Source organism: Lepidochelys olivacea (assembly GCF_965140295.1).
Source record: "Lepidochelys olivacea isolate rLepOli2 genome assembly, chromosome: 18".
Taxonomy (NCBI): domain Eukaryota; kingdom Metazoa; phylum Chordata; order Testudines; family Cheloniidae; genus Lepidochelys; species Lepidochelys olivacea.
In genome coordinates this window covers 17,697,050-17,923,933 of record NC_140428.1, presented here as the reverse complement: position 1 = coordinate 17,923,933, position 226,884 = coordinate 17,697,050, and the positions used below count along the sequence as shown (strand labels likewise).

The following is a 226,884-nucleotide window of genomic DNA, read 5'->3' as shown; positions in this document are numbered from 1 at the left end:
TGAAAATGTTTTGAAGCAAAAAGCATAGTTTCACACACTTTTTAAATTGTATCACATTGTGTGGTGGCCTCCCTTACAAATAAAATGTACCCTGCATTTTCCATAGGTATCCTTTGTCCTTGAAATGTAGGTGGTTCCGCTGGTACACTCATTGATGAACATTTCTATTACACACACAATGATATACTCACGTGATATGGGTATATGCCTCTGGTACATACTTAGTGGTTGTACTGGGTGTGTTCCTATTGTGTGGGTGTGCAGCTCCTACCAGAGTTGCTGCCTCTTGTGATTTAATCACAAGTCTTGCAATATTTATTAATTTTCTCTAATGTGCCAGCTGCTGGAGTCATAGAACTGGAAGGGACCTCGAGAAGTCATCTAGTCCAGTCCTTGCACTCAAGGCAGGACTAAGTACTATCTAGACCATCTCTGACAGGTGTTCGTTTAACCTGCTCTTAAAAATCCCCGATGATGGAGATTCCACAACCTCCTTATGCAATTTATTCCAGTGTTTAGCCACCCTGACAGGAAGTTTTCACTAATGTCCACCCTAAACCACCCTTGCTTCAATTTAAGCCCATTGCTGCTTGTCCTATCCTCAGAGGTTAAGAACAATTTTTTTCCCTTCTTGTAACAACCTTTTATGTACTTGAAAACTGTTATCATGTTTCCTCTCAGTCTTCTCTTCTCCAGACTAAGCAAACTCAATTTTGTCAATCTTCCCTCAGACGTCATGTTTTCTAGACCTTTTATCATTTTTGTTGCTGTTCTCTGGACTTTCTCCAATTTGTCCACACCTTTCCTGAAATGTGGTGCCCAGAACTGGACACAATACTCCAGTTGAGGCTTAATCAGCAGGGAGTAGAGCGGAAGAATTACTTCTTGTGTCATGTTTACAATACTCCTGCTAACACATCCCAGAGTGATGTTTGCTTTTTTTGCAACAGTGTCACACTGTTGACTCTCATTTAGCCTATGATCCACTATGACCCCGAGATCCCTTTCCACCGTACTCCTTCCTAGGCAGTCATTTCCCATTTTCATGTGATAACATCAGACTCTTGAGCTTTCACTTAAAAATAAGAGCATTGTTACCCTTCTGGTTGGGAGACAAGCTTGAAAATGGGAAACGGTAGGGCTCAAAACCCAAAGAGAAAATAAATCAACAACCCACGCTATTATGGTCTAAAGTCTCATTATTTTGAAGCCAGTCTGATGATGAGGGGGGTGGTGGTGGTGGGGGGGTTGTTGACTCTATGATGTCTGAATGCTTGGTGGTGGCACTGTAGTGGGTGCCCACCTGTGGGCTGCACCCCCCCCCCCCCACCCTTGCTGCAGTGCAGGGTGGTGTGTGGCCAGGGCGAGGCAGGAGGCTCATTGGAAAGCTGCTCGGCTCCAAGGTGTTTCTTTACTGGGCCCTACCTGGGCTCAAAAGGGGGGAGGGATAGCTCAGTGGTTTGAGCATTGCCCTGCTAAACGCAGCGTTTCCAGTTCAATCCTTGAGGGGGCCATTTAGGGATCTGGGGCAAAAATTGGGGACTGGTCCTGCTTTGAGCGGGGGTGGGCCTAGATGACCTCCGGAGGTGCCTCCCAACCCTGATCTTCTATGCAAAGTTCTGCCCGGCCCGGGGGTGGGGACGACGATCGATTGCTCGGCACTCTACAGGCAGGCGGCCCCATCCGTTAGCTCCGGCTCGATTGGCGCAGGCTCCGGCTCGCTCACTCGCAGGCCCTGCCCCGAGAGCGCCATTGAGGGGACAGGGAGCGAGGCAGGTACTTGGGGGGAGGCGCCGCTAACGGCTTCGGGGAGCGGGTCGTGGGGGGCGCTGCCTGCCTGGGCTCCTGTCCCTGTGAGTGACCCTCCCCCCCCGGCTCCTGGTCCTCAGAGCGTGACCCCGCCTAACCCGGGTCCCCGCCCTCAGAGCGTGACCCCCCCACACCCCGGGGGCCTGGCCCTCACAGAGTGACCTCCCCGGGGGCTTGGCCCTCACAGAGTGACCCCCTTCCCCCACCCCTCCCCCCCGCGGGGTCTGGCCCTGGCTGTGATTTTCTGGCTCCCTTGCTAGGGCCCTGGCACCCCTGCCCCCTCTTACACCCTCCCTCCAGCTGCCCCCCCCCCTCACCCCCAAGCGCCCTTACGGGGACCCCCGCCTCCTGGGGCAGCCCCAGCTGTGCTCTTAGCAAGGTGACCTTTCCCTGCCTCCTGCCAGTAGCGCCCCTCTTTTCCTAGGGGTTTACTTCTGCCTGCTCCCCAGGCAATGACCCCACCCACCACCCCCCTCGGACTGTATGGCCGGAGTCCAGCAAGGTGTCAGCCCCCCCCCCCCGGTAATCCCTGGACCCTGCACTAAGACCACCCTTCCCGTGGGCCTGCTTTACCGGGGGGCCGGCTCTGCCAGCCCACTCACGACAGTCATCCTCCCCTGCAGGGCCTGTGGCACTGGTTTAAAAGCCCCCTTCTCTCCAAAGAGTCATCGTGAGGTTTATGAGATTTCTTGACACCTCCTCCCATCCTTTCTTAGTCCAGCCCTTCCTGATAAATGTTTACTCACTCTTGTTTATACAAGTAAGATTGTATATCTCCCACAGGGTAATTTAAACTAAGGTCAGAATTTACTTGAGTTAAACTCAAGTATGATGCCTTGCAGAAATGTGTCTTTTCCTTTTCATGTGATCCTGTTTTTTTTGATAACATATCCAGTTCATCTTACTGCTGTCTCAAGGTTTTCATCTTGATTTTGCATCCACAATTCCCTCTGAAGGGTGGGGTGGAAAGGACAGGGATATTGTTTACATGTTGGTTAAAACTTTTACTTTGTTAGTCGTAGCTGCAATTTCAATCTCAACTAAAAGTGAAAGGTGGATGCCAGTATCTGCTGTGTGAAAGACAAGACTTAAGTTTGTGGAGTGTAGCTAGCATTCCCTGTGGAAACTATTAAAGGCACTTTAAGTCAAAAGATCAGATAATTTTAAATAATGAACTGCTTGACTTTTAATATTTTTCATTTTAATAGTTTGTTACTTTGCATTATTTTAAGATGTTTTGTGTTTAACTTTTAGTTCTAGTCAGTTTCACTTTTCAGCCTTAGCACAACTCTGTGTTTGGGTTTTTAATGCTCAAGAGAAATTGAATCTTTGGGGACACGGTTTAATAGAAGAAAGGTTTCATTGATATTTTAAAAATGGAAACATTCCTGTTGCAACCATCAGTCAAGTAAAACTCTTATTAGCTATGGAAAAACCCTGAATTTTAATATAAAAATTACAATATGGTTCTCAAATTAATCATTTCCTTTTATTGTCCTGCTTTTTTATGAAAAGTATCTTTTTCACTTTCTACCACCTGCAACTCCATGTTTTAAAAAATTGATTCATGTTGCCTTGAGGAAAATGATGTGCCCCCAGACACCCAATTAATAAAGCAGGGGTATGTATAGTATTTTTCCACATCACACTGTGTATTCACCCTTTGTTTGCCAATGTTTAGGTAAGTGTTTGGTCCTGCTCCCATTGAAGTTAATGAGAGTTCTACAGTTGACTTCAATGACAGCACAGTGAGGCATAAATTACAATTTGCCTTTTTATTTTCTGGCAACAGCACGGATTGAAATAGAAATGTTTGGTAAAGATTGTGAGGGTAAAAAATGTAAGTGGCAAAGAGTCCTCTGGCACCTTATAGACTAACAGATGTATTGGAGCATAAACTTTTGTGGGTGAATACGACATGCATCAGATGAAGTGGGTATTCACCCACGAAAGCTTATGCTCCAATACGTCTATTAGTCTGGATCGGTAAAAGCAGCAAAGAGTCCTGTGGCACCTTATAGACTAACATGGCTACCCCTTTGATAATTGTCAAAGTATGTGTATTTTATCTTTAGAATCTTGACAGTATCCCTTTAAAAACTGTAAAATCATGCTAGCTGTCAGTATTATCTGAGCTTATGGAACCTGAGCAGACAAGAAATTAAAACTAAGTAACTTGTTTTGCAAGTATTTATAAGAGTGCCACAAAGAAATAGAATTAAAGGCCCTGTCCTGGAAGCTGATCCACAGAGGTAGATCTCTACTGGTTCATTGTACCCATTGACTTCACGGGGTGTGAGGATCCTCCGACATGAATCAACTTGTAGAATTGGGGCCTTTGTTAGCAAAAGTTGAGTTAAGCTTTCCATGCATACACACTACTCTTTCAATTCACGTCCAATGGCACTAGATTCTTTTCAGCAATGGCTGCTGGCATCCCAGCATGGTCAAGTGGCTTCTTATTTTATGACCATGATTACATGTTAGTCAGAGAGCTTAAAAGACTGACAAAATAAATACAACATAAATTTTTCAGACTGAAACTACTAAAGGTGTATAATGTATCGTTTTTTTAGGGTATAAATATGTAGTGTATAGGAGTGTGCTGAAAGAAGGCACATGCTTATATTTGCATCCTGTGCACAGAGTAAAAAGTAAAAGTTAGGATGAAATTACCCATTTTTTCCTGTTCTGGGGCCAGATTGCCTTCTACAAAAGTAACTGCTTTTTAGGGGACAGGAAATCCATCAGTTTTCACTGGTGGAGTTTCCAGTGCACTCTTCTTTCAGGGAGCTTGGGTTTCACTCTTCCTATAATGGAAAGGGCTGGAAGTTTGGCTCACTTCTTTTCCCAGAAAACCTGATCTGTAGAGTCACAGAATGTGGGCATTGGCCCCTCCCAGTCATTTCCAGCCTCTTCACAGAGCAGTGCTGCAAAGACTTCCCTTGCTAGCTGCTGTTCCTGGGAATCTTGTTCAGGGGGTCTTACACTGAATGGAGTGGGGATAGCAAGTAATATTGACCAGATCAACATTAATGTGAACTAAAATAAGTTTTGGGGTAGGTATGTGCGTAGGTATGTGCATGCATGTACACTCAGATAGCAGTGATAGACATGGTATGAAGCCATACATAAAAACTGGAGAGAGAACACTGTCACAGAGTGTGGCCACCCTCCACTCCAGACCATAATTTCCAAAGATGGAGAGTCCAGACCTTATGGAGTACCAGTGGAGGGGTTTCCTGTGGGAACTGAGGAAGAGGTACAAGGCTACAGAGACAGCACATTAACCTGCATCCAGAACTGCTTGTTTTCAGTCTCCTTCCTCCCTGAAGACAGAAAGAGCAATGTGGTACCTTGTCTTTTATTGCTTCAGAATAGGACAGTGCTACAATATGAAAGATGCAAAGATTAATTTTTGTATGATGATTCTATGAGTAGAGGGTATACTTCCATAATATGGTCTTATATAATGCTTTGATCATTAGATCTCAAAGCGCTTTAAGAGACAGGTCAGTATCATTATTCCCATTTCACAGATGGGGAAGCTAAGGCACAGAGAAGTGAAGTGATTTGCTCAAGATCACTCGGCAGGCTAGCGGCAGAGATCGGAATAAAACCCAAGTCTCCTGAATTGTGGTCCAGTGCTCTATTCGCTAGGTCACTCTGCTTAGTGTTTTTAATCACTAAAGCACTACAAATCTCAGTGAGGAAAAGGTTTAACAAATGCAGTGCAGTCTACCGCAGTAAAGATTGCAGCAGGTGAGGTGGTATTATGGGAGTTCATACAGTCTAATATTGTATAAATAAAATCAGTTCAAATAGTAACTTCATTGCGCTATGCTCTGACCTAGGATTAACAGGATAATTAAAAGTAGCTGTACATAGCAAAATTCTTACATTTTTTTTTAAGCAGCTACTCTAGGAAAACATCTTGTACTTAATATTAATTTTCCAGTGCCTTTGGGATGGGATGATTAAAGTGAAAATTGTTTGCAATTGCGTCTCAATTTCTGTATGTTGGAGGGTGGGAAATGGTTTGAGAACACATAGTGTATCTCTTAGACATGTTTCCCTTTTGCATTTAAAACAGAATACAACTGAACTATGGAACAGAGGATGACAACAGAGTCTTAGCCACCCCTTCCAGGATACAATCATGTTGGAGGGACTGGTAGCCTGGGTCCTCAACACCTATTTGGGCAAATATGTCAATAACCTGAACACAGACCAACTCTCAGTAGCTCTTCTGAAAGGTAAGGGTTATTAGTACTGTTTGATGTATCTCTGTTTTATATTTTAAGAATTGTATTGATAGAATGATTTTGTATTCACTGAAAGCCGGAATACATATATTGAATATATTTTACATTTGTCTTACTGATTAGCACTTATGTCCTTGTTCTTGTATTGTAGTAGTAAATTGATCTAAATAAAAATATACAATTAAAACAAAAATAGTGAGTAAATCTTCCTGCTTTCCAAGGAGAGATGTTCCTTAAAGGGTTAATGCCAGCTTAATTTTTTTTTAAATAGACTAATGAAAAAAATGATTTCCTGATAATGCACCCTATTAGTGTGTACTGAGGGTTTGTTTTTGAAATCTGTAATAAAATCTATATGGGTTTTCTGTTCTTCTCTACTCTTGATGTTTTGAAGGGTCCTCTGGGAACACCCCAGAACAACAGCTCCAAATGTGCTCAAGCACACCCTTTAATATGTGCACACACACTTGTTTGCTGCCTCTTTTGTTTCATTTTCAGTTTTGCTGCTGCTGTTATTAATAAGGAACCTCTTTCAGAGCCTTATGCACCATCCATGAACAGTGAAAGTGACAATGCACTTGACCACTGTGCATGTGTTTCAATAAAGAAGTTGACAAAATAGAAGGAAATAATATTTTGTTTAATCTATTTGTTACAGTAAGCATAGGGGTTGCTTGCAACAGTAGTAGATCTGATTTTTTTTTTTAAACTGGCGTTCCTTTAAATATCAAATGGCAATAGCGAGTATTTCAGGAAATCATTGTATTCTCAAAATATTTAGTAAAATATTTAAAGTATTTTTACAGAACATATATCAAAGAGCACACATGAGCCCAGCTGATGCTATGGGTTATTGGTTTAATTTTTGAAAATCAGTAAAGCAAACAGTGGCATGTGATCTCTCTATCTGGGGTGCTTTATGGAACAGGGATTTCAGGAGAATTTTGAAGGTGAGAAATAGTACTTAGCAAATGTTAATTGGTAAGTTGTATCAAGCAGATAGAGATGCTTTTGATAGCGTATTCAGGGTTAACGAGGGGAGAGATTTGGAGAGAAGCTTGGATGGAATATAGGCAGCTTAATAGTTGCTTTAGTTTTCAATATGTAGTTGCAGGGATAGTTTGTGTGTGCAGGTTTTGTGAAATTTCTTCTCGCACTTTAGAAGATACATAACAGGTAATGGTGAGAACTTATTTGGATACTCACTGATTCCCTCATGAAAGGTGGGGTAATAAGTCATGATTTAAAAAAGAAAAGTCTTGACTGAGTTACATAATGTAGTCCCTCACCTTCACTTGTTTTGAGAAGAAATTTTTTACACTGCAAGGAGCCAGTTTTGACTGTTGGTTACTTAAAGAAATAGTTCTAGGATGGAATTTTGGCTGACTATCAGTGTATAGTGTTAAGTTCCTTTTGACTCTTGGTTGGCCCAGCCTTGAGCTTTATTCTTATTATGAGGTACAGGGATAGGACTGGTGGGTGAGAAACAAATAGAAGTATGCATTAGATTGCCCGTTCCCTGAAGAGTTTTACAGAGTCCTCTTGCGTATTTGTACAGTGCTTAGCACAGGGTAGCCTTGATCCTGATTGGAGTTCTTGGGTGCTATGACAATAAAAATAATAAATATTAATAATATACCAAAGCAATAAAAATGTAGTCACATAAAGTTCCTTCGCTATATGAAGTATATTTCTTGACCATCAGAGACTAGAAACTTTAGGATTTCATGGAATAGATTCTTAGGGTCTTCCATTGAAACCCATGGGGAATTTCCATTTTCAAATGTGTCGGTGAGACATCTCCTGTAATTCTTCTCCTAACAAAAACCAAGATTTATATTCTGCAGTACCTACTGAAGTCAATGAACGTTGTGTGCATTTAACAGATTATGGGATTTGGCCTCAGGTTTTCAGTATGTGGCCACGTTTTCTTGTAAGGGCCCAGTCTTGTATTCCTCACTCAGATGAAACGCTACTGAAGCTAGAAGGAGTTTAATCTGAATAATGAATGTAAGGACCCAGGTTCTAAACAAGTTTCTCACAATGAATTTTCCATATGCCATTTTATCCTCCCGCTTCTTCATGACTTTCAAGCCATCATTTGTTCCTTCTCCTCTCCTTTGCTTCCTCTCCTTCATCCTGTTTATTTTTAATGCATTTCATTGTTGTTATTGCTAAAATCCTCCCCTTTCCTGAGTCTGAAACAACATTTCAAGAATCTGTTTTTCTTCCCTGTGTGACAGATAAATTTACATATTTGAAAGGGGCAGCCTTTCTTGAAATAGTAATTCAATGCTAAGGAGGAGGAAAGAGGCCACAGTTCTCATATGGGCCTACTGAAGCAATAAGGAATTGTAGATATGAAAGTGTAAAAATGAAATACGAGTTAAATATATCTACTGTATAAGACTTTTCATAAAAATATGATTGTCTGCTATGGAACTGTAGAGGCCAAGGGTGCTACAGTTTAAACTGTTGTTGCGTGTTGGGCATTTATATGTTTTCCTTTGCTATTGGAACTATTTTATTTATACCATGCTACTGTGGTATACTGTGGGTATGTTTACAAAAACTAAAAAATCAATTTTCATTCATCTGCTTGTTGTCCCACTTGTAATTTTAGCAGGGGACATTTTAGGACAACAATCCTATTTTTTCTTTTCTACATACTAATGTCAAAGTTTCTGTCTTGTTTTGAAAACATGTGTCCTTATTTAAAATCATCTTGTGTGTGTATTTTTGTAATTTCCAGAAAACCTCTAATTGGTGTGTTTTTTTTTGTTTTTTTTTAAATTGCCTTCCAGATGCTTTGCTGTTGATGGAGAAGTTCAGATTAAGTACCTTGAAATATACCCAGTGACCATATCAAATAACTCCTGCAGATTGCATTTAACAATCATTACAAAAGATTAAATATTACATCTAATTTCCCCATTCTTTAAAATGATAGATTTGCTTTGCTCATGAAATAGAATTTTTATCCCACCTCATTTATTTTTATTAGTTTTAAAGAAAAAACTTATTGGTATTAAGTTCATAATCCTCAGCCAAGCAGCCTGTAATGTAGTTTTGCTCAACAGATTGCTATTTCTCTTCCTCCTGCAGGAGCTGTTGAACTGGAAAACCTACCATTAAAGAAAGATGCCTTGAAGGAACTGGAGTTGCCATTTGAAGTAAAAGCAGGTATGTATTTGTGCCTGTGTGTGTGACAGGTGTTCTCTACAGGAATTATTCATTTTGTTATTTCCTGCTACAAGTATGAAGCGTTTCATACGCTGGTTAGTCTTTTAAGATCTCTTTTAGTAATAAGTCATAGCTGGAACTGACCTTAAAATAAGAGTTTGCAGCTAAGTGTCAAATTCTTGGACAAATTATGTAATCTGAATTTATGGCGAACAAATTCTGTTTTTATGTTGCAATAATTATGTCTTTTTCACTTTACATAGAGTATAACAGTGTACCTGTGTAGGATTCTAACAATGTTTTTTCTTGGTGAGTCTAGGTTTCATTGGCAAAATAACGCTCCAGATACCCTTTTATCGCCCACATGCGGATCCCTGGGTGATATCTATCTCAAAGCTCCACTTAATTGGTGCACCAGAAAAGCAAGAAGATTTTGATGAAGAAAGGGAGAAGTTGCTGGAAAGAGAACACAAGAAAGCTCTTCTTTTAGCACTGGAAGAAAAATGGAAAGTGAGTAACATAGGACTTATCTTTTTAAAATAAAGGAGTTGATTTTGTTTTTCTGTTACGGAAGATTGATCACCTTTAAACCTTCTACCAAATGTAAGTCTCTTTTTGAGTCAATATTCAGGAAACCGAGTTATGATTTGATCTGCAAGTGATAAGGCTGCATGGTCTTTGGCTTCCTCAGGAGGCTGAGGAAACCCACATCTATTTTATCATCACTTCAGATCACAATAATTTCACGGTAGCACTGTACCGCTACCTGGCCAGTGTTTCCCAGTTGATTAAAGATACTGGTTAAAGCTCAATCCAGACTATATGAAGTATTGGTGGTGGGCCGGGGATGTCTGGAGAATCTGCCTTGATCATTTAATGTGGTTTACCCTGGGAAGTTTGGTAAGCGTAACAACTTAGGTGTACATTTAAAAAAAAATATATATTTTTTTTTACTTTGAGCTGTATGTGGTAGCGTATGTTTTTTTTTTTTCCCTCCAAGATATTCACAAGTTTCCTTTTCTTTTGGATCCAGACTGTTCGAAAATGATCCATAGTTTGGCTAAGTTACAAATATGCTTTTTGTTTGGAATTTCCAGGGACAGCCACTTTTGGTAGTTGCAGCCTGCATTATATAGCTACACAACTTCAAGAGCACTTATCTACAAGTATTGATTACTTTCATGCTTTAGGAACTGTACTGATTGCCTGTTGTTCCACAAGTGTGCTTTGAGATATGACTACTAATTTGCAAAATCTTAAATATAGGACGAGTCTACTGGAGGAACTGACTGCTGTCCAGTTTCCCGTTCCTGGCAGTTGCGATTGGCACATTCTCAGTTCTCAAAGGGATGGGAAGCAGGCTCTGCTCCACTGAGAGCCTGAAATTCTGGAATGCTCTCTTTCTAGATGTAGGAAAGAGTAAATGTGTAGCTCAAACATTTGTTTCTAGTTTTATTTGGTAGGAAGATGATATGGGTGTTATGAAATCACACTTTGATTATTGCTGGCCCATGTTGTAATTTTGAGTGTGGGAGTATTTTCTATAGCACTTTTGAAAATTTCAGCTTTAATGTGTGTTTATTTTCATACATAATGTTAGGAACTCAGGGGCCTTTGACTATAACACGTTAATTATTGTGAATTACTGATAGAGTTCTATTAACCCATGCTTATGTTGATCTGAACCATAACCACAGATGCTATCGTTTCTAAGAACACGTACTATGTCGGTGATTGATGCTGTCATTGCAAGTGCTTTGGAACGTACTATGGGCTGCTGAATATAAATATTTAAAAAAAAAAATCTAAACTACAATCCAGTTTGGAGTAAGATACACATGAACAGTAGTAGAAAACTTAAGAGACTAAAGGAAGACAATACGTTCTTAAAGAGAGTTTTTAATAAAACAAAATAAGGAAAGAACTTGCTGGGGATTATTTGCTTTACATTTCTGCTAAAATCCTATCTTCCTAATAGTTGGCAAGTGGTCTGGGTAGGGGGATATTTCAGAATATCAAAATAGGGGTTAAACACCCCCCCCCACACTTTAACCCCAAAATAATAGCAAATTATATAAACAGTAGCTAACTATAAATATTTTCTAATATATTTCTTGCTAACCGTGTTTTAGCTCAATATTACTACTGATAGTATGATATTAAGTACAGTAAGACAGTTCCTAACCTTATACTCATAACTAGTAGACAACTTGTAATTGTACTGGTAAAGAAACGCATCTGTTAACTATCTTCATCCTTGTGTGATGTGTAAATTATATTATAATTTTGTCTTAATACACACGTTCTATAACATTAACAAATTACCTCATATTGAATAGATTTTTGACTTAAAATACTTCTAATGCTCTTCCATCTTCCAAAAGATTGTTGTGTAGTTCATGCCCCAAATTGTTTTTTTTTTAAAAATATTACCAAAGCTAATAGTAATAGTTTGAAAATGTCCTGAAAATGGACTATTTCAATTAAAATAGTCTTTTGTTTAGAAGTAAACATTCCCTACCAGTGTTTGCAATGCAAACATACTGCTAATGGAACAGAACCAGAACGTGAAGCTAATTAGCTTACTTTGTGTGCTTCATTTAACATAGCCATTGCAAATAAATAGCATCAATGATACAAAAGTGAAGTGGCATTTAAAAATTCTTTCTTTGTTATAATCTAAACTTTTGATAACACAAGTAAGTCATTGTTCGTTAAATAGGAGTTTTAACATGACAATCCCTTTCTAATATAGCGTCAGACTAGCAATTTCCTACATTATTTAGATTTTTTTCCTCTGGCTTTGTAAACATTAAAATTTATTTTCTAAACCTTATATTTAAAGAAAATACATTTTCTTTTTAATAGAATAGCTGTTCTGTCTCTCTCTCTTTCAGAAAGAACGACAGCAGAAAGGAGAATCTTACTGGTATTCAGTTACTGCATCTGCAGTCACAAGAATTGTAGAGAACATTGAAGTAAGTCTAATGGGACCCACAATCTTTCATTCTATTTACTAAAGAATACTTGGTTTGTATATGATATGCTGCTTGTTTATTTTCAGGAGACTCAACATGTGTAAAATGGAGGTGAATACTTAGTAGAGAGAGGCCCCTTTCGGAGCTAGAATCTTTTTTCCTCTGAACTCTGAACCAAGCCAGAATTGGCAAAGTGAGGGGTTTATGGGGAGGAAGGAATCTTTCACTCTCCCAGTCCTTGGAGAAGTGTCATTCTTCCTTGCTTTGTAGGGGTCGATAGATAATCAATATAAAAGCTGTCTAGCTTTATGGTGGTTATCACCATAATATTGGAGTGTCTCCCAATTTATTAATACTTCCAATTTTAAAAGTTACAATGTATTACACCCAGGTTTATGTATAATGTTTTGAGTGTGACAAGTTTGGTGAGGTAATATCTTGTACTGGACCGACTTCTGTGTTTTGTTCTTCACATCTGCTTGGGAAGTAGATGTCGCTGTTAAGTTTGACTTCCTTCTTGATGTTGTGAAGTTTCCTTTTTAAATGGCAAAATTCATTATCTTCCAGTGTTGCTTGCTGTGTGGGTCCTAAGATGTGAGAGTAGCATTAAAGTATATAAAGAAGAAAATGTAAATACTGTTCTGAGATTCTGGAACTTTGACCTTTGCTTACTTCTGCTTATTTCTGGTGCATGAAGCTTGATGCTGCCTGAAAGACTGTTTAACATATACAAATAAAATGTATATGCAGTCTTCATCTAGCAATATTGGATAGACACTCAGCAGAAACCTTTTCTCCTTAGTTGCAAGCTCACTCAAAATTCTAGAGCCTGGGCTCTTTTACTTTCCTCTTTTAAAGTCGTAATAAAACTCATGATATTTTCACATTTATTTATTCTTAGCTACGTGTGCTAATTAAAATTTATAAGGATATCTGCATTATTAAAAAACTTGTGTCTAAAGAAACCAAAAAAATAAGCAACCCTCCCTGTAATATCTTATAAATCTGTTTATGCTAGCTGCCATGTAATGAATTTGTTCTTTTACTTCACCTATATGTAGAGGATATAGTCCGTGCTAACTCTGTATTGAGGGATCGCTTCCATGTACTGATGCTTATCTCATAACAGAAAACTGAGGTAACAGTCAGTTGTAAAAGGCTGTCATTAACAATAACTAGAAATAACTGGGGCCTTCCAGAGATGATACAGCATGTAGTGATGACGCAAATCAGATATTCTCAACGTGAGATCTTGGGCCGAGTATGACATTGTACAGTAAAACATGAAACAGCAAAATTCAGTTGGTTCCATGACCATTATGAGATTTTTGCCACATTTAAAATTAATTCAGGTCACCACTTCATGTTCTGCTAATGCAGCACTAGTTTTTATTCTAGTCTGCGTTGATTATTCTCTTGTGTTTTGAGCAACACGAGTTTCTGTATGACTACAGCAACTGTGGCCTGCAAGCAAGGGTAGTAGTAAAACAGCAGAGAAAAACAGACTGTTTTATGAAAATGGCAAATGACGTAGCTGGGGTTTTTAACATCTGGGGAGATGGGTAGACCAGAGTAAGAAATATGGAATGGAGCCTGTGGGAGTGCAGTCAGGAAATGGCAGGAGGGTCCCATCACAGAATAACCATTTAAATAAATTTTGTTTGTTTCTTGGAGATGTAAGTATTGAAACAGCTTGAATATAATTTATCAACATTGCAGTACGCTAAATCTGTTTCAAGCATAACACAATCTTTTTGCTCCCTGTCATGTTTTTCTCTCTCCTCAGTTAAAAATTCAAGATGTCCATTTGCGGTTTGAGGATGGCATCACAAATCCTTCACAGCCATTTGCCTTTGGAGTGTGCATCAAAAATGTATCAATGCAAAATGCTGTAAATGAGCCTGTGAGTATAGGTCAAAGTTAACACTGCATGAAGAAATGATACGCGCTAAGATGTGATGTCACTTTTGTATGAGAATGATATAATTGTTTCCTGTTTTTAAAATGCAATACAATGGTTGCTATTAAATAATTACTGCAAATATTGTTTTATAATATAACAATTTCATCCTTAAGAATTATTGTAGATACCATGATAAAGTCAAAAACAGCTGCATGTTACACACTGAATATTTAATGGTGATCACAATACAGTCAGATTTAAAATAATTTGTCACATTTTGTTTGATGCATTGTGAGTGAGTTAAAATTTTTCACTTTAGGTAGAGAAGTTGATGCGGAAAAAGCAGTTGGATGTTGCTGACTTCAGTATTTATTGGGATACTTGTTGCACTTTATTGGGAGACCTGCCTCTTGGTGAGCTACAGGTATGAGATGAACATTTGGAAGGAATAATGTTTACTTGCATGTGAAGGGGGAAATCAAGACTTTCACGTTCTTCCACTGGTTTGTAATATAATGTAAAATTTTATAGTGCATTTAGGTCTAGGAATATTTAGAGCAACTGAAGCTATGTGGATTCATGATGTCATGGAAAGATTAGTACGGGACCAAGTAAAAACTGAAGTATGAACATCGCCTATTTAAATTATCCTCTTTAAAAGCCCTCCTTAAAACATGCTGCTTCCATGAGACCTGCCAATGGTACTACTAATATAGACTGTAAAATAGTAATTCAACCTATAAATATTAAACAAAAATAACCTAAGTCATAAACAAGAAACAAGCAAAATTAATCCACTCAGATGATGTGCTCTCAACATGATTATCTTCTCCTAAAAGCAGTGTTCCACTCTCTGTATTTACTGGTCTCTTTGTTCCACCTCTTCATTTGTAATGACGTCGTCTTGGTCTAATTTAGGACTCAGTATAGCTATTGGATCTTATATCTGTGTCCAGTTGCACTGAATTCAATGGGAGTCCATTCAGGATTCAAGAGTGTACCTGAGCGGATCTTACTGCTTTAGATTGTGGGTGCCAAAGGACAGAGGCTGGGTTTTTCTTTTCAGTTACTATGCAAAATATGGTTTTGTGGCTAAAAATTGGACCAGCATTTCCCCCAACTTCTGTATGATCTTTGGTAAATAATTTCATCTTTTTATGCCCCAGTGTATTTATCTATGCAATGGGGATATTTTCTTACCTCCATAGGAATGTTATTAGACCAAATTCATTCATTTTTATAAAGTGCTTTGAGAACCTCTGAAGACACTATAGAAATGTGAAATACCTTGCACAGTTGTGGCACTGTATAAATAATTTCCCCAAATATTATTTAAACAAGATTACCTTCTTGATAACAATTATTTCATGAGGAGAAAATCTGGTTAAAGGAGATGGAATTCCAGCAGTGTAATACACCTAGTAGAATCCTTATTAGCAGATTGTCATTTAGATAAATTGTGTATGTGTGTTATATGCAGTGACAGATTGAATTTGCTTGTAACTCACAGGAAGCAATGGACAAAAGTATGGAGAGCCGTGATCATAATTACATCATGGAGCCTGTATGTACTTCAGCTCTCCTCAAGAGAAACTGTTCTAAGGAGCCTTTAAGATCACGACATACACCACGGCTTGAGTGTGATATCCAGCTTGAGACAATACCATTAAAACTTTCACAGGTAAAATGGTTTCTCAGTGAATCGCTTCTCCAGATCATGCTTTAGATGTTTATTTTCAGTTGACCTACGAACATAAAATTGAGATTTAATCATTGTGCAGTAATTTAACAGAATACGTTAACACTGCCTAATTTATTTATATGCTGCTTTATTAAAAGATGCAGTATCAACAAATCGTGGGGTTCTTAAAGGAACTGGATCGAAAAGAGCGACAGCTAAAGTTCAGGAAATGGAAACCAAAGGTTACGATAGCTGACAAGTAAGTTTTTTATACTACTGATATTTTTATGTAATGATGTAAAATACCCTTTTATGCAGTCTTATGTTTGTTTTACACTTACCTGAACAACACTGTTTAGTCTAAAGTTAGGGCAAAAATCACAAAGGTGGTAGCTAGTGATTATGTGGTGCACAGAATTTAGCAATAAATTGAAATTATAGTTCTAATATTCTGTGCTCTACCAGCTGAATTATTGCTGTATATTTATTTAATTTAATTTGGATTTATACCTAAAATAAAAGTTGCTCTGATCCAAAGCTCTTAAGTGCTTCTGTCACAAGTTATAAGAATGAAATGATGAAACAATGAAAATAGCATAGGGGTTTTGTCCCCCTCCCCTTTGGAATGAGTTGGCTTTTTTTGGTTGAAGAGGTGGGGAATCCCACATGCTCAGTTCACAGATCTGTATTAAGAATAAAGGTCATAGGAGCTGATGAAATGAAGGTAGCGCTTCTTACTGCAGTAGTAGGACATGCTGGGTTGACGTGCCATTGAGGCTGTGGTGCCCATTTATTTCCTGGCTAGCGATCCTCTATTTTTCTCACTCAGCCTTTCCTCTGGATTGAGAATCAAACTAACTGGAAATGTATTCATTTGATGTGTTTTAGCTGCCGAGAATGGTGGATCTTTGCTTTGAACGCTAATCTTTCAGAAATCAGAGAGCAGAGGCAACATTCTACCTGGGACTTCGCATTACACCGGGCCCAAGATGCAGTGTCTTACACAGATATGTATTACAATCAGTTAAAAGGCATCCCGTTGTCTGTGGTGGAACAGGTATTGAAATTTGCAAGTACTGTACAGTATAGATATGTGACCCGAGCATCTTTTTAAAGTGAAACTAAATGCGTCTTGCTTATGTTCTTGTTTTAAAATTTACCTAAAATTTAACTGTAGAGTTATTTTAAATTTGCTAAACAATATGTTGTGTGGCAGCAAATTGTTTTTAGGACTTACAGAATCTCTTTGTAGTGTAACAGATGATCTTTCCTGGAGCCGTTACTTGTTTCTCGCAATTATCAATGGTGCTTTTTCACTAATTATTCATGCTGATCTCTTCATAGATGAAGGAGGAAACTTCTACCTGAAGTCTTTCAAAATGCAAAACTAGATAGTGTCCCAAGCCTTCCATACTGGGAGGTGGGAAGCATAGGAAAAGTAAATGTTTATGTTTAAGGTAATTCTTTCAAGATTCGGTTTTCCAATGGAAGACAGAATTGCTATTCAGTTTTCCTGCAATTTGCAGTGGTGTTTAGCTATTTAGAATTTTTGAGAGAAAGTTATGGTGTTCATGACAAGGGGTTCAATCCTTTAGACCTTTGTTCTCATGTATTCCCTACTTGCATTAGTAAAGAGGGATTATTCATATGAACAAAGAATGTAGAAATGGGCTTTGGAAATTTTTACAAACCCTGTTACTGAGGGAACTGGTAGTGATCCCTATATTTAGGCTTCCTAACACTTTCCTTTGTATAAGATTCCTGTGAACATTTTTTTACTGTCTAACACATATGTGGTTTGTGACAGGCCTCTGAAATTCATCAGGGAAGAAACCCTGGGGCTAGAGACATGCCTTTTGCTTGTTCCATGAAATTTCATACAGGTTTGGCTAAGCTGTAAACTTTTGGAAAATTGCCATTTAATTTGCAGCATGTCAAAGTAACTGAACACAAACATTTTAAAGAGCCAGGCCCATGGTGCTGCCAAAACAGCAGCAGCACATATTATATTGGGAACACTCTGGAGCTTCCAGAGCTGTTGCGGTGACAGGAGCAGAGGGAGAGAGCTGACCTTGGCTCCCCTTTGACCACCACCTGGCACAGGGCCCCAGTGGCCCATCTTCCCCCATGAGGCACGCATTCCCCTAGCTTCTGGGAGATGGGGACAGACATGGGTTGTGCTCTCCCCATCCACCTGATCAGACCCACCCCGTAGCCCCAGTAGTTCATCTCCACTCCATTCCCTCCTTCTCCCTTCCCGTCATCCCCGGGATTATATCCTCCTATAGCTGGCTAATGTAGTTAGTCCTTAGCTCAAGCTTTGCTGCAGGTTCAGGGCTGAAACCTTGCTGATGATGCATGATAGGTGGGTTGTTAGCTGTACAAAGCAGAATGTTTTTTTTTATTTCTTAAGAAAACTACTCACCTAGAAAATTTCATACAAAAAATTGTTAAAGGAATGTTATTTAGATTGCAAAATAAAGCACTTAAAAGTCAGCTATATGGTTGCCACCTGATGCAGCCTTCATTTTGGTTCTTTATGCCTATGCAGTTTGATACTATCTTTTAATTCCATTATAACACTTTTTCCATAGACCACTACCTCATTCAGTGCACAGAGAGGGCTTGACTTTGTAACCTAAATAACTTTTTAATGTAGTTTTTTAAAATGTCTATGTCACTAATTTTGTAAATTTTTACTTTGTATGATATCAAATTGTTTTCTTTGAAATTGGATTTGAGCATCTCTAGACCCTCTCACAAAGTTTGGAAACAATACTTAATAGGCAAGCCTTTTTCTGGCACTGAAAACCATCTTTGGTTTTTTAAATATATATATATATATATATATATATATATTAGTAAGATCCCTCGAGCATCCAAGAAACAGCTCTTCTAGGGTTGCAAGTCCCTTTGTGCAACACCTCCCACCATCTCTCACTCACTCACTCACTCACTCACTCACTCACTCACTCACTCACTCACTCACTCACTCACTCACTCACTCACTCACTCACTCACTCACTCACTCACTCACTCACTCTCGCGCGCGCGCTTGGTGTTGTAGGCAATCCAAGTCCTCGCTTATCATGCAAGAGTTGGAACAGGACTACCAAGTACACTGTCTCTGATGCCTCGAGGAATGAATTCCCTTGACAGAAAGTAGTTTCATAGCTTTCCTTGTCCATTTTCGTTAATTGAATTCCAGTTTTGGCTCTTATGTGCCTGCAGCATAGATGCATGTTTGAACTCAGTTTAATTGTGTATCAAATGAACAAATTGCCGTTGATTCCGATTAAATGTCTGTGTTCCGGTATCTTCTGTAGAGATTTTCAAATTCATCTATGGGATTTAGGAGCAGATGTCCCAGTGAAAATCTGTGCATTTGTGCTGCTAAATCCCTTAGATGCTTGAAAGAATCTCCCTCTGAGTGTATTTTTTGAAGAGTAGAAAGCTTTAATTGCCTGTGAACCAGCACAGACATACCTTTTTGCTACTGCAGGAAGAAATGCATCGTATTGAAGAAGAGCAGACGTTTGAGGAGATGAAGATTTTACGTGAGATTGTTTATGACAAATTCCATGATGTAGCTGAGGTGAGTGACTTTCTGCACACTGGATAATATTGAGAATCTAAAGGTGCAGTATTACAAGAAATTGTATCGTCCTCATTGTAAAAGGTATTGTAGCATGTACAGTATATTCATGCTGAGCGGTGTGATGCCAGTGCTAAAACCACAATCATGCTCAGATTCTTCAGTTGTGATATGCTGAGTGCTGCTATTAGGGTGCTTGAGCTCCATACTGGCAACTCGTCTTCCTCTTTAATATTAAAAGAGAGAACTAAGACTGAAACCTTATGGAATTTTCCTGGAATAAATAGTGCAGAGTTGGTCCTTTTTATAAATGTACAAACATTTGACCCCTTAAGGCTCATTTCATAAGAAGTAATGTTGACTACTGATTGTAATCCTGAGTGAGAGTTCAATGAAAAGTAAATGCTTATTGATCGAGCTATGGTTAGGGTGCATGACAAATGATTCTGGCAACAGTTAGGTTGATAGAGTAACTAAGAAAAATTAAACTGATCTGGATAAATCCAGAACTGTTAACTCATACATACGTCTAAAAATATGCAGAAGCTAACTGTGGTAATAAGTTTACAATGTATAAAACAAGATTCTGATGATAGTCGGTTTAGACAACACAGCAATATATTTGACAAGTGAAAACAGCATTGTATGGTATTTATGCTTAGGAATGTTCAGTAAATAAATAATAGATGGAATCATAGTAAGAAATAATACATTCTGGATTAAGACAAAGGTTCTTTTCTTTTATTTATCTTAATGTGTGTTTTTGATTTTTTTTTATTTGGAACAGAGTCTTAAAGAGCCTTTGTCTGAGTCCCCTGGAGTGTCTCCTACTGTAGAGCCTGAACGTAGCAGTAGCAGAGGGATGCTGCAGTATCTTCAGTCTTGGTTTCCTGGGTGGGGGGGCTGGTATGGGTACGCTCAGCAAACATACGAAGGTGAACCTTTTGAGGGACTGCTACCAGAAACACAAGAACAGTGGAATCCAGAAGACATGCTGGGTATGGTAATATTTTTTTCTCAAAATTATCACCTTAGGGCATGTGCATACTGGAAAGAAAAAATGAGTTTCAGAGCCTGAGTCAACTAACTTGGGCTTGTGCTAAGGGGCTAAAAATATTAGTGTAAATTGCTTGGGTTGGATCCTGCACTCTAAAACCAGTGAGGGGCATGGGTTTCAGAGGCTGGGATCCAACCCGAATGGGAACATCTGTATTTCTATTTTTAGCCCTGGAGTGCAAGCCTCACAAGCCAAAGTCAGTTGACACAGGCTCGGAGGCTTGCTACCATTGGGCTTTTTTTTTTTTTTCTCCCTCCTTCACTGTAGATGTTCCCTCAGTTAAATACTTGTTAAAGATGAACTGAAAGGATTTTTAAAATTCGTATCATTAAAAGGAGAGAGATGTAGACTTAAATTTCTAAATAAATATGTATAAAGGAGAAATATTTAAAAAATATCTTTTTCTTAATCACTGACTAAAACTAAATTAAAACTTCTGTGGGTTTTTTCTATTAGTTGATTGCTAATTTCTAAAGCAGCATAAAGGTTGCAGCTGGCTGTACTGTTTAAGTTGTTTGTAGTGATAACTATTGCAGGAGAAGTACAGACTTTTGAGCTCTGGTTGAACAGGTAATAAGCTGTTGTCTACTTGTTCATTCCTCCCATCCCCACCCCCATAGTTGGGCTATCTTTGTCCTTCATAGAAAATTAAGTCTCAAGTTTTTGCTCACTAGTTGTCTTGTAGCTTGTTTGTTAAACTCACCTTGTTCTCCTTTTTAAATTAGTTGCCGATGAATTTTTTGATCCAGCTGCCGATGCCTCCAGTATGAACACATTTACAAAGAGAGATCATGTGTTTGCTAAATTAAATCTCCAGTTGCACGGTGGCACTGTTACCTTGTTGCATAAGGAGAAGAGGACTCCCTGTACAAATGAAAGTGCTTTCATGCAGCTGGAATTTTCAGGTAACATATTTCAAATTTTGATAGTTGTCATACCTAAAATAGGACAAGAGCTTTCCCTGCTTTATAAACAATACTGTATAGCCACTCATGACTGAGCTAATGTTATGGAACGGTACTGAAACCATTCAAGTTCAGGTCTCGCTTCCCTTGGTAAGCCCATGTTTCATTAGTATATACCTTGACAGTTTTAATTATTTTAGGATTGAAGTAGGTAATTGAGGATTGTGAATACGAAAGTAATTTGTTGAACTTTCATTTGTTTTATTATGTATAGAGTGGTGGTAAATCTTTTTACTTCTTTACTTTTTACTTTCAGATATTTGAATAGTTTCACAGTAATATAATTCTATAAATTGAGTTTTTTTTCTGGTATTTAGTCCTTAGTTCAGATAATACATTTGTAGAAATACATGTGCAACAATTCTGTTCATCTATCCCAAAATGCATTTTTTCAACATTTTGATGCAAATATTTGCAGACACTTCTAACCATATTACTTGCAAAAATAAATAAATAAATATAAAATAAAAATCCCCTTATGGGGCAAGAGCTTTAATTCTTCAATTTGAGGAAACCTTAGCAATGAGAAACTGATGGTTTAAAAGGCTGTCAATGAAGCATAACTAACCAGTCTTAGCTCTTGTCTTGTTTCTTAGCTTGCTTATGAATATGTAAGATGACACTTGTATCTGTCATCCATAAATACATTTATTGTCATGTATTCTCTCTAGAATTCAATACAGCCACTTATGTCTTTATTTTCCAGGTGTAAAGATCTTAGCAGAATCCCTTCCCCGCAAAAATTCTTCCCTTCTCACAGTTCAACTGGGTGGCCTTTTTCTGCGAGATTTAGCAACAGAAGGGACCATATTTCCTGTTCTTGTCTTCCCAAATCCTGTATGTAAAAGAATGCAATTACATCTTGATATAGTACTGTTGCCATTTCAGGATTGATATTTAAATTAAAAAAAACCCCTCAAAATATGAGTATAAAAATACTAATGTTAATCTTCTTATGTATCTTAGTATGAAGCATTTGCATCATAAGCACAGAAGAAAACCTATAATCTGGAAAATGTCTGAATGAACTTTGGCTTTTTTTTCTCTGCAAGGATCCTCCATAAAGCTCTTCCTGTTTTTAATCTTTGGGACTGTTGTTCTGTATATTACTATACAGAGCCAGTTGTTGGACTGAATTTAGTTTTGGAATAATAAGTGCTGCTGCTTAATTAGCTAGAGAGTTTGTTTTTTGCTTTATTTACCAACTCTCCCCTTCTCCCCTCCCCAAAAAGCCTTGGTTCCCATGGAGGACTTTCTTCAATTGCATTTAGTTCAAGACTACAAACGTACAATCCAGGAACTTTTTTCTAGTATTGTTACTGAAGAATTTAAGTGTTTCTACCAGAGAGGGATGAAAGATTTGATTTTGCTTTAGCCTTGAAGACTTGAAGTCTATTAACTATAACGTTCTGACATTTGTAGAAATGTGATTTGCTACTTACAATCAGCTTGTTGACTAAGAAAGATAGCTTTTCCTCCTTATATGTTCACATGCAAATTGTTTTTCTTTCTTTCATTATTGGTTATATGAAGAAAAAATACATGGCATAATGGCATAATTATTATAAATCACATTGCATTCTAAAATTAACAACAAATAAAATAAGGAAAAACACAACTTAAATTTGGGTATGTACACTAAATGGCTTATTTTCATATTCAGTTTGATGGTCTTCAATTTTTTTTTTTTTCCTAATTAGCAAAAAGAGGTTGGCTGCGTCTCCTCCTTTGGTCTCCAAACTTCATCTTCAGAAATGACTAATAGGAGCACTGGTAATATTTTCATTACTATGCCTGATCTGAGCATGCAACCAGATTATGCATTTGAAAAAGATATTAGTGAAATACTTAGGCTAAAAAATTTCAAATGTAGGTGCCTGATGTTAGGCTCCGAAATCCATATTTAGGCTCTGGACTTGCGTAGAGAAACTTGCAGGATATCTCCCACGCTGAAGTCAATGGGGCTTTGCATGGGCTCAGAGATCCACCTTTGCAAAGCAAATTTGCAAGATTGGGTTGTTGTGCAAGTAAACAAATGGCCTGATTTTGACAAACTGAACTCAGTAGGAACTGCATATACTCATCTTTGAAAATGAGATTGCTGCTCGAGTTAGGAACCTAACTTTAGGCACCCAGTTCTGAAAATTTTAGTCGTTTAATTGTAGACAAATACTAATTGCCATATTTGGGGTCGGGAAGGAATTTCCCCCTAGGTCAGATTGGCAGAGACTTTGGGGGGGTTTTCGCCTTTCTCTGCAGCATAGGGCGAGGGTCACTTGCTGGTTTCAACTAGAGTGGATTGTCTGTAACTTGAAGTCTTTAAATCATGATTTGAGGACTTCACTAACTCAGCCAGATGTTAGGGGTATACTACAGGAGTGGGTGGGTGAGGTTCTGGGGCCAGCAGTATGCAGGAGGTCAGAAAATATGATCATGATGGTCTCTTTTGGCCTTAGTCTATGAATGTTAATTTTTAAATTGAGCTGCTTTTGATGCATATCCATTGTATTTTAAAAAATTTAAATACGATAGTCTGAATGAACATCAGATATTAACTACCCCCATGCAAACAAAAAATTGATTTTTATACCCTCCGTACTCCTACTTTAGACAGAATTGCTTTTATATTCTTTTGTTATCTTGATTCAGATGCAGACCCCGATGCACCAGTATTTGAGATGCTGTATGAGAGAAACCCAGCCCACAGCAATTTTGAGAGACGCCTGGAAGTCAGTACCAGACCTCTAAATATTATTTACAATCCACAAGCCATTAAGAAAGTAGCCGATTTCTTCTACAAGGGAAGGGTTCATACCTCAGGTTAACCTTTTTGTTTGATATTTTTTTCATGTCTTATTTATTTTCTCAAATTTGATTGATTTCTCATATTTACTCCGGTAAAGCGGCAATAAAAGTTTCCATTGTAAATTCAAATCAAGAAAAAGTGAGGGCTTCTCTTGATTTCTGAAGCAGAAAGGGCATGCCTTCAGGATATCTCCCTACACTTCCACCTTTAATTGACTAATCTTGTAGATGCCACATTATCACAATCTGTCCCTCTCTCAAGTCTGTCGTTGCCACTCTTGGATTTGTCAGAGGGAGTGTCTTCCTTTTTACAGTTGCTGTGTCTCTTCCATAAGGATAGAGCTTCACTGAACTAATCCTTGCTTGACCTGGGGGCTTAAGACCTGAGCTTGAACTTTCATGTCAGCTGCCTTTAGAACTTCAGCTCTGTATGTTGCTTCTGAGGGCAGAAAGGGTGAGAATAAGGAACAATAAATGATTCTTTTTGAATCCTTAGTATTTGAATACTAAGAGTTTGATAGCAGCAAGATATGGCACAGACCTAGTATAGAAATAGTTTTCCTTCCTTTTTACAAGATCAGAATGTTCCTCAAGGGACATGGATACAATTAGGAAGGATTTTGGCTGCCTCATAGCCCTTCCTTAAATTCCCTTGAGTACATTTAGTCAGATTTTGTTCAGGAAATTAAAATGGAAGGTGTGACCCACCATAATGATCACACAAGGATTTAAGAAATCCTTTGTTTGCTTAAAAGCTCTGTTTTTGCCGAATAATCATTTGTAATACAGTTAGTGTTTAGGGCTGTTATTGGGAATGGTCACTTCAGCCTCTAGATGCAATTTTTGGCCATCTGTTGTTATGCAGTTTCCTGGAAAAAACAACAACATAGTTTACATTTTTATAAATCACAGTAAATAAATTCTCATTACTACTTTCTGATTCAGCGATATGTGAACAAAATTATGCAAGTCAGATTTGTATATTTCCTGCAGGCTTTGGATATCAGTCTGAGCTAGAGGTGAGAGTGGCTGAAGCAGCTAGAAGACAGTACAACAAACTAAAAATGCAGACAAAAGCTGAAATCAGGCAAACGATTGATCGTTTACTAGTGGGAGATTTCATTGTAAGTTTCTTTTTCTCAGAAATGTGTTTTGTTTCCTTGCCTTTTATATTAGTTCTGAAACATGGAAGGGATCCACAAAGTTTCCCAAATTTCAAGTTCCCATTGAAATCAATAGGAGCTGTTGAGTGTTGAGCTTTTTTGAAAAATTCTCTCCAAGTATGTAGTAATCATCTTTCAACTGATCTTGGAAACTACTTTGCCCTTCCTAAAAATTGAAGGATAATTGTATTAGTAATGTACATGTCATAAGTAGCTGTTATAACAAGAGAAAAAATTAAAGGATCTTTTCTCTGAGAAGGAAATATTTGGGCTCTGATACTTTTTCATAAAACATTGTCAAATGCATGTTATGCTTATACAGGTACCTTAGTATCAGTGGAGAATTTATAATTTGGATAGGATTGATTCTTGCATTTGTTTTGTGAATGGGAAGAAAATATTTTTATTTTGTTTTCAGGAAAACAGCAAACGTTGGACAGTGTGCCTTGATATTTCTGCCCCTCAGGTGATCTTTCCTGATGACTTCAAATTTGTGGACCCAGTGTTAGTAGTGTTGGATCTGGGGAGAATATTACTAACTAATTCTCAAGGTATGGCCTGGAAATAAACTGTATCTATTTTTACATGTATATGGTAGGACCCCCCAGCATTCTTCTATTTGCCTGGGCACACATACAGTTTTACTAGTATTAACACCATATTTATTGTGGGAGGATGGGTCGGGGTAAACTTTAGTCCAGTGCTGGCCTTACCTCTACAGGACCTAGTATGAAATCTGAAGTCTGCGTATGGCCATTCACATCTGTAACCTGTGTGTCTGGCACATTTGAGCAGACTGGGGATTCTTGTCTCAGAGAATCAGAAAGGCTTAGAGTCTGAGACAGCTGTTCCAGAGAAAGCATGTTTTGAAAATGGTCTCCAAAATGTGAAGCCCTGTGAGGCTGTACTCTTGGCATTTGCCAAGGGCTAGCTGGCAAGAGTGAAAGGAATTTTTTTTTTTAACTATCCAATAAATAAAACAATTACTTTTATAACTAAGCCAAGCCACAGTGCTGGTAGTAATGTATAAAAACTGAAAAGGAAACTCAAACACAATAAAAAAAAATTAAGCTTTTAGATAAAACCAAATCTGCTTAAAATGCAGTATATCTAAGTAACAGTTATTATTACATTGGATTTCTCTATTTAATACTTGTTTTTGAAAAGGAAGATATCTAACCTTAAAAGAAATAGTATGATGCTGATAAACTCTACAGTCCTGTGTAAAATCCTGATCCCACTGATGCCAATGGGAGTTTTGCCAGGCTTTCACCCTCAAGGTCCTTAGACATACCATTCTACCTCTTTCTAGCATATTGACAAACCATTTTCTGCAAGGTCTTCACAGCCTTTTTTAGTAACTGCTACGTTATGGTTTGAACTGAGCAAACTCTGAGTAAACTATTTTCACAACATCCATTTGGGTTCTCTAGTAAGGTTTAAAGAGGAATTAGATTCTTTTGAGTGGCATGATTTTTCTCTCCTCTCATGCTGCATTTAAACCACACAGAAACAAAGGTGGAAATTGCAAGATTAGTCTTTTACGGATTCTCTTCTATGGACAGTAAAGTTGATTAGACACAGAAGAGTTGATCCCATTGAAGTCAATTTAGTCTTGAATTAGCTGACTTCAGTGGCCCTTGAATCAGGCCCAATGTGTTGTCAAATGCATCACATCGACATAGGAAAAAATATTTTTCTCTAATCTCCTTCAGTAATTGTAGTAATGTAATTACAATATATAATAATATATTTTAATAGTTAACAAAAATTCACAAGTGTAATTTTTAAAATGGATTTTTTAAAATATGTTACATCTGTCACTTACGTGACAGAAATATAGTGGTTACTTTTCTTTTTGTTTTCTTACTGTTATCAAATCTAGCGATAAGAGATCAGGTACTACATGAGTATTGCACTTGACAATTTCTTGACCTTTTGTTTAAAATTAAAACATACAACAAGATCAATATTTTAGAAGTGTTCAAAGGAAAAGAATGTATGATTTTGATGAGTCCATCCTTTTTAAATCTACAGATGAGTCTAAAAAGAAGGGTGCAGGTGGTTTGTCATCAGAGGTCAAAGAACTGAGTGATGATGAATATAAAACACCTCTTGCAACTCCTCCCAATACCCCACCTTCTGAGGCTACCACAAGTAGTGGAATCAAAACATCTGAATTGACTTGCTTAGAAATCAGTGAAGAGCAACTACAGGCACACTTAATGAGTAAAAAGATGTATGAGAGGTACACGTTGTCATTTATGGATCTTCAGATCATGGTTGGACGAGTGAAAGATAACTGGAAACATGTTCAGGATAGTGATGTGGGTCCAACTCATGTGGTAGAAAAATTCAATGTTCATTTGCAGTTGGAGCGCAGATTGATATACACCTCTGATCCGAAATACCCAGGAGCTGTCCTATCTGGGAATTTACCAGACCTGAAAATACATATCAATGAGGATAAAATATCAGCTTTGAAGAATTGTTTTGCAAGGCTGAGTACATCTGAAACTAAGTCCCCAGATGCTTTACACATAGGGAAAGAGAAGATTTTCACAGAAGTAGACCAGCGTGGAAGTTTGCATGATTCTGTAATGAATTTAACACAGAGTGTTATGATGGTTGAACAACACACTAGGGAGGTACTTGTAGAGTCTCAACTTCTTTTAGCTGAATTTAAAGTTAACTGTATGCAGCTAGGTGTTGAAAGCAATGGGCGATACATCTCTGTACTCAAGGTTTTTGGCACCAATGCCCATTTTGTGAAGAGGCCTTATGATGCAGAAGTGTCACTAACTGTTCATGGCTTATTACTGGTTGACACTATGCAAACATACGGCTCTGATTTTGATCTTTTGATGGCTTCTCACAAGAATCTTAGTTTTGATGTTCCAACAGGAAGTCTTCGAGATAGTAGGGCACAGTCTCCTATTTATGGACCAAATGAAGCCTGTCCAGTTGATGTGGCCAGTTTGACAGAGAAATGTGCAGCAGCCTCAAATGTTTCATCTGGTAATTATGCAAAAGATCACGAATCTTTGATTAAACTGGAATATCAATTTGTGAGTGCAGAGTGCCCATCAATGAATTTGGACAGCACGCTCCAAGTGATATCAGTGCAGGTGAACAACTTGGATATCATTCTTAACCCAGAGACAATTGTTGAGCTGATCGGGTTTCTCCAGAAATCCTTCCCAAAGAAAAAAGAAGATTCTAGCCCTCAGCCTTTAATGACTGACTTGGAAAGAAATTTCAGGGAGCAGGAAACCTTTCAGTCTACCCATGCACGAAATATAGAAGTAGCAGTGGACATTCATTGGCTAAATATACTCCTCCTTAGGACACTTGGAATGACAAATGGAGAAAAATATGGCAGAAAAATTGCAACAGCGAGCATTGGTGGCACCAAAGTTAACGTCTCCATGTGTAGCAAGTTGGATGTAAATGGCTCTCTTGGCTGCTTGCACCTTATGGATCTGACGCAAGATAACGTTAAGAACCAGTATGTTGTCAGCATAGGGAATACAGTAAGGTATGAAAATCTCATCAATAATATTGGCTACTTTGAATCTGTATTTGTCAGGCTCGATGAGGAAAGTAGCCTCCCAGATGCTTTGAGCTTCAATTTTGTAGAGCAGTCGAAAGAAGAATGCTCCCTGAACCTCAAAATGGCTTCTTTACATTACAACCACTCGGCTAAATTTCTGAAAGAACTAACTTTATCCATGGATGAATTGGAAGAGAATTTCCGCAGCATGCTGAAGACAGCAGCAACAAAAGTTACCTCTGTCCTGGCAACTAAAACTGCTGAATACAGTGAAATGGTTTCTCTGTTTGATACAACACCACGATCAAGAGACCCTTTCAATTTAGAAGATAATGAAGAAGATGGATTTGGACCATCATCTCTCAAAACTGATACTATTAAGCTTATCTTAAATGTAAATGTTGAGTCACCAATTGTATCAATACCTCGCAAGCCAGGTAGCCCTGAACTGCTTGTAGGGCATCTAGGACAAATATCTATTCAGAATTTTGTGCCAGGAGAAGATGAGTCTAGAAGTGACAGACTGCAAGTTGAAATTAAAGATATTAAAATGTATTCTTTAAATAGCAACCAGTTTATTGTCAGGAAAGAGTCTGCCAGTGAGATGACTCAGGGGTTACACCCTCCTTCAGGTACTTCCAGTGTTACTATCCAGGAGGAATCCAACTTTACTCGTCATGATTTTTTTGAATCATTACATAAAGGTCATGGTAAGTATCATGAAAAACTCTGGTTTATTTCTTTTAACTAACAAGTAGTATTACAACCCGAGCGTATTTAAATAAATATCTGTTTAAATTCCTCAAGCAGCACGTTTTATGAAAAGCCTCTTTTTAATTACAATGTGGACAAATTCACATTTATTTGTATCCAGATTTTGCATTCCTAATCTGAAAACTGAATAGTTGCCTCCATGCACAGCTTTGCTAAAATGCAATCAAAACTACAATTTAAAAAAAAAAAATTTTTTTTAGAGCAACCGAAAGAGTCAGAATTAGATCAGCAAAAGCAGAATTATGTTGTCTTTTCTGGGCTGTGCTTATTCAGTCCCATATGAAAAGAGAGCCAGTTTCAGTCTCCAGGTAATTATATATTCCATGGTGATGTAATTTTTGCCTTTATTTTAATTTGACACATTTCAGTATGATGTGATTTAGTATTTCATACTGTAGATGTTGGGGATAAAAAATGTATGTATGTCTTTTAATAACAGCTTTCCACATTCTGAACAACACCACTATACAATTTAAATTGGAGAAGATCCCAATAGACAGAGATTTAGATTTGACGTTCCCTTTGAATAATGAAGACTTTGGAATATCAAGCATTATGAGAATCGAGGGGAAATTTGTCAACCCTCTTCAGGTATAATAATTTAATATTTACCAGCATTAATATAGATGTTTTACTCCACAGTTGAATAGAGCAATTTTTTTTTTTATTAAAAATCCTTTTTTGATGATATAGAAGAACAATGTCAGGGACTGGGTTGCTTAGGGAACTGGAAAATGGAATACAGAATTCTACCTCTATATTGCCAGTTCAAATCTAACCCAGGGCAATGTCCAGAAGTTAGTATCATAAGGCATTTTGGTAGTCTGCTTTAAATGAGTTGACGGTCTTTCATTCCTAATCATCCTCCGTCCACACCACCGAGAACCCCCACTACCATTGTCCTAATTGGCATGCTTGTTAGGAATCTCAACAAAGATCGATTCAATCAGGTAACAGGGTTCACGTCCTGCCCCTCTTCCTGGGGCCCACTTGCTTCCCCCAATAAGGCTCAGAGAGGCTTCAGGGTTGTGCAACACCTGTGTCTTTATTTACTTAAAGTTATCCCACCACCAGTGTCTGTCTATAGACAAGCTTTACAGGATTAGTTACCTCCTTTACAGGCAGAGTCAGCATTCAGCTAGGAGACCTCCAGTTCCCTCCCTGAGTGACTTCTCCCTGGCTGCTCCCTTGCCTGCTGGCTCCCTCCTGGCCTTTATAGCCCTTGGCTTGTGAGGCCAGCAGGTGTTTCCAATCCTCAGGCCGGCATCAGGCCTTTTCCATTATCCCCAATCTGTTTCCCCTGATGGGAGCTGACTGGGCAGGGGCTAATTAGGTGCTTTTGCACCAGCACACTGCTACAAATAACAGTAGAAAGTTGGCTTCCCTCTCATCCTAGAAGTGTTTCCTCAAGGTCAAGTTGTTTCGGATGGTGTTGGGAAGCTTATACTGTCTCTGCTCATGCTGTACTTGTTCTGTGGATAAACAGAAGAATTAACGCTTCAGAGCTGTCATTCTGGTAATTTTCACCAGCATTAATTTAAAAAAAATCCAATTCCTGCAAAAACTATGGCATGAAGTGGCATTTAGAAGATGAAATTGTTTCTGTAATTGAACACAAAGTTATCATTGATCCAAAAAATTGTATTTTTCCTCCTTGGGATTGAATCCCCTGATTTTTAGTTTGGTGTTTCCAACACAAGCTTTGTGCTACTGGAGATGTTGAAATCTTCAATTTGTGGAACAGTTCAGTTTGTGTACCAGCTTCTGTGCTGTAGGCAGGATCTCTCTAGTCAGGCCTATGCTGGCTTCAGTCTGAAACAGAATGTAGTGTATTTCAAACATTCACCATTAATTGAGCCAGGATTGTTTTTTAAAAGACTAATCCTCTGCCTGTGACATTGGTTAGTTGTTGTGGAAATTATGATGGCTTGACATGGCAGATTATGACTTCATGTGAAGAAGCAGCTGTAGAATAGATGAAATGTTAAGAATTTAAATGCCTTTTTCATGTGAATGTTCTTAAAAATCAAGTAACAATGGTGGAGGTGGTGAATGGAGGGAAGCAGATACACCTAAGCAGTATTGATTCTGAGTAGAATGTTTTTCAAGATTTGCTACATGATGTTTTCAGAACTTTCATGCAAGTTAATTGTTGGGGCTGAGTGTACTTGAAACAATGATATTTTAACAGTAAGAAAATATTGAGGTGTTTTTTACACACTTGCTGAGCTTGGAAAATATTAATAGATACTAGACTTATGACTGTTTATTTTTAAATGCAGGTGGTCTTAGCAAAACACGTATATGAGCAAGTTTTGCAAACCCTTGACAATTTAATTTACAATGAAGATTTGAATAAATTTGCATCCAGTTCTACATCTTCAACTTGTCCTAGTTCTCCTTCAGTATCGCTTCGCAGTGTAGGCTCAGAGTTCTCGAATGAACGGAAGGAGAATGGATTGTTCAGCCATTCAAGCTTTTCTGCTGTTCCAAACAAGTCAATGCCTATTAGGGAAACAAAATCTTTTACCCAGATTCAAGCAAACTTTCATATTTCAGAACTCCAGGTTCAGTTATGTGGAGATCTTACACTTGGAGCACAAGGTCTGGTCAGCGTAAAGTTTCAGGATTTTGATGTTGAATTCTCTAAGGATCATCCACATACTTTATCCATTCAGATTACTTTGCGTTCTCTGCTGATGGAAGACCTGTTGGAAAAAAGTCCAGACTCTATGCACAAGAACCTCATGGTGTCCCGTGGAGCACCCAAACCATCCGGTTTAGTGCACAAGGAATATCTTTCCCAATCTTGCCCTTCGGTATCCAATGTAGAATATCCAGACATGCCACGTTCCCTCCCTTCCCACATGGAAGAAGCACCAAATGTCTTTCAGTTTTACCAAAGACCAACTTGTGCCTCCCGTAAAACACAAAAAGAAGATGCTGACTCTGAATATCCTTTGACCCCCCCACCTTCTCCAACATTAAACAAGTCCAAGGTGCCTTCTGGAAAAAATAACTTTGATGATTCATTGGTTCATATCAATATATTCCTAGTAGACAAGAAACATTCTGAATTTTCTTCTCGCTATAACAAAATTAACCGTAGTGTGGATGTTGATTTCAACTGTCTAGACGTTTTAATAACTTTGCAAACCTGGGTGGTGATATTGGATTTTTTTGGGATTGGATCCACTGCTGATAACCATGCTATGAAGCTGCCGCCTGAGGATATTCAGCAGATGGTGAAGTCGGAAGCAAGTATCTTATCAACTTCTGAAGTTCAGGATCCTGTAAACACCAAGCTGAACCTTAAGGTACTAGAGATAGAGATACTGGACATTGACCACGTGTGTTTCCATAACACATTGCTTTATGCAAATTTTAGTTGTGTTTTAATTCAAGTTAACATTTTATATTTACAGTGGTGGTCATTCATATGTATCCTACACACAATATATATAAAACCTATATGGTAACTCCCAATTATACAAAAGTCTTTGGAAGAAAATACAAAATCTTTGCAAAATAGGGGTTAATAATAATGAATTTGCATTTTTTGAGAATTGGGATAAGGGAACAGATCTGACTTTTAGAGAAAAGAGTTTTGGATAGCCAGTGTTTTGGAATACTGGAGTTTGCCTGTTCTTAATCAGAGTAAGAGACTGTCAGCTCACGGAAGCTTATGCTCAAATAAATTTGTTAGTCTCTAAGGTGCCACAAGTACTCCTTTTCTTTTTACTCTGTAGTAGGAGAGTAGTCAGTGCCTCAAACCCGTTCTCACCTTTGCAAGCCTTATGGGACACACCAAGACGGCTTCCTACTCCCTGCCAACCTTATCTGGCTGACTGGACCCCCAATAACTCATCACCCCCAGCCATCTCAGATAGCTGCTTATGCTCGGCAGAATCTGATGGACTCCTAAATAGGGTCATCCTCCCATGTCATGGATAAACAAGCCTCATAGGGCCTCTGGGGAGAGGTTGGCTTTGTTGGGTCCCCAAAGAGCATCCTGAGAATCACTGATGGAACCATGTCCCTCTTGAGGCTTGTATATTCCATGCAAGTGGGCAGGTTTGAGGGCCCCTGCCAAGCCTCAGGAGGCTTGCCTGGGTTAGGGATTAAGAAGGCCCCAATGAATCTCCTGACACTTTGTGAAGGATGATTGTTTGGGAGACCTCTGAAGAACCCTCCTAAGGAAGATGGGTGGGGGTTAAGCAATGGTCCTCAAGGCTCAGTGGAGCCCACAATCCTAGAGCTAATGTGGGAGGTTGATTGAAAATCTTAAGATCCCTAAGGTACAGCGGGTGCTCAACCAGCTCCCTAAGACTCGCACTCAGTTGGGGTTGAGAGGCCCCCAATGAGTCTTATAAGACTAATCAGGTAGTTGTTGCACCCATCTAGGTCCCAAAGGCCCCAGTCAAAATTGGGGCTTCATTATGCTAGGCACTGTATAGACACATAGGAATACAGTTTTTTCTCCAAGGGTCTTGCAGTCTAATTGTGACAAGGCAAAAACGTTAAGAGGGAAAGGGAAGGAGGACGAAGGTAATCGTAATATGTCCTTGTGGTTACAAAGGATAACCGAGTGTACAACTTGAGGGGTTTCAAATAATTTGAATGTTTGTTTTTTTTAATGTAAATAAATGTCTATTAAAAAGGATGACACCCACCTCCTGACCTACCCATTGTTAGTGGATTGATTTAATTTAGGAGTCACAGTAGAAGTGTGTCTTGAAAAGGCATATGGAGGAGGATAGGGTAGTGGACTTAGAGATTAGTTCAGTTGGACGTTAAATGTATAATGGGTACTTGGAGGAAAGTGTAAAGGCAGCTGTGGGAGAAATGGGTGGTTAAGACTGTTGTTTGAAGAGTGAACAATGCAGTAAGAGACTAGCAGTTGTGGAAGGATGGGCAGAGTTGTGAAGGACCTTGAGAGTAAGGACAAAAACCTTGAACTTTATGCAATGGAGAAATGAGTGACAATGAGGGATTCCAAGACGGGGCTCAGATCATCAGAAAGACAGGCGAGGAAGATAGTCTTGTTGTGTGGAGGTTGTGAAGGGGATGATATGGGTGTTAAAGGCAAAAGTTCTCACTCTTAAAATTGAGGTTTTGTTTTCAATAACAGAGAGAACACTTCTTTAGATCAGTTCAGAGTTGGTTCCAGTTAAGTGATCATATTACATACTACTAATCTATTTCTTTTTGCTTGACCAGGTTCATTCCCTATCCTTAGTGTTGAATCAGACGACCAGTGAGCTAGCTAAAGCTAATGTGTCAAAACTTGTCACATATCTGGAAATGATTGGTGAGTATAGGTGGTAGTTAACATTTTAAAAATGCATACAATTTAGAATGAGAGGAATCACTGCGTTGGAATAGGTTTCAGAATAGCAGCCGTGTTAGTCTGTATTCGCAAAAAGAAAAGGAGTACTTGTGGCACCTTAGAGACTATCAAATTTATTTGAGCATAAGCTTTCGAAGTGAGCTGTAGCTAACGAAAGCTTATGCTCAAATAAATTGGTTAGTCTCAAAGGTGCCACAAGTACTCCTTTTCTTTTTGCGTTGGAATAGTGTCTTGAACTGGTTTTCCTTTACTGGGAGCTTGTTTTTGCTTGTTAGGTCAGGCAAATTTTAATGCAGACTTTCAGTGGTTAATTGGTATTGATTGAATCATTGCATCGGGTAGCTTTCAGTGTTTTTCCACACATGACTTGTCCTGTGTCACACGGGTGTTCCTTGCAAACACTGAAATAGGAATACCCTCTTAAGAGTGAAAACTATAGGGCTTACTGTTTCAAATCAAAGGGTTTAGAGATTAAGTAACTCCCAGTAGTTGGAGGTTCCACAAGTGTATAGAACCGGTTCGTTTTCTGTAAATGACCATTTATATCCTGCCAGTCTAGTTTTTTTTTATAAACCTTTATATAAATGAAAGATGGTTGTTGTGCACAACTATTCTGTTTTAAACAGTCTTGCAGCCGTTCTTTTCCAGTCTTATAAATTAACCCCATCCAGACATGTGTATTGTCATATTTTAAAGTTAACTTCCAGCACTTCGTGCAGCATTGGGTGCTAGGTTTGGAGGATTAATCTCACAACAACCTCTTTTTGGAACTTTTGCATCACTTGTAGCATGCTGAACGCTTAATTCTTGGTGCTGAGATCAGCTAAGATCTAAATCTGTTTAGTTTTTGAAACCTTTTTTGTTCTGTTTTATAAAAAGTGACTGATTTTCTCAATGAGAGAGATCTTTTTCAAATCTATAAAATGTTTAGTTTTCAGAAGGTATATACATCTCAATTTTTAGGCATGGGGTTGAAATGTAATTATTAGACTACATATGCAAACCTTATTTTTGGCAACATAAATTGTTTAGATTAGTACAATCTTTTTGTTACTTGTAGGAGTGATTTGCTTTGATTTTGGAATGTGAGATTTTGTGTTTTCCCATCTCTTTTGTTCAATAATCTGTTAAAGGTCTAGGTTATCCCAGTAAAGGTAAGCCCGTTCTACAGTAACAAGGGATTTACTACAGAGAGTTAATTAATATTAATATCCTCTAAGATAAATAATAAATGGTCTTTCTTTTGTTTTTTAGATGGAGATTTAGCCCTACAGGGAAGCATTGGAAGCCTGTCCCTAAGTGATCTTACCTCTCATGGAGAGTTTTACAGAGAACGTTTCACTACCAGTGGTGAAGAGGCGCTCATTTTCCAAATTTACAAGTATGAAATGGAACATTTTCTTGTTGCACAATGTTTAGCGGGTTATTAAAACAAAACATCAAAAAACATTAGAATGTTCAGTTTATAAAGTGCTCTATCTTGAAAGCCTGTGATGTTAAAAATGTACTCTTGTATCTGTTGCAAACTTTTTTTAGGGGGTTTGACTGGTAATTTTAATTGATGCTGGGTGTCTGTCAACACACAGCAGTGAAGGAATTTTTTTTGAAATGTTGCTTATGGTTCTGTCAAGCGTGATTTGAAAAACAAAGAATTTTGACCTTTCCCTAAATAAAATAGAACTTGTTTTTTTAAACTGAATAGTTTTCATTTGATACAACTAATGTTAAACAAAGATATTATTATTATTATTATTATTAGAGCAAAAGTTAACTTTAAAACTTTAGAAAGCAGCACGTTGTGTAGAAAAACACACTAGACTGCATCATGAGTTCTTTACAAAAACAAAGCTCCCATTGACATACTGGGCAAAATTCTCATTTTAAGGAACTCCGCATCAGACCCATGAAAAGTATATACAGGCAATCCCATGGTCCTCTTTAGGTTTAGCCTAGGGCTCTATGTGTGGTGCCCTCTAAAGGATGGAATATTTTTGTAGTGGCAGGCTACAGAGCATATGGAAGTGAGGAGGGAAGATATATGGGAGAGAGGGGACCTCCTTCAGTGTCACAATTCCAGCAGGCCTTGACCCTTCAGGGGGATCAGCTAGTGTTATGATAAAAATCTGAACTATTCTAATGACATTTGGGTTTCTTTGTGTCCTCAAAACTTCCCATTCAGTATAAATTATACCTCTGGTACCGTTTGTGAACTGCAGCAAGTTCGTTTCCACTGGTCTCACTTACATTTTAGACTTCGGCTTTTTCAATATTATGTACTTCCTAAAGCTGTTGTGCTCAGTGTAAATGCCATTTTGTGCTATGTTTTCGGATGTTTCAATTTTAAGTATCTTTTCTTCATATTCTGTCATTAGAAAATAAGTAGATTTAAAAATTGTTCAGACAGCATTAAGATCAACTTAAACCGACAGAACACATTGAAATTCAGAGTTGAATGTTCTTCTCTTTTTTTACTGTCACTTATGACCTAAGTATTGTAACACATAATACTGTATTTGAGAGATAAAATATCACGGTTCTGGATATCTGTTGAATGTAGGCATGACCTACTAAGTTAAAGATAGAGTAGCAATCAAAACTCAGACTTTCATTTTTTTTTTTACTAGCTTAATTTAATTACAGTGGTATTTATACCTGCAAAATAAGTTAGGATTTAGTTAAGAATTTATTCTTTCAAATTGTGCTCTAAGTTCATTTTTTAATTGTGCAAATGTAAGGTACTGTTAAAGTTAAAATTGTCACTTCATTGAAACAGAAATTTGCAAATGTTGCTGCTCAATTGTGGGTGAATTTAAAACTGTAGGAGTCTTTAATTTTTGTATGATCTTAATATTTTATTTTTTATCACAGGTACGGGCAACTTGATCCTTTGCTACAACGAGAGTGTGATATTCGTGTCAGCTTGCGGATGGCATCAGTTCAGTATGTGCATACTCAACGCTTTCAGGCGGAGGTGGTGTCTTTCATTCAACATTTCACTCAGCTTCAGGATGTCCTAGGGCGCCAGAGAGCAGCAATTGAAGGACAAATAGTATGTTTTTTTTAACATTCATTCTTAGTACAGTGTAGACATTCCTTGCCGTTGAAATACAGCATGCACTTTGTTTTACCGGATCACCTCATAGTAACTTGAGAAGTATTAGGCTGTAATGAGATCTGATTTCCAAGGATTGCAGGAGATGCATAACACTGTTAACATATTGGATGTTATGAGGGATCTAATTTACTGGAAACCATTTCTGATTTCCCCCCCAAAATTCCATTTTAAATGGGCATGTGGCAGTGTACATTAGTCAGGCATGTTAGTGGTTGCTAGTCCCTGTGATATGATGGCATATAACCTGTTGCAATCTTGACCCATATTGTGCGACTGGGACCAAGAAATAAAGATCAATCAGTCTGTTATCAGCTATCTTTTGTGTCGCACCTGTATTATGATAAATAAAATCATGCATATCTTGTGGAAATTCTACTTGGTGAATTTATCAGGAAAATGTATCCCAGCTTTACAGGGGAATGGATTTGATGATCTAATTGATCTTTTCAATTTGTAACATATGAAATCCTAAATTGTTCTCACGCTAACCAATGAAAGTTAATCCTTACTGTTTCTGAATCTTATTTACTAGGTGACTGAATATTATTTTAGTAATATAAATATTTTTTCAGAAATGTAATGGACTAATACTCTGAAAATATACAAACGTCTTGGAGTTCTGTTGGAAGAAACAACAGCCATTTTCATAGCACATCTTCTTTTGATTATGAAAAATATATGAGAATTTTGGACTTTTATAAAGAATTTCTCATGGCTTCTTATTTGGCACTTTTATACATTTATTTGTGGAGCTTATTTATTTGTGTCAGGAAATAAAGAGATATTACATATGGTTAATTTGTTTTTCACTGGCCTCTGTGAGGAAGGGGATTGATTATAGTGTGCTTTTGTCTGACTGTAAGGGTAAACTCTGAAGGTGAAACAGTAAATACTGGCTCAGATTCCCTGTTTTCTGAATTTAGATTAGTACTTCTGTGTGTTGCAAAGAATGCCTGATTCTTTCTGGAATCCTTCATCCTAGTTGGTTTAAATAGGCTGATTTGAAGTAGACCGGTAAAAACTCTTTCATTTGCTGATCAAATTTCAGCCTAATCTGCTTTCACTAATAAAGAGCTGATGAAAAGTGTTGTCAACTATAATGATTTACAGACGTGATTATTTACTTCCTTTCAATCTGGGATGACTGTAAACAACAATTTGTAGCTAAACTGAAATTTAGATTTTTTTTATATAGTTCAATTTTACTTCAGTGTACCGTATTAATACATACTTGAGTTTGACTGGGACAGTAAAATGTTTTATGCTTTACTCTTGTCTTCCACATGACTTCTGGCTTGTTTTCAGTGTTTGTCACAGCCCTTTCTTTCCAAACCAGTCATCTGTTTCTCTATAGTTTAAACAAGAATTCACTATTGTAGGTGGGGAGAAAATTTATAGTTTCTCAGATTTCTGTCCATCTGTATATAGTTATTTGGTCTTAAATTAATATAAATGTTAGCTGTTATCAGCATTTGTCAGTAAACTAGCCATTTTTTAATTGGACTACCTCTGAATGTATTTTAATAATATAACGGTCAAGAAACATCATAAGAGGAAGCTATTTCATATTAGATGCTAGAAGCAGTAGAAAATAAATCTTACCTTTAAAAAGGTTATATAAAGAGAGATTACAAAAATGCCTAGTCGTGTTACAGGATTACCAAAAATGATTGCATCCTGGTAAATTATTCTGTGGCACGTGAAAGTATATTTTAAATTGGATGTTTATTCCACCAGGTGAGAGATCAGGCGCAGCGAACCTCCCGAGTTTTTCTTGACATTGAAGCTGGTGCTCCTGTCCTGCTCATCCCCGAAAGCTCCAAGTCTAACTATCTTATTGTGGCTAATCTTGGGAAACTAAAAGTCAAGAACAGGTTTCTCTTTGCAGGCAGCCCAGGTACCTTCTCATTAAAAGACAAGGTAGGAACAATTTTGTATATTATCTTTTTGAATTGAAAGAATATCTACTATTGATGTGGTTTTTTTAATGCATCAATCTTAGCTCTCTATCTAAATGTGGAAAGGTCCTTTGAAGTTTCAAGAGAATTTTCTTTAGTTCTCCATACCCACAGACTATTACATCACAACACACTCTAGAGGATAAAATGGAAAACAGTACTTTAATCGACCGCATGTTTTTCTTTTGAAGGTCAGTGTAATGACTTTGAGCTCTGGTTCCCACCTCCAACAAGTTTTTCTCATCTCCATCAAGTTTTCTTTTTCTATATTTTGCATTACAATCTTAGCTATTTTGCTGCTAATAAAATTAATTGTGTCAGAATACTGAATGAGATGAGCAAAAAGTCCTTCAGCTCCTTTGCGCGGCTGCCAGTCCTCTTCCAATAGTTAGTCATTAATGTCAGGATCCGAGCCAGCCATCGTAAGTCAGAAAAAATTCCCATTGGGTCAGTAGAGACAAGTAGGGCTAGATCTCCAAGAATAACTATAATATGCTTGGTTTCAGAGTAACAGCCGTGTTAGTCTGTATTCGCAAAAAGAAAAGGAGTACTTGTGGCTCCTTAGAGACTAACCAATTTATTTGAGCATAAGCCTTAAAGTGAGCTGTAGCTCACGAAAGCTTATGCTCAAATAAATTGGTTAGTCTCTAAGGTGCCACAAGTACTCCTTTTCTTTTTATAATATGCTTGATAAGCCAGGATTTTGAGAGCAGAAGTGGTGTGATGTATTTTCTCCTTCCTCCCCATCCCCCTTAACAAAGCCAAGCTATGTTCTTTGGTGGGGAGCAAAATTAAGCGAGACTGATATTGAGAAGGGCAGCAGTGTAATTTTTGTGTGAGGGAATGTATGTGGAACCCTCCTATTCCATCTCTACCTCCGAAGTAGGTTGTTTGGGATCAGTTACTTATAGAAAGCAGCATTTGGCAGGAGAAATGGAAAAGGGCTGACAGACTGTGATTGCAGCATAAAAATGAGCTGTTGGTAGCCGGTGTCAAACACTGTTCCCCCTTCTACTGATGTTCAAAAATGTTTTTCCACTGGTTTGGACAGTGGACTTGTAGCAAACTGAGACAGATCCCTTGCTTTCGGGATGCTTGGTGCCTCTGATCCTTTATCCTCATTTCTTCCCCCAACTGTGGCTGAGATGGCCAGCAGGGAATGTGAGGAGTGTCTACTACAAGGTGATAATGGAATTCTAATGGTGAAATGACATGCTGCAATGTTGCTGCATTAACAGATTAAAATAGGATTTACATTAATATTTGGGGATTCAGGAGAAGCTGTGTGGCTATCAATCACTTTAACCCTTTACATAAGCAGTTGTATTAATAAAGGTTAAATAATAGAAGATGTGTGTATCATTTGGGGTCTTTAATTGAAATTTTTTTCCCCTGCCCCTCATTTGTTTTTGAGGATTTGAATTTGCAAAGCAGTGCATATGAGGATCCCATTTTACGTGAGGTACTAATACATCTTTGCAGAGGTGTTAGGTGTTCGTTTAAAGAAAAAAGATCATTGTGGAATTCAGCACTTATTAGTTAGTTTATATATTAAAAAAGGCGCATTTCTTTTGTTTCAGTGATTTTGTAGAATTCCATAAGGATTGGATTTGAGTTTATTTTGCAGTGTTCTTACACTTATTTCTCCTTTAAGTTTTTCACACATGCCTGAAGATGACCATGTTTGGATTCTTTTTTACATAACTTTGTGGATTCATGGGTGTTGTGATATGATTTTTCGATTGCATGTTCTTTCTTTAACTTTTTTTATTAATTAGGGATATGATGAAAGTTGCATATGAAGAATCCTGTCCAAAAATGCCTTAAACTTTACAGCTAGAAAAATTCCTAATTTAGAGCTAAAAGGAAGGTTTTGAGGGAAAATTTAAAGATATGAAAATTACCTAATGGCTTATGAGAGGGGGTAGCATTCTGTAACGTCTCAAATACAGTGCAAAAGTGAAAGAGCAAATTCTAGAGGTAGCACTGTAAGGGCAGGAAAGTGAGAAATCCAAGACTGCTGAAACAAATGGGGAAAATAGGTGGTAATTAGCTCAGGCAGGTGAAATGTAGTTAAATCTAAGAGGTGTGTTTTTTTAAAAAAAACCAACAAAACAAAACCCCAGACCTACAAAGATAACTTTGAATTGGATTTGGGGTATACAGAAGGTATGTAACCCCCAGTAGTGTTCAGTGAGAGCTATTGAAGCATTAAATGGGGGAAATAGACCCCATAACGTTAACATATTTTTAGTTCATTTCCCACTGTTCAGAAAACCCAGATAAATTAAAAAACAACCAACCAACCTTTCATGTAGGTTTGAACTAGTAAGGTCCCTTGCAGCCCTCTGATGTTAGATTTTGTCTTTTGAAGATGGAAAACTCTAGTGCATGAAACTTTTACAATCTGAGTGAAGCAGAAAAGGTACAATACTAAACACAAACATAAACAAAGCTCCTCTTCTTTCTGGGGAATTGTAATTGTAAAGATGGGAAATTATTCTGAAGCAAAGAGATTTGGGTTTTGAAGGTGTTTATTAGTGGGGAGTTATCTTAAATTGTTTTGCTGCACGTAAGATGCATTTTTGTCATGTCAAAGGTGCCTAGAGCATATAGAAAGGCACCATTTTAAATGTTACATGAATGAGTAAATTATTATTTTTGTAGTAATTTGCTGTTCACAGTATTCCTCATCTAGGAATATGATTATGAAGAGTAGTTACTATGCTGTAAAAAAAAAAAAAAAATCTTTGAATCTACAGCAGTCATCATTTTTACCCAAGTGATCAAAGGCCTGAAAATAATTAGCACAAAATTGATCATAAAATGTATGCAGTCTGACCCTTCCAGCTATATCAGAAATATCCAAAATGCACCCCCCTTAATAATAATTTTTAATGAAATATTTTTCTGAAATTTTAAAAAACATTAATATCTGTGTAGATTTTTTTACTCCTATTTTTCTAAATGTATTATACTGTAAATCTTGTTCTAGTGAAAAATTGTTGAGGTTTTTTAAAAGCGGGGCAAAGAGCTCATATGTGATCATATGACTTCATTTTGGAACTGTTTATAATATTTAAGGTGGGCCACAATTCTGAGTGACACTTTGTTTTTCAAATAGATGACTTTGTTTATGGTTAGTGGTTATATCACAGCTTCCACCCTTTATACTTTTTAGAAAATTACTTCATGTATTAATCTCTTTTAAAATTAGAAGTCCAATCTCTGTTGTAACTCACTGTATTCCTTTCATTAGCAGGGTTCTGTTCCATTTTCTTCACCACTGGGAACCCCAAAACACAGCATAAAGAAAACAACAAGTGCAGATGAATCGAAGGGGGTCATGAGCCTGAAAGAAGGGTTATTCATGAAATCATCTTCTGGAACAAATATTATGAATCTGAAAAGTGAGTCTGAACTGAGTACATTGACTAAGCAGCAAGGACACACACCAAAATCACCTGTTGCACAAATCCCTCACAGTCCAGGTATGTGAGAGATAATAGAACGGCCTACTTAACTCTTCCTCCTTTTAATATCAATTATTCATTTTAGTTTAGGAGATACCTTATATGGCATGGTTACTTCATGATTTTAGGGTTGACCTTTCTGTCTGCTACTGTTCATGTGAAGGGTGTAGGAATGTCTGTCCTTCCTTTTTGTACAGTTTGTAATTAAATTTCATTTCATTGTAGCATAATATCATTGATAACAGAAGCCTGGGAACAGAAGAGGAAAGGCATTTGAGTGCCATGGTGAAAAAAACCTAGATAGATTTCCCTATCCACTGCTTGCTCACAGAGTTGTACTTCAAAATTGAAGGTTTCGTTTAAGATTTAAAAAAATTAAAAATGTGTCCAGTACTTTCGGTCCTATGTTGTTTGTTTTGATATTCAAGTTATTGTATGCCCTCCCATATTTTCAGGCCACAGATTTTTGTATTGGCAGGACATAACTGCATTATAGAGGAAGCTGAAGGTTTGGGCGGCAGAATAGTGGACATTTGGGATTTTGATTTCTAGGAATGAGTAATAAGCAGTTGAGATTTGTGGGCATGAGAGAGTTAACGGTGTCCAATCCAACTCCCATTGAAGTCAATGGAAGCATTTCTGTTGTCTTCAGTGGGAATTAGGTTGGGCTTTAAATGATCAGCAGTGATAAAATTAACAATGTTGAGATTTGTACGTTTGTTCTAGGTTTCAGAATTAACAACTCATTGAGAAGAGTGGGGAAGTTTACAATTCCCTTCCTCCCTTCCCCCATTCTGTCTGGAAACTCAAAGATGTTACTACATGATTCATGTTTTTAAGGTTATGTTTGCACTCACAAGGATTAGAAACATAACTTTTGCCTAAACATGAAAGTTAAATTCTGGTGCACAATTTTGCTGCATGAAGTGGATTCCATGACACATTCTGCACCCACATAATTGAGGAATTCATGGTATAATATCTATGAGTTAATGCTTATGTGCATCAAATGCTACGGTGTTGGATGCAGCAGCATAAACAGAACGGAATTATTTCCATAATAAAGTCAACTTTCTTCTGCAGTAAAGTAGGTGGTTTCATTAGTTGAGAATGTTTTAATCTTGCTTGATATATGAATCTTGTGTACTCTTACAGAGGATCATATCTGCCTGTTAGACTGCATTGTGGTTGATCTGCAGAACATGGACATCTTTGCTGCAGAGAGATACTCTAGAGAGTATTCTAAGGCTATGGAGGACACCAGTGCAGATCTGACCTTCCCTTCCTACTTTGTCAGGCAGACAGGAGGAAGTCTCTTAACGGAACCTTTTGGATTGAAGCTGCAAGTAGAGAGAAACTTAGACAAGTGAGTTATAGTTATCTGGATAATTTCTTACTCTGTATACTGTGGTTTAATGTATATTGTTAACTTCACAACAGATTATATAGTTTAGATTTCCCCCCTATTTTTACTGATATTTTGAAATACTGTTACCCATGTTACACAGCCCAGCAGTTTGTAAGTAAATATGATAAGAAGCACTTCACACTATAGTTTTTGACATATATTTGAAAATAAGGACAAAAAAAATCAAATTTAGGTGACTAGGATTAAATACTTACATTCATATTGAACAACCTAAGTATGTTCCTTGATTTTCAGAGGTGCTGAGTACCTTTATCTGGCACTGACTTCAGTTGGAATCATTGAATGCTTAGTATCTCTGAAAAACAGACCACTGCTCACAAAAGGCTCCATGCTCCACTTAAGAGCTCTTAGGCTGAGTTATATTGTCTTTTACTGAAGTTTCTAACTTGCCCAGTAAACCCTTCTCCCACTCCTCTCCTGTTTTTTTTCCCCCTCTCCTTTCCCCATCAGCGGATACTCCACTTCCTTCTTAACTAACTTTCCTTCCTACTGCAGAAGTGGTTTTAATTACACACACACACACACACACACACACACACACACACACACACACACACACACACACACACACACACACACACACACACACACACACACACACACGTTCCACTTTGACCTCCTATTTGTTTCTCCAGGCCTATTCTTCCAGTGCACTCTGCTTTCCATCAGCGGGTTCTAAGCGTGAGTGGAAGGAGTTAGAGGATATTTCAGAGAAACCTCCCAGCAGTGGAGAGGCAGGGCCAATTAGGAATTATTCCAAACAAGAATCCTCACTCAGCTCTAATCATCTGATGGTCAGAAACCCATTCTTACAGGCACAAGGCTCTTAGCAAATCCCCCCACCCCCCCAAACCATGGAAGCGGGCCAATGTGCAAAGTACTAAACACTTGAAGGTGAGGAGGGGGGTAGTATTAAGCCTTAACATGTTGGGTTTTTTAATAAGTGTTTTTTTAAAAAAAAAAAAAAAAGCTTTAAGCATTTTCTTGAATGTCTATAATTCTTTTAATTATTTTATATTTATCTAGAAAGTAATCAAGAACTTTGGTAATTTTTAGGCTTACAGTAAAATTTTCAAAAGCACTTAAGTGACTTAGGTGCTTCAGTCAGACCCATTGACTTTCAATGAGACTTCAGCACTTAAGTCCTTTAGGTGCTTTTGAAAATTTTACCTTAAAACACTTAAACACAATAATGAGCCTATGATTTGTCACTTAAATTGGTGATATGTCTTAGATGGAAGAATATCTGCCATCTTCTCATATACTATTGAAACCCATAGCTGGATGAGAGATGCTGCAGTTCAGTCAGGGAGGTGGAACTCTTTCTGTGGAACTGTTTTCTTTTTGTTTATTTTTCCCCATCAGTAGGCATTTCAATTGAAGGTTTTATGACAAGACATTGATTCTTTCTCTTTTGTAGGGAGATGAGTCATATAGTTCCAGACATATCAATTCATGGCAATCTGTCATCAGTCCATTGCTCTCTGGATCTGAGTAAATATAAACTGATTCGAGGACTATTGGAGAATAACCTTGGGGAACCTGTAGAAGAGTTTATGCGACCTTATGATCTGCAGGATCCAAGAATTCATGTGAGAGAAACTTTGAGTTCTGTTAGGTTAAAAACATGCGCAAAAAAGTTCTGTCTAGAGTTTGTTAAAAGACACTATTTCACTGGTAGGTAAAAATTTTAGTTGAAGAACAATGGCGGTTGTGAAGCTCTCTGTTTGTTTGAATGTGTTTGGGAATTGTCTGTCTCAGGAGCAATTCAAGGAATAAAGGGGAGCATGTGTGTCATTTCTATCATAACCTGCTATTGTCACTGCTTGTTTCGGAATTGTTTTGAAAAGAGATTATGAACAGTAGTAATTGTCCATGGATGATAGTGGCATTTAAACAGGCATGCTGATTATTATTATTATTATTATTATTTTTTAAAGTGTTCACTATTATAACAAACATGAAAACTGTGAGTTTTAGTGAAAACTCTAGTATGGTTTTTCTTGGATGCCTTGCAGCAGAGTCCTGAATGTCCCCTACTCATTAGGCACAGGATCAAATACCATCCTTCCAGAAAGACCCGACAGCACACCATCTGGAATGAATCCGTGTTCGTCGTTAGTTAGATGGAAGGAGGAGCTGAATAACAAATTTAATCTTTGTACCTTGTGGGGATCCCGAGTACTGTCTCCACAGCACACCGAACCCCTGTCTACCATGGAAGCAAATTTACATTTTTGAAAATTTACCAAAAACACACAGGGTTCCCCAAAGATTTTAGACAGGATTACGTGAATCCTTCCTAGTACTAATATGTGCACAATATAAGTGTTTGTTTTTAAAAAGCACTTCCTTCACTAGTTAATTATTTGATTAGTACTTGAGATGAAATTTAAAGCTTCCATGGAAGGGAATTAATTGGAATTGAAAATGTAATTGGGTTGCTGTTTCCTGTAGAGCTTTGGTGAAAAGCCTGGCATGGAGAGTACATTTAAAATAAATAAATAAATGAAATTGTTTCGCAGGCAACAAAATTATGTTCATTATAGAAGGAATTTGAAATTATTCTTTTTTTATAAAACCAATATAACAGGTTAGTTGACGTTACTGTGGAACTGAATTACATTTATTCTAGTTTGTGGTTACAATTGTTCTAAAATTTAATTTTTCTGAAGTATGTTAATCAAGTTTAGCTGGGAAAACACTGTATATGACCTCATAAATGTTTGCTTATTTCGCTCATTAGAAAATTCTTAAATCAAGGATCTGAAATAACCAAGGTGTTTTATAAGGAATCTTGGTGTTTTCCATTTGCAGACTGTGTTGAGTGGAGAAGTGTATACCTGTATGTCTTTCCTTATTGACATGGTTAATGTGAGTCTGGAACTGGTTGAACCTAAAGGGAAGGATGGACTCAGCTCGTTAGCCAGGTATGGCTTTGACTTCTGCTTTTAGTCTGAATTAATGTTTATTAATGTTATGATATGAACGAAATAAAGTATGCTGATTTATTATACAAATTGATTCTTAAATATCTGTACAGAATGCATAAGCTAGATGGAGTCTGAATTAGATGGTTTGATGGGAAAGTATTGTATTACTCTAAACCTCTTCATTTCCTCGCCTCTCCCAAGTTGTATTTTGGAATAAGAACAGTCACTTAATAGTTGAGCTTTGCATGGAAAAACCCAAGGGTTCAAATTCCAGATGGGTTGACTCTGCCCTTTATCCTTCCAAGACAGATGGGATTCCATGCAGTTTGTGAGTTGAAGGGCTTTCAGGTTAATCTTTTAAAAACAGAAGTCCTGTCCGCATTTCATGGACACTTAAGAGTCCATGGCTCTTCTTTTTTGTAGGCGTATATGTTGAAAGAGTCTTAACAATTAATTATTTTTCTTTTCATTTGAACCTACCAGGTTTGACTTTAAGAAATCCAAGTTGCTTTTTGAGAGTTTCTCAAATCAAACAAAATCGGTTAACTTGGTTTCACATTCTATGATGGCATTTGACACTCGTTATGCTGGGCAGAAGACAACCCTAGGCATGCCCAATGTGTTCAACTGCATCTTTCAGTCATCAAAGAACAGCAGTAATAAAGGAGCAATACAGATTGAGTTGCATTTCAGGTAGGTGAATCCAGAAGCTCTTTTCTTTATATCATATTGACGTATGAATTAATAGTGTTGTTGTAGTGATGTCAGTCAACAAGAGAGATAAGGTGGGTGAGGTCATATCTTTTATTGGACCAACTTCTGTTGGTGAGAGAGACGAGCTTTTGAGCTTACACAGAGCTCTACTTCAAGTCTGGGAAACTTACTCAGAGTGTCACAGCTAAAGACAAGATGGGACAGATTGTTTAGCGTAAGTAGTTAACATATTTCAAGGGGCAATTCAAGGTGAAGTGGCTTTTATAATCAGATAACATCAGTATTTCTTCATCATAAACTCTTCTTTATCCTTACATTTTATAACTTTTTTAAAAAATTACCTGCCTACAAATGAAGTCTTTATTACATACATACATATCATATGTATTTAAATTATGGAATTTTTATTCAAAGGGATTATGCACCTGCAGTTAAAATAACTTTCCAGTAGATGTCATCCTTTACTTTTTTGGGGAGTTAGATAAATCCAGAAATGGCTCCTCATCTACATAACCTATTTTAACAATAAATCCCCATGCTACCTCATGTAAGTGGGCATTGATCTTTCACTTGCTGTCTTTGTTCATATAGTTCTCTTGGAATACTTGAAAGCATCAGAAGTTTGAGTTTTGTCCAGTTCTAATTATATGTTTGAAATGTAAGGTACCTCATGATAATGTAATCATGTAAGGGAAAAAGCATGTATTTTGCACATAGCAACATTTAGAGTTCTAAATGAGACCTCTTTTTATTATTTTTTTATGAGTGGGTGTGTGTTGTCTTGTTGGTTAAAGGAAGGGAGAGGGAAGTAAGACTCTTGTGATGTATTCCGAGTCCTGGCACAGATTCGCTGACTGAGCTGAGACAAGTCATTTGACCTCTAATTCTTTCACACTTCGAAAAATTAGTGTGATACCTCATAGTGTTCTTGTGCAGCTCAATTAATGTTTGCAAAATGCTTTGAGCTCTTCTTATGAATGTCACTAGAGAACGCAGACTGATACCAGTTTTTGTGGTATTTACAGTATTTTTGTAGCATTAACAGTTCATCATACATAAGCTTTTTGAAGGCCTGTATCTTATGACTGTAACAGGTACCTGTGTAAATATAAATATTTGTTACATAGGGTCAAGGAATATATTGTACTGTAACTGTGTAGAATAAAGTGGATCAGGAACATTTGATGTCTTTGTCTATTTCAGTGGCTTTCAATCTTTCCAGACTACTGTACCCCTTTCAGGAGTCTAATTTGCCTTGCATACCCCTAAGTTTCCCCTCTCTTAAAAACTACGTGCTTACAAAATCAGACATAAAAATACAAAACTATCCCAGCACACTTCTTTTACTGAAAAATTGCTTACTTTCTCATTTTTACCATGTAATTATAAAATAAATAAATTGGAATATAAATATTGTACTTACATTTCAGTGTATAGCATACAGAGCATTATAAACAAGTCATATTAAATTTTAGTTTGTACTGACTTTGCTAGTGCTTTTTATATGGTTTGTTGTAAAATTCGTCAAATGTCTAGATGACTTGATGTACCCCCTGGTACACCTCTGCTTCTTCGAGGGTACACTGGTCTATTTGGACTAACTTAGAATAGCTACAGATGTTTAGCAAGAACAATTATTATGGTTATGCTGGAGATTTTCAAATGTAGGGCTTCATATAATCATATGAAATGATTGTGACTGACCCTGGTATTTTTGTAAAAGGGGAGTTAGTTTGAACATTAAAGATTGTAGCTTTGTTGAGATCACATCATATGAAGTATAGTTACTAATCATATGCACTATTTATTTTTACTTTTTCATTGCTGAGTATCTCCTTGGCACTAGATAAAAAGTTTTGCAGGGTTTCGTGATAGTCTTACCCTGGCTCTTGCCTTAGGAAATATTCCAGAGAACCAGTGAGGGTGAAAGGATTTTACTGTTACAGGCTGGGCATGTGTGTCACTTCTCAAACAGGAATTATGATTCTTTAGGGACTGTACAGTTTAGAATGTGTCAGAAAATAGATTCCTGGGTATTTAAATACCTGAAATATTTTCCAGTTAACATGACCAGACATAATTGACATTCCAGATAATTAAGTCAAATTTTCTGTCCCTCCAGAAGGGATATTCAAAATGTGGTACTAAAAAGTTCAGTTAGGGTAGCATTTTTTCGGAATGACAAAGAAGCTGCCTGTGCTACAAAATGTGGTCAGAGTGTGAGAGGAGACAAATTGATCTCTAATCTTTTTAAGAGGCGCTGAGCCAGGTTTAAATTTCTCACACACTACATCAGAAGTGATACCGAACAGATGTCAAAAATAACATTTAAAATTTAAAAGTTGACATTGTACAAAAAACTTTCATTGTGATAAAGATGGTTGTATAAGTTAATTTATAATTACATTAAGCCCCCTATTTATACCATTGTTCCTTGTTTATTTTGTTTTCATAAGTTTTGATGATTTTTGATTTGTTAGGTTTACATGCACACAGCAAGCTCACAAACTTAGGCTGATGTAAAAAACGGACTTTTCTGGAACTCTATTAGAGATTTTTAAAAACTACATGTTTCAGAGTAGCAGCCGTGTTAGTCTGTAGCCGCAAAAAGAAAAGGAGGACTTGTGGCACCTTAGAGACTAACAGATTTATTTGAGCATAAGCTTTTGTGAGCTACGTTGAGCTGTAGCTCACGAAAACTTATGCTCAAATGAATTTGTTAGTCTCTAAGGTGCCACAAATCCTCCTTTTCTTTTTGAGAAAACTACATGTAAGCTGATTACATTCACATAAAATCCACTATATTACTTATTCACCTGATACATAGATCCTTAATATCAAAATTAATTCCAAGGTGGAAAGTCAGATGCTAGAACTAAAGAACAGATTTTATGGCATGTGAAATTGATATGATACAAGCTCTTCTTTTTTTTTTTATTAGATCTACTAAGGATTCCTCCTGTTTCACAGTTGTTCTGAATAACCTTCGTGTATTTTTAATATTTGACTGGCTGCTGCTTGTTCATGACTTTCTACATACTCCCAGTGATGTTAAAAAGCAAGATAATCTGACTTTTTCCCGACAACGCAGTTACAGCAGTGAAACAACTGTAGTTCCTAAAACAGTGAAGAGTGGAATAGTTACAAAACGTTCTTCTCTCCAGGTGACTACAGAAAAACAACTGGAAGTCAAGATTAATGTAACGGGTAAATATATATTGTTTTATGCTTACACAAATGAGCATAGACTGTTTGTTTGTCTTTAGGAGCTGTCACGTTTACATTCCTCAGAATAATGCTGAAGCAGAGTAAATCAGGTGCCTGGGGGATGGATAATTAAGAATCCTCGACTAAAAATTTTAAAAACAGTATAAATGAAGTTGTCAAGTTTCACAATTAAGTGTGTTTTATTTATTTTGGTCAGGTACTGAATTTGTGGTAGTTGAAGACATGTCTTGTTTTGATACCAATGCAATTATTCTGAAAGGAACCACTGTCCTCACGTACAAGCCCAAATTGGTGGATCGTCCTTTCTCTGGTAGTTTGTTTGGCATTGAGGTAAGATGAAACTTTTTGGATTTTATAAGCATTTATTCTAGTGTTGGGTTAAGATGCTATACTATTAAACCTTCAGTTGAAATGCTGTGACAAACAGAATATATTAAAAATTGTCTCTGGAGTGCTTTGTTACCGTAGCCTGTTAATATCCTTATCAAATGTTCTCAACCCATTGCAGTATAAAGGCCATTTCTGCACTGCTTCTGCCACAGTGTTAAAGTATTTGGCTGGAAACTCACCAAACTGTCAGTCAGATACATCTTCTCAATGGCCTAACCTTTAAACTTGAATTTGCAAAGGACTGTTGTCTGCAATGGTATTGCTCGGATATTTTTTTCAGGTATTCAGTGATTTTATATATGTGTCTTTGATTTTTATGTTAAGCTTTGTTCATATAAACCTGTGGAAATTTCACTTCTGAACACCTATGTATAGTATGAAGTAGGGAACTCTTGTATCTTTAATTTGTATATATTTAGTTTGCATACTAGCTTTGGAGTGGTTGGGGGATGTTGCTAACCTTGCAATAGCACTGATTCCAACTGTTTACCACAGAATAAAATATAACTTTTGTATTTGAAGCTAGTTGATCTGAGTTTTGATTCCTCAGATACATGAGGGTTATAAATTTCTGATTCCTCTTTAAAAATATTATATATAAAATTCTTGCATTTAAGACCTAGAAATGTTATCTGATAACATATTTGAGATTCCTTGCAGGCTTGGGATTTGGAAGGTTTTGCCAATCTAATAGTATCATTATGACAAAAGAAACTGCAATTGAAACACTTTTACTTAACTGTTGGGTGGATATAAGAGCCTTTCTCATCTAGACAGGTTTCAGAGTAACAGCCGTGTTAGTCTGTCTTCACAAAAAGAAAAGGAGTACTTGTGGCACCTTAGAGACTAACCAATTTATTTGAGCATAAGCTTTCGTGAGCTACAGCTCACTTCATCGGATGCATACCGTGGAAACTGCAGAAGACAATGTCTCTGTGTGTATATAATGTCTTCTGCAGTTTCCACGGTATGCATCCGATGAAGTGAGCTGTAGCTCACGAAAGCTTATGCTCAAATAAATTGGTTAGTCTCTAAGGTGCCACAAGTACTCCTTTTTCTTTTTTCTCATCTAGGTCACCAGTTCAAATCCAGGTCATGTGAGGCATGACGGTTAGTTATCTGATGGCTGTTGGTGGCATACTTGAAACTATCTGTTAGTCTATAAGGTGCCACAGGACTTTTTGCCGCTTTTACAGATCCAGACTAACACGGCTACCCCTCTGATGCTTGAAATTGTTTGGTTTCAATCTGCTTTGCAGTAGGTAAATGTCCATGTGAAAAAATCACCACTGCAATCAACGCTAATTGGCCAGTTTGATATTTTCAGCAAAGACCAAGGATTGAATGAGCCATGAAGACTGAGCCAGTTTCTTGCCTACCCCCCACCTACCGAAAGTGGCTCCTATAGATCTGGCATTTTGATAGGGCATTGTGGGGGAAGCTTGCCTTGCCTTTGTCTTTGTCATGTTTTGTGGATGACATAGATTACTCCCGTGTCAGGAGGCCTTAATTCAGCCCCCTTTCATAAGCCCTAAATTCAGACAAAAATCTTTAAAATAATAATCCTCTTGAGCTTTTAGCTTACATAGTTTCTGTATGAAATGGTGTCCGTGAATTTAAGAATGAAAGTAAAAGGGAAAGACTTCCTTAAAAATAGATTTGATAAAACCTATCTGCTCCCTCTACAGACAAAAAGGGGAGTTGAGAGCTTCATTCTGGCAGCTGAGAGCAGAAACAAAATTTGCATGAGCTATACGTAGCCATGCATTTTGATTTGCACTCATTTCAATCATTTAGGTTTTTTCATGCCGACTGGGAAATGAGCAGGACACAGCACTGTCCATCATTGATCCTGTACATATTCAAATGGAACTTGTAGGGAATTCATCCTACCCTCGTGGCTCAGGACTGTTGGATGCATTCAATAGTGAAGATTTCCCACCCATTCTAGAGGTAAGATCAAAGAAAGTAACTGAAGCAAATTTTATGGGCATTGTCGTAATAATCTAGAATACTTTATACTGGTACATCACATTTGGGAATTCAGAATAATGCTTTGTCATATACATAAGAAAAGAATAAGACCAAATTGTTTTTCAAGATAAAATGAAGAGGCAGACAAGCCAGAAACATACTTCTAGTGGTAAGGATAGTGATTTCTGGTGGTATTTTTAGGGGTATTCAATACATTTATTTCAGACATCAATAGGGAAAAAAAAACTTGTGACAGAAAGCACGAGATGTCACACTATAACTTTTGGCTCTTGGCCATAAGTTTTTAGTAAAAGAATAACTTTATTTTTCTGTAGATCATCTTCTTAACATTTGTTTGTAGGAAATACATTTAGAGTTCCCCCCCCAGCCCCTTGAAATCCAAACAGAAATTCCTCTCCTGATCGGGGATTTTGATTAATCCCTTTCTGGACAGGAACATACTAATATCTAGGGTTCTTCAGCATGTTCAGATGGTTTATCCTGTAGTTGGATATTTAAAATTACTATATTATTGGTTAATGACAGAAACTTGGCATTTTTAGTATGAAGGCTTTGAAACCAGTATAAACATCTGATTTTGATATGGTTATTCTTATCTTCATCCTGGCAGTGTGTTGCTACAATATATAACATGCAAAAGAGAAATTAATGGAAAAACTGTCAATTTAAAAGCTTTAATCATTTTTGATTTTTAAATTTCATTTAGATTCAGTTACAAGCACTGGACATCAGACTGTCCTATAATGATGTTCAGCTGTTTTTGGCCATTGCAAAGTCCATCCCTGGGCAGACCAGTGCTGCTGTGCCTGAATCCTGTGTCTTGGAGCCCGACACTGCTGCTAATAATCTTTCCAGTTCATCTTGGGAAAATGAGACCTCATCATCAACATCTGAAAACAGAGACACATCTAAACACATATTGGATCCTGTTCTTGGTATGCATTCCACTATTAGACTAAAGCCATTTTCCATGCCTTAAGGAGGCTTCTGCAGAGTAAAGCCAGATGTAATTTTTAGCAAAACAGATGGTTGTAGCTTGATTATATAAAATGTGATATGGCGATGGATGCCATCAAGTAGTGATGAAACTTTCATTCTTCTTGTAATGTGAAAATAGAACAGTCAATGTTAGTCTTCAGTCAATTTTAATCAGTAATTTGCCTTCCTAATTCAGCAGAATGCAGTAATGCTTAGGTTGCAATCACTGCAGGAGAATACTGTATTTTTAAATTGTTTATATTGAGAATTATAATTAAAAATAAGCATCACCAGCCTCTCCCTCCCTGCTAGCAACATTTCACTGTTAGGCTTTGTTAAAGTTTTGTTTCTAAAATTTGAGTGTAGTTAGGAGTATAACTTTATGAAAACAAGGAAATAGACTCTGTCTTCTCTACTACGGTACTTAGGCATTATGGGGGAGATGTGAAAGTAGATGAGGAATGCCCCACAGCATAGAAGGATTTGATGTATGGATCCAGGAATTGTTAGTACAGAATTAAATTAAGTGCATACACTAAAATTACCCTACTGGAATTGAAATCTAGCTTGGGCTCTAACTCACAAACATTAAACAAAATACAACGTTTGGCCTAAAACATCCCTGAATCCTAATGCTTTGTTGTTGTTTTTTAAGTAGAAATCACTTATTTTTTCAGAATTGATCCACTTGTAGAGGGAAACTAATTTTTGAACAATAATAATTTTCATTTTAACAAAAAACCAAAAACAAAAAAGAAAAGCAACTAATTCACCTGGGGACAAATGTTTGGCTAAAAGTTTCTCTAATTACAGAGGTACAGCTGGCTCGACTTCAGGAACTGGGATTTGGTATGGATGATTGTCGTAAAGCCCTTTTGATTTGCCAAGGTAATTCCAAATAATTTTTCTATTACTTGCAATTATAGTTTTGGTAAATGAGAGCCTGGCTCTTAATACATCAAAACATACAAATTAGCAGTCACTTGATATATAGACAAAATAGAAAGTAGCAATTTTCCATCTTGCAGTCATCAAAAAATAGTTGTCTTAACTAGATCCTTTAAATATTTTCATTCTCTTACTACTAGTTCTTCCCTGTCTCCTAAATATTCTTTTCTTTTGAGTTTGTCTCTGAATGACATATCTTACTTTAAAAGACACTATGGTAATATATTTATTCAAATTACCACTTAGCGTGATGTCAGTTTCTCTGTAGCTGTTACATGAATCAAGTATATTTTCTCCCACCACATCCTAAAATTCTTTTTTATCTAGAAATTCTCATCAGTTTCTACATTGCATGTGTTTCTCACTTGCACCTACTTCTTCCCTGTTACACACACTGACCTTCATGCTCTTCATTTCTTCTTGTTAAATGGTTTGCTTTCTTTCCTCATTTTTACACACAAAACCTGGAAAAGAAATTTAAAGTTTAAGGCACAAAATTCTCTTTTGGTTTGTTTCTTCAACGTTGTCATTCTCCTTCTCATGTATAGTCAGTCACGTTTTAATCCAACAAAATACTTTGTTGCTTCTCAGTATGACACGTTAAAAGATCACTTTGTATTGATAAAAAAGAGTGCCATTATATTTCCTAACCTTAATCTCCCTTGTTTTTCTTAAATGAAACAAACCTTATACCACTTCTACATTTTGCTATAACTTTTTGGTTTTGTTGGGAATTCATTTGATTCCTTTTCAGGGTTATTTTGTATGAATATGTTCTATTGAAATAATGTGCATAGCAAATGTCATGATTGTTTGCTGATCTCTTTTTAGGCCAGTTGAAAAAAGCAGCAAGTTGGTTGTTTAAGAATGCCGAACCTTTGAAATCCCTTTCGCTAGCCTCTGGTCGTCGAGATAGCCAGGGGACTGTGCCAGTTCAACTGATCTCTGGAGTGGAGATTAAAGCAGAAAGCATATGCATTTGTTTCATTGATGACTGCATGGACTGTGATGTTCCCCTAGCTGAGTTAACCTTTTCACGTGAGTATTTTTCTTAATTGTCCTCTAATGACTTCCCTAAATTGAAGAATTCCTCTACTTATGTTTATAGCTTGGGTTTCCCTTTGTTAGGGCCAGATAAGATTTTTGAAACTGTTTGTGTATGTGATTTCCACAAAGGAATATGTGAGAGCAGATGTCAGTGCACAGCACAACAATAAAGTGGCGTTGATTAAGTTATTTTAAAATTGCATAGCGGTGGTGTTGCTATTCATTTGTATTGTGGTAGTGCCTAAAAGCAATAACTTAGATTAGTGCTCTGCTTTAAGTACTGAACAAAATCATAGGAAGATGCTGCGCCCATCCTCCTTCCTCCTTACTTGGGAGTAAACAGAGAGCCTATAGGGAATGGAAAAAAGGGTTGATCAGCAAAGAAAGCTACATCATGAAGGTGAGGAAGAATGTAGGAATAAAGAGACGTTTTTAAAAAGTCAAGCTGAATTAGGTCTTGTCAAGGAAATTAAAATAAAAGAATGACGTTTTTTAGCTCTCTAAATAAAAAGAGAATAAGGAAGGATGCGGTGGAGCCACTCTGGAGTGTGGATGGAAAAGAGATTAAAGATAATCTAGGTGTGACCTCAAAACTAAATGAATAAACTTCGTTTCAGTTTTCAGTAGGGATGATAATATGGAATAGGTGCATGAAGGCAATAGAGCTGATAGAAATGAGTGTCTAGAAATGGAAATTACCACATCTGAGGTGGAAGAAAAACTTAAAGAGCTTAGTGCACTCGGATCAGGGGGACCAGATGATTTCCATCTAAGAATACTGAAATAACTGGCTCATGAGATTGCGAGCCTGGTAGCAAGGTAGTATCCTATGATTGGCGAATAGCTAATGTTTTCTATCTATGTTTTAGAAAGGGGAAAAAGTGATCTTGGCATTTGCAAACCTGTCAGTCTGACCTCAGTAGTATGCAAGGCTTTAGAACAAATGGTGAAGGAAAGGATAGTTAAATGGTAAGGGATATGTAATGCAAGATGGGTTTACCAAAGGTAGATTGTAGCCTAACCCGATTTCCTTCTTTGAGAAAATAATTGATTTTTTTAGATAAGGGAAGTGCAGTGATCTAATATATTTGGACTTGAGTAAAGAATTTGACAAGGTACCACGTGGGAAATTATTAGTTAAATTGCAAAAGGTGTGGGGATCAGTACAAAAACGGTAATATGGATAAGGACCTGGCTAAAGGGGAGAAGGCAATGGTTTGTGCTGAAGGATAAACTGTCAGACTGGAGCGTGGTTACTAGTAGAGTTTCTCAAGGATCGGTCTTGAGATCATTCTTATTCAATATTTTTATTAATGACCTTGGCACAAAAAGTAGGCATGTTTAATGAAATTTGCTGCTGATACAAAGTTTGGAGGTATCGTCAATACAGAGGAGGATTGGAATATTATACAGGAAGATCTGGATGGACTTTGAAGACCAAGTGACATAAATTGGATGAAATTCAGTTGTACAGAGTGCAAGGTCATGCACTTAGTCTAATAATAATTTCTGCTACAAGCTGTGGACTCATAGTTTGGCAGTGAAAGAGAAGAGAACTCGGTGTGTTGGTAATCGTCCTCTGATCAATGAGTCACCACTGTGATGTGGCTATGGAAAAAGCAAATGCGATCCTAGGATGTATGAGGCGAAGCATTTTCAGTTGTGATATAGAAGTGTTAATGCCTTTGTACAAAGCACCGGTAGAACCTCATTTGGAATAGTGTGTGCAGTTCTGGTCACTCATATTCACGTAAGATGAACTCAAATTGGAAAAGGTGCAGGGAGGAGCTACTAGGATGATCAGGGGAATGGAGGGCCTCTCTTATGAGAAGAGACATGAAGAGCTTGGCTCGTTTAGCAGAAAGAAGGCTGACAGGGGATGTGATTGTTCTCTAGAAATACGTGGGAGTAATTAAATACTAGGAATGGTGAGGAGCTATTTAAGTTGAAGGACAATGTTGGCACAAGAACAAATGGGGATAAACTGGCCATGAATAAATTAAGGCCAATAGGAGTTGTGTGGGGCTAATCAACTTAATTTTGTTTTAAGAAAGAGCTGTATAAATTTGAGTGGGATTGTATGACAGAGTTACTTGTGATGAATGGTAGGGGGCAGGGCGCTCAGGAGCCCTGGGGCTCGCTTCCAGTTTGTCACATGTTCCGAAAAGCTCATGCTTCAGGGTTTCAGCTGACCACGTGCAGATGTCAGGATAGGATTCCCCTCCCCCCAATATATTCTGGTTTTTTTGTAAGTTTCTGTCCCTCTGAAGCACCAGGGATGGCCATTGCTGGAGATGGGATAATGGATGGGGTAGGTCAGGACTCTGAGATGGCACTGAGTGTTTTCTCTGACAGGTTCTTGGCTCGCTGGTTCTTGCTCATATTCTCAGGGTCTAACTGATCGCCGTATGTGGGGTTGGGAAAGAATTTTTCCCCCAGGTCAGATTGGCAATGACCTGGTTATATATATGCCTGACTTTGCAGCATAGGGGTGCTGGTCACTTGCCAGGATTAACTGGATATATCTCACTTAATCATTTTCCCATGGCTGCTGTGGCCTCAGGCACTGGTGCCCATCGGTCTGTCCTATTCTGAGCCAGTGCAAATAATAGTATAGTATGCTATGGGCTGCAATGCTTTGGTCTAATTTCAGTGGCTGGGTTTAGTGTGCGGATTCTTGAGGGTAGTGGTAGCGGCCTGTGATATAGAGAGGATCAGACTAGATGACCCAGTGTCCCTTCTGGCTTTAGTCTATGACTTGTGATTTCAAAATGCTTTCTTTGTGGTAGAATAGATTCTTTTTTTCATTAAAGAGAGCCTACATTTCTTTTATCAAAAGAAATCCGAATGGTTTAAGTGTGGAGTTTTCTTTTGCATCCTTAATATTTTTCATTTTATTTTACTGTGTACCCTTGGCTATAAAATCTGACTGAAGGTTGTGGGAGGCTGTGTTCCATTAAGAAGTAGATAATTATGCTTTTTATTAAGGAAGGAAGCTAAATAAATGTCTGTCTTGACCTCTGGCAAAAGTGACTCAAAGTGTTTTTTTGCATAGATATCACACACAGGAAAAGAAAGGAACATTTCCTCCATTAAAGTAACCTATAATTATGTCTTCTGGCAGATTATCTCGCAGTGCTCATAACGTTTACTTTTTTTCTGATCGCTGTTCCAGGACAAAGCTTGGGAAGTTTATTGGTCCTGGTAGTATTTGTACTAGTCTCTTGAAATGTTTCTTACTAGCTCTTGACGTTTATGAGGTATTGGACCTCGAAATGCTATCATGCTGACTACCGTTTTGCTGTTTTCTCCCCACCTCAATTGCAACAGGATTCCAGCACCAACTATCTCACAGGTTGCTAAAGATAGAGATGAATGCTTTACACTGATTAAATCTTGTATTCCTAGATACTTGCAGATAGTATTTAGTAATGGTGTTTAGTTTTAATAGCTATCGAGATACCAGCTGCTAACTTCATGTTTAGTTGAAATGTGAAGCAAAAAGATGGTAATCAGATGTTCGCTATTTTTTAAAAACTAGGATTGTTTTTTGGGCGATTTGGGAATGCTACCAATCAGCGCACTTTCAATGTTTACCAGTTGTATGCAGCATTTATTTCTAGTCTTGTTAGTTCTCAAGGACTGAGGACCATCTGTTAAGCCCTCAAAAATAGCTGTGGTGTTTGACACTGATTCAGAACCTGTGTGACTGTACTGTAGTGGGTTTTGTTTTGGTGCCTTCTGCCATATTATATTTGGAGAAGTGACCCTTGTAGTTTTTGGCACTTTTTTTACGTCAGATTGAACAATCTGTGAAAATTTGAGGAGTCTCTTAATGAGATTCAGTGGAGCAGCCTGCTGTGTTAGAATAGATTAAATATATCTGAGAAACTATGACAATCACGAGGGTTTTGTTCTGGTATTGGGACGGGAGGCAGTAGTATCAGAGGCAGTTTACAAACTGTGTAGCTCGGACTGTGTCCACCTCGGTTTGTACAGCACATAGAACAGTAGGGCCCCTGTCCTGATGTGGGCCCTTGGGTGCAATAACGCTATAAACCTTAATTATCTGTACATCACATTGATTGAAAGAAAATTGTCATTGGAGGATGAGTGCTAGTAATAATAATAGGGCTCAGATTTTCCTAGATGCGATAGCTGATGGATTCCTTCAACAAGTAGTTGCTGAACCGACTAGAGGGGATGCCATTTTAGATTTGGTCTTGGCGAGTAATGAGGATCTCATAGAGGAAATGGTTGTAGGGGATAATCTTGGCTCAAGTGATCATGAGCTAATTCAGTTCAAACTGAATGGAAGGATTAACAAAAATAAATCTGCAACTAGGGTTTTTGATTTCAAAAGGGCTGACTTTCAAAAATTAAGGAAATTAGTTAGGGAAGTGGATTGGACTGAAGAATTTATGGGTTTAAAGGTAGAGGAGGCCTGGGATTATTTTAAATTAAAGCTGCAGAAGCTATCGGAAGCCTGCATCCCAAGAAAGGGGAAAAAATTCATAGGCAGGAGTTGTAGACCAAGCTGGATGAGCAAGCATCTTAGAGAGGTAATTAAGAAAAAGCAGAAAGCATATAGGGAGTGGAAGAAGGGAGGGATCAGTAAGGAAAGCTACCTTATTGAGGTCAGAATATGTAGGGATAAAGTGAGACAGGCTAAAAGTCAAGTAGAGTTGGACCTTGCAAAGGGAATTAAAACCAATAGTAAAAGGTTCTATAGTCATATAAATAGGAAGAAAACAAAGAAAGAAGAAGTGGGACCGCTAAAAACTGAGGATGGAGTGGAGGTCAAGGATAATCTAGGCATGGCCCAATATCTAAACAAATACTTTGCCTCAGTCTTTAATAAGACTAAAGAGGATCTTAGGGATAATGGTAGCATGATAAATGGGAATGAGGATATGGAGGTAGACATCACCATATCTGAGGTAGAAGCGAAACTCAAACAGCTTAATGGGGCTAAATCGGGGGGCCCAGATAATCTTCATCCAAGAATATTAAAAGAATTGGCACAAGAAATTGCAAGCCCATTAGCAAGAATTTTTAATGAATCTGTAAATTCAGGGGTTGTACCATATGATTGGAGAATTGCTAACATAGTTCCTATTTTTAAGAAAGGGAAAAAAAGTGATCCAAGTAATTATAGGCCTGTTAGTTTGACATCTGTAGTATGCAAGGTCTTGGAAAAAATTTTGAAGGAGAAGGTAGTTAAGGACATTGAAGTCAATGGTAAATGGGACAAAATACAACATGGTTTTACAAAAGGTAGATCGTGCCAAACCAACCTGATTTCCTTCTTTGAGAGAGTAACAGATTTTTTAGATAAAGGAAACGCAGTGGATCTAATTTATTTAGATTTTAGTAAGGCGTTTGATACTGTGCCACATGGGGAATTATTAGTTAAATTGGATAAGATGGGCATCAATAGGAAAATTGAAAGGTGGATAGGGAATTGGTTAAAGGGGAGACTACAACGGGTTCTACTGAAAGGTGAACTGTCAAGTTGGAGGGAGGTTACCAGTGGAGTTCCTCAAGGATCAGTTTTGGGACCAATCTTATTTAATCTTTTTATTACTGACCTGGGCACAAAAAGTGGGAGTGTGCTAATAAAGTTTGCAGATGATACAAAGCTGGGAGGTATTGCTAATTTAGAGAAGGACAGGGATACCCTACAGGAGGATCTGGATGACCTTGTAAACTGGAGTAATAGGAATAGGATGAAATTTAATAGTGAGAAGTGTAAGGTCATGCATTTAGGGATTAATAACAAGAATTTTAGTTATAAGCTAGGGACGCATCAACTAGAAGTAACGGAGGAGGAAAAGGACCTTGGAGTATTGGTTGATCATAGGTTGACTATGAGCTGCCAATGTGATATGGCTGTGAAAAAAGCTAATGTCGTCTTGGGATGCATCAGGAGAGGTATTTCCAGTAGGGATAAGGAGGTTTTAGTACCGTTATATAAGGCACTGGTGAGACCTCACCTGGAATACTGTGTGCAGTTCTGGTCTCCCATGTTTAAGAAGGATGAATTCAAACTGGAACAGGTACAGAGAAGGGCTACTAGGATGATCCGAGGAATGGAAAATTTGTCTTATGAAAGGAGACTCAGGGAGCTTGGCTTGTTTAGCCTAACTAAAAGAAGGTTGAGGGGAGATATGATTGCTCTCTATAAATATATCAGAGGGATAAATACCAGAGAGGGAGAGGAATTATTTAAACTCAATACCAATGTGGACACAAGAACAAATGGATATAAACTGGCCACTAGGAAATTTAGATTAGAAATTAGACGAAGGTTTCTAACCATCAGAGGAGTGAAGTTTTGGAATAGCCTTCCGAGGGAAGTAGTGGGGGCAAAAGATCTATCTTGCTTTAAGATTAAACTCGATAAGTTTATGGAGGAGATGGTATGATGGGATAACATGGTTTTGGTAATTAAATATTCATGGTAAATAGGCCCAATGGCCTGTGATGGGTTTTTAGATGGGGTAAGATCCAAGTTACCCGGGAAAGAATTTTCTGTAGTATCTGGCTGATGAATCTTGCCCATATGCTCAGGGTTTAGCTGATCGCCATATTTGGGGTCGGGAAGGAATTTTCCTCCAGGGCAGATTGGAAGGCCCTGGAGGTTTTTCGCCTTCCTCTGTAGCATGGGGCACGGGTCACTTGCTGGAGGATTCTCTGCTCCTTGAGGTCTTCAAACTACAATTTGAGGACTTCAATAGCACAGATATAGGTGTGAGGTCTTTTTTAGGAGTGGTGGGTGAAATTCTGTGGCCTGCATTGTGCAGGAGGTCAGACTAGATGATCATAATGGTCCCTTCTGACCTAAATATCTATGAATCTAAGCGTGTTGCTTTGTACTGTTCGGTATTTTTTATAAAATTCTTCATTGCTTAAGGCAACTTTAAATTAAGGACTCAGTCGTATTTTTCCTGTATTAGTACAATGTTTACTTTCATTACAGGTTTGAATGTTCTCCAACATGTGAGAGCCAGTCCTGAAGGCTATGCTCATTTTACGCTCTCTGGAGATTATTATAACCGTGAGCTTTCGGGTAAATATAAAATGCGTACGTTGTTGTAGGAGTTGGAAAGCAGTCTTGCATGCTTTAGCAGTCTGGAGTTCACTCAACATAAATTTTACATAAGGGGTCGGGAGGGCTGCTGTGTCAGCAAGTTGTCTGCAAATGGAAGAAAAGGGTTTCCTTATACACCATGATGAAAAACAAATTTATAGAGACACTGTCAACATTAAAATCAAATATATTTTAAAAATCCTTACATGTATTATTAATTACATCCTAAATAAATTTATTTCTTGTTATTTTATACTCCCTTTCCTTTTTGGTATTTTATTCTCTTGTTCCAGCCTACTTAACCTTTCTTATACAAGAACTGTAAAGAAGATATCCAATTAAATTTTAAATCCAACATATTTAGAGCTGATAAATGGCAAATAGGATTAGACATTTTATATGGACAATGAGAACATCACAATTACTTTAGATAAGATTTTTTTTTTTAAGGGTACAAACTCTCATGGCTCAGGGTATAAATCAACCACTAAGCGAGGGAGGAACAACTCAATTTTTGCTAGTTTACAATGTTCCTACAATTTATATAAAAAAAACTCCAGACTTATTAAATGTTAACAATGAAGAAATCTTCAGAAATAATCTGTCAATGATGAAGTAATTAGCTACACTAGCTAGACAGAATGAGTAATTTGTTTACTGGTTTTGGGATGTATTTCATATCCTCTTGTTTCATGATATCATGTAGTAGACATCAATTCACAGCCAAATTTTCTGCAATTCTGTGAAATTCTGCTTATTTATACACGGGAGCATTTGGTATTCAGTCATACCACTAATTAGTATTCATTCGAGGCTATAGTTTCTTCTAGGACCTGTCATGACTAGATAAGAATATCAGGGTATATTTGTCATGGTTCCTATTTGAACAACTTCATACAGTCTGGAAATTTCCTCGACTGTTGAATATAAAAGTTCATCTGGAACAGTGTTTGAAAGTAGGAGGCCTTTTCACCAAGGTTTGTCTTTACTGGACACTTACATATGTAAACAGCTTTCCAACATGAACTTAAGATGTCTGTCTAATGGAGGTAACATTTCTTGTGTTCTCTCAGGCTGGGAGCCATTTATTGAGCCATGGCCATGCTCAGTATCTTGGCAACAACAGGCAGCCAGCCGCCTCCACCCTTCTCGTCTGAAGCTGGAAGCAAAGGCTAAACATCGTCTGGATATCAATATTACCTCTGTGTTAACTGGTGTGTATGAGAACACTCGTAGAATATTATCCAATATAGCACACGATACTGACATTAGATATTGCTAACTGAGTCCCATCAGTGTCCTCTGACATAAGCCTTAGTATAAGTTTCTTTAGATTCTTCAGATTGTTGTTGTAGGCAAGTGCTGATTCAGACATTCTATGTTTTATCAGAGTTGGTAAAAATTCATACCCTAGCAGTAATTTATATTTAATGAAAAGCAGGCTTTCATTAAAAACGTCCCACATTTCAAGAATTTAAAAATATTTTAGTATGTTTATCAGTTTTCAGCAAGCTGATATAAAATGACTGCTCATTTAGTCCAGTAATGATATGTGTCGATATTCTTATGAGAAGACTGAGTCATGAAGCTCTCGCTTTTGATTCCACTTTAAAATCTCACAGTGACTCCTGGCCGAAGTAATAAAAAATGCCCTGTTTCACCGTCACCTGACCCTTGAGATATGAGTTCTCGTAGCTAAACAGAATGTTTGCCTTAGTTTTTTTCTGCATCGATAGTGGAGAGGTGGCTACTATACACATTTCCTGTTCTGATCGAGGTTCCAGATATCCATGGTACAACAGTACAAGAGTAAACTATAAAGAACAAAACATCAACAGTTTGCATTTAGCTGCCTTATTCATGAGTTTAATGAGCCAGCTAAGGAACTTTGGTTTACTCTAGGCTTGATCGCAATGAGAAAGAAGGCTTATTGTCTCCTTCAAATACCACCGCAGGAATTCAAGTATTTCTTAAATTGTCCTGCTCCAAGTGGTGCAGGCAGATCAGAGGGAGCCAACATGGGGGTCCGGGGGAGTGGAATCATCTTAGTCCACACTTTTTATTTTTGCTGGGCACTCTATTAAAATTTGTGAGTGCCAGCAAACTGGTATGATTAATGTTACTTTGATTATTCTTCCCTATGCATGTTTATATAATATGAAAGAGTCCTTTCAAAACCATTACAAACTGTGCCTGAAGCTGATCTAGTAAATAAGATGAATTTCCCCTTTTAAATTGTGATATTACCCCCCAAGAACATTTTAAGAAAATGAACATTATCAAAGTATCACAACAACAGTCATAGGAAGATAACATAGGTAAGCTCAGTACATGAGTGTAGCTGAAGTTGGTTGTTTTGAGCAGACTGCTGTGATTTTGCAAAAAGAAAAGGAGTACTTGTGGCACCTTAGAGACTAACCAATTTATTTGAGCATGAGCTTTCGTGAGCTACAGCTCACGAAAGCTCATGCTCAAATAAATTGGTTAGTCTCTAAGGTGCCACAAGTACTCCTTTTCTTTTTGCGAATACAGACTAACACGGCTGTTACTCTGAAACCTGCTGTGATTTTGTGAGCTGTGGCTTGAAATTAACCTATAAAAGTGGCCTATTGCAACTAGCAGCTAAAATAATGTTGAGATAAATTATTAGTCACTTCAGTATGGAAGAGTAATTTTAGTCCTATGACTTTAACATACATTTCATTTAGTTAGCTGGTACTTTGTTCAACTGTCATCTCAACAGACATTTAACATTTGTCCTTATTCTTATGATCTTTTTATTTATATCCCTCTAGAACAGTACAGGAGTACCAAGCAGTCATGGATGGCAGATTACTGTAAACAGGAGAAAGTGGACACAGTCAAATCAGAAGATTGGATGGGATCTTCTGTGGACCCACCATCCTTCGGACAGAGTATGACATTCCTTCATCATGTATTTCTCTATATGGATATCCTGACATATGCAACCATTTCACTCATAACACTACAAGCTCAAAATTTGGTATTTATCAATACACAGTGCATTTTAACGAATTCAGGACAAGAAGAAATTAGTTTTTGTTGTACTGCAATAATCCCTATAAGAGCATTTTCTGTTTTAGGCTGCTTGGCTTTGAATTAAGAATATGCTCTACTAATTTTACACCCATATATCTGTCAGATGCTCTCAGTGAATGGAAAACTATCTAATAACATTACTATATAAAAGAACAAATAAGCTGAGTATAACAGTAGCAGTACGTTCAACTCTGGGGAGGTTTTGTGCCTAATGTTGCTCAGTGCTCTTTTGCTTGCTATGGGGTAGTGTTAATGATCTCCAAAATAAGATCATTCCAGTCTTCTTTGTACCAAGGCTTATTTCTCTAAGGCCTTTGAGAACTGGAGAACTCTTTGCTGGACAACTGACTCGCTTCTAGTTGTCACATGACTTATTGTGATCTTTCTGAAGTTCTATGAGTCTTAGCAGTTTTTCTAGTTTCTTTGGAGAATTCCGGTATTGTCTTGACTCCACATTTCCAGCGAGAGCTTCAGAAATGTCTCCTCCATTCAGTAAACATTTCATTGCCAAATAAAAACGCTCTACACCTAAAATTTCTCTCCTCCTGATGCGCAAAGTTACTCTGTTTGTTTGGTTTTTACAGCTAAAAAAGAGAGAACAGGGAAATAAGAAGAAACAACAAAAAGCATCAATTTTTGTATTTTTTTGGCTCCTCTTCCATAGGATTCTGAGATTCTTTCAGGAGTCAATTTTAAAAAGAAAAACGCTGGTCTGTCCCACTCTCACTGGGCTGCAGTAATTCACCTATGAGCAGGGCTTTGGAGCTGTGCTCCAGCTCTGGTCCAGCTCCAGGCAAAAACCTGCAGCTCCACCGCTCCGGAGCAGCTCTGCTCCAAAGCCCTGCCTATGAGGTATTTTTTGCCAAGAATACAGAAGATAAGTTTCCCCTCCTCAGTGAACAGATGATAAAGTTTCAGGAAGTTCTGAAATCCTTGGACAATGTCAGTTCTCTGAGTTGCAAGGCAAATGGTTAGTTTGGCAATCCAAATGCCACTTGATTGCTGCACAGTCAGCTCCTGCAGAAACATGACTTTTCAAAACAATACCTCTCCTGGTATAATAAAGGAAATACATGCCTCTTTTGATTTACTGATGTTTTTTTCTTGGTATTGTAGCAAATTTAATCCTGAGACTTTTTCTGTATCAGTGTCAGCTTTCACAGTGAAACTGTAATAGCAATGGTCTTCCCAGCATGAAGAGCCAATTAATTTAATATTCCAGCAGGGTTTACAGTGTTGTTACACTAACTGTAATTTGGCCTGACTGTATTAGTTTTACTTAACAATATGCATTGAACATGAATAATAAAATATCCCCATCAAAGAGCAAATATGATCCTCATAATCTGTTTTTTGGGTTTTTAAAGCAGTTGAGAAATAAACATTGAAGCTTTCCCTGATTTAAATCCATGTCTCTCACATCAACCAGGAGATATTAAGGTTAACCAGTTTAACAACTGAATTTCTGAATGAAACTCTCTTAAACCTGGCTAAACATTTTGCTTTGAATGTTCATCTTAATTCTAAGAGAGCATTGCATGTGGGAGTTCTTGACTTGCCCTTCTCCCCTATGTGGTGGTTGGAACTTTTTTCCAGAAGAAGTAGAAATTCTCAAATTGTAGTTAAGCACTAGAAAATGGATAGTGCCCATTTACTGATTGCATGATGCCAACAGTCTGTGTAACTTTCCTTATTCTTGTATACATACTAGAGAAGCATCTGCCTGTATATCTGCATTTTTCCTTACCTGCTAACTTTGTCTTTCCTGTCTGCCAGGCCTTCCCCTTGTCTACCTTAGAACTAGGAGTACAGCCAGTCTGACTAATCTAGAACATCAGATCTATACTAGAGGTACTGTACTTCAGAGAGAGAGAGATGCTTTGCTTTTTCAAAGAAATGTCTTGTACAACAAATACTGCACTGTATAAGTGACCTGCCTATAAATCAAGCCTCTAATTCCCCTATATATAAAAGCTAACATGCCATACATATGAGTTGTTCATTCCTGTCGTGCACCCTGTCTACCCCAGCATTTCCCATTTCTTATATTTCTGGATCTGTCAGCAGGGAAGGAAGTGGAGCAGCTAGTCCTATCTAGGAAAGCTATCTCCTCGAGGGAATGAAAGCGGAATCATATCCTGCTCTGAGTCGATTTCCTAGGCAATAGGGTTGAAGTTTGGTAGAAATTCCTCAGTGTATAGATAAAGTGCTGTAAATACTTAAATGCCAAGATCTAATACACTGATTACAGCAGGAGTATTCAACAGATTATTAAAAATTGGATGATTTGAAAAGCATATTTATCTGTTTTCAATGAACATCAGAAAGTAAAACATTTTTAATAAATGAAATATTAATTTATGTGCTATATGTTTAACTTCTACTGTCTTTTTGACAAAGTTTTCCTATTTAAAATAACAGGTTATTTTCAATTTGAGTCATTATGGAAAAGTAAATAAGTTTGACGTACGTCATTTCCCATGTAAAAAGGTTAACAAATGGTTGGGGAAAAAGCCTGAAATAAAACTACATTTGAAGTCTCTTTATATCGCACTTCATAAATGTTTTACTTTTGGTGCACAGATAATTCATAGAATCAAAAACAAGCTTAAAATATAAGAGCTATATGGGGATTTAATTTTTTGAGAAGTCGGGTAGTTTGCTTATACCCTTTAATGAGTTTTTGTACTAAAATGATATGCACACAGATACAATCAGTATATTGTATACTGTATATTGTATGGCTGGTTTTGTTCAATGTCTTCATTAATGATCTAGAGGATGGTGTGGATTGCACCCTCAGCAAGTTTGCAGATGACACTAAACTGGGAGGAGAGGTGGATACGCTGGAGGGTAGGGATAGGATACAGAGGGCCCTAGACAAATGGGAGGATTGGGCCAAAAGAAATCTGATGAGGTTCAACAAGGACAAGTGCAGAGTCCTGCACTTAGACGGAAGAATCCCATGCACTGCTACAGACTAGGGACCGAATGGCTATGCAGCAGTTCTGCAGAGAAGGACCTAGGGGTTGCAGTGGACGAGAAGCTGGATATGAGTCAACAATGTGCTCTTGTTGCCAAGAAGGCCAATGGCATTTTGGGGTGTATAAGTAGGGGCATTGCCAGCAGATCAAGGGACGTGATCGTTCCCCCCATTTGACATTGGTGAGGCCTCATCTGGAGTACTGTGTCTAGTTTTGGGCCCCACACTACAAGAAGGATGTGGAAAAATTGGAAAGAGTCCAGCGGAGGGCAACAAAAATTATTAGGGGACTGGAACACATGACTTATGAGGAGAGGCTGAGGGAACTGGGATTGTTTAGTCTGCAGAAGAGGAGAATGAGGGGGGATTTGATAGCTGCTTTCACTACCTGAAAGGGGGTTCCAAAGAGGATGACTCTAGACTGTTCTCAGTGGTAGCAGATGACAGAACGAGGAGTAATGGTCTCAAGTTGCAGTGCGGGAGGTTTTGGTTGGATATAGGAAAAACTTTTTCACCAGGAGGGTGGTGAAACACTGGAATGCGTTGCCTAGGGAGGTGGTGGAATCTCCTTCCTTAGATATTTTTAAGGTCATGCTTGACAAAGCCCTGGCTGGGATGATTTAGTTGGGGATTGATCCTGCTTTGAGCAGGGGGTTGGACTAGATGACCTCCTGAGGTCCCTTCCAACCCTGATATTCTATGATTGAATGTAAAAGTAAAAACCTTGCCTAATAAGAACTTCTGTGTTCATAGAAAATTTGATTACTGTAAGGCTAAATTACTGTATTTTACACTTTTACAATCGATTTTAATGAGAGTTGAAACAAAAGAAAATAACTTGTACAAAAAAATCCTTATTTCCCATTTCTTATATTTTAAATCAGCAGTTTGAGAAGTTGCAATCCGTACAGCATGTTTTATTTTGAAAATCATCATACCATAAAATTGACACAATCCAAAAATTTGTTTTGTAATTGCTCTTGAAAATATAAATCAACAACTGATTAAGTGCCGGATTAAAAGTTTTTCTTCTGCTCTGTAATCCTATATAACTGGAGGCAGCTATACAGTATTTTACTAAATCTAGCCCATTGTCGAAAGATGATTGCGAATCTGTGATTGGCAGAAGACAAAATTTTGATCTGGAAGAACTTGATCTTCCTGTCTTTGAAAGTACTAGAAATTTTGCCATCAATTTCTGTGGAGTCACCATTAAGTCATAACAAAACTTGTTAAGAATATAGATATCCTTTTTCATTCACTGTTCGGAATAAAGTTGAATCTGATGTTCAGTAACATATTAAAGAATGGACTGTTTTGGAACTTGTGGGTATGTGTATGAAGAAAGACATATTAAGGTGCTGTATTATATTTTTTAGACCTAGACTGTTGTACAGTTTTTACTGTTGGTAGCTTCATTAGGAGCTATGACAAGTTACACCCGCTGAGGATCTGCCCCAGTAGGTACAGAAAACTAGAGACCTGCTTCAGGATACAAATAACTCCTGCTGAACTCAGTAACTACTGCCTGTATGTTGTGGTGGGAGAATAAGTCCTCAGAATATGAGAAATACTGAATTATGGAAGTACCTGTATTTATATGGATTTTCATCTTAAAGTAAAGGCAACGATTAACCATTAGAAACAATAATTTGTATTTGAAAATAGATAAATGATTGTCTATTATAATATTTAATTTCTATGCCGCCTTTTCATGAATCCATTCACCGCTGGAGGGCACAGAAAGGCAATAGTTAAAATATTGGGCTCTTTTTCTGACTTTCACATTTTAGAAAAATGTATGCTGAGCAATATGTTAGGCTTCATTCCTTTATATTTTTGAAAACCATTTTGTTCTAGTGATGTTTTCCTAATGATTAAATCTAGTGAGCCCCCACTTTATTTAAAAAAATAAAAAAATCTTTGAAGTTGACTATTTTGTTTTTGTCAGTCAGAACCAATATCCTGTTATGACAATAGCCTTAACTGACAGAATGCAATGTAATAGAAAATAGCAGGGTAGAATCTGCTCTTGTTAATAAAACATTCATAACATACACACTCTTTATTACATGAAAAAGGTCAAATATGATAGATGAAGTTCATTATTTAATGTTTTTGTAGCCTTCAGTTCTACATTTTAACAGTTCCTTTTTTTTTCTTTGGACACATTCAAGTTGAGTTTGTATTTGTTTACTTTATGATCTAAAATGACCTTAAGTTGTGCAGACAACATATTTCTGTCTTGCTGTCATTGTTAATGATTAAAAAATAACTTTTAAGAGGGTCCTGGATGGCTCAGTGGTCTGTAGTGAGTAATGCAGAGCTTTTCTTCTTTAGTTGATGGCTTAAATCCAACCCAGGTTAGTAGTAACTGTATGTGGTTACCATCTCATGAGTGTTTGGCCATATATGAAATGTGTTGGTGATCTCAGTCCAGTTCCTAGTTGGTCAGCTGTCAACATAATAATCACCGCCACTGTGGAGATACTTGTTTGACAGTCGTGGTAGAGGCACCAAAAGAATGAATGAATGTGGTGAATGAACTGACTTTTGATTCCTAAAGGGAGAGCCTCTGATATGGGGTTGGTGCAGATTGGTGAGACCGTGTGGGGAAAGCTTCCTTTGCTCACTGTATACCTGTGCTGTGAATATAGGACTTCAGTTTCCAGTGCTGACAGTTTGACACAAGGGAGTGGAGGGGTGGGTGTGGGGGTGTGTGTAAAAATGCTTTTATATCTCTCTTATGCTATATATTTCTATTTTTTTTCTCTTTCACTTTGTGCCAGGGTTGGTTCTCTAGACTTTGATTTATTATAACTGTGGCATCTCCACCAAGTTGTGTCAGTACCTAACATGTTTCTGTGAGATACATTTAATAAAGCCCTCTTTTATTCTTTTATAGCTGAAATGAAGACCCCAAAACGCAGACAGCCCTTTGTACCATTTGCGTTGCGGAATCACACCGGATGCACTCTATGGTTTGCTACCCTAACTACTACTCCTACCCGGTAAAGAACTGTTACGGTGTCATTCTAATAATATTTGTCATGCCTTTCTGTGATGCAGGTGCTGTGGGAAAGTAGATTTGTTTTCTATTGATGTATCTTGCCCTTCCTGGCAACTATTTTTTTTTTTTTTAATTCAAAATTTTTTAAAATAAAGCCAAGAGGAAACATAGTGACATTTGCAATAAATTTTTTTTTAAAAAAAAACTTTCATTCATATTGGATCTAAATTTTTTTAACAAAAGCTAAAATCTCTAATCCTGATGACCCTTTAATCACTTTGAAGCATTCTCAAGGTTGCCAGTACAATGTTTGATTTTCTTTTTAAACCTTTTAAAGACCATCTCCATGAGACAATTCTTTTTATTTATTTATTTATTTATTTGGCAGAGCCCTTAGTTTTCTCTCATAAGACAGGTTTTACCATATTGTGATGCTAAGTTGCCTTTTTGTTGAGGAATATGTACAAATTAAGAACAACAACTTAACTTATACCATAGAAGTCTTAGTCTGGTGTGATTCTGATTACAGTGCAGCGCTATCTCATAGTGGGAGTCCGGGTGTTGTTCCTGAGGAAAATGGAACATTTCTTGATGATGCACCCAATGTCAGTGAGTGGCGAGAAGTTCTCACTAGTGAGGAGATTCCATTCGAATTTGAAGCCAGAGGGAAACTAAGACACAGGTGAAGGAGAAAACCATCAGTTTTCCTTTGGAATTTATTCACACATTTATATACACATTCATGGGAACATACTTTTTGGAATGCTGTCCAGTAGACTTTTTTTTTTTTAAATATTTGGACATTTTTTAATCTTTCCTTGGTTTTTACATACTTGAAAATATATATCATCTGTGGCTAAATTCTGCCATTAGACAAGCGTGGATGTCAGTGGGAGTTGTGTATGAATGGTTTTTCTCATTTTAATTTTGTAAAAGTGGAGTTTCCTGTATTTCTAGAGAAATTTGTGGGGAAAAAAATTGTCAGTTTGTTTGACTGAGTGTCTGTGCACTCTGAAGAATATATGTTGGTTAGCAGTTGAATTTAAAATCAGAGGATACTAACAAATATTTAACAAGTTTATTTTTTGTTTTGCATGTACTGTATATGGGCTATAGTTTTATTTGTGTAGTTTGTATCAGCTGACATTGGATAATTGGCTCTTAAATTAAAAGCACATTTTTAAATCCTTGGAATAGAAAACTGTCTTTTTACATTTGAATAGTCAAGAATTAATCTTCTCTTAAAACAACAGATAAATCCAAACATATATTGGTTCTAATTATTGTCTTGGTTTTCCTTTGTGAGATGATGCCTTAATGATAATTTGACTTTAACTGAACTGACAGGCACACACATGATCTAAGAATTCATCAGCTGCAAGTGAGAGTAAGTGGATGGGAACAAGTCAGTCCAGTGTCGGTAGACAAAGTTGGAACCTTTTTCCGATATGCAGCACCTGACAAGAACACATCATCTTCTACTGTAAGTTCTGATTCTGAGTATATTTCAATTATATCTTTTTACAGAGTTTACTTGGGTAGTCTTTTCTTCAGAATTTTATTTCTAAAGCAGTGACTGTTCACTGATACAATCTTCTTTCTCTTCAGTCAGCTCAAAATGAGTCTTTAGTGATCTTGGGTCAGTTACCAGCTGACAGTATTACACATTGCAAAAATAACATACATTCTGTAGTCTTCAAAGTTAGTCTGTGCTCAACAGAGAATCGGAGCTTAGAATGACAGAAATAATTGCATTAGTAAAGGTGTCACGGATCCATTGATTAAAATTCTGCATCCCACCAACATTGTTTCTATGTCCTAGTCCTCTATTTCAGGCTTATTAGGTCTGCCTTCCGTGGTTAATTAATTGAAAATAAACTATATTGACAGTTTTGTATAATTCTGGGGTGGTGGTGCTTTGCAAAAATCTGTTTTGTGAATGAAAAAATTTAATTGGGCCAGCCCACAGGCTTGCATTCATGGTGGGGCCTAACGACAAAGCAAGCCTCTAGGCGTAAGGAGTAGATAATGAAACTGAAGGTCTCCAGGCTGCAAGTTGCAGCACCCCTAGGGAAATTAAAAGTTGTTGGTCTCTTGGCGTTAGGCAGGACTTGGCTCTAAATTTACAAAATTATTCAAAGGGCAAATCACTATTCAGCAGGGGTTTTGGGGGTGGAGGAACGTTAAATATTTTCAGTAGTCCTGACAGTTGCATATTCTAGCAAGCATAGTATCTCAATTTCCTTGCCATATATATTTTAAGATCTATTTTTGCTTATGTCAGGAAGATGATGTGGTTCCCTACTCTGTGGTAGAAATTACTCTGCATATATCTCTAATACTGACACATTTTCCGGTAACTCCCCTTTCTTCTTTGTTACAAAACGACAGAACTACAAACTACAGGAAACAATCACATTTTACTTTTTGGAACTAATCTTCCTGACCCCTCTCCAGAGCCATGGAGAGCATCAGGAAGACTATTGACTATAGTTTAGCTTTGCTTCTCACAAAGCAATGAGGTACTTTAGAAGGGACATTAGCAGTTTACAATGTGCTCTGATTGGTAAATTTTACTTTATTCTTGTCTAGGTTGGTAGCCCTATCAGCAGAACAAATATAATACATCCCCACGTCTATGTGAGTACATTTTTTCATTGTTCCTTTAGACCTGTGTTAAAGTAGAATAATTCTATGAGTGGAGTGATTGTTATTCTCTCTTTACAAACAGTTTGACAGACTTGGTACAAATTGTACCCATGCAATGATGATGATCTGATTATGGAAGTCACAGTGTTACTCCTGAGGGAATTCCAAAAAAAAAAAAAATTCTGCGCACAATATTTTAAAATTCTGCACATTTTATTTGTCAGTAAATAAATGTGGAGGCCCAGCATGGCAATGGGGAGCAAAGGCCACTGGCTGCATGGAGGTGGGAGATCACCCTGCAGCCCACCGTCCCACCCCCATTCTTCCCCGGGGACAGGGATTTGTGGTGAGGCTGCACCCAACCCTGACACAGCGCAAGGGCCGAGCTTGCCCCAGAAACACCCGGGGCCTTGCCCCTCTGAACCAGATGATGGCAGGTAGGCTCAGACCAGCAGGATCCAAGTATGGAGGGACTTAGTGTGGGGGGATCCAAGTATGGGATGAGAGGGTTCTGTGTAGGGCAGTTTGGGTGCAGGGTACTCAGTGAGGGGTCCAGGTGCAGGGGGATCTGGATGCATAGATGCTCGTTTCGGGGGGAGGTTCTGGGTGCAGTGGAAATGGGACTCGGGTGGGGGGGCAGTGAAGTTGGTTAGGACTTGTGGGGGGGTGTCATCTGTGTGTGGAAGGATGGGGCTCGGCAGGGGGGTCTGAGAGTGAAGGGCTCAGCGTGGGGTTCAGGTGCTGGGGGAGTGGGGCTTGGTAAGTTAAGGGTATGGGTGCAGCTGATTTGAATCTCAGTGGGATGAGGGTCTGGGTGCGGGGTGGGCTGATCAGGGTAGGGGTTCAATGTGTCTGCTTAACAGGGGTACCCCAGCTGCAACTATTGTTGAGGGGATGCTGCATGTAAGGATCCTGCTTCCCCCCCACCCCCACATTACCCTTCTCTTCCCCTGTCCCATCACTCCCACATCCCCTTGTCCAATCCCATCCCCTTTCCCTTCCCCACTGCCTCTTCCCACACTCCACCCTGTTAGCTCTGGCACTCACCATTGTACAGAAAACAGGATGGCTCCCAACACACACAAAAGGGGAGGAAAACCGGCACTAGGACCCAGGAGGCAGTGTCCAGCTGCAGAGTCAGCTAGCCTGAGCAGCACCCTCCCTCACCCGGGCTGCTCTGGCACATGACCACTCTTGCGGCTTCCTTTGCTTCCCCATCATTTTCTTCAGAGAAGCAAAGATGTCTGGGGGGAACATGAATTCTGTGCGCATGCAGTGACACAGAATTCCCCCAGGAGTACAATGTATTTGATATCTGATTCAATCACGCCTATTTCCTTGAACCTATTGTATGGTTACTTCCATTATTTCCTTTGCAAGGAAAGTTGTTGGTTTTTTCCATTCTGCCTCAAAAATAAGAGATCACAAAGGAATAACAACTTATTTCCTCCTTGCAGGACACCTTTCATAACACCAATGACCCTTACTCTTCTCTGTGACTTACCTCATTTCAAACTAATTTTGCAAGAGCACTAAACGTTGCTACTTCTCTGTCATCTCATCCAACGCTGGGTGGAACTAATCTGTTTGCACACTAGATTATTTATAAATAATTCTATTTCTGAAGGATTAGGGGTTCTGCACAGCAATAATAGTTATCTCGTAATAATTCAGGAGACCAAACAAAGCTGTTCATCGTTCTTCAACATTCAAATGGAGAGTCACCAACATCAGCTCTCCCACATTCCACAAGTGTGTATAGCTGTTTTTATAACTTTAACTTACATCCTTTTTCATGTTGGCAGAGTCCACTAAGTTAGTAAAATAGCATTTTTGTGGGTTAGGGAGCATCTTGAACATCACTTCAATATTTCAAACAGGTCTCAAGAAACCCAGGCAATATACGCCTTTGTGTATATGTGAAATGAGTCCAGACTTCGTTTGGCGCTCTTGTCTAGGTTTTCCCCTTCTTTGATTCCGGTTTCGTATCCTGTTGATCCTGTTCCTTTCAGCCTTCTTCCTCTTTCACTTTCCTTTTTGACCCAGAAATATTCTCCTTTCTTTCAATGCAGATATCCCTGTGTCCTCTTGTTTGCTGCTTTGTTCTGACTATGCTCAATGCTACCTCATCCTCCAGATGTTATTTCTTAAGGGTGTGCACTTTAATAGGGAGACACCATAGACCTCACTCTCTGCTGCCTTGGGTCATCAGTTACACATTTATGAGGTGAATATAAAATCCTACCAAATCAGAATGTTAACACTTAATACCACTAGTCATTCTATCCCAGATGTAAATAATTACATAAGGTGCAAGGGTTTTGGAGAATAAGACCACAGTAGTTTGCAGGATGACTGAGCACTTGTTAAATGTTACTGTCCAGAACTGTAACTAGTTCGCTCTGGCACTGACTTTGTTAAATATGGAAGAGGATCTGCAGACTTTTAGAGCAGCTAAGAGGAAAAAAGAATAATGGGCGCATCTGGTAGAGTTTTCTTGGAATAGATTCATAGGCATTGATATGGTACCTGCAAAGGTAGAAGGGATGGGTAAGTGGGTAGTTTATTTAAATTTCTGAATGTTTTAATAATCTTTTTGAGAACTGACCACTCATAGAGTTTAAGGTCAGAAGGGACCATCATGATCATCTAGTCTGGCCTTCTGCACATTGCAGGCCACAGAATCTCACTTACTCACTCGTTTAATAGACCCCTAACGTCTGGCTATGTTACTGAAGTCCTCAAATCATGATTTAAAGACTTCATGTTACAGAGAATCCACAATTTACACTAGTTTAAACTTGCAAGTGACCTGGGCCACATGCGGCAGAGGAAGGCGAAAACTTCCCAGGGTCTCTGACAATCTGACCTGGGAGAAAATTCCTTCCCAACCCCAAATATGGCAATCAGTTAGACCCTGAGCAGGTGTGCAAGACTCACCAGCTAGACACATGGGAAAGAATTCTCTGTAGTAACTCTGAGCCCGCCCCATCTAGTGTCCCATCATCAGCCATTGAAGATAGTTGCAGCTACTAGTCGTAGATCAGCTACATGCCATTGTACGCAGTCTCATATCATCCCCTCCATAAACTTATCAAGCTCAGTCTTGAAGCCAGGCTTTTTGCCCCACCGCTCCCCTTGGAAGGCTGGTCCAGAACTGCCACTAATCACGAAAAGGCTTTAGGAACCATTGCAGTTTGTTGTCTCAGCTCTGTTCTCATCTACTTTGACACTCTAATCTGCACCAAACTAAAAAAGGAAAATCTTTTACAAGCTGGCACTGCTCGACATGTTTGCCCCTATGCAAAGGAAGCATAAGAAGAAAAGGCTGCTTGCTATATAGGACACGTTACTCTTTCTCTAACTCTGACCTATTTATTTATTTATTTATTTTGTACTGTGGTAGCACCTAAACTTTGGATTGTTCTAGGTACTGCGCACACATAACAAAAAGGTCCCTAACCCACCGAGCTTACTGTCTCAGTAGGACACTGGTTCTGGGCACATCTTCACACCATAAAACTCTTTAAAAACTGATATATTTAGTGCTCACAATTAAGTATGCTGGAAGACTGAGGCATAAGCAAACTGAATGGAAATTCTAGTTGATACATTTACCTTAATAGAAAATCCAAAGCCCATTGAAATTAGTGGAAATTCTCTCTTGCTTTACAATGAGTTTTGGAGCGTGTCTTTAATTCCTTTGAGGATTGTATCCTGTGGGGCTTAAAATATGGCATTTTAGGAAAGGAAGAGTAAGGCTTCTCCTATACTGCATAAACCTTTGATTTAAATATTGCAAGAAGTATTCAGTATTGTAGTAATATGAGCTACCTGCAATAGAAGGGAACATTGGTAAAAAACCCACACTGGCCAGATTATCAAAAATCAATCTGCACAAGTAGCAGAATGACAAACTCTATTTTTGATAGAAGAGTACTGTCTCCTCAAACACTATCATTGAATGACTCTTGGACAGAGTCACTAATTCCAGGAAAAAGAAGTGTTAGTTTCTCCCTGCCAGAATTTTTGTTTATTGTGGAATCAATTTTAAAACAACAATCCTAAATGGTGAAGCTAAGATATCTTGGCACTGCTGCTCATCTCCTGCTGCTGTTGTCGTCCGCAACGCTGGGAGCACAAGGTTAAATGCAGAACTATTTATCTTCCACCTTAACTGAGTTCAGAGTTCACCAGAAATATTTAATAGCAAAACTTTAAGAAATAAATAAATACTATAACATGATAGCAAGATTATATTAGTTAATACTTCTTTTCAAAATCTTTAGAATTCTTCTTTAAGGACATAATATTTTGAAATAGAAAATCTCAAGTAAATTGCTAACTCCATAACTAAGGTTAGTATTGTGAGTTGCTTTCCTTGGATGGTGAGTTTAGTTGAGGTGTCTAGTTTTATTTAAAATCTTGTGAACTTTGTACCCGGAACTGGGGCTGTGTTTAAAAAAACAAAATACTTCTGTGTTTTTCCTTATGATCTTAGACTTGCTGAATGTGCTGCTGGCAAGTTTCAGCAAAACTATGTACATTTCATTGTGTTATATTTGTTTTTTCTACGTTGTTTTAATAAAGTTTTTGGCAGTTCAAAATCCTGGACTGACTGTCCGTTCTTTCTCAAATACAAGAACATTGTCAGCATGTTCTGGGCACAGTCTCTTAAAATAATAGTTACTGTAGCAATTTTTCTTTGGGTCCATATACAGTATGGATTTTTTCTGTTTCTGTAGTGTGAAGGGAAAAATGAATTGTTTTAAAGTTTATAATGTCACTAAGGATTTTGTGATAATGCGTTGTGTGTGTGTGTATGTATGTATGTATGTGTTTAATATTTGTTAATCTAGCTATCTGAGGATATTTTTCTGACTGTGTACACAGAAGGGCAGTGACTGTGAAAGGAGTGGGAAGCACTGAGGAAAATGAGAATGAACAGAACCTTGATTTATCGCAGGCTGTTTTGAAATTTTTTGAAACCATGAAACATACTAATAAAAATCTTTAGCATAAACAATGCTCTTAACATTCTAGCTCAGGAATGCCCAGGATGCAGCCATTTTCCTGTTTGCTACCATATATAGGGAGCTGCAGTTCATAAAGAGCAATGATTATAGCAGGCCAAATCTGCTCTTCCTTTCTAGTGGGTTCCTTGTGTTTTTATTTTCATTCCTTTTTCCCTGTAGGTTGAGAAGCCCAAATTATGAGCTCATGTTTATCAAACGTGATATAAGCACAAGACAAAACTATGGGTATTTTAAAAAATATATGAAATGTGTAAATTAGGTGTGGCCCTTGGGTTACTGGCAAGCTGCAGTTACTGCAAAGTTTGGGCATTCCTTTGCTATTTATCATCATTGCATTTTCTGATACCTAAACTTTTAAAATGGCTTTGCAGTTTTCTTCATTGCCTCCAGTTCGTGTGGTATTTGAAGTTACCATGGAAGGTAGCGCTCGGAAGGTGATTACTGTGCGGTCTGCGTTGATTGTGAAAAACAGGCTGGAAACACCAATGGAATTAAGGCTGGATAGCCCTTCCGCTCCTGACAGTAAGTCTCAGAATGCTATCGCTACGCTGCCCCGCTACATATCAGTGAGAAAAACCTTATCTGGCAGAACGATTTATGATGGCCCCAGTTTTTGGTTGTTGCAAAATTTTTCTTGTCCTATTCTCCAGTAAAAATGAATGTCTAGAAGATGCCATCAAAAGATTCAAAGTATAAAAGCAAGTAAGACCTCCCAAAAAATCTTATGTAGAGATTTTTCCTGTGGATAAAGTACGAAATCTCAAGCAACAACAAGAATTTTGTGTTAGGCTATTGTCAAGTTTAGTGTGACATTCCTGTCCCCAGCTTCTTTCAAAGCAGAAGAAAGGAATGCTTAAAGTATTGTGCTTTGTTTACTTATCTTCAGTTTAGAAGAGTCAAACTTCTTTTATTTCTTTGCCTTAAGTCAAAATTACATAAGCTTGTTTTCTACAATAGATTCTTTATCCAACGTCTAGGATTTTCATCGTCTTACAAACAGCTTGCGAGTTCTATTAACAAGTGCATTTGAAAGACTTTACAGTATATTTGTGTCATATGAGACAGGGCTTGCTTCTTTTTCTTTAACTGCAGCTATGTGACAGTCACCTTTCACCTGAGCAAGGAAAACGCTAGTACTGGCAAAGAAGTGAATTCTGTACTTGGGAGAATTCTGTACTTGGGAGTATTTCATTGCAGATTTGACGCACTGGGATATAGTGGTGTCGCACCCACACTCTTGAACAGTTTTTAACCCAAATTATCTTTTTGTGTCCACCACAATGGCAGAAGAACTGATTACCCCAATGAAGTTTGATTCCTGGAACTGCAGTTCTGAAAAACACCTGAATTTGTTTTTTCTTGGAGGGGGTGAGGGGACTGAGGAGAAGAGCGGCGGTGGGAGGATGGGGGAACCTTACAGATTTCAACACTACTTGCGTTGACAAAAGATAGCCCTAACTAGGGGGGAAATGGTCAACAAGCTAAACTGAAGGAACCAAAGGGAGTTTCAATTTGCTGCTTAGGTGAATTGGAGGAGATGCGGATGAAAGAGGGCCACATCTCCTTATGAGTCTATGTCTAGAACATGCCACAGATGAGATGAAGTCCTTGTGTCCTCCAACAGTCAGAATTTGGCAGAGGGTTTCGGTCTTTGGCGTTGTGTGCAGACGTAATTCAAGATTGTGTATCTATTTTGACAATTTACTTGAACTCTAGTAATAGATGAGTAACTTTTCTTTCCACACCCACTTAAAATGGTACTTTTAACTAAGGCAACCAGAGAAACAAAGTTAGAACTCCAGATAATTTTTTTTTAATCCATTCCCAATTTGTCTGGAATCAGCCCTCTGGTTCTATAAGCAGCACTTTCTTGACTCGCTATTAGGGGCACTTTAAACAACAGCTTGGCATTTGGACCGGATGAACTACGTCTAATGGGAAATGTACTGCTTCTTTCATTAAATGTGTTGTCCAGAGTTTATAACTGAAGAAATTATTCATAGTTTGACCAAAGGATGCAACCTGAAGCATGTGTTTTCTTTGTGATTTGGTTGCAGAACCGGTAGTGCTTCCAGCAGTAATGCCAGGGGATTCCTTTGCTATTCCATTACACCTTACATCTTGGCGATTGCAGGCCAGGCCAAAAGGAATGGGAGTCTTTTTCTGTAAGACTCCCATTCATTGGACTAATGTTCAGAAGGCAGCAGAGGTATGTAGCAGCAAACGAGAGTGCCATTCGATGGAGTCTGAAAACAGCCGATTTTTCAGGTAATTAAGACTTTATAAGGCTAAATATTTTGCTATAACTTACCAGTTATTGATAGGTGAATTAATGTGAAAGTAAGTAGTACTAGAAAAAGCTAAAGTGGAATGGGAAAGAGATTGTTCCGAGATAAAACCTTTGTAGTGTTGTTTTTGTTTGACACCTTATGTATAATACGAGATGTTTAAGTGTGACTATACTGTAATTTATACAAGGAAGATTAGATGGGATATAAGGTCAAATCCATCAGGGTATTTAAAAATAGAAAATAGACCCTGCCATCATGGCTAGATGGAAGAGCGTCCCAATCCCATAAGCTGTAGCTGGATGTAGAAGGGTAGGGAACCACAAATCACTCTCCCAATTTCCTTTGATAAACAGCCACTACAGGAGCAGGAAGCAAAAATTAACATTAGTTTGTCTGTGACACTTTCTTCTTTGCTGACATCGGAAGGGTACAGAATCTTCTTAGGAACCAGAAAACAGTAAAGCATTAGAGGCTTTTTAAAGTTTCTGTCATACGACCAAAATGGTTCTTATACCAGTTCTTGACCTATATAGCAAAAGTGTAAAATTACAAAACAACCACTCTATTAACCTTTAATGTAATAAAATCAAATAATAGAAATTAGAGATGGGAATTAGGTTACCTAGTCTGTCCTTCTGCCAGTGCAGGATTGTTACTTATGGTCCAAGTGCGTTGTCCAAAACATTAAGCTCTCTGTTTTAATTCCCATAATGTCAACACGTAATGAACACTGCATGGTATCTCATAATTCCTTAGTTTGATACAGATAGGGATGCCATCAACTTGTTTGGCCTTTCCCAGACCTAAAGAAGAGCTCTGTGTGGCTCAAAAGCTTCTCTCATCATCAGAAGTTGGTCCACTAAAAGATATTACATCACCCACCTTGTCTCTTGAGGCTTTATATATGACATTCCTAAAAAATAGTTGAGGGAAATGACCTTTGCTTAGTGAATAGTTATCATTTCATAAAGCTAGTGGTTTATAGTTCAGATTTTTTAAAAATATATACTGTTTTGAGGTCATTACTGTAGGATGCTAAACAATTTTTATAAGATGTGAGTACCTCTCCAAAGAACATGTTACCTGAAGAAGTGTTGTTGTTTTACTTCCTCATTTGATTGTCTAATTTAAATCCTAAAAGACAGTATTGTCTAGTGGTTAGAGCAGGGGGGACAAGAAAAACAAAAATACAGTTGCATTATACAGAGTAATTTTAATTTATTTTGGCAAGTATAATTTAGTTTTAAATAATCAATACTTCATAGCGTACCAGTAAATGTACTGTAATATATTTTGTAAAAGTAAAAGTTTAGTAGTTTAGAGACCACTTTGCTATTAAGTATGTGTTGAGAAGTGTAATGGGATTTTTTTGTGAGGATAATCATTTTGTAGATTAAGGAAGATTCTACTATAATTATGTGTGGTAGTTCACAGATTTGTTATGAGGTGTAATTGTTTGTAAACTGTTTTGAGAGTATCAGATGAGTCAATATAAGTGCAAAATATTTGGAATATTTTACAGTCAAGTTTAAAATGTTTATTATGGAGAGTTAATTCTAAATGCTGTATGGGTTTTGAATTGTGTAAATTGCACTGTGGCATGAGATTCAAGTGCTAACGAAGCCAAAGTACAGCTATTCCATTCAGTCCATTGCTCTTTTTTCACACGCATCTGTCTTTCTTCATAGGTTTTGTGTGGCTATAAAGAAAGAGAATTATCCAGATTACATGCCCTCAAACATATTTTCTGACCGTGCTAAACAGATTTTCAGACAGCCTGGGCATACCATTTATCTCCTGCCAACTGTGGGAATCTGTAACTTGCTACCTTGTGAACTCGAATTTTATGTTAAAGGGATGCCGATTAACGGGACACTAAAACCTGGCAAGGAGGCAGCACTGCACACAGCGGATACATCTCAGAACATTGAGCTTGGTAAGGCATTATAGAGGTATTATTATTTGTGGCTACTACAAGAGCAGCTCAGAGTGACTGCATGTTTTGTTATACAAACAGCTATGGCACCAAAAAGAAAAATAAGCTTTTTAACAATGTGATGTTTTAATCATAGAATCATAGAATATCAGGGTTGGAAGGGACCCCAGAAGGTCATCTAGTCCAACCCCCTGCTCAAAGCAGGACCAATTCCCAGTTAAATTCCCAGTTTTCATTGGGTTGCAGCCTTTATGAAATTGTTCATCTCTCTCTCTCTCTCACTCCCACACACCCACCCCCCCCTTTAGAAAAAAAATTAATAATCGGAACGTCTGATAGAAATCTGAGTTGCTCCCCTTTTCCCTCACCTCTTTCCCTTTTTGTTCCCCATACGCAGCGAAAATAATGCCAGAAAGGAGCCAAACAAGAGTCTCTAGTGGCTTGAGTTGGTGTAGTTTAATTTCGGTCAGAGATTCAAAATGGTATCTTGTCATGGACAAGTCTAGGTGTTATCAAGCACAGTGTAAAACATCTGTGGGCTTTCTTGTAGTCTCCATGCAACATCCTGGAGTGTTAGGATATGTCTACACAGCAGTTAGACAACCATGGCTGGCCTATGCCAGCCAATTTGGGCTCAGGGTGCAGGGCTGTTTCATTGCTGTGTAGACTTACAGGATCGGGCTGGAGCCTGGGCTCTAGCACCCTGTGATGTGGGAGGGTCCCAGAGCCTGGGCTCCAGCCCAAGTCTGGAAGGCTGCACAGCAATGAAACAGCCCTGCAGCACAAGCCCAAGTCATAGAATCATAGAATATCAGGGTTGGAAGGGACCTCAGGAGGTCATCTAGTCCAACCCCCTCCTCCAAAGCAGGACCAAGTCAGCTGGCATGGGCCAGCCACTGGTGTCTAGTTGCTGTGTAGACACATCCTTAAAGGCTCTGTCAAATGAGTAGGTTATGTCAGTTTGTGGGCACTTGTCACCAGGAGGATTTGATAGGGTTTGAGTAGCTGGGATGATTAGTGTACCTCTCACTGGTAGGGGTTTGAAGACTTTCAGAGCATACAAAACTCAAAGGGGAGGCATTAGTAGAGAGTCATCTGGTCCCCACATTAGTCTTGCAAGGTAGAAGTAATTGTTTTGGGCCAACAAACTATGGAGGTCTTGGAGAAATACTGGTGGTAGGAGGAAACTGATGCTGATATTTTCAGAGGTGCAGTGTAGACTTCATTTGATGTATCTATAAGTTTATCTCTGATCTTGAGATACTACAGTTGAAAGAAATTGTCTCTTTAATTACAGGTTTCAGAGTAACAGCCGTGTTAGTCTGTATTTGAGAAAAGAAAAGGAGTACTTGTGGCACCTTAGAGACTAACCAATTTATTTGAGCATAAGCTTTCGTGAGCTACAGCTCACTTCATTGGATGCATACTGTGGAAAGTGTAGAAGATCTTTTTATATACACACAAAGCATGAAAAAATACCTCCTCCCACCCCACTCTCCTGTTGTTAATAGCTTATCTAAAGTGATCACTCTCCTTACAATGTGTATGATAATCAAGGTGGGCCATTTCCAGCACAAATCCAGGGTTTAACAAGAACGTCCGAAGGGGTGGGGGGGTAGGAAAAAAACAAGGGAAAATAGGTTACCTTGCATAATGACTTAGCCACTCCCAGTCTCTATTCAAGCCTAAGTTAATTGTATCCAATTTGCAAATGAATTTCAATTCAGCAGTCTCTCGCTGGAGTCTGGATTTGAAGTTTTTTGTTGTAGTATCGCAACTTTCATGTCTGTAATCGCGTGACCAGAGAGATTGAAGTGTTCTCCGACTGGTTTATGAATGTTATAATTCTTGACATCTGATTTGTGTCCATTTATTCTTTTATGTAGAGACTGTCCAGTTTGCCCAATGTACATGGCAGAGGGGCATTGCTGGCACATGATGGCATATATCACATTGGTGGATGTGCAGGTGAACGAGCCTCTGATAGTGTGGCTGATGTGATTAGGCCCTGTGATGGTGTCCCCTGAATAGATATGTGGGCACAGTTGGCAACGGGCTTTGTTGCAAGGATAGGTTCCTGGGTTAGTGGTTCTGTTGTGTGGTATGTGGTTGCTGGTGAGTATTTGCTTCAGGTTGGGGGGCTGTCTGTAGGCAAGGACTGGCTTGTCTCCCAAGATTTGTGAGAGTGTTGGGTCATCCTTCAGGATAGGTTGTAGATCCTTAATAATGCGTTGGAGGGGTTTTAGTTGGGGGCTGAAGGTGACGGCTAGTGGCGTTCTGTTATTTTCTTTGTTAGGCCTGTCCTGAAGTAGGTGACTTCTGGGAACTCTTCTGGCTCTATCAATCTGTTTCTTCACTTCTGCAGGTGGGTATTGTAGTTGTAAGAATGCTTGATAGAGATCTTGTAGGTGTTTGTCTCTGTCTGAGGGGTTGGAGCAAATGCGGTTGTATCGCAGAGCTTGGCTGTGGACGATGGATCGTGTGGTGTGGTCAGGGTGAAAGCTGGAGGCATGTAGGTAGGAATAACGGTCAATAGGTTTCCAGTATAGGGTGGTGTTTATGTGACCATCGTTTATTAGCACTGTAGTGTCCAGGAAGTGGATCTCTTGTGTGGTCTGGACCAGGCTGAGGTTGATGGTGGGATGGAAATTGTTGAAATCATGATGGAATTCCTCAAGGGCTTCTTTTCCATGAGTCCAGATGATGAAGATGTCATCAATATAGCGCAAGTAGAGTAGGGGCATTAGGGGACAAGAGCTGAGGAAGCGTTGTTCTAAATCAGCCATAAAAATGTTGGCATACTGTGGGGCCATGCGGGTACCCATAGCAGTACCGCTGATCTGAAGGTATACATTGTCCCCAAATGTAAAATAGTTATGGGTAAGGACAAAGTCACAAAGTTCAACCACCAGGTTAGCTGTGACATTATTGGGGATAGCGTTCTTGACGGCTTGTAGTCCATCTTTGTATGGAATGTTGGTGTAGAGGGCTTCTACATCCATAGTGGCCAGGATGGTGTTATCAGGAAGATCACCGATGGATTGTAGTTTCTTCAGGAAGCCAGTGGTGTCTCGAAGGTAGCTGGGAGCGCTGGTAGCGTAGGGCCTGAGGAGGGAGTCTACATAGCCAGACAATCCTGCTGTCAGGGTGCCAATGCCTGAGATGATGGGGCGCCCAGGGTTTCCAGGTTTATGGATCTTGGGTGGTAGTAGAATATCCCAGGTCAGGGTTCCAGGGCTGTGTCTGTGTGGATTTGATCTTGTGCTTTTTCAGGGAGTTTCTTGAGCAAATGCTGTAGTTTCTTTTGGTAACTCTCAGTGGGATCAGAGGGTAGTGGCTTGTAGAAAATGGTGTTGGAGAGCTGCCGAGCAGCCTCTTGTTCATATTCCGACCTATTCATGATGACAACAGCACCTCCTTTGTCAGCAGGAGAGTGGGTTTGTGTGTGGGGGTGGGGGGGTGAGAGAACCTGGATTTGTGCTGGAAATGGCCCAACTTGATTATCATACACATTGTAAGGAGAGTGATCACTTTAGATAAGCTATTAGCAGCAGGAGAGTGGGGTGGGAGGAGGTATTTTTTCATGCTTTGTGTGTATATAAGATGATCTTCTACACTTTCCACAGTATGCATCCGATGAGGTGAGCTGTAGCTCACGAAAGCTTATGCTCAAATAAATTGGTTAGTCTCTAAGGTGCCACAAGTACTCCTTTTCTCTTTAATGAGAGTCAGTAGCTTCTCCTTGTCCAGTGTTTGCAGCAAAATATGATTGTCCTTCTCTACACTCAAGTTTTAACCTGTCTTATTGAACTCTAAACTGAAAAGAAAAATGCATCTCTCTTATTAGATATCCTATACAGAATTCAGTCAGGAAGGGGCCTGGTCATGGCTAACTGTGAAATGCTGTGAAAGACCAGAGACAGATGTAATGTGAAGTGCAATATGTACATACATATCCCAACCATTCTGTTTCTGATATTTGCAGTATTGGCAACCCTAAGCATTCAAAAATGATGAGCCAGGCCCACAAAATCAGGAAATTGGCTTTAAAATCATGTTTTTTTTTAAAAAAGTAATTATTTTGGGGTTCTTTTTCTTTACTTTCTGGTTTCTATGCCTTTATGGTACACTCGGGTCACATTTGTAAGACTTTTTTCAATAGAACCATCAGGTCTAGAAGCTTATTTCTCCCCCTTCCTCCCTTAATTAAAGCTGAGTGTCTCACAAAATCACTTCATTCCAGGAGCTGGGTCTTAAAGAAGAATACCTAATGTTGCAAAACTTGCAGTAAAATCGCAAGACGGTAACACTGTATTTGTAATATGTTAAATTTCCAAGTTAGGATAGTTTCAGATTTTAGTGTACTGAGAGGGCTTGGCTGTACAAAAACTTAGTTCACAGCAAGCTGGGGTATATATCTGCCTCATGCTAGCCTGCTCCGCCTTAACTGTCTATGTGGACCTCATGGCTGTGCATTGAAAGGTTCAGTAGTGTGCTTTGATCAAAGTGCACTAGGGAATTCTCAGTGCTCAGCTGCAGTATCCACACAGATAGTTAATGCACATCAGGCTGGTATGAGGTAGTTCTTCTCTGAGTAGTGTCCGTGTGAGTGTTAGAAATACTGATATTGAAGGAAGATAGTGAGATATGACAGAATTATTTTTTTCAACACTGGCTGAGCTGTGAGAATATTCTCAACAGGTGAAATTTGCCCTTATGCAGAGGGCCTGCCCAAGGCATATTTATCATTTTGAGATTTAGTTTGAGGACTGTGATGACAGTAGCTTCTTAGCTCATGTTCAAAAGTTAAACAGGTAGTTTTAAAAGGAAGTAAAATCATAGAAAGCTGTACGAAATATTCCAGGAAGACTTGACTCTTTCTCCGAACAGTCAGGAGAACATGTTTTTTTTTGTGTGTGTTTGTTTTTTAGGCGTGTCATTGGAAAACTTTCCACTATGCAAGGAGCTGTTGATTCCTCCTGGGACACAAAACTATATGGTCCGAATGCGATTGTACGATGTCAACAAGCGACAACTAAACCTAACCATAAGGATTGTATGTCGAGCTGAAGGGTCTCTAAAAATATACATTTCTGCGCCATATTGGCTGATTAACAAAACCGGTATGTTTAACTTAGCCTTTCATAACCGTTAATGACCGTCACTCACCTGGAAGTGAGGATGCTGTTTAGTATTGATTTGCTATGCAGCCATGCACAACTTTTGAAAATGGATTAAAGAAAATGAATTTGCAGAAAATAGGCTGTATCAAGTAGCAAATATCCGTTCTCATTGTGAAGGTATCTCATAAACCATGAAATGACTGAGTTGCTGCAATGAAGATTTTAAATCTTGGTAGTTTATGCATTTTTAAATGTAGTAAGGTGCCGAAGTTAGAGTCTTGGTTAGGCTCTGTGTACATCAAAATAAAATGTTAGAATTTGTTTTTCAAACACTTCGAGAACCTTCATCAAGTCACAGAAGTCTAAAGCAATAATTGTATTGTGATAATGCCATCTTGGCCAATATACAAAGGTATAAAGCAGAGAACTCTAGAGTTGAAAGCATCAGACTCTGCAGCTTGATCTAAAAAGCCAGGTTGTGTAGCTTGGAGTTGTAACAATCTCATATCCTGGGGGGATCAGACACAGAGTTGAATATGCTGACCAGTGGGTTACATACTACATAAAAATTTAAAATTGTTCTGAAACTTGTTCCCATTTTCACAACTAATAATATAGACCCTGGTCCTGAATGAAGTATATTTTTGTTTTACATTTGAGTGTAAATTAAAGTTTCATTTATGATTTTTTTTTTTTCAAAGGGTTACCACTGATCTTCAGACAGGACAATGCAAAGACAGATGCTGCAGGTCAGTTTGAAGAACATGAGCTTGCTAGAAGCCTGAGCCCACTTCTCTTCTGTTATGCTGATAAAGAACAGGCAAACTTGTAAGTAATGTTGATGGGAAGGAAAAATGCTTACAAAGAATGAAAATTAATTAGTGAGAGAATCTGGTGCTGATATTTAAGTATGAATATCCTGTAGGAAAAAGCCTTTGTTGGCAGGATGACCTGGTAAGGTGTTTAGTTTGAGATACTGAAATGAGCTTACTCACTATTTAGACATTTGATACTGAAAACTAACTATTTGGTTGGCTAGTTTTATTGTAAAAGCAGTCTGCTGTGTTGTTTTTTTTTTATTTTACATGTATGGAAATCATGCTTCTTTTCATAACTTGGTAAAGCAAGAAAATCTAGACTGCTCACTCTGATAATGTCCTTACTACAACTAAAATAATTTGACTAGCATAAAAAGACATCAAGTAATAGGCACATAGGATAAACATCAAACAATTACTCAAAACGTGTGTTTAAAAAAAGTCTACCTTTTTGAGTTTGAATTTAATTGACTGAACTCGTCAAAAACATGGACGGTTTTAAATGATATATATATATGTACACACATGCATATATATTTATAAAAATACTAATTTAAATATATTGAAAGTATTTAACAGCAAAAAAGGAAAATTGAGGCATCTTTGTAATTTGTGGTGGCTTATTACTGCTTCAGTGACTCATTGCTCAGTTCTTTGCTGATTTTCCCACCTATTTTGACTTATTATTCTGAACATATCCATTAGCCTCAAAAACTGTCCCAAACTACCCATTTCATATATGAGTTAACTACTACTTGCAGCAGAACTGCTATGTTTCTGATGCACAAGGGAATGACAGGATTTTGGAGTCGTTTAACCCTGGTGCATCATGAAGTTTATCTCAGCACAGGCTTCCTGCCTAGCTATACCCAGTTGTTCTTTGGGAGAATCTGCTACTACATGGATCCACTGATCATCAATCCCCATGTATGGTTGCAAGGAATGCTATAGATACAGCAGTCTGTCAGGAGATTTCTTAATGGATTGCCCTCTGGAAACATGATTCACTCTTTAATGATCATTCTTAATCATTGGTGAAAATGTATATTGAAAAAAATCAAGACTTTAAAAAAAAAAATCCAGTTTGGTAAATGAAAAAGTCTCTCCAAGCCTATTTTAATTCCTAGGCCCTTCTGTTGAGATTGTCAGAAAGATAATGGACACTGCCAATTGTGATGCTGATTTTTGTGATGTGGTCTGAGAAATAATATTAAGTTGAACCTAATCTGAGGAAGAAAAATTGGCAACATTTTACTGAGCACATCACAGTTTCTTCAAGTGCTTTGAGTTCAGCTAATGAATAGTGCTATATAAAACCTTGGTAGTTGTGGTGGTGATTATTATTATTGAAAGGAAACCTAGATTTGTTGATTATTAAGAGGTTTAACTGGTCTGCCATGGAAAAAAAAATTGAAAACAGAAGGTAAAAATACTAAGTTGGTTGCTAATTTTAGGAAAATGTGATTTGAAATTTGTTTATAGTCACACAGATATTTTACTTCTAAAAAAAACTATTCAAATCACTGAGCCTCTCCTTGCCTCAGTTTACCCACCTGAAAAATAGTGTTGTTAATGCCTGCCTCCTGTGGCCATTGAGTTTTCATTAATGTTTGCAAGATGCTTAAAGAATTTTAGATAAAACATGCTAAAATATGTAATGTATTATTACTAGGCAAGAGATTTTGCTTTTAGTTTGTAATAGTTTTGATACTATATACAGTCTGAATACATCTAGGTTCAGCAGAAAAACTGCCAAAGTATTGTTCTGATACTTATCCCATTATTTAGATGAGTTAATCAGCATGTTTTTTCGTTACCCATAGTTGTACAATGCGAATTGGAAAAGGAATCCATCCCAAAGGTATGCCTGGCTGGTGTCAGGGATTCTCACTGGATGGAGGCAGCGGTGTCCGAGCCCTTAAAGTGATCCAGCAGGGAAACCGACCTGGCCTGATTTATAACATTGGTATGTAATCATGGATCAATTTGTTAAATATTACAGAAATGGTGCAACCACCTTTGCCTCTGTATAACAGTAAGAAATAAAATTTTTTCCTCTACCTCTCCAAACAAAACCACACATACATACTCTCGGTCTCTCAAATACTGCAGTGACTATAAAGACTTTTGGGGAGCAAGCTTCCCTGCATTTAACTTCATTTATAACTTCATTATTCAGTGAAAAGGGAATTCCTAACGTGAATTGCTATGTCAAGTGTTTTCCATTGAATTATGCAGTGCTCTTATGATGGAGACAGATTTAGGCTACTAAACTCATTATACCCGTGGCATAATTGGATATAAAAACAAGTCTCTAACTGGGAAAGGTTAATATAATAAGACAGTGGTAAAATCTCAACACAGGGACCAGGGGCCTGGAATACCTGTGTTCTAATTCTAACTGTAACATGGATATCTTTTGTGGCCTTGAGCAATAGCTTAAACTTTACCTGAGTTTCCCTATCGGTAAAATGATAATAACTACTGTACTTACCCCTCAAGAGTGTTGTAAGAATAAAGAGGGTAAAGTGCTTTAAAATATTATGTGGTGTTACTTATAATTACCACGGTCAGGTTTTCAAAAAAACTCAGCACCCAAACCCAGCAGCTTCCATTTTTCTTCATAGCCTCTTTTCTGATTAATTCTCATCTAACCTATCTGAAAAACATCCACGTATGTCTGAAAACATAGAATTATGTGATTTGTTAGTTAATGTGTAAAAATGAATGGTCAGGTAATCCACTTCAAGTTTTGAAGAGAATTTAAACTGCTTACATTTGCCAGAGGAATAAATGAATTTTATAGATATATTCATTCAAATACCAATTTAAAAAAAGTCTTAAAAAAAAAAACTTGAAGGAAATGCATCCCCCATCTCTCCTTTCCTTCAGCAGTCTAAGGGTGCTTTCATAGGACTGGAGAGAAATTTAATTGAGCTCTTTCTCTAGGCCTAAGGCTCCTGCTCCATTATTTTAACATTAGTGGAAATTTTTGTTTTATTTGATTTTTCTGTAAAGATCATTTCTGACTAGCCTCTTTCTAAACATCATAATCCCAGCAACTTGATTGTAATCATTTCTGTTAATAAATGTTGCACGGGAACACTCCAAATCCTACCAAAGAAGGCTCAGCTTCTGACCTTTTGTTAAGAATGTAGAACTAAAGTAACGTCTTCTGGGTCTGGTCCTTGGCCCCTGTGACATACGAGATGGAAATCTCCATTAACACTTCGAGGTTTCTAGTATGAACAGACTGCAATACTACTGAAATGCAATCTGAGCGGCTGCATAAACCTTGCTGACACTGTGTGTGTAATAGAAAGTAATCCATCTTGATCTGACCCTAAAATTTGGGGTGTGTCAGTTTTTCCTTTTCATTAAAAGATGTTTGCCCCACCCTCTGAATAGAGAGGTTTTTCTCTCTGAGGCCATGTTTCAGGTTCAGAACTTCATTTGTTGCAGCTTGTGAAGCAAGACAGCACAGGTCATATTTTAACAAGGCGGGGCTGTTCAGGAATATTATTTCAGTTAATGGAAAACGTAACAGGCTGGTACATTTCCCAAAGCAGTTGTCTTTAAAAGATCATTGAGTGAAACTGTGGTGGTAGTTTTGCATTGCAAATAACATATCCTTGAAGTAAAAAGAAAAGGAGGACTTGTGGCACCTTAGAGACTAACCAATTTATTAGAGCATAAGCTTTCGTGAGCTACAGCTCACTTCCTCAGATGCATATCGTGGAAACTGCAGCAGGCTTTATGGACAGTGGGGTGGGAATAGGTATTGTTTCATATTCTCTGTGTGTATATATAAAGCCTGCTGCAGTTTCCACGATATGCATCTGAGGAAGTGAGCTGTAGCTCACGAAAGCTTATGCTCTAATAAATTGGTTAGTCTCTAAGGTGCCACAAGTCCTCCTTTTCTTTTTGCGAATACAGACTAACACGGCTGCTACTCTGAAACATATCCTTGAAGTATAAATCTTATGTTATTTGGGCCTTTTCTCCTGATGCATTGTAGGAATCTTGTTGCAATGTTAAGTACTAAGGCATGAGACAAATTACCCATGCCTTGGTGTCAAAACAAGCTGTCACAAATTGTAATTGATTGTGTAAATTTACCATTGTCACTTCTACACGTTTAGTCTAATACACAGGGGGGAAAAGTAAATAGCTAAAATTTTGGCTTCATTTCACTTTTGGGTCCTTAATACAAAAACAAGCTTCGCCAGTATGTCGGTTTTTTGCGTTTCTCTTAAAATAACTTGGAACTTTTATATGAATATTGCAGTTAACCTGATATACATGTGTGCTGTCAAATTGAGTGAGAGAATATAGATTAAATTAGTCCATATTTCAAATTTTTAGTACATTATTTGCTTGCATCAGGTTTGTTGATTCTAGCCTAAGGAAGTGCACCACTGGCTACAATGTTTTCTGATTCAGTGTACGTGAAGGATTTTCATAGAAGCATGTTAGCACATGCTGCTATTGATAGTGATAGAAGCGGAAATCCTAAGGAAAATAAAGGAAGCAAAAGCTCTTACAGTTTTCTGGGGTGTAGCAGAAAAGAATTGAATCATGTAGTATTGAAAAGAAGTTCAATAGGAATACTTGAATTATTTGGAATAGCAACTATAGTAATTAAAATATGTTCTCCAAGCAATGACAGTGTGAGTTATCTGAGCTATTTTTTATTTTGTATTTCCTCAGTGCTCTTCGAGTTTCTGTGACCTCTGTTTGCAAACTGTCCTTTAAGGCTTCCTATGTTTACATATTTACACTTATGTAGTAGTTTTCAAAGCACCATTTTGACAGTCGCTAAAGGCACTGTTGCATATTTCCTGAATTTCTTTTGGATGTCTCTACTATAGCTTCTATGCCATATACTGCCTTGGTGTTTTTCATGTTGGGTATTTATAGGTGCTTTTGTTTCCAGACCTCTCTCCTGTCTTCTTTTTTTTCCCCCCTTTTCATTTTATTCCATGTCTGTTTCCAGGGTGTTTCTCCTTTCTCGTGGTGTTCATATAATTTTTCACTTTTTCCTAAAGGCATTTTTACCTTCTGGAGTAAGCAGGGGTGGAATATTGGATGGAAGGGAAGAACCACTAAAGCAGCTGTTTGAAAGAAAAAGACAGATAATTTACAAAAGGGAGGGAGGCCCAAAGGTGTTAGAACTCAGTAATCAGCAATTTGGATATAATGCTTCATGTTTTTGGTGCCTAAGGGCCAAGCAACCCACTGAATTTTATGGGATGAAAATTTTATTTTAGGAATTGGTTGTTAGGCACTGCTTTGACTCACTGTCCTTCACCCATATCCTTTAATGCCTTGTTCAAACATGATTCTGGCTCACCTAGTTTGAACTGCAGTGTAGTCTCATTTTACCCATCTCTAAGAAATTGCTGCACAGCAACCTAGGTAAGCCAGTAAAAGGGATGGGAGAGCATGACTACTCACTTCTCTGTCAGTGCCCCAAGGACACAGTTATTCCTCTTTCAGAACACTACCATTCATTGAAACCTCAGGCTGAATTTTCACAATGAAGTGCTTTTTCCCGCAATGTGTTTTGAGGAACTTCTGGGGTGTTTGTTTGCCTATCAGTGTTCATGTACCTGGTTTTCATGATTTGAGGAGCTCATGGTAACTTACTTCACATCTCTAAGACTCCAACTGAAGATGGTTTGGACCATTCTTTTGAAGAGGAAAATAAACGTAACTTCTGAAAAGGACCCCAAGGCACATGCTATTGTGCCATCTATAATGCTGACAAGACTAAACTACTACATTCCACTTTATAGACAATAAAAAAATATAGCAAGTGGCATTATATAAACCAGATTTTGTTTACTATTTCTGTTTGAAATCTGTGCAAGCTGTAGAACATATGCATTGCGTCTGAGAAACATTATTTTAAAAGTTTACATTTCTTATACTAAATATTTTTTTCAGACAGTAGATATTTTTATTTTTAACAGACTTTCTTCTTCTTAGGTATTGATGTTAAGAAGGGCAGAGGTCGTTATATTGACACTTGCGTGGTAACATTTGCACCCCGTTACCTATTAGATAATAAATCATCACACAAGCTTGCCTTTGCTCAACGGGAATTTGCCAGAGGTCAGGTAAGACTACCTTTCTACTAGCAAATATTTGCTATTTTTTAATAGCATAAACATATTTCATAGAAGATTATCTTTAAAGAAGGGGAAGTGTAATTATCATAAGGTAAAATCCCAATAGTGTTGACTCTGCCTTTCTGAATTAGATATATCTGAGTTTCTTGTAAGGCTGTTGGATCAGACCTTGAAAAATGAGCTCCTATATAATTTGTATGCACATTAAAGATCCTGTGACCCTTTTTAAAGAAATAGGGGTTTGTACGTGTGCCCTTTCCCAAAATATCCCCTCCCCCTATCATTGCGCAACACGTTCTGTGAAGACAGGTTCTGGTCCCCTCCATCCAGGAAGTGATGCCATTGCGATGTTTATATATAATGGTAAATTATTTGGAGATGCTTCAGGATGAAAGTTGGTGTGAAAAATATAAACTACTATTAATACTTGGTTATGAGAATATATTTTCCTGTGTATCCAGTTGCCACCATTCATTTCATGAAAAAATTGCTTCATTCAAATTTCACGGTCTGTATAGATTATTTATAGTGTGTTGTTTTTAAGGTAGTGGTGATGTTACCGCCTGTCTTTTTGTTATTAGGGTACGTCAAATCCTGATGGCTATATCTCCACTCTTCCTGGTTCCAGCGTTGTGTTCCACTGGCCACGTAACGATTATGATCAATTATTATGTGTACGGCTAATGGAGGTTCCAAACTGCGTTTGGTCTGGGGGTTTTGAAGTCAACAAAAATAGCTCCTTCCATATCAATATGAGGTAGTTGCTGTACATGGATGATATATATTTAAAGTTGTCTTCTGTGTCTGCTAAAGAGGCAAATGTCTAAACTTGTGACTACAGTAACATGTCAGATGTCTGCTTCTCTTGTGTTTGACCTGTTTTTCTTTGGTTTAACGTGAAAAGCAGATACTTTCTGACTGGTGGACTGTTAAGTATCTTAATTAAAAGAGCTGTGAATGCTTGTGTACATTTGCTGTGAAATAGTCTACGTATGTGTGAGAGAGAGAAATGTACTACAGTGTTAAAGTCCAAGGATTTTATCAGCATGGAGATGATTTAGCTTACACATACCATGGTGATGGGCACAATTTAACAATCGAAACAGAATTGCATAAAAGAAATAATGAATTATTGCACTTACCTTGGGGAAGTCCTGCCCAAGCCAGTTGTATAGCTGGAGGATTAGATTACATTTTTTTTCTACTGTACCTTTTTAATATATGCCTAAGCTGTTCCAGAAATTGTTTGACTAATTGATGCAGCATTGGTTACACAATGCTGACCTAGGAACTAGTTTATAGCTCCAGTTTATGAATGCTTTAAATGTATTGTGCTGTTTTGTTGTTGTTCTGCAGAGACACTCTCGGAAAATGTTACTTTTTACGAGTTGAAATTACCCTTCGAGGAGCCACGTACCGCATTTCATTTGGTGACACTGATCAGTTACCTCCTCCTTTTCGCATAGACAATTTTTCTAAGGTAAAGAGCTATAGATCCATTGAAAAGTAAAAACCATTTTAATTGTGTGTACTTGATGTATTCTCAACTATTCTGTAAAAGAGCTGCACCGGTTTGCCTAGTGAAGTGATTGGAAAGTTCACATCATGAGAAGCATTTGTATATGTCAGCATTAAAATCTTTTTAGTTTTCAGAACAAGTTAGTGTTACTGAGCTTCTTACTAGAAAGCATCATCTTACTGAATTATCTATTTATTTATTTATTTATTGACCGTCATCTATACATGAAAAACATGCACGTGTTTTTTCATATATAGATCTCAAAGCTCTTTTACAAAGGAGGATCGGTATCATTACTGTCACAAATGAGGAAACGGAGGTGTTAGATGATTTATGACTTGTTCTGTATCATACAGCACATTAATAGCATAGCTGGGAATAGAGTCCAGGCCTCCTGATTCTCAGTCCTATACCCTATCCACTGGAGATGCCTAAAGTGAGGCATTATTTAAGTTCCATGCCAGCAATTGCAATTTTTATCCTACAAAGAAGTATGTCTTTTGTGTTTAGAATAGGAGCCTGAGATTCAGGGCTACCCAGTTCTATTTTAGGCTTTGATGCTGAATTGTTGTGACCCTCGCAAGTCATCTAACTTAGCTATACCTCAGCTTGCTTATATATAAAATAATATCTCCCAGAGGACTGAAGGCATTGGGAGCTTTGGATGGAAGATACTCTACAAGTGCAAAGTATTTTAACATTCATCATCAGACAAACTTTAATGGTGAGACTTGTATGGAGGAATAAAATTTCTTAAACCATAAGAAGGAAGCAAAAATTGAAATGGCATGGAATAATTTTTTGTCAAATCAGGGAAATAACATATGACCTATAAAATGCAACTAACGTGCTGAAAAACTAGAAAATCACAACCCTGAACTACACTGGCAATAGCAGCTGACTCCTGACTCACTTACACCTACCATTTTCTAAAGTCTTCTTTCATTATTATAGGTCCCAGTTGTTTTTACTCAGCATGGTGTTGCAGAGCCCAGACTCTGCACTGAAGTGAAGCCAATGACTTCTTTGGACTATGCATGGGATGAACCCACCCTGCCACCTTTTATCTTGCTGACAGTTAAAGGGGCAGGCTCCTCAGAAATTACCTGCAGCATGAATGACTTTCAAGACGGCAAACAGCTTTATTATGAAAATTTCATTTATATTGCTGCTACGTATACTTTCTCAGGGTAACTCCTTTTCATATTATATTGAAAATAGCCTTTGAAAGCAAGTGGTGAATATTCAGCCGTCAGTGGAAGCTGTTCTTTTTTAAAACTGTTGCTGTTATACAGTGCTTATCTGTGTAAGGATTTCACATACCGATAAACTTACGCTGGCTACAGGGTCAACAAGAGGAGACTCTTAGTTAGAAAAGAAGACTGGGAGTCAGGATTCCAGGGTTGCATTTCTTGCTCTGCCACTGACTTTTTCTGAGAACCTGGGCAAATAACTTTGCCTCACAATGTCTCAGTTCGCTTGTCTGTAAATTTGGTAATATGATGCTTATCTTGCATGGTCTTGTGATACTTAATTTTTTTATGTATTGCCAAACAAATTAATACTTACGGCACATAAACTGAGAGAGTAGCTCGTGTACTGCACGAGGGATGCTTCTTACATGATTAAATTTTTCTGTCAGAATGAATCTCTACTTTTAATTAGTTCTGGTCTTTCAGTTCTTTTAACCTCAGGCTGTCATTAATAGTAGAGCATTGAGTCTTTTCTGGTATTACAAAGACAGAGTTATAGTACTGTCAGCCAGAGAAGCAGTGGAAGAAAGAAAGATCTGGTTCCATACCAGATTAGATCATGGTGGAAAACATGGGTGGGAGGTAGGTTAGTAATGGGACCCACTGGAAGATAGGGGTGGGGGACTGATTTCTGAGAAAAGTGAGATGAGGACCTGGTGTCTTCAGCTAGGATATCTGCTCTTTGTGATGTCTCCAGTTGAATTGAGGATCACTGAATATCTCGAAGAGAGGGGAGTTGATCTTTGAGCGAGGGCTTCTTATAACGTCTTTGTTACTGTAGATTATGGTGGAAGATGTTGCTACACGTATATGTTGCTTATTGTCATGACTGAGCCAAGATTAGTTAAAATGTAAACTAAATATTAAATGGATTTTAAGATGTTCACATGTGCATGTACAGAGCACGTTGTCTACCAGTTCTTCTGGATATGATTTCTTTTGATCAGTATCTCCTCTGTATAACCAATTGTTGAAAGATGAGGAGCTAAGCATTATTAATTTCACGTAGTGGCCCCTTAGGGATTTAACTTACTGCATCCACAGTTACCACAATATCTGCTATCCAAGGGAACGAACGATCAGGACATGTATCGAAAACTTGATCTTACCCATGGTGGTTCAGAGCACTGCCACAGGGCAACTATTGCTTGTAACTTACTAGTTGCATTTCAGTCCAGATACACTTGTGTAACTGAGCTATAGAACACTGAAGATAGCTTTTGATGAAAATGCTGATTCTGCCTTACCAATATTAATGTAAGCAATGGAAGCATTAATCTGCTTATCAAATTGAACTCCGAGTTGGACTTTTAGCTCCTATTACTAATTCTAGACACACAACACTTTTAATAATATAAATACCATGCTGATGGTTTACCCTCGTGATTCCAAAAATGGGGGGAAATAGTGTAATGGGTAACCTGACTTAAATTTGCATAACGTCTAGCGAAGGACCAGCATAAGTTGTCCTGTTAATAGTTAGGTATGGTTCTGACTCAGTATTCAGAAGAGACAGACACTTTTTATAGGAATGTATCTGAATGCATGTTGGATTTTCTCGCAATTCTAGTTTGCAAGAGGGAACTGGAAGGCCAGTTGCTTCAAATAAAGATGTTGCTTATGCAGAGCTTGTCCTGGATGTTTCTCCAAAGACACAGAGAGTCATACTAAAGAAGAAGGTATGAGACTCCAGTGAGGGTTCAGAAACAGTATTTTGCTAAGAATGTCGTTGCTGTATGATCCTAGTCACACAGACACTTTAGAACGCTGCTCTAAATATTACCTAATTATATATAGTTTGTTTTAGTTGTGTATTTAGTATTACAAGACATTTTCTTTTCTGTTAAAAAAGCATGCCATGTCCATAATATAATAGACTGACTATAAAAGAGTGAGCTGGGGTAAGTGCTGAAGGGAGTTGGGAGAAGGAAACAGAGGAAATGTTGTGTTTTAGGTTTGGATTTGTAACGGTTAATAGCCTCTGTAAGATGGAGAACAGAGAGAATCTGTTATAGGTGAAATAAGTCATTAAAGATCCTTTCATTATGATAGTAATGATACTTAGCACTTATATAGCACTTTTTAATTATTTAATAGTGAAGGAGGAGGAGATCAGAGTAGCTCAGACCCAGCAGAATAAAAGAGAGCACAGGGAGGAGGAGTAGTGTGTGGTAGGTCCAGAGAGTGAGAGGAGCCAAAGCTGTTGAAAGATTTGAAAATAGTTGGTTGATACGAAGTTTGTATTCACTGGGAGAAGGGAATTGATAAAGGTCAATAAAGACTAAGTGAGGTGATCACGCTTATAAACTGGAGGAATGATAGTCTGGAGAGGAGATTGTTGGATGCCAACAATACAGTAGTGGCAATGATCCAATGAGGGGTTTAAGGAAAATGATTGCAGACTGCTAGATCAAAGGAAGAATGAAGTGGATAGTAACAGATGTGGATATGGGTCTTGCAGATATTTTTGCTCTGAGAAAAGCATAGAAGAGCAGAGGTTTCTGGGAAGCCAGGTATGGAAATTAAGAGGGTGGATAGAGAAAAAAAGGTGAGCGTATTTGAGGAAAAGAAACTAGAGATCTTCTGTTGAAGAAAGTTCAAGTAGCTTCATGTACTGATGCAGGAGAGAGATGAAGGTCAGAGATAGAGAAAGAGAAGGGAGTAATCAGAATAAAAGTAGTAAGAAACGTTACATTTAGAGGTGAGATGCCTCTAGGGTTATAGTGAAGAGTAAAGGACCAAGAGAGAAGTTAGAGGTGGTGATGAAGTTGCAGACAAAAAGTCCTTTTGTTGTAAAAGAAGATGGCAATGTAAATAAGCCAATCATTTCTTTACAAATTTTTTAAGAAGTGTATGTAAATAAAAGCACATGTTTTGAAAATAGAAGCATTATTGAACAGTATTGTTTGTTTGTGTAGCCTAATAGCCTCAGAGTTACCAATATGTGTGGGATTTATGCACATTTGATATCAAAGTATTCTCATTGGCTATTGATAATTGCAGTAGACTTTAATAGGTACTATTAGCACCGAATTTTATATCAGGTCCGTGAACATGAATATGTAAAAGTCATTCCAAATACCGTCACTTACTGAATTCAGTAATTTAAATATAAATATATATTGTTTGCTCTGCATTATTTATGATCAACTTAATCTTTTATGCATATGCTACAGGAGCCAGGGAAGCGATCCCAACTTTGGAGAATGACTGGCACCGGCATGCTTTGCCATGAAGGTTCCTCAGTTCCTCATAACCCCAATAAGCCTTCTTCGCCTCGATCTGTTGAGTCCTCCATGATTTTAGATATTGCCGGCCTGGCTGCAGTCACAGATAACAGGTCTCTGGATAGGAATTCTATTTACTTGTTACAGATTAAAAACAAAAAAAGAGTACAACTATAAAAAGTTACAAAAGTTAAATAGTCTAAGATGTTTAAATTAGATTATTGGATGGCTTGAGGGATCAGTAATTGTATTCATAGCCTGCCATTGCTATATCACCAGTTTGAATCCAGCCAGAGCTGGTAAAACCCAAAAGTTACCATCTTGTAAGTGTTTTGTCACAGAACAATTCCTTGAGAAGGAGTGTCTACATCACCAAAACTACCACCTCCACAAGTGGCACTGACTGGCTGCCCTGGAACAGCAGGAAGGCTAAATATTAAAAGGGCACATGGATTGAATTATCCCCCCACTCCCAAAATTGCTCTTTTCAGGTCATGGTAGAGATACATCTAACACTACTTGGGCTATCTGTCCCTTTGGATAAATAGAGTGCTTCATTCTTAAAGACTGTCAACCTTACAGAGGCACTAAATACTATTTGTCTTTATATGTGTATTGTATCTCTTTTGTTGGTTGCCTTTGCCCTTAAATAAATGGACAGTTAATGCAATGCAGCCGGGAGCAAATTGAAATAATACTTTTAAGAGCTACGGGTGAGGAAGCCAGAATAGAACAAAATAGGGAAGCGTGACTAATTTAAAAACTTCCCAACAATGGAATCTAAACGTGGAAATTTTTGGGGTCTCACTTCTCCCCCCCCCTTCCCCCCCAGGTATGAGCCCCTGATGCTGAGAAAGCCGGATCGACGGCGCAGTACTACTCAGACGTGGAGTTTTCGAGATGGCAAGTTAACCTGTGGTATGCATGGCCTCGTTGTGCAGGTCAGTATTAATTCTGCATCTGACTTGTTTTGGTTGCTGGCTGAGGTGATTGGTGTCCAAATCAGACGGGCTAGTGGTATTACAAACTTTGTTTAAAAGACCAAACCTTGAAAGAGGTGGGGGGAAAACCCAAAGATTCCACTAGGAATTCACATGATGTAAATTTAATTGTCTTCACATATTTTTATTGGTAAAATTAATTAAACATGAGGCAACCTATCTTTGTGGATTTGCAAACAAAGGGATTGGAAAACTGAAACCAGAGTTTTTAGTCTTGGGTACCACAGTTAGGCACTTAAATCCACTGAAAGTTCATATAAGCCAGAATTGTACATCACTGCTAAAAATCAGACCAACATTTTAGATGCTAAATAGAGTTATAAATAAATAGAGTGCCCTAACTTAAGGCACCCAAATCTGAAAATTTTGGCCTAAGGGCCTGATTTTCAGAGATGCAGAGCACCTACAGCTCTCTGTTGTCAGTTGGAGTTGTGTGTGCTCATACTTCTGACAATCAGGACATATGACTTTCATACCTCAACTTTGTTTCCAGTCATGCATGCTTTATTACGTTCTGTGTGACACTTGTACATGTACTTTTCAAACAGCTAACACATACATTTGCGTCTGATAAATTTTGATGCCTGCATGCAGGGTATGTGCTCAGAAATGTGAGACATTGTTTTGAAACTCTGGCCCTGAAAGTTAAAGACTGTTGATATTTATGATCTCTTGTAGCTGTTACTATGTGTTTGTGTTTTACTCATACTTATCTGTATCTTGTTTACAAAGTTTATTAGAAGATATATTCTGTGTACATATACTACCTCTTGCAGTAGAAAACAGGATTTGATTTTTGTGATAAATATGATTGTGATGAGTTGATATTTTATAATAGGATGTTCAAAGACACTGTGTTGTGCAAGCTATACTAATAAAAATCAACCCTGACTTAGTGTAAAGAGGGACTATGGTATTTGCTATGTGAGCCCTTTGATCAAAGACTGACTGTTACATTATGCATCTGGAATGGATTTGTAAGTTACAGGATAATAGCATCACTATTCAGAATTCCGTGGTTAAAGGGACACTGTCAAGATTTGTGAGCCCTATATTTGACCTGCCTTTTTTTCTTGTTTCTAAATTCCATGTAATTTTTATGTGCTGTTTTTTCCAAAACAATTGCTTCAGTTATGTTTGTTCATTCAAAACAAAACACCAGCAGTTCTGCCATGCTGATGACTAATCCTATAATAACAAAACAGCATGTACATGCAATGGAGGAGGAAATATTCCGTCAAGATCCAGTTTCAAGCCTGAGACAAATCTCTTTTTTGTTACAAGCAGAGAGGATAAAAATTAAGGAAAATATTTTTAATGTGTTTTAAGACGATCTGCAGTTCTGTTCTGGTGAAGCTTATGTGAATGCTATGCTTGTAAGGTGCAAGGTTGAGAATCTTGGAGATTGAAGTCCTCTATCTCTAGGGGAGAGAGAGAGAAAGGACAGCAGTGGTGAAACACTCCCACGTTGCCCCTGCCAATGTGATTCAATCCTGATCTTAAGAGATTTTTCTTGAGATAAAAGTGTAACTCAGTCTCGGTGTTCATTCACTTCTTAGCCTCTCGGCTGAGACCACCAACAAGAATGCCAGTCTCTCAATCTGATATATTTATGATGTGGAGGTGTGTCCTTTGGGAGCTAGACTGAGAGCATCAAATTGATTTCCTTTTGGCCATCAAGCGGTTTGTGATGAGTTTCAGCCACTATTAATCTGTCTTTCATTAGAAGGCTCTATAGACCATAGTCAGTCCCCTTTGCCATCCATTTTCCTGTTGCTTTCCTTATAAACCAAACTCGGGTAACAAAATTTTCATTGTGCTAAAACTTGTGCAAGTTTGCAATCCAAGAGCACATATTCAAAACTATTTTTTAAACTGGAGAAATCTTTTTTTAAAACCATATGAATTAACCCTGTGTTTACAGGTTTCTGGACTTTCTTGTTTTTATGACTCCACTAACTTTGTTTAATAACTAAAAAAAAAAATTAGCAAGCCGTCAATCCTCAGTATGGTCTTATTGTTTTTTTGTCTTCTTCAGGGGAAAAAAACACATACAATCTGGCAAGATACTAAATTTCAAAATGTTATTTCCACAACGTTATATTGACTTTCCATGTGCATTGTGGCATGCCTGTAATATATACATGCAAGTTGTATACATCCTTCATGTGGTGTATTTATGCAGTACATTGGAATTGCTTTGATGTAACATCTGTGTATACTGTGGAAACCGAGAAGCTAGGACATTCCTCTTATAGTGGACAATCCAGCCTTAGCTGCATATTGGTGGTGGTAGCATGTTCCTCTCTTGACAGTTTGACGTAACCAAAGAAATAGAGGTTCCACTATTAAGACTTAACTCGTAGTGATGTCAGTCTCTTTTTAACAAGTGACGGTCATAGTGTACTTGGCTTAACTCTGGATCTATTATAAAAGATGAGAAAATAGATCCGAGAACATTTCTGTTCCTCTGCAGAATACCTTTTAAGAAGAACTTTCACTCACTTTGAGCAGGGCTTTGATCCCATTCTCAGGTCTGAAGATGCAAGGTGAATGTTTAATCATGGACCCAGACAACTTTTTTTAACCATGCCAATTGTTGACATTCACTTACCAGAAACTCTAGTAACATAAAATACAACTTCTGTGGCAGCCTTCCTCTCTTACACCTGTGCTGTCTGAATCTTACAGTTGGCCTAACTGCCCATCTGCTCAAATCAATTGTGGATTCTTTTCTCCAGCTGCATAAATAGAGAGAGAAAAAAATTAAATACATTTTCAGTTGATTGAAATAGCTTGAGCTATAGAAGAGAAGTGATTTTGAAATACATTTTAAAATTAAAGTATTCACACACCATTATCTGTGCCCTTCTGTATCATTTCAGTGTTTCGACTTTGTGCTTTTAATTTATTTTTTTTTCTAGGCAAAAGGGGGAATATCAGGTTTGTGTGATGGAGCTGAAGTGGTTCTTGGTCCTGATACGTCTCTAGAGCTTTTGGGGCCCATTCCGCCTGAACAGCAGTTTATAAACCAGAAGATGAGGCCTGGGTCAGGAGTACTGGCAGTCAGAGTTGTCCCAGATGGGCCAACTCGGGTTCTTCAGGTGAAAGTTATTCATAAATTCTGGATGCAGTGTCATCATTAATTTTCGTTCTGATGTTTCTATAATGTATGGAATATTTTGGATGATTTAAAAATGCAGCTGTAAATTCTTATGCAAAAGAAAGGTAGAGGAGCATAGTATTAATTTGTAATAGCATGAAGGGGAAAAAAATCTCATGTAATATAGAATTGGTTTCAGATTTGATCAGAAGTGTTGCCATTGTATTTTTTAGTTTAAAGCTTATGTCCTGCCATATATAGGCAATGTACACTTGATTTTTTTTCTTGTACATAAATAAGAAAAAGCTTCTTAGTAGTTCATTTTGTTTTAGATAACAGATTTTAACCAACGTAGAAATGATCGTTTATCGTGTGAAGGAGGTGAACTTCCAGTTACAGAACAAGATCTGCGCAAGTTAAAAAATCCAGACACAGATCAGGAATTGGAAGTAAGATAATAAAACTGATAGGCCTTTATTTTTTACCGTGAAGGAGGGGTGCGTACAATATTGTCCTTTATAAATCTTTATCACTGTTCAGACCTCTTACTCTGTTTTTTTCCCGTGTTACAACCCCAAATTCTAAACTGAATTTCAGCAGTTAAAATAGCAAGTCATTCAGCTTGTCACACAAGCTTGTATAGTTTAGGACCTCTGTATGTATTTGAAGACTTGGCTAGCAATGAGAATATTTTTAAAACAGTTAAGTAAATGCATTGGCCAACAGAGTGAGTGTGTGTGTCTAGAATTTTTTTAAATTGTTTTTGTGTTTTCAGGTGCTAGTGAAATTAGAAGGTGGAATAGGATTATCTTTAGTTAACAAAATCCCTGAAGAGCTGGTATTTGCAAGCCTCACTGGAATTAATGTTCACTACACACAATTATCAACCAGTCAGGTGCTTGAGCTCAGTATACAGGATGTACAGGTAATTATTTTTGGAACAAATTTGTGCATTTATTTTCATAACTTATGTAAGGATGCAAAGGATGTTTGTGTCTATACGTAATAAAGTAGTAAGTGATTTGTTGTGCAGTTTACAATGCTTAGGGACAGGTGATGTGTTTCAGATGAAACAATAAAAGCCCAGGTCTGGTCTGCAGCATATCAACATTAAAGGTGTCATGGTCACCTTCTTATAAGAGAAGAATTTTGCTCTAATACCTGATCAAAATGTCTGTTCACTACCCTAAATCAATCAGGTAAAACATTAGCATTCAGTCTAATCTTTCCTCTTTTTTTGTTTGATTGCAGATCCAGAGGTAATGTTTTGCACCTGTGCTTTTTCATTGTCCTCTGTCATATACCTGTAGTTGAGACACTAATCTAGTTATTGCTTTAGTCTTTCCATTCCTTTTTAATTTTCGCTGTTGTATAAGTCAAAATCTTTGTAATGTAATCTTTGTAAAGTTTAAACGTTGCAAAAAACTTCCTCCCCATTCTGTTCACTATTCTACAAAAATCATCAGGTGCTGTAGCTGAATAATCAAGCACTGAAGATGGTAGCAGTGGTACGTATAGTACCATACATAGGTCAGTGTAGGACAGAAGCTTAGAGACATTCTTGCAGTTTCTATTCAGATGGTGTTTTGCCTGAGTGGGGGGGAATTTAGGGCTTGGCCTTTAGGGGGTGCCACTTTACTACTCGTCCATTGTGGTGTTTCATATTCATGGCTCAGAAACCAATCTGTCCAATTTGGCCTCATTTTTGAGAAAATGAAACCCTTCCAAGTATTTCTAAGCCCATTTGTAAGATGTAAGTTCTCTTAATGACAACTGTGTTTTTGTAGAATATCATATGTAAATTGAAAAAGGGTGGGTATCATAAGCAGACTTAAAATTGGGAAGCAATTTAATTCTGCATATCTTTTTGTCAATAAATGCTTTATGATTTATGCCTTTAAAAATTCAGATCAAACTTGTTGAGCTTTTTAAGGATCCATTTTCTACTACCTAATGGTGTCTAGCATTTCAAGATACTCATGCACATTTGTATATGTTGCTAGTTGTAACAACACTGGTAAAGGAGAGGTATTTTTGAACACTTGTGGAAGGATTTTAATGAGTAAGAAAAATAAAATGTGCATAGTGTGTTCTGTGTGTCTGCTATTCGCGAGACATAAACAACCCCACCCCTTTTGCAAACTTTTATCTTTCAATTTAAAAAGAGAGCCTAGATTTCATTATCTATGCTGAAGAGTTGTCACATTCTTCTGCTTTCTTGTTAATTCTGCAGGTGGATAATCAGCTCATTGGCACAACACAGCCTTTCATGCTCTTTCTGACCCCCCAAATCAGTGAAAATGAAGCAATTGAGACAGGCCCTGCAGTGCAATTAAATGCAATGAAATTTCCCAGTAAGAATGCACTAACTGATATATACAAGGTAATCAAGTTTGACTGTAGCATTCAAATGTCATAGTGTTTATTAAGAGTGTTTGTTTTTACCTATTCCTAGTTTTTAATCTGTAAGTAGTCTAAATTAAATCAAATGTGCAGATGTACTAGCTTTTTGTGGCTGAGAGGACCTTTCTCATTCAGACCTTTGATGCTCTAAGTATCCTAAAGTACATTGCGGTTGACGACAGTGTGGTGACAGTATGGGCAAATGTGGGAGCCATTTAACTTTCTTTAATAGTTCTCTGTTAAATTTTAGAAGCTGATTTATTAAGGGAGAAAATACTGACCAGGACCCTAGGATTATCTTCTGCTAGTCTCCAAAAAAAAAAGTTAATATCTTTAAATTCCACCCCGACACCATCAAGAATGACAATAAGGTCCTGAATTTAATTAGTCATCTGAAGAATATTGCATATTATAACAGTACATGGAATTGCAGAAGTTGCCAAATTAGACCAAACCTTTAGTGCTTCAAGTCTAGGAATCTAGCCTTCAGGCCCACTAGCTGTTGCCTCAGAGAACTGAGAGACCCCACCTACCATAATGAATGGGCAGGATCAACTGTTCCATGCTTTACATAATGTATATAACGTGAATTTTTTTTCCCGTGGTCCTTGTGATGAACAGCTTCCACCTTGTAGCATCAATCCTAATTTAGAAGCATAACTACAAATGTTAATAGTTATATATAACATTATTTACTAATCCTAGCCTACACAGCAGTAAGAAAACTAGGTTGGTTCTTAAGGCCCAGTATGAAACTTAAACCTTCAAAGTAAGTCTGTATTAATTTGGACATATTTGAAAAATAGCTGATTGCAATGTCAGAGTTCCTTGGACGGTAATAACTCTGCAATTTTAACATTTCGTAATTAAGCACAGATAGTTACAAGAACTAACCAAATACAATTTACTGCAGATTTCTTGTAACTGTAGGGGGAGGGGGGAAGGGCCCAAGACATTTTGACAATGGGAATTGTATTATGAAACCCTATGAATAAAAGAACTGTGTCAAGTTACAATAGATTTTTTATTGTTAATGAGAGTAGATGGAGAATTATTTCTGTTGTTCACAAAGTAAATTGAGATATATTTATCTCTGTAGCATCTGATGATCACAGCTCGGAGGTTCACAATCCAAATTGAGGAGAAACTACTCCTGAAACTATTGAGTTTCTTTGGCTATGATCACTCGGAATCAGGTACAGTATAAAGTTACAAGGTCAGTTCCACAGTATGCAGGTTTTATTGTATCCCTGTTGTCTGCATACAAAATTAGTTCAAAATGCCTGGCAATTTCCACTGTTAACTTGAAAGCCTTTGACAGCCTGAAAACTTCCACTGTAAAAAGCTGGAAAGCTAAGATGTGTCAATAGCAGCTTACATACTGTGCAGTGTTTGTTCCAAGATTTGGGGAATGACTCATAGAACATTTTATTGTCCCGTGCACAGTTGAGCTGAGTCCCTATGGGAAGAAGTTTAATATTCCTCTTCAGTTCCTGTATCTGGATTCAGCTGAACTAGGGTAAAAGAAATGTTATTTAGCCAACCACTTTGTTTGGCAATTTTGTTTATTAAACAAACTCAAGGCTAGCGACTGGATCTCCATTCATTTGTTCCTGCGACACTTCCTCTTAGTTAATTCAGAAAACTTTTTGGCTGCCCCGACCTCTTAACTTGTGACATCCATACCCATGGCTTTAAGTGGAATAAAAAGGTTTCTTGCTCTTAGTTGAAGCAAAACAGACCTTGAAATGTTTTAATCTCTTAGGAGGGTTAGAGAGGCATCTATCTATTTTGAGGCTTATCAACATTTGGAAATTTGCTGAAATAGCAGTTCTGGAATAATTATTTTGGTATAATCTGGAATAATTAATTTGGGATAAATCCCTGTGTGGATACACTTCTACAAACATATCAAAACAACTATTCCAGAATAGCTATTTCTGTAAATTTCCAAGTGCAGACAAGCCCACTCTAGTAGCTGAGTGCCTCACAATCTTGAATGTAATTCTACCTGTGAGATAGGGCAATGTTGTTATCCCCTGTTTACAGATGGGGAACCGAGGCACAAAAAGACTGAATGACTTTGCCTGGAGTCATATGGGAAGCCTCTGGTAGAGCAAAGAATTAAAACTTGGTCTCCTAGCTCTCAAGCTAGTACCCTAACAACTGGACTGTCCTTCCTCTCAGTTTACTGCATTGCTTGTGCTCTCTCTTGTTTCCTTGTTTCTCATTGGTTCTTTGCTGTAAAGAGATCACAGTCTGCATACAAACTAGATCTCACTAAGAGACATTAAAGGTGCAGACAAAATGTGGTTAAACTTGGTAAGTGCTTAAATGTATATGACAAAACAATTAGAAATGCTTTATGATTTATAAAGATGGTCTCATGAGCTCTAGAAAGAAAGAAAGAAAGAAGCAGCTTGTATCATTTGTATTTGAAATACTGGAAATTGTTCTCTTTTCTGGAGGTCCGAAGAAGATCTTTAGAGGTTCTAATAGTCACTTGAGGGGGTAACTGAGCTGTTTCTCACCTCCTGTCTTCCCCAAACTGAAGTGAGGGAGGCAAAGACTGAAACTGTATCCTTTTCCCCCTCAGCTTGAGGGTGGAAGAAATTGAAGCTAAGGATACTGCCTTATTTTATACCACAGTTGAGGTCCTCCAAAAAGTTTGTCTGTATCCTCCAGAAATAAGAGGGAGGATACATTTATTCCAGATGTGAAGTATTATTTCCATTTGGGGAAAAAAGAAAAGTCTTTGAGGTCATCTTGATTCATTGTAAGGAATCCATAAAGGGGAACAAAAAGTCTCTGCAGTTTGCTTTTCAGCCTGCTTGGTATTTACATATTGCATATGTCAACATGCTATAGAAATTTCTTCCAGAGCAAAAAGGAGATTCTCTTTCCAAAGTAACAAATTTCACCGCAATCTGTCCCAGAATTCCCCCGAGACAATCAATGTAACTGAGGTCAGGAGCGATTCTGAACTATGGAAAAGAAACCTATTTCTTGCTGGAGCTACTTAAATTATTTTTGTTGGTTGGCAAACTAATCATAGAATATCAGGGTTGGAAGGGACCTGAGGAGGTTATCTTGTCCAACCCCCTGCTCAAAGCAGGACCAATCCACAACTAAATCATCCCAGCCAGGGCTTTGTCAAGCCTGACCTTGAAAACCTCTAAGGAAGAAGATTCCACCACCTCCCTAGGTAACGCATTCCAGTGCTTCACCACCCTCCTAGTGAAAAAGTTTTTCCTAATTTCCAACCAAAACCTCCCACACTGCAACTTGAGACCATTACTCCTTGTTCTGTTATCTGCTACCACTGAGAACAGTCTAGATCCATCCTCTTTGGAACCCCCTTTCAGGTAGTTGAAAGCAGCTATCAAATCCCCCCTCATCCTTCTCTTCTGCAGACTAAACAGTCCCAGTTTCCTCAGCCTCTCCTCATAAGTCATGTGTTCCAGTCCCCTAATCATTTTTGTTGCCGTCCACTGGACGCTTTCCAATTTTTCCACATCCTTCTTGTAGTGTGGGGCCCAAAACTGGACACAGCACTCCAGATGAGGCCTCACCAATGTCGAATAGAGGGGAATGATCAAGTCCCTCGATCTGCTGGCAGTGCCCCTACTTATACAGCCCAAAATGCCATTAGTCTTCTTGGCAACAAGGGCATACTTAATCTCCTTTAGTTCTAGTAATCTTCCTTTGTTATTTTGGGAATCTTTTTCTTGTTTGATGCTTTAAACAAGCTGTGTAATATTTGTGGAAGCTCAGTGAGTCACACTGACTTTGCTAATCATTTGAATCAGTTGGCGTATATTCTCTGGAGTTTTGATTTTATTTTCATTTTCCCACATGATCCATTTAACACATCTCTGCCTGAGGGCTTGTCTACACTGGCAGGTTTCTGTACAGTAAAGCAGCTCTTTGTGCTCACACTGCCAAGCCACTTTGTGCGCAGAAACTCCTCAGTTGCAGCGCTGCAAAAAAACCACCTCGACGAGAGTCGTAAGACTATTTGCACAGACACTCCGGTGCTCTATTACCGGTGTAGACACTTGATTGCTTTCTGCACTGTAATTGGCCTCCAGAGCTGTCCCATAATGCCTCAAGTGACCACTCTGCTCATTGTTTTGAACTCTGCTGCCCTGGAGACATGTGCCCCTCCCCTTTCAAAGGACTGTTTCTGACAGCCTTTGTGTGGTGTGCTGATCTGCTCCGGGACACACAGCAAACCATTCATGTGGAATGCTCGTGCTGTTGATCAGAGGCAGGTGTGTGTGTATATGTGTGAGTGTGAGGGAGTGCTGTGGAGAGAGCCCAGGGAGGGAGGCGGGGGCTGATGTCGGGGTTTCCCCTTCCCCCTGCCTCAGCACTGAATATATTAGCCTGTAGCTATCACTGTCTGTTCCCCAGTATTTTCATATAAGGGGTTTTTTAAATAGAAAATTATTTCTTTGCCCCCTCACCATACTCTGGTAATAGCTAGTCTATTGACAGAACCGGACACGGTGCTATTTGAGACAGGTTTTAATATTTTTTGTAGAGATTTTCTCAATTTCCATTCTAGTTGGGGCAAGAAGCCTAAACTCATTATCAATGTCAAGTACTTAATACATTATTTCAAAACGTCGACATATAAGAAAGTATGAAGGAAGCAAAAAGAACAGATTTATTTGACTGCCAAACTTCATATTTACTTTTCTAAATGTTGCTCCCTTAATAGACTGTGTCTCAAAACGCACAGGGAAGGTTGTGTAGTTATAAGATATTTGTGTACTACTTTGTCTTCCTCAGTACACACAAATTAGAAGTGGCAGCAAACCTACTGACTGAAGACTAAGGTATGAGGTCACAAGTTAGGTGTCTGAGTGCCATAATTTGTATTAACTAGCTACAAGTAAGGAATCAAGGTTTGAGATGAAAGCACTAAACTGTGAGGTTTCTCCTCCATCAGAGGCAGATTTATTGAGTAGAGATGAGTCCACATGAACACTCTAGGTTGAAATGCCACCGATCATGGGAAAGTCTCGATTCAAACATTACAAGCTGAATCCCTTTGTAATCTTCAGCTAAGAAAGCTCAGAACTATTTATAAAATACACATTCATAGTTTTGTATACTTTCGTAATTACCTGATTTTTATTCCTATGTTATGCTTTGATAGCAGAGGTTGAAAAGTATGATGAAAACCTCCATGAAAAGACCGTTGATCAAGGTGGGGCCCAGAAGCGATACTACTTTGAAAATCTTAAAATCAGTGTGCCACAGATAAAGTTGAGTGTCTTCACGTCCAACAAACTGCCTCTAGACCTCAAGGTAAGCCAGTGCACACAACACCTCATTAGATCTGTCTTTCTAACTAGATAGATTTACTTTGGGAGAAAAAGGTATGTACATTTTAACTTGCTGCTCTCTGTTTCTGCTTATGCAGCATCTTCCTAGATTGCAACATCTTGTACAAGCTTTCCTATAGCAGTAGACTCAGAGGCTCATTGTTCGAACACCACATATTAACTTCTTGATGCATCAGCCTAAAGTTTGGAGGTTTAAAGCTCCCTGGTTATAGTAAGAAGCATAGGCGTGCCTTCTTCACTATATTATCAATAGAAAAATACCTGTTGCACACATTTAAATGCATTGTTGTCATCAGTAGTCAAAACAAGATATATGTACATAGGGATCAAGTGGTAGCAACTAGGGTTGAGTGAATAACGTCGTCTGAGTGAAATGCTTTATAATATTAACGGGAGTGTGTGTTCTCCATGAAATTCTCTCTCTCACAGGCAGACAGATAGACGCACAAGCTCAAAAACTAAAAAGCAATAACACAGGGTAACTAAAAATGGATAAATCCTAGCCTTAGATTGAAGGCCAACACAAGTAACACCAGCATACACTGGAATTTAAAGCTAGTGCCTTTATTTCACAGAAGTTGATTTATGAAAGGACATTCAGTTGCAATAAATAGCATAGCCACATCTCAGAGGATTTTGAAGGAGTTTCCTCTGTCTTTCCTGGATGTCTATGACATGATGGTCCATAAAACCATTGGATTCTTCTAGAGATAAGACGTACAACCAATGCAAGTAATATGCAGTCTGACGCAAAAAGATGATATTCGTACTAACTAGTTTTTAACATCTGTGTGAGTCATGATGCTTTAATAAGTTTTTGGAATGTCACTAGGAAATGCCAGTTCACCAATAGGAATAAGAATTCAGATAGTTCTCTTCTTCTTTTTCAGGCTCTTTGCCTCCACACTTTACGCAGGTTTAAAGGAGAACAAGTGATTAATATTGCTCAGATTCGCTTTTCATGCAGTTCTTCATTAGCATAGAACTTACCAAATCCAGCTAATCGAATTCAAGAGAAGGTGTATTGTCAGAGTCTTAAGAATCCACATGCATAGTAATCTCACCGTCTGGGATTTCAAGCCACTCCGAAGTTCTTGCCATATAGTCTGCCCTTAAATTCTTTAAAGTCCTGAGGAAAATCATTAAATGAGCAGTGGATCTCTGTGTCAGCCATTATTGCATCCATTTGACATCTATGTAAAATGTCTGTACCTAAAACGGAGAGTTATATGAAGCTCTGAAATAGTTTCTTGTAGCTCATCTTTTGCTTACTGCAATGATTAGATCTGTGAGCTTCTTTAATTCAGAGTAAGGTAGCAGCTCCGGTATGAGGCAGGCCCCAGGGTCAACTGGCTCATATCGCTCTGGAGGTATCTTGAGCTGGTGGGGTGGGGGGAGGGAATGCTGTTGCCAGTTGTGCCTTTTCCTGCTAAGCATTTTGCAGTGTCTGCTTCAAGAGGCTTGTAGAATTTTTGCTTGCGCAGAAGGCAGAAAATTTCCAGCAGAAGGGAAAGCAAACCCGCAGGAGCTCAACTATGTCTATGAGCTGCTTGATTCTCAGAGGAGAATTCTGCTCTGTTACACTGATGGGAAGGACCCCATTGTCTTTAATTATAGAATCAGTGTTAATGTGGTAACACAGCATCTAACTAACTGAACTAACTAACTTCTTTAATTCAAAATGGGCTCTTAATGATAGAGAATGTCAAGCTAATGTCATACGCTAAAGAGATGGCAGGAAAGGAATAGTCTGTGTCTGGAGGGAATGGGGCATATAGAATGAACAAGGCAAGCTCCTCAACTGTAGAGAGCAGCACGTGGATAAGTACAGGAGAATCACAGGAGAGTGACTGTAATATGAGAATGCAGAGAGATGTTAGAGAACTGGTTGCTAGTGCTGGTCATACACTTTTTGACTACATTTTTGGGGGGGTCAAAAACTGCCACTTTGTCATCTAAAACATGTAGGGAAAACAAAAGTTGATGGAAAAATTTCACAGGTTCAGGATGGATCAGAGAGAGATTGAAAACCCAACTTTTTACTCTAAAAACGGACATTTCATCACAATTTCATTTTGCAAAACCCAGTGCACAATGAAAACAAATGTCTAAACCTTGAAAGTTGTCATGAAACAAATGTCATTCCCTGACCAGCTTTACTGGCCTCCTGAAGTGAGGGGGAAGGCTAACCTTTCCACCGTTAACCCTTTTTGTGCACATCACCATAAAATTAAAGTAAGGGGAGGGAGTTCATACAATCTGATTAAAACTAAAAAACCTGAAACCATTTCTACCAGAAATGCCAACAATTTGCAGAAAATAAATTAATGAATGCTTTGAAAATAATATCAATAACAAATTAATTCAAAATTGGCTTTGTTTTTAAACGGATACAAAATGAAATTAAATAATAAAAATAAGAGATGAGAAAACCTGTTTAGATCATTTACTGTTTTCACCCCACTAATACAAACACTGCTAAAAAGCACCCATTTAAAAAATGTTTTCTTTTGTGAGGTGTTACCATGGAATTCCATGGAGAACTCAGCCATGGGAAATAAAATGAGATTCATCTCCACACACTCAGACTGTTTTTAACAATGGTTCTGTGAACAAGGACAAGTCAAGAACACGTTACCGGCACTCTTTGTGGTTTAACCCAGGATGCAAAATGTGTTTGGTTTTTTGTTTGTTTTTTTTTAAATTGTTTTCTATTGGCACAAGAGAATGCTCCTCATCCAGATCTGCTTGAGGGTAAGGAAGAGGAGGGAAGTAGTAGTGTGTAGGACTGCCTGACCGGCCAGACAGGTTTATAAGACAAGTTGTTTTAGAGACATGCGCTTTTCAAACAAAGGCAGCATTTAGCTAGAGCGTTAAATGTATTTTCACAGATCTTAAATACTTTTGCTGGAATTTTTTTGACCCTACTACAGTCTCGCTTGCCTTTTTTTTTTTTTTTTTTTTTTTTATTTGAAAGAAACTGGTATTGTTAACTGTGAAAAAAGATACGTCCCGGTAGCTGCCAGCATTGTCTCAAGAGAAAACTGGGCATATAAATTTTTTTCTTATAAAAACAGTCAGTGGCTATGTAACATGTATGAATTTTTCAGAGAAGGGAGTTCCAGTCCTGTGTGGTACAGAATAGTTTGGGAGAAAGAGTATTTACAGTACAGTTTTATATCAAAGTTATTTTTTATACTATTGATAGATATTTTCCCTACCTCCTCAAATGTTTTTAAGCCTTTGACACAATTTAGTGCCCATGTCAGTGCAGATGGATCATTTATTTTTATTAGTTACCTGTATCAACAGACCTGCTTTATGTAACATCTAACGATCATGGACAGGAAACTGCTTGCTACTTGTGCAAATAAGTGACAGGTTTGTACACTATTCCATTTGTTTAGTTACTCAGTTACTGCATGAATAGTTTCTAGTTTATCCTGCCCCCAACACACACACCTATACCAGCTGTGCAACATAATTTAGTGGCCTGCAGATGGCAGAATAACTCACTTTGCCTGATTTAACTTTACATTTTAACATGGGTTTAATAATGATTAATGTAGAAAGATAGAACACAAATGCCAAAGATTTCTTGATACCTTAGAGTTTCAATGGATTAGGTATTTGGTGTGAATTTTGAAGTTAGTGAATGCTTCAACAGCTAATGCCACTTAGGAAATGAAAAAAGTGAATTTTAATCTTCATTCTCTTTCTGCATTTTCTTCTTATAATTTTAGTTTTCTTGTTAAAAGGAAATAAAAGGTAAAGAGTTCCTCAGATGCTTTTCATCTCATTTTCTGTTGTATTTGACGACATACCTCAATTCTGTGATGTTAAAATATATTTTAATTTTAAAAATCCCCACCTCCAAAAGATCTAAAATACTAAATTTTCAAATATAGAACTAAGGTTTTTCAAACTAAGTGTTATCGCCGTTTCTTTTCATTTTTTTCTTTTCATTTCTTTTCCTGAATTCACTTGTCCACAATTGTTATGCCATGCTTGTCTCTTGGGTGACATTCAGTATTGGAGACCAAGTGACACTGGCTTCATGGAACCCCACTCTCTTGCAGATATAACATTTAGTGACACTGATAGCAATAACATCACGGATGCCATCACTCATTTCAGTCATAAATCATCTAGAGTTAAAGTTCATGAATAGAAAAAGTTCTGCCAAAGATGGTTTCTGTTCACAGGTAGGAAAGGTTCTGCCAAAGCTTGTCTTCATCTAAGAGTAAGTTTTTCAGAATGAGTGCTATGAATCAAACAGAAATTTAGTATTCTCATTGCTGGCACAATTCCCTTCTTTCACAGTGTTGTTTGCAGTATCCCAACAATGGTTGTCTGGGTAAAACCAGACACTAACTATACTGTTGAATGAACTCTCACAGAAAAATAACAGACAAAAAACACCCTATCACCTGTGGGCAAACATTTACCACAAAAAGAAATGGGGTACTTGTGGCACCTTAGAGACTAACAAATTTATTTGAGCATAAGCTTTCGTGAGCTATAGCTTCTTTCATCGGATGCATCCTTTTCTTTTTGCGAAGACAGACTAACACAGCTGCTACTCAGAAACTTACCACAAAGCAATTGTCCCATATTTGTCCTATGAGTCCTCTTTCTCAAGGGAAACCTGCTAAACACCTTCAAAAGAGGAGCTTGGGAACTTAAATTAATACCTCTGCTAGACACTAGAAATCATGGTCTCAACAGAGACGCTGTTTTTATGGATCATTACAACAATTTGTAATCTTCTAACCCTCCTTTGTCATATGACTGTAAAGGTATTAATTGCCCACTTCATTTTAAGTGGTTTCTTGCAACATGTGTTAACGCCTTACACTTAACAATCTGCCCCACCTTGTATTTAACTATGACACTCTGGTAACCTTTTCCGGACCTGAAGAGCAGCTTTGTAAAGCTCTAAAGCTTGTCTCTTCCTCCAACAGAAGTTGGGCCAATAAAAGATATTACCTTACCCACCTCATTTCCTTCACAATGTTAATTTGAAAGGCAATTGTAAGTGAATTGCACTAAACACAGATAATGATGAGAGATGAGACTGAGGTACGTTAATGCCTGTGGCCTCCAGGAAATTGTGTACGTAATATCACTTCATCTTAACACAGTGGTTCTCAAACTTTTGTACTGGTGACCCCCTTCGCACAGCAAGCCTCTGAGTGTGCCCCCTCCCCTTCTATATTAAAAACACTTTCTTATATATTTAACACCATGTCGTGGGGCAATGACTCACCGCTGCGGCACCTCCTGCTGGTCGTCCAGGGAGTTAGCTCTTTTCAGCTAGCAGTGCCCTCTGCTGGTCGGTGTCTTGCCTGCCGCTGGCCCCATGCCCCTCCCGGATCCCGGTGCCCTTCTAGTTTAGGGTTCTGCCCCCTGGCAGTACCCCCTCAGTCTGGGTCTCCCCTCCCAGGGGAACCCCCAACCCTCTATTCCTTCCTTGCCTCAGTGGCTACTGTCAGTCATCATCTAGCCCCCGCTCCCTGGGGCAGACTGCAGTCTGTACCACTCATGAACGGCAAGTGGGGTCAGACCAGCTGCCTCTGTCTAGATCTGGGTCGCTCCTCTTCAGCCTTAGTACCCTTTCGTGGGCCTTTACCTTGGTCTGCAGCCTGGGGCTCTGCTAAGCTGGAGCTCCCCAGCTCCCTCTGTCCTTCCCCAGCACTGCTCTGCGCTAGGTACCTTCCTCAGCTTCCCAGGCAGCCAGGTCCTCTTCTCTCCATGTAGCTAGAGAGCATGTCTGTCTCAGCTTCTGGCTAACAGCCCTCTTATAAGGCCAGCTGTGGCCTGAATGGGGCGTGGCCCCACCTTTGGCTACTTCCCCCAATCAGCCCAGCTTTCCTCCAGCTACAGCCTTCTCTTAGGGCTGTTTTAAGCCCTTTGAGGTATGATGGTGTGACCATCCCACCACACACCATTATAAATGCTGGATGCAAAGCTGGGTTTGGGGTGGATCCTGACAGCTTGCGACCCCTCATGTAAGAACCTCACGACCCCCTGTGGGGTCCCGCCCTCCAGTGGAGAACCCCTGTCCTAACACATCCAGAAGAGTGGAAAACCTCTAATGTGCCATCCAATATGTATGGAGGGAAAATTCCCAAACTTTGGGTTCTGTTTAATTCTGTGTATTTGAACAAGTATCAGAATAATTAAGTAACTGACACAAAATTAAGCACAGGATCTTAGAAATAAGTTTAAAAAACATATTCTTTTGAAACTAAAATCCTGTCAAGTTGTTGGAAGATTTGTTACATCAAGAGGTATACTTAATTACTCTCTAACCAGTGGACAAATAGGGTTCAAACAATTTATCAATTGTCAGTATATTGGCAATGTCGAAAATTGCCATAATTACAAAGTGATTACTGTATGTTCCCCAATTATCCAAATAATGTGGGGGATTCAGATTTTTATCTCAATAATCAGGAATTTGGATAGCCAAGAGTGCAGGAGTCATTCAGCAGCAGGGTGCCTCCTCGAGTCCCCACCCCCGCTCATCCTTCCCTGGCCTGGTCTGCAAAGAGGAGGAAATCTCTGCTCTGCCCCTTTCACTCATTCCCATGTCAGTGGGGCTGCAGGGGGCTCCTTGCACTGCCCCTAGGGTGACTGACACTGGATCCCTGCAAATGCAAGTGCTGGAGTGAGGCTGCAGTCCTGGTGGGGCAGAGCAGGGACTCCTGGCCAGTACTCTCCTCTGCCCTGCTAGGATCGCAGCCTTCCCTGCACCTTGTGCCTGCAGAGAGATCCAGTGTCACAGGCCCTGCAGCAGCACAGGGAGCCCTCTGCAGCTCCGCGGTCATACCCCACTAGCTCGCTGACTCCTGTGACAGCAGGGCTGCGGAGGGCGCTGCTGCGTGAGCCATTCAGAAGCAGGGTGGCCTCCCGGTAGGGGATTTATCTTCATCCTCTTCCTTTACAGCTGTGACTGGGGATCTCTGCTTTATTATCCAAATCTCCTCATTATCCACGTCCCTTCCTTGTCCCCCAGCAACGAAGGGATTCAGATAATGCGGAGGTTCAGATAACAGGGTTTTGGATAAATGCGAATATACTGTTTCAGGAACAAGTTGTTATAGCTGCTAGATAAATTTGATTTGTTGCCTGCTTGGAAATCAATTAATTCAGACATCATGGAGGAGAAATACAGATGAACATAAAAATCGTAATTCCAGTTTTTATTTCATTAGGCACTGAAAAGCACACTGGGATTTCCTCTAATCCGATTTGAAGATGCAGTGATTAACCTGGATCCATTCACTAGGGTCCACCCATATGAGACAAAGGAGTTTATCATTAATGATATCCTTAAGCACTTTCAAGAGGTGAGTGTCAGATAAATCATATTGTGACATCCAAAAAAAGTCTAAAACTTTTCTGTTTTAGTAGCTCTTTATCAAATATTAAATTCCTTTCCCTGTTTTAATGAGTAAATACGTAACTCTTAATCATTTTGTGTGTTTATATAAATACTCTTTAAACATACTGAATGTTAGGGGCCAGATACTCTGCTGGAGTCTACCAATGTAGCTCCGCTGAAATCATTAACTTCTGGCTCCTCCATCTTTAAAGTTCTGGTATACTTTTTACTTTGAGGGGAATTCGCCTCTCCAGAACGAAATAGTTAAACTGTGTTCCCATTTTTCAAATTGATCAACAGACACAGATTGGTAGGCAGACATCATATTAGATAGTTTTACCAATCAGAACATTGTACAAAGTACAAGTGGTGTTGACCATGTCTCTTACGATAACGTTTTGACTTTTGCATGTTTTTGTTCTTTCCAGGAGTCAAATGTTAATGTGTTGTAGTTTTTAAAATACTATTAGCCCTGCTGACCATGAAATCTGATGTGTAGATAATGTTTTTCATTTAACTGTGTTTTATAGGAGCTGCTTAGTCAGGCAGCAAGGATTTTGGGCTCGGTGGATTTCCTTGGCAACCCTATGGGTCTCCTGAATGATGTTTCAGAAGGTGTCACAGGACTAATAAAATATGGAAATGTTGGTGGCCTTATAAGAAATGTCACACATGGAGTATCAAACTCTGCTGCAAAGGTAATTGTTGTTACATGAAATAATCTGTAGATAACGTGCAAGTTAACACACTAAAAAGACAAGTTGCGTATTTATAGATACATTAGAACTAATTAGTTAATCACTAAGATGTATTTAATTATAAACAGATCATCCTTGAATTTTAATTTCCATAGGTCTTTCCTGAGGAATAAAACCTGTGTTTGGGGTCCAGGCCTAGCAAACACTTCTGCACCTTGGTTAACTTTAAGCATGTGAGAAGCCCCACCAAAGTCAATGGAATTACTTAGGTGCTTAGAGTTACTCATTTGCAAAAGTGTTTGGAGATTCAAGGCCCCAGTTAGTAACGTAATAATTCTCCATCATGGTTAAAACATGAGTCTTCCTGTGTACATGAATAGAACTGTATATTAACTCTGTTATAGAATCCTCCTGAAATTCTAGGATATATACAGGGCTTTTGGATGTTCCGGTTTAATTCTTCACTTGGAATTTAATCAATTAATATGATGTGCATATAAAGATTATTGTGAACCTGGAGTTGAAGGATTTGCCAGCACTACCCTGGATGCTACCTTTTCTATGCCACATAGTAGCAAGTTTTATTTTACTAGGTTTTAAAGTTGGTTTGCTTGTTTTGAAAATGTCATTTATTCAAAAAAAAGTATTACTGTGTACAGCTTTCCAGTTTTGTGCCTTTTTGATACTCTGATAAAACAAAAGTGTTTGATTTAAATTTAGCTAATAAGTAATTCTATGCTGTGGTGAAAATGCTTTTGTTCTTCTGAGGAGAGCGAAGGTAAGTTGATTAGGAGGCTCTAGTGCACTAGTACTGTAACTGTTTTAAAATCTCATGAATGATTTTGTGCCTAAGAAAGAGGCATGGTCTGAGCACAGGACTTAGAGCTAGGAACTCCATGAATTATTTTATTATTGGTATTGGGGTAGCTCCTAAGAACCGCAATCATAAACCAGGAGCCCATTTTACTAGGTACTGTACAAACATGTCTTGGTTTTGGCAATGACTCCCTTTGTGGTCTTGGGCAAATTACTTAACCTCTCCTCCTCAGGTTCTTTATATGTAAAGTTGGAATAATACCTTCCTCACGTGCGGACTTTTTGGTGGAGAAAGGGAGCTCTATTTAAGAACTTACTGTATTATTATTAATAAAGCATATTTCCATCATAGATCATGGTGGATCCTAAAGATATGTTCTATCAATTTGGGAACTAGAGAGTCTGAAATAGAACTGAAAGTCCATGATAGTTAGTTGGGAATTTAGGTTATAGAGAAAGTAATATACATAATGGTTTTAACCGTCTGAATATCAGTCGCTTTTGAGAGTTCCATAATGTTGCTCTTCCTTCTTTGTGGGTGGATGGGGTTAAGGCATCTACAGATGAACAAAACCCAGTCGTAACAGGGTTATTACATGGTGAAGAGCAGTTATTTGTTCAAGGTTTAAGATTTCTGGAGCAGACTATTTTTGGGGTTGGGAGGTGTAGGAGAAAGAGAGAGATTAAACAAGTAATATATTCCTATTTGTGGGAAAGAAAGTATTCTCCTATTGGTAGTCTCTGACAGATGTGGGCTTGCATCTCTTCCTCTGGTTCTGGAAGCTTGCTTTCTTGATTGGAGGTATGTGGAAGTTGGGCAATCAGTTTACACTGGAGAGCAAGGGTAGTCAATAGGCGGACCGCAGGCCAAATCTGGACTGGCAGCCACTTTTGAACAGACTCTGAAATACTTGTATTTACTTACTATCATGATTGTTATTATTTCTATTATTATTTCCTCTGGAGTCTGGACCTTGACTGTACCTTGAGCAAGAAATATGGACCTTGACAAAGAAAACAAATTGACTACCCCTGCTGGAGAGGCTGTGGTTACTGTCACAGCTCAGCTTCACGGAGCACAGTATGTACAGAGCATCTTCCTTGAGGGGCAAAGTACTGTAAACTATACTCCCAGAATTATCCTTGTGCTTTTTTCTTAGGAAAATCCCAAACATGGGCTGTCTGTGATAGGATCATGGAGAGAATCCTTTTTTCTTCTTAACTTAGAGTGGCAGCAAAGATGCAAGGAGAGTGATCACCAGGGCAATAAGGCTATATCAAGATCTTCCTTATAAAAATGACCTATGTTAATTACAAAAAACTGTTTGTCAACTTCTCAGTCACAATGTGTATGAGATAAAACAGATCAGGGTTAGTTATAAGGCATGTCAAATGTCCAGTGTCAGTTGATATGAGGGGACAGTCCATGTTTCAAGCACAAAGATTTCTAATAAACCGAATTCCGTTCTGGAAGATCATTCACCTAGGATTGAGGTAGACAAGAGAAGGGCCACAGTCTTTCTGACACAGGAAAACAGTCATCATGATCCAGTTTCTAATTTCCAAAGTATCGTGGAACTGGGTGATATTGTTATACCAATAAAATAAAAACCAGCAGGATCTTATTAAAGGGAAAAAGGCAAAATACCACATTTATTGTGAATAAAGAAAGAATCATAGTAAGCAGTTAGTTATAGTTATAACATTCCATTCAATCTCATATTTATACACACACACACACACACACAGAGGTTCTGGAAGGTTGTTATCATAGTTACCAGCCTTAGAGTTGCTCATGCCAAGACACTGGCCAGGTGGCCTGGACATGAGGAGGGAGCAGGGCCTTGTCAGATGCTCATCTGATGCTCCTGGAAGTTGGTTTGCAGAATCAGACCCCAAAGTTCTCACTTTTTAAAGTCTATTTTTATAGGAATTTCTTCCTATGCCAGTCTATGGGAATTGCTTCATCATGCTGTTGCTGAATCAATCAACAGATAGCACATTCCTGACAGCTCCAAGATGTTATCTTGTTCTTTGGTTCTCCCGTTCTTGAGGCTGTTGGGTGGACTCCAGTTTTCCCTTCCGGGGGGTCCTTTGGTTATTTCCACTTGATGCTTTCTTCAGCCGACGGACACTGGATTCTTAGGCTGGCACCTCCCTGATCATTCAGTTATTATCCACACCAAGCATCCATCCACATACATCCTCTATCTCTATTTTAATCACAATTGTTAATACAACAAAAGGGCGGGGAGTCTCTGGGTGCTGTTTCTGTTGTTAGAGTATTGCTTTGAGTCTCTCTCTGTGTGAATTGCTTTGAGAACAGACTCTGTCTTAGAATGTACTAACGCAATTAGCAGCTTGCAAGTTTCACACATAGAGGGAGAGAAACAGCACCAAAAACCAAGAGACCTCTTCGTTAGTAATACCCTGGAATTTAAACTAGGGCGAATCAAACTCATTTGTGATTTTAATACAGAACTTCTTTAATATGATCCAACAATATCAATCCTCCTTTACCTGAAGCTTCTGTCTCTTCTAGTCTCCTGCATGGAGATTACTCCAATGATAAGACAACACATGTGAGAGTTTCAGAGATTGTTAAACTGGCATAGAGTAATCCCCAACAGGAAATGTAAAGGAAAGTGAAAATACCATTCAAGAGGGATCCACTGTCTTATGTAAGGATTCTCCTTTCACAATCTGATCCCCAAACCCCTGGCCTTTATATATGGGAAGCACATTCAGGACTCACAAGGAACACGGTCAAGGTATGAAAGTCTTCACAGTGTTAACTTTTGCTAAAGATAAGTGGTCAGGTTGGCCCTTTAAGACTTGGCAGAGCACCTGAGGAAAGAGCACCTCCTGACCCATTTGGGCAACCAGACAACTGCAGCATACATAAACCAGAAAATGGAATGCAAAAGGTTGATCTAAATACAGGAGCTTTATGGATGCTGCCTTGGACAGAAGATCACTTAGTTTCTATCGCTCCACATAAAAGGAAGCACACTGAATGCAAAAGCAGATAGACAATGCTGTGCAGTCTCTGCACCATGGAACATTGTCGCTGCTATGCAGGGACCTATGGTCTCCCTAGGTGGAGATGTTCCCATCCAGTAAAAATTTTAGAAGAAGGCTGCTCTTCACTAGGGAAGAAGACAAGAGGTCAATAGGAGCAGAGGCTGTGACCCAAACATGGCCAAATCTACTTTTAGACACTTTTTCCCTTTCTCCCACTAATAGGAAGAGCAATTCAAAAGGTCAAAAATGTAGTAGTATTGGGCATTCTCATAACCCCAGATAAGCAAAGACCAGGGTTTTCATACCTAGCAAATCTGCCACAAAGCTCTTCAATAGGTCTTCCCAGTAAACAAAGAATCTTCAAAGTTTGTGGATGTATCCTAACCCAAGTTATCTGAGTCTTAACACCTTGTCTATTGAGCAGAAGCAAGTCTTAACCAAGAACGCATACTGCTTCTCAAATGTGATAAATACCCCACTTGTTCCCAGCAAGGTTTCCACCCTTTGGGTCTTCGCAAACGTATGAACCAAATCTCATGCTGGTGTTAAGATGGGAGAATCGGCACCAGTATTCAGGGTGTTCCATCTCCTTTAGATTTCTTACAGGGCAATCTAAACCTGCAGCTGAGATCTCCCATCATATCATCTATGTCCAAGCACTACCAGTGTCACAAATACAGGCCTATCCAAGTCTCTGGTAGATCACTTAATGACATGGAGCTTCCTTAGAGCTGTCCATTTGTCCAAACGAACACTTATGCCCACGTTCTATGCTTACAGTGCTGCATGCTCTTATGATCCATCCATTCCAGCCATTGATATCTATTTCTTTTGTATTTCCTTTCCATACAGATTTGTTTCCTGGTTGCAATCACATCTGCAGTAAGAGTCTCATAAATCTCTGCCTTTAAAGGCACAAGCCTTACTGCATTTTCCACAAGGGCAAGGTCAGTCTTTGAACTTCAGTCATTTGTAACTAAGGTTTCTGTTGGAGAGATTTTCAAAGACACGGTGGGCAGTTAGACGCCAAACTCCCATTGAAACTGAATGCGAGTTGAGCAACCAACAGTCTCCTTCTCAAAAAGGGCTTCTCTCAGCAGAGTGATAATCCCCCTGTTTATGGGGCTTGGGTGAGCAAGACACTTGTGATGAAGGTGAAGGCTCCTCCCCAACTAGTTGTACTGCTTTTGGACAACTAGATATAGCCCTGGAATGCCAATATAACTCAAAACTGATATTTCAAGTATAACTTGTGAAATGCCATAACTGCTACCATGAGTAAAATTAATTAAAACCTGCTTTCTCTTTAAAAAAAATAAATATATACAGTGTATATATATAACTGTACGTCGCATAGGTACCATTTTAATTTTTGTTAAGTATAAGAAGGAAAAACTCAAATCTGACCCTAACTGCAACACAAAACATGACCTGGCCGACAGATCATGTTCATGTTGCTCCTCCGGTGCCGTCTGTAGAGACAGTATGATGAATTAGTGTCTGCTCTCACTACCAGGGGTTTCACCTGATTCAGCGGTGCCAGAAATTGTTCCTTTTCGTCAATGCAACCAATTCTGTAGAGCTGGCAAAGCAGCCAAAACTTGATGAACTGTCCTCCATATCTAATAATTACCAGCCAGAAGCTGGAAAAACTTTCACAAATCTTATTTGTTTTTCAGTTACCTAGTGTCTTATAAGATCTGTTAATAAAATTTATATTAGATTTTAAGCTGAGTTGGAGGCTGTAAATAGGACTAGATCTGTTCTGTTCATACAACCATGTCAGGCTAAACTTTAATCATCACTTTAAAAGAAATCTATACAGAGAGAGTGCCTATATGAACTGAAAAGTAAGTTGTTTATGAGTTGTATCTGTTTTTGTCATTTTATGGCTTTTCTGTTTTACAGTGTTATTGATTATTCCTGTAATGGCTTCTCCATGCATCTCAGAACACACAGTGGGTAAATGCCTTCTTTCAAGTAGGAGAAGTTCAGTGTATTTAAGTTGGCACAAAACCTTAGGTTAAATAAAGTTCATTTCAGACAGTTTTATAGTTTTTATCCCTTGGAGGCTACAAGTTTTGTATTTTAAAAAGTACTTTGATCCTAAATATAGGCACCTGAGGGAATTTGATTCCCTCTGCATGGAGGCTCCTACAGTGGCCATATGCACAGAAATGACTCAAATTCTTGGCATGCAAACTTTTTTCTTTTTTGTTTTCCGCCTTAGGCATGATACTACTAAAACCTAAAATTATTACTCTTTCAGAGACTTCTCAGTCAGAAATGCATGTTAGATGCTGACCTAATACCAAAATAAATTAAAGCCCTGTTTTGACTCTGTACTCTCTTCTGACTTGAAGTCTTTGTTTCATTGTACCCATTACTAGTAAATAGATATTGTGCCGAGATAATGCAACTCCTGGTGCAAAATGATTACAAAGTTTAATATACTTTATAATTGCTGTGTGCTATTTTATGTGAGAATCAACTTTTCAGATACTGTACGTGATTTGTCTAAGATTTGCAATCCGTCTAGGAACCCATCCTATGGGTATACATACATTACAGCCACTGGTGTGAATAGAATCTCATGTAGATGTACTCGCACTAGCTGTGTTCAAGCTAGCTTGCTAAAAATAGAAGTGAGCAGCAGGAGCCCTGACCACCCTGTATACCTTCTCACTTGTGCAGCCAGCGCTGAAGCCCGTACCACAGTGTCCTTACTTTTCTTTATGGCGAGCTAGCTACAGCACAACTAGTGCCACAACATCTCCCCGGGCTGCCATTCATCCATTTACATGCCTGGCTTCAGTGTAATGTATCCTAAATCATTGGTATGTGATGGAAAAGCTGCGCTCCATTTCTGCATACAAATATTTGATGGAAAAATGTTTTAAAATAAATAAAGGCAACACTGGAAACAAAACTATACTATAAAGCTTTCTGACCTTGAAAATTCCACCCGACAGCTTTGCCAATGTACCTCAGTTTCCATGGTTTTCAAATTGTAGGTCTCTTGAACCCTGAATGCCAATTGTGGACATAAACAGACAAGAACTAGTATGAATCCATTAATCATTTTTACTTGAGTTAAATAAGAGGAGGTGAAAGGCTTGAGCCCTGAGTCTACTGTGCCTTACATTCAGCCAAACCAAAAAAGGGCCTGTCCAGGACTGTCTGCATTACAAATACAACCATGTCAGGGTTCCCAATTATAACAGGATTGCTCCTTTGTTTGCACTACAGATTTGTAGTTGGCTAAGCTTTACAGTGTTCTGTAACCTGCCTAAAAACTCGGTCATGTCCCAGGCTTTAGCCTGCTTATGGCAAAAGGTTAAGATCCTAGGTTTACTTCAAATGAGAACTAGGTCTATTGACATGATTCCTTTTGTAGCAGAAAAGTCTCTTTTGTAACTATCCGTCAATATAATACTAAACATTTAAATCAAAGGAAAAAAATCGTAAGTTTTTGCAAAGGGATAATAAAGATTCTGAAAGCTATAGATATAAGCAACATAAAAGGATAAAACTCATAAAAGAGATCTCATATTTTCTGGTAAAGTTTGGTGTTTTCTGAAGGAGGTTTTATTTTGCTTCCTTAAGCAGTTGCCAGCTGGTGGCTGGGTTTTTGTAGGTGTACTTTTTGCACTAGTTCTTAGTTTTCCAACTCTGGAGTAAAAGAAAACAAAAAAAATCCAGGTAAAGGAGAATTTCTTTCATATAAAATCAGGGAGAATTCAGAGGTATGACAAAGCAGTTTATAAACTGACAGACTTTTAGTTGCTTCCTGTGCAAACTAAATATAAGCAAGATTTGACGACCTATTATTTATACAATGTCCATGAAGCAGATTAAAGCTGTAGAACATTTCATTGTGTGAACAGTTGACAGTGATTACTTATGAACTATTTGCTAATAGCCATCTTCCTTTAAATGTATATATAAAAAGCCAATTTACTTCCTGAACTTTGCTACTTAAAGAATCTATAACCAATCAGGATGTCACTTTTTAAATAATATTTGGTTTTCAGCACAGAGCACAGCTGGGAGATGCGTATTTTAAAAAACACATTAACATAAGATTAGGGAGGGATTCTGTCCTGTATCTTTGATCCTTATGACACATCGCCCATCCTTTGTTCTGTACAAGAGAGTTCTTATCTCTGAATTTTTACCAGATTTGCTTTTCTTACTGAATTGTCAATGCAACATTTTTAGATTTGTCCGATAGGTCTTGGTAGGGTTTAAATCAGTGATCCTTAGACTGAGGCTCCGGAGCTGCAGGTGGCTCTTTAATGTGTTTCTGCAGCTCTTTGCAGCACATGATATTAAAAACACTGTGATTAATTATTAACCAGTCAGGATGCTCTTACTTTATAGGTATACATGTCTATATAGTAAATGGAACAATGAATTCACAGTGCTATGGCTTTTTTGGGTAATGTTGATCGCTAACTTCGTTCCTGAACTGCTGAGGTCTGAGTATTGCCAGTTTAAATGAACACTTAAAAAAGAATCTTTAGAATGGCATTTCAGCCCATGAATAAGTATTTTATTAACTGTTTCCCTGTTTCCCTGTCAAAGTCTTTGTGACATTCCTACTTCACTAAAATAGTAAGTCTGCATTGTTGAAGAGAACATCCTCTTTTTTTATATATACACCGGACCCTCGCTAGAACACGGGATTTGGGATCCATGCGTGGTACTGCATTAACGTGGGGACCACGATAAAATGAATTCCAATTAAAGAAATTAAATTTGGGATTCATGGCCACGACCGCACTATATAGATGCGTGTTCTAGCGAGGGTCCGGTGTATATATCCATTGTTCTGTTTTGTGGTTTTCCACCATAGAAGGAACTAGCTTCTCTGATCCTTGATGTTTCTCATCCCCATTGTGACTGAGCAATACTGCCAGTTAGTTGACAGTTCTTTTAGTCTTGTGCCACTACATGAATCTTGTTTGATGGTATTAGGGAAGAACACTGGCTGCACAGCCAACAAAGGCAAGACAAGTTTCCATGTATATATTAGGACTTCCTTCGCTGTTTATCTGATGCTTTGAATCATTCTTTTGGGGCAGATATCTGGAAACATTTAGTGGGATATATTCATACTGCACAAGACACCTTCACTGAGCCAGAGGCCTAGCCCATTTTTTCAGAGCTCATCATAATTGTATGTAAAGTTTTAGAGCACCAGAGGTTTGCATGGAGCTTTTTAGAGAGAATAAATACTGTCTTGAGGACATTACTCACTGTGTTAGATATGATACGACAGCATAAAAGAAAATTGACATCATGCAAGGCAGATGGAAGAAGGTTTATCAAATAAGGATAGAGTGTTTCTTGTTTTCGTAAGGTATGCATAACGTTAGTTCCAACTTTTAAAACTTAAATGTTGCCGTAGGAGCGTGAGTCCTTGTTAGAGATGTGGAAAGAGGTGGGATTTTGAAGCCAAGTAAGGAGGCTACATTAAAATATAGGTATGGGAAGGATATTCCAGGAATTTGGAGGACACGCAGGCATTTGTGGGCAGGGGAAGCAAAGACAACATGAAGGACAGTAGAATTGGCAGAGCATGTGATCCTAATAGGAGACTGACAGGAAACAAGAGATGAGATGATAGGCCGTGGTAGAGCTGTGACGAGGGGATATGAATTTGAAGTGGAAAGTGATTGGGAGTAATGGAGGCTGCAAAAAGGGAGTAACGTGGACAAGTATTGGCAGAGGAAGATGAGTTTGTCAATGCCATTTTAGTCAGGCTGAAGGGATGTAAGAAGGGAGTCATGTATCCCAGAAAGAAGAAGAATGCCATAATCTAAGCAGTTTACTACCAAGGTGTGGATAGCCGTCTGTAAAATAAACAGCGAGTTAAAATTTTTCATCCCTTGACTTATACAGTCAACCATTCTCATTTAAGATACTTATATTCAGAAGCTAAGACAGTTAATGCACGTCCATCATTGGAAATGTTTTGTCTGAGCAACTCCAGGATCATTTTGACAGAATGGAATTGTAAATAGCTGAAATAAAAGTCATCCTGCTGTAAATTTTATTCAGTAGTGATGGGAAATTTCTCATCATCAAGAACCTTCACACATGAAGTTTAGGAGGTAACTTTTCTCACCATTCTTCTCTTGTGTATATGTAAAGCTGCCTAGACAAATGATGATGTGGTATGATCTTCATTGTCATCAATTCTTTATATTGTTGTGTCCCTAGGTTGTGGCACTTTCATCTTGGCACCACTCTGCTGTCTGTCCAAGACTAATGAGTGGATGTGACAGCTGGTTTAGGTTCAAACTAGCCAAATAAGAAAAGGCTGTGGACACCTAATTGATTGAGTTTTAGTTTTGCCCAGGCAAATTGTTAGGTGTCGTTTTGGATAGCGAGCTGAATATGGAATTGGAGGTTCAACATTCATTTTTTTCATTTCCAGAATTTTAACATTATGTTGCGTACAGGCTTATGTGCAAGAAGCCTTCTGTATTCTTAATTGTGAGCTGACAATGGAGCTAATGCGGCCTCTGTGCTGTAATCATTTTCTGCTGTTTTGAAGTGGTAATCTCCTCAGTGGTAATCTCTTTCAGTGATTGAGCTTTTGACAGCATATCTGCTTTTGCTGCATCAGAAATCAACAAAGTTGGAACTGAGGACAATGATAGGATATTCCAGTTACTATAAGAACAAATGGAAAATTATAGACCAACTGTCTGGCCAAAATAATAATCAGAATTGGTGATTTAGTACTGTTTAGTACTGTGCAGACAAACAAGGTGTATAGTCAGGTTGCTTAATACACTAGTGAAAGGCAGTCAGATACAATGGTGATGAATGCAGTGTAAGAATCTACGTAGCGAGATACAGAATATACAGGAAACCTGGGTTTAGTTTTCTATCTCTTGCTCCCTCAATTGGAGGGGAAAGGCTGTAGAAGCAGACCACTCAGATCCTTGGGGGCAGCGTAAAAGGGAAGTGCCTCCTTTTAGAAGACAGTGATCCCACTGACTAATGGGGTGACAATCGAAAACCATGAAAAATGTCACTCCTCCTTCATATGATAAGGAAGATCTGGCATCCATGACCACTGTATCTTGAGAGAGATTGGTATAAATCTGTACAAAGATAAGGCAAGTCTAAGAGTTTTAAAGGATCACTGAATCTTTCTTTGTTCCCATATTCCCTACCCCCACCACCTTAATCCTCATGTTTTATTAAAGAAAATTAATAGATAAATAAATAAATAGGCCCTTGTGGTCCCCATGATTCTGTTGTGGCCACAGTCGTAGCTGAGGGAAAATGCCATTACGCAAGAGCGTATGTTTTGTTAAACAGCTACATATACACTGGTGTCCTGCTTTACCTTGCCTGCGAGTCCAAATGAAATTGATGACGTGCTCTGTTGAAAAAACTGTTTGATCTGGACTTGGTGTCTCTTTTAATAAGAATGCATTCAGAAGCAAACTGACATGCGTTTGGCAGCTTTATACCAAGCTTTTTCCAAGCAAAATTATGTGGTAGGCAAAAGGCATCAGTTCATTAACGGTGAAATAAATAGCTTAGCCATTTATTGAATTTTAAAGTGTGTTAAGTTATAATCTAGACAGTTTCAAAAACCAAGTTTAAAGAGCTTCAGTTTCTACACCTGCTTTAGATCCCCACCAGCTTGAGTTTTTACAAGCCATTATTATTACTTTTCTTAGTTTTTCTGTCTGTTTTTCTGTGTGACTGACTCCAAGTGGGGGAAACTAACTGTGCAGAGGAAATAGTAAAATATCATATACACAAAGTGCTGCCAAATACACAAAATAAACAAATACACTGAAGAGAGAAAATTGTTTTTCTTCTATCTTTAGTTTACAGTAATTTTAGGTATTGTGTAAATATGTACTAGGTTAAAAAAATTATCCTGAAGTGTGATGTGTAAGTTGCTGGAGTTCTTTTTAAGGAAACAGTGATCTGTGTTCAAAGTTCTCATTTTTAGTTTTTGATAGGTGAAAAGGGTAGAGTCTCAATTGTTTGTGAGTTGGGGTTAGTCAGATTTTAGTGACTTTTGTGTCAGCCTAAACAGGCCTCCCAACTATTATTTGGATACAGACAATATAGAAAGCTTTGTGGAAAATTTAAAATAGATATATACAAAGCCTTAATGAGAATGAAATCTGTTGGCTAATAAAATGTGTTTTATTTTTGAAGATAAGGTGAATACACAGGTTTTTTTGTTTTTAAAGGGATGCTACAAGATAGTTTTGGCCACACATTTAGGCTTCATTTTAAACTTTAAAGCACTACAGAAAGTACAAGTGTCTTCATTTAATTAAAAAAAAAAAAGAAAAGAAAAGAGAGAAAGAAAAACAGAATTCTTTGTTTTAAATATTCTCCAGCAGTTTATTACAAAATGAACTTGATAATAGTGTATCAGCCAGAGAAAGTGAAACTGACCTGGAAACAGAAAGTGAAAGTGACTAGTCTGTTTTCCCAAGCAGAATGAAGTTCAGAATGTAAACAAATAGCACAGATGGTAAAATGAAATTATATTGTTTTGCTCATCTAAGTTATAAACATAAGATAAAGACATTTTATTTTTAAGAAGACTTTTAAGTTGACAAAGTTCTTTAAGTACATTTAGGCTTGGAAGGATTAGCTTTTGATCGCTAAGTGTCGGTAAGCGTAAATTTCACCACACACACACACACATACACTAAAAAAAATCCATGAATAGTAAAATATATTTACAGATAGTCAAAGCAGGAAAAATGCTGCTTGAGAACTTATTAGAGTTTGATTTAAGGATATTTTTGTTTTGTGTGTTTTGACATGAGGTGTTGTCAATTTGGATTTTAACAGTTATAAAGCTTTCACTTTTTGAATCTCAAAGTCTACTGTCATAAAATAATTGTCTGACCCCCTCCTTATAATTTTCTTTAATTTTGAAAAATTAAATCAATGAACATTGAAAAATGCCTAAAAATAGATCTGTCAGATTATTTAAAAAAATAAAAATTGAATTGTGCCAAGATATTTTTATTACATATTAACTCAAAGAACTAGAAAGGGACTTTAAAAGTACTATAGAGTTTATAATACATGCCATTACACTGTGTAAAAAAACTTAGAGAAGATTTGAAAGAGTTAATATTTTTTCCTTCTGAAAGTTATCTGTTAAGAGTATTAGTTGTTTAATAAAGCATAGCTGCCCTCCAGATGAACCCGCCAGTGATTCTGCAGTTGGGGTCATTCCAAGTTCATGCTGTGGACTTTTGACTGCCTTCTGTGTATGTGAAAACAGCTGGCAGTTCCTGCAGGGATCACTCATTCAGCCCTGTAACACAAAACTATTGCCAATGGGCACCTGCTGATGCAGCTTCACAGGAGGTCCTTGGGGGAAGCTACCCAACTCATCAGGCATCTGTGGAGATAAAAAACAGCGGGGGGCTCCCCTGGGATACCCAGCTAATCAGGCATCCATACAGACAACTCATCAGGGGGCTTCACAGATTACCCAGCCAACATGCCGTTGTCAGAATGTATTACGAAGCTTAGTTAACGATGGGATGTGAGCTAATTAAAGGTTCTTTACTTTGATTGTGTGACATAAGTGGGGGTGGGGAAAATGTCTCTGGAATTTCCAAAAAGGTATCATGTGTGTTCAGTGTTGAATGCAGCTGGCTTCTTTTTTGTTCTTCTGTTGATCAATAACTAAGGGCAGAAAGGAGTCAGAGTCTATATGCATTTTGTATATGATACCACCATAATTTCTGCATTTGTAGAAATTCAGTATAGTACTATCTAATTTAAGCTTAAATCAATTCTGTCACTATATTTAATGTTCTGTCAGTATTTCCATTATAAATCACTGTCTTCAGAGGTTTGTAACTTGGTCATAAACATTTTGTTCTTGGCTTAAGCTTTCTCATACACTTTCTCTGCTAGGCCCACTTTTTTTTTTTTAGATCAGTTTGGTTTGGTTTATGCTCTCTAAGAGAGAATATATATTAAATGATTTTTAGAAATGCTCTTGTGCTTGAACAAGAGAGCTATGGTGTGTGTGTGTTTTTTTTTTTGGCGGGGGGGGGTAGGAGAGTGTTAATGACAAGTGATATGATCTTGCCGTTTCCAGTACTTTCCGAATCAATTTTAAATGACTGCGGCTTTTAATTTGGAGAAGTAGCTCCTGCCACGTGTATACAGTAAGTTTTCAAAGACCACAAGTATTTTTATTATTCATATTTCAGGCCCAGGATAACACACAGTTGACAAATGTGTAGTTGTTTATAAGTGGGGGAAATGACTTCTTGCCTTTCTGCTAAATAATGTATGGGTTTTTTTTTAAATTGTTTAAATATGTAGTATTTATACAATCCATCTAATAACAGTGCCCATTTTTTTTTAAAAAAAAAAAGCCAGCTCAATGTGATTTGCATAGTAAAGAGGTTTGTCTGTTGTGTGAGTAATTTCTAGTATATTTCTATTAAAGGTTTTTTAGGCTTTAACAAGAGACGCAGACGCATTAAACATTAACCTGTGACACCTCAACAAAAGGAAGGAAATCTATAGTATTTTCCACTGAATGCATCCGATGAAGTGAGCTGTAGCTCACGAAAGCTTACGCTCAAATAAATTGGTTAGTCTCTAAGGTGCCACAAGTCCTCCTTTTCTTTTTATAGTAAAGGATTGGCTACACATGCTTAATTCACTCATTGTACCTAGGTGTTATAGCTATCGATCTAACATAACTCTGCATGATCTTCCTTGTTGTATGTGCTTATAATAGCTTAGTACAACAGCATGAGTTGAGGATAGATTGCCAGTGTTAACTCCTTGTTTCCTTGCTTTTCACTAACACTAACCGTCTGTCCTTGGTGCATGTCATTGTGCTTAGCTACAGCAGCATGTTCCTTCAGCAAGATCATCCAGTGTATTTAAGTTTGGGGAACAGCTACACACAGTGAAATAAATAAATGATGCTTTTCCTTTGAATTTCTTTGCATTTCGTTGTGAGAGGTTTAATTAGTGTAAAATCTTTTTTTAACTAACTAAATTTTAGATTTTCTTTTGTAAATCCTGTAACTGACTCGTGAAAACACTCAATGAACTAATTGAGGAAATAGCTTGATTAAAAACAAGGCAAATAACTTCAAGGGACTAAAACATTTTGACTTCTGTTAGCTGAAACCTATTGTATTGTCCATTAAATTAATCACTGGTAGAGACTTGTCTGAACAATATTATTACAACATATATATTCAATGGTGAACTTGGAAAAACGGGTTCAAAGTGTTATTAATATGACTCTCTTACTACAGTATGTATTATAAATACAAATCTGTGGGCATGGTTCTTACAAACAGGAACTTGTAGCACAGGTGATGACTTTTCAAAGTGCTGGGGGTGCTAGACCCTGGCTCCACCCCAGGCCCGCCCCCACTTCATCTCTTCCCCCAAGGCCCCACCCCCACTCTTCCTGCCCTGTTCCATCCCCAAATGCGCCACGTCTTCACTCCTCCGCTCTTCCCCTCCTCCTGCATGCCACGAAACGCCGATCTGCCGGGGGAGGGGGAGCAGATAAGGGGGCTGCCGGTGGGTGCTCAGCGCTCACCATTTCCCCCCAGTGGGTGCTCCAGCCCCAGAGCACCCATGGAGTTGGCGCCGATGACTCATAGTGCTTTTTTTTTTTCTAATTCTTGAGCCTTCTATTCTGTCGCTGTCATGACAGTGGCAAAGAAACTTTTCTCCTTTGTATGAAGAAGTTTAAGATACGTTTGGGTGATGATAAAGGATAACTTGATCAGATTTTGTACTACATAAGCTAAAAGAATACATTTCTCAGTAATGTTTTTCTAAGTTTCTCAAATGATTTTTTAAATATATGTTTAAACCTTTGGTTCCCATGACAAACAGGTGCTAGGTCATTTCAAGCCCAAGCTGTGTGTGGATGTGAGATTTAACTTTGTCAATAACACTTAAAGGAAGTAAATGTTAAGATGGTAGCAGAAAAAAGAAAGTTTTCAAACCCTGCATTCCTGCTTAGGATAGCCTTCTTTGCTTCTATGATAGGGAACGGGTGCATTTGACGAAAACTCTGGAAATCTTAACGCTAACCTCTCCAAAGGGTGCTGGTGCCTGTTCATGGCTTTCCTATCGCTCTGTTTGCTGCTAGTGGAGGCCTTGCGTCCTGTAATGAACCGCTCTTCCTCTGCGTCTAGACACAAAGGAGTCTGTTTAGGATTTGCTGTTGTGATGTCAGAACAACTCTCCAGACGACATGATCAGGGATTTTCCTGTTGCATAATCCAAAAGTGTGAGAACTAGATTTTTTCAATTTCTAACTCTGATCAGTTCGCACTTAAATTATAATTATAAGAACAGTCTATAATGGCCGCTCATCATTGGCAAAGGGGTTGGACCAGCTGCCTCTGTAGGCCTTCAACAAGGCCTGCAGCCTGGGGTTTTACCGGGCTGGAGCAGCACTGCTCCAGTTCAGGTACCTTCCTCTCAGGCAGCTAGCCCCTCTCCCTCTGGGGCTAAAGTGAGACTCCTTTCAGCTTTTGGCCCACAGCCTTCTTATCAGGGCCAGCTGGGCCCTATTTGAGCTGGCCAGACCTGTGGTCAGCTACTCCCTCAGCTGCCCTCACTTCCTACTTCCCACATGCAGCCCTCTGCAGGGCTGCTTTTAACCCTTGTTCTACCGGAGTGGGGCAGTTGCCCCAGTACAGTGCACTGCAAAACAAAATTAAAAACTGAGTTACACTGAGGCTTTGTCTACACTGGCACTTCGTCGGCAAAACTTTTGTCGTTCAGGGGTGTTTTTAAAAAAAAAAAAAAAAAAAAAAAGCCACCTCAGAACGACCAAAGTTTTACCGACGACACGTGCCAGCGTGAACAGCACTTTGTCAGCAGGAGCGATATCTTTCTAACAAAGCCCCTGCTGTTCGTTGGGGGTGGACGTTTTTTGTCAGCAGGAGAACTCTCTTCTGCCGACAAACAGCAGCTACACTGCGCGGCTTTTAACCGCACGGTTGCAGCAGCACAGCTGTGTCACTAAAAGCCCCATAGTGTAGGCATAGCCTAAGATTTCCTAAATTCTCACCAGCTGGGATCTATGTGTGTGTTGAAGATGGGATAAATTATAACTGACCTTTATTTAATTCTTCTCTCCCCCCCCCCGCCCCGAAATCCATCTTGTCATGTCTTGTTTTGCTAAAGGATACCCCTGAATGTATTATTCTGTAACATTTTATGCAGTGTATGGATTACAATGAGTCTTAGGTATGTAGTGTCTGTTTGTGACATCTTCAGTGAACAAGGAAGTACTGAAAGGATTTACAGAGGATAAAAAGACATTTTTAAAAGTTAGTTAAAACGGATTCCTGTGCTGAATGCCTCACACGGTCTGATTAGGGGGAACATTCAGTACAGAAATTTGGGCTTAACTCCATTTTTATTTGCTTTGCAGTTCCTTCTGTGTCAGATAAGCTTATTATTTTGCAAAAAGAAAAGGAGGACTTGTGGCACTTTAGAGACTAACACATTTATTTGAGCATAAGCTTTCGTGAGCTACAGCTCACTTCATCGGATGCATTCAGTGGAAAATACAGTGAGGAGATTTATATATACAGAGAACATGAAACAATGGGTGTTACTCTGAAACCTCTCCTTACAGTGTTATAGTAACAGCCGTGTTAATCTGTATTGGCAAAAAGAAAAGGAGTACTTGTGGCACCTTAGAGACTAACCAATTTATTTTAGCATAAGCTTTGGTGAGCTACAGCTCACTTCATCGGATGCATACTGTGGAAAGTGTAGAAGATCTTTTATACACACAAAGCATGAAAAAATACCTCCCCTCACCCCACTCTCCTGCTGGCAATAGCTTATCTAAAGTGATCACTCTCCTTACAATGTGTATGATAATCAAGTTGGGCCATTTCCAGCACAAATCCAGGGTTTAACAAGAACGTCTGGGGGGGGGGGGGGGCTGTTAGGAAAAAACAAGGGGAAATAGGTTACCTTGCATAATGACTTAGCCACTCCCAGTCTCTATTCAAGCCTAAGTTAATTGTATCCAATTTGCAAATGAATTCCAATTCAACAGTTTCTCACTGGAGTCTGGATTTGAAGTTTTTTTGTTGAAGAATTGCAACTTTCATGTCTGTAATTGCGTGACCAGAGAGATTGAAGTGTTCTCTGACTGGTTTATGAATGTTATAATTCTTGACATCTGATTTGTGTCCAACAGTGCACAGCAACACTGCATACGTTTAAGATGGGAAAGTACTAATACTCTTCATGAAACTCTAGAAAATTTAGCTAGGTAGAGCGTAATTACCCAAATAGGAATTTGGCTAGGACACAGCAGCCAACACACACCTAGTCCTGCAGAAAATGCCATGAAATCTTTAATGATCACAAGGTCTCAGAGCAGTTTTACATCTCATCTAAAACATGGCATCTCTGGCAGCATAGTGCTCACTAACATTGAATACGATTCAAAAGGGAAGTGTACAAGCCACTGATTGAAAATCTCCAAAGTGGACAATCAGGTTACAGCAAGTTGGGTACTGAGTTCAGCTGGTAGAGGAAAATGCAGACCAGTTTAGTTTTTAGAGATTTTAATTAACTGATAGCTAAACTCAGAGGTTTGAAGTCATGATTCTTGGGATACAAACCTAGGCTGTATCTTTACTAGGGAAGAATGTGTGGTAACTTGAGTTACCAAACTTGAGTTAAGAACGCATCTAATTTTTCTGCTGGCCTCAGGGAGGAGGCCTCATGTCATAGAGAGCTGGTGAGGAATCATGGGCCAGATTCTGTTTTCACACAGTTTACCAATGTAACTCCATAGATTCGAGTGAATCACTTACACTGTCATAAATAAGTGAAGTGAGATCAGAATCTGGGCTCCAGTGCCTCTGGAGTGGAGGGTCAGAGAGAAGTTCATTGCCCATTCATGGAGAAGGGAACTGGAAGATATAGTCCCTTTGGAAGGGAGATCAAAGAACACAAGTGACAGTTGGCAGGAAGAATGTGTGAGACTTGTGGGTGTTTTTTTTGTTTTGTTTTGTTTTGTTTGCAGAGCTTCCAAAATATTTAATTCATGCTTCTTCTGTCCAGGAACGGGGAACAAGGCAAAGAATCAGATGTTATATTCTCAAATATGCTTGAACTTTTTTTCCCCAGTCATTTGAGTGATGTCCCTGGATCCGGTTCTGTTCAATATCTTCATCAGTGATTTAGGGTATGTCTTCACTAGCAATGTTAAAGCGCTGCCTCAGCGTAGCATGGGGAGAGAGCTCTCCCAGCGCTCTGAAAAAAACGCTTCCACGAGGGCGTCGCTGAAATTTACAGAGCTCAGGGGGAGGTTTCGACCCCTGAGCGAGAAAGTTGCAGCGCTGTAAAGTGCCCATGTAGACAAGCCCTTAGATAATGGCATATATAGTCCGCTTATAAAGTTTGCAGATGATACCAAGCAGGGAGAGGTTGCAAGTGCTTTGGAGGAGAGAGTTAAAATTCAAAATGATCTGGAACAAACTGTAGAAATGGTCTGAAGTAAATAGGATGAAATTCAATAAGGACAAATGCAAAGTACTGTACTTACAAAGGAAAAATCATTTGCACACATACAAAATGGGAAATGACTACCTAGGAAGGAGTACTGTGGAAAGGGATCTGGAGGTTCTAGTGGATTTTATAAGTTAAATATGATTTAACAGTATAACACTGTTGTGCGCGCACGCACACACGCACAGCAAACATAATTTTGGGATGTATTAGCAGGAGTGTTGCAAGCAAGACATAAAAAGTAATTCTGCTCCTGTACTCCACGCTGTTCTCAGCTGGAGTATTGTGTCCAGTTCCTGGGAACCACATTTCAGGAAAGATGTGGACAAATTGGAGCAAATCCAGAGGAGAGTAACAAAAATGATTCAAGATCTAGAAAACATGACCTATGAGGAAAGATTGAAAAATTGTTTAGTCTGGAGAAGAAAAGATTGTGGAGGGGACATAACAGGTTTTTAGTGCACAAAAAGTTGTTACAAGGAGGAGGGAGAAAAATGATCCTCGTTAACCTCTGAGGATCTGACCAAAAGAAATGAGCTTAAATTGCAGCAACAATGATTTAGGTTGGAGATTAGGAAAAGCTTCCTGTCAGGGTAGGTATGCACTGAAATAAATTGCCTATAGAGGTGGTAGAATCTCCGTCATTGGAGATTTTTAAGAGGTTAGACAGTTACCGGTCAGGAATAGTCTAGATCAGTGGTTCTCAAACTTCTGTAGTGGTGACCCCTTTCACACAGCAAGCCTCTGAGTGCGACCCCCACTTATAAATTAAAAACATTTTTTAAAAATATTTAACACTATTATAAATGCTGGAGGTGAAGCAGGGTTTGGGGTGGAGGCTGACAGCTCACGATCCCCCAGGTCATAACCTCGCAACCCCCTGAGGGGTCCTGACCCCCAGTTTGAGAACCTCTGGTCTAGATAATACTGAGTCCTGTCTTGAGTGCAGAGGACTGGACTAGATGACCTCTCAAGGTCCCTTCCAGTCTTACGATTCTATGACATCTAATTAGCGATCTGGAAGATCCAAGCTTTAGCTGGATTTGGGCTTCCAGCTCTTAGATCTATGAGAAGCTAGGCATTTTGAGTCTGTCGTGGTAAGGTGTAGCCTGCTTCATTCAACATCATGCCTGCTGATTATTAGTTGCTAAAGAAGGCATGTGACCACTCTGAGCAGGAGTTGAGGTGCCATGTTACAAGTCACTGTAGCAAAAGGAAAGTTTGGGTAATACAAAGAACATAAAAGGCCAGAGTAATACTTTCTTTTTGATATGGTGTAGGCAAAGAGTCTATTCTGGAAAATTTAAGGATGGAAGGGATCAGGTTTTGTTCTAAGAAGTGCCTTGATTCGAGCTGCAAGTTTGTTTATTCCTTAGTAACATTAGCATTTAAATGGTCCTAACTAGACTTTGAAGTTAACACCTCATTGAGGAAAATAAGGGGGGTAACAGTGGATCATGCTTTTGTTGCCATTGTTGTTTAGCTATAGGCTGTTTTCTGCATGACTAGATAAACAGTGCAATAAGCCATCAATTATATTGTCAGGTTTCAGAGTAGCAACCGTGTTAGTCTGTATTTGAGAAAAGAAAAGGAGTACTTGTGGCACCTTAGAGACTAACCAATTTATTTGAGCATAAGCTTTCGTGAGCTACAGCTCACTTCATCGGATGTATCCGATGAACTTATGCTCAAATAAATTTGTTAGTCTCTAAGGTGCCCCAAGTACTCCTTTTCTTTTTGCAATTATATTGTGACTGCTATTTCACAAGGGAAGAGCCAGATACCGTCATTTTTAAAAGGAGGAGGCATCAAAAAGTGAGACACCCAAGTTTTCTTTTTGTGTGGACTTCCTTGGAGTTCCCTTTGCAATACTTTTCTTAAGCCTTGATTATGATACACATTGTAAGGAGAGTGATCACTTTAGATAAGTTTCAGAGTAACAGCCGTGTTAGTCTGTATTCGCAAAAAGAAAAGGAGTACTTGTGGCACCTTAGAGACTAACCAATTTATTAGAGCATAAGCTTTCGTGAGCTACAGCTCACTTCCTCAGATGCATATCGTGGAAACTGCAGCAGGTAAGCTATTACCAGCAGGTAATATAAGCTATTACCAGCAGGTAAGATAAGCTATTATAGATAATATAATTACCTGCTGGTAATAGATAAGCTATTACCAGCAGGAGAGTGGGGTGGGGGGAGAGAAAACCTTTTGTAGTGGTAAACACCCATTTTTTCATGCTTTGTGCATATAAAAAGACCTTCTATACGTTCCACAGTATGCATCCGATGAAGTGAGCTGTAGCTCACGAAAGCTTATGCTCAAATAAATTGGTTAGTCTCTAAGGTGCCACAAGTACTCCTTTTCTTTCTTCTTAAGCCAGGCACAAATGTGGGTGAATTTCTTGTGGGCTCCTGTCTACTCAGAAAAATTCACTGGTGATGGAAATGATTTTCAAGATCTGTTCTGAAAAAACATTTCAGGTAACATGGTTGTACTGGTTTGTTGGAAACCATTTTTTGGGGTTTTTTGTTTTGTTTTTTTTTGCTCATGGGGCAGTCACAAATGTATTATCTGAGATACAGTTGAAAACCATTTCAGAGTTGGGTATTTGGGGATTGTATGGGAGAAGGTTGGAGGGAAAAGGAGTCAAAAATACCTGTGGTCATGACCTTATTTCATTTTGTTATTAGGCCTTATCTACCCTACATCCATGAGAACCAGGGGATCTCATTGGCTCATGGTGTCCATAAACCAAATTAATCACTTGGACTGTTTAAGATATTAATCAGGTTATGGACATGGTTAGGTCTACACTACACCTTCTAACTATTTTGTAATTAAGGCCTCCTCTTCATTGCAAAAAAAGAGGGGTGTTGCTAACTTGAGGTAAAATCCTAGTGAAGACAAGGCAGTTTGTTGGTTTCACACAAGTTAGCTGGTCCTGTCAAAGCCTATGAGGGAGCTTAGGCTTTAACTCAAACTGCCAACTCATGTGAAAATAACAAACTGCCTTGTCTTCACTACGATTGTAGCTCAAGTTAGCTAATTTGAGTGAACAACACACTTTTTTTTTTTTTTTCCTCCTCAGTGAAGGCAACAGTTGAGTTTGGGATTGACTATGTTGTCACTGAATCTCCTGGCTTGGTTACAGTTACACTGTAGCATGGTTATTGTGATTTGCAGGTTGAAAAGATGTGCACCGATTTCACTATGAAATGTTTCAGTTCATATTAAGAATACTGTTGCTGTAAGAACAGTTTAAGATTGCTGTGCTTCAAAATAAAGGAATTACAGTTCTCTGGTCTACTCTTCACTCAGATTGTTACTGTTTGCCACACCCAATCCATTACACCCCATCATTGACACCCACAAGCAGAACCTTATTTGAAGACTTTTCCCTACTCCCCATAAACTGAAATAGTTTGCAAAGCTTTAGGCTTTTTTACACAAACACTTAGCTTGTAGCAAGTGGAGGTTGGAATCCACCCTGCACTAGCCTGCTGCACACTAACTGTCTGTGTGAGCCCTGCAGATGTACACTAGATCACAGCACACTAGGGAGCCATTAGTGCGTGGCAGCAGAGTCCACAAAGACAAGTTAACATGGGGTAGATTTACACCCCATCTTGCCATGAACTGTTGGGATAGACATGCCTTAAGATATTCTGTGCCTTATCTAAATATTCACTTTGTTTTCCCATACATTTGTTCTTCTAAAACATATCAAGGAAATTGACATGCCGCTGGAAAAGAACGGGTAACTGGAAATGCGTACCACAAATAATATATGCTGGTGTTTGTGTAAGTGGTGACTCGGCTGTTGCAGATCATTTTGGCACCCTACCTGCTAAAAGGCATTGGAGAATGTAATCCTAAGAGAGGGTGTCGGATTGGCAGACATGAAAATCAAAGTCCTCTATATAGCTGCAAAACTGAATACATCTTGAGCAATGGTACTGCACTACTCATGTGCCCTCAACTCTAACCTGTGCTAGTGATAAAGGGCATTCAGCTTCCATACTCAGCTAGTCCATGGCACCTCTGAATAGTTGTGGCCTAGAGAAACTGGGAACTGGACTGACATTGTCAACTCATTTTACATAGATCAGCTGTCAGATTGCAACCATTTTTGGTCGCTACCCATCCACTTAAGTGCTCTAATAACATAGTGATGGGTGCTGTATAAAAGCCCAGAAAGATTACCAAAAACAAGGAGGTGCCATCTATTTCTTTAGTAGGGAAGATGGGTGCCTGCCACACATTTTCTGTGATAACCTATTCTTTTCCAGTAACCTCTTGTGGATTGGTTTGTAACATGGTTAAATAATACAATAAAGCAAATATTGGTAAAGGCATTTAACATTAAAATTTAGTGTTTTGTGGTTAAAATCTGGTGAAGAATTTGGATTACGTCACTTGAGGCAGGACGTCCGGGGAAAAAACATTTCTAAGTGCATTAAAATCCTTATGGTCTAACTATGGAACAAATGTCTGTCTTTGGGCACTTGGTGCTATTTGCTACAACACGCAAATCAAAGTATCTCTGTTTAACCTTGTTTTTCTTTCTTCGTGGAGAGAGTATGAAAATTGCCATGTGATGACAAGATGAACTTTTAACCAGTCCATTTATGAATTTTTTTTCTCTTACGGCTTTACTAAGAAAACAATTCTCATATCGAGGTATTAAAACAGGAATTGCTATTGACTAACACAGATGGTGGACTCCTTTCATCGGAGGGGGAAAATGTGAGGAGAGAACACACAAGCCTTATTTATTCAGAAAAATTTGATTGTTGTGCTGGCCATTCTGGACTGGGCAAAAACTTTCCCCAGACAGCTGTTATGAAAGCCCGGTCATTTCATTAATAATAATTTATAATTTGTCCTATTCACATTGGCTGGCACCAACCATCACAACCAAGCTAACTAATTTGGCATTCAGGGTCAGTTCTTGACAACTGTTCCATGGCACATTTTTCGGTGTGGGCTGAAAATCTAGAGCCAGCAGAAAATCTGCCTGCTCCCACCTATATACACATTTCATGTGTGAGCCTTTAATCCTTATAGTAACTCTTCTAATCCCTGTAAAAACGAACTGTTACCCTTTAGAGGAACACCCAGTTATGGAATAGTTTCAATTCTATTTGTATTTCTAGACCAATCAAAAATAGCATCTACATTAAGTTCAGAAAGGGGTTAAAAATAATTCAGCCAGTGAACTGGGTGCTCTGTTTTGAGTCCATATGGTTAAGTCATAAGAACAGTCATGAGATTTAATTTTCATTCATATGATTAAAATCTGCTTGTTGAGATAATGGATCATGCTTTGAATAGTTTGCATTTCTTAGCAAGAAAGGAGGAGCTGTGGCTGAGTAATCTTATAGCGAGCAAAAAATTGCACAGCCTTTAAAAACATTGCAGATGTAAGTAGAAGAAAAAATTGCATCAGACACATCACATAACTAAATTTTCTTTCTTATTTTGAGTTTTTACCTTATTATAACAAAGATCTCAGGCATATTTCCAAACTACAGTTTACAGAATAATGACATGGACATGCTCTTTGGTCAATTTTTATATTGATAGCATGTATGTACACATAATTTGTATGTAATTACTAGAATTGGGGGACTAGGGGGAGACATGGAATTGATGCTCTTGCCCCCATTGATGGCTGCTGATCAAAACACCTTGAGGAAAGGTCATTTTTTAAAAAGAATAAACATTTGACATCTTTGTCATCCATCAACATGTGATTTAATATAGTTATACTTTCACTTCTCTGCTAAACTTGGTACAGATTTCCTTTTTAATATAGTCAGTGTATAATATTGGAATATCCAGCTATTCTGAATGATCTTGTTATAACATGAAAATGTTAATCTAAATATGGATTGTTGTACTGTATTTGCATCTGTGCATAAGGGCCTGAAGACTTGGCCCTAATCCTTACATTAGGTTTCAGAGTAGCAGCCGTGTTAGTCTGTATCCGCAAAAAGAAAAGGAGGACTTGTGGCACCTTAGAGACTAACAAATTTATTTGAGCATAAGCTTTGGTGAGCTACAGCTCACTTCATCGGATGCATTCGGTGATGAAGTGAGCTGTAGCGCACGAAAGCTTATGCTCAAATAAATTTGTTAGTCTCTAAGGTGCCACAAATCCTCCTTTTCTCCTTATATTAGGTTTATTCTTGTGTAGATGGCTCTTCTGCCAAGGGCATGTAGACTCGGGTCTGACTTTATAAATTAAGGATATGTAAGATTATTCTTTCTAATACGTGCACACTTTGCTCCACATCAGTGTTCTGTGTCTAAGGGCTTGTCTACGCTACCCCCTGGATTGGCGGGCAGCGATCGATCCAGCGGGGGTCGATTTATTGCATCTAGTATAAATGGTCTAGTCTAGTACAGACGCGACAAATCGATCTCTGAGCACTCTCCCATCTCCGGTGCTCCACCAAAATGAGGAGCGCAAGCCCGGAGTAGACGGGAAAGCGTCATCTGTCGACTTACTGCAGTGAAGACACCACGGTAAGTAGATCTAAGTATGTCAACTTCAGCTATGCTATTCACATAGCTGAAGTTGCGTACCTTAGATTGACTCTGCGCAGTAGTGTAGACAAGCCCTAAGGCACGACAGGGTGTTGAAGTTACTACCTTTCTGAGTTATAGGATGGAGCAAAGGTTATCAAAGGAAATTTCCATGAAAGAATTACCAATGAAGGAACTACCAAGAGGGAATTCCATGCTAGAATCCTGTTACACTGGCAGAGCACCATTCATGTCACATACAGGACAGATGAGAATTCTAAACTATTCAAGAAGGAATTTTCAGGCTCTCTTGTTTCTCCTCATCAGTGTAAGGTTTCATGAAGCATCTCTAGGCATTTTACAAAGGCCTGGTCTACACTACAGAGTAAGGTTGACTAGCTGCCTTGTGTCAACCTGGTTGTACGTGTGTCTACCCTTAAATTTGTCTCCCACCGATGTAAGTGCCCCGTTACAGCGATGCAGCAACACCTCCTCCCTGAATGGGGTTGAGCTGTGGTGGATGTACTGAGGTTGATGCAGCACAAATGCCGGCACCATGTCCTTATGTCCACCCTAATAATCCTCCAGCTCCTTATGTCCATCCTAACAGTCCTCCAGCTGCTGTCCCACAATGCCTGACGCTGACTGCTCTGGTCATAATTGTGAACTCCAGTGCCCAGGGATCACGGAGACTGCAAGGCCCTCCCTTCTCTTTAAAGCCCCACAAATTTTTGAAATACCTTTTCCTGATTGTCCAGTTCGGCAAGCACACTGAACAGCTCTCCATTGTTCTGTGCAACTGCCCAGCTGACGGTGCCGGCTCCATGCTCCAGTTGCACTCCAGCTTGGAGTGGACTGGAGACATTGGATCTCTGGGGCCTATGGGGAGAAGAGGCACAACTACAGACCAAAAGCACAAGCAACTGTCATTCTGCATCTGCCAATCTGGTAACTGAATCTTTCCTTGGGGCTGTAGAGGTGGCCAGCGTATGGCTTCATGAGCAAGGGGTAGGCTGGGTCCTCCACAATCATTATTGGCATTCCGATATCACCAATGGTAACCTGCCGATCAGGAGGAAAAGTCCCAGCTTGTAGCTTTTTGAACCCTCTTGTGTTCTTAAAGATGCGAGCGTCATGCATCTTCGCTGGCCAGTCAGCACTGATGTCGGTGATCCACCAATTCTTGCATCACCATAGAAAAGTCACCCTTTCTGTTGATGTACTGTGTGGCCAGGTGATCTGGTGCCAAAATAAGGTATATATATGCTGCCTATCTCTCCACTGCAGTTTGGGACCCCGTTGCTGCAAATCCATCCACTGTGTCCTGTACAGTGCCCAGAGTCACAGTCCTGCATTGTAGGACACCATTAATGGCCCTGCACACTTGCATGACAGCGGTCCCCACACTGAATTTCCAAAATGATTTCTCACTGACTGGTAGCAGTCCGGCGTTGCAAGTTTCCACACAGTGATCACTACGCTCTTCTCCACTGTAAGTGAAGCTCTCATTTGGGGGTCCCTGCACTAGAAGGCGGGGGTTTGCACTGCGCACAGATCCAGGAATATGGCCTTGCACATCCGAAAGTTCTGCAGGCACTGCTCGTTGTCCCAAGCCTGCATAATGACGCAATCCCACCAGTCAGTGCTCATTTCTCTGGCCCAGAAGTGGCGCTACACCAGGGGTCCCCAAAGCGGTGCCCGTGGGTGCAATGGCACCCGCCGGGGCAGTTGCGTGCACCCGCAGGACACCGCGCTGCCGAAATGCCACCGAGACGCGTTGCCATTTTTCGGCAGGGGGCGGGGGTGTCAGGCGCCCTCCACAGTCTTCTGGGAATGGGAATATGCTATTCCCACAAAAAGGTTGGGGACCACTGCGCTACACCATTTGCAGCAGCTCTTTGAATACCAGAGTCCCTGTTAGGTATCCGTTGATAACCGTTCTCAATTAGAGGTAGGGGTGTGGGATTGTTTTGTTTTGTGTTTGGCTTAACTTTGGGATGTGATCTTATCTAAAGTGGCTAAAGAATGAATAGAGCACTGGGACTGTGAGCTACCCTTTGCTCTAGCTGGTGTTTTTTCAGTATCTTCATTCAGTAATGGTCAGTGTTTTCATAACTCCTGCTCGTATTAGAGGTGTGTCTTAGCCCTTCATTTATAACATAAAAGGTATATAATTAGGAAAGAGGTCAGTAATTTTATAATGGTTCTGCACGTGTCTTCATTACAGTCATTGAGATTTCCCTTAGATTAGTTCAAACTTTCGTTCTGTGCTGCAGTACACATGTGTCTGTCAACACAGCCATCATCTACCTCTGGATCATTCTGCACCTTTCCCTAAACATGGCATGCTACCCTACCAGCTGTAAAATAAATCCACTTTAAAACCCCATTACTCAAATGTATTTAAATAGCTTCTTAACTTGCTAGAAAATGTAAAGTACACTAGTACAAGAATATTTCTGGGAGTGTTTGCCTTGAAGGCTTTCACATATCTCTGCAAAAGGATAGGTGTATGTCTAAATAACATTCCAGTGAGTTTTCTGAAAGGTTACACTAGGGTCACTGGCATTTAACTACTTGTTTTGGGAGAGGTTTCACCAGAAAGTTAATTTATATTTAGCAGTTTTTTCGTTTTTCATTTGTTCACTTGACTACAATTGTTAGGCATAGATGTGATTTCTTATTTACTGTCAGTCTAGAACTTTTCAAATTGCATAATGACAAAACACAAGTGAATGTTCTTTCTCAATCCTTTTCTGATAAAATATCTACAGTGAGAGTTCATGCTTATCCATAAGATCCTCTCCTGATTTGTGCCAGCAAACATACTTTAACTCCATTTGACCAGAATATATGTTGGCTATGTATTGTTGAATATTTTTTTAATGAAATGACTAATTTACTTTATATGCTATACAGCTCAGTTTGGTGTATATATAAAGCAACGTTGAGTTAGTGCATTTGGCTGGGGGAAAATAGGTTGACCTATTTTGCTGCCTATGTAAAAAGATAGTGTAAACATAGCCACAGGATTCAACCTTGCTCTTGCTGAAGTCAATGGCAACACTCTGTTGACTTTGACAGGAGCAAGATTGGACCCTAAATCATTTAGCATTCCAAAGGAGAAAAACTGGATGACTTCTGCAAATATTTATTTTTAAAAAGTACACTGAAATACTTAACAAAATCAAATATCATTTGTAGAAATTTGTATAGTTGATGCAAGTTGTTATTGTACTACTTAAAAAATTTCCTCTAATTCCAGACCATTGGAGTAACACTTTTCTTAAAACTTCCCACCACTGTGCTGCCATTGGTGCGGATCCACTGATGGTTGTAATGAGTGAAACTCTGGTGTGGAATAGCCAACGATGTTTTAACCAACATGGGCTAAATAACATTAAGATACAAGTGGCTGGCCTTACACTGGTGCTACTTCTAGTGGAATGATAACTGTGGGGCAGTATTAAGGAAAATACTAATGCAGATAAGGCCTTTCTGACTATAAGACATAGTGATTATGGGATTAGGCTGTGGATGCATACCTTCAAACAACGAAAAATTCTCTTTTCATGCTGCCATGTAAGTGTGACATGCAGATATTGAGAACTGGACAAATTCTGGTCTTTAGCACTATAGTAATATTTAAAATAAAGCAATAAAAAGGAGAGTTTAAAAATTAAACACAGATCTTGTTTCAACAAATCTTGATAATTTAGAATTCTGGGGGTTGTTTTTGTTTGTTTTTTTTAACTTTCCCATTGTTTCTCTTACTGTAGTTTGCTGGAACTTTATCAGATGGTTTGGGAAAGACGATGGATAACCGACATCAAACTGAACGAGAGTACATTCGATACCATGGCGCAACCAGTGGAGAACATCTCATAGCTGGGATCCATGGACTTGCTCATGGTAATTTGTGCATCAATAGATTACGCTACTGTAATATCAGTTGCTTTATGTCTGTCACTGTGTTTCCAAAGTGATAGGATTCAGAAAAACAATGCAGTTCAATTTAAACCACTCCACACTGGTTGGTTACATGTGGCTTAACGTAATGGAGCAATTGCTGGCTTTCCTTTTAATTTAATTGTGTTTTTCATTTTGGCAGAGGCACCTAGATTTGAGAATGACCTATTTAATTGTACTATTGGATATCAAAACTAAATTTAGGAAAGAGATCAGCCAAATTTTCTAATTTCTTCATAGGTTCATAAATATGCTTACAAACAATCTCTTTGTAAGTGACAAATAATAAGATAATATTCAGCCAGTGGTACAAATGAATGAATGAGTGTATCGCTCTTGCACTCAGTTCCCACAGATTCCAGTTTTCTTGCACAATCCGGCCCTTAGCTTGTCTGTGTTCAAAGTCGCACCTGTTTAACTTTCAACTGTCTTAAAAAACAGTTTATTTAAACTGGTGCAAAAGACAGTGTGGACAGTCTTAATTTGATTGAAGACAGGCTAATGTCAATTTAGCTTGAGTTGATTCTCTGCTGATTAAGCTAAATCGATATAAGCCAGGCTTAAATCATTTGAATATTCATACTGTATTTTATATCAGTTTCTTAAAATTTGTTTAAAATTGCACCATTAGTTAAACTGGTGCAATTTCAAATGCAGTCTGTATGATTATCAAAAAGTCTCGTACTTAAGAAATGTACAATTAGGGGAAATGTGTTTATTCAGTCTCCAGGATTAGTCTGAAATAGTATTCTAGGTAGTTGAAGCCCCATCACTTGAGATAGGTGATGGCCCAAAAATGGAAAAGGTTCATTTCTGTAAGTTCTTTCCATATCTAACTCTTGTAGTTCACTTAGTGCAGGGATAAAAAAATTTCTATTAAAAAGAAAGCAGTGAAGTTCTAAATGGATCACGTTAGACTTCCCTTTGAATGCAAAGCATTTTGGTTATTCCAGTTACAGAACATTAGTATGTTCTAAAATCAGGTATAAATTATGTTGCTAGCAACATGTGAAATCTGAAATATAGACTGTTTAATGAAGAGTCAGTTAGAAACATTCATTAGCTGATTAGCTTCTTTGACTTGAATCTTTTTGTTTGTTTTTGGTTTTTTAATGTTTTTGATTTTCATTTCTTCGACGAAGCAGTTGACTCTTAAATTCTATCTGTTGAACTGTAGTTTTCCCAAATACTCCACTGTATGGCAAAGTTACCCAAATGAAACAATTAAACATAGCATATGCTATATGCTTCTCGACTCCAGAACTTACGTACCAACAATACTGTTCGAACCTCCAACATCACAATGTTTACTGTCTTTTGGCTGTGATGTAAAATCTGTAGGGCAGTCAAAGAAGTCAGTGGAGCTATGTCAGTTGATACCAGCTGAGGATCTCCCTTTTAAGTTCCTAACCCCTTGTGGGCCAGGTTCTCATGGACATTAATGTTTTGCAAGAATGAGATGCCTGTCCCCAGTGTCCTGGTCAAAATTCCACTTTGGGTAATTACGCTTTGCCTGCTTAAATTTCTCTTTGTATTTCCAACTGAACACAGTATTTTTCATTTCCTGTCCTAAGCTGTTGTGTGATATTTTGTGTTCTGTTAAATCCTTGTCACACTGTTGGAGATGGCTTCACTTGAGCAGTAGACAAAATACTTTTGTGTATGTATAGCTTCAGGATAAAATGCCCTATACAAATATAAGACTATATTATTAGATTAATAAAAAACATCCATTCATAATCGGACTTTTCATGTGCTGCATTAAGTGGGTAGCATGCTTTCACTCGGTCAAGAACTTTCAAAAAAGTAAATCATTTAACATGGTCAGCTGTAATAACATCCTGTCGTTTTATTTTTAGTGGCAAAGCAGTTGGTCCACTTACAGGTTTTGTTGTCTTTGCTAGGTATCATTGGTGGATTAACAAGTGTCATAACCTCAACAGTAGAAGGTGTCAAAACTGAAGGAGGAGTCAGTGGTTTCATATCAGGCCTTGGGAAAGGGCTGGTTGGCACAGTAACCAAACCAATGGCCGGTGCCCTTGATTTTGCTTCTGAAACAGCGCAGGCAGTGAGAGACACTGCAAGTCTTAGTGGCCCCAGGTCAGTGAACACTTTACATTTCTTATCAATAAACTGTCTACAAAGCCATATTGCAAAACCTTCTGCAATTTTATCCTGGTTTTGTCTCCTAGCCCAAAGGCACTGTAATTTTGTAAAATTGACTGTGTATTATTAGTGTTGCCTCTAGTTTATTTAATTACCTCCTTTTTGAAATACTGCATTTGTAGACTCACTAATGTAGCCTTGTGTACTAGTAAAATTGGTACAAAAAAGCTACAGTGTAATATAGGAGATTCTCATTACTGAGAACATAAGAATGGCCATACTGGGTCAGACCAAAGGTCCATCTAGCCCAGTATCCTGTCTTCTGACAGTGGCCAATGCCAGGTGCCTCAGAGGGAATGAACAGAATAGGTAATCATCAAGTGATCCATCCCCTGTCGCCCATTCCCAGCATCTGGCAGACAGAAGCTAGCAACTCCATCCCTGCCCATCCTGGTTAATAGCCATTGATGGACCTATCCTCCATGAATTTATCTAGTTCTTTTTTGAACACTGTTATAGTCTTGGCCTTCACAACATCTTCTGGCAAGGAGTTCCACGGGTTGACGTGTGTTGTGTGAAAAAATACTTCCTTTTTTGTTTGTTAACCTACTGCCTATTAATTTCATTTGAAGTCCCCTAGCTCTTGTGTTATGAGAAGGCATAAATAACATTCTTATTTACTTTCTGCACACCAGTCATGATTTTATAGACCTCTATCATATCCCCCTTAGTTGTCTCTTTTCCAAGCTGAAAAGTCCTAGTCTTATTAATCTCTCCTCATATGGAAGCCATTCCATACCCCTAATAATTTTTGTTGCCCTTTTCTAAACCTTTTCCAATTCGAATATATCTTTTTTGAGATGGGGCGACCACATCTGCGTGCAGTATTACTACATTATATTAGAATAAATCAGGAAAAAGAGAGTCTGAAGAGCTTAAATATAATAAAAAAGAAATTGCCATCTTGGTGTCCTGATGCAGAATGGAACTAAAAATGTTCTTCTTTAGGTTTCAATTAAGAATTCATAGGAAAACAGGTGTTTTAAAGAAGCTGAAGAGTTCTGAAGATAATGTAATAGTGACATCCCTTCTATTTTTCTTTTGCAAAATCAGTTTTTACTAAGAATATGTATGTGTGAGAGATTGTGCATGTGCACACATTACTCCTGGAGGAATTCCGTGCCAAAAAAATTAAAAATTCTGTGCACAATATTTTACAGTTCTGCAAAATTATGCATATTTTATTTATCAAAATAACACAATATAATCAAGCCAGTTTCAGTTATTTTGGTAATTTATTCCAAAATGTCTGTCAGAAAGTATGTCTGTCGCAATACGGATAGCAATAAAGATTCCCCCAGGAGTAAAGAGTTAAAGAAACCCGTACAACAACCCAGTTCCTGTTTCTCTGTTATGCTTTTACTGGGTGCCTCCGTCTAGGTGTGTCACATGTGCCAGCTGGGTACGTTTTGGGGGAAAACTCTGCCCCTGTGGTCTCAGACACCCGCCCTTCACCCCTGAGCCCAGTCATGGGGCATCCTTCCAGCCCAGACATCTGCAGCCCCTAACCCCAGAGCCCAGCTGCGGGGCAACCCCCAGCCCAGACACTCTAACCCCAGAGCCCAGCTGCATGTACCCCCCATTTACTTCTCTTTCCATATCAGGATCCTCCGTTCTCCCCATGTGCCAGCAGTTCTGTCTGCCCTTCCCCATGCCCTCCATTCCTCCCTTCCTCTCTAAGCCAGGGACTCAGTGTGCACCGATTCCCACCTCCCCCCAAACCAAGGGTTCTCTGTCCCCCCTCCTTTTTACCTTCCTGCCATAGCAAGGGCGCTGTTTGTGTGTCCACCGTTCCCGCCTCCACCGCTCCAGGATCACCTTTATTCCTTTGGCAGGGGCTCTGTATGCCTTCTGTTGGGGAGACACTATGCCTTTCTGTGTGTGTTCAGTGGCTTGCATGTTGCGGGCACTACCAGAAATCAATATTTAATTATATTAAACATGTTTAAGATAAATGTTTTACAAAACTGATGAAAATAATAATGGCAAAGTAAATGTGGAAAAGGGGAAAGAATAGGAGAGGTCCAGAGAGTTGGATCTAAGAGAATAAACATTTTATTTCCAGTGGTTAAGTGGCATTCAGTTCCTGTGTGTTGATGCTGTGCTGTGTTACTGTATGCCTTAGAACTCTGTCTGTTGTACAAGATCCTGCACAACAGGGGGTTTAAAAAATCCAGGTATATTTACTTTGTGATTTTCAGAATGGTTTGTTTTTTTTTTAGTCTTTCCATTTGGTTTTTCCATTTCCTCCATTTTATTATGCCACACTCAGAATCCTGATGTGTCTGCCACCACTATTTCAGTAAGGAACAATAAGCTTGATGAAGTGTGAGTGAGGTGCAGGAAACTCGTAAGAATTCAAACCTAGACATACTTTGTTGTGGAAGTAGGAAGTGTTCCAAATGCACCAGGCTTTTTAACTGCCGATGAATGTAATAAATATAAAAAGAATTAATGTTAAGACTCATAAGATTCAGTTAGCCCATCTTTTGTCGGTAATGATGAATTTTTGTATAATAGGGCCCCACACTTTACCTGCATCAAATGTAACAGTAAATTTGAGCCACGACTAAATGAGCATGTTGGGGGCTGGGAAGGGAATGGGAGGAGCTAGCATATAGTTTTATGCACTTGGGACTTAGTTTCATGTGTAGAATTGAAATGCCAGGGACCATAGTTTGGATAAGTAAAGAGGGATTTAAAGAAAAAACCCATCTAGAGTATGATTAGAAATGTTCTATCTCAGACGGGGAGGTTGGGGACACATTCAAGCAAAATAACTGATGTGTTAACCTAAGCAGTCTCAGAGAGCATTTTAAGAAAACATGGCTATACTCTTTTTTTTTTTTTTTAAATAAATTATTATGAAGGTTGCACTGTTTTATGAAAATAAGTATATCATGATGTGCATGCATGCATACAATGTGTGCATTAAATTGAAATACATATCTGCATTCATGAATTTCAAATAGTGATGAGGTTGCGTGACAGATGAGAAAATAGACTGCAGGCAAAAGCTAGCTTTATCCACCTGCCATGTGCCTGTGTAGCACAGTGCCCTCCTGCTGATGGCTGTTGACTGAGTACAGATTAGGAAATTTCTATGAGTCGAACCAGAGCTGAGCTTCCACCGAGTTTGGAATAACTTTTGTTTGTCATGGACCTACAGCAGCATGAGGTGAAGTTCATCTTCATGCAATTTGCAATCCTTGGCAAATGAAAAAAATCCTAGTTTAGTTGCATAGTAAATGAATATCAGAAACCATATAAGGCATCTAAATATAATGAGTGCAGGACAAAAATGTGTCCAGTACACAGAAATCTTGTATTGTTGCAACAGTCCTGTGACTATCCACTGACCCATAAACCTTTCTTAAAGAAAAAAATATTTCTAGTAATTAATTTAGGAAGCCTCTTTACACAGGTGTGACTGTATTTGTTTTTCACAAAAAGATTTTAATCACAGATGTATAGACCTTATACATTAAAATACACTCAACTACACTTATGTTGCAAAAGTTCATAAAAGAACCCCCCACCCACTTTTCTTTCTGATTCTCATATATAATCAAGCAACTAAATTGTTCATTGGAGGACAGGGAGAAGAACAACAAAGGATTTGGACTTGTTTTGACTGTTGTGTACCAATAGCCCCCTGTTGCATTTGTTAACTGTTCAGCTATGTGTGGTTTGGAATCAAAATAAAATGCTGTTCCAAGCTGAATCTGCTGGCTCAGATTGCACTTTCTGCTCTACGTGTGCTGGGCCATGACTGTTCCGAGTTAAGAAGTATACAGAAATAAAAATGCTCAAGCTGATCTGATTAGTGTTGTTTAACCTTGCAAAGTATGAATTAAAGTAAGTTTACTGTCATGGATGGACTCAGTCTGTGGCTGACACTATTCCAGTGCTGAGATCCCATTCTGATCTCAGATGCAGGGGGGGCACACATGGCCAGATACCTAGAAAAATCTTCTGTAGAATCTCAATAGCTGATTTTAAGTATATAAGGTGAATTGCTGCTATGAGTAAAAGAGCATTTTTTAGAACTTCCATCTGTTGTCATTTTTGTGATGTAGGAGTGGGGAGTTATGTCTTCAGTATGCTATTAGTGTAATAGGAAATTTTCTGTCAAGTATGTCTGACAGTAAATGAGGTTGTAGTTGGTACAAGCTGTGCGTGATCAGGAATCAAGCATTCTAGTTTTTGTGGTACCTAAAAGTTGGAACTGTTTGTTATTCTTCAAGTGATTGCTTATATCAATTCCAATTAGGTGATGGAATTAATGTGGCTTGGGTATCTTAACTGTGAGCTTACACATGAATGGGTTAACCTTAATCTTAAATTTCCTGCCTTTTAATGGTTGTGCACAGGAGTGGGGCTACACCTTGGGTAAGTGCGTGCATCTGACAAACCTTTGAGGTCCCTCCCTTAACCTTCCAAGCCTTATGGGCCTCCTGCATTCTCCACTCCCTATAAGCTGTAAGAGGAGTTAGTGGGCAGCTCTTCTGCAAGCCACTGGGTACTTTTCAGTGGCCTGCCCTCTTCCTGTTTATCTTAATAGGCTTATCAGTCCGCAACAAACCAAAATAAGCTGTTCAGGAAGTACCACGCTCAGGAAGGCACGTGTGGCCTATGGTTGCCAGCCCTCCTGGTTTTGCCAAGAGTCTCCCTGAATCAGTCCCTGTCTCCCGGAGGCTACTGAAGCCAAACGGGGGGATTTTAGGTGCTAAAAGTCCGGCAGCACAGTGGGGCTAAGGCAGACTTCCTGCCTGCCCTGGCCCTGCGCCACTCCTGGAATCGGCTGGTATGTCCCTGGTGCCCCTGGGAGGGAGAGGGGTCTCTGCGCTATGCCCGTGCCCCAAGCACTGACTCCGTAGCTCCCGTTGGCTGAGAACTGCGGCCAATGGGACCTATCGGGGCGGTGCTGTGCACAGAGCCCTCTGACACACCCTCCCCCACCCCCCTCAGGGGCCGCAGGGATGTGCTGGCTGCTTCTGGGAGTGGCGTGTGGAGGGGGCAGCACACCAAGTCCCCTGGCCCTGCTTACTTCGGGTGGCTCCCAGTCGGTGGCACAGCAGGGCTAAAGCAGGCTCTGTTCCCGCAGCTCCCATTGGCCGCAGTTCCTGGGCAATGGGAGCTGCAAAGTCGGTGCTCAGGCAGCGCGCAGAGACCCCAGCACTGGGATGTGCCGGCCACTTCCAGGAGCAGCACAGAGCCAGGGCAGGCAGGGAGCCTGACTTACCCCACTGTGCCACCGACCGGGAGCCGCCTGAGGAAAGTGCCGCCCGGCCGGAGCCCACACCCCAACCCCAGGCCTGAGCCCCCTCCTGCACCCAAACTCCCTCTCAGAGCCCTCGCCCCCTCCCGAACCCCAAACCCCCGCCCCAGGGTCAGCCTGGAGCCCCCTATCACACTCCAAACCCCTCGTCCCCAGCCCAGAGCCCACACCCCCTCCTGCACCCTAAACCCCTGCCACAGCTCGGTGAAAGTGAGTGAGGGTGGGGGAGGGCAAGCGACAGAGGGAGGGGAAGCAGCCTCTGAAGAGGGCAGGGCAAGGGTGTTTGCCTTTGTGTGATTAGACATTGGCAACCCTAGTACGGCCCCCAGCTAGATTCCTAAGTCATGTTGAGGATTGGAGAAGGAGGGAGCTGAAGAGCCTTCTACATTCCATATGGGGTCTGCTATGTCTCATAAGCTGCCAGCAGGAAATGGGCAAATGCCCCTCACCATCTCTCTCTTCCCCCAAGCAGACTTGCTAAGTGTCTGCTGTAGTAGTAGAGATCTTTTGCTGCTGGCCTTCCATGGTTCACAGAGGTGTGAGGACTTCTGCTCCTCCCCAGTGTCTATGTAGCAGACCTGGATGAAACGTGTCACCTCTCCCCCCTCAGTTCACAACACTAAATTAGCTTGTCCAAAAAATAAAAGCTGACTTATGCTTTAAAATGCTAAATGTGTGTAAAAGTATACTCTTTTTTTATTCTGTGCTCTAGAAAGTACAGTAAATGATGATTTATCTCTCTCCTTCTCATCAACATTATTATTATTGGCTATAAAAATTCATTAAAATTATTTTTGAACTCTTTGTACCTCCCTTCTTTGGGTGTCATTCATGAATGCTTTGTCCAACTGAACTCCAGTTTGGCAGAAAAATCTAACTAAGCTACAAACTTAGCCCCCCAGTTTCAAGGTGGATATCCCTTTATTTGCAGATTTAAGAGAGGGAACCAAAATAAAACTTCTTAGAATGGAAATTCAGTCACCTCCTACACAAAGTGTGTACTAGATGGCTGGTTTTATGATTGCTGCTTATGGTCACAAAATATTTTGAAAAGCAACTGAAACATCACTGCCGCCCTCTTAAGTATAGCTAAGCCTCCACCACAGCACAGAAAATTGTATTCCAAGTGATGTCTTTTTTTCCTTCTGTTTGGCTGAACTCTAAATAATCCCTAATTCTCAGAAGCCTAAAACAGTACATTGCTCATTATAGTGCAGCTTATGTAAGGCTCTTACCAGTTCCTGAGAAATTATAAAAAAAAATATTTTCTGTAAATAAAGTTGTGAAAGTGCAGGCTTCGTTTTCTATTAGACTGTCTGATGGGAAAAAAATACCCATTTCTTGGTCATGGTAGTTTAATATCGTTGCTGGAAATGAGACATACTTTTTCCCTTCACCATTTGGCTCTAAATTACCATGACTGGTTTAATGGAAACTGCTAGATATCAGTTAGTATGGTATTGCTATTAGTATAGCAATGCTAGCTAACCTGGAGGGAGACAAGTGTAATGAATGAATCAACTTTAAGAAGTATAGTTTTGAACAACATATTTATTGGCCTGCATGGTCACAGAACCTCATTTGTGAGAAGTATCACTTTTAAGGCTGGAATTTCCTGTAGTGATCTTAATGTTATCCCAACATACCTCTAAGTCAATTGGGTGTTGGGAGTGAGTTGAGTGGGTCAGGCATTACATTTCCTCTTCTCTTAAAAGTGACACGTGCTACATCGCAATAAATTACTAAAAGTTCCCTTGCAAAAGATCTGTGCAAAATGAGAACTGTAAAGTTAAGTGTTAAATCTGCCAAATATTTAAGGATGGGAGGACATTCCATTTCCGAACCCCTAAAGCAGCAATACTCAGACTGAGGCTCACAAGCCGCAAGTGGCTCTTTAACGTGTGTCCTGCGGCTCTTTGCAGCACACAATATTAAAACACTGTGTGATTTAATTATTAACCAGTCAGGATGCTTTTACTATGTTATCACCAATTGTAGTTGATAAAATAATATACTTGGTCAGTCATTTTTGCTGTGAGAATTATATAGTAAATGAAACAATGAATTCATACTAGTGTGGCTCTTTTGGGTAATTCTGATTGCTAATTTGACTCCTGAATCACTGAGCTCTGAGTATCACTGCCCTAAAATAATGCTGTCTTTTTCTGTTCCTCTCTGGCACCATAGCAAGCATATAAAATCCAATAGCTAGAAGTTGAAGCTAAAATATTCAAACTGGAAATAAGGTGCACATTTTCTATAGAGTGGGTAATGAACCATTGGAACAGTTTACCACTGGATGTGGTAGACTCATCACTCAAAGTCTTTAATCAAGATTGCATGCCTCTCTAAAACACACACTCTAGTTTCAGCACAAGTTATTGAGTTCCAAGCAGAAATTACTGGATGAACTTCTATGGTCGTGTTATGCAGGTGGTCAGACTAACTGATCATAATGGGTCTCTTCTGCCTTTAAAATCCATTAATCTATGTTGTGACACACCCAGCTAGCACAAACTGTGGTGGGAGCATGAAGCCAAACCATGGAGGCTAGGATAAGTGGTGGTTTTTATAGCATATGGTGCCAGTTTAAAAATGTACTTTTAGCAGGTTGTATTTAAAAAGCCTGACCTCCTGATGAACTTCTTCAGAAGAAAGAAATGCTATAATTGCATAAGCTGTCTGAACTTCTGAAGCATAAACTCATTTAATTTGTGAAGAAAAACAAACTTAATTATTGTTTTGCTGGAGATAAACTTAACATTAATTCTGTTCTTTATGAAACAAGAAAGGACAGCTGGCTTAATTTTTTAAAATGTCAGAGCACTGGGAAGATATTAAAAGAAAATCTATCTTGACAGTACAGCATACATTTAATTTATTAGCAACTAATGTGTATGATTTGATATTTTATTTTGAGTGGGTTTTATATTTTCTTCTAAGTACTGCAATGTCACATACAGCGGTTCTGATTATTTCCACATTTGTGTTGTATACTGCCAAAAAACTCGATCCAAAACAAGAAAACTATCCTGTAATTGAATAGATATATTCAGAAAGCTATCTTCTAAAAATCTGCTTTAGTGCTTGCTACAGTACTTTTGTTAGTTAAGAAAACATGCATTAAAACTTTTTCCTGTAATTCACAGGGTAGTAAAAGGAATTTTCTGATATTTAGTAATCTTGGATACATGCCTGTGGCCTTTTGGAGATCTTCATTTGAAATCCCTTTTTCTACCACAACCACATGCAATACAGGAAATGGCCATTATGGCTTTCGCTCAGACTTCTGCCAAAGCAGCTTAACTCTGACCAGAGACTTTTCCTTAGTTATTGAACTGTTGTTTTTTTAATATCAGCAACGTGAGACTGAAAATAAAGAATTCACTTTCTGAAATGTCAGTAGAAGCAAAGGACTACTTCATGGGGTTACCCAGTTCTAACAGGACTGTTGTTGGACTGTGTTAAGTTGGGAGCACTTTAGTTATGGCTAGCCTTAATGTGTAGTAGAAAATTCTCTTATGGATATGTATTGGGTTCTATCCCAGAAGAGAGGCAAGTAATTAAAATTCTCCATTTTGTCATTTTAATGCCAGTGCTCTGTAGCTGTGCAGTAAGATCTTGGTTCTTAGACAATGTCAGTGAGTGACCCAATGGCCTTTAAAATGGAAAAAAAAATTATATGTCTTTGCCTTCTCCGCTACCCCTTTTCGTGTCAGCCAGTAGGACTGTAACGTTCAAACTGTCGATAAAGAGGCATAGGTGGAGAAGAGGGAGTAGTTATCTCTGATGTGTCCATCTCATTGTTCAGCCCTGCAGTTCTTCATCATGCAACAGCAGCAGAATTAAAAGAGCGCATGGGAGTAGAAATAGAAGGAAAGAGGAAGAGTGTGCACATAATACCACATAGCGTATAAAGCCCGTGGGAAGGGGAGCAATGGCGTATTGTCACCTCGGCCGACAAATTTGCAGGGGTGGCAAATTTATAATAGCAGCATTTTTGTAACCGCGGCATTTTTTGCACAAGCCCCACTGTCTGTCGGAGGCCTGTGTCGTCATTTGTTCATATTGTAACTGTGCACCAAACCGAACCATCAGTGACGCCGCAATTCTACCAATCAGCGCGTGTATTGAAACCACCAAGGACGGCGCGACGCCATTTAGTAAACATACTCGCGACAATTCTAAACGTTAATATGGTGACCGGAAGGAAGAAATTAAGTGGTTCTCAGTTTAAAAAGAAATGCCATACAAAAGAAAGAAAGGGAAAATGAAACGACAGCAAAAATGTGCAAAATAGACTCCTTTGTTGTATCAGTTAGTGCTGTTCACAAGTTCATATGGGGGCAGCAATTATTTCAGGGCCTAGGGGTGGCAAAATCATTAATCTGCTACAGAAGGGGAGAGCTCATTTAAGATTCTGTCAGGAGTGTCCCTACGTGCCCCTTGTTTTAATCTAAAGTTGTCATGCTTGTTTATGAGTTAATAATTAATGTTCAGAGAGAGTACTCCCTTACTAGGGCACTTGTCCCTGAAACAAGTCATTTTGTTTGGCATTCTGCCTGTGTCCTGACTGAGCAGGAGATAAACTTGTTTACCTATATACCTGTCTAACTTGCTCCCTCTTAATGATTTCTTTTATGTTGACCCTTATGCCTGGAAATCCTTCCCTAACCTGGGGCCTGATTCAAAGCCCATTGAAATCAACAAGAGTTTTTCCATTGATTTCAGTGGGCTTCGGCTCAGGTCCCTTTATGAGATCTTATCCATCTTCTGCTCTTTTAAACCCCACCCAAAAATTCACCTAGAAACTAGAGGTGAAACCGATTTATGAGCTAATACCCAGTCTCTTGTGCCAATGAGGAACTGTTGCTTACAGTATATTCTTGACTACTTCAGCAGTGTGCTTTGTAAATGACTCAGGCAATGGGATTTCTTTCCTTTGCGTTCCCTTGAGGTTAATAACCTTTGTTATGATATATTTTCTCATAATCAATCTAACTAGAGAGGGACACACGTCATAGCTTCTGTAGGCCAAGCACATGGCACACACCAGGGCTCTGGACATTCCATCCTGCACAAGCCCTGATCTGTGCCACCCTCCCATCTCACTATATTTTAGGGACTCTGTACATCTTCCCCCAATCTCCCACCTGCCAGGGATTCTGTGTGCCCACCAGTCACACTCCCCTCATGGCAAGAGCTCTGTGTGCACTCCTACCACCATACCAGATGCCTCCAGTCTCTCACCTCCCTGGGTTCTGCACCCACCCCAATCCTCCTCCTTCCCCCCCCCCCCCGCTTCACAATCTTCCATTCTTCCCCCATGTGGCTGGGAGGCTCTGTGTGCACCATCATTCCCCTCTTCCCCTGTGCCAAAGGCATCATGGATCCTCCTCCCAATATCAGGATCTGCCATTCTCCCTCCACACCCCCGATGTTAGGGGCTCTGTGCATGCCTCCAATGTCTCTTCTTCACATGCCTCCATATTCCTCCTTCCCCTCCCCACCATAATGTATGTGGGGAGTGAGTCATTCAGGGTATTAACATGTTAAACTCTGTTGGGAGGATGGTCAGGGATATTGTTATGCTGGAATGCATTAATGCAGTGGTCCCCAAACTGTGGGGCACGCCCCCTAGGGGAGCACAGAGGAGTATTCGATGGGGCACAGTGGGGCCTGGGCCTGGGCCGGCCTCCTTCCCCTCCCCTGGGGGAAAGAAGGGAGCACCATCCAGCCCCGCTCTACCCCCAGCCGCAGTTGTGGCCTCAGCTTCCAGCTCCACTCCTGGCCGTAGCACTGACCACAGCCTTGCTCCCAGTCCTGACCATGGCCCCGCTCCCAGCCCCGGCTGCCGATCGTGGCTCAGGGGTGCGTGATCAAAAAAAGTTTGGGGACCACTGCATTAATGGGTACCATAACTAAATTGTTTTATCTGCAGACATTTGCAGAAGTGCTTGAAGCTGTGTCACCCATCTTTTCCCCATTAGGTTTTCAGGTTTCCCCCCAAAATCGGTATGGTTCTCGTCTTCGATGCCTAGGACACTCGTTGAAATTTTGGAATTGATCAGAGACCTCATTTAAAAGTTAATGTGTTAGAGACAGACAGACAAACACAGAAATGTCATCAAGTTGAGCGTAGGGCCTTTGCACGCTCAGCCAACTTTTCCTTTGTGCAAGTTTGTTCCCGTTACTTCTTGTGAAACCCTGTTGGGCTGCTCAAAACAATTGCTGTTCCTCATTGATGTTCATGTCTCCCCTGCCTTCAGTCAGCGTTAGGCCAGATTTTGCAGGTTTAAACTCCTCTCCTGCAGTCAGCTATCCAAACTCCCTCATCATTTTTATTGCTTATCTTTGAATTTCCTCTAGTATAACCTCTCCGTGAATTGTAAGTAGCATCTCATCAGCACTGTGTGAAAACGGACCATCATCTCCCTGTTCTGTGACATCATGCATTGCCTGTGCAAGGAATCCAAAATTGTATAGTCTGGTTTTGCTACCATATTTCATTGCAAACTCGTATCCAATTTTCTGTTCACTCTTATCCTGAGGGTTGAGGTGGGAGATTGGCTTGACTGCTTTACAAATGTCTCCTCATCAATAAATATCTGTGTTGTGGGTTATTTTTCCCTAGATATATTGGGTTGCAGTTTTCCAGGTTGAATCTCATTTCATTTCCTGCCATATTTCTAACCTCTTTAGGTTCCTTAGTGTTTCCTCCCCTCACTGGTGTTTTAAACACCTCATAGTTTAATGTCATCTACAAATGTACTTTCTATGCCTTTTTTACCAGAGCCTTAAAATGAAGTTAAGTAAGCCTGGGTTCAGTTGCACACCCTGAAGCACCTCACTAGACATTTCTCCCTGGTTAACTAGATATATTTCTGTATATCATTGCCATTTGTTCAAGCTAGATTTTAATCTATGTGACAAGGTTGATATCCAGGACACCTATATTATCCAGCCCAAATTTGGAAGATCCTGCTAAATTCCAGGGAATCGTCTACTCTTGGTGTTACACAAGTGGTGGTGTGGAAAAACTCCAATTACATCCCCTTCGTCTTCGGTTCAGAACACTTTGATATCAGATTCTGGGATATCCTCCCTAAAAGAGCATCACTTAGCCATTTCAGTTAATCATCTAGAAACAGACCGCAGGAGTGTTTAATCACCCTATAGTGAAACACCTTCTGAAAGGACTGGTGAGTTTATTCCCTGTGCCGAGGAACCCAGCATCATCCCCTTGAGATGTAAATTTAGTCCTCAGAGGCTTCTGAAACCCTTTTAGAGCCCATGGAAGACTGGTTTCTGTTCGGTTTATGCATTAAAACAGTTTTCTTTATTGCTATGAGTTTGATTCTTATGGCTGGTCATCCTTTTACAGTTTACCATAAGGATAAAGTGGTCCTACACCCTCACTCAAAATTACTTCCCAAATAATGACTAATTACCATATAATCAGATCAGATAATAAACTGCCAGTATTCTTTCCTAGACCACACTTCCATCATGGGGGATATAAGTTGCATAAATCAGATATTGAGAAGGCATTAATTTCTACCTAAGTAGGTTAAAATATACAGAAAATCACCCTAACATTTCATTGCCTATAGGGATAACCACAAGGGAAAGAGTATCACTACCCAACATCTGCGCAAGTTGATCAGGCTCTGTATTGAAGTGTAGTAAGTTAGTAAATATTCCTATAGCAGTTGGACTTGGGGCTTATTCCATAAGGGCTGATATGACTTCTGTGGTATGCCTTAGACATATATCTCTATAGCTGAAATTTGTTGAGTTGCATCTTGAAGCTCAATACGTACTTTGACTAAGCAATCTTTAGACTTAGCTTCAAAATCTGATGCAAAGTCTGTAACACTCCCTGCCAATAGTGGGAAAGTGCAGAAACCACTCAAGAAATGAAGATTACTTACCAATAGCTGGAGTTCTTTGAGATGATTCTCTGCACATTCCTACTACCCACCCACCTTCCTTGCTAGCTCAGAGAACTGTTGTCCAGCAAATTTCTGAGGCTTTGGTGGGAAGGACTGAGGTGGTTGACACATCTCACATTCCATGCCCGGCTCTATGCCAGCTCTAACACAGCAACTGGAAGAGAGGCATATTACACTAAGTTCTACTTTTTTCACGCCAGCAGTGACAGGCTGGACATCGCACAGTTTTTTCTTTTTTCAGACAAACAGCTGTGGTGTGATTACTCAAAAGCTCAATCTGTGTCAGTCCTTACAATAAAACAGCATTTGCTATGCCTGGTTGCAGAGAAAAAGCTTGACAAATGTAGTTTCTCTGATGTGTCTTTCTTCTGTAGAATACAATAGACAGTAAAAAGATGATGAAGCTTGTAAAAATGCCAGTTGCTTCTGTTTTATTTTATTGTGATGTCTGAAATTATGCAGCCCCATGTATAGATCCACTTCATGTCTAGAGAAGAAAAATGCAATTTTTAAAAAATGTATCATTCATACTGATATTGTCCCGTTCGCTGCTTGGATGCTAAACAAAGCCTAACTGATTCAGAGATGTATTAAAACCTATATAAGGTATCCATCCCCTTTGAAGGTGTGAATAAAGAGGGTCATAAATTTGGACCACCCAGGAATTAGCAAAATCTAGACCACCCCATCTTTTTACGCATTTCTCTCATGCTGCCATTAATGTACGCCTAAGAGGGTGTTTACTAGATATTTGAATGCACTCTAAAGGGAATAGTTGTGAAAAGTCACAGTAACCATTACAGTTGATGGTGGCTTTGTGATTTCATTGGGAGTTTACTCTCATTCAGTGACTGATGTCAGTTTTAATCATGTGGAGAAAAAAGGGGGATTGTTTTTGTGCTTTGTGATGGACCTGAGGCTGCTCTGTGATCAGCTCTGTATGGTAATCTGGTTATTAGGTCTGGTTATTAGGTTTATGACAGCTTGATTGTCATGCACATTGTGTAAAGAGTTGTCACTTTGGATGGGCTATCACCAGCAGGAGAGTGAATTTGTGTGGGGGGGTGGAGGGTGAGAAAACCTGGATTTGTGCTGGAAATCACTTTAGATAAGCTATTACCAGCAGGACAGTGGGGTGGGAATAGGTATTGTTTCATATTCTCTGTGTATATATAAAGCCTGCTGCAGTTTCCACGATATGCATCTGAGGAAGTGAGCTGTAGCTCACGAAAGCTTATGCTCTAATAAATTGGTTAGTCTCTAAGGTGCCACAAGTCCACCTTTTCTTTTTGCGAATACAGACTAACACGGCTGTTACTCTGAAAACTGGTTATTAGGGAGTTTACATTATTAATATGTTGATTTAGCTGTTTAATAGCAGGCTATTGGGGGGAAAAAGGCAAAAAAAGTGACTTGAGAGAGCCCTTCTATCTGACAAAACTTTAGGGGTGATGCAAGAGCGTTTTGCTTTGATGTACTGCCTCCAACCCCTTGTGGAACTCACCAAACTGGTTTTGGGCAATAAGGTCCAAGCTGGGGAGACTGAGGAGAACAAAAACCCCAACTCATTTTAAAGGTCAGTGCCTCAAGCAGTGGGGAGACAGTTCAGGGAAGCAGAATGACAGACGCGCAACTGGTGTGTCTGAAGTTTGGCTTTCCTATGCTTCATGAGATACATTTCTATATATAAAGGTAAGCCTTTAGGACATTCATGTAGTCCCTTTTGTTCTTCTAAAACCCTTTTTCTCTTCTGTTATGCTCTGTTCCGACTGGTTTAAGGCTGTCTGGGCAGTGTATTCACCACATGTCATAGACTTTCAAAGGGAAGAACTGCTAGATAAGCATGGTCAGTAGACAGTGTACTTCAGTCGGGACCTCTTCTCAGAGGGAAATTCACATGATTCCACTCCAGGAAAGGTAAAGGCACAAGTCCCGATCTGTGGTGTGTGTGCTCAGAGAGACCAGAGTGGGATTTAAGGGGCATCTAGAGCCCATAACTATAATTTGCTCCTATACATTTTTGAGGAGCATTAAGTACTCAGGGAAGCTTTGTTAGTCTCTAAGGTGCCACAAGTACTCCTTTTCTTTTTTAGGGAAGCTTTGGTAGCTCATGAAATAGCACTTGTATCTTTTCAATGGATATGACCTTGGATTCTTTGGTCTTCCAGCTTTGATTTCCCACTGATGTATTTGTGCAAACATTGGTGGAGACTTTCTTCTGAATAAGAATGTTGCAGGTTGTTTCCTCTTATCAAGTAGATAATTTTTCTTTAGTTAGTTTCCTTCGCTGGCAACATACTGCAAATAGAATCCCATTGTTCATTGTCTCTTTACCTTTCTGGAGTTTAGAATTGGAAACGTATCGGTACCCACCTGAAAAACTAACCAGAATTTGAATCCTGTATGGCTTAGGAACTTGCTTTTTTAGAGGCTTCAGTTTTTAGGCCACATCCATTGTTGTTGGAATTTCACTTCTGTACTTGCTTATTGGCATTTTGATGCTTCTCATCTGCTTTGCTTTGTATGGAAAATATATTATTTGTTTTGAAAACGGAAATAGTGTAGTTCTTCTAGCTCCTTCCTTCAATGCAAGTTTGTTCCTTACGGTCTTGTTTTCTACTGCTTGTCTAATTTTACATAACAAGGCTTCCAGCACTTACCCTGGAAAGACTATTTCATTGTCTTATAGAACTCACCATTAGAAAGTTTAAAATGGCATTGAAGACGTAAACATTTATTTATGGAGAGGAGTTAAAAATTATGAGGGGAAATTCACACTGAAGCCAGATTTTTTTTGTTTTTGTTTTGTTTAAAAAATTAGTTATAGTTCTACCAGTAAACCACCCATATGTCACCTCTGATCTCACCTCTTTGTATTTGTATATTTTAAAGAAGCTTTTTGTAGATGGCTCTTGTCAATCCAAGACTGCAACATGAAAGAAGGAGCGTACAACCCATTAGTGATGGGGTGCTATCACGACTACCACTTGTTTAAGTGTTGTAAAAGATATTTCAAGGGAGCCTTGAAATTCTTAGTACTGATGTTCATTTTATAGTTTAGAACTAAGGTTGTTGAAGGTTTTCTTATCTTGACGTTCGAGGGCAGGGAGGTCAGTCTTCAATACCTCAGAACAAAAGGAGCAAGAGCAGTGGAATTTAGCACTAAAATCTTAGATCCTTTACCAGTCCTGGAAAAAAATAAGAAAGGAGAATGGTTGAATATAAATAGAGAAAATTAAAACTAAAAATACTGGAAGGGGTTTGTGAAGTTTGCAGTCATTCTCTATAATTCGGTTCCCCCCATTTATAGTGTAGTTGCAATTAGTTTTGAAAAGATTAATCACTACAATATATAATTCTTACTGGGATTGTCCCTGCAAAAGTAAAATGTTGATATCTCAAGAGAAGGTTTAATTTAAGGTATCATTGACTGGATGAAATGACATCAAACAAAACTCCTAAAATTCCCACGTTACACAAGAAGGTACCCAGGCCACTTCTGGGTTCTGAACAGGAACTAGATTAAACTTAATATCATTGTGTACAAGCACTGAATTGAAAAAGGTGTGTGGGGACATGAACTCACTTTGAACCCTCTTGTCTTAAGCAGGTGATCAGAGCATTATTGTTAGTGTCTATTGTAAGTGATATGCCTCTGGGTTCAAGCAGAGTTCAGCCAAGAGTCCCACATCATATTGAAACCTGCCCTTGAACGCAGGTTTGCTGGTAAAAGTTATGTGGCAAATGCCTTTAGGGGTCAGCATCTACAGTATGCAGGGGCAGTGCCATTTGTTACAAAAATGGGATTAAATAAATGACCGTTCAGTGACTGGAGCTGCCCTAGTTCTGTAGCTAAACTATCTGTGTTTGAATAAACAGCTTTTAGAGGCGGCAGCTTTGCTGAAAACGTTTATTAAAAATGGTTATATTTTCAACAAGCGTGACACTTAATTGTTCTTCTGACATGCAAGAATTGGAAATAGTTGAACAAGATTCATTGAGATATAGTAACCAACATTTTAATCCATTCATATTTGATACATTATTAGTAGTAATAGAATATAGGCCTGATACCGTCTATCAGAAAAAGTTAATCAATTACCTAAACAGTTTTGAAAAAGAGAGCCAACACATCCCTTATCAGTTTTTATGGAGTCCATTACCTCACCAACTAAACCCAGTTGTTATCGTGTGAATTCTTCATAATTAAAATTGTGTCACTTAAGATTACAAAATGAACTTTTAATAAAAAAAATTAAATGAACTTCCAAAGTAGAAATGGTATGCATAGTTAATTATCTCAACTACAGTTCAGATGCCAAATGTATATAGTAGAGTCCTATTTGTGTTTAATCTATATTGGGATCTGAGCTCATGGCTCTCAATATATTAACACAATAAACAGATTTTATATATAATATATACATTTAATATCACTATGCCAAACAAGTTCTCTTAATAAGAAGATGGAACTAATAATCAGGCCTGAGCAAAGTTACTGCTTTTCCTTGCAATTAATTTTTATGGTGAAATTAACAGAAATATTTCACAAATGTTACAAGGCTTTGACACATGGGTTTATTTCATCTGACCCACATTACATTCCTAAGTGACGGTCCTAGCAGAAGGAGAACCAAGTTTGTTCCCCAAAATGAAATCCACATATGGGCTGCCCAGTTCAGTACACTTTTGTGAACTGAATCCCCTTTTTATTTTATTCATGTAGATATGTATTGGTTAACCTAAAGTTACTGAATGGAATACAGTTACAAGAGAATAAAGAGAGATTTGCACAGTTCCAAAATCTTGCATATTTTGTCCTAATTTTTTATCAAATGTTTTTAGACACTAGCAAGTCTTAGCAAAGTAATACCTTATGCACCGTGTGCATTTCTCTCCTGGTGTTTATCTAAACATTACAATTCTTTTTTTATCCTTTTTTCCCACGGAAGTCCTTTAGCTTCCTGATGTATCTGTTATGGTGTATCTAAATAATAATCTTGTTACAAAAATATTTACAAAAGGATGTAGATTTAAGTAGTCCAAGGGGATACAAATAGTGAGGGAGAATTTGTCTCAGAAAGGTACTGTAGATAGTTTGGAACGGAAGCTCATACATTAACATTAGCAGAATAAATTGAAAAGTCGACAACGATCATGGAATAAAGTATTCACAATTTCCATTCACAAATTTACTTATTACTCAGAATTAGGCGGAATAACTTAAAGCGTCTACACCCCAGGAATGAACAAAAGCTTTATTCAAAACAGACGTCTGTTGGAATGTACCAGGAAAAATCATCAGACTGCATTAAACCAGTCGGACTGGATCTCCAGTATTGAAAACATTGACTGCAGTTCCAGTGGTTTTTATAACTTTTGGCCCCCTGTCTAGTATTTTCAGTTTATAAAAGAATTGAAAAGATTAAACTAGTGTTTAATGCAACAGGAAAACAATTTTAAAAAGAAAAGCATAAAAGCGATCAACCACTTGCCAGTGCAGTGGCTTTATGATGTAATGTCCAGAAATATCTTCTTTCTGTGCCAAGGGGTTCAAGTCTGGTACAGCATGTCTAGGGTAACTTCTTGAAGTTAGCTTTACGAATCTTGTACCAATAAAAGTTTAAAAAAAAAAAAGTAGAAAATATGTGAGTAGCTTTCAGATTTATTGTGTATAACATAACGATGTAGATTATAGACTCTGATCGAGATAGGTAATGTATGTGGGGGACACATAAGCCACTTTGAACTGTAACAGTGTCCGTAAGCCATAAAAAGGGATAATCAGATGTCTGATAGTTTTTAGTCCTTGTGTTTTTCTTTCTTTTACATTTTTGCTTCTGTGTGAGCATTTGGAGCTTACAGCCTCCACCTTTTTTTTTTTTTCCCCATTTACTTAAACTTGAATTATTTTGCTTGAGGTTAGTTGTGAGCATCTTAAAGGCTTCTCCGTACGCTATACCTCACGTCCTTTTTCAGGGAGCGTCTTTTAACTCCAGCAATAATAAAGCTTTTACTTGAAAAAGCATCTGAGAGTATCCAGGCATGCTTTTCCTTTCTTTTTTGTTCTCCCCTGCTTGGTGACCAGAAGACCACTATAAATCTGTTGGAGCTCTGGAAATATTTAGCATATGGTAAAGCCAAGCCCCCTTATCCTCTTGTAATCAGTATAGTAAGCCACCATGTTTACTTTTTAGCCTTCATGTTCAGTGTATGTAGAAAGATTATAGCTATCGATTTAGATGCACTGTCCGTAGAACTTACTGGCATATGTTTTGAATAACCTGATTTTATTTTGTTGTGTTTTGTTGTTGTTTTAGCTCTGCTATTTTCAACATGAAACTTGAAATTATACAAAAGGATATTTTTAAATTGACTTTAAGCACTGGGCAGAGATTTCGCTGGTAAGATTTGTAAAAATCAGAAAAGGTTTTAATGTTATGTTGGTTTGAAAGTTTTCCTGGTATTTCTGTAGCTGCACATATCTCCGAAATGTTTTGGCCTAGAATCGCCCTGTGTGCGTGTGTGTTTTTAATTGGACGTGGTGAAAGGAGGTGTGTCTTCACTTTGTTTTTCTTTGGGGGTGAATAGAAGGATGGCAGAATTGTGTTTATGTGTATAAAGAGCAGTGTTTAAGTCACTACTGCTACAATGGGTGTATATGGACTTCCATAATACAAACTGACCATCATCCAACTCCAGGCTTTGCTGTAGCAGCTCCTGGCCTGGGCCAGAGATTAGGGGCTAAGAACCCAAGGGCAATGTGATGGAGCAAGAGTCCAATATAATACATGGAGCGGGGAGCAGGACCAGGAAGGGACATGGAGTTTGGGAAGTGCAGGACTGGAGTATGTGAAAGGATGGCATGCAGCAGTGCTCCCTGGTCTCCGAATGAGACGGTAAGAGGTCAGGTGAGCAAGACAATGACAGGTCATGGAGTGGAATGAAAGCGTTGCTGGGGGTCCTGGGCACATGTATTGGAGCATGGACAGAGAGCGGGTCCAGGGAACTAGTATGTGGTGTAATGGATGTATGCGCAGGGAATCAGAAGTGGAGTGTACCTGGGGGAGCGTGGAAGGAAGTACACAGTACTACGGAGCAGAAAGAGGACAGGGATGGGGTTGGGGAACATGCAAATGAGACTAGGAACCCTGTCTGCCAACGTATGTACAGCACCTAGCACAAAGGGACCCAGATCTCGCTTGGAAACTTTGCATTCTAACATAATATAAATAATAACAAAGGATTTTATGGCAGTGGATCCTTTAACTGAATCCTTTAACTGTTCATTTCCAGATATTGTACCAGCTAGGGGCAGTTTATATGTTTGTTTTTATGTAAAGAAAATGTATCATTGTTTTTGAGGTGTTAGCTGGAGTCCACTAAAACAATCTTTCAAGCTTAACTCTTGATAAACTCCTAGTTTTTTGTACTGATCATGCAAATAAGATGAATGGGGTAAATACAGCTGAACAGAGCCTGAGTTCCCCACACAAGGAAAACATTCCCAAGTAACTCCCCTTTGCCATGTGGCAATTTCATATTTATTGTATTATTTCACATGAATAAAGAGAGTAGGTGCCCTGTATTTGCCCGGCATGTGAATAGTATTGCAGATATTATTTCTGCAGAGATAGGCATAAAGATTGTCACATCAGGTTCTCTGGAGCTCTTCCATAGCTTTAAAACTGGTCATTTAAAAACTATTAAATGTGGTGTTGGCCAGATGACAGTGTTTGTACTACATAGGTTTCATGTTCACGTTTAAAAGAAAGAAATTAGAGCAGTGCGTTAAAGATCATTTTCATGCTAATTAGTATATTATGCTGAATTATTCAAATTCATCTGTGTGCAGTAATATAGCTTTGGTTAAAGTTAAGTGGCAGTTTGGCAAGATATTGTGCTAACTTACTGGTTAGTCTGTTTAGCAGTTACTAGAATGAGATTTTTCCTTTCGTCATTAACAGCAAGTTTCTATGTTCCGTACTAGTCCAGAGTCTGTATATGGGATCCCAGAGCCTGCTGGGATAGGGTTTTACACTTGTGCTGTCCTTTTGCCCTTCCATTGAACTCTTTTCATTTCAGTCATGAGCAAACAGTCAGTGCCTGAACTAACAACCCTGCAACCCTCCAAAGCACGCCTTGCTTACAGTACCAAACAAAGGGAGGCCCGCGTGGGCCGGCCCAAGCCAAGGAATGCAGCTTTGGGGTTCTGCTCCATAAATTTAACCAGCACGACAAAAAGGAGATAATATGAGCCTTCGTGATGATCTGAAAGGGGGAGTTTTGTGTCCCATTGATTGCGGTCTGGCCCATTGCCAGGCCCCGAGCCTGACCGACAGTTGAACCATATCGTTAAGGCGTGTAATACAGCTCAAGTCTTGTACGGCAGCCAATGAGTACATATCCAGAGGGCAAAAGTTTATAAAGAGTTGAGGCTGTCCTATTTAACCCTCTCACACTGCTTGTAATATATACTGCTGCCATTCAAAATAGTCATACTGCTATTAAAAATGTAAACCTTCAATTTTTTTTCTTTACAGAAATAGGTGTCTGATCTCTAATATGCAGCAGATTTATAAAGTGATTTGAAAAAAAATAGTAAAACTGATCCTTCAAAAAAATTTCCAACCTACTCTCCTTTTTCAGTCGTTCTTTATCCAAAGTAACTTTGAGTGTTTTGTTTACGTTTTTCTAGGTTGCCGTACAGGCTATTTCGTACAGACAGCGCTATTTCTTACCCTGATCTAACCTCATCTAGTATAAGTGTTGGTATATTTTATAGGTAATTTTTCCACCTGATAGGGCTGTTAACTTGTAGAAGGCCCCTTATTGTATTGCATGAGCTACCAGTTGGTTTAAAGTGTTCCTTGCAACTGTAAATTTTAAAAGTCACAGCCAATGTATTTAACATCTTTGCCCTTTTCTGTTTGTGTATCTTAGAGTTTTGTATAGCACCCATTGCTGTATCATCTGTAGCAGATTAAAAAATATGTACACCAGGATCTGGAGAAAAATACCATTACAGCTTTCTCGAGGACATCCATTTTGTATGGCCTTTTAATTATATACAATTTAGTTTTTAGGCCCGTTAGTTAGCTTCCTTTCTCAACAGGTGCTGCTTGCCCAAAGTATGAAGCTGCACGACAAAATAGCTTTCTTATTTAATGTAATTGAGTGATCACACGGCAGTTGTCATTACAAAGTGGCAAGTCTTGATACGTGCTAATTTTTTAATGGTGAGCACCGTAGCAATGGTCATACTGCAGAAGACATTTCTCCATCTAGTGCCGCATCTCCCCTCTGAAGCAGTCAATTCTAGAAGCTTCAGGAGTCAGGCTCCCACATTGCACCTTACAGTGAAATAGTGTGCTATGGAGCGGGATTTCTCTGGCTTCAGGGTGTCAGCTTGTGCCCTGAAGCACAGGCCATGTGATTTTTATCCTCGCTAAGGCAACTGCCGCACGTTTTATTCAAATACGTTCTAATCCTTTTTTTGACTGTTGGGAGTTAAAGGTAAAGCCTTGTGCTTGCATGCAGGAGAGCACCGAGCGATCTGACAGGAGTGACTCATCCTCTCAAGAATCGGGGCGCTGTGTGATTTGTTTTAAGCAACGTTTAAGAGTGAGACCACAGCTCTTTGCAATCAAAGGTGGGAGAGGAGTAGTTTTCTCAGGCAGCAGAAATCAGTGGTGGGTTTTGAATGAGGTCGTTGTCAAAGTCCATCTGACTTTTTTTAAATTGGGGTGAGTGAAAGAGTATTTTTCAGCATCTTAAAAAATATCCTAATGAAACAGCTACTGTGACATCAGCTATCCAGGCTGAAACTGGAAGCTAATAAAGGCAATAATATTTCCATTTATAACATTTTTTAAACTGTCAAGTCTGTTAAAAATGACATTGTTAGGCTAATACCATGGAACTAAATAGTCAAACAGGGCGTGTATGCATGTACAGGAATAGGGTATGAATTAAGTAGTTGCAAATGCATCCAGACAGGCGCACAGTTACCCAGTTTGCAAATGCAAGTTTTAGTTAGATTGTACAAATATCAGTTCTGGTGTGGGTGCCGCAGGTACCTCCATTCCTGTGAGCAGACCTGTTGCTTTCCTATTTTGAAAATTTGGCCCTCAGGAGCTGTCTTAAATTTATAAAGGCAAAATTTAAGTGCATTCACCTGACCCTTATTCGGTCTATTTTAATGATCAAAGTCAGGAGGCTTTACCTGGTGCCTGCATTAAAACACACAGGGCTCGTTTCTGATCTGATCTCAGATCAAAAATAAGTGGTGGAATGGCTACATCTTTGAGGAACTGGCAAGAGCAGCCTCCATAATAAACAGTTGCTTCCCCAGGACATTACAGTCCTCCAAAAAGCATATTAAGTCAGATAAAGGTCTTCCTCATCTGAGCTAGTAGATTCCCCAAAGGAGGAGTGACTTGACTGTAAGTGGGAGATGTTAGTCCTAGGCACTGTTTACCTTGCATGTTTTTGCCTGAAACTAGCATATTGGGAGCATATTTCACAAGTGCGATGCATTCCATGCATTTGCTGGAATAAACAACACATATGAACCTCCTTCAGTGTGTAGTCAGTAGAGAGCTGTCCGGCTGCATGTGATTTTACACACTTTTTCAGTTCACTCAGATATTCTAATGCCAAATCCAACATTGGATTTTGTGTGCATTTGTAACACACTTTAAAGGCATCTGTGACCCTGAACTGGTGAATGAGTTACATTGTAGAGCTGTGACAACTCATCAGTTTGTTTGCAGGAGTTCATACAATCTCTTCTGTGCTCCTTGTTGGGGTTTGCACCCCCTGATGCCAAAATTGGACAGGAGGCAGCTGTAACTGACCTTTAAACATTTAACACAAACTTCATCAGAACAGTCACATCCAGCCAGGAGCTTTAAATTAGAGTAGGACTGCGTGAAATTGGCCACAGTTGACAAGATTTTGATTCTTTCTCTCTGACTGAGTTTCTCTTCTCCAGACTCCCTCCAGTCCAGCTTCCACCCCTTGCACGTCACTGGAACCTCACTTGCCAAGGTCTTTAATGATCTTTTACTAGCTAAAAGCTCAGAACCTGTGCACCATCTTCAACCTCATTAACCAGTGAACCTCCTGTGATACCATCAACCATGCTCTTCTTGAAATCTTACCCTTCCATGGCTTCCATGACTCTGTCCTCTCCCAGTTCTTCCTCTACCTCTCCAATCCCTTCTTCAGTATTATCCTTCAGAGGATCCTCTTCTAACTTTCTGGGAGGGTTCCACAGGGCTTTGTCCTTGGTCCCTTTCTCTTCTCCCTCTGCACCTCATTTCTGGGTAATCTCATTCACAGACACAAATTCAGTGCTCCTAATAAAGCCCAAGCCCTCCCCAATACCTCCTTTCTTATTCACTGTGGGTAACACCACCATCCTGCCTGTCACTCAGACCTGTAACCTGGGTGTTATCTTTAACTGGAACTTCTCGCTAGGCCCTCGCATCCAGGCTATGTCTAAATTTTGCCAATTCTTGTCTAGATGATGAGTTAGTGCACAGCAAGCTGTGTTTGTGTGTGGGGGGGAGGGAGGGGGTAAATCTACAGCGCTCCAGTGTGCCGCACATTGCTAGCCCATGTAGACCCTATTGCTGCACAGCAAAAGATCCTTATTGCATTTTGCATACTGCTGTTTCAAACCGCAGTCGGTCAGTGCGCACTAGGGAACTTTTGGTGCACAGCAGGAGAGTGTGTGTGGCATGTTGGGTCATAGTAGATTTACACCCCAGCTTGCCACATGCTAACTTGTCACTTAGGTGTGCCCTAAAATACAGCTTTTCTTATCCATCCACACAGCTAAAACTCTTGTCCAAGCTCTCATCATCTCACATCTGAATTAAGCCTCAACGAACATTTTCACAAGTTGTTACTGCCTCTATAAAATAAATGTTTTTAGCAGCTAATAATTCTATAATAATAATTCTAGCCTCCTGTCAGTTTAGCACTTTTCAGGGTGCTTTATACATTTCATTTATCCAACACCCATCTGTGATGTAAGTAAGAAATTATCCCCATTTTATGAATCATGGAAATAAGAGACATGGAGGTAAAGTGACTTGCCCAAGGCGACAGATGGAGTTAGCGTCACAGCTTTCAGTCTTGTGCTCAGACCACTATGCAGTCTGTCTCTCTAGTCACAGCATATTTTAAGAGAAAAGTTGAAAGTCGTCTTCCTCTTATCCTCAGAGATTCTGCCTCATCTGTTTTTTAAACACAGTAAAACACCTTTAGAAAAAGTACTTAATATGTTATGTGCACAAAACTCTTTCCACAGTTAAGTAGATCAACAAATGTAGTATTCTCTTTCTTCAAAATACCAGCAGTGATTGAGTTGTTTCATGGACAGATTACCTGCCAAATTTCCTTTGTTTAAACGGATGTTGTTTCATAATTATTTAAAGGAAAAAAAGAATTGTTCCCAGGCTGAAACTTTGCATGCCAAGTTACAGCCTGGAACAGACTTCTTACAGATGAATTCTATACAAACGTGGAAAACAGGATTTACAATGGAAACGTTGACAGAGCTTTAACTGTACCAGCACCAGTAAGTTACTGTTTTAATAGGGTACGGTGACTAGGCTGTTAAATTGGAAAACTGAAGCACCTTTCTTAACACTGATATTGGTGACAGTTGCTTGCAGTTCTGTTTTGGCAGCAAGGAATATATCTGGCTGAGGACATTTATTACTGGTGGGAGCATTGAAGAACTTGATGGCCTCAAAGAGAGCCAGGGTCTTGTTCTAAGTGTTCAGGGGAAGGGTGTGGTAATAGGGAGGACAGGTGGGGCTGAATAGGTTTGGTGATATGTCCATTCCTAACTTTCTGTAACTTCCAGAGCAGTTTATCTAGATGACTTTGTGGCTAACTGCCCCTGTGTGCTGGGTTTGGTGGTGTGCCATCCTCTTCTGACTGTGGATCCAATTCTGCATACAGCAGCATGTTCCAAGTCCAGAGTGTCTCAGATCATGTTCTGGGATTTGGATGGCTCCAAACTGCATTATGTACTATTGCATGCACAATTCCATTAAGGGCCTGGCAGGTAAAGCACAAGTAGAACCCAGCACAGAGGTATCTGGGCTTTAAGCCACTTTATGATGAAGAGAAAGAGAAAGTGTGTCTGGAAATCTGATTGGTAAGATTGAAAACAAGATAGTCTGCCTCCTATCTTATCCCTTTCTGATATAAATTGGCAGAGGCAACCCCCCCAAAAACAGAAACAATCCTAGTGAATTTAATCTTCACCTTGTATACAAATATATAGTCCTTTTATGCAACCATATCTGTTTATCCATTTAACTGTTGAGCTAAGTGATTTTCACCTTAACGATATTAATGCATTCATTTGAGAATTGCAGTGAAGTCCTCTGGAAATGTGTAAAATTGATGTGTCCTCCAAGAGGAACTGTCGTCTTGAAAATACTTGAAAAGATTTTTCTTCTTGCAAAGGACTTGATGCTTTAGCATCTTAAGTACTGTACACAGTGCTTAAATATGCAGAGTTGGTGTCATTGCAGACTCTAAGTCACAAATGTTATTAAGATCAGTGAAACTAGTAATCTGAGAACATTTGTTGGATCTCTTTAAATCCTTCAGATAAACTTAGTTCCTAGGTTGTTCACTGAAATCCTTTTTTTAAAAAAAATACTATTGAACGGATCAGGACATTTTGGTATACCAAGGAAAAGATTATGATTTGTTGATTTAAAAATGTGTTTAACTGCTTTGAGTTTTTTAAATGGGACAATACGTGACAAGAATGGCGGCTTTCTTACCAGGAAGGCAGTTTTAGAAAATCTCACAAGCTTTTGTTTCTTAGCAAGACCACAACTTATAATGCAGTGTTCTGTTTCCTTCTTATGATGGAAAGAGATGGAATTTGATTTTCTTACAACTACTATGATACTTTGAATAACAACTCTTGATTGGGTGATGAGGAAATGGAAAGGTGCAATAGAAAAAACATGCAAAGACTAAATTCCACAGAGATTTTCTTTGCAGAGACTTCTCTGTTCATTTATTTTTGTTTGCCAAAATGATACTTTTCAGTCTGCCTTTTAAAGATTTATAATCCCAAACTAATTTGTATAAACCTCTTTAAATAATGTATTACAAATTTTGCCATCAAATATGTGTGTGCAACTTCTATTGACTTCAGTGAGTGTTGCACCTGTGTACCTGAGGGCGGAATTTGGCCATATATAATTTTAATAGTAAGTGTGCAGACAAACCTAGGGTATTACATGGGACAGAGGGCAAGAAAATATAATTTGTAGAAGTACTGAACAATTGATTATGATGGGTCTCATTTATTTTTGTTTTGCAACCCATTAGATATGCTGTAAAACAAGCTATGCTGTTTATCACCAAGTTCTTTAATAGCCCTCACCAGTGAGATATGTGAGTGCCTTGCTACAGCAACTGAGTCCTGATCTATTTGCTCACTAAACCTTTTTTAAAAAAACGTGAAGCCATTTTGGCTGACACACAAAAAAAGCTGCAGATTGTAAAGCAAAAGACAACCAATGAACACAGCTACAATAATACAAGCCTTACGGTTTTTAAACATGCGTATAACAAATTGAAATAAGAATCTCAAGTGTCATGCTTTGTCTGAACAGTGAAGCACTGTACTATGTGCCTCAACCTTCTGACACCATTCACAATCTCTTTGTGTCTCCATTGAGCAGCCCTCTTTCCTGCTGTGACTAGTAGACATAAGGGCATTTCTCTCTTGTATTGCCTTTGTGTGCTTATTAAAAAAGAATCAGCAAATCTGTTGAGTGCATGTTTAATGTATCACAGATGTGGGCACACCACTGTTCATTCTGCTTTATAGATTTTCAGTTTTTTATATTTCATCGTTGGTGCTTTTTATTTACAGAACGTAACTTGAGACAGCAGAACAAATTGTAGATTTTAAAAAAACCAACCCAAGTAGTGAGGAATGTTTTTAGCTGTCCAGACCAAGCAAACCAGTTTGCCCAGGGCTGATGGACTAAGACAGGCAACACAATTAGTGTTAATATTAGTGGCACTTAATTAAAAGGCAGCTGACCTTCTTATCACCAAGAGGGGAATTACCTTTTACCACCAGGTCGAACATCTTAGCACCAAAAAAGAAATGAGGAACAGTAAAGAAATCAGCTTAGGGGAGACACTATACTCCTAATTTCTTCCAGACTAACTCATAAATTGCCAAGAGTCTTTCAGAAACACATTGCAATGCCAAGCACTTTTCTTCTGTTTCTCTGACCTGCTCCTAGGCCAGACATTGGAAACCAGCACTCTCTGATGTCCTGATTTCTGAAGAATAGTTATGATTAGAAGGACTTCTCTCCACTTCCCACAGCATTCTCACATGCTACCTTTCAGATGCCTCCAGATTCTGTCCTGCAGAAGAGAAGTTGACAAAATATTGTAAAAATGACATGATTGAGTGTTACTGGAAGAATATTTTATATTGAAAATTATTGGATACTTTGTTGCTCATTCCAGGGCAGGTGGATTAATGATCCATTATTCATTTCACTTTCCTGAATACATAATGGAACAGTCTTTCATTGAAAAGTTAATTATTGACCTGTAGCTTAAGTTTAAACCTTTTGTTAAGAGTAAGCCAGTCACTCCTTAAATCTGTCACTACGTAAGCATTTCTGAATCACTTGTCGCTACAGTATCTAGGTGCTGCAGAAAGATTTAAGAGCCAGTGAGGGCTGCCCAGAAACAATAATTTCTCTGTTGTTCTGCTCTATTAAATGTGGGATATTCAGACACCCTGCTTTTTCTTTGAGGAGTGTGTGACAGAGGTGGAACTAACAGCAAGATGGAAAGATAGTGAGGGTGGGACTCTGCTCCCTATTGTGGGAGTATGTTCTATAGCCTTCAAACATTTTGCATTTTCATTAAGAAAAACAAATTTTATTTAGTATTGTATTATAATTGTAGAAATTGGTGGTGATTTGCACATCTCATACAGACTTCATCCACAGATCTAGAAGTACTTAACAATTAAGCCAACTATACCCCTATGAAGTTTTATTATTCCTGTTCTACCTATAGGAAAACTGAGCGGCAAAAGTTATGTAACATGATCAAGATCACAGAGTGAGCCAGTAGCAGAGATGGGAATAGAACCCAGGATTCCTAGTGTCCTGTTCTAACCACAAGACCACAGTTCTTCCCCTTTCACATTGTCTTAACTGTCCACATATATGACACTTTTGAAGTTCTCCACCAATTTACCCTCTCATACTAGGCTCTTTAAGTAATTCTTCAGTAAATTAAAATCTTTGTTTAAGCAGTTTAGGTTGTGAATTCAATATGATCATTTAATACTCAGGCTACTCCACCTCAGACAGATGCTATTGATGAAAAATTTGCTTCAAACATTTTATTTCACTTCTCTTTATTTATAGATATAGATTATAGATATGAAAATACATGTTCAGACCTGCAGTAGATATCTCATACCATGCAGCCCTAAATCCTCACAGACCATTTCTGATTTAAATATGCATATTAATGCCATTTTAATGGAGATCTATATGAACTGAAACTGGCAAAAAGGTTCTTTCTGGATAGGTTCAGGGTGAAGTAAAGGACATCACTCTGTCATATACTAGCTTTCAACTTCTGAATAGGGATGGTTGGAATAATTAGCCCTTATATAGCATTTACATCTTAAAAATGCTGTACAGTCAGTCCTCTGAAAGTTATGTAAGATAGGTATGTCTGGGTAGAAGTATTGTGTGTTCTCAGATGGGGAAACTAAGACACAGAAGAGTGTACAGTGTGCTTGGTCCAAGGTCACACAGTGAGTTTGTGGCAGAGCCAAGATTAGATCGTAGGTGTTGTCTCCTAGTTCCCTACTCAGTCCACTTGATGATACTGCTTCTTAGTTTTTTATCTAGAGAAGTGATTCTTCATTCGCCAAAATCAAAAGCTGTGTGACAACAGGGCAGGAGAGACTGAAAATCAAATGTTGCTGGTAGAGGGTTTGTCTACACTAGAAACACTGCAGCAGTTCAGTGCAGACGCTTCGGCCTGGTCTACACTAAAAAGTTAGGTCGACCTAGCTACATCACTCAGGGGTGTGAAAAATCCACTCCCCTGAGCAGTGTAGTTAAACTGACCTACCCCTCCAACATAGACAGTGCTAGGTGACGGAAGAATTCTCCTGTCAACCTAGCAACCAAACCCTGAGGAAGGTAGATTACCTTCACTAACAGAAGAACTCTTCCCATCAATGATGGTCATGTCTCTACACTGAAGTGCTACAACTATAACGTTTCAAGTGTAGACAAGCCCTTACTCCAGCGATGGAAGGAATTCTTCTGTCACTTTAGTAAATCCACCTCCCCGAGAGGCAGCAGCGAGGTCAAAGAAAGAATTTCTTCTGTCGACCTAGTGCTGTCTGGCTTAGGTTGGCTTAACTACTTCTTTTAGGATTGTGGATTCTTTTCTTGATCTGAATTTTTGCAATTGTAAGTCTCTGGAAGGATGAGAGAGGCTGTACAGACTTGGGAAGCAGATAACATAAGAAGACAATAACCAATTTGTACCCATTTTGTAATCGCTAATCTTCTCTTTCATATTCAACAATTCATTTTGTTTTGTAAAGTTGTGAAAACCTGCCTGTAAGTGTGTGGGTACAGGGTGTTAGAGCTGGGCCTTTAAAGATGTCGAGAACATGGTGCATGGAGAGAAGGAAAATTCACACAAGTAAGGTCCACAAGTAAAATGTTCTGAGAAGCTGATGGATATGTCGTGATTTCTGCTTAAACCTTTTATTTATTTAAGTTCTTTGGTTACAAACTAGCCTCCTTCACAGTATATTCCAGCTGCCTGGAAATAGGAGCATGCAAGAATTTTGATAAATGGATTAAAGTGCTGTCTAGTTTTACTTCTAAGTACCTGTCCCTTATGAAATGCTGTTTTATTACTTTACACCTTTTGTAATTCATCCCTGCACCCACCTCCGACACCAGCACGAGGGGGAATATTTTATCTTTTTTTCTGCAGTGCAGGAAAGACCACTGATGGGCACTAGTTAGCTACAGGTTTCTAAACCACATACAACACAGCAGTTCCTAGGTAAATTAGATACAGCAATGTTTTTAGACAGCTACTAATAACAAAACTGTGGGAATGTCAGCTAGCTGTAGAGGCAACACTGGAAATTTTTAAGGATGACAGTTGTGGCTACATTATACATTTGAGACATTTCAGGTTGCCATTTTGTATGCTCCTTCCGATGTTTGAATAGTACATCCTACAAATCTGACGTCTATCCTCTCTTTACCAGCACTTATTATTCCACCATTGCAGGTGCAGACTTAAAAGAATAGCTCAGAGGTAAAAATAAACAAACACAGCCTTCTACACGAGTCCATGGCATTTATGACAGTAGCCTGTTCTCTGCATTCCAAGGGACTGGGAAAGGGAGGTTTCCATTTCTTACTTCCACTGAGCCAGCTGAACGATACTGTGCCACGGAGGCTACAAGAAAATAAAGCACTGGAAGCAGCAATAGTCAAAGTGCTTAAAGTGAATTTAGTCACAATAAGTGACTCAATAAATAGACAGTTACGGCAAATAAAGCCATGAATCAAGTCAAAGGCAGCACATGAGGGACATATAGAAGATTACTTTTACTAGTAGCTGTAGCCAAGAAGAGTAGAGGCAGTAAAAATATAGTTTGCCATGATTAGAGTTAGTAGGCAGGGATGCCAAAAACCCAGAGGAAAGCAGAGTTTAAAAGTGTGTCTGTGTGTGTGTATGGGGATAGGGTTGATGAAAAGGAAAAGCACTAAAGAAGTAACAAGACTCCAGAGAAAACATCTGCAACAAGCAAAACTTAGCGGGCAAGTACTCTTGTGTGCTGTTGCCAAGCAGCTTAAAAAGTAAACTAATTGTTGTGGGATTTTCCCCCTCGTCAGATCAAAAGGACAACAGCCATTCATTCTGCAGTGTCTGTAGAGAACATTAAGCGGGGAAGTAGGGTTCAATAATCAAAAATACTGGGTTCGGCTGTCAGTAGCCTCTTGAAAAATTAATAGCACTCGCTTGAAAGAGAGCTCTGAACAGCAGGCAGCAGTCTCCAAGTGGTGGGATTGGGAAGAGGCAAAGAAAGAAGCAGGGGTAGGTATTCTGCAGCACAATTCTCCGCATGGTGATGGTGTCCAAAGGTTTAAAAGCATCCAGGATTTTTTTAAGTAAAGATTCACTATAGTACTGATGCAGATACCAGTGGGTCGAGCGTGAACATGTGCAGCGTACTTGTGGGTGTCTGTTACTTTTCAACTTATTGCCATCTTGTCCATCGACATGCAAGCTTCTACAACAAATGCAATAACTATATAGATACATCACACATGGATTCCTGTTTCTGGAAAAAAGGGTAAAAACCTTATGTAGTAATACATATTTTTATTAAAAATTTGCAGGCCGTTGTGCTTCACAGTGCTTTTCCACATCAATTTCACCTGCTTTCTTTGCAATTTCAAACCAGATTTCAATGGAAAATTGCAAAAAAGAAGCATAGAGATCTGTATCTACTAGAGAGACGCCCAGATAAAATAATATTGTATTTATACAAAGCAGATACCAACAGAGATCTAAAAACTTAATGGCTTTTTCATGCCAAACCTTGCTTATAATATGACTTCTTATATGGAGTAAAGTTTCCAAGGGAAACTTAAGTCACATTAAATCAGTTAATGTGTGTTTTGTATGTAGGACGCAGGCCGAGAGAGTGAGAAAGCCACGCTGTTGTAGAGGCCCTCAAGGACTATTGCCCCGGTATTCAGAAAGCCAGGCAGAAGGACAGGAGCAGCTATTCAAGCTGACAGACAACATCCAAGATGAGTTGTAAGTACTAACCCAGCAACTGCTGTGTTATAATATAATCATTATATGAAAATACATTGTGTCTTTGTAATAGCCACTAAAAGCTTTTTTTATCCACGTCACCTATTTCTCTTGTTTTTGATTTCTGGAGGATATTTTTGGTGTTTGAGAACTTCCATCATCCCCTCCCTTCCAAGTGTGTTCACATGGTTTATAAATATTGTTTGATGTAGCCTCACAAAACCCTAATAAGTTAACTCATTGTCATTATCTCGGTTTCACAGATAAGGAAAATTGAGGCAATAAGATATTAAGTAATTAGTCCAAGGTGAGTGTCTGTTTATGACAGACTCAAGATTAGAACCCATATCTCTTGATGTCAAGTCCTTTCCTCAATTACATGGCCAGGCTCTCTCCCTCCGCTCCCCCCCCCCCCCCATTTATGAAGAAGGAATCTGAGCAGTTAGGTTTCTAAATGGTGTAGCAGTCTTGTTTAACTGCATGTTATCAGTCTCATTACTCTCATTTTGCTTTGAAAGAATAAAACAGTAACATTTTCCAAGAAGGTGAGGTTCTAGAGAAATTATATCATTTGACATCTGGCCTTGTGCCTCAGGGTATCTAATTTGGTGGTACCATGACCTTCCCTGCCCTCTCAATTTTTGCATTCTTCCTACTACTATTCAAGTTGGGGGTCTAAGAGATTTGACAGCTGCTCTCCAGGAGCTGTGTGCGCACCAGGGTTTTCTTGTTGGCTGTGCACTAGAGATCACTGTGTCTCTCGTGGCAAGTTCTGTTGTTGCAGTGGCTCTGAAACACACACACTCCGTGGACAGATTTTCCACTGCCAGGGGCCATAATCTGGCTTCTGCTGGGAGAAAACTGGGAAAAATTTGAGCCCTGAGAGTTAAATTTTTTTTATAGAGATTTTCCAAATAAGACTTTTATGAGTGAGGGAAGGGGGTGTGTGCGTGCGCTACTAAATGAGTAAGTACATCAGTGAAATTATCAAAAATGTCTAACACAATTTCAGCTGTTGTATTGCTCATTCACTGTGACTTTCACCAACAGGAATATCACTCAACAAGAAAACGGTATCTCTTGTCATGGAAAACCAGTACAAAATTGTGCCTCTGACTTTTATCCTAGTATTGTAATTAAAACCAGATTTAAAGACCTGATTATTTGCATATTTTCCTTCAAAGTTTAATCCATAAAAGGGGGACATGGGTATAATACCTTGCTCTACTGTTCTAACTAAATGTTTCCACATTTTTTTCCAGTTAGGCTCACTGTTTCACTTCTGGAAAATATTGTGTAATTACTTCCTGATGTAGTTAAAGCCCCACAAATTCTCCAGAGATCTGGTTGCTTCTACTTTGTTCTACTGGATTGTGTTTCATTTAATTTTTCATTTTCTTTTATTAATTTGATTTTTTAAATCACAGAAATGTAGGAATATAGAAAAAAACAAAAGTAATATCTTAGTTTTCAGCTCTTCTGTTGAAACTTTAAGCACAAGAGGAGAGGATGTATGTTGTTGACAAAAGAAAACGCATGATGATGTGTGACTCAAACTTGGAACAAAATGTAAGGTTTAACTACAAATTTGCTAAAATATCAGTGCTTCACCAGGAAATCACTGCCCTTGGTTTCCATACCTCCGTTCCTCAAAATACATCCCTGACACCTTGAAGGAAAATTGATTAAGATTAAATCTGGCCTGTTGTAGAAAGCATAATAGAAATTAATCATCCAGTTTTCTGAAGTGCTGGGCCTGAGAACCTCAATGAACTCAAGGGAGCTCCATATGCTGAGCACATCTGAAGATCGGGGCTTAAATATTCAGTGAACCTCAGCAAGAAAAAATAATTTCCTTTTATTGTCTGTTGGCAAGACTATTGTCTAAACTAAAGCAATTTGGTGGGATTTTTTCCCCTCTTTAAAATAATTTGATTTATGGAATGTAACTGTAATTGATCAAGAGAAACTGATAAAATGAAAGGTTTCAGAGTAGCAGTTGTGTTAGTCTGTATGCGCAAAAAGAAGAGGAGTACTTGTGGCACCTTAGAGACTAACAAATTTATTTGAGCATAAGCTTTGGTGAGCTACAGCTCACTTCATCGGATGCATACAGTGGATAATCAATTCAGTAGAGATAATCAAGGTGGGCCATTTCCAGCAGTTGACAAGAACGTCTGAGGAACAGTGGGGGGGGAAGGGGGGAATAAACATGGGGCAATAGTTTTACTTTGTGTAATGACTCCCAGTCTTTATTCAAGCCTAAGTTAATTGTATCCAGTTAGCAAATCACTACAAAAGGTTCCCCCTTCCTCCCCGCCCCCCCCCCCCCCCCGTTCTTCTGCTGGTAATAGCTCACCTTACCTGATCTCTCTCATTACAGTGTGTATGGTAACACCCATTGTTTCATGTTCTCTGTGTATATTTCTCCCCACTGTATTTTCCACTGAATGCATCCGATGAAGTGAGCTGTAGCTCACCAAAGCTTATGCTCAGATAAATTTTAGTCTCTAAGGTGCCACAAGTCCTTTTCTTTTTGCGGATATAGACTAACACGGCTGCTACTCTGAAACCAGTGATATAATAGTTTCTCATAGGGTGGGCCACATTTTAATAGAGGTTGTCTCATGATTATCTCCCCATGCCTTAGCAATTACACAGACCACCTCCTTTCCCATCTGAAATTTCATAACTTCTCTGTGGCAATTTCTTACGTAGAATAATAATACTACGAATTTGTCTGTCTATTACTTCTTTTAATGCAGTTTAGCAGCTGGGAACAAGGAAAACCAAAACCATTTGGCTAGTAAATTCTCTGTGGACCATCATTGGTCTATGAACCACAGTTTGGAAACTTCTGACTGAAGCCAGAGCACCTGACTGTGCCTCAGTTTACCTGTCTCTAAAATGGGTATAAAACATAGTACCTGTTTTGTCACAGTACTGTGTTGTGAGGAGAAATCCGTGTTCTGCCAGTCTCTAATATCTGTTTAAGTCTCCAGTATCAACTTAAAATTAAAATTCCCATCATACTCCTCAGAAAATAATGAGACAACTCTACTGTCTTAGCTGTGTTGTCCTCTTAAAAAACGAGATATGTAAATGTTTAACCATCTAAGGCTGTGAGAGCTACTGCTGTTGAACAGTATAGTACCGTGGTGGGCACCCTGCGGCCCACAGGCCACACGCAGCCTGTCAGGGTAATCCACTGGTGGGCCGCGAGACAGTTAGTTTACATTGATCATCCACAGGCACCCACCACTCGTATTGTAGTATAGCAGATAAATTAAAGTTGGGATTGTTAACTAGAAATAGTAAGTCAAACAAGCATCTGAGAAGTATGTTATCAGTTGGGCCCTGGGAACAGCAACATATAAACTGACACATAAACTGTTTATTTTATTTCATAACTGAATTGAGAGGCACTAGATCAGGGGAGACAGTTGTGTTTTTTAAAAAAAAGAAGTTTGTCAAGCACAGAGTGTTAAGAATAGAATGGCCTATGCATATATTACATAGTACTAAAGCAAGATGGATTTAATTTGATAACCTTTATTTTAATCAGACTAGTTTCAAAGGCCTTTACCTGTCTTCTAAATGGCACACCTGTAGTCCAAACAGTAGAATAGATACATATGATAACTAATGCAGTTAGTGTTTGAAACATTAAGAGCATAAAAAATCATTAACAAAAACAAACAAACCCTAAAGACAAGGTGTGGTGAGACTTCTCCTTAATTGTGCCATCTGGGTTTACAATGACAAGAGGCTCTATGAATTATCATGATTAGGTGAGACAAAGGCATGAGGGGAAAAGACAAAGAGTTAAGTGTACAATACAGAAGAACCCTCCTGGAGTAAGCTAGTAATAAAAAGAATTCGTTGAAGATTATTGGCATGATTCTTTTAATCAAAAACCGATGGTATTATTATTTGTGTTACCATAGCAGCTAGGAGCCCTAGTCATTTTATTGAGGGGTGAGGAGAAATCTGATTAACTGACCCTGCTGGATGTTTTGGTATTAAAATCCTATTTGATAACCAGTGGTTCAGTCAGATGTAGATTGGTATATTGCACAAAATGCTTCTCAAATGGTCGAGCTGATGAAAGTTTCGCAGCCAACAACTAAAGCTGATTAGTAACTGGATTTTCTGTTTCATGAAAGATTTTGAAATTTTGAAATGTTTTGCACTTTGTAGTAGGAAAAAAAATTTATCAGAATTTTTCCCAGAACAGCTGCCTGATTCCCTGGACACCAGGAGGGCATCACTGGGGAGCCAGACAGGCTGGGAATCCTCCACCTCGGTCCCTGGCTGTCTGTGGCAGCCTGCCAGATGAGCGGCCAGGGAGCCAGAGTTTGCCCAGCAGACTATCCCAGAGTCAGGGACCATGGAAGCCCTGGGAGCTCGGGCTGCCAGCGAGCTTGGGTGCCAGGGACTCCCAGGCTCTTGGCTCCCTGTCAGTCCATGTTGACAAGGAGCTGGGAGTTCTGGTTCCCTAGTAGGCTGCTGAGGAACCAGCAACCAGGTTTCAAAACCTGAGTAGCAGGCAGGGTTCCATGAGAAATCTGCCTGGTTTCTACCGGAATGTCATCAAAATCGACATGTTCCTGCGGAACGTTTCAATTCCGATGAATTGGCATTTTCCATACAAAAATTTCCACCCAGTTCTACCAATAACATTTATCAGACATTCAGGAACTCCTTCTACTGGCTGTGCCCTACAACCCCTTTGGTATTTCTCTCCTTACACTGAAGTCTGTGAAAGAAGATCTTCCAAGAACATGTAACTGTGACTTTCTCTGCATCTTCCTGCCGCTGCACATAATGGCAAGAGCTGCTTATTTGCTGGATCCTGTCCTGCAACGCTCCTTATGATCTGTGTCCCACTTTCCACTGCCATTAACAATTAACAAGACCTCTTAGCCTAGCCAAGCAACCTCCCAGCAGTGGGCTGCAATGAAAAGTGCCCAGTAAACAACTGCAGTTTTCACTTTTTAGTTTTAATATTGTGGATCTGTAATATGCCCTGCAAGTTGTCAGCTCAGAGGCAAATGCTTTCAACGATTCTCTCTTTATTTCTGTATTGGTGCAAAGGAGAAAGATTGGGGAGAGGGATTATGAAACAGTTAGGCAGACTTGCTGTATAAGCTATTACCAGCAGGAGAGTAGGGTGGGGGGAGAGAAAACCTTTTGTAGTGATAAACACCGATTTTTTTCATGGTTTGTGTGTATAAAAACATCTTCTGTATTTTCCACAGTATGCATCCGATGAAGTGAGCTGTAGCTCACGAAAGCTTATGCTCAAATAAATTGGTTAGTCTCTAAGGTGCCACAAGTACTCCTTTTCTTTTTGCGAATATAGACTAACATGGCTGTTACTCTGATACCAGCTTAGAAAACAGCATGTGGTTGTCGCATGTTGGCACACAGTTCGGATCTGCAGAAACACTGACTGCAGAGAACACTTAGTTGGTAAGGAAAATAGGACAGGTAACACAAAGTTGTCCGTTTCATTTGGATAGCAACTCTGAAAAATTTCAATAGACCTCTCAAGCTGTGACCATTTGGAAGAGGAAGATTTAAAAATAACATAGTGAGAATGTTAATTGTTGCTATGCAAAATAATTTTCAAACTGCCTAATAATTGATCTAAAGGAGTAGAATCTCCTTCCTGCAGGCGTGTTTCATACACTAGTGAATTACTGACAGTGCAGGAATAACACTAATAATTCCATTTAGCACACTCATAGTGTGAATAGAGAAACTAAATACATATTTAAATTTGTAAAATATGCCATTAGTGTTCAGGCTTGTATGGTGACTCAAAATGTTGTGTATATATAAAATATTTCACCTTTGAATTCTCTTTGTTTTTACATTGATCTTTTTCAGACGGTATAATTCTCTAAATCTCCTTAATTCACCCTATACTCCCTCCCATATTCATCACTCAAACTAACTAATCTCCCTGGGAAACCCTCCTGCTTGCTGCTTAACCTCTCACCCCCATTGTTAAACAGCTAATTTCTCTTCTCTAGCTACTGGTCAGGCAGCAGGTTAACATTGTTTTTGTTTGTTTGTTTGTTTTAAAGAAAAAAAAGTGAAGCATTGTAGTTTGTAATGTATCATGAGAGACATCAGAGTAGATTTACAAACAATTTCAATTTAAAGAATGAATGCATCCGATGAAGTGAGCTGTAGCTCATAAAAGCTAATGCTCAAATAAATTTGTTAGTCTCTAAGGTGCCACAAGTCCTCCTTTTCTTTTTACGGATACAGACTAACACGGCTGCTACTCTGAAATTTAAAGAATGTGTCAGCAATAAAATTGGCTTTAAATAAACAAACAAAAACACCCCGACTACGTCTCTGTGCTGGGGAAATTTGTTGTGTGGTTTGAAAGGTAGAGTAGTGACTCAGTCAAACTCCCCACTGAACAATATTTATTAATAGAATGATCCCAGCCACCTATGTCATGGGGTGATTGCATCTCGACCTTTTCCTCTCTTCTCTTATTCCTCTCCTACTGACATAAATATAAAAAAAATCATACCCCTAACCAACAAAGTGATGGCAGTAAAACTTGGTATGCTATCATGCTATCTCACTGCCTTGCTTTCTTATCTTTCTATTCCCTATCACTTCTAACTCTCTGCCTTTCTTTGGTGTTTGAGTGAGACTGTGGTATTCCCAATGTTTTGTTTGATCTAGAGTTAACCCTGTAACTCTGCCTATCTTGCATAATGACAGGTTTCAGAGTAGCAGCCGTGTTAGTCTATTTGCAAAAAGAACAGGAGGGCTTGTGGCACCTTAGAGACTAACCAATTTATTTGAGCATGAGCTTTCGTGAAGTGATGAAGTGAGCTGTAGCTCACGAAAGCTTATGCTCAAATATATTGGTTAGTCTCTAACGTGCCACAAGTACTTCTGTTCTTTCTGCCTATCTTGTAGCCCTAATCTCCAAAGCTAGAAAGGCTACAAAATGGGCACTTTAATATTAATATTACACTTATTGTGCAAGGGTGATGGTTTGAGGCACACTTCAGTTTATTTTTGATGAACTAATAAAAACATTTGAATCCTAAGGTCACAGCGCTCTCTCTGCTGCAGTTCATTTTCCTGGTAGGTTTTCAGAGGTCACACAGAGAGTAGCAAGTACAAGAACAGAATAGTCTCCCTCCCAGCTCAGTGTTTTACAAATGAGACGATGTAAAAAACCACTGACTTATCTTTCCGGTTTTTGCAGTTTCATAGCAGTGGAGAACACAGACAGCTATTGTGTTCTCATTTCATCCAAAGCTGTTTATTTCCTGAAGAGTGGGGATTATGTAGACAGAGAGGCCATCTTCTTGGAAGTCAAATACGATCATCTCTACCACTGCCTCATTTCAAAGGACCATGGGAAGGTCTATGTGCAGCTGACCAAGAAAGCTGTCAGTACAAGTAGCGGTGTAGCAATGCCAGGCCCATCACAGCAGAGACCTATGGTGAGGACCCAGCACTTACTCTTCTGTTCATATTGTGGTTTTGTGCTCTCTATATTGCAATAGTCCAGTGCTTTGGCACCCTTGGTATACTGTCTTCTGTGCCATTGAATTATAACAATGCCATTCAGCTGACAGCGAAAGTAGACATTGTAGTCTTTTTTTTTTAATGGTGTTTTGCCTATCTGTGAGGGAGGCCTGGGTGCAGAAGTACTTTTCTGTAAACTTGGGAGAAAGATCAAGGGAAATTCCAGAGCTCCCTGAATAAGGGAAGGTATCACTGACATATATGGACTGTTCCACTTCCTGAGGACAAGAAATCCAATCAGAATGATAGGCGGGGCATTACCCAGGATGATATTACTAGGGGCGGAATCTAATTTAAAAAAAAAAACAAATTCAGAAGCCTGACCCAGTATTTGTTAGTTGAATGGAATAGCCATCAGGCTGTTTTACAGTGTTATGTCTGTGCTTTCTCACCTTGTAGTAGCAAAATATTCTCTCCAAACTCATGATATCTATTCCCTGTGTATAGTAAATTTAATCTTTGTAATGTAGATAGATCAAATATAGTAGAGCTCTCAGTTCTAAAGCAACTGGAGTTTGTACACTTACTAATGTAAGTATTAAAGTAGCACCTAGAGACGTGAACAGAGATCCGTGCCCCGTAAGAGGTTGACCATGCCCCAAAGCACTTACATTCTAAATAGAAAAAACACAGAAAAGATAAGAGGGGTAAAATGACTGGCCCCAAAGTACTTGTATGGCCCATCCCTCTCCTTCCAATAAAAATAACATACCTAATATCTCTAGTTGTCTGCCTGTCTGTTTCTTTGAGCCAAGGTCCATGTAAATAATTAAAATACTGTTTATCAGAGTATTTCAGAACCCTTTTACAAACATTAATTCACTCAACTTCAGCACTAAGCTAGGTAAGGAAATCTCTACTTCAGAGATAGGGAAAATAATGAGTAAGTGGCACACCTAAGAACAGAAACGGAGTCCCAATTTCTAGTTTTCTACTTAACACTAGATAGGACTACCCCTTAAAGTAACCAGCCTGGTCGTTGCAGTTAGATAACTGCAGGTAGTTACTTTAAGTGGATATTTTTATTTCTCTTCACAGTGGTATTACATTTTCCCACTACTTTTAATACTTCTGTATGTGTAATAAACTTTTATTTGTGCAGGTCCATGTGAAGTCTGAAGTCTTAGCAGTAAAGTTATCTCAAGAAATAAACTATGCAAAGAGCCTTTATTATGAGCAACAACTTATGCTAAGACTCAGTGAAAACCAAGAAGAATTGGAGGTGGACTCCTGAAACCATCCGACTTACTGCCAGACCGAATTTCCCTAACACCATTGCAAGTACTAATCCAGGGGATAAGGGTATTCTGTCTCCAAAATGAAAGAACAAAAATGGGTTGGTGGAAAGTGTATTCTGTAATTGAAGAACCCAGTGCACTGGAAACAAATGAATGCAATTAGAGTCTTTGCTGTATGAGATTATTTAGTTTGAGAGAACAATTTTTTTTAAAAGTGTTTATTGAATAACAAGACATTTGAAATGTTATGGGGGAAGTTCTGTATTTTGATAATATGTATATATGTACAACTGTTTGATGTAAATAAGGAAGTACAAACTAGTTTGTGGGTCTGTATAAAGGTCTGTTTACTGTAAAAAAAAAATTAAAGAAAAGTTCTATTGAGTCATATTGCACTAATTGAAACTGTACATTCTCTCGAGAAAGCTATTCTTAAGAGTGGAGGAATGTAGATGTAATATAAAGACATTCATTTGTCTTCTGTGGAGTTGGGGTCCAGAACACAGAAGACCTGTACTGGTTAAAGAATCTTACCATAAGAGTGCACTTTGTCGATATTCAGGACCCTGGGTGCAATTGAAAGCAGATGCATAAAGTGCTCTGCCAGAAGTTCACTTCATTTTTTTTACACCAGATTCATAATGCTTTTGTGAATTTGTTCACTGGAGTAGAGTGGTAGGGCTTACTGGTTCACATAGTTTAACAGCAATCTTCAGTACTAAACAGAGATCATTTTTTGCAAAATGATTGTTTAGTTTTCAGAAAAATAACCACACCCTGTTCAGAGCTGTATTGAAGACAGATATAATCCAGTTGCTGGCACATTGGCAATATATTTTAAAAGGACAATACTTGAAATCTTAATTTACTGGTTTTACACACACTTCCTCCACCACCCTTTGATTTAATAAGTGTGATTTAATAAGTTAGTTTGTTATTGTAGGGTTGCTCATAAGTGTTAGGCTGCTGGCACGGATTTGGGTTGATTTGAAAAATCACTGTACCATTTGTTTTGGAATCGTAAAAAATGCATCTCCTAATTAAACTATTTTAATAGATACAGTATTGAGAGGCAGAGGTACTTTACGTCAAATGTTGGACTCATTAACCTTGACAGTGTTCCTTTACCAAAAGCAGAGTGTGATCTCATAGACATAGACTTGGAGGAAAGATGGTGGCTTGTCCCGTAACTCAAAGAAACTAGGAAAATTGACTTTATCTGTAATGGAGTTAAGTCTTATTTTGTAAGTTTTTTCAATTAAAAAAATATAAGGAATATCTTGCTGTTTACTTTTTTTTAATGGTGCTATTGGGCACTTTGTCTCTCTGAAAGTGGTTTACAATTGCAATGACTTCCTGCCTGCAACATGGCATCTGCTGTGTAAGTTTCATCATGGGGTATGCTATTGCCACAAAATTACTGAGTAACATGTTGCGGATTTCAGCAGGTTTTCCAAACATGCATACTTTTTTGTAAACTTTTGATTAGAAATAAGCAGAGGTCCATTAAAGTTTTACTCTTGAATTCACTTATTTGTCACGTTCTTAAATAAAGGCACACCATAAGGGTATTTTTAAATTTAAGGCTAGAGTAAAACAATTTGTAATGCTTGTAATACGTGAAAGGTAGAGGTTCAATGTATAAAGAGAAGCTGTGATGATCAGTTAATGTGTGTGGTCTAAGTGGTTAGAATTTGAAATCCATAAAGGTCCATTACACAAACTAAACTGAATGCTTCACTTTCGGTGTACATTTCTCTGCATATTGTATTTTTAAAGTAGGTTTTAGCAGTTCAACCTGTGCATTGGCTCAATATTGCTTTAGGCTCACTGCTACTGTCCCATATAAAATTCATACTTGTTGCAGTGAGCATCTAGCTATTCAAGCTGGAAGGATTTTGTGGGAAGCAGCTAATCATATTGGATCACGCACAATCTAAAATAAGAAATAAATGTTGACAGTTCCCATCTTCATGCCAGTTCAGTGGCAAGAATCAAGTTACTACATGATGATTCATATATTGTTGAGCAGATATGTATTGGTAACTTAAAAAGCAAGAGACACCAACAGCTAAAAAGGTTGGTTACTGTACCCTGCATATAAGTAGTGGCTCCCTAGGCTCAAATAACTATTTCTGTTTTAGTTTCAGAAACTAAATAACTATTTACCTGTTTATGATGGTAATGGCCATCCAGTAAGCAATGCCTATCGTTCTGATGTTAAAAGATTGTAACCCACCAACTGGACATGAATACAGTGCATTGTATTTGGCTTTAAACCATTCTAAGACCTGTCACCTCATGCCTTTGAAACAGTGAAGAAAGTTCTTTTACGAGGCCAAATTGTGTCCTTATGGGAGCATCCACCCTACTGTTTGCAAAGGGAGTGACACACACATAACCGAAGGCAGTAATTTACCTCACTTAACAATCTTGTGCTCAGTGGGTTTGAACGTTAAATATGTACCTTAAGTGACAGAGTGCAAGTGACATGAAGTTTTGTCACCAGAACCCAACTATTTTTGTATTATTTCAGTAAGAACTCTTACTGTGTGCTTCCTTGTGTATCATAGAATCTCAGGGGTTGGAAGGGACCTCAGGAGGTCATCTAGTCCAACCCCCTGCTCAAAGCAGGACCAATCCCCAATTTTTGCCCCAGATCCCTAAATGGCCCACTCAAGGATTGAGCTCACAACCCTGGGTTTAGCAGGCCAATGCTCAAACCACTGAGCTATCCCTCCCCCGCTGTTACCGACACTCCTAACCCATTGCTAACGTAGCTTTCAAGTGATGTTTTCTTCTTCGCCCCCCTTAGAAGATTCATAACAATTCAAACCAGCTGGAAGCAAACAAGGAGGACCAGTTGCTGCATTTCTTTAATTATACGGTTAGTAAATGCTATCACCAGAGCTTGAGCACCAAGAGGAAAATCTTGCGTTCCACCTTATGACAGTTGAATATGAATATTTATCAACAACAGAACAAATAGCTTAGCAGCCCCATCCTGCTGCTAGTGATGGCAGTGGGATTACTGCAGCTGACGACAACAGTGAGAGCAGATTCAGGCTTTAAATGATGGGCTTTGCCTATAAATGCAGTTGAACACCCAACTCCCTCACCCCGGACCCTTTAATATTGTAAATCAATCGAACAGCTAGAGACTCTAACCTGTGAAAAACTCTGAAATTAGCTTGTGAAGAATACAGTAAGGGTGACACTGGGTTCTTCTTCCTTTCACTCTATTATCCTCATAAAACATGATGCATACAAGTTTGATGAGCAAACCAACAATTGCTTCAGGCTTAACATGAAATTGTTCATCACTGCCTTACGTATCCATCCACCTTTATTTGAAAAAAATAAATAAATTGCACATTTAACAAAGATGCAAATGCCACATTGGCTTTAACAGTTGTATAAAAACAATAACCCAACAGGTATCAGGGTAGCCGTGTTAGTCTGTAGCCACAAAAACAACAAGGAGCCCAGTGGCACCTTAAAGACTAACAGATTTATTTGGGCATAAGCTTCCGTGGGTTAAAAAACGCACTTCTTCAGATGCTGGAGTGAAAATTTTACAGATGCAGGCATTATTATCCATGAAGAGAAGGGAGTTGCCTTACAAGTGGAGAACCAGTGTTGACAGGGCCAATTCAATCAGGGTGGATGTAGTCCACTCCCAATAATTGAGGAGGAGGTATCAATACCAAGAGAGGGAAAGTTGCCTTTATACCACTAAAGATGCTCTGGTTCTCGATGTTCTCTATTTTCTCTTCAGTTGAAAATCGTACAGCGTGTTCTCTGCCCATCTAGAACACTTCATTTTCATTCTTGTTTGAGCAGCTAATGCTTCAGCAGTCGGAGAACATTTATAATACTGACTGTGAAAGGGTAAAGTTATTTCAAAATGATTCTGAGGATCTAAAATAAATATTTGGTTCTACACTGTGTAAACAATGTGATCCTAAACCTTTTAAGGCACTGTCTTGCCCTTTATTATGTTACTCCTATTGAAATATTCCTCCCACATATGGAATAAAAATGGTATCTGCCTTATAGAATCTGAGAGGGACGAGGTGTGAAGCACGCTTTCAGAAGTCTTAAAAGAGCAACACTCTGATGCAGAAACTACAGAACCTGAACCACCGAAAAAGAAAATCAACCTTCTGCTGGAATCTGACTCATGATGAAAATGAACTTGCTTCAGTCTGCACTGCTTTGGATGGTTATCAAGTAGAACCCGTTATCAGCCGGGGCACATGTCCTCTGGAATGGTGGTTGAAGCATGAAGGGACATATGAATCTTTAGTGCACATAAATATCTTGCAACACCGGCTACCACCGTGCCGTGTGAATGCCTGTTCTCACTTTCAGGTGGTGATATAAAAAAGAAGCGGGCAGCAGTATCTCCCCTAAATCTAAACAAACTTGTTTGTCTGAGCAATTGGCCGAACAAGAAGTTTAAGTTTTACATTTGTTTTATTTTTGAATTTAGTTATTTTTTATACTTAATTCTACATTTGTAAGTTCAACTTTCAAGATAAAGAGAGTGCACTACAGTACTTGTATTAGGTGAATTGAAAAATACGATTTCTTTTATTTTTTACAGTGCAAATATTTGTAATCAAAAATAATATAAAGTGAGCACTGTACAATTTGTATTCTGTGTTGTAATTGAAATCAATACATTTGAAAATGTAGAAACCACAAAAATATTTAAAAAAGTGGTATTCTATTATTCTTTAACTGTGTGATTAAGCGTGGTGAATTTTTTTTAAGCTCTGTACGAAGATCCAGGAACGTGGCCTTTCCCAGCTGGGAGTTCTGCAGCCACTGCTCATTGTGCCAGACTCACATCACGATGCGATCCCAACAGTCAGCGCTCAATTCTCAGGCCTGGCAGAGCTGAGCCACCGCATGTGGTTGCTCAGTGAATGCCAGCAGCAACCTGGCCTTTTTATTCACTGTGTCCATCGTCATCCAGTCATTGTCCTCAAACGTTTCCTCTTCCACAGGACACCACTAGTTGCCGCAGGACTCACTGAAGTCCTGCACTTGCAGGAGCCTCCTATGCTCTGTTTAGCAATGCTCATTAGAATTGCACTAAACTCTGTAGGGTCCATGCTTCTGCCAGCGAGAAGGCAGAGACCGACAAGCAGCGCACAGGAGGGTGGGAATTTTTTTAAACCGCATGAAAATGGTGGGATGGACTAAGTGTTACGGGATGGAGAAAACGGCATTGTGAGAATTTGACCCCTTCCCATAGTTCCCAGAAATCCTTGGGTGAATTGCTGGCATCCCACAAAGCATCGTGAAAATGTCCCACAAGGCCTTGTAGTGAATGACCATGCAGGGCAGTCTGGGATACCTGCCATGGTGCATCACATCTTTCCATCACCGTAACCACTTGTGGTGAGCAGCCAAGGGTGTATGTGCCCTAGCGGTCGACAAAAGTCGGCAACTTAAGCCAATGTAATTTACAGTAACCAAACTTGGTAGTGTAGACGAGGCTTATGATAAAATAAAAATAAAAAGCAGCAGCTCTGTAATGAACCATGGTTGTTCTCTGGACCACGCCTGGGTTTGCGCTCTGATGGATAGTGACAGAGTGTAGCATTAGTTATCGGCGAGGAGGCTTCATCGTATCCACTCATCATACTCCACTCCTGAACATAGCCATTGTATGAACCACATACCCCCATATCTCAGTGTCTGTACTTTGACCTGTTAAACTTCTACCCCCAATCGGGGAGCTTGCAGTTTATGTATTCCTTACGCCACCCGCTCCTAAACCGAATTTCGCACCCCTCGATAATCTGTACCTTATTCCCTGATAACCAGAAACTTCTATGCTTAAACTCTGTACCGTTTTGTTTTTACTTCAACATCATCTTACTAAAATTAGTTATCGGCGAGGAGGCTTGCCAAAAACATTTGAGTAAGTAACTCATTAACAATTGACGAGCCCTGAATAATAATGTAGCCATTTTCCTCGGTGGAGTTACAGCACTCTCATTAGTATAGAAGTAAAAATAATCTTGGAACTAGCTGTGCTTACGTAAGAAATGCCTATTCCATTATATACATTCTATTAATGATCTGTTCTACGGTTATGTCCTTACCTAGTGTGCTTTGACTCTAGTACCAGACGGCCCCTTTTGGAAACTGACACTCTATGGCCCAAGCCGTGTGCCCAGCACAAATAGTTCTCAGGATAAGAATAACCTTGCACCTCGTGCTTTTTCTGGTCTGACTCAAAAGTACTAAAAGGCCATGAGAGAAGTAAACAGCTTTCATGTGCGTTTATACTTTGGGTAAATGGACGGGTCACCCAAAGGACAAGGATTGTGTGTAGAAGCTATAGAACAATTGTTTCCAGAGGCTGAGCACGCAGGGAAAAATGGCCCCCTGAACACTGTGGCCACAAAGAGCTTTTTAACCAGAAAAAAAAAAGAAAACCAAGACAGCTATTTGTGAAACCCCCTTCCCTGCTGTCCCTGGAAGGCGGAGGCTACTGGAGTCTGTCTGATCTTTAATTGATCCCTTTTACACACACTGCTGGCAGCTGCTGTGCAAGCCTCTCCCAAAAAGCTCAAGCACAAACGTTTGCTTTGACCAGGGAGAGTCGCTCGCCGGAGCTAGAGTCTGTTACGGTCAGGCCCTTCCTGAATGCTACTTTGCCAGTGCTACAGGTGGTAGGTTAATGACATTGCGGGGACTGCCCTGTAGTTCTGAGGGGGTGGGGGGCAGAAAACCCACAGTTCTGTTTGCTTCGCCTACCAACCCTAACACAGGTAAACAGGCTTCGACTTTGCTCCTGATCAGTGAGCCCCCACTGGCACTTCTAAAGAGGCCTTGGAGAGCAAGCTACGGGTTACTTTTTCATTCCAATGGGCTCTGATACTTGCAAGAGGAATAGATGGGTATTCCAAGGCAATCTGCCCCTTTTATAAGCTCGGGGTGGAGAGGGAGCAGCCAATCCTATCCTGGAGAGAATCCAGCAGACAGGTGCTAGGAAGCAGCTGGGAAGCACCTCATGATTGGCCTGCACTCTCAGCTGGGCAATATAAAGGAGAACTCACCCCCGTGATGGGGGGGATTGAGGGTCATACTCTCTGCTCACCAGAAAGCAGACCCTGCAGAGCCCCCTGGGGCTGGAAAGGGCCCTTCCCAGTAGCTCCTGGAGGCCAGAGGTCCCCAGACTGATTCCCTAACCAGCCTGTTGTTTGTATTACTTTCTGCAGAGTTTTCTTTCTTTGCAAAGAGAATAGAGCCCTGCGGAAAGGGGCAGAAACCTAAGCTGGCTGTGGCTGACTCTCTATTCCCAGCTGGTGACTATGGCCACCAGCATGCACTGCACATCTAGTTTATTTAGCAATCAAAGCACTTGTGCCTTCCAGGAGCATTTGTAACCAGCCACATCAAAATAGTCAACCTCCTTCAGCCCAGAAATCAAAATCTTTAATGCAGCTACATGGGCAGCACCCATCTGCATGGCTACAAACCTATGGAGGCAGAGCTGTAAATAGCCTGGCTCACTACCTGCCTGGCCCAGCCCTGAAAAACCCCTCAGTGTATCTCTAGACCACATGCACTAGGAGCAATTTCTAAACATTAAGAAAGCACCGTAACATCCCTTCAGTGTAAACCGGTATCATTACACCCATTTTCAGATGGGTAAACTGAGAAACAGAAGATGGTTCAGTGTCTTGGTCAAGAGCTTATAAAATCAAGGGCAGCACCAGAAACCGGGCTCCTTCTTCCTGTTCTGTTTCTAGCCGCTAGACTTCCTCCGTTTTATCTACACAGAGCCTTAAACAGCAGCACTTAGCGAGGACAAAGTGAAAGCAGCCAGGAGGAGCCAGTGTGTGATCTATGTGTATTGGCAGCTAGAGTTAGAACAAGAGGGTTTCTGTCTCCTCTCGGGGATCACAAGTCAGTGTAGTCACTAGAAAGTTTAGTTTTTGCCAACTTCTGCCTGCCCACAACACTTGCCCCTTCCCTCGCTCCCTCGTCCATGAAAGAGGATCAAGGATCAGAATACACTGGCGCCTGTGTTTTTTCCACAAAAATAATGTTATCCGCTCCTCTTACTTGTCTAAGGAAATCGGGGAAAAGACAAATGCCTTAAATTTACCAAGTTCTTCTTGAAAAGGAAGGGAAAAAAGCTTTCTCTGAAAGCGAGTGCATTTTTTAAATGGCTTTGCTGAATCAGCACAAGCTGCATTTGTTACTGAAGAAATAAGTTTCATTCTGAGCACTTTGCAACTGAAAACCATCCTTGATGATTGCTAGGGAAGAGCAACAGAGCATTTCAGAGCTAAAGCTGGTAGCATCAATAGACTGAGGGAGGAAAAGACTCGGCTGAGTCTTGTTATACATGGACCATATCATCTTTATTAACAAAGAATACCAGATGTTTGAGGTACATTGATTTAAGAACAAACAAACCCTGAACTTTAGAGTAGGGTTGGATGGACTACAAAAATGTGAATGGTGATCCAGATTTCTCAACTGGCTACCTATGATGGGGATGACCCAGATTACTCCTCTTCGTTTAAGTTTCTTCACTGTGCAGTCTTCTGTTCAAACCAATTTGAACTAGTTTCCACAGTATGTTTGTGTGATTGACCATGAACTGTTTTATGAAAATTTAGATCTCTCGCTTTCCCTTCATCTGCTAATCTAGAAAACAATTGAGTCTCTTGCAAGATTTATTCCTTAGGAGTGTGAATGGTTACAAAATCCTCTGACTGTCTAGTAATTCTCTTATTTGTTCAATTGGTTTTCTTGGGCTAGAAGAGAGCCTTACTGGACATAATTGTCAGGCTCACTCCTGGGTTTTTTTTGAAGATTAATACCTAGTGTGCTTGTCTCTAATCTTCCAATACCTTTTGATTGCCTCATGACTCAAAACAATTCTTAATGAGCTACATTTCCTCGTGCTCTTAACATCCTATGATACATACCATCCAGGCTGACTGAGCTGCCTAAGTATATTCAAATTTTCATTCCCTTGCTCAATTTTTTTCATTGGTTTGTCTCTCTATTACTTCCCAATTGTCCAGATTTCTTTTATTTTTCTTGTTAGTCATAGATTATAAAGCCAGATATGATCATCTAGTCTGATCTCCCAGATAACACAGGCCAAAGGAGTTGAGTATCTCAGTCATTATATAGTTCTTAATTTAATTCCCCGCCTCATTTATTCAGACACCCTCCTTCCCCAGCCTTCCCATGATCTGTAAAAACCTCTCATTCATTTAGTCCCTGAAAAGTGGTCTCTCTTTTTTTCAGAGAGATGACATGCTCCAGGCAAACCTGATCAAAGGTTTATTCTGTCCCCTGTTCAAATGTCCCTAGCAAAGGAGACGAATAAATAGCCTCACAGGTACAGAAGACTGGCAGTACAGGACCCTGTCCTACAAAGGGCTGAGAACTTCCTGACTTTGCCTCATGGGCTCAGACACTCCGGCAGGAAGTCAGCCAGGTTCCTGCTGCACAAGTGAAGATCAGAGCGTTGGAGACCAGGGGCCACTGGAGAAACAAGGCAGAAGGAAGTGGTGGCAGGACACCCACGGTGTAGACTCGGTCTTACTCTCTGGGTCAATCACACGTTGGCCAGATTCATACAAAGAAGGCATGTTCCCATTTTCACCCCAGGTTCCCTGAAATCACATCCTTCAGCCAGAGCTCTACAAGCTGCAGCTTTTCGTTGCCATACAGTAACAGGGTCAAAGAATGTCATCTGGCTGCAAAATTCTGTGGGCGCCTCTATTCCGAGTTTTATCACTCAGCACTTCCATTCACTAGTCTTCCGGCCAAACTCAGGTTTTCGAGGCCTTGCCAGCTTAGGTTTGCCCAGGAAGCAGCTTCACCGGTTAGCGTTAAAAGACACTGCAATTGCTGATCGGTTTATGTCCTGAGGAATGAAGATTTGTTACCCCTTGTACAGTTTTTCCCACTGCAGACGCTAACCTTAGTCATCAAACTATCAAATCCCTTTTTGACACGTAGCCTGTGTTGGTAGGGACACAGCAAAAAAAACCCAACACCCCCCACACGTTTGCAGTCAGCAAGGGCTCATCCTCAAGGGTGAATGCTTATAAGTAAGAGGTTAAACAGAAAACTCCCCTGCTTGGGGTTATATGGCCCATGGGTACTGAGCCTAAGCAACCCAAAGGTATTTTCCTGCTCTTGTCTCTCAAACAGCCACTTAGAGCCCTTCCCCTGAGCACAAGGAGGTGGAAGCTGAGCTATGCCACTGAGGCACCACAGAAGATGCTCCCACTGAGGTCTCTATCCACAGTGTCAGCGAGCAGCAGATTTAATTTTTCAGTAGTGCGCAATCATCACCCTTGCTGGGCTCGCTCAGCTGTTTGCAGCCAGCCAGGCATGTCTTGGGTGGAGGCTATCCAGTTACTGGGGCTGTTACGGCTAGAGCTACCAGCAAGAAGTTTAGTAATGGGAGTGTGGCAGGGCTGTAGACATACCCTTGGTTACAGTAGTATTGAAAGGGCCTGACATTTGTTTGCTGCAGGATCCAGTGGCAGTTGAAAGAGGCCAGGTCGAGCACACTGGACCTGCTTTCACAGCGCAGTCATTCCAGAACTGTAATAAGGCCCGGGGAAAAAGCACTGGGAAAATGTTGCTTGGCCTGATTCTTGCTCTCAATAAATTGTACGTGTTCCAGGCTCTGTAACAGCCAGAAAGGCTGTGCAACGCAGTGTCTGTATCTTCCAAGGAGCCGAGAGCTAGAGGCCTGCCCATTCAAGAACTTGTTTGGACTCCATTCAGCGGTGTCTCTTCTCCAACTGAGTGCTTTCACGTACCGCAACAGCTGGTGGCCAGCAAAGAGGCTTCCAGCACAAGCAAGGCACCCAGACGCGACGTGACATTTGCTTTTGGGGAGACAAGGCCAGGGGAGGTAGTTTTGGAAAATCTGGGTTGTCCCCAGAAGAGAGCTGTTTCCCTTGGCTTGTGAACGTTGCTCAGGCTGCGAGCAATAACAGGCTGGAGAAGCCAGCTTTCCATTCCCCTGTTCCATTACTCTTTTTGATTGGCACTTTAATGAGGGCGCTAGGGGTCGACCCCCTGCCAGGGGGCTGGTTCATGCCCCGTTTATCTCACAGTCCATGTAAGACTAAAATAACACGCCAGGCTGCGTTTCACTGCCTTGTGATCCAACAGCCCACCATGATGGATTGAGTGACTGCGGCAAGTTGGCAGCTGAAGTGTGTTGTAACAGTATCTTTCTGTCAGCACAACACAATGGATTTGCTGAGTCCCGGGTTTTCTCGGTGTTCCTCTGTTGCCATCGGCGCAGGCGTTGCTAACGTTCATTTTCCAGGGGGCTGCAACGGGATAAAAATAATACTAATAATGTTCCAAAGGTTACTTCAGGCTTTTCTTCGCCTCAGCTGCCCTGCAGTTGATGAAGTAGGTGTTGCAATGCCAGCTTCACTCCCCACACAAAAGGCGCCATAAATTCCCAGCGTCTGCTGTTCCAGCTCTGCTTAAAGCTCAAAGACTAAAGGAGGCAGCCACGCTGGTGCTTTTCCTGTGTGCGCATTCTGCTGGGCCAACATATGGTGCACAGGGCTCTTCCCCCCGCAATCAGTACGATCAGCCAGCGCAGGAATAAGCAGCTGGGTTGCTCGGGTCTAGTTAAAATGTGATCATACAGAGTCTGTTAGCCTGGGCTAGAGTTTATAAAGTGAGGTCAGGCAGTGAGCAAACTCTATCCCGTGCGGCTACCCCACATAGCGGCAAGGCTTAAAGTCAAAATGCTCTGCACTGCGTTTCATCGGAGGGTCTCAGAGAATCACAACCTCTCTAAGGTATTATTGAATTCCTCCCTCTGCCCCACCAGTAAGAGCATCCCTGGTGGGAAAAACAGGCCCTGTGAAGTTAAGCGACCTGCCTCCAATCAGTGCGTCACTGGCAACGGTAGGAATAGAACCCAAGTCTGATTGATTGGGATAAATAAGTGGCATTATGTCAGGGACTGATCTGGCCTCAGATTCCTTCCCTAAACATTACACCACGTGCCCTCCCTCCGTCAAATATCCTGAGAGCCAAACAAGAGGATGTTTGTTTCCTAAAAAAGGTTTGGGCTGAAGGTTCTGCGTGAAGGGGAAGAACTGGGTTTTTTTATTAGTCATCTGAACAGGTTCTCCATTCCCCTGATATCCAAGGGATTGCCGGAGTTCCTGGCAGTTCTTAGGTTTCAGAGTAGCAGCCGTGTTAGTCTGTATTCGCAAAAAGAAAAGGAGGACTTGTGGCACCTTAGAGACTAACAAATTTATTTGAGCATAAGCTTTCGTGAGCTACGAATTAGAGTTAGTCTCTAAGGTGCCACAAGTCCTCCTTTTCTTTTTGGCAGTTCTTAGTGGCTCCCAAAAGTGAAAGCATTCTCTCCATGTGAAACTGAGCCCTGACCCTGAGTACTGGAGTCAATCTTTTATGTTCAGCTTTTGCCATCACCAGCATAATTCCAGGGTGGGACCTGCAAGCTGGTGGGGTGAATCAGCTGGCTCCACAATCAGACAGAGAGATTTCAGTGAGCAGGTTTCCTCCCCAAGGATGAGAATTTTTGAGAGCAAAGATTTCAACAAGAGAAACTGGAACAAAATGATTTTATATAACCAGAAAAACAACCAAAACCCCGGGCTCCGTAACAACTAAAGGGTGTGGAGATCTCCCTTCTCTGCAATGAGACCCAACCTCATCACTCTTCTGACAACTAAGTAGCTGTTTCTATGATTTCCTACCTCCTTAAGTCTGCCTTGTGCAAGATCTAAGCAAGGGTATCAATACTTAACCTGCTGTAAAATACCCTGTCACTGCCATGAACCAGAACCCCTGAACTGATCCAAAGCTACGGATGTGGGGTATCTAGCTCTGTCTAGTCATGGCTGACCTCGAGCCGTGCTCTGAGCATATGTAGACAAGTGCTATGAAGGAGAGAGGACGGATACAGGGCCTGCCTGGAAAGGGGAGATGGAGGAGAAGAGGACAAGAGTGTGGAGAAGGCGATGGGGATGATGGAGACAGGAGAGGATCTTGAGGGAGCATAGGAAGGTGCTAGATGGAGAAAAGGCAAATCACAAAGGAAAAGGAAGGGGGAGAAGTGGCTTTAAAAAGAAGTGGTTGCCCTCAGCAGCACCTGTTTTCATGTTTCAGTATGAACAAATGGCTCCCCATGGGCCATGTGGTGCTAGAAAAATAGACCATCAGTATTTGTAAAGGGGCAGGAACCGGTATTCCTACAAGCTGGCATCATGGCTGCCCAGGGTTCTCTAGTGCCCCACGGCTTTGCTGGTGGGTACAGGATAAATTCAGCATCCCCCCCAGAGAGGCCAGTTCACAGGCTGCATGCCAAAGGGAGTAAATCTCGCTCTTAAGAGCGCTACATACAGACAAATTGCCTGTAGCGAAGTGGAAGGAGATATCAAGTGTGCAGCCAGGAGGCATGGACCATCTCTGGGGCTGGAAGTGCATGGCAGAGTCCAGGGGTATCAGTGGAAGGAAGCTGGAAATCAGTACAAATATGGCTGAATCCTGGTAAGTATTAGGTCTTCTCCAGTGTGAATCATCTCCCAAAACCCCATTAGTCACTTAGCAGCCTCAAGGAGACAGAGGGGAATAGGCTAACGGGAACAGTCCTGTGCAGGCAGATGACCCAGTAGGTCTTCTCCAGCCCTTACTCCTAGAGCTTGGCACTCTCACTAAAGTGTCCAAGACGGAGGAATTCTTATGTAAGACACAGGTCCTAATTGATCAATTTGCCAAACTAATTTGTCTTTGGCCAAGTCGAAGTAAGAAGTGCTATTCCAATAAGCAGTTGCTCTTATTAGCAGCTGTGCCAGCAGGCTGGGAAACTGAGCTGCAGCCAGATTCTTATTCACTCTCCCACCAAGTCTGCATTTTGCCAGCTCTGTCAGTGCTGAACCATGTTGCTTTTCCGGTTGCAAAGGTGTGCTCTGTGCAGCCACGAGAAATGCCAGGTTTCTGCATCCGGCCTACGGTCCTGGCTTCCCAGGCAGGCAAGGGAGTAAACCTTTAGGAATGAAACCATGCTCAGAGGGGAGGATGGCAACTGCATAATGGGGTGTCGGATACCAAGTGATACCACAGCTCTAAGCGGGCGCTCTCTCTAGGCAGTTATCACAACAATTTACACTGACTTAAATGAGATCAGAAGTAGACCCTATATATATATATAGCTTAAACTAAGAGAAAATTAAACTTAATGGCTAACATACATGTAACGTTCTCTCCACATCTGTCAGCAATTATTTGTATTTTACTAGCCCTGCCAATGCAGAAAATGGTCAGTGAAGAAGAAACATCAGAATTCACTGGATTCTCATCAGAGCTTGGAATCTTCCCAGAAGGGATCCCCAATAGCCCTGTCCCCTCTTTCCTTGCCCTCTCCAGCATGGACTGTCTTCCACGTTCTGGTGGGATACGGCCAGAAGTAACAAAACCTCACTCTCCTCTCTGGCTGTGCACCGGTGAGACACAGCGGTTCCTCCTTTGAAATGCGTGGGGCTAACCTCGACGTGCGCCTGTAATGTTTCCTGTATTTCAAAGAGTGGCTCAAGCCCCTTTCAGCGCTTGCTTGGCTGGCCTCGGCCCTGGCCCATGCCTGGTGCTCGGGTAGCGGAAGGCCGTGGGAGTGAACGCTGTGCTCTCCACCTGTGCGGGGTCGGGTGAGGAACAGGTTAGCTGGGTGAAAAGTTCACTGCGAGCTGAGCTGTCTGTTCCCCTTGCTTAATTTATCCGATATTTGGCTAACCTTGCTCTGAACCCAGCCCCCGAGACCCTCTTCCTCCCAGCCCTCCCCATCGGGCTCTTGTCAGCCAAAGACACCTCCTCCCCGGCCCTGCTGAAGCGAGCGGGGGTTGGGCCAGGCATTGGCGGAAGACCTTGTTGCACGGGAGAGAGAATTATTTATGGGCTGCACTTTGACAGCCTCGTCCTCAGGAACAAAAATAAGAGCTCCACCATCCACAACGCTTTTGCCTTGTTCCCGTGGTCAAGAAACTCAGCCTGCCCTGGGCTGGACGGCACCCATCCCCCGTCCTGTCCTCTCTCTGCTCTGTCACGCTTCTAAGAAGGTGTCACTCTGCTCAAAGAGCTTGTAGCCTGTCATGGACTTTTGGTCCATGGACTCCCCGTTTTTAATAGGCCTCTGCAGCAGGATTTTCTGACAGAGGCATAAGATACCCCCCCCCAACCCCCTGCCCATGCACACTGGCATCCCGACTGGCTTCCTTCCCACATGTCCGAGCAGCTACCCCCAGTAGCTCCACAGGAACAGTCCTGTCCCCTTACTGCATAGGGAGGGAGTTCCCCAGAAGCAGCAGAACGGATGTAGCTCCACTGTGCTGGAAGGGGGGTAGCAGGAGGGTTTGGAAAGCTCATGCAGTCCACGCCGTAGCAGGATGGGTTACGGTTGGAGCTGGAAAATCCTTCATGGCTCATCCAGTTCTCCCTGACACCCCCTCCCACCCCCCACGGCACACAACTTTGTAAGGTTGCCAACCCAACGTGAAGCAAAGATGAATCTTGATGTAAAGATCATGTCGTGATGAAACCTCCAGGAATACGGCCAGCCAAAATTGGCAACCCAAGTGAGGCAGAGGCCGGGGTATTGGCCACAAAATTCTGCTGTTGATGCTTTTGTGGGCGGGAAAGACGCCTCCCCCCCAAGTGCTGGTGGCACTTGCAGCCTAAGCTATTTTAGACTGTACACCAGGGAAACAATTTGCTCATCTCTGTAGGCTGAGCAGTTCCCCTTCTAAGGGGAGTGGCTGGGCCCCTGCAACATGTTGGTGACATCCCAATATCACCCCCCTACCTGGGCTGCAGCCGCAGCGCACGACTCTCGCTTTCTGGGCAAGCACAAGCCATGCCCCCCCCCCCCCGCCCAAGTCGGAGCCTCTCAAGCCAACTGGCACAAGCCATCAGAAACACTGCCCAAGAACGCTCAGTAATTGACATCCTCAGTAATCACTGTACCGCACGGAGAACTGCCACCAGCTCCCTTTGTGCACGACAGAACATTCCTGGGCAGGGGGCCTTCCGATGCCCCAGGCAGACTGGTGGAAAAAGTACAACCACAGACCTGCCCTCTTCACACGGCTCTGCTGAGGACAGCTGGGCTGCTCTACACTGGTACGTGGATTTCAAAGGAGGTAACATTTTTCTTGTTTTTACTGCCACCCGGTAGCAATCTGACATGTTCCCCCCTCCCCGCCCCCTCCCCCCCCCGGACATAAAGGTGCATCCGTGGCCAGAGGAAAGCCCTGGAGTCATGCCAGCAAAAGGCAATCCTGCTGTGATGGTCTGTGTTCTGAAGTGTTTTGCTCACTACCTTGGTATTAGCCCTACCCCCAAATTAAAAGTTGATTGTCATCCCAAATCTACATATTCAGGCAGCCAGAGGCAGTGTTTCTCAAGCTTTTTTGATACCAGGAACTGGCTTGTTACCTTCCTAAACTGTGTCAGGGACTGGTGCCAGACCACGGACCGGTCACTGAGAAACACTGGGTTGGGGGGATACAGATGATTCACGTAGGCCTAACTCAGCTGTCAGTGTGACAGCACATTACGGTCGAGAGGATTGTGTTCCAGGGAGTCAGAAAGCCCTTTGTCAGGATACTAAAGTTCTTCACCGCTTCTTGAGTCATGCTGGCTGCTTTAGTGCCAAGGGAAACTAACAGAAAACAGGATGGGGGCGGGGGCGGGGAGATTGCAGGGTCTTAAGTTAAAAACCTCTTTTCTTGAAAGAAAAAAAAAATCAGCCATGGAGGTGACAGTTTTATCGTACATGGAAATTCCTTGTGGTCTAAGAAGACTGTTTAACTGGCTTCTCAGGATCACCCCATGACCTGGCCATGTCACAGGGCTCAGTGTGTCTGCAACCGCAGACTGAAGCAGCTCTGATGTGGTCACTCACTTTTGGTGACACCATCCATTTCAACCCTCAGCCCGTCCACCTACACACAGACGCCACAACTGGCCTGTTTTGTAATAATGGATTCCCCCTCTATTAATGGAAGCCAGGGCAAGTATCAGGGAACAAGACTGAGCCCCTCCCACCTAACTCCTTGCATTGGTTTCAGGGCAGGAACACTGCAAAGATGAGTTGACTCTGTTTGGGCCAAAAGACAAAAGCTAAAAAGGCAAGATTACAATGAGATCAGAGGACCCCCCCACTAAAAACCTTAGCCTCTCTCACTATAGATATATCTATATCAAGATACATTTTTCCCAGGTATCATGGCCACGTACAATGTGGGCAGCTGCTGATGGCGCCATCCTGTCAAGGTACTTTAATAACCGTTATAATTTCCACTTACTATAGCTTGTATCCAGCATCTCAATGCATATTAGTTAATCTTGCTAACACCTCTTTGAAATGGGCATTATTAGAGCCATTTTTGCAGCTTGGGGCAGGGGTCCAACTGAGGCATGGGGAAGCTTAAGGGACTGTCATGTGCTTTAAAAATGGCCTCATTGAAGAGCTCTAGCTGTGATTTAAACCGTTTCAGGCCTTTCCACCACACCATCGAGCCAGCATTAGGCAATGACAGGAAATAGTGCAGAGAGGGCTAATGCTCAGTGGAAAAGGCTCCCTGCCTTGCGCATGCCAGACGCCCCTGCCTGCATTTTCACCAAGCTAGCGAAGGCAGCATGGAGGAAGGTCACAGCTCGGTCAGGCTCTAAACGAGTGCCAGAGTGGGGATTCGGCCTTGACAAGGACATATAGAGCTTTCTGATTATCGAGCCCTGGAATACCTTTTGAAACCTAAGGCTATAACTCATTTGTGTTTATATGTTTGCTTGCTTTAACCTTGTAAATAACTGTCTCATTTCCTTTTTTTTTATTAAATAAATCTTCATATAGTTTCACCATAGGATTGGCTACAAGCCTGGTCTTTGGTGCGAGACCTAAAATGTTCTTGACGTGGGATAAGTGGCTGGGATTAGGAGTAATCTGAATATTGTTGTGATTCTTGATGTAAGGGGCCAAAGATACGCTCACCTGCGTGGCAAGACAGACCAGAGTACACCCCAGGGGACTGTGACTCTGTGTTAAGGTTGTTAACCTGCCTGCAAAGTTTGCACTTGGTGCAATGCGTTAGTGAAATCTAAGTTTAGACCTCACCACCAATTTGGGGGTTTGTGCTCTGGTTTTTAACAGTCTTCCCTGAGGTGGGTACCCATGCTCTTGAATCACCCTTAAGCCTTACCCTCAGCAGGTTCAGATCAACTCAGAGCTATTTGATTGGCTTAACAAATTGTGCCAAACTGTATTTGACAGCAAGCTCAGGCATCTGCTGGAGATGGACAACCCCCACCCCGCAGCCGCCCAGGACAGCACTGGACAGCGCGTGGGTGGTGGTTTAGTAAGGGGAATGTCTACGGGTGGGATCCACAAAGGTACTCTGGGTTGTTCCACTGTGGAGAAACACGGAGGGCAAGAGAGAGAGACCCAGGCTCCAACCACACTGTTACTGTTTATGCAACAGGAGAGATTGAGGGAGGTCCACATCAGACTCCCATAGCTCAGTGGTTCAAGTCTGCACCTGGGAGGTAGGAGATCTAAGTTTAAATTCCTTCTCCTGCCTCTGGCCGAGAGGGGCAATTGAACCTGGGTTTCCAACATCCCTGGGCTAAAAGTTACAAGGTGGGGCACCAGCACCTCCCCCCTCCATACATTTTGGGTGAAGTGAGGAAGGTGCTTAGCTCATTCCCTCAAGAAATGTCTGCCGTTTGAATCCGGGTGGCGAGTGCTCATTCGTGGATCACTAAGCACAGCTAGGTGCCTCCCTGCAGTCTGGACTTAGGTGCCTACCTCAGAGAGGGGCAGGTCTTAGCACTCACCCTGTCATCAGTTTCTCCCACTGGCTAGCTTCGATGGCACTCTACCTAGCTTGCTGGCTTATGTGGATCACAGTCTGAGGTGCCCATCTCTCCCCACTGGTTGTATAAGGAGCCAAGACACTTAGCTCAGCTCCGTGGATGGCAGGGTGGTCCTGTGATAGTCTACATACCTAAAAGTTGGATGCTGTGATGCTCAGTGTTGCCATGGCTAAGTTCCTTGGGGGATCCCACCCCAGGTTCTTGGCCAACACTAACCGTCCCACAGGCAAGTTTGCTACCTACTGAGCAACCAAAATATTAAAAATCGTTAACATGTGGACTCTATTAAGCCATTTAGAAGGAATTCACATTCATTGTTTCATTTGAAATATACAGGTTATAAAACTTAATGACCACATGACAAGGAAACTATATGAAACACTTGGAGATTTACAGAGTAACTGTTACGATCTTTAAGCAGGTAGGCTGAAAATTGCTTAACGATAGGCAACACAACCTCTGGTTTGAGAGCTGGGATTTTCTGGCAGGTTCTTATTTTGACCCTGCCGACTGGTATTCAGTTACCACAGCAGCACCAAAGTAAAACAGAAACACAGCTTGTATCTTCTTTCAAGGATTTATTTCCTTTGTCCTGTTAACATGCAGTACTGAAAGGAATTGTAAGGATTTTAAAGAAAAGAAAATACCAACGTGATGGCTTAATTTCTCACAGCAAGTGCAGCACAAATGAACAGCAAACACATACCAAGGGAAAATGCAAGACAAAAGTTCAAGACAAAAGCATCCTGAGCGCCAGAGCAAACATTTCCACAACCAAATCCTGAGTCTTTGCATTTCTGGGTCAGTTTAGCACAGCAGCTAGTCTCTCTCTCAATGCCTCTTTCCCTCTTTCCTTCCCTCCCCTGCCCCCGCACGTAGTGCTACATGTCAATGGGCTAGAAGGGACATGTAATAGGGACACGGTTTCAAAAGTCTCTTCTCTGTGTTAACGAACAAAAATAAAAAGTGTGGATCTGCTGCATTATGTGCGTTGAGTAGGCGACTGTAGTTTAGGGGACTGAACACAGGGCTGGGAGTCAAGAAAGCCAAGGTGCTGCTCCCACACTAGTCACTAAGTGACACTGGGCAAGTCTCTAAAGGGATCTGTGCCTCAGTTTCCCCATCTATAAAACGGGGACTATAACACTCGATTACGTTTGTAGAGTGTTTTCTGATCTGAGGTGGGAAAGTGCAATACAAAAGATTGTTATGATTGCTGCTTGGCCACAGAAGGCACTTCAGTTATGTACTCAGGTGCTGTGGTGGGGTGTGTGTTTGTGTGTGCAGGAACAATATAAGAAACTCAACAAAACTGAAATCTCTTCTGCAATGAGCAGCAGGGAACAGAAACACCCCCACGTGACTTAGAGGACCAGTCCCACATGATGAATATTAATTCGCGGATCACAAACACCCAAACCATTACCAATAGTCATGGTGAACAGTTCGAAAACAACTCATTTGCTGAAAAACTTTCAGTACAGAAAGTGTTTGTCAAATAAATTTTAAAAAACCTGACGTCTGTTTAAGGATAATTCATAAACAGAAAAAGGGGCTAATTTTGTAACTTGAATTGCTCACTTTCAACAGTTCCCCCAGGAGTAGTGAGGTTCTCCAGGGCAGGTTTTGTCCACCAGTTTAGGGTTAGACGCACCACGATCATCACCTTTTGCTGTGAAAAGGCTCTTTTATGTGCCCGTTTGCTCTACCCACTTTCAGGCATCATCAGCTTCTCCTTCACGAATCTCAAAATGTTTCAGGTTTGACGCCAAACTTCTGTGCTGACTGCAGCCTCGGGTAATTTATTTTCATGCCTAAATCTCTTATTACTAGGTTTAGCAAAAGAGCTGTCACATCAGGGTGTAGTCAACAAATCACGTAATATCCATGGTTATTGTGCAAGGCGTGTCCTATTGCCACATTGCCAGTGGAGTAGAGAGGGTTCGTATGTTTGACGGCTTGTACCTTTCCACTTCTTCAGTGCTGATCTACAAAGGGCCGTGGATGCTAAGCCCGCTCTCACTCCATCACTGCTACTGGCTCCATGACCTCTGGCGGCATGATTTCCCTTTAGCCAGTTTAGCTCATGGTTCTTCTGAGTAACAATCTTTCCAGGGGCAGGTCCAAGTCCTGCGGCTGGTGGAAGAGAGCAGTAGCTCCTGACCACTGGGTGGCAGAAGCAGCTCTAGCTTGTCAGGCTTTTGTGCCTGGTTCCTTGCACTGTGTGCTTTAAAGGAGCCTAAACTCAAAGATGTTTAAAGTGGGCTGCAATGTTAGCACATGATAAGGTGTGTACACAGGTGAGAGACCGCCTCTGGGGAAGGTGAGGTGAAGGATAATGTGCTTACACAGCACACTGACTCAGAGACACTCAAATTACAGCCCTTCTCAAGGAGAAAAATGGAAGGGGAAAAAATTATGTACACAGGTGTGGCGAGGAAATACCCAGGGCTTCACAAAATCATCTGGTACTGCTGTCAAACCTGCAAAGAGGGAGACCCAGCTAATATAAACTCAGCCTGGCTCCTATCGGCTTAGTCAAAGCGAGGTTCCTGTTTGGCTTCACTTATCTATAGATCAAGTCACTGCAGGAGAAATACACAGAGCGTGTGCGCTCCGGTATCAGAGAGGGATTCAGCTACAAAGTTAGTGCCATGCTGGTGTCTAGGCATAGTTGCGCAGTGCCCATGTGGAGTAGGTAGGTATTGTGTCTGGAGAGGGAAACTGAGGTACAAAAAGGGGAAGTGATCCAACACCATGCACACAGCCAGACTGTGAGTGAGACAGGAGTAGAACCTTGAGTTCAGTGCTTTAAATAGTTTCATGCCAAAGCAAAAAATAAAATTAATAGATCACATAGCTCTAAATGGCAATGTGTTTTAGAGGTTTTAATTATAGGGAAGTTTACCCTGCTTACCTGAAAGATTTCCTTTCTTCGAGTAATGTGGCCCACATATCCACCGCAGGAAGTACTTCAGTCTGCTTGCAGTTTGGGGACAGAACCAGACCTGCCAATCTCCAGCAGCAGGGGACTGCCTCGATCCCTTGACGTCCCCTCCAGTTGTGACAACTGCCACAGCCATGATAATTCCATTCTACTTCCCCAAATACAGATGATCTTAACTGCTCTTTGAAGAAAAAGCACTACAATTTCTCTGACTGCGGACCATGGGGCTAATTTTCTTTGATGAAATAAAACTGTATCTTTGGAAGTCAATTTCCATTTCTATTCTGGATGGCCTGATTGTCACCAGGTGTCCTGATCTCCGGACCTTAATATGCAAAGAAGCAAATTTTCAGATAAGCACAGATAATTTTTCCTATTTTTCATTGTCTACACTCCACAGATCCATTGCAGTGGGATTTTTCATAGCAGTGTCCCTGCAAGGTGGGAAGCTGGATCATCCTTTAAATAGGGACATACAAAATGAGGTTGGATCTTCTTTATCTTCTCCTGGACAACGAAGTAGTGGAGACAACTTCCGCCAAAAATGGCACTAGCTCAAGGTTGGATGGCCAATATGTAGAAGGTGGTGAATTTATGGACTGATGACCGCACAGGTACCTAGCAGATCTCATTACAGGAGACATGAACTCTCTGCCCAGAGATTGTCAGTGGTCTACACATTGGACTTTGATGCTTGACAGAAGGATGAATATTCTATGTTTTTACTTTGGGAATGAATGCCGTGACAGTTGAGGACTACTTGTCTGAATTAAAAGTAAAATATGGGACCTCTTCTGTCAAAGCTCCCAACATCATAAACTCGTCTGATTGGAGATCATTGTTATCAGGAAGTCTGCATAAGAGACAGCAAGTATGATGACACGTGCCATGTGGGTTCAATTGTGGCAGTGCTCTCCGGACCAGAATGATGTTTCAGGGTTGTGTTCCACCACATTGTAGGTAGTTGTCCTAAAGAAGCTTTTAATGTTGGGGTCTACACAAAACGTCATGTTCTTGAACATACCAAAAACATTGTAGTACAAAGACTTGAACTTTTGCTTGGACGCTCTCACAAACCCACATCAGAGGCATTCAAGGCTACGTGTCATTTGGTTGATGTGGCTTATAAACCATGGACTTTCCTTCAGCCAGTAGAATAAATTCTAGGTTGACTTCTTTCGAGGTTCCATGAGAGTAATAATTATTTTGTCCAAGTAGCCATTTTGAATCTGTTTGCTGTTGGAGGGATGATTGTTCTTTGCAATAGCAGTCTCCTGTGAAGTAGAGTCCTCAGATGGGCCAGGGCTAGGTTAACTGCGCCTGATAACCATAGCCTCTTTAGCCAGAAAATCATTAAAAAATCACTACCGCTTTCTCCTTCCTAGATTTTTTTGTATGGTCTTGGGGAGCAGTGAAAAAGGTAGGAAGGGATACAGCAGGGACCCTGCCCAGATTTCTGAAAATTATCTATCACCTCACATCCCAGGTCCCGAGACATGGGCTGCTGTTTCCAGATGCAAAGAGATAATCACCATATTGACTTACAATGAGTGAGGATACCTCTATGTGCAGGTTCCTCTCTGCTTAACCCATCTTCTGCCATATGAATCTTGGCGTTCATCTTATCCTTGACTCCTCATTACCAGACCAAGGAAGGAAGAGTGCTCTGAGACCTCAGTAGAGCACCGGGCTCCTGCCAGGGGATGCTGTATGCTCTCTTTTTGCGACCTCTCCATTTTCCTCAGCTAGCATTTGACATAAAGATTGCTCTTAGAAAAATCTGATTCTCTGCATTCAACAGTTGTGGGAGCAGAGAATAGGCAATGGGATCTTGACTGCTCCCAACAGATGTGCGAGGCTGGGATGTGGAGGGGATAACAGGAATTACTATGTTGGGTTTACAGGAACTCTAGTTCAGTGATGCATGTCTGTGCATGAGACCAGCATTCCCAACAGGCTGCAATAAGAATTGGAGTTTTGTGTCTGTGACACTGCTTGTTTTCCATTATGCACATCTTCATGCGCTGTTAACATGCTTCTGAGCTGAGACCCTGGTACCTTGAGACCTTGATTTATCCTCAGACCAGGCCTATGACTGTCTTCCCTGGTGCCATATGTCTGTGTTTATCATGAATCCAAGATACTCCAGTGTGTTTGTTTCAGCTCTCTCTGTGGACAGAGCCCTGAGTAACGGAACATTTCAAGAGAGAGACTTGAATTTCCTTCTTCTGTAAAGCCAATATTAATACCACCATGTTCCTGGAAGAGCCCCTGGGAGCACCAGTCAGGTCAAATGGTAATGATTGAAGTTGAAGAAAAAAAACCTACCATCCATCCATAAAGTATGAGAATTGTCCATAAAATGGGGCCATGAAGATGAGCTTCCTCTAGGAACTTGTTCATGTGTTCCAGACAGAGTGCTGCTATCTTTGTTCCTGATTATCTGAGGCTAGAAATAAGACTGAGAACAGTCCTTGATGAGGAATGGGCAATTATCATACTGATCTGAAGGAGATGAGGTATGGTCTCATTCATGTCTTGGCATTTCCATGGGCTTCTTGAATTTGGCAATGGGACAAAATTGTGTCTGTGATTCTTGCACAACTCTATAGGGTACCCCCCTCTGGATAATGTCCAGAGCTGTTGGTAGCCATTTGCTCCCAGGCTGAAAGAACCTGGAACTAACTGGGGGGGTTAAGTCTGCATAGGGCTGGTTGGGAGTCATGCAGAAAGCTCTGAGGCATCTGCGGGCAACTACTGACCTTGCCTCAGAATTCTGGATTTCTTCCAGCTACCACTTGCGAAGTGGTAATCTCTCTTGTACTTCAGGGACTTGTTATGTGATCTTTATTCTTTTCTGCAGTGTCTGGCAGGAGCCAAGATTGTAAATCTACTTTTCCAATGAGTCTCTGAATAGCCTCAGCTTTCCATAAAGTTTCCCACTGTAGCACTAAAAGAACTGGGATCACATTTGCCTGAGCATCTGGTCTCAATAACAAAGGTCCCATGTACCTGCATGAAACAAATTTGTGTCCCAATAGCTTTTTCAGGGAAAAATCTTTAGTCTATGTGGTTTTTAGCCTGAGAGGGATCATATTTGCAATACCATCCATTCATATGAGCATTGTATGTGAAAGCATGTGGAGGGTGTCCAGTAACATGTAATGCATTTATTTCTGTTGTTAGGCTATGCTGACTGAGAACTTTCAGGCCCTGGCTGCCTGAAAAGGGTCTGTACAGTGAGGAGGCCAAACTTTCAGGTAAAGTAGTTCTCCCAGTTAGAAAAATGGAGTCCCTAACTATCATGGAAGACAGCAAGGTTCATCTTTGGTGTGATGCCAGGTTGAATTTGGACTAGTGCATTGAGGCACCATACGGCCTTATAAAATGGAGACCAAGGAGGCTAGTAAAAGTAAACAGTAGGTCAAGAAGCCCCCTACTTCCTGTTTGTTCTTCCACATCACACCACAGCCATCTGCTGCAGGAAGGAGGTCGAGGTGGCTTCGAGACACAGCAACCTGCAGCTGGGAACGGTAAACTGACCACTAGGACGTGGTGGCCCACAGTGGTTGCCGGAGGTAACAGGCTGATATTTAGGGGAAGGTGACCACAACAGTGGAAGGGGGTGACAGTCAAGACTTTCCTGGTCTTTAGGTGTGGCGGGAGATCTTTTATCATATCATCCCAGGGAACACGAAGGAGGATAAATAGTCATATCTTGTCTAGGGCTGCAACGGACCACGTACGCCTAGTTTCACAGTACTGCCTAATCTGCCTGAAAGAGTCCATCATCGGTTATGTCTGTTTTTTTAAATTATATATATTATGTGATCCCTTAACTCTGATTCGGACAGCTGGCCTTCCTCCTTGGAAGAGGGATTCCTCTTGTGTGTGTGAGAGCATGTGTGCACTCAGAGAAATCAGCACTGCACTCAGTGAAGGGGAGTAGGGGAAACCAGTGATGATTTTCTTTATTTACATCTCCTTTGGCAGTTTGTCCCTGTGATCCTGCTTCCATGCTGGGGGCTCATTGGGAGCTCAGACATTGCTCCAAAGATACTGCCAAGTGGCTAGTGAGCTCCTCGCCCTCAAAAGAGACTGGACTTAGTGTCTTGTCTTCCCAACAGTTCATCTCTCAGGGAAGGACTGTGAGGTTCAAGAAAGGCTGTGCCCCAGGCTCTATCCCCTTCTATTGTATGGGGTCCACGTGGGGCAGATGGAGCTGTGTTTCCCCTGGAGGTCGCAGGCCGGGCTATGAATAGGGATTGTGTAGTGGGAGGGAGGGCTTGTTATAGAGAGGGAAGCAGCAGGAGGAGGGAGCAGGGCCCAAAGGCCCCTTACTGAACTGTCTGGTGTTGACAGCATCTGGGCCGTGTCCAGACAGGAGAGACAGATCTTTCCTTGTGCCTTTCTCGGCCTGCCTCACTCCCTGAAGCCTGCAGAGGCGCCAGTCAAAGGGGAAGTGAAGCTCGGGTTGCCATTTGTCCAGGTTTTCCTAGGATTGGAATAGCTCTCCCAGACAAAACGGTTCAGATGTCCCGGGTTTTTGAATCTCGGAGGTGACAACCCTATGTGACGCTGAGGGGACAATCCCCCCAAAAGGCACAAGCAGCCCTGGGACACAGCTGGGAGTTAGATGGACACATTATAGAGCTGAATTATTAGTCAGGAATTTGATAAAGCGGAGAGAGCTTCGCTGTAGCACGGAGGGCCTGGGGAACAACTCAACAGTGGGGAGGCAGCTAAAACTGGAGGGAACTTCAGGGGGGAAAGGCGTTTCCTGCTGCCAGTGACTTATAGTGCTGGCTCTAATCCCAGCTGCAAGGAGGTTGAAATACCCAGACCTGTGGATCTTCACACGATGGAGAACGTGGTTGTAAAGAGATCACTTTTGACACGGCTGTTTGCTTGGTGACACTGGCAGCCGAAAATACAAGAGTTTACCCTCGTTGGCATCTTGCCAGACGCCAAAAGTTTATGACAGCCTCAGCCAAAGAACGACAATATTTATCACCTTGAATCAGTTTATTAAAACCAGTGCTGGCATGCAAGGAAACCAAAAAATACAAAGTGCCTGATGCAAGGCTGCTCTGTTATCCTTTTTTCAGGCAGAAAAGCAGCTTGATTTCAATGAAAGAAAAATAACATTGGGCCAAATTCCCACAGGTGTGTCCCCACTAAAGACAAAGCACCCACTTAGGTGGAGTCTGAATTTGGCCTGTTGCTTTTTGAGATTTGGCAAGTGTTGGACGATCTGTTAGTACCTGAACGTGGGGGTGGTGGGAGCAGTCTGAAAGGCTTGTAAACCTAGATCGAATCACTCCCACCTACATGGATGAACACATTACAGAAAAGTATACAAGCTTTTCTTTGCAAATGCTGCAGTCACTTGCCCAGGCATGCGCTACAGTCCCAGGAGGCCTATGCGGATAGTTTCCACCAATGCTTAACTTGAAGAAAGAAATGGGGGTGCAGGACTTCACTGCATCGAGGGGAGCTCACTCTCTTCTCTGGATTCTTCTAAACCGACTCATCATAAAGGATACAGCTGAAGAGGGCAATTTTTTTTTGCTTCTAAGTGCACCAGGTTGCACTTAGTGGCATGGCTTTTCATTTTGGGGAGGGATCGCTCAGTGGTTTGAGCACTGGCCTGCTAAACCCAGGGTTGTGAGTTCAGTCCTTGAGGGGGCCATTTGGGGCACAAATTGGGGGATTGATCCTGCTTTGAGCAGGCGGTTGGACTAGACCTCCTGAGGTCCTTTCCAACCCTGATATTCTATGATTAAAAAATGTGAAGTGGGGAGGATCAGTGGCCTCACTTGCAAGGGAGTACTCCCATCCCCCATCCGCCCCCTCTGCAAATTACCACGTGCAAATACCAGCCTCTGACAACACACAGCACTGCCATATGCCCCCACTTAAACCCCAGGCACCCTGCAGGCTTTACGTCAGGACAGAACAAGTCCTAAAGTTTTCCTAGCATCTAGTTCTAAGAGGGGCAGCAACAGCCTCCTGCACAGGAAGAAGAAAATGCACTGTGGGTACTTTTCTATTGGGTCACACATTGGAATAAGTCGAGAAAACCTGAAAAGTTCTGCTAATTTCACAGGAGACCTCGACGGCCTGTTCCTGCAGCCTCATCTTGACTCCTTCTCCGACAGGCTAATAAATATATACCTCTGTCTTAGATTTATTCCAGACCCTCTGTTTGACATCTGGCTACAAGATGGTGGCACTGAAATGTGCAATAATGATATAGGGATTAAAAAAAGGGTGGAGAGAGCAGGGAAAACCAAAATTAAAATAAGTGGAAGGGCGGAAATTCTTTTGAGAAAGCCTTAAGGCTTCTACAAAGCATGCCTGCATGAGCCGTGCCTCCAGCTTACCCGCCTTACGTCTGAGGGGACAGAAGACCTCAACCAGCATTCCAGAGGAGGCGCTCCGTGAAACAAAGTCTTCAGAATGTATCCAGCCACGCAAGACACTAGTTCATAAAGGCGCAAAACATTCCTTCTCTTCGCACCAGAGGGAGGGATCTTGTCCAACTCGAATTCTAAAGAGAAGCGCCAATGTTTTCCTTGTTATTTTCTGTTTGCTGCATACCTCTCCCCCACTGTGACTGCTATTTGACCTGCTGTCCGCTCAGAGACCCTGAGGGGTGGGGAGAGCTAAGGGGGTGTGTGCGGGGAGGGGAAGGGTGAGTCTCGGGTGGCATTTGACTCGTTCATATTCATTAGAAAGAAACAGACAGTACTCAGTGTACAGAGGAGCAGGGATGGGGGGTTTGGTATATTCTGTGGGAATGCCTCTTTACCGCCTCTTTGAATTGGCATGTCACTAATTAATGGAACCTCAAACCAAAGTTTTAATTTAAGGGTCCCCAGCAGGGAAGCCCTCTTCCACCAATTCTGTTTGTTCTTACAGCTGCAAGGCTGGCATGCCTGATCATGGATAATGAGAAAATATACAGGATTAGATGGGGAGAGGAGGGCAGCATTCCCCCTCACCCCAAATGGATCTCAATACAGTTGGTACCTTTGTATTCCTGGCAGATCCCTGGAAGGGCTCTCTCGTGAACTAACTAGAGCTCTTGCCAAATTCTCCTGCTTCTCAGAAAATAAATAAACCTCCAAGAGCCCACTGGGGGAACACTGGGGGTGCAGAATCACAGAGACTAAATGCACCTTTGCAATCTCTCCACAGAGCTGCAGATATCTAGGGAATCAATACAAAACCCCACTGTAGGATGCCTTTTCAAAGCAGATGCCATAATTAAGCTTTGTGATCCTGACCTCAGGGGGAAAGCACAGTTAATCTCCAATAGCTAGGGAAGTTGGACGCCATCATGGCAATAATGATCCCTCAGACCCTGATCCTGCAACGGGACCTACTGACTTCTCTGGGACCCTATGTAGGCAAAAAAGTCTGCATGGATCGATTTCTTTGCAGGATCGGCCTCTCAAGCCCGATCAACACTAAATTTAAAGTTAAGTCCACCCCACTGAGCAGTGTAGTTAAGCCAGCGTAACCCCCGGTGTAGACAGCGCTAGCTCGATGGAAGAATTCTAGCTACTGCCTCTTGGGGA

At 39.7% G+C, this 226,884-nt stretch overlaps 1 protein-coding gene across 1 annotated transcript; it reads left to right on the top strand.

Annotated features, from left to right (window-relative positions):
• The first annotated feature begins 1,747 nt into the window (after nt 1–1,747).
• Nucleotides 1,748–198,688, top strand: VPS13D (vacuolar protein sorting 13 homolog D). Its single transcript, XM_084651570.1, has 70 exons — nt 1,748–1,776; nt 5,903–6,065; nt 9,180–9,257; nt 9,577–9,767; nt 12,155–12,235; nt 14,022–14,138; nt 14,458–14,562; nt 15,649–15,819; nt 15,978–16,078; nt 16,708–16,876; nt 19,322–19,414; nt 20,202–20,412; nt 21,197–21,376; nt 22,143–22,273; nt 23,137–23,209; nt 24,086–24,256; nt 25,235–25,365; nt 25,823–25,955; nt 27,442–29,667; nt 30,171–30,322; nt 32,014–33,048; nt 34,952–35,042; nt 36,336–36,462; nt 37,950–38,130; nt 39,934–40,116; nt 43,414–43,645; nt 44,783–44,993; nt 46,477–46,648; nt 47,874–47,986; nt 48,473–48,682; nt 51,645–51,910; nt 52,128–52,261; nt 54,119–54,274; nt 55,023–55,251; nt 56,108–56,182; nt 57,074–57,280; nt 64,272–64,361; nt 65,456–65,596; nt 67,178–67,297; nt 69,219–69,293; nt 73,331–73,436; nt 73,965–74,117; nt 74,783–74,918; nt 76,028–76,075; nt 81,492–81,642; nt 83,178–83,388; nt 85,100–85,347; nt 90,279–90,470; nt 91,172–91,298; nt 93,112–93,254; nt 97,280–97,410; nt 98,004–98,179; nt 98,779–98,902; nt 99,896–100,131; nt 101,765–101,873; nt 103,371–103,534; nt 104,254–104,362; nt 107,347–107,526; nt 107,858–107,974; nt 108,301–108,450; nt 109,759–109,908; nt 111,028–111,124; nt 115,096–115,247; nt 122,506–122,640; nt 123,206–123,373; nt 153,091–153,223; nt 155,185–155,380; nt 188,468–188,599; nt 195,849–196,089; nt 197,277–198,688. The coding sequence occupies exons 2-70, from the start codon at nt 5,969–5,971 to the stop codon at nt 197,406–197,408; spliced, it is 13,206 nt and encodes a 4,401-aa protein (XP_084507696.1). The 5' UTR covers nt 1,748–1,776; nt 5,903–5,968; the 3' UTR covers nt 197,409–198,688.
• The last annotated feature ends 28,196 nt before the right edge of the window (nt 198,689–226,884 follow it).

Bases quoted from the DNA above. Each gene is read 5' to 3' on its own strand.
- VPS13D (XM_084651570.1), top strand. From the start codon at position 5,969: ATGTTGGAGGGACTGGTAGCCTGGGTCCTCAACACCTATTTGGGCAAA. The intron at 16,079-16,707 runs GTAAGTTTTTTA...GATGTGTTTTAG, and splicing joins AAGGTTACGATAGCTGACAA to CTGCCGAGAATGGTGGATCT. The intron at 108,451-109,758 runs GTAATTATTTTT...TTAATTCTGCAG, and splicing joins TCAGTATACAGGATGTACAG to GTGGATAATCAGCTCATTGG.